The following is a 264,830-nucleotide window of genomic DNA, read 5'->3' on the forward strand; positions in this document are numbered from 1 at the left end:
CACCCGCCCAGGGACAGGTCAGGGCTTACCTGGGGGGATTCCAAAATTGTCTGCTAGCACTGGCAGCATGCCACAAAAAGCCACACATTCTCATTGATTCCAGTACTTCTGAGAGAGCAGAATTTCCCCCCAGAGAGCGACGGAGTGGAGCTGTGCCAGTAATTGATTTCTTGGCCAGTGACCAAACTAACAATAAACATTTTTTTTCCAGCTAATATGAAAAGTTGGAAAATGTATGGTTTAAATATTGAATGAAAATTCTTGCTTACCAGCTAAGGCATGAGTGTTTGTTTTTCTTCAAGTGAAATCAAAATCATCTTAACCCTTGAGACTGGGATTTTTAAAATAAGGTGTGGAAATAAACAATACAATTTTTAAAAATGTGAAGTGTTTCTGTCACAATCATGTAATATTGTCCAGATGAGTTTGAGTAAATTTGAGTTTGATTTTTTGAGAGAAAACACTGATTTAAAGGAAAAGCCATGAATCAATGTAATCAGTTGAGGAAAAAGCAAACACTGAATACAAATTAGATGGTGTTTAAATCAGTGAAGTAATTGTTATCCTTGTTCTTGCTATCTCAGTGCAGTAATCCCCAGAACAAAGCACAAAATATTTAGACAAATTCTTTAAGATAAATTTCAGCAGCTGAAGTTTCCAGAGGTGTTTAAAAGAAGCAGCTACTGAATGGATGCTGTGATTGCCTCCAAGGACCTGAGTTAGGCTACGGTATCAGTCCCACACATACAGTGGATGCTGCCAGAACTCACAGAATCATAGAATCACCAAGGTTGGAAAAGACTTCCAAGACCTTCAGTCCAACTGTCCACCTATCACTAACATTTCCCCACTAAACCACAGCCCTCAGTACAACATCTAAACATTTCTTGAATACCTCCAGGGACAGCGACTCAACCACTTCCCTGGGGAGCCCATACCAGTGCCTCACCACTCCTCAGGGAAGAAATTTTTCTTAATATCCAACGTGAACCTCCCCTGGCACAGCTTGAGGCCATTCCCTCTTGTCCTATCGCTAGTTACAAGGGGGCTCATCTCTAGCAAGCCTTGTTTTAACCCCTTTCCCTTTCACACCCCGTTTAAAGCCCTCTCAAGGAGCCCTGCCAACTTCTGGGCTAGGATCCACTTCCCACTTTGAGACAGGTGAGATCCATCTGCAGCCATCAGGCCAGGTACCAAGTAAACTTACCAAGAGATGCCTGGACATAGTACTTGCCCAGGTGGCCAAGAGGGCCAGCGGCATCCTGGCCTGCATTAGAAATGGTGCGGCCAGCAGGAGCAGGGAGGTGAGCATCCCCTGTACTCAGCTCTGGTGAGGCTGCACCTTGTGTACTGCATTCAATTTTGGGTCCCTCACTACAAAAAAGACAGTGAAGCCCTGGAATGTGTTCAGAGAAGGGCAACAAAGCTGGTGAGGGGTCTGGAGCACAAGTCTTATGAGGAGCAGCTGACGGAGCTGGAGTGGTTCAGTCTGGAGAAGAACTCAGGGGAGACCTCACTGCACTCTGCAACTTCCTGAAGGGAGGCTGTGGTGAGGAGGGTTTGGCCTCTTCTCCCAGGAAACAAACAGGACCCAAGGAAATGGCCACAAGTTGTACCAGAGGAGGTTTAGGTTGGACATAAAGAACTTTTTCTCTCACACAGTGGTCAGGCACTGCAATGGCTGCACAGCGAGGTGGTGCAGTCGCCGTCCCTGGCAGTGTTCAAGAGGCGTCTGGACGAGGAGCTGCGAGATGTGGTTTAGTGCTTGTGGTAGCAGTGGTGATGGGAGGATGGCTGGACTGGATGATCTTGCAGGTCATTTCCAACCTTGCAATTCTATGATTATACTATTCATAAATAATTTACAAATGTAAGTGAAAATGAACAGAATTCTAGCCTTGCGTAGTTTATTGTTTGACTCTCAGTTTAGCTGCTTAACAGAGCAGAGGAAGGTAAAATACCTGCAGTGGAAGCACTGAAAAGAGCAATACAGACCCTTTCAAGCCAGGCGAGATGAAATGTGGGACGCTAATTTGCTTTTTAAAATGTAGGACAAATGACCAAAATAGAAGATGCTGCAAAATTAGTAGAGCAGAAAAGTTCAAATGATGTAGTAATAATCCATTCTGTTAAAATCAAATGACTGGTAACACATGTACAATTCAGTACAGCTATTGTCATGACTTCATAGCAACACAGCAGGGAAAGAACGTGTCAAAGAAAAGAAATGCACACTTCACGGCAGAGTGTGCCATTACTTTTCTTCCTTTTTGCTTTTCAAATGTATTTTTGTCCTTATTTATTTATTGTACTACTGGCAGGAATTCAGTTCATACAATGCTTGAAATGAAATGAAAACTGGCTTCCTCAATGGGCCTCAGTAACCTACTTTGTACAGTAAAATCTGTTCTTCAGAAATATAGGCATGAAATTAAAAAAAAAAAAAAGAAAAAAAGAAAAAAAGAGAGAGAGAGAGCATGTTTATGATCTGGCTTTCAAAAGTACTGTACACTCCCAGTTCCTACTAACTAATATTTCTTGCTTTGCAGAGCACATACGAGAGTCACGACATTGCCACAAAGATGTGTTATTTACATGAGGCATTTGATAGGAAGAGAGAGTGAGCAGCTGCATTTTTGCAAGGAGGTGATTAGTCAGATTTGTTCGATTTTGAACTACAGAAAAAGCTGATCAGGAATCTGGGCACAAATGCATTTCTTCATTGTCCTCAGTCAAATGTGTAGTTCACCAGTTGATTACTATTTCATGTTGTCTTTGTACTGTTAAAGAAGTAACCTCAGTTTCATACCAGTAGAGAGGATCTGATAAAGCACCCCAATAGAACACATCTCAGTTGTCAAGAGACTGGGAATTCCTTTCTCACAGTTATGTGAAGTAAAAATCTGAGGATATTTAAGCCCTAGGAGGAAATCTGTCACAATAGGGCAATCTGGACTGACACATAGGAGTTTAAATGAGGAAATCCCCGCTATGAGAAAACTTGAGTGCAGAAAAATCCCCAGGCATTCATTTCAGAATATGCAGTGCTGTTTCAGGTATGTGCCATGTGCAAGCTGGTGCACAGCAGAAATGTCACCCACCATCAGGACCTCTCTTCACAGCACTGCCACAGGATTCCTGGGTTACGAGCACCAGCTTCTGGCCGAGGAGGTGCTGAGTACTGCAGATGAGCCAATGGAGCAGGAGGTGGGCTGCTTCCAGGGTGTGCTCGAGCTGAGCTCTTCTCTGTCCAGTTGTGTGTACAGACCCAGACCAGGAGCAGCTCTGGCAGAAGGAGGTGATCTCTGTGATCACTGCACCATACAGTGGGAAAGTGCTGTGAGCACCCCAGGCAGTAAATATGTATGGATTTATTTTTACCAACAATCCACACTTCTAATTAATTTGAACATTTAGCCGCTCTAATTAATAGGCAAACATTATTTGAAAAACAGTGTTTAAATACTTTAGATTTAATTAAATGAAATATTTAATAGTGCTGTAATTAATCCTCCAACTGTTAATAAATTAAATTATACTCCTCCTGCAGTTTGATTTATAACGTTGACTTAACTTCAGAAAACAAGCTACCCAGCACTTGATCCTTTGCAGCTGCATTATGAACTGAAATTTAAACCAATATCTCCACTGTATGGGCTAAGGGCTGTAGTAAACTGATCAGCATTATCAACTTTCAGCTTAAGCACACACTCTCATATGCTGCTAATAATATTTACCACTTAGTGTACAGAATGCTTTTCACATATTTGAAATATTTGCTTGGTTTATGGTTCTTTGCTTGTAAAACTGTCTTCACAACTAATAAAATGTACTGGAACAAGAAATCGCTTCTAAACAAAATGACCACCAGTTCTTGCAATAAAAATGTCAAAATGGAATGTGTCAGCATTTAAAAAGGCCAGTTTTCCCAGGTTTTCTTACAAATATTGAAATAACAGGATCACATACATTGAGACAAAAAACATCCGATGGTCTGTTTGAAAAAGCAAATGTATTTTCAAGGTAACTAATCTCAGTGCCATGCTTTCTCTAAGAGAGGGCACCTGCTCAGCTGATGTGTACAAACCAATGCATGCAGTGCCTTCTGAAGTGATTCATACAGAATTCTAATGAACATCTAAAACGGAAGGAGACCCTGATTCCCATGAATGGACCACGACCGGAGGTGAAATGACTCTCTCCTGAGCAAGGGGCCTTGTTAGAAATTCGAGGTTCCAGGGCCATTCCAATTATCATAGGTGAGTTTTAAATGTATTATTATAGCACCGATAATCTGAATAAAGGAATCGTCCAATTTAACAGAAAGAAATGAAAATAAACTTTGCACCAGCTGTCAAAGCCTAATTATCAAAGCATGAAAGAAAATCCAACAGTATTGCTACTAGCATGAGAAATTTTGTACTGAAATGCAGTCATTCCCATCACAAGCCATTAACCAAAAGCAATGCTCCCACCGGTGCAGCTGTGTCAGTAGGAGCCACACATACCTGGCTCACAATCCACTGGGAGCCCAGGGTAAAATGCTTTTCTAGAAGCAAGCTGGAAAGTGCATTTCTGCCTCAGGGTAGGAGTGGATCAGAGAATTTCAAATGTTCCTCTGCATTCTCACATCAGGAAACATGACTTGCTTTATCATGGCACAGAATTGCTTGATGCACTGTGACTGACGGCTGTAAACAGCACCTCCCACTCTTGGACAAAACAAGGTCCAGGCCATTTCCTAAGTACAGTTGGAAGATTTGGCAATGAAAAATCCAATTTTCATTTCATTCAAAATGTTAGTGAATGTCTTCAAGTTATCACTACTAACTTAAAACTGCATTAACTTCATCCTGAGACATACCAATAAAATTAAATAACATTTCCAACGGAGTATCTATTGTGTGGCAGTATTTAAACTCAGACAAACTGAAAAATCGGTTAAAACAGAGCAATGGAGTATTCCTCCCTCCCACATCTCTACTGCCCTTCGTGTTCTTTTATTTCCTTTCACTCTTCCTCCTCCTTCACCTGACACCACAATGGTGTGCCATTGCTCACCCTGCCGCCGTGCTGTCAGGAGATGGCTGTTCTCTGCCTGTGTTCTTCATGACTCACATGTTTATCTCTCCGTTACCAACATTATCACGGTTAATAATAACAAGTTTTGCTGTATGCTGATACGCCCCAGGGAAGAAATGTCTGAATTTCTGAATGAATAACTTTTATTCCCACTTAAATAAGTCATCTTGACAAGCTGACATACAAGATTATTTGTCATGCACTGCAGTGCTTTGCAATGAGCTTATACTTGAACACAGTGTACAATTCTCAGCACAAAGTATTAGTAACACAAAGAAAACCCATTCACACAGCCTCAGCTGGTGTAAGCCAACAGTGTTTCACTGAAATGCAGGCACCCATCCTGAAGAGCTGAGAATTAGCCTCTGATTTCAGCAGATAACCTGTCTACATCTCAGTCCCCAAAAGGCTTTATTCATTTACCAAACCAATACTCATACAACATACTGAGCTTCAAGAAATTGTAGAGAGTTCTCGGACACACCTGTTGGCTGGCTTTCTTGCCAGCTTGCCTCCTGTTTGCTATGGTGATTTTTTGTTATGTTTCATGATGTGCAGAAGGCAAATATTTACCTCAACGAGCAATAAATTGTGGATTTAATTGACTTGTACAAAGATGCATTAAAATTGTTGTAAAACAGCAAAATTGAACACTGTGAAGGTAAATTCCTCACGTATTATTTTATCCCTACACCATTAGCTCATTAAATTAGGAATGCATAAAGTAGTCAGTGCTCAGTAACTAAGTCAAATTAATACACAATTAAAATACAAAATGAGCCTTAAGCAATTTCTTGCAACCAACATACTGAGAGCATCCTGCAAGGATCTCTGAATTTCACCTGCTTTGGCAAATGCTGAAAGAAGCATTTTCCTTGCATATTAGAGGCATTCCCTCCATGTCTGCCATCCCTGCATGGCAACTGCCTGACCTGGAGATCAGCTGAAAATTTATGGCAGCTTTTCAGTCTGTTCCAGCTCTTTTTAATGAAATGACATTGAGGAAAAGAGAGCAAGCAGGGATTATGATAATACTGCGTTTTAAACAGAATGATTTAAGGCTCCCAGGAGAGAGCTATTTTGATAGCACGGTGAGGGGAAGCCGTGCTTGCTGACAAGCAGACTCACAGCACTGTGCCTGGCAAAGGGAGCAGTGCAGCACAGAGGCTCCACGCCAGGCTGCTGTGCTGCTGGATGTGACCCACACTGCAGGAATGCATGGAACAAGCAGCTGCAGAGCCAAGACCCAGCGAGGTCTGAGTATGCCATCAGGGGCAGATGCAGCACTTGGTGCAAGCCCACCCATCATAGACATCAGGAGCAAGCTGGGAGCAGGAGGCATCTGGCAATGAAGAGGGATCTTGATCAGCTGGACCGCTAGAATATCACACAGAGCCTGCAGACCAAATACCCCATCCCACATTTGTAAAACAGCGAGGACAGTTCTGGCTGCTGCAGAGGAGCACTGTGACTATTGGCATATTTGAACTTAAAACGTTACGACAGTCAAGAAAGTGCACAGCAATGTACAGGATATGTCTACCTCTCACTAGCATAGTAATGTCCATTAGATCTGGGTGATGAGACAAAGGAGCAAGTCCTTCTGTGAATAAAAACAGCTGAAAAGTTTAAGCCTCAGGATGGTATCTTTTCCTACCTTGAGTGCTCAGCTGTTTGTGTTTCCTTCCTTACAGTATATTTTCTTAGTGAGCAAGTGCTTTTCCCAGTGATTATAAGGTGGAGGAGGTGGAATTCTTTTTTCCAAGCATTTTTTGGTACTTCACTCTACATTGTTTACTATGCAACAATATCTCTTTGCTGCAATCTTAGCTTCATCTTGTCAATGGCTCTGCTCTCCAGAAGGCAAGATGGTTTTCAATGAGCAAACTCTCAGTGTAATGGATGAAAAACATTATAAATAACTAATAGTGCTGCAAACACAGAAAGACCATCCATCTTTCAGCAAACTGCACATGCTTTTTGGGTCTTGTGACTTCTTCTCCAGGTCTCCTGAAGGGAGTGTATAAATATAAAATATTTCAGCTGTCACCTTTTATTTCAGCAATCAATTTTATTCTTATGTGATATTCATGTTTTGCAAAAACAGCTCCTTAGAAAAAGTTCACTGTGCTATTTGTGAGCTAAGATATACTGCCGCAAATGGAGGAGTAAGCTAGGCCAGCAGTGGAGGTGTTTTACAAATTAATAAAGAGTGTGGTTTTCTGAGAAATAAGAAGAAAAGAGATCGGTTTAAACCCTGGTCTCAAACAGCGCTGCCTGTTAGGTGTGCAACAGAGCTCCAGGGTGATCACCCAGAAGGTGCATTTTTTCTCTTGTAAATCAACACCAGGAGTTTCTTGGCTGTTTTCCATCTATTCTGGCTGCTTTGGCAGACACTGAGCACACCAGCACCTCACAGCTGCCCATGTGTTCAGTGGGATGTGGAGCAGGACCTCCCAAACGTGGGCTCCCATTGCTCTTTCCCATCTCTTCCTCTGAGGGCAGATGCTCTGACAAAGATTTTTACATCTCCTTTAGAGCTGCAAACACACTTAGTCTGTAACAGCCACTATGGAACTGTGATCATGGCAATCTGAAGAAAGAAAATTAACTATTTGGGCGACTTAATTATAATCACAGACATTCAGACATTCAGGAGAAAAGGAAGGGGAAATTTTCAGTGGGGACAAATATTGTTTGCTGAGTCAGAAAGTAAAGATTTTGAAAACCTGAGATAGCATATCGCTGCAATAGATCTGAGTTCACACAGGAAATAAATTTGCACCTCTGAATTTTCTTAGCATCTGTACCCACCATAGCATTCTTCCAGCTATTCCACAGTGACATTTGCAGTTCGTTCCTGCTCCACTATCACTTACAGCTTATGGCATTGAGCTTTCTGTTCATCTCCACTACATTCAAGGGTAGAATTGGGGCAGGGAGGGAGAAGAGTGAAATGTGGGAGAACCGATACATTAAACCACATTTGTTGCCAAAGTTTGGACCCCTGTAAATTTAAATGTACTTACAGTACACCTCCTTGAATGGGATCATTTTCTACCAAACTGCTTCCTAAGCTGCAATCCTACCTAAACACATCTACATCAGATCCTCATACTACATCAGATCCTCATACTACATTCATCTGCTGCATTGGTCTTCACTCCGCTTATCCACTTATATCTTAATTTTCTCTTTTGTTTGCAAATAAGACTCTTACAGAAATCACCAAAACACTGAAGCAGCTGGCTGCTAAATTTCTTTGCTCCGAGCTATTAATTCTACACTGAGGGTACAAAAACAGCTTTTGTACTTCTCTCTCAAAAGCTTATTACTGAGTAAGAAGGGTCTGAAGCTCTGCATGCTCACCAAACATTTGAAAAATTTCCTCATAAATGAAGAAGAACCTGACATGCAGTCTCAGTAATATATATCTGCTTGACTCATGCATACACATCTGTTTGTAGCAAGCACTCTTTCTCCAGGGTTTTGGGCTTTGGGTGAGCACGATCAAGTGTTTGGCATCACTGACCCGACAGAGCCTACCTTCTGTCATTGCACACTGAGTGCCACGCTGAACTGCGTGAGCATGCACTCAAGACTGCAGAGGAGGAGAATTTCAGTAATGTTTCCACATAGGTCAGAAGAGGGTAAAAAGCTGCAGAGACAAATTAAGTGCTATGTTTCTAAAAGGAAATGAAATGATGGTAAATTAATTTATCCTCTGATATAATTTCTTCTTTCAGTGTAAGAAGTACAGGCACTTAAACGAGTATCACCAGAGGGGAAGACCGGGAACGCAGCCATCTCACAGCACATGCCATGCAGATCATTTTGCACCCATTACTGTCGACAGCTTAAAAGTTTGATCTGCTTTTTAGAAGGTAATGCCCCAAACCATTTTGATCTACAATTCCATGCTGGCATCCATTAGAGGAGGCAAATATTATCTGAGCCTTCCATGTAGTTTTCACAGGGAAAGTAAATGAACTTTTCTGCCAATATTGCTCACCTTGTAAATTCCCTTCACAGCAGAGTGAATAGTCACATGAAGCAGACACTGGATACTTACTCATTTCAGTGAGTTACAGCCTGGTCCTGAAAACCATTTCCTATTAATACCAGCGGGCTTTGGCTCAAGCGGTTATTTAGCTGTCTTTGGCAGCTGCCTGAGAACGCTGATGAGAGATCTGCTCTCTGCTATACGTTAAACACAAGAAGCTGCCACCTGGGTATGCAGCCCCAGTGTGAAATGAGGGATGAGAACTCAATATCTGGCATTATGTCATTTGGGTGGTGCGTAGGACTTACGACAGCATATTAGAAAGCAAACCCTAACCTCGAATGCCAGATAGCAGGAAAACAAAAGATAGGTTTAGTCTGGGACTTCGGCACTGAGGCAAAACTAATGCAATGATTTGGTTGGATGGAAACATCATGCTGAGTACGCCCACCATGAAGATTATACCTGCCAGATATAATCTCAGCACACTGAGTCCATCAGTACAATTGACAAGCAAGGAAAAAAAATAACAAAAGGTTCATCTGTATAATCAAACAGCTAATCCGAGTGTCAGCAGGTGTCAGCTCAAAAGATGTGTTCATGGTGTGACAGGGATGAAACTAGGCAAGTACATTATATATTGAAATAAAAAAAAAACAAAAAACCCCAGACAATTAACTTTTTATATTTACTTCCATGGCTCCTGTTAGTCAATTGCAGAGCACCAGCTAGAGTTTTGAGCAAGAAATCTGGCAGATCAAGAATGTTTTAAAGGTCTAGCTGCAGGGACTTGAAATCAGTAGATATAGAAATAGAAATCACTGTAAAAACCTATAAAATCACCTTTTTAAAATCTACTTGCAGAACTCTACTGCAAAGGCAGGGGTGAGGGAAAAGAAAATCACAGTGCCTTCAGGACATGAGGAAAACAAAACCACATCTTAAACTGAGATAAATCAAAGCAAGTCTACTGGTACCAATGGAGATACAACATGCAAAGTATGTGTTCCACTACTGACAATTAATTCCTTCAGGCCACTTCCAACATTGGGTATACTGAAATAAAGAGTCAGTCACTTGTAAACAAACAGAAAGCATAAGCTTGCAGGGGGATAGAAATAATTCAGCCCTTCAAATGGCCTGTACAAGAACAAGAGCCTTCTGAGTGAGCTGTTGCAGTGACTGAGTTGTGATAATGCGAATAAATGTGTAATGAGAAGCATAGGAGTGGCTGTAACTTTACATTGCATATTTCTTACTTTGTTGTTCTCCTCAGTCTGAATATTACAGAACAACTGAAAAGAGAGAGAAACAATGTGATTATTCCCCTTCACTACAAAGATTGCAGTTCTAGTGCCATAAATTATGGTTTCTGTAGGGACAGAACAAGTCTGCTTTTCTAAGAATAATTCTTGGGCTTTGTAAAAGCCACACTCTGCAATACATTTAATATAATATTTTTATAACACAGCACTGAGAGACTTTCAGCATTCAGCAATAAACGTTAAGTGTTGATTTGCCATTGCCAGAGCTGTTCTGTAATAACATTTAAAGTACCATATTCAATAAAGGCATTTCTTTACTACGCATTAACTTGCATTATCTTCAAAGAAACCTGGCTGGCATCTCTGTGAGTCAGAACCCAGCACCACCAACAACGTGCACACTGCTAGTTCTCACTTCACCTTGCAGGTGGTGTCTGAGCATTCACCAACTCCACCTCGCAAAGCAGGAGAGCACTCACTGCACAAAAAGAGAGTTCTTTCATTGCTATCACTTCATTCAGCTCTCACTACTTGGAATGCTGTCATTTTGAACTTGATTTCTACCTAAAGGTAATTTTTCCCGCAAGGCAATGGAGCAACTCAACAAATAAAATTAAAGCCAGTACTCCCCAAGGTCAGCCTGTCTTGTGGACTAATCTGATGCTCCCGGTGACTTTCTGGGATAAATTCAAGATCTTTGCTTACAATAATTAGAAGTAACACTGTATAACTGCCAATTTTATATCGCCAAATGCTACAAATTTTCCTCTAGACATAGTTTTAAATAACTTAACTGATGAAAATAAGACACACCTAAATCTCACATATTCTCAGTCTGCAGAAGCGCATCACCTCTTCTTCCTGACTGAAGAGCTGCTCACTTCTTTTTATTTCTGTCAGAGAACCATGTCCAGGCATGCATTTCTTGTCTGTGCATATAAACGCTGCCAGTGAGCTGGATACACACCAGCTGTGGCAATGGCCCTTTATTTTAAATTTGAGGGAGTCCATCTCCCTAAGCATCAGTTGGAGCAAACACAGATACCTCAGGACTGCCAGTGAATAAACATCCTATGCAAAATAGGATGTTTCAAAACATAGGTACACATTCCCTTTAAGATTGCAGCATTCAGAGTGAAGATTTTGAATGCTGCAATATCTGCACTAGAATAACCCAACTCCTTGAATTGGGATTTTGAGGCAGGCCTGATTTCTGCCTGTTGCAGGCTATCTTGGATAAGCCTGTTGGATATGTGTCCATTTTTCAGATCCACGCTTGTTAGTACCTGGCATGCTTTGTTCTGTTCTGTTCGGGGGGGACACATGAAGTGCCCTGACAGCTTCGGCCGTATCTAGAAGTGGTTATTGGCAGGCACTCATATATAGGGTTCCTCCAATTTCATCCAGCTTGTCAGCTGCTGAAAATGGATTGACAAATACCTACTAATAATCAAAATGAGTAGAAGAAAAAAAGGTGGACTGCAATTTCATGGGTTCACCAGAAAAAGTCATTCCTTCACAACCTGGCACTTGGTAAATTTCTACAGAACATACAGCACCTCAGGAAGCATGGAAACAGGATGGTCCTAGGGTTAATTATAGATGTAAGAAATTGACCTGACCTGACCAGGTCACAATGCTCTGACCTCGCTTTTCTTTTCCAGCTTCACAGGCCTGGCTCCGTCCTGGGGGAAGGTTACACACTCCATGCAAAGCAGCTCTGCCTCTTATGGAACAAAGGCATCCCAAAAAATCAGCTGAACAACCTCACTTCATGTTCTTTAGACTAGATGATTGTAAATGTCTGAACCAGAAATCAGAAATACTTTCTTCTTGACGACATGTCAAACTTCTACTTGATACTGCAACTGCTGTGTTTATTAGTTATTGATTAAAGGCTTCTGGCAATATTTCAACTTAATACAGACTTTAGCTCAAAGTATTTTTGTGTATCAACTGTGTACTGCTTTCTATACTATCAAATAGTCATCATCACCATCTCAAGTGCTTCATTTTTTTTGCTATAATTAAGAACATTATGATGTGCTCTCTGATAACTGATCACAGTGTGTAAAAAATCCACTAGGAAATGCATTGCCATGATCAGAGCTTCACACAGAAACTTCTGCATGTAGCCAACGTAGTGGCACACATCTTTTTGAGATGATCAATTAAGCATTCAGAATAGACAAAGATTGTGAGTTGTGGGTTTTGTTTTGTTTTGTTTTGTTTTGCTTTTTGTTTTTTGTCATTAATGGGTACAAATGCTGTGGTTTAATTTAGAGAAATTATATGCTTAGTATCTTCCCACAGCATGGCTTTGAATGACAGGACCCTTGATTTTGTAGAACAATATCTGAAAAAGAGTGGCACAAAAATGCTGTCTATAGCATGTCCATAGGGCCATTTCACTGCCTGTCAGCACAGACGTCCTGGGGCACTGAATAGATTACATTTACAATAATTATGTTAGAACTGCAGTGATGAGTTCTGACAGCTGTAACTTCTGCAGGGCTATGACTGGAATTCAAAATCATATATTATTTTACCATACTTACAGTTTGCTTCTAGGACTTCATTTTGGTTCAGATAAGACCTGGAAAATCTGAAATCAGCATAAATAATGATCACTTGTGCCAAACAAGGCCAGGGGAGACATTTAAAATGTCTCCTTGTCTGCTGATATACAGATTGATCTTCTGGTACCTCCTAAATCTGTGCAGCAGGACTATCACCAAACTTGTTCCCACTGGAGCTGTGAGAAAGACTCTTCCAAGTCCTGTGTGCTGAAGCTGGGATGTGCCATCACCATCCTGCAAGTCCAGAGCTCAGGCGAAGGCATGCAGACAGTAAGCGGAAAGATCACACATTTGTCCTGAGGCCTGAGACTGTACCTTGAATCAAAGTTGCTCTACATTGTGTGATCAAGAAAAATGCTTTCAACAAAACCAAATTTTATATTCTTCTGTAATCACATGCCTCAAGAGCAGAGTTTTGTAAAGCCCTGGCTGCTCATAACAAACTGATGAGAGTTGCCATGCCTCCAAATGCAGGCAAGGACCTGAACTCGCTCAAGGAGCTGCCCCAGCCCCAATCCTGCAGGATCCTGAGGGGTGTCAGGGGGATGCAGCCCCCCCATAACGCACCTCTCTGCATGGGCAGGCTAAGGAGTGGATCCAAAACCGTTTCTGCAGTTTCACAGGGAACAGAAAGGCTTTTTCGTTTAGCACGGTACCCAAACACATGACAGCCATCGTGCTGTCTTTCTGCACCTCCTATCTCCTGGCAAGGTACATCCAAGGGCAAAGCATAATCTGAAAGCTTCCCCACCAAGACCAAGTCATATTTCTCTAAATCTTAGCCCACAGATAAGTAAAACTGTCACTCTTAATACCTTTTGCCTGGCTCACAGTGGTAATGAGATAATGCTTGCTTTTATGTGTACGCATATCCCGTTTCTGCCAGCACTGGGATGCACAAGGGAACTAAATGGAGCTGGAGAAATTCCCTCAGGCTCCAGTCGGAAAGACTGTGGTTGCTGAGCTCTGGCACTGCTTCGCCCACAGCAAATACAGGAAGGAGGAAGAGGCAAAAGAGGCAAAAGAAATGGCACTTTCAGAAGCGGGTGACACTAAAATCTATTCTGCAGATGACCCAGTCTGATCCTAAAGATCGACCAAGTGAATTCAGTTCTTTCATCAGTGACTTCTTCTTGAATGTTATGCACTGACTTGATGCAGCTAATGGAAATGAATGAATTATAAGACTGTAATTCAGAGAATAAAAGATTCTTTACAACCATTTATTACTATTACTTTTAATCAAAATAAAATGAGGTGAAATGAGAGTGGTGGTCCTGTGCCACTGCATTACTACAATTTAACAAAACAAAACAGAATCTGCCAGTTATTTTTTCACTGATTTTGTTCAAAAGCCTCAAAGCACACTGAAAGTTTTTTAAACCGAAGTGAAATAAGCATGCTACAACTGAGAACACATTCACCAAAACATGAGTGAGCCAGAAAATCTAGATTACATTTGAAGTTTTTAACAGGGGAAGCAGCACCCCTGAGAGTCAGAGACTGACAGCTCTTTCTACACGTGAGCTAACTGCACCAAAATAAACAGATCTCCACTGACTCATTTCTTTTTTAAATCCATGCCAACCTGCACACCAGTAAAAAAGGTATTCTCTGGAAGACAGTCACACCAGTTACTGCACTATTTGGTCAAGTGAAAAAGAAAATGGCTTGATTTAGAAAGTGGTGGAGGGCTTTGATGCAGCAAATAGGAGGACTTCTCCCATTAGTATTTGATATTATTGTTGCAGCCAAGTGTTTTCTCCGATTTTGCCTAGGCCATGGCTTTAAAAACTTGGCATTGAAAATTCAGCAGAAAACCCATGATAAATCACGGCTGTCAGGCAAAAAGGGAAATATCACTCCTATATTCAGGAAAGAGAGAAGGAAGACCTGGAGAACTACAGCCCAGTGAGCCTCACCTCTGTGCCTAGGAAGATGACAAAGTGGATCCTCCTGGAAGAGATGCTAGGGCACATGCAAGATGTGGTGATCTGAGACAGCCAGCATAGCTTCACCAAGGGCAAATCATGCCTGATGCATCTGGTGGCCTTCTGTGATGGAGTGACAGCACTGGTGGACAAAGGAAGGACATCTGATGCTGTCTACCTGGACTTGAGCAAGTCCATGGTCCTGCATAACATCCTTATCTCTAAATAGGAGAGATGTGGATTTGAAGGCTGCTCTGTTAGGTGGATAAAGAATTGGTTGGATGGTTCGTAGTCAGAGGGTGGTTGCCAGTGTCCAGGTGAAGGCTGGACACAAGTGGGCCCCTGAATAGCATCCTCGAGTGCCCATCAGGATCTATCCACATCCCAGAAGCCTCCACATTTCAACCAGCTGCACATCAGTGGAGGACCTCGCTCATGGTACTCATACTGGGACGAGAACACCTGTGCACCAAGGCACTTCTGCAGTCATTTCCTAGCACTTGTCAGATCAATCCATTGGAACCTGATTGCTAAGAGGCCCTTTGCCACACAGACCCTTTGCTGACCAGACCAAGCCAACCTCTCTTCTGGCACCAGGTAGGACTCAGAGGCAGAGCAAAAGGCGAACTTCATCTTAGCTTCTCATTTGTAAAGTAGGGTAAGTTTTCCACAAAGAATTCAGTCAGCACAATTCTTCTATGGAAAATTCTTAACACATTCAGGATGATATTTGTGTTAATCAAGAATTTGTAGGTCAATGACTCCAGAAACCTTCAGGCTATAATTAAGTGCCTGAACTTCACATAGGAATCAATATGGAAATTGAAATCGCTGCAAAATAACACTCACTGTGCCCTGCTGCAGCGCCAAAAAAAGCAGGTCTTGAAAGCAATACCTATATCTCATTGCCAGGGACTACAAAATAAAATATTAGTCCATCTATACACTATTTTAAAGCTTGCAGAAGGCTACTGAATTGTGAGCCACAGAATTTGTTCCAACATGTAACATCTGCAACTTCAAATGTCACAATTTGGCAAAGATCTTCTCTATTTTCATGTGCTCTATCACAAAATAGGGATTTCTGTATTACTGAGAAAATTCACTTGAATGCTTGTTATTTCACTCTTTTTTCCCCCTTCATGTCCAAGGAAGCTGAGCTTGTATCTCACCTTCACTTGCACCAGTGGCAGTGACAACACAGGAAAACTTCTTTTTACCAAATTCAAGTTTATGCTGTTGAATCCACACACAAACCCAGCGTCAAGGACAGTTTTGGTCATACTACACCTGCCCATTAATCTAGCAGTTGAAATTTTCCTGATCTTTAGAACAATGTGCGTGTTCTGTGGGTTCATAATACTGAAATTTTCCTACAAGCCAATCATCTAATCTCTGCTGCCACAGTTCAAAGTGCCCACACTGAAGCCATGAAAATTGTTCTCAACTTTATTACGTGCTTTCATTATGGATGACGATTTAGCAAAGCATTCTAACTGTATACTTCAATATAAATATGATTGGTCCTACTGAATTTAACAGGCTATGAAATTAGAGGAGTATTAGGCTAAACGTGGATAAATACTCATACAGGGCACCTTGTTATTTCTGTTGTCATATTTGGATAAGAAAATTCAAAATAGAATCACGAAATACACTGAAATGGCCTTTTCCATGAACCATGAAATTCACTGAAATGGGAGGAAGGGGATTTGAGGGGGAAATGTTTCAGCAGCCTCTGGAAAACATGAAATTTCCACCTGCTGGCATAGAACCAAGTTTTTATTTTACACTCTTGTGTTTAAACAGGAGCCAGATGGCGAAATATTCCCTACCAGTAAGCTGAATGCAAGCCTGAACACACTGCAATTCAAGAAGAAAATTGTAGATATACAAAACTTAGAATAAATCCTTTCCCAAATAACTGAGGTGAATTACAACCATTAGAAAACTTGAACATTATATTCCTGGTTTGAGTTTACACAGTGGTTTCTCGAGTCACTTCCACGTGATGTGGTCCACACCAGCACTCCTGGGCAACCCATCGCTCCCCAGAACACTGCAGTCAGACACAGCCTTCACAGCAGGGCACGCAGGGAGCGGTGGTCGCCCGGCTGCGGCTGGCAGTGGGAAGCCAGGGCGGCGGCCGGGCGCTGACCCTGCGCGGTTAGGTTGCGCCCATCGCAGCCCCCTGGGTTGGGCTCACAGCTTTGCTGCCCGTGCAAGGAGCGCTCCGGTGAGCTCATCGGCTGCTTCCCTGCAGGCAGGTGCTGCCACCTGACACTTCCCCATCTGCCGTAAGACATTTAGCACGAGTTGTATGGTAGCCATTCGCCATAAAAATGGACATTTCCCCCCGTCACACAGTAAGTAAATTACATTCCATTTTCTCAGCAAAGCTTTTCAGTTCCGTTCCCATTCAGAAGTTCACATTGCCGGAGGAGTCCAATCTCATTATTATGAGGTCTGACTGAAGCAGCGTTAAAAATACATAGATAAAGCTGCAGCTTTCCCAGGAGGATGCTTTCAAGGAGGTACAATCAGATGTGATATGTTTTATGCAGGACAGAGCAAAAGCCCTTTGGTGCTCCGTGCCAAGGGTTTTTGCATTTTATCTTCTAGAAAGCTTCCATTACACACATTCCTGTTTCCCCACGGTATGAGAAGTAAGTAGCAAGTTTTCTAATGTAACTTTTTATTTCCAAAAGTTTTGAATGGAAACGTTTCTTGATGCAATCTAATATTTTTACAGTATCTTCCCAAATAGCTGATTTCAGGCTTTGGAAAGGCACAGCAGAAAGAACAGAGATGGCAGATGGCCTTACTGGAATTTTTGTTTTCTATTCAGACTGCAAGAAACACAGAGATTGGTGCCCCACTACTTGTGGGGGAGAGACAAGAGGAAATCCAGACATTCCCCTCCTTTGAAAAACCAAATGATTCTTTTGCCATCATGCCATTTTTTCCTCAACCTTTTTTCCCAGCCTTACCCTCCCTAATGCTATAATCACTGCATATTAAAATCAGGCATAAATAAAGAAATGTAAAAGATTGGTTGAGCCTCTGCAGCTCTAGGTACCCGGGGAATCATTTTTATTTTTCCCAATTATTATATGTAAATGCAAATACAGAGCAGCACAGTGCTTGCATTCACTCTTGGCTATTCAAATTTCTCTCCTGTTAGACAGACGTTCAGTACAATCACTCCTGGTCAAGAAGAGCAGGAAACCTGTTGCACACATTGAAAATAGCAGTCTTCTGAACAGATTCAGATAGGTTAGCCTTGCACAAAGCATTAATTGTAAGTTCTTGGAAACACGTCAGATACAAGCAGGATAACCAGTGCTGTTTGTGGTTGTAACACCAAGGTGCGCAGCAGATCTGCAGACCCCTCGTGGGCTGACTCGGTGTTTCAGACGCAGTTGAAGAGGAGACGCCAGGACGCAGTACAGGAAGGGACGTGCACCCGCTCCAACCAGACCAGATCTGCCTGAACACAAACGCGGAGTGCGTGCTCCCCCCACAGGACTCGGCCCTCACACCCGGAAAGATGCGCCGAAAGGAATTCCTGTTGGGCACTGCTCTACAGGTCGAAGCAGCTCTTCGGCAGCCAGCAGCTTCAGAACACACAAAGAGGAAAGAGTTTATTCCTGTACTGCAAGTATCATTTTTGATAGGGGAAGGAGTTTGAAAGATTCCTGAGGAAATCTTGTTTAAAGTAGTGAAGAAAGTTTAATGCACGCTCTGCTGCATGAAGCATTTCACTTTGAGCAGGTGGATGTAATTCTGTTCACAACAAGCAACACAGATCTGCCTTTGCCTTCAGTCTCTAAATGAAATCTAAGAAGCAGCAATGGGGAACAGGAAAATGATGCATTTTTTAAATTGCCGTGCTTAAAAAGGTGACATTTCCTCAGACTGTTGCTTGGATTTCTCCACTGCAAATCACTGCAGCTTAGATAAACGAAGTCACTGGGTTTTAAATGCCAGAATTCATTATCACTCCACACTCAAATAGCTCAGCTGGCTCCTGTATCAGTAATTGGCTCACCTGACTTTAGTAACAAGTTCCCTGCCTGTAGAAACAATCTATTCACACAATGCTAATGGGAGAAAGAAGAGAAACCAGAACAGTGTGGGTAAACAAATTATGAGCTTTTGCTGTTGTTGCCTATCGAGTGCTGAAAGACCATTTACCAAAAGATTCAGAGATGCATCAGAAACAAAGTTGAGCTAACAGAGCACAGGAATTGCCCCAAGTTTTAGTGAGTGCGAAGAGCTGGTCATTATCTTGGCAAAAAAAAAAAAAAAAAATTCTGAATATTCACGTGCAAATATTTTGGAATAATTACCTACTGCGGGATAATAAACCAATAGAAGTTTGCTTCGAGGAAAGAGGAAGCAGAGCCTGAGCAAATAATAAATACTAACGACATGAACACTACTCCAAGGAGTGGCTTTTCTAGTAAAATGCAGAACAGAAATGCTTTTGCATGTATTGCCTGGGTAGCTGACAGGTGGAAACATTTTCTTTGAATGAAGCTGACTTACAGGGCTTTCTCCATCGTTCAGGCTGCCGGATTGCTTTTTGCATAGCCTTCGGGTTAACAAACCTATAATGGATTCAGTCAGTGTCCTTTTTCTGTTCTCTTGAAGTCAGCAAAAATCTCACAGGTTTCTGCAATGGTGGCATTTTTAAGAGCATTTAACATTGGATTATCCCCGTGTCCTTGGAATTAATGGGAGTCCCAGTTCTAATTTGGGCACAAAGAAAAGGTAAACCAAAAATTAAGCTTCAGTTTTTTCAAAATGCTGCTGTAAGTGAACAAGAGCCAACATTTTTCAAATGAAACATTGAGTTGCTTTATATTTTCTTGTTTAGTACTGTATAATCAAGATGCTATAATTGCAATATAGTTGTTTAATCAACAGATATCAAGATGTTGTAATCACAATATAATCGAGAGAATCAAGCAAGGTAGACAATGATCACAAAGAGAATAAGCGGAAGAGCTTACCCTTCGGCTGAGCTCACCAGAAGACACCAAGAGAGGGGATCTCCAGAAGAGATCCTTCCCCTCTGGTAGCCAGCTCTTAAATAGGTCTAGGAGGGGTGGAGCCTGGCTCCACCCCTTCCGGCAGCACAGGTGAATTGCCTTCACCTGTGCTCCTCTGGCTGACTCATGGCTCGCCTCAGGTGATTAATCAGAGGTTCAGGCCGTGACTCAGCAGTTCCCATACACTCCACCCCTTCACGGCGTGAACCACTGATCAGGTTAACAAAAGGGTGAGCTTTCCCTAATACAGAGATCCGGTATATCGCGACGCTTATACAATTTTATCGCGACGTGTGTTGGTACAGTTCAAGACAAGTGATGATTAGTGAATGTCCATGTTCTTCTATGGGCCAGTGCTCGATGATGTGACTGGAGGCATGAGGTCCTGAGGTGCAGGTCCGTTCTATGTTCCATCAGTCCCATGCAGACCATCACCGGGTGTTGTACGTGATCTGACAGCAACACTGGAACACTTGATGGCGTTTTGTTCCTTCCGGTGGTCCTGAAGGCTCACAGACTCACGGGGAGTAATACAGATGTTTTACAGGTACCAGGAGGGGAAGGTCTGCTCTCCAGGGCAAGATACAGGCCGTATTTCTGTCTTGGGTCAACACTTCCGCTTGTACGGGGGCACGTCCTGGCCGCCTGTACCACACCTTTTGGCCGGATATCTGCGGCTGCATAACAATATCAGGCACCAAAGGAGGTGTCCTGATCTGCCACAGGGACATGATGGGGGTCCCTTTAGCAATAAAGATCGGAGTGTTGACCACAATATCAGTAGGCCATGTACCTATTACTGGAGGGACTACTGAGCCTCCCACCTCCAATAGTCTCCCCCAAGGTGCAAGTAGGCCACACCACTTGGGTCCTACTTGCACCTTCCAGGGCCATTTTATTTTATGGGTACCTGGCTCTAAATTTTCAGGGGCAGGGAGCAGAAGATTATTTTCATTACCAATCTGGGGTCTTACCTGATGATCAGTGCCCGTAATTTGGATCCTAAGCGGGGTGGCCCATGTCGTCTGCAACATTCTCAGGGCACTGGGTCTGCCGTCTCGAGGTCTTTCATTCAGGTCCCGCAGGGTTTCATACAGTCTTTTTGTCCACCCCTGCAGGGACTGGGAGTCTGTCTTCAGGGCAGCCTTAAGAATACCATTATAACGTTCGATGAGGCCTGCCCCCGTTGGATTATATGGCAGGTGGAATCGCCATTCGATGTTATTTTCTTCTGCCCAGCGCTGTATCGTTGCACCAGTAAAATGAGTCCCTTGGTCGCTCTCGATGACTTGCGGTGTCCCGTAGGCAGACATCAGTTTAGTGAGTGCCTTGATGGTATATGCCTGGTTTGCTTTTGGTACTGGATAGGCCTGCAGTAGCCCACTTGCAGTATCGACACAGGTCAGGGCGTATCTTGCCCCTTCGGAACGAGGAAGGGGCCCGATGTAATCGACCTGCCATCGCTGGAGAGGATTGTGTCCCCTAGCAAGATGGGCTGTTGTTTCGGGCAACGATCTCGGTCTCATCTTGGAGCAAGCGTCGCAATCCTGGCATGCCTGGATGATATCAGATAGTTGTATGGGCAGTCCCCATGCTTTAGCAGCTGCCCACATTGTCTTTTGTCCAGCATGCCGTAGCTTCTGATGTAACCAGCGGGCGATGTTCTCAGATGGTGAATTCTCAATCCATCGAACTCGGGCCAGTGTGTCGGCTTCATCGTTTCCCGGTGACTGTAGGGGCTGATGACCAGAAACATGGTAGACACGTACAGTCCTGTGTTTGACCGTATTCCATATATCTAACCACATGTCTTTGCCCCAGATCGGTCGGGCATGGATAGTCCATTCCTGGGTGGCCCACTGTGCAATCCAAAGAGTGAGCCCCCGGTACACAGCCCAACTATCTGTGCAGATGTTCAGGATACCATCACCGGGTTCCTTGGTTATAACCATCCACACGGCTCGCAGTTCTGCCCATTGGCTGCTCTGACCATCCCCCTCATCGAACCAGATTGTCTCGGTGGAAGGATGATATGCTATTGCTCTCCACTTGCTCGGGTTGCCCTTGCTGGACCCATCTGTGTACCAGGCATCTTCAGGGATAGGATATTTTCCCTCCTGAACGGGACTCTTCTCTGGTGGAGTGACCAGTATTTCTTTTGGTGCATCACTGTGATACGTCACTGGGCCTAGGATCTTCTGGAGTTCTTCTTTCAAGGGTGATGAAGACAGACTGCTCCTTTGGCTGAGATAGGCGACCCATCGTGCCACTGTTTGTGCTTGGGCCACCCCTGTCTTAGGAAGGTGGGTCAGATCTTTCACCCACCCCTGAATTGGCAGAGTGGTCTTGACTATAACTGCAGCTGTTTGAGTTATTGGCTCTACTGCCTGTAATGCCGAATAGGCAGCCAATAACTGTTTTTCAATCATACTGTATCTTTCTTCTGCTCCGTGCCAAACCTGAGACCAGAAACCAATGGGGGTCCGAACAGAGCTCTGGCGTTGCCACAGGCCCCAGCCGAAGCCGTCTTGGGTAACATGAACGTCCAACTCGGCTGGGAGGGTAGGATCGAATATACCCAATGCCTGAGCTTGTTTAACTGCCAATTTCGCTTGTTGGAAAGCATCCTGTTCGGTTTTCCCCCAGTCCCATAGCTGCCCCTTTTTTGTGAGTCTGTATAGTGGCCGTAGCAGCTGCGCCAGGTGAGGTATAAAGGAACGCCAATAACCCAATATACCTAGAAACTCTTGCAGCTGCTTTGATGTTGTAGGGACTGGGAAGGCCTGAACCTTATCTATGACAGCGCTGGGTAGCACCTTGGTCTTTCCTGACCAAACCACCCCCAGGAATTTTACGGACAGGCCTGGACCTTGCACCTTTTGGGGATTTATAGCCCATCCCCTCTGTTGTAAATAGGCAGTTAATGAATCTGCTGCCTGTCCTACTGCCTCCAGTGAGTCGGATGTCAACAGGAGATCATCAATATAATGATATAGGTTAACACCATCAGGTTTTCTCCAATCAGCCAGGTCACGCGCCACTAGATTGTGACAATACGTTGGTGAATGCACGTACCCCTGTGGCAGGACCTGAAAGGTCCACTGCCTGCCTCCCCACGTAAATGCAAACTGATCTTGCGATTCCTCAGCAATTGGAATACTGAAGAACGCATTTGCTAGATCTAGGACACAATGATAGGTTTTTATCTCCCTACTCAATGTGTCCATTAGGGAGGCAATATTGGGTACAGCCGCATGAATAGGCGGCGTGACCTTATTTAATTCTCTGTAATCTACTGTCATCCTCCATGTGCCATCCGACTTTCGCACTGGCCATATGGGGGAGTTATACGGGCTGTGTGCAGGTCTTATAATACCCACTTTTTCTAATTCCTGCACCGTTCTCGATATTTCATCTTGCCCACCCGGGAGTCTATACTGTCTAACGTTAGTAATCCGGCGCGGTTTCGGCAGGCAAACAGGCTCATGTTTCGCATGGCCTCTTAATATTGCCTGCACCGCCCGGATACTGATACATCTTTGTCGAAGCCTGAACTCTCCCACAGTTGTTTGGAGAGCCAGACCCCATAGAATATCTATGCCCAGGATGTATTCTTGGACTGGGGCGATAGACACCTTGTACTCCCGGGGTGGGAGACGCCCAACCCCCAATTTTAACCATGTTTGGGTGACAGGAATAGTCTGTCCCCCAAAACCACCAATCATCACTCTGTCACCATCAAATTTTCCCGGATCTCCATAGATAATTGATGTTTCTGCTCCTGTGTCTACCAATGCCATTACTCTCTGAATATTTTTTCGGGACCAATAAATCGTTAATTCTACATAGGGCCTCCGGTCCCGTCTGGAGGCCCTACGGGGACTAACATCCCTTGTCACTCCATGAATTGGGCTAGGGCCAATTCTTTTGCTTCTGATGGCTCAGGCATTGTGGCCCGAGACACCTGAGGTGGCTTCTTTTTTCTGTTTGGAATAATAAAATCTTCTAGGTTCCATGTTGTTGTTGGAACCCTCTCTATAGCTCTTACCCTTGATTTCTTAGGGTAGCTCTGGAATTTTTGATTGTCCTTTAGTTGTCTCCAGAGCTGGAGAAGGACATGGTTGGGCTGGCGGTCGATCTTAGCAAATTGGACCCCAGCCCGAATTAAATCATTAAACATTTGTTTTCGGGATACCCTTATGGGTCCCGATGGAGGAGCTCGAGTAGCTGGCATTTTGGTTTTATTTACCGGCAGGACCTCTGCTTCCTCCAGAAACCGAATATTGCGCCTAGTCCGCAGGCGTTCTGTTTCTCCCAGGTCGGCAACTAACTGGGCAGCCTGCTGGACTACGGCTTCTGATGCTACAAGGGGATTCAATATGGAGACTAAGGTGCCATACAGATGGGAGGGAGCTTGCTGTAAAATTAAATCTCTCATCCCTGCTGAAAATTTAACCATATCAGGGCCATCAAATGTATCTTCATAGATGGCCTCTCTTACACCCAGTTCGCGGATATAGTTTTGAAGGTCCTCCATGGAGGACCACATGCCTGTATGTAAAGGTATGTCTGATTTATTCGGCCATACCATACGGCAGGCTGCCATTAACCATTCTAGTATGGAATGGTTTTCATCACGATATTGATTACCTACATATAACCTCTGTCTGAGAGCAGGATGGATGGTCATGGTGGCCAACTTGGCTATTTCTGGGCCATTCACCAAGACACTTTCTGCCCCAGAATCCCATAGTCTCAATAACCAAGCTGGCACACTTTCTCTAGGCTTCTGCCGAAATCGTTGTACTAAGTCCATTAATTCTGTTGCCGTGTATGGCCGTGCCGTTACATGTAAATGAGTCTGGGCAGGGGGCCATTGATCAGGCGGCACCCCTGCTGGTCTGTCCTGTACTTTTTTTGTTTTCTGGGTTACAACAGGACGGATTTCCAGGGGATCAGTCAGAATAGGACATTCAAGGTCTGATTTGGATTTCTTGTTCTCCTGATCAACGAAGTCTGTTGATTCAGGAGTCTGGTCATCATTTATTGAAATACTACGAATTTGGCCTACGGGAAAATGTAGAATTGGCTTCTTCCCTGTTAAAACGCCAAGTTCGTGCTCTAGCTTTTCAACACGGTCTTTCAAAAGCTGATTTTCCGTTTCTAAAGTATTATTTCTTAAGTCCGCATGATTTAAGGCAGTTAATAATGGCCATGCCACCATGGAGGCAGCCAGTTGTCTTTCTTTAGTAGTGAGGACATCCTTGCCGAGTCCTTGAAAATAGTCTGCCATGCGATATGGGGAGATATTGCCCATAACGCGTAAGGGACCCCATTTTTCAATGATAGTAGCTAACTCATAATAGGGCGATCCCTCAAATCCTGGGATCTGCCCTGGAATCATTTTCTCTAGAGGAATATTGTTCTCCCCCTTGACCCATTTATAGAAATTCCATAAAAAAGACATGATGTTAATTTCAGTATATTTGGCCTGCCTGGCTCGCCAAATGTATAATCAAGATGCTATAATTGCAATATAGTTGTTTAATCAACAGATATCAAGATGTTGTAATCACAATATAATCGAGAGAATCAAGCAAGGTAGACAATGATCACAAAGAGAATAAGCGGAAGAGCTTACCCTTCGGCTGAGCTCACCAGAAGACACCAAGAGAGGGGATCTCCAGAAGAGATCCTTCCCCTCTGGTAGCCAGCTCTTAAATAGGTCTAGGAGGGGTGGAGCCTGGCTCCACCCCTTCCGGCAGCACAGGTGAATTGCCTTCACCTGTGCTCCTCTGGCTGACTCATGGCTCGCCTCAGGTGATTAATCAGAGGTTCAGGCCGTGACTCAGCAGTTCCCATACAAGTACATATTTCACCAAGTCATTGGCACTGACCAGAACCATCTCACTGTGAAGATGAACATATTCCTTGCATATGGTAATGCAAAAATTTTCTTCCCCATCTGGAAACTGATCCAGATTTTCTGTGCAGGCACACCCTTATTACAACCAAGAATTACAGCTTCACAGCCATTATCACGCAATGATGAGGACCGGTACATACGAAGGTGCTGGCACTAAAAGAAATTAGTTATGTCCTATCTAAGGGGCAAGGAGCTCAGGGCAGGGGGTTGGAAACAGATGATCTTTAAAGTCCCTTCCAATCCAAGACATTCTATGGTTCTAAGGCCCCAAAGTCAGCTCAAAGTCAGTTATGTTCACTCCCATTGCTTTTAATGAGTAGAAGTCATTTGCGCAGTTGTAATAGAAAAATGGGACAGATTACTATAGAGCTCCCTTGAGCAGGAACTGCTTTTTCTGAGTGTGTGCTTACAAGGTGCTCAGGATGACAACAGGGCCTGCAACTGTGGCTGTTAGTCAAATAATAATGCATTCTCAAATAGTCTCAACTATATGTTCTCACTGCTAACAATGCCATTTCATGTTTAAAGGAACAACAGGAAACGTACAACAGTATGCTGAAATTGTCCCCAGTCCCCATTCTGACTGCTTAAAGCAATTAGTCTGGAAGCATCTTCACTGTACCTTCTGCAACATGGAATGCTGCAAGTCAGCACTTTGCAAACGCTTCAGTTTTAAGATTAAGTACTCAGTGAAAATCTGGTGCATGGAAGAGACTGTATCAGAAAGTAATTTCCTATAGTTTAGGGAGCTTGCTGAAACATCACTTTGTCCTCAAAGGTTCTACACAAAAATTTGGGATGGAGTCCAAGGCTGGTGGCTTAATCAATAAGGAAAATGCTAGTCCTGCAGCTTGCCACTCCACCACCTAAAAGGGCCTCAGACTTTTTCTTATGAAATAAATAAAATGAGCAAAAAGGCCCAGTAAAGTACTCGAGCTCTTAAAAGGAAGAAACAAATCAAAAACCAACCAAATAAATAAACAAAAACAACAACCGAAAACCAACCATTTTTGCATGTTTTCACTTCCTACATAGCAACACTGATAATCACATTTTGTGATGTAGCTCAAGGAGAGATGCAAACAGCCTCCAACTTAAATAAGTGTCAAACTCTTAATAAGAAAGAAAATGTTCCTTTAAGGAATCTCAGTCAGAACTAGTTTTCTCAGAGCTGGTTATCCATTTACTGTTCAACACCTGTAACTTTCCTACTACAGAGTAGAACAGTTCTTATCACCATTTGCTCACAGCAATAGGAAACAGCACAAAGCAAAAGGAATGCAGACACCCAGTCCCTAGCTTTGAATTCCAGCAAGAGAGGAATGAAAGGGTTCTTGCGGGCTGCCTTCTGGTAGGTGCCAAAGTCATTGCAACTGTACACTCTTTGGGTGGCTTTACTGAACTTTTCCTTCATCCAAAGACTGAATTCCTCAGCATCCAGCAGGGAGCTGGGAAGCCAGACAAGGATGTTTGCATCTCTCCACAGTCTATTGTGCAGACAGAGCAATGGACTTCCTTGCTCACCATAATTTGTGAGAAGAAAACAGCTTTAGATATGGATGATACATGATATGGTTGTTATCCATTTAGAAATAATTGCTGCTGTATTGATCTGGCATCTACGGGCGGCACCATTAAAAACAGATTTGGAGATTTTTTATTAAACTCAATATTAGCAGCTACTGTTGGAAAGATGTCTGGCAACCTAATGAAAGCCCTAAGATATCTTCAGTTCAAGCACACGATTCTTTACTATTTCAAGACACATACAGTGATTCCTGGAAAAGAACAAAACTACTAAGTAGTATTAAATATAGGAATGGCCATGTAGATATTACACTGTCTGGAAGCATCTGCTAGTAAGTGAGGTCTTATCTTTTTAGATGTCCATCTAGTGCCCAGAGGTTAAATACACTGCATCTCAGGACTTTTGTTCCTTTCAGTACTTTCCTTTAATAAAAGCACTACAGATACACTGATGATGCATAATTGCTTCATTTTATCCATGATCACAATTCTAATGCAAAAGGTATTTGAATTCACGTTAAATGCAGATAGCAAGTTGTTTGATTCTTAATTTGCAGCTGTGTATTGCATATCCTCTCAGCTCAGCAGAAACTCAGCCAGGCCTTACTTATAGTAAGTTGGGTTCAATTTTTCTAGCCAGGCCACAATGCTGAATCCTGTCAAGGTATGCCAAGGAACTACAAACAGCTGAAAAAATGGGGCAATATTTTAACCGTTATTCAGGTATCACCTTTCCCACACACACAAGATAATTAATTCAAGTAAAATGGGAAATCACTTTAAAGTGAGCGCTAGTTACTATCCTACCAAAGCACTGCCTTTTTCTGCACAACCTTCTGAAGGTACTGTGCCTGAAATTTAGTAATAATCAGTTCCACAGGGAAATAGAAGACTTGCAAACTGTAGCCAGATCTCCTGGTAGGCAAGTTTAGAAAATTCCCCCGGAAATAAATAAATAAATAAACAAAGTGGAGGGGGAAAACTAAATGCCCCACTATTCCACTGAAACAACAACAAATAAAGATAAAAAATAAAAGAAATACCAAAAGACCACCAGCAGGAGCCACACTATCTAGCAAAGTTGAAGTTGTAGCAAATACCTAAGGAAAGAACTCTACTATTGAATTCATGGAACTGGTAGAAACCACTTTCTGTTTAAACAGTGTTAGTTCTCACTCTTCATTTATGTCAGGAAAAATGATAAAAGTCAAAGCCATCCTAGCAGTAACTGCTCATGCCCCATCTCTGCTTGAGTTTATCCACATTTTCTTGGGAGCCATTGTTGATACCAGCACGAAGCATTCTTATGAACCAACCTTGTATCTCCTAAAGTGACAAAAATCTACCCTCAAAATTAACCCACATTATCCTCACAAGAACTGGGGAGTATTCCTTGATTCCGGGCTGCCTTATCGTCTACCCGCTGCTTGCGGAGATAATACTCAAAGGCTTCTCCTCTTTGAATCTTCAAAAAGAGACTACATCAAACAAAAGGACAGAGCACTAACATCTGTTCACATTGGTGTCTGAGACTACAGTAGAGAAATGAGTAAGAATGACATCAAATGTGGAAAGAGGAACTTTTCTCACTTCCTCCAGAAAGCCACACGAGACTCTCTTAGGCACAGACATCCATACTTCCAAGTAAAACATTGAGCATGACAACAAAAACAAGATGGGAACATCAGAATAGCAGTTTAATACATTCCTTCATGTGCCATCCATCATGGCCAAGGAGCTTCTAAGTTTCCCAGCAAAGTGCTCTTTGCTTCCTCCATCACATCACTGGCAGTTTGGTGGTCTGCTATCCAGCAGTGTAAGATCCAGCTAGAGCAAAGATGTAAGAATCAAGCTGTAAGATAATTTTTTATCCCCATTTTCCAGACTGCTCATTTTATATCACTACTGTTGAGCCAATATCTTTGCACAACAGGTGAGTGTATTTCCTACCTTTCCCTGTGACATCCATTTTCAGTGCCAAAGACCCTAGACCCTACCATCATAAACCTTTTTCTGTTTGCTTCTTTTATTCTCTTCCTGCCTTTGACATGAATTTTATACAAGCATGTTTTTCAGAAAGGCAGTTAGGAGGGACAAGTAGTTCTCCTATTATTTTTCAGCTTCCCCCGCCACTAGCAACTAGTAAAATTCAAGCTTGTGCTTTGATGAAAAAGCTGAATATTACATAGCATTTATGAATTAACATGTTATTGAATTTTCAGAAGTAACTGAATCCAGCATTACAATCAATGGCACTGATTGTCTTTGGGATGGGAAATCGCAAAAGGACAATTAGTATTACTTCTGCATGTAGAACTCCTTGCTATTAATTAAGATAAAGATTAACTGTCAGCCATGTTTAGTAGAAGCAAATTCAAGATTTACCTGGCAACAGTCCAATGTGCATAATCTCAGCACTGTGACAGAATACTGCACAGTCTTCTTTGGATAAACACTGTTTAAGAATACCTACCACTTTCAAGGCAACACTCAACAAAAATCTAATCTTTAGCTAGCATTGGGAAAACAAAGCCTTCCAGTTTTGGTTGCTTGATTACTTATACAGTAATCAAAATCTCTTCTAGCCTTACATCCTGAAAGGAACACCAGTTTGTTGGAAACAGACAACCTAATATCCACATCTTTCTTTCCCAGCTGAAGTCACAATACCATTAAAGCTGATGCTACAAAAATAAATAAATAAATGAATAAGTAAAATAGAATAAAAAAGATCTGCAGGTGAAAGAATATTAGTAGGATAAATTAAGCAATACAAAAATACTTTCCATCTAATTGTTGTATTTCCTTGTTAGTCAGGTGCTTCGTAGCCATATACCCACTGAATATGCTTCCTTTTGATAAACAACTTTTCTGGATCAGATGTTGGCACTGTGTTTACGTTAATTGTATCAGCGGAAGAATACTGACAGAAATTCTTACTTCATAACCATTCAGTTCTGACCGAGAGCTTTCACTCCAGCAATTTATCCAGCTGTCAGCTTTTAATTTGCCATTTCTCGCAATCTAAGAAGTCAAGAACCAAACCTCTTCATCTCCTTCATAATAATGTACCCATTGCTCAGTATAAAGTCAGTTAAATGTATTCCTGTTGACTGCATAGCCTACGATTAGGTGCTTGGAAGATAGGGAGTGCTGGATGCAAAAATACAATCTGGCTTAGACATCTAAAGAAGTTCAGAGATCCAGTTTAAAAATGCAACATGCAAGGAAAGAAAACTCATTCCTGTTACACTCAGCTTTTTTTGCTAATGTATTCCTAAAATGAAAGCACTTAATGTAGTGGTATTATACCCTGTGTTGCTCAGAAGGCAAAACTCACAACGTGCTATTTTTTGCCAGGATCACCCTATCAAGGCCGTTAGAAGTCAGCAAACGTAGGGACAACTTAAATTAGGTGAGATCCTACTGTCCAAATTGCCCTGTTAAAGCTAGTCCATGCCATGGACAATGACATCACACAAGTGAACAAAACCATCCTCTTACGCATTTAGCATTCACAGGAACTGAATTAAATCATTAAAAGATTGAATCATCTTGCTTAAGGTCAAGCATTGATCTGGAGTACAGCCTTTCCAGTCCAGTCCTCTCTCTGACCACCACAGCAATCTGCCTCTTGCACCAGGTCAATAAACGCACGCATTGAACATGGTATTGATTTCTAAAGCTCACAGAAAAAAACCTGCATGTTAGACTTCTGCTTCAAGACCCAGCAAGCTGTTCCTATCCCACAGTGGCCATCTAACTTTCATAATGGCACACTCTAGGCTTTATGTAATGATAATACCTACACTGTAGAGCCTTCTTCCAATAATAAAAAGGACATGATGATCAAATCAATAGGTGCAAGCCTTATTATTCTCTCAGATATTTAGGATTTTCAATTTGTGAAACAACAGAGTTATGAGTAATCCCCCTCTACTGTTCTCTCAGCACACAGAGTTTATTGCTCTGCCTCATGCTTCTTATTCATGCTATGGTTGGAGGAAGCATTCGCTGCTCTAAGAGACTCTGCCTTATCTACCTCGGACATGAGAAGGAACAGACTACTAGAAATGAGAGAGAGAAGGGAGGGAAACAACTATAGAAATTTTTACAATTTTTCCAGTTTATTGCAAGTGTTAATTAGCCAAATTCAGATACTTCCTGCTTATGCTGACAGCAACACCAAATCATCAGCTAGAGGTTGAAAAGAAAGCCTCTGGAAGGGCAGAGCCATTATCTTATTGTCTTGTCTACCCTTCCCCTACTGCAAAGGACTCCCCTCACTTAGCACCGTGCAACGTAAGGAGCACAAATATCAGTGTCCCCAGATTACACAGACGTGCAACTTGAAAATGATTATCCTTGTTCTTTCTCAACAGTGACACAATGCTTTCCAGCCAAATGCTACATCTTTTGCTCAGCCTGTGACAGCATCAGAAAACAAGTGGTGGTGTCAGTACTAATGACAACAGTCTTCGCTACAGATGCATACAGTGGTTCAAGGCCTGTTAAGCCATGGAGGAAGCTATTAAGATTTGTAGGGCTTATTGTGATTCTGTTACCCAGGGCTTCAAAGGGTAAAAGGAAAATTGGGATTTCAGGACCTCTCAACACCCAGCAGAGCACAAAGTCAAGCTGTCAAATTTTCAAGTCAATTAACACAGTAGGAAGGTACAGAGGACTTCTGAAAAAGTATTCTTCATTTAAATGCCCCAGTGAAAACTGGACTCTCTGAAAGCCAGTCTGAATTTTACTACCCCTCTTATGAGTTATATTTCGTACTTAGAAAAATGTATTTTTGTCATTAGGGAAATGTTCTTTAAAGACTGAATACCATGTCAAGTAATACCTGCTTAAAGCAACTGGTTAACCCAAATTTTCCAGATTCCCACCGTCTGAAAGACTATTCAGGGAGTGACTCCAAGTACTCTCATGACAACCAGGCTCTGGCAACATACCAGGACAGAATAGGAAAGGGAAAGGAAATTATGCATCAGCTCATTCACAACTTGGCCGGTGCAGCCCCTTCATGCTGTTTACCTCATGCAGACACGTTTTCTTTCTTCTAGAGACAAAACATTTGCCATCGGTGACTGTGACTCGATGGAAAGCAATGACAGCAGGGTAGCAAAGTCCAAGGATGCAGCAAGTGAGGAGGTGCTCAAATGCAGCAGCTGTGAACACAGAAACAAAGGAAAGAATTTGCTACCCCAGGAAGGCAGGCATCTCCAGCAAGAATCTACTTTTTGACATCTTGCCTTCATTCAAATTGAAAGAGCAATAATTTAACCATTTCAACCAGGAGCCTTTAATATATTATTGACCTATTTACAAGTAAGAGAACTTAGATGCTCAAAACTGAGTCCAAGTCTTTTCATAACATTAAGTGTAAGTACTGCTACTTCTGTTCATAAACAATTTTCATTTCCCTTGTGTAGAAGCTAAGCAGTAGACTGTAAAATTTCAATTATTCACAATTTTAAGGAAATGTATTCCATACATTCCATGTTTTCCAAAGTATTCAGCCCAAATCCTCCTGATCTTAAAACTGTCCTAAAAATGTAATAGACTAATGATGCATGCTGGACAGGAATCCTCATGTGTGCTGTTTCTTTAGGTGTTGTGAATTGACAGAACAGGGGCGCATCTCCAGAGTGACAGATGTCATTTTTGGGATGGAATTTTCATTACTGCTACTGTGAGATGCATGCCTGAGAATCCAAAAGCAGGACTGTTTTCTCAACTTATTATGAGACAGAAGAAGGAAAATCACAGAGCGTTCCCACTGGGGAACCGTTTGAAGTTACAAGCTATAGTATGATTACTTGCTTCTAACAGATAAAGTAAACATATGCCCACACATGCACAGAATCCTGTCCTCAGCATTCTTTCCTTCCTTGAAAAGGAAATACAACTTCAACCTTCAGAAATGGGGTAAGTCATAATCAAATCAGGCATTACATCCTCCCACATCTCCACCTTTTCAGGCAGTATTGCTGAACAAGATTAATGACTCACTATATTCTTCCTAATGGCTTTCTATTCCACAACTGACATTTTGTTAAACCACAGCAACTGACATATCCTTAGGGGCATTCTAACGATCAGTTAAACTTGCAAACTGTGGCTTCTGAGCCTCATTCTCGGAAGACTAGCAGAGGAAGAGCATCAAGAAAACAAGGAAAGCAAACAGAAATCTCGGTTTATCTTGAGGAAAAGAGAGACCTGGTAGTGCACCTTCTGTGAACCATACAAGATTAACATTCAAAATCAACAACTGGATTACTTCTAGTTAACACCTCCAGTTTGTAGAGCCTGCTCGCTTGTCTGCGCTCTAAAAGAGAATCAAGCAACTTGTTCTTTAACCCTTGTCCTTTAAGTCTTGGAAAACACCAGCCCAAAGTGTACAGCACACAGAAAAATATGCTTCCACAGCCTACCAATGCACTATTGGATTCTTATTTTACAAGGTACATCATGGCTTGCTCCTGTTCTTCCCTTCATGTAGACAGGGGGAAAAAAAAAAGGCATGAAGAAATGGAAAGTCTTCTCCTAGCTTAAACTGCCTTTCCAGGACAGAGCCAAGAGTGAAAGATCTTATTCTGTAACTTACACGCTGTTCCCATTTCTCACCCCACCCCCTAGGAGTCATTACCTCTTCACAGTCCACAGTCAGAACACTGGCTGAATTGCACCTTCAGGTGTTCATGCATAACATTCACATACTCTATCTGCCATTTAAAGTTCAATGACCCATGGCTAGAACATTATTTCCATAGCAGAACAAAGTCCTTGGTGAGAGGAAGAAAGCAGCAGTATCCCTAGCTGACATCACCACAAGGAAAAAGAAAACATTACAACAGTGATGTTGGAGCCAAACACATCAGCAAAGAAGCTTCTTACTGGAGTACATTTAAACAGATTTTAGAATCCTTCTCCTTCTGCACGCTTCAGTTCATATCCTAAGGGCCACTAAGATACTAACTGCAGCTTCATGGTGCTTAGTCAGCATTATTAAACAGCTAATCCTGTGTAGGCTGTGTTCCCAAAAAACCTGGAAAAGAAATCAAGCTGGGATAGCCCCAAGAGCAACAACACCCCACCAGCAGAGCCATTACAAAACAGTTATACCATTTGGTTGCAAGGTTTTATTACGTAAAGTTCTTGCTGTACTGGGAAAAGAATGAAGCACCAGTCACACTACAGTATGAAAAGTGAGGAAGCTGCCATATTACATTTCCTAGATCTGCAAATAGCATTTTTGTGTTAGTAACAGGCAGCATTTCTGCATAGCCTTCTCTTTTCTGTGCCTATAACACTGTTGGAACAGCACATCAAGGGAGCAGCTTGGATGAGTTTCAGTTACGTATCTTCAGCCACGTTACAGATGTACTGAAATGCATTCTGAAAGAGAACACCTTCAGTACTTTACAACAGAGGAAGATGTGACAGGCTCTTATTTCTCACAGCTGTAACCTGCTTGCAGTCTTCTTGCATACCTACAACTACTTTGGAAGACCTTTCAGTTTCCCAGTACACTACAGGGAGCAGACTCCAGAGTGTCAGACTAGTTTCTCCTTCTCCATGTTGTTTGTTCACAGAAGAGCTGTTTCAATGCAGAACAGCCCATTTACAACAAAAGGCAGCCCTAACCTTGGCCCCAACTCCACTTCCACGCTCACCTTCCCAACCTCATTTCACTATTGCTGTGGCTACATCTATAGTAGCTCATCTCCGAGCTGCATATGAGGAGCTACAGAATGCATGGGAGTTGGTGCCCCCCGTTCACAAATACAGATGGTGTGCCAATGTCTGCCCATGCATACCTTGAACTTGTGTATGTAAAGGCAAGGCTCGCCTGGGAAGCACCCTGTGGTCAACCACACATAAAATCAGTGTGCACACAGCTCATACTGACATTTAAGAGCAGCACTGACCCAAGCTTTTCCCACCTCTTGATTTTACTTTAAGGCCTGCACTTGATGTGGCAGGGACTTCACAGCCGTCCTGTAAGGATGTAGAAAGCACTCAAGAGAAATGCGGGTGCTTCAAAAAGTAGCCCAGCTCCAAGGCAGGAGGCCATTTCTGAACTAAGCACCATAAATTATTAATTATGATGTGAATAATTATTCTTAATCTCTCTCATAGCACTTGGATTGACAATCATTGCTATTTACACTGAAGGACTCCAAGAAGGGCCAAATCATATCAGGAAATACATAAATAAATGAAAAGCCCCTACTGAGGATCTCATCTACAATAATATCCATATGCCAAGCTAATTTTGTTCTCAGAATTTTGTCCCACCTCTGGAGCTGCCTTCATTACAACTCCCTGCCCTCCAGACACCTGTTGCTCCCAACCAGCTGCACACAAACATGGGTGTTTGCTGCCTGCCTTATCCCATTTTCACATAAGAGTGTTTCTCTGCTGTTTGCAGCAGACTGCCTTCCCTAGTGCTGCAGCGTATCAAGCCCCAGCTGGCTGCTGCCTTCTTAATCCTTCCCACAGCAGATTTTCAGCACCCTCCAGTGGCACAGGTGCAAGCAGCTCTCCAAACAGACAAATTGTTACATGGAGGCCATGTTCCAAGTGGAAGATCTGCAGCCAAGGCTACTATTCTCCTAGTATGCACTTAGTCTCTCACATGACAACAGTACTTTTCCAGATATAATTGTTTCCTTTCATTTCCTTTTTATTTCTGGCTCTTTTCCATACAAATCCTTGTAAAACCTCCTGCAGAGGAGGAGTTTAATTGCATACTCTTTGTTATTCTGCCTCTCAGGAAGTAAGAGCATCTCCTCGAGCTCTGCTGACTTTCTCCACTCAGTAGCAAGGACAACAGGAGATTTCAGGACACTGGAAAAGCCCACAAAGGCTCTGTTCCAAACAGCTTTAAATGATCAAGTAGCAGAAAACACTTTTTCCTGATTTAACAGCCACTGTTTTCTCATTCATTGTATTTGAAAGACACAGATCCTCTTACACTCCTATCAGCTGCCCAGGTGCTTTGGTTTTGACTGTCAATTCATCTGAAGGCATTTCTCTTCATAGTCAAGAGCAACAGCAGCAAAGCGCAGATCATACTAAGATGAGGGTTAAGTTCTGCTGTGACTGCTAATTGCAAAGGAGTACACAGTATCCTTATCTGCAAGGAATGCACAGTACCAGGCAGAGGAAGCAGCACAGCATGGGGGGAGATGCCCGGTCTGCACAGCGCAGTCCTGCCAGAGAAGCCAAGACACTCAGCAGGCAGAGGAGTCTGTTTTGCTGGGAGGTTCAGAAGCTAAAGTAACCACGTAAGACTCTGATAGCTACTCAGGAAAACGGAGTTTTTACACTGTGTTCAGAGCCAAGATTTCAGCACTGGATGTGTGTATCTGAACTGAAATCTTTGGGCTATTTATCATCATCTTTAATCTTTAATTCCTGAACAGCCTGGTTCAATGCATTTTAGTTACAGCATCTTTATTCTAAGAATAACACTACTTGATAGAGTAATGGCACACATATTCTCTGTTTATAAATATTCTAAGTTTGTGCTTCCTACCTAAATGTCTGAGTACTGTGGAATATTCACTTTGAAACTTGTCTGAATGATATAAAAGCAGAATTTTCATGGAAGTAGCTCTTAGCATGATGAGGCTATACAATTTTCATTTAATTGATTGTAAATGTTTAATTACATTAGGGATAGCCCCAAGAACTCCTTAGGCCTATGAAGGCAGCCAAAGTCAATTTAGCACCTGGCTCATAATCAACTATGAAATGGAACCAGACATCTGTGCATAACAAAGTAGAAAAAACTTGCAATGTTCAATGTCCAATTCACTTTGTTGATTACTGACTGAGGCTTTGGCCATAGATTAAAATGAAGCACCTCCTTTTTAACGAGATCTACACCTCTTATGATTTCCAGCTTTGTTATTTTCATTCAAATCTTTATGCTGACAATAATAATGTATTGCCAGAGGTCTTCAAATTTATCCAAAGAAATAATTAGACTGCTGTAGAGAAAATATTGGCTGCAGCTGACTTTGTTGGCTAAGAAAACCCAACAATTGCTGTTTATTTCCTTACAGCACCAAAAAGGAACAGTAAAGACCGCTAGGAATATGCACATATCTGATAGGGAGGAAAAGTTCATTTTTTTCTGATATGCTTTGTGTCCAGTGGAAATCCCAAATTCTGACTCCACTAGCATTTTGCTACTGGCACAGTGCTCAGCTCAGTGCTTAGCTACCTTCTTTGCATTGCTGACAGAGCCTGGAGAACCTTCCAAGCCAAGCAGGGGCACTTAGCATGCTGGGAGAACTGCAGTGGAAAGGAAAGCCCAAGGAATAGCAAGAGGTGCTGACTGTGGACTAACTGCATGGGCTTGAGCACCATGGCTGCAGTTTCATTTCATTTTCCAACAGCATTTCCTACTTTTCCAGTTTGGGAAATCTGTGCAAATATATTCTTATGATAAAGCTCAGTGTTTGTCTCCATGACCGCAGCTTTGTTTCAAGTGTTTTGTATTTGCTTCCAAAACCACAGTTATTTAGCTCTGATAGCAGAGGCTAATGCCTTATGACTGGAGATACAGAAGCATTCTGAGGCAGCAGCATAAGGCAGGTGAGTACTACCACCAGGAGTTCCATGCAAAAAGATTGTCAAGCAGTGTTTTTGCAGGGCTACTTCTGCTTGCTGCTGTACACAAACACAACATAACCACACCCCCAGAATGGAGATAGCAAGCTAAGGTTTCTCAGAAAATAGCAGTAGTAGGAAAAAACAGTTTATCCTGGACAGTCATTAACACAAATCACTCAAATCATTCTCCTGCCTTATCTCACTGTTTCAGCCTCAAGGCCAGATAGAAATTTCCTTTAAAATCAGTCACTAGTATCATAAAAGCAATCATTTTGTCCATTAATCAATTCACCGTTGTTAGAATACAGAACAGAATGGCTCATTAAGCAGGTGTGACACTAAAGAGGAAAAAACATTTTGCAGTATTAGCCTGTTGCTAGGTTACATTGTGGTGGTCAAAGACTGCTGGTTTCCCCATCCACCCACTTCATCCCAGCAAGCACATTAAACACACTTCAGGCTGCTACAGGAACACCTCTAAACCTATCAAAGCCAAATCACAGGCTATAACCGTTCTGTGTTTACTGGAGCAACTGAGGCCTACTGGAGTTAGTTCTCTTCAACTTTGTTAGCTGTGTACGTATGGACGCAATTTCATGTGGAAAATGTCATTTGTTAAAGATTCTGCGTGTTCAGCTTTAGCTGATCAAACATCTTGCCTGTGCTGAAATAGAACTGACGTTATCTAGTATTAAGCTCTGACACATCTGTATGACAGCCCTGCACATAGGTACACAACTTAAGGCTCAGCCTTGCAAATGGTCTTTTGGTGAGCATATAAATGCTGAATACAAAGGATACCCAGTCTAGTGCTTCTTTGCTTTTGAGGATCAAAGATTCAAAGCCACTAACCCTTGTTCATCCATTTGCTATTTTAGGAATACTATACTGCCCTGCTTTTTGAGGAAGGCTATTCATGAGGAAGGAAGAAGCAGATAATCTTGCACAATACAGGCAGGGTGTCTGAGAATGTCAGCCCTCAGAAGTAGCTGAGTTGGTGTCTGTTCATTATCAGGAGATCCAGAATTTGAGCTCCAGAATTCAGTATGCAAGCACTGTGCCCATACAGGAGTTTTAGAAAATCTTGCAACTGTTCCCTTTGGATCTTTTCAATACATGAAAAACCAACAACACAAAATGTAGCCGCTTCAAATAAGTATTTTTTCTAAATCTGGTTTATTATTTTTTCCAAACCTTTGTTCATTCCTGGCATCTCCTGGAGTGTTTGTTAATTTAGAAATAGCACTTAAATGTTTCCTTCCTACACCATTTCAGCAAACATAAAGATTTCAAGATTTTGTTCAGGGTATTTGATATCCACAGAAGTACCACTTCACAGCTGCTGCATTTGAGCACCTCCTCACTCGCTGCAGCCCTGTTGGCTGACTATGTCTAAAAACAGAACCATAAGGTTTTAATGTTAAAAAATTGCAAATACTCAGCAGAAAGAACAACAGTGCATCTCTTCACAAGGCTGAGCTGGATAATGAGCTGAAGTGCAGCACATGAGCACTTGTGACACACTGACTTCTACTCTGCCCTGGTGAGGCCTCATCTGGAGTACTGCGTCCAGTTCTGGGCTCCCCAGTACAAAAAAGACAAGGATCTCTTGGAAAGAGTCCAGCGGAGGGCCACAAAGATGGTGAAGGGCCTGGAGCATCTCTCCTATGAGGAAAGGCTGAGTGAACTGGGTCTGTTCAGCCTTGGGAAGAGAAGACTGAGAGGGGACCTGATCCAGGTCTATAAATATCTAAGGTGTGGGGGGCAGAATGGCGAGGCCAGGCTGTTCTCAGTGGTGAGTGGAGACAGGACAAGGGGAAACGGCTGGAAACTGCAGCATAGGAAGTTCCGCACAAACATGCGCAAGAACTTCTTTACAGTGAGGGTGACGGAGCACTGGAACAGGCTGCCCAGGGAGGTGGTGGAGTCTCCTTCTCTGGAGATGTTCAAGACCTGCCTGGATGCCTACCTGTGCGACCTGGTGTAGGGAACCTGCTTTGGCAGGGGGGTTGGACTCGATGATCTCTGGAGGTCCCTTCCAACCCCTACAATTCTGTGATTCTGTGACAGGAAAGGAGATTGCTCATTGTCCGTCAAGGCATTTTAAGGCCAGGCTTTCACTTTCTCATTTGCCTGAGATACTAAACATTGAATTAGCATTCAGTGCAGTTATTTTTAGCGAATAATCATAACAAGCTGATCTTTGCTGGAAAAGTACAGGAGATGTTGCATTGTCACTAGGAATTAGGCATTAACCACTGTGGATTCAAATTCGGCTAAAAAAGAAGTACTGAGTTTCCTCTATCCCTATGTATACATTTCTAGTCATGAGTAAAGATGATAAGTTAAAAACAATGGGTAGTGCTTTCCAGATTACATCTCTTTCCCCACAGTTTCCTAATTTCAGTTAAATAGATTTTCTTGTCTAGTCCAGTAAATAATGTTGGGATGCATGGCTGCAGTAGCCATGAACTTTGTCAGGCTTCAGCCTCCTTCCTCCTCTCTAGTTTTTTTTCTTTCAGTGTAGGTGTGTATTTCTTCATAACTTCCTTGTGCCCCCCTTGTGGGGTCCCTTCCCCCCTTGTGGGGAAGCTGATGCTGTATCCATCCCTTACTGTTCAGCAGTGAGCAACAGAAATTCTCCCTTCCTTCATCAACCACAATATTTGTCCATTTTTACTGCTACTCGCTAGAAGAGATGCATATTTATGTGCTATCCACTTAATAAGGTGACACCACCACAGCAGCAGAGAGATTAACCCCCTACCACAGAGCCACTTCTTTTTAAAGTGTTCTTGCTATCCGTAGCTCATTGAGAAGATTATTTTAAAAGCTCTAATTAAGATATTGTCATATGATCTGTGCCACATTTCAGCTGTTGGTTTACTTTCCCCCATAGTCAGCAGTCTCAGATGTTTCCAGCTGACTGAGCTGCAGGATACAGAATCTGCTTCCAGTTCAAACATTTATCCAGTTTTACACTCCTGAACACACTTTACACGCTGTCTTTCTAACGGGTAGAAATTTTCATAAAGAGAACTGACACAGAGAACAGGAATTGGTATCTCTCTCTGACAGTGAGCAGTACCACCAAGGAATACAGATGTTTATTAATGAAATGCAAGTTCTTATCCTTCTCTGAGGCACAGCTGTAGGGATAGTGGCACATTCAAGCAAATGAAATATGTTCTTATTTCTGTATAAGCAGACTTAAATTCAGAACAACTTAAACTAAATTTCAGGATCTTAACTTTGATTCAGGCAGTGTCTGTGCAAATGACTAGTAGTGGGACGGCTACATTTCATGTAAATGGTAAAATAAATAAAAACCAAAGAAACAAACAAAAAAAAACACCTGAGAAAAATTGTGCCCACCTGAACCAGGAGTCAATTTCATCACACACTGAACATCAAGCGCATCCCAACAATTTAGCAGGACGTGCTGGTTGATGATTTGAGCAAGCAGCTTTCAAGATATTTGTCATTCTGATCACATTCTAGGTATGAAAGTCAAGTATTAACAGAACTGCATTGGTATACAGCAACAAACAGTATCATCCTTTCAGCATGCTGGAAGGAGGAGCCCAAAGCCCTTCCGATCCACTTGGATATAACAAACAGACCCATACTCATCCATCCGTTCTGCTGATTCCCAGGCTATTCAAGCACTTCACCAAAAAAAGAAAAAAAAAAAAAAAAGACATTTGGCAACCACAATTTAGCAACATAAGGGTCATAAGGTACCTGTACAAACAGTACCCTGCCACAATGTTTACTCTCACACTTCCCATGTGTGTTCTTGCAGGCTTCGCTTTGCCACTTGGACTTTGGATCAGACATTTTTGCACTTATCAGTCCACAATGATTTTCTTCTACAAATGTCAAAGTAGCTTTTGAAACCATTTACTATCTCAAATTGTTAAATCACAGGTGGCACAACAGACATGGGAAGCAAGTTGTGCAAATGGTGAATATGAGAAGCATTTCTGCTGCACAGACCTCATGGAACAAACTGAGTGGGACAGAAGATGCACAGTGCAGACACCAACACAGCTTCTCCCATGTAGTGTGCTGTACCTATATGTCTGCCTTTGCACCAGTCTGAGCAATTTCTAGCCATACCTTGTTCTACTCTATTAGATTTTCCTTATAAACCTGTTCAACCTTTAATACTTATGGTCCAGGATATATTTTTCCCCCTACAGTATGACTTACATGCCCAGCAACTTTTATTATTAATATTTTCCTGAATTACTGGAAGGATTTGATCTTGAAGTATGCTTCAAATAAACACAAACAATGCATCCTTGAATAGAAACATGCAGCACTAAGTCAATGCAAACTATTTTTCAACATATGATACTTGCTTCACAATCATTCTGAAAATTGGGAATTGAACATAAACTATTGCAAGAAGGAGTTGTCTTTGAGAAGATTTGGTTGATGAAAATTATATGAACTGATTATTTCAAGAAGCCTCGTTTATCTAGCAGAACTTCATTTTTTTCCTCAGAATGCTTGAAGGTTGGCTTTTGTCAGATAAAATTATTCTGTCCAGGAAGGTCAACATACACAAGACTGTACAGTTTCCCAAAAGGAGCTGTCAAAGGTTGCCACAATATTTTGCCTGTACAGCTGGCAGAATAATCTCGTGGTATGATTCTTTCAATTTAGTGCTCATGCTTGCTTTACTAGATATCTCACAATTTTTTCAGCTTGTCTTTAAGCTAATGGGATTCTACTCCCATCCGCACCAAAGGTTTTCGTGCCCCCCCACTCTGGTTTTCCCACCAGGCAGGGAGCAGAGGCAGGGCCCACCAACCAGGCAGGTGCAGCAAGGGCAGCCAAAATCTCTCCTCTCTCTAGAGCACACAGCAACAGTTATCACTATCACCAGCAAGAGCACCACCTCCATTTCTCTCAGGTAGAACACCAATTAACAGCTTGCCAATAACATCCTCCCTATGTTTATAATCATCCCTATGTTTAACATCACATCTTTCGCAAACTGAGAACAAGTGAAGCTGAAGGACTCCTCTCCCTGCAGCTTTCTCTGCAAAGGAAGTTTCTTAAAAATATCAGCTCAAAGTCAATGCACTGATTTATCCTACCAGCAGAGATAGACTCGTCAAGTTCAAGAACTTGTGCTACAGACCACTCATTCCCTCGGATTTAACATCTGATTAAGCTGATTAATCCTATCAGCCTTGTGCGCACTCAGGACTATTATGGCTCATATTTCCCCTCACTTCCAACAACTGTTCCCATTCCAGCCCCTACTTTCTTAACATTGCAAGTGGAAGCACTACAAGGGACCTCTTTGGTCATCTGATCTGCATTCTGCTTCCAGTAGCAGATGACAGCAAGTTGGGAAGCTGTGAACCAGCAGCAGCCCCATCCAAAAGTCACAGAGTCACAGAATGGCCAGGGTTGGGAGGAACCTCAAGGATCACAAATCTCCAGTCTCCCTGCCACATGCAAGGCCACCAACCTCCACATTTAATACTAGACCATCCTGACACCCTTGTCTACCATGGGCAGCCCTGGAGCAAGCAGCCTGTCAACGCATGGAATCACAGAATCACCAAGATTGGAAAAGTACTCCAACATCGTTACTGAAGTCCAGTTGTCCACCTACCACCAGTGTTTCCCCTTAAACCATGTCCTTACTATAACATCTAAGTGTTTCTTAACACCTCCAGGAACAGTGACCCCACACTTCCCTGGGCAGGACCCAGCTGAGCTTGAATAATGCTCTGTTGCCAAGGCAGGGCTTGGGAAACTCAGATCAGGGCCAGCATGCCTGGGGGGGTCTTTTCACAGAAGGCTCCTACTCAGCTCCTGGACTCCCAGGTAGGAAGGGCTCTGCCTCCTTCAGGCATAACTGATGTTCTTGAACAGAGCTGCTGACTTCACTTTTACTCAGTGTTTCAGTTAGGCTGATGCCAGAACTACTAGAATCAAGGGAAATCTTTCCACTGATTTCTCCGATACTTCGAAATAAGCTTTCACTGAGATATTTGTGTCATTTGGGTTTTATTCTGCTTACAGATTGAACCTATTATCAACAAAAGTGCTAGTGGCAAAGTCAGAAAGACAATGTGACATTTCTCTGTTGCTCTTCTACCAGTTTAAACAAGATTCCCTGAAGAAGTTGACCTTTTCTCAGTAAAATTATAAATGTCAAAATTACGGGAATCCATCTTTCAATTATTTTTACCTGGAAAGTGAAAAATGCTGTAGGCTTTATACTTAAAGCCTTACCAAACCTTGATATATTTCAAATGCAATCTCCCCTTTCAAGATGGATTCTTCATTTCTGAAATGCTGTGAATCTTATGCAACTTTTCCACACTACGGTGACAATACTGAAGATTAAGCCTAGTTTGAGGAGCAGATGATGTCAGCACGTTGGGGAGCAGCAGGAGTAGGGCTGCCCTGGCAGGGAGGACAAGCCAGGAGCTGGGGGTACCCCTTCTATGTGCCTGGTAGGTGACACCAGGACACACACTTACAGTACCTGACCAAGGCAGGATGGTGAGAGTTATGGGTTCCACTGATGGTCCAGGCACCACCAGACCATGCAGGCAACAAAATGGAGCTCAGTGTAGACATCCAACTGCTGTACAAATAAATACCATATAATTACTTTACGTTATGTATTTCACTTAGCTCAATGCTATTACGTTGGGTATACTTGAAGAAGAATAGTGACAATATCAGAATGATATAGCAAAAAAGCTGTTATACAGTATGAAGTGACAGTATTGAAAAACAAGATAGTGTGTAATTAGACAAAGTGTATCCATGTGGATATTTACTGTATTTGTTATGATGTAGGACAGTAAGTCAATGTAGGCAAAAATAAACTCAAAACACAATAAAATCAATTTTTATGCCAGAAGAACCTTTAAAACAAACTGGAAAAGCTGATTTATTTTTGCAAATAAACCTCATATAAAATGCCTATTCAATTGTGATGTGTTCTAGTCTTTTGAGCAACTTTTTCACATCTTTTCAGTTTGCTTTTCAAGAGGTAGAACAAAAAGGGAAGGAAGGAAAACAGAAACAAAAATAAAGTTTTTCTGTTTCACTCAGCATAAAACATATATCGTAGCAAAAGCAAACAGGAACAAGAGAAGGAAAAAGAAAAGAAAAAAAAAAAAAGAAAAAAGAAAAGCAGCGCTATTTTTATTCCAAAGCCATTTTATAAAATAATAGTTTAAGAACTCACTGTATTCATAACCTCAGTTTCTGTACAAATGCTGTAATGATTAAAAAGAAATATAGGGTGGAAGGGCTGGATTTATCACTCGAATTTTCACACTGCCGTAAAGAATGTCCTCTATTAATGACAACAGCTGTTGGTTTAATAACCCTAGAAAAGATCATTAAATTCCTTCACATTTCCCAGAAACAGATGGAAGAAATGCAAAAGTGTTAAAACATATGGGAGAACATATTGAAATCCAGCAGCTTCCTAGAATGGTGAGGAATTCTAATGCCACCATCTCCCAATTTACTCTGGTCTTCTAGGTGCTCAAGGTGTGTGCATTGTGATAATCAAGTAAATATTGAGAAGTGGATAGAGGAGGCTGCGCTGTAGGCAGCATTTGCTTTAACAGTTCATCATAACTTCTATATTTGCATGCCCAGAATTCCTTTTCCCTCTATTTCCTTGTTAAGAACTCCTGGTTTTGCTTATAACTTCTAAATGCAAAAAATCTTCACATGGTGAGGAATCCTTTCATCAAAGAAGTGCTAACATGCTTGTGAATGTAGCTCACTTTTTACACTTCCTGGAACAAGAAAAAGATTAATTTCAGGAGATGCATATTTCCCAACAAATTGAAATAGAAGTCGCAGCAGGTCCCAAATGCAATTTTATTCTGCAATCGAAATTACCACAGCATGCAAATATCGGCATAAAATTTATACACAAACCTCAAATACTGCACAAAAACACTTATGGACATTTGAATGAAATACTGTTGATATTATTAATAACATAGGAGAACAACAGTGCCTGCAGGTGCTGAGACGGGTGTGCTGGGAACTTCGGGCAGTAATTAGGTTTCTGCACCCACTGTGCCCGTGGACAGGAAGTATCTGGGGCTGAACATGCTGGAGGAGATGTGGGGGTCCAGTCTTGCTGGAAGAAGTGTGTTCTAGAGAACAGTGTGAAAAGAGAAGTAAGAGTACAAAGATACCAAAATCTAAGGACTCGTGCAGAGCAGAGATTTCAAGATGGCATATGCTTTTTGTGTGTGTGTGTGTGTGTGTGTGTGTGTGAAATAAAACTGAAAGATAAGGAAAAGCTGACCTCTAGATGATTAAAATTTAGAAGGCCTATGATTCAGCATCCAAAACCAAGGCTAACAACACTACCCACATGCTTTTCTAAGTCTCTTTCCTCCTCTTTATTCTCAGTACCGGCTAATCTCTGTGTGCATTCTACATACAGACTCAAGAATAAAAACCTCAGTCCAAGTGAAAAAAGAACAGAATCTGAGTAATAGCATCACAGTGACCAGTGCCATTTCTTTCATTTCTCACCAATGAAGAGAGAAATTCTTCTCTCTTGGTCTGCTCTGCTTAAGAAGCAGGACATGCTCAGGCATCTGGCACAGGCTGCTAGAGCAGCTGGGGCCAACCCATCCCTGAAGCTGCTCAAGGCCAGCAGGATGGGGCCCTGGGCAGCCCTGAGCACAGCAGGGGCTGGAACTGGATTCCTTCCAAGCCAAGCCATTCTATTCTGTGATTCTGTGAAACATGGAGGAAAGAAAGATTTCAGTGGGCTTATGTCTGTCCTAAACTGGAAATAGATAAATATCCAGAGGGATAGCCAACCCAGAAAGCATGGAATGGAATGATTGAAACAGTGTAGGAACATAACAGAACTCTGCCCACATCACCATAACAGCAGACATTGAGATGTTTCTCATACCTGGAGAAAGCATCATGCAAGGTAGGTCTTAGACTTCAAACAATTTGCAGAAAACAGAGAGCCTGTGTGTAGCTCCATTCAAATAGCATTCTGTTGTTGCTTTTGTGCTGATTTTCCAGCTGATTTGAAGACTCCACTTTGCAAATCAGCAATAAGCCAGTTGGCACAATGAAGTGCAAACTGAAAAACTGTCACAGCCTCAGGGGCTTTACCTTCAGGCATAGCCTGGACAGCGCATGTTGGCCAGATATCACAGAGCAGATAGAGATTTCTTTCCCCACTGTGCCCATTCAGGCCCTGCTGGGTGGTAAGGCAAACAGAGATTTTCCTGAGGCTTCAGTCTTCCTGCTGATGACATCAATAACTGAAAATTACAAGGTGATTTTGTCAGGTTATTTCAAGAAATGATCAGTGAAACAATTTTTAATTCAATCAGGTGTAACTGAGATGTGTTTGAGTCAGATTAAAAATAGTTTTTACCCCCAGTGGTTTGTGTCTGGGGCAATAACTCTAAAGGCTTAAAAGGAAGGTAAGTACCAAATCCAATTTCTTCTCAGAGGCACAGCTGTGCACTGGAGTGCAACTCACGCTTGTAAAACAGTCATTCTCTCTGTTAAAGATAAGCTTGAATTCAGGGAAATCTGTGGGAACATAAGAACATTTAGTAGTTCTATTTTCCTTGCTGCATGACATGGCAAAATCTTATATCTCACAATGTGCTATTCTATACTACTTTCCACCCTTGAGCTCTGAACACTCTCAGTATCTCTGTTTTGCAGCTGGGGAAGTTGAGGAATGAGCAGGAAAATGCTTTGCCCAAAGCAACCCAGGAGACAGTGACAGTGAACACATTAGAAATCCAAATCAAGACCACGTTACAGTCTTTGCACTGATGGAAAGAGAAATTTTTTTCTTCTTCTTCTGAACAAATGTATGAGAGCTACAAAAGAATAGAAGTACCCAACATTAAGCTGCCTTAGACTGTCCTCCTTCTTCCTATTGTACACCTGAAATAAAACTCTTCTTGCTAGCCAGGAACAAGCTCTTCCTTCCTTTCTTCAGCCACTTTCACTGACTTTCATCTCAATGGCAGCCGAATTGCAGCCCGAAATATCAGTATGGCAACACAAGACAAACAGAATCAGTAGCATACACCTCCAGGTGATGTTATTCTGATAGCTCAGGGATTTACTCAGAGTCAGCCTTTTAAGACCTCTTTGCTGAGGAAAGAAGTCTCTGCATTTCTGTTTCTTCCCAGAGACATGTCACTGGTTTCGTCAAAACAATGGCACTACACCTGGACCAGGATGGGCTGCAGAATCTGGGGGCCAGAGCATCAGTAGGCAGAAATGTGTAAGTTCAATGGGTAAAGCACAGAAGCCAAGAGATGCTGGAAGATGCTGAAGCAAGCAGAGGGGGTCTTTCTATGTTTTCTCAGTTTTTGACAAGATTGGAGAAATCTGATTCTTTTTCATTTTTCTTTCAGCAGAGTAATACACTGTTTCTGCTTCTTAGCCCTTCTTGGTATCATGGCTGCTATTCTTGCTCTGTGCCCATCTTTTCTAATTACTGCAAAAAGCAAGGAAAATGGCTACTTTTTAACCACTTCCTATTAATTAAGGAAATATTTTTAAGCAGCAGATGAGCTCTATTTCCTTTCAGTCATTTAATGAAAGGCCAAACTTACTTTTTACTTTCTAGCATCTTCTGTTTTCTTGGGCTGCCGTCCTAGACACCTGAATACTGCTCAGGATTTACTCTGCCTGTGCCAGCTGGGACCAAAGGCTCTCAGCTCAGATGTGCAATACAAACCTCTGAGGCAGCTCCCAATCAGCGAGGGAAGGCTGAACAACAAAAGACAACATGCAAGAGGACTGACCATGTCCTTCCTGTGGAAAACATGTCACATATCCATTCCTGAGCAGGTTGCCCTTCTCCTCTGACAGCCAAAATAGTATGGTGACAGTGGGCAATGTCAGCCTTCAGAGAAACACGTACGTAACAGGGATCTTTTCTTTCTAAGGGCTAAGAAAGTATCAAAACACGAAGCATATCAATTTGGGGAAGAAAACACTGTTAATAAGATAGAGGAAGAGAATTCATAAAGGCATTTTCCTCCCTCTGTGCTCCTCAGTAGGTCTTATATCAACACACCTCAGCCCTCCTGAATGATTCATTTAACCTTCATACTTTAATCATAACAATATTTGTCCTTTTCTCACAGCACCTGATCATTACTGTATTCATTACACAAGAGCCGTACAGCTTTAGAAAGGAAGCACTCAAATGCAAGTCAACCACAAGACATGTATTTTCTCCCCAGGTGCTAGCCAAGTGTTTGGAAATAACCTTCATAATACACAGTAACCACAAGACTGTAATAGCCTTTGTTCAGCTATTAAGGAAGGTTATAAAGTTATGCAGGGGTTAGTTCTGGGCAGATTCCACCCCTCCCAGCTTTAAAGGATGTTTTCAATGTCTTTCTGCTGACTCTTCCCTCCTCTGAGGACCTCTGTTTCCCCAGCAGGTGCTCAGGACAGGTGGGTGCTCAACAGCTGCACCTCGCAGGGGTCTGCCCTTGCACAGGGAGCTCCTCAGACACAACCCTGGCAAGGTGTGCCAGGAATTCCAAAGAGGAGGACCAAACCCTACTGTCCTTTAGGGCATGCCAATTGGGCACTCCTTGTAGTCAAGAAACTGAAAGGTTTTTTTCAACTGTGATGATGATCACCTGCGCTCTCCTGACACATTGCCAGACCCATGCTGATTTGAAAGTTTTTGTTTCAAGGTTGATTTTAAAAGAGGACCTCTTAAAAGTTGTTTCCATTTTTCAGCTGTTTTCAATCAGTACCATCTCTTTATCTAAGTCTTTTAAATGCCTGTTCCAGTAAGATGACAGATGTAATACATTCATTACGTCATTAATCGCTGATAAATGATGGAATCACCAACGTTGGAAAAGACCTCCAAGACCATCCTGTCCAACTGTCCACCTACCACCAGTATTTTCTCACTAAATTATGTCCCTTAGAACATCTAAACATTCCTTGAACACCTCCAGGGATGATAACTCTGCCACCTCCTTGGGCAGCCCATTCCAGCACCTGACCACTCTTTCAGAAGAGAAGTTTTTCCTCATATCCAACCTGAACCTCTCCTGGCATGACTTGAGGCCATTTGCTCTGCCCTACCTCTAGCTATGCAGGAAAAAGGGCCAACCTCCACCTTACCACAACCTCCTTTCAGATTGTTGTAGAAAGCCCTGACCCTCCTTTTCTCCAGACTAGACAATCTTAGTTTCCCTCAGCTGCCCCTCATAAGACTAGTGCCTAAGAAGCAAATATTAATCTTCGGGAATTTTGTTTTTCTGTTCTGATGGTGGATCAGAAACATGCCTAGGTACTACTGTTCCAAATAACATATGCTTTACTTAAGTGAGAAAATAATCCATTATTCGAAAAGACAGTTCGATAAAATGTTTTCATTACAATTATGTAGAGATTTAAGCAATTAAATATTTCCTGCCAGTTCAAGAGGTATCTTTCCTCTTGATACCTCCTACAGTTAAATGGATAAATAATTGAGTTTACTTGGCTATAACTGATGAGAGTAATGCTATTTCCTTGTAAGACCATCTCCCACTCAGTTACCCCAATCTTTACATCTCCTCTGCTCCCATCCCAGTTTACTGAAAACAATCCTTCTCTGATCACAGGCAGGCTTTACCTTGGCTGACCATCTGCTCCCCCAGATAAGCATGAACATCCAAGCCAGGGCCCCAAAAGGCAGAGGGTCCTTTGTACAGGCACTTGTCTTTGTAGCACAGTTTCCCCCAAATTCAGTGGCCTCAGCAGGACCCCTACTTCAGAGGATGCATGCATCAGATGCACTCAGAAGCCTTACAAATTTTATGTCTTTTGCACTGGGTTTTGCTAAGTTGTGTGTCTCCCCACTAAGGCTGGCACTGAATGCAGTTTGTACATATATAGGCTGACAGGCAGTTTATGAGCCTTCTACAACAGACCACACCTTCTTTGTGTATACAAATAACTGTAAGTTCACAGTTTCAAAAGACATTTTTTTCTTTAGCAAAACCCAGTTACAATATTAAGCCATAAATCTAGGTTTTGTATGTTTATTTATTATGATTTTCATAAACAAATGGCTCCTCTCTTCCCTGAATTGATAGCACAAAGATGATCAAATTTCTCAAAGTCATCTTAAGCTATGTATAAAATAATTGTGTTTTTGAAAATGTAAATTAGCTATGCAACTATCATGAATAGTATTTCCTGCATTACTCACTTGAGCAGAAATCTCAATGAAATTTCAGTTAATAACTGATTGTTTTGGGGAAAAAAAGTCATCATTTCAATTCACAAGGATATATGGAAGCTTTTAAAACACAGGACACTGTCAGTAACCCTGAGACTATTAATCTTTGTTGCAATGAAATCAGTAAACTACAAAGGAACAACTCAAGCTGCATTGTGAGCCTCCAACTTGCACTGCCTTGTCTTCCCTGCCTTCTGCATTTTCATGAGCTCTTCACCTCCATTTTCTGTTGTAACAATGACTTCAAATTTGAAAACCAGTTTATCATCAAGGTGAATTGCTTATGCATCCTCACAGAGCATGTTTTCAATACAATGACAACAGGTACTGCAGAGACAGTTTTAGAATGGAAAGATTCCCTTAACTGTGAGAAACAGAACATGTTTGCATATTGCAATTAGGAAGCACAACGTTTTACTATTGGCATCTAACAGCATAACAGATTATTTCTCTGGATACATATCAGATCAGCACATATTAATGTAGTTATTAATACAGACTAAGCACTGTTCATTCTCACAGCTATCAGTTTCACATTCCTGATATATTTTTGTGTAAACCACTCTGAAGCTACAATCACCAAATGTTAATCAGGCAGCCTCTTCCAGCTCCATATCCTCTTTCCCAGAAAGCCTGTCAGAACCACTCTGCTCAAGCTGTTGGGTATTTCACAGTTGAATGGAAATAAAACTAGTCTGCAAACACTTTCATGACAGTAGGCAAATTCCCACCTCATTTGAAATCCAAAAAGGTAAGTTACCTATTATTACTACTGAAAGGCAGATGGAGACTAGAAAATGTAAAGCTTTTGTATCCTGCATAGGAAACCCTGTTTTGATCAAATCATGTAAAGAAAATGTGCAGAAGCGCATGGAGAAATGCTCCTCAGCACCCACTTTTAGCAAACTGGAGCCAAGGTATTTCAACTGCTCTCATCCTTCTAGATGAAAAAGAGAGCACATCTCTGAAATGAACAGGCACAACATCATAAAGATCTCTTTGTAAATCATGGCTAGCTTCTTGAAAGCATGCAGCTCTTGCACTGATAGGACAGGGACGGTAACATGGCATGTACTCCCACTGGCAAGCCACCCTCCCCATGCACACAGCAGGTTTGTGGGGTGGCTCGCAGAATGCTTCATCAGAACTCCCATGAGGGCAGGCAGTGTCACAGAAAACTACAGTCATCACAGCCTCATTATGGTACACAATCAATTTGCAGATATTCATTAGCATGTGTGACTCGCTTTTTTTTTTTCTTATACAGCTGCAGCACCCTTGAAATGCTACTTGTAAGACTTCCTGTCTTCTGCTGACAGTGACAGCTCAATCTCTGCATCACAGCATCTGTGAATCTTGCAGCAGATTTTCTGTACCAGGATAATCATTTCTCTCTGGGTAGCATCACACTGCTGGGTGGAAAGGGCTGGCTCCTTGGAGCACCACAGCAATGCAGCTCTGAGCCTTGAGATATTGACATCTGTAAGATGCCCCAGAGATGCTGCTTTGTCCAGCAGAGCTTCCCCGCTGCCCTGATCAGCAGCTTCCCTGCTGTGACTATGCTGCAATGATACCTTCAGCCTTCTGCATCCCTGCTGTGCTGATTGATTGCCAAGTTTGTCTTCATGTATAGCGATAAAGCAATAAAGCTTTATAATTATACCCTGCTATGTTGCAAGTTGCACATTTCAAGAGAAACTAAAAAGCAGAGTGAAATCTACTGTTTGTATCATACTAGTGCTCATGGTGGCAAGAAATTTGCTTGGGCTGGTTTTAAATGCATATTGACAGAATCTTTTTCATAAAGATGGTTCATATCAACTACTAATTTCCTATTTTGTGTTAACTTATTGCTTTGTAATAAAATCTCATGGCTACAGAGATGGTTCTGTTGTCAGTTAAACACATCTGTCCCACCGGAGGCAAGTCTTACACTGTCTAAAATAAGTGTACTAATCCTTAAAACAAAGTTGCCTTGCATATTCTCAGAACTTTTGAAGTATCCTGTACAAACTGTCCAAGAGAATCTGATTTGCCACTAGTCTAAATCAGAAGAGATTTTTTTTTTGCAACTGCAGAGCCAATCTGAATTATGCCAGCAGCTCTGCTCCCAGGGTCTCTCATTAGCTCCAGAGCTGTTATGCAGCCCCTTGGTTTGCTTAGACATAAAAAAAAACCAACATCTGTGCCTACTCCCTTGGAGAGGTGGGCGATTTCTGCTGAGTTGTGTTGTTTGGGATTTATCACACACTGGTTCTCTCTCACAAGAGCTAAATGGAGTCAGCTTCACTTGGTGTGATACAGACAGCTGGAGATGCCCTAAGTCCTCCAACTTGAGGATGCACCAGCATGCCATTAGACTGTAGGGTTATTCTCATGTGTGAAAATGCAGCTTGAATCTAGCAAAGCATCTTCTTATTGCCATGCCTCTTGACAACAAATTCACCCTAAGAGACCCTAAAGCACTGCCTGTACATTGGGCCATCCAGGAAGCCAGACACAAACAAAAATCCTGAAAATGACAAGATCACAAGACCATTGTTTGAAGGCTCTCATTCAAAACTGTCATCCTCCAGAGCAATTAAAAGCTACTTTCATTTTGAATGGAAACATCTGCAGGAGAACTGACATGTTTTAAAACACGCATATTGACCTCACATTTTTAGCTGGATATGCCTCGATTTTTCCTAGAGCTAACAGAGAGATTAGCTGCAATGCAGTGATTGGGCCTGCAGAGCCGTGCAGCTGATGCTGAGCTACCAGGGCCAGCCTTACCATGCATGCCAGGACTTCTGTGAGACCTCATCCTCAGAACCAAAAAACATCTCTGCCTTCTACACTCTTTCATTCAATTATCCAGAAATAATATCTTACATATGGGATTATTTTTGCAAACTTCAGAGGGAAACTGGGCCAGCGCAGAGGTCCTAAGTGCCCAGCCCTCACAGCAGTTCTGCAAAGATGGTGTGAATCCCCAAGCCTCTGTGAGTCACACTTTCACTTCTAACAGAGCCAGGTGCCAAATCTCTAATCTCTGCTTCCTGCTAGGTCAGCTGGAAAAACAAAGAAAAATAGAAGCAGCCCTTTCCCCAGCAGAATCAGCCACTATGGAACATAAAGGCGCTTTAAGATTGTAATGGGTTATGCTTCAATCTTTATTACAAAGTTTATCAATTATTGAAAAATGTTTATTTGAATTATTCATCAACCTTCTTTTATTTAAATAGGCAGTTAGTAGTAGGGAACAAACCATTTCCATTCCTAGCTCTATAATTTAAATAGATAGGCTGTTTTATGAGTACAAGATTTCTTTCTGGAGCAGAAATAGAAGTCTCACTTCACAGCTAAAATCCATTTGATGGAATAATTTTATCATCTAAGTTTGTTGCCACTCCCTCAGGAACAGAGGAATAAAACCAGAAAGTGCCTTTAAGGTACCTGGGGAGCATGGCATGTATCCTGAAGGCTGCACCCTGCACAGGGGGAATGCAGAAAAACCAACAAGCACCAAGCGTGACACTCATCCCACCCATACTCTGGGAGGGCAGCAATTGCTGCCTGTCTGGGTTAGCTGTGGACACACCATTAGCAGGCAGAGGCTTCATGATGGGGAGGAAGAGTTCACCTGAGCCAGAGTCAGCTAAAAACCACAGTCCTGCTCTCACTTAAAAACAGGCATAGTGCTATTGAACTGAATTAGCACACACAGTTGTCTTTTTCAGCTTGAAAAGCTAACACTCCCATCACTACATCTTTGATCTTGCAAATGCCTGATCTCTGTGGTAAGCACTGGACTCTCCCACTCACACATGTAGGATGACTCATACTGAAATGTAAAATCTTTCATGCGATAGTGACAAAAGGCATTCTGTTTCTCCAGTCAATATTTAAACCTCAGCAAATGAGTTTCAGAAACTTGCTGATAGAGTTCTGCTTTGAAAGATGGGTGCATGTATCCCCCTCCACTTGCTCAAAGCACTGCATCAGCCCTCGGGTTTCTCAGGGACCTCAGCTGCAGCGCGTGGCATTCTCCCCCATGATTGCATTGCACCATATGCAAGTGTGCCAAGTCTCACCTGACCTGCAGAGCAATCAAGCCATTTTAGTTCCTTCAATACCATTTTTGTACAGCAATAAAGCAAACCTGTTAAAGCTGAATCATTAATCGTTTGAGCTAAATCAATAAATAATTGTATGCGCCATACTGTTGTGCTTATAAGCAGAACCTTCCAGACTTAGACATACTGGAAATAAATAATAACCACACAAACAAAAAAAAGACATCTCCTATCTCCCGTCCTGAGCTACACAAGCAGTATTGAATCCCACCAGGTGCTTTTCTGCACATCTCCCACAAGTGCCACCAGGCCATGCTGCCCCAGCTTGCTCCTGCTGCAGCAGCATGCACAGGCAAGGCGCTGCGGACCGCTACCTTCGCCATATGTGTCCTTGGCTGCTTTCTTTGAGCAGAGAGGTTACCTGCAGCTGAATGCAACGCTCCGCACAACTTCTTCGAACAGGCACGACAGGGGGACATACCACCCCCACAACAGTCAATGATCAGAACACTTTTATTCAGTCCTAACACACCACATGTTGACTAGTGGGAAAATGTGGAATAATGGGTTGGAAGTGCACTTATTGCTGCAGTCTCAGAGGTCTTCTGAAAAAGATCAGGGGTAGTCTCCAAAACCATAAAAAGCTGAGAATGTCTGAGCACTCGGAACTATTTACAAAGAAGTAATAGGCATGTTCAAAGGCATATCATTTCAATAATTATGTAGATTTATTTCAACTGGAGAAAAAGCAAATGCTACAAATCCATCAGGGTGGGCCCTTGTGAGGCTGAGGCCCAGCAGCGGAGCGCTGCCATCTCTGACAGCCGCGCTGACACCATCCGCCTGCACCGCAGCACAGTGCCGAGGGTTCACCTTTCAGACAGGATCTATCCCCAGTGGGATTAAAAATCACACGGTGTGAAGAAGGAATAGGTTTGCAGTCTGTAATTTTCACCCACTGTCGAGGACTGAAAAAGAATGTTTTTGAGATTTCCTTTAAACTACAATGATTTGAAACTGCATCAGGAAAAGGAATTACAGAAGTCTCACATAACAACGGGCTCCAAGAAGAAACACCGAGTGTTGCAAGAATTACAAGACGTGGCAGCACTGCTGCTGTAATGCCTTCCTTTCCTAGAATTGAGCCATAGCACATCCTTCACTGTGGTGCTTACTGAGACAGGGAGGCACAACCAGGCGCCAGATTCCCAGCTGCTATAAATCACTTATGACTTTAAACTGCTTCAGTTTCTTTAGAAGCCAAGTCTTCTTTACCAGATGAGCTTTGCTCTATTTCCAGGGTATGCTTCCAGGAGTATAAATATTGCACAAGATTAAAAACAGATAGAAATAATGTTCCTTTAACAAAAGCTATGTAAGATAATACAATTTTTATAGTGCATGAAAATAACAATAAAGATCCAATCTTTTTAGAAATCAATGAATCTCTGTTTTGAAAGCTTCCGTGCAAACTATTTCCTTCAATGAACACGATATATTGAATTGAAAATCTTAACATTATTACAAATGCATCAATTGATCAGTAATATTCCTCCAAACGGCTAATCCGAAGATGAGATTTTAAAGCACAGCTCATAAATATGGGAACAGAGAACAAAATAGCTTTCTTTTTTTCTTTTTCTTTTTTTCTTTTTTTTAATAATTAAACACTTAGCAGCTAAATTGCATTGTAATTGATTGGAAATTTGCTTTTTTAATGAGACTTAGTCACTAGGAAATGCTTTGGTTTTTTTTTCTTCAATGTAACCAATGTGCATTGGGTCAGTTAAACAGCAAATTGCCTTACTGGCCTCCTATTTTGATTGACTAGATTCAACTTTCTGTAAGAGGCACCACCCAACAGATGAGCTTCGACATCGCCCCTCTTCACAGTTCTCAGAGCAGACATTAGCCAGGTGCCCCCATTATCTGGGGGCATCAGACATCCAGAGAGAGCTGGCAGCCACAGGTCTGCCTACAGAGGAAGAGCAGGCACTAGAGCTCACCCACACAGAACACAAAATTTGCACCCTGCAAGCTCTACTCTCTTCCCCAGAACACCATCATGGATGGGCGCAGGAGGCAGCGCTCCATCTGCAGGCTGTGCAGAAGAGACCTGAGCCCCACACGTGGCCACACACCTTCTGCCTCCCCCTATCTAGCAGCTGGTGAAGTGAGAATGACAGCCCTCTCCCAGCTGAATTCAATAGCAGAAAGACCCAAGACATCAGGAGTGTAGTTTCCATACTATGTCTATATAGTCTTGGCTAAACTGCCTTCAAAATGGTGGTGTTGAGAGCCCCAAATGGAACTTGTAGGTAGCACTATGTCAGTGGTGAGTGCAGGCAAATGGAGCGATTGGCTCCGCAGCTCAAGCTGCTCATTGCTCTGAACAGCACTGGGCAGGTTCCTGCACTCATTTCCTCTTTTCACTGTTGATCTCAACTTCTTCAAAGCTTAACAGGTGTTACTCAAACCCAGAAATCTACGTTATAATTTATTAGTGTTGCAGCTCATAGATTTCCCATTATGTAAGCCTTTGCATGCAATAGGGCAGTTGTTATTCAAAAAGCCCTTACAATCAAATAGACAAGACAAGCAAAGCGTGGGAGAGAGTACTGAATTCTCTTTTAAATATGTAGTATTTTAGATCTAAAATACTATTATGATTAGTACAAGGTAAAAAAAAAAAAAAAGAATACTAAGTATTTCAACACTAGAAAGGCTATTAAAACAATTGTTTCCAAGGATAAACAGTGCAAAAGAATTATTGTCCATCTATGTGAAAAGCACTGGGTAAGTGTGTATCAAAAAGTAAGTAATTGTTTGATAACCTGTTAGTTAGAAGAATTTTCTAAATGCTTCAGCTACAAAAGATTGTGATGAATCCTGATTATTGTGAACAATTCGTTACATATAACAACAAAATCAGTTACTGTTAAGTCAAATTTGTATTGTGTAGTTTCTAAGATCTTTATTGATGCAACTTGAATTGCAATATAAACATCAGTGATTGCAGTCATTTGTTGCTACCATAGCAACAGATAAAAATTAAAAGGGCAGACTACAAAGCTGAAGTGGCGTCATAGCTGTAATTTCTAATTGCATGACATTGAAATTGTCTGTGTGTACAGAGTAGGATGGCAGCTGTACTTGCAAGTATCTACAAAACAGGTTGTCCTGCAGTGACTGAGTCGCTTAGGTCAGGTTCTGAAATTGAGGACCAACATGATCTCTTGTGTTTCTAGCAGTTTCTCCCTTTCTTCCTCTTTTCCTGTCTCTCTCTCTCTGGTTTTAACATCTGGAGAGCTGGGGCAAACTTAAAAATTGTACCTCAAAACAACCTTATGGAGATTCAAGCCATTTTACCATACTCTGAGCTTCAAATTCAGAATTCAGACGTGACAACTGTTTGGGTTTGGATTGTAGAAAATGTCAGAAAACAGAAATGGAGCTGGTTTGGGCTCAGAAACAAAAGAGAAAAAAAAAAAAAAAAGTCGTGGCTTCTTAATGAAACAGAAAACCAAGAATGGCACTAGAATTTGCTTTTTTTTTTTTTTCTGGCTTATTTTCTGTAAGCCAGTGCATCGCTCACTGATATATCATCAGTGATACCACACAACAGGCTAAGAAGAAAACACAAATTGAAACCTATCACCTAAGTACAATTGTTCAAAATTGTATTTTTGGCCAAGCTAAACTGTGTCAAGTAACTTCTAGCTTAGGAGCAGATCTATACTTAATTATTACATGTAACTAAATTCTTTTGAGTCCCTTGCTACTAAAAGAAAATACAAAGACACAATTTGAAGCTACTGCGTCCTCTGAGTGAACTGAAGCTCTACCCCAGACAAGCTCACAGCTCAGGAAAGAATCAGTCCTGGATTTCTTTTGCATCACGAACAACTGGCAAATACCCTCAAATGAAATTCTCTGCCACACTCATCATCAAAAGGTGTGAAAAGCTAGTTCCTGTCAAATGTTTTACATTAGGTAGTTTCTAAGAAAGTGTACCTAAATCAGTAGTAAACAAAAAGTGCCATATTTCGGTCAAAATTTTAGGTGCACATATAATTGGGCTTAAGTCCTGACTGTTCTCTCATTAAACTGCTGGGGAAAACTGACGCTCTTGAGTAACAAACACTGATGTATAATTCATTTATTTGCATTGGCTTGCAGATTACAAGGAACTCTATTGATTTAAGGTGTTTCGTCTCTGGGCATTACAGGAAAGAAACAAGTGTGAGCTCTCAAAGTTTGGATCTGTGGGTAATTTTCCTCAGCATAGCTATAAGTCTTTGTGAAATCCAGTAACCTGTTACAGCATCCTTCTGTTATAGCTTGTTTTATTATGATGTTATTTGTTTTATTTGATGCTATTTGATAAGTATCAAAAGTAATACATCCCATGTGACAGTAAGATGAAAAGGAAAGGAAAAGTAACAGGGGAAATACCTGTTGTGACTGTAGTAATAGCAAGTAGAAGCTGGTTCTACAAGCTGTCTGAAATGAACTCATATTTCAGCTCAAATAAGCAGTAATGAGCCTTGAAGACACCTTAGGAAGATTTTTGCTCACTGATAGGTCAATTTAGTTATACCTTTGATGTAAAGGTATACTTTTCACCACATATATGCCAGGCTTGGGCAATAGACTAGTTTCCATTACATTAGTGGTCCAGTGGATCATTTGGTTTTGCAGAGGGGCAAGACACTTGCACATTTTACATGCCAGAATTTGAGCCCATAATTACTAGTCTCACACCGATCTGGCTTCCTAAAACAGCCAAATAACTTAAGTTCACATGAAGAATAATGTATCCTGAAATGAAACAGCAGTGCCTCTAATTTCAGGCATTCTATTTTCATTAGTGCTTTGTTTTAGTGACAATGGAAGGAAAATAATACTGCCTGAAGTTATTCAGGCCATGAGTACAGTAGACACACTTAATATGCATAATTACAACATTAATAATGAAAATTTTCATGGTAATTAACAAAGACAATTATCTTCTTTTGTTCTGATTAGCTAAAGATACGTTAAAGGAAGGCTTGCATAATTAATTATCAAATGTAAGGTTCCTTACACCTTCCTTGGAGGTTATTTCAGGGAGCTTGCTCACAGAGGTAATCTCCGTAATCAGCATTGTCTGCCATTTCTGAACTTATAAGTTAATTATTACGGTGTCATAAAGAGAAAAATATTTGGGACACAAAGTGGAAGATAAAGCCCAAAAATTAGTATTAGTAATGAAAAAGCAAATTTACAGAACAGTGCTATCATTAAGCATTTGGAAGCATCCTGCTGGTATTGACTTGGAGGAAGGGGGAACAGGCTGCAAAACTAACTTGCACAAAGTCCAAAGTCTCAACAGTTCATGGTCAAGTGGAACGGTAAAGCTGACATGTCTCTCCTAAAAAACACATAGCCCATTTATGTAATTGGCCCTTTAACTAGCAACCTGCTAGCAGCAGAGTGGCCTCTAGAAAAGTCTTATCTCCCATCTGAATGACCAGTATGCCCAACACAGATTATGATCTTTTTTCAGTATAAATATTTACACACACGCACACAAATGACTGAATAATAACTGCACAACTTTCAAAAGAGTCGAAATTTGTCTTCCAGTGTCATGGTACCACAAATACCAAAGCTCAGTTCTGCACAATTTACAATCTCTTTGAGGTCTGATGGCCAGGGTATTAGGGTGGCCATTCAGCCCCATGGAGTCTCTCCTTTACCAAGAGGATGAAGATATCAGCATCGGCAAGTGCTTGGGAACAACAGTTTCAGAGGTGCTTCCTGCTAATAGAGCAGCCAACTCACCAAATGACCTGTGAGGCATCCACTGGATGCCCCTGAAAACTTCTTCCACCCTGTGCCTCTCTCATACCCATGGACTGCAACTTCTCAACAGTCACTTTGAACATCTTTGCAATATCTCCATGGGTCTGCAAAGCCTTCACAATCATCAGTCACTACTTTGTGGTATAAAAATGAAATGTCATCTTTTCACAAAGGCGGAAAAAATATTACCGAATTTTTATTTTAAAATCAAGCTGCTGGCCTGACTGACTGACATGTTTATCCACCTGTTCCCTACCGAAGCCTTGTAAGGGGACTGCATTAAGTAGTTTATGTTAAATACAGGAAGGAACCTGCCAGCAAATCTTCAAGAATGAAATGGCATAGCACGCAAGGATGGGTACCTATGTATAAGATTGCTATCCTTTTAACATATTCTGCTGTCTTTCATGCAACAAAATTGCTCTTGATAGCTGATAATGAGAACTGACTGAAGAAGCTGCACTGCTCCTCTACATAACCAGGCAAAGACAGCACCTCTGTCTGCAAACTTTGGGAGATGTGCCTTTCTGAAATCGAAGAAATTTCATAGCTCTGAAGTCACTGGCAATCACCAAATTTATTGAACACTCAAGCTCCCCTACTATTTACATGTAATTCTACAACATTTTTTCCACCACCCACCAGATTGGGCAGCCCCCCCCCCCCCCCCCCCCCAGCCTGGACTTGAAACCTCCAGGGCTGTTCACGGATTCTTTGGGTAGTTTGTTCCAGGGCCTCGCTACCCTCACAGAGAAGAATTTCTTCCTAATGTCTAACCTAAATCTACCCTCTTTCAGAGTGTGCTATCACTACACTCCCTGATAAAGACTTGGTCTCCTTCTTTCCTGTAGACCCCCCTTGGTACTGGAAGGCTGTTCTAATCCTTTTTGTGGCCATCCTCTGGACCTGCACTAATACATAATCCATGGCCCTCTTGTGTTGGGATCTCAAACTCAGATGCAGTATTGCTAGTGAAAAGCTGTCAAGCATGAGTAACTATGAAAGTTAAATAATAGGGTATGGTTTGTAAAAATACGCTGTTTGTTTTTTCTCTAAACATACTCTGTAGTAGTCTGGGGGCCTTGTGTTGGCTTTTAATGGATCACTTTTACTTGTGGACTGTTGAAAATCCACATCTCACAGGAGAGAGTAATAAGTAGAGATCCCACTTAAGCCCTTGCAACAGAACCACTGTGAAACAGCAGTGGGCAAACCCAAAAAGAGATAATCAGATTTATCCCCATCAGCTCTCTGCTGTATATATTGTCAAGTTATTTTCTTCATTTAGTGCCATCTGCTTCCTATGACACTTCTTTCAAATCACAACAGTATCTGGGAGTAAGATATACCATCTGGCTTTGCTCTTTTTCGTACACACAAAACTCCTGTCTTCAAACAAGATCAGCCTTCGTGTAAAATCAAGATATATACAATGTAGTGGAGGGAAGGCCACCAGCATACAACACGTAGGTAATGGACAGATACAAACTGGGCTTTACCCTGGTATCTCATAGATTGGTATTAAAGCTTTCAGTGTGATGAAAGATTGTTCTCTAAAAATGCATTTTGAGAGGCCAGTTCATACAGAAAAGAACTTCCTCCTTACAATTCCTAGGCATAAAAACGTTCCTTAAGCTCCAAGCTGAATCCCTAAAACCAGTGTATTTGAAACACCCAGCAGTATTTCAGGAACACGATGCCATATTCTTCTGTCCCGGTGAGGCTAAGCTCCATTTTCTTTCTCAGAATTGTACTGTTAGTCTGGCAATCGTTTCCTGATTGCAAATACAATTTATTAGTTTTTAAAGACACTGAAAATAAGAAAAAGCCGAACACCTAATTGCTAAGCTAAGTGAACGTGCCCGTTGTCAGGGTCTCACCGGTTTGTGTTCAAGCTCTTCCTGCCAGGCCAAACCGAGCTCCAACGGACTGCGCCTGTTGGACAGCAAAGAGCTCATCGGTGCTCTGCTGCCACCTTGTGACCGCAGCCATTCCCATCTGGCACACTGGATTGCAAATCCAGGGAATTTTGAAACCGAGAGAAAAAGGGAAGCTGCTTCCCATCCTTACCTTTGAGTCACGCTGTCCACATCCACAAGACATACTTTCATTTGGCTCGTCCGTTCTGGTTGTTCACAAGTGGCTCTCTTTTTGCTGAGACAAAGTGCTAGCAGCTGGCACTCAGATTTGCACACAAGGACTTTCTCCCCACAGCACGTCATGGCAAGACTTTGGGCGTGATAAGAGTACCAAAAGCTATACAGCCTAAGAGTAAATGAGAAAGTGCTCGCTGAGGCTGAGCGCAGGAGGCGCGCTGCGCGGCAGTGCCTGGCCGCTCTCTCCCCAGGGCCAGCGTCTCGTGCCGCCACGAGGCGGTGGGCGCGTGCCAATACCGGCGCGAGCCGCATGGCGGCACTGCAGCACGCCCTGCTCCGATCCTGCTGGGGCTTGGCGGGAGCTGCCGCCCGAAGAGTAAACCGGGCTTTCTTCCACGCCACCCTTCCAAAATAATGGTAGTAACAATGTTGCTCTAACGCCGGTTTTGTGGTACTTTTGGTTACTGTCTGCGCAAGGTGTGACCTGTGGCTGCCCTGCGCAGGACAGCCCACAGCACCGCGCTCTGCAACTGGTGACACTCAGACGTGTGAGCTGCTTGCTCTGCTTGCTGTCCCCTCAGGTTGTTGTTGTTGTTGTTGTTCTTCTTCTTCTTCCTTTCTTTTCTTTCCTTTTCATTCGTTCCTTTTCTTTCTTTTCTTAATTCCTTATTTCTTCCCCTCCCTCAGAAGACACATTTTTAAATAAACGGCTCTCCCTGCTGATGCAGAAAAAGTTCCTAAGGCAAGCTTTCTCGGGAATATTTGAAATGACAACAGCCACTGAGCCCTCATCACTACTAGAGTTTTTGGTGAAACCTGTTATAAGCCTCTTTTGATAAGGAATTAAAATCAGAGTCACCCTTTGCTCTTGATCTGTAGTAGCAAGTCACTTTTATTCTTTGTTGATAAAGTTACTGGACCTTTGGTGCCTTTTGCTAAAGCTGAGGTGAAGTTTCAGTCTGAAAATGTTTCTCTATTTCCAGATTTAATCATGAGTACCCTAGAGGGAGTCTTCTGCAAAATGAAGCAGAGTTAAAAGGTTTTTTAGAGTTTCAGTTTTGTTGCCCTTTTGTCTATACGTCATTTCTCAGTAGAGCAACATAAAGAAACACAGTGCAAGTCAAATAATCCATGTAACAATCATGGATTACTTTCAATTCAAGATTTGGGTCCTGTAATTCAAAACCAGACAAACTCGCTATTTCTCACTTTGGTACTTTCTTTCATTCAGCAGAAGAGGAAAGTTTTAGACAAAGAAGTAAAAGCTCGTTTATTGAACCAAGCAGAAAAGGACAGGCTGAGAAAAACTACATTTACTCATTTAATTAATTGGACTGAAAGTAAATGATACTGCTTAGAAACTGAAACTCAGACAGGAATGTTAGCAAAGAGAAGTGATATGATTCACACCCTATTTGGGATACAGTGAAGAAAGAGGCTCACTACCTATAAATCAGTTCAAGCTCAGCTGGAAGTATTATCCAAGATAACTATATCAATTCTTTCTATATATCTATCTCAATATAGTTCTACTGAAGATGCAATTTTTATTGTGGAGAAAAAAAATCACTTTTTCTTCCTGTTTTCTGAAACAATTCTCTAAGATTTCACACAGTACTGGATAGACAGACTGGCCTTGGACAGAATGTGTGTTCTGTGAAATCTTTGTGCTGATCTCTGCTTACAGTAGGGAAGGTACTGCCCTGTTCAGAGTAGCATAATTCGAGAAGCACAATGTGTATGTGCAGGTGTGAGGCAAGAGATTGTAAACATACTGGCTCTGAAGCAGTGCTTGCTTAATGAATTTCTTGAAGAATATATTATTATTTAAGTGCAAACAGTCATGGATTTTTTTAGTAGGTTTCTGGAAAGTAGCTCTCACAGAAAGGTAATGGAGTCTCCCCCCTTGTAGATCTTTTTAAGCTGTCTGGACATGGTCCTGGGTAACCTCCTCTAGGAATCCCTACTGAGCAGGAGCATTGGACCTGATGATCTCTGGAGATCCTTACCAAACTTAACTCCAAGAATCTGTGAAACACTCTCTTTCTTGCTTTTGAAAAATAAGAAAAAGAAAAATTGTGGAGAAACCTATATTTTTTTTCCTTCCCTTGACTTGAACTAGGCTTCCTCTTAATACTAACATGAAAACCTAGCCTTTTTTATTACATTATTAATAAAACTACCTGTTGAGTCACTCCGAGAACCTCATGGGAACCCACTATGTGTTGGAATCCAAAGAGCTTAGTGATATTCTGAGTATTAGCTCCTACAGATGCACTTCCTCTGCAAAATTGTACTTATTAGCCCAGTGCAGAATAATTCAGAGTGGTGAATCTTATTCTAGGTTTCTGAAATTCTACAGTACCTTTTTTTTCACTGCATGGTTTTTGGTTCATCTTAACATTTTTCAAAATATAAAATGTAGGCATTTGAGCTTAAAAAAAAACCAAAACCAAAAACCCACAACAATAACAAAACAACAAATGTTGAAGAATTAAACATTATATTCCACTCACAATCATATTTAGTAGTGAGACAATTAGGCCCTTTCATTAGAATGGTAAATTACCTAGAGCTCCATCTCTGATACAGCTGAAATACAATCACAGTATTTGTTTAATAGAAACTATATCTGTCTTCAGAAAATAATAACTGTGATGAAGACTTTCCAGGATTTGAGCTTAAAATCAACAGCTTGAATCATGGCTACCATTTCTTTAACAGTCAGGCAGATTATAGACACTGGATCTTGTCGCACATGGAATTTGCGGTTTACAGAATGGGAGTACCTATGCTCAAGTAGCTATGGAATCCCAAATAGGTAATGAGACCCCAGGTAGTCTGGGGATAAGTAGCACCTCTGTGGGCACAGCTCTTTGTTTAAGCATGTAGTAAGTTGAGTTCAGTGCATCACTTCTCACCTTGTGTTTCTGAAGGGCTGGAAGTGGCAGAGGAGTGTTGCAGTGGGCGCAGGTCACCAGCATGTCATAAGACTGAGTGTCTTTAAGAACTTGAGGTGATGTGGAAAGTTTGCTTTTTGTGGGAGAATGAATACCAACCATCTTTTTGTTCTTTGGAGGTTTGAGCAAGGTTTTGGAGGTAAATGGATGTTCCCTTTTTTTTCCCTTTGGGAGAGATGTCTTTCTGTGCAGCTGAACTCACAGAGTGGGAAAAGGGAGCCAGAGAGGAAGAAGATGGTGGTGAGTCACTGACGGGTTTTGAAGTTGACTGGCCAGCAAGAACTTCAGTCAGATTAGGTGTTGCACTGCAATTATTCTGCAGAAAGAAGGCAATATGAGGTGAACACTTCCATTACACCCAACTGTGTGGTATGCTGTGGTTTTCAGTAGTGGTGAGTGATTGAGAGGAGTAGTGGAGAAAATGCCACAGTGATGCTGCAGCTGAATATGTGGTATCATTAAGTTATAATTTGAAGAGCCGAGATACACTGCATTTTCTTATCTAATACACAGCTTTAAAAGAAATAATCTGACTTAAATTAAGAAAAGATCATTATCTTGTTCAGTTACAAATACACTTACCAGACGCTGGGAGTGCTGGTCATCTGGGAATGACTTATTACACCTCAGACAAATATTGTCACTGGCACCTTCAGAATGATAAAGTTGAGAAACAAAATACAGACACGAATCATCTAGATGGGCTGCTTACATCCAGTTATGGTCACTGGTATTAGGGAAACCCATGAAGTTGATTCCACTTGTCAAGAAGGAATTAGAGTTCTGACTTAATTTTGCTTTTGGCTTTGCTCAAAATCAATCCAACATTCCTTCTCAAAAACTTAAGGATATTTGCCCCTCCTGCACCCTGTTTTATGGCTCAGGGTGGTTATATCCTGCTTCAGCTGAGCTAATTCTTGGCCAGGACTTTGTGTATCCCTGTTACTAAGGATTTTTCCCCCAATAGTGTATTTTACCAACCACTAACCGGTTCCTGTTATTTTCTGGACCACTGTCAGGATTTGTGAATATTTTGTTTTTACATATTCTATCCAGTAGCTTAGGCCTAATAAAGCTGCTCTCAACTTTAAGAAATCAGTGGCTTTAGATATGAAGTAAGAGGGAATTCTAAATCAGTTTTTCTCTGTGTAACAAGTGTAAAGAGGAAGCTCCACTTATTTTCCAATAGAAGTATTTTCTTTTCCAGATTATAATGGTTGCACAGCAGGACATACACAGTGAGCCAGCAATCAGTAGAATCACTCTGGCTTTACAATAACTGGCATAATAGAAAAAAATTATAGTGTCATTAAGGTTGGAGAAGACCACTAAGATCATCTAGTCCAACCGTCAGCGCAGCCCCACCGTGCCCACTGAGCCGCGTCCCTCAGTGCCACATCTCTGTGTTTCTTGTGAATCTGCATGGACAGTGACCTCCCCACCTCCCTGGGCAGCTGTGCCAGTGCCTCACCACTCTTTCTGAGAAAAACACTCGGCCCCTTCACTTTAACTGGTTAAACAACAGAATCCTTCAGCCTGCATAACTGAGAACTGTAGAGGTGGCAGGAAAATTTTCATTGACATTTAACAGAAATGAATCAGTCCATAACAATGAGAAATTTTACTCACCAGTGGGCTCAATAGATTTTGCATTAGCATATGCTTCCTTGGTTTGAAAGTTCACATCATTGTAATAAGACAGACCAGTATTGCTGAATACTTTGGCAACAAAAATTACATCTGACCTGCAAGTGAAATATACTGCAGATCACTGGGAGCATAAGAGGATAGTTGTGCTTTCATATGTTGTAAACACAACTTATATTTAAGCTGCTGATATTTTCTTATATACAAATATAAATATATAAATAAATGTATATTATAAACAATTACATATATAAATAAAGTATATATATTTATACTTACATATTTATATTTTATATATTATATATACTATATATATATACATATATTTTAAATATACTGAAAATATAGTTAAGTTGCTGAAATTATCTCTTTGTCATTTTTATCCCAATCATCAAGAAGCCATTGGTGAATTATTTTTTCTCTTCAAGCCTGAGCTATGTTTATGTAATTCTGAGGAAAACATATGTCTTATGATTCTGCAGAAAGTTGTCACTCTGTGCAAGGACCCAGTTCTGAAAAGCCTCAGGTGAAATGCAAAGTCTGTGTTTGACTTCTTTTACAGAAGTTTAACTTGAAAGTGTAGGGCTGATATTCAGTTAGTCTAAAACTTACAAAGCATATTAGTTTTCTAGAGATTTGCCACGAGAGCTACTCGTGTAGCTACACAAATAAAATCAGTAGAATTGATAAAACAATGAAACTAGTGAAATGGAATTTAAAAATCATGCCAGGGTATTCACACTTCAATGTAGTACCTCTAGATAGAGGATTCCTAATGTTATATAAAAAATGTTGTGGCCTCACATTATGTAAAGTTGATAAATTCACTCTGCTTGTTCAGTTTTGTTTAAAAACGAGTACTGATATAATTTTGTACAAGGTTTATATCACATCAGATATTGTCTGTCTTCCTCAGTTCAGATCTTTTAAATTCATGCTACAGCAGGCACTGTTTGGTGTTCCATAGTTGAAATAATGCTAGAGTAATAGCCAACAGAAGACATCAGCTTTGTACTGCGTGCTCTGGCTAGTTCACAAGCAACAGACAAATGTGTCCATACCTGATCCGTAATTTGCTTCACTGGGAGAGCTGGAATACTACTGTGTAAGCTGAATTCTCTTAACCTGCCTGTGCAATAGTATCAAAAGATGCTATAACCAGGCCTGAAGAGTCATGTCAGACCCTTACAGATTTTCTGCTCAAACAACTGTAGAAATTCAAATGTAGTTAATAGAGGGCACTGTAATATGACTGTATTTCAAGGTTGGCAGAGCTTTATACTGATTGCAAGAAGAAAACGGAGTATTTCTTACCTGCTTGTGTGCTTCTGTTTGATGGTCTTTCATATTCTTTCTGGCAGCTGGTTCATCACATTCTGAACAGAGAGTGAGAAACTGCAAGCAGTGAGCCTCATGGAGGGAGAAATTGGCAGCAGACACATCTCGTTGCTCCCATTGCAGAATGGGAAAGAGAGAAGAGTAATGAACCAATGTGGTGGGTTGATCCTGGCCAGCAGCCAAGCACCCACATAGCTGCTTGCTCACCTCCCTGTACACACTGGAGTGAACCATGGACTTTTTGGCAGGATGGCAGGACATACTGGTGCCTCACACAAGACAGTCAGTGATGGTCACAGGAATATAGCAGCTAGACCTTCCTGGCCTATAAAATCAGGAAGGTTGCCTGAAAGGACATGCACACTTCCAGCTCTGCTGTTTAGAGAAGGTATATGAGGCACAGTAGCTGATGTAATCTGAGTTTTCTGCTTTGGTCCTTGTTCCAAGCTCTGACATAACATCTGGACACAGTCTACCCAGCACATTTGGTGGTTTCTCATTGCAGATGGAAAGGCCAAGATGAGGCAACATAAATTAGCAACAGCCTTTCCCAAGCCCCAAGCCAAAGCATAACAACACCCTCACCCGGGGCAGCCAGAGCAAAATAAGTCCAAGGAAGAGGAAAAAAAGTGAACTCTTGTAGTTTTCTTAGGGAAGATAAGTAGACCTAATGAAATCAGCCCTAGACATCAGCTGAAGTTTGTCATGGTCGAGATGGATGAACAATTAAATGGATTTGCTATCTGAATGAATTTTTAAGAAGTTACAAGGACATCTATCAGAAGTTTTACACAAACTTCACTCAGAACATCCCCTACAATCTTTCAGTATAAAATGGTTAGGCTCTCTTTGTGAAAGATTGTGCACTGGTTTTCCTTTGTGACCCAATAAAATTGAGGTTATCCTATTCTTCTACCTCACTAAGTTTTAAATCTCCTTAAATCTCTTTTTAAATGCAGTGTTTCACGGTCTTCATTCTCATAGTATGCCCAGTGGCCAAGATACTAGTTGAGATACATCAGTTGACGCTGTTTTCATGGCTGATTTTAGCCTTGTGTTTTAACCCCAATAAAGATGTCGTTTCACTTAATTACAAATGTAGCAACATAAGGGAGCATCAGTCATGAGGGAAAACTGAGACAACTGCAGTGTTCGGCATGGTCTGCCCCCCTCTATTACAGGAGACACAGATAACATAAGGAAAATCCTGGAAGCCTCTGCATGTCCCCGTGCTTTGAAGGGGTGAAGAGGGAGAAAGATCTCTTACCAATTTTTGCAGAATATGGTCCCTTCAGTCATTATTTTTCTTGTTATTCTGCTGGATATCTTTTCTTCTAAGAGCAAAGGAAAAAAAAAAAAACTGACAGCATCTGTTGCAATAACTCCAGTAACTCCACCCAGAGTAAAAATAAATAAATAAATAAATAAATAAATAAAAAGGCTTTAAAGAATGAACTGCAGTAGTGTCAGACAAGCATGAGTTTTCCACATGAGTTCCACATACAGATTACTTTAGTGGTCCTTAGAGGAACCGTGAGGGACCTCTTTCCTTCATTTCCAAATACATTTGATTGCAGTATGGGGTGTATACAGCAGGCAGGGTTGCTCTCTGAAGCTGACTGATGCAATTGGGGATGAAGCTGTTCTCCTGCCCTGCTGCAGGGGGGTGGAATGACACCAGCTGGCCTCTACTCCACAGTGCCCACACTCCTCTGCCCTCTCCTGCCCACTGCAGGTGTCCACCAGGGACACAGAATTCCCTGAGGAGGAAGGTGGGAAGCTGCCCACCCACGCCTTGTGTCTTAGAGGTCCAAGTGGCAGTGGGATCCTCTCTTCATCGGAACTGCACAGAGAGGCCTCTGGGTCCAGGCGACCTCCATAACTCCTTCCTGCCCAGTGCAAACAGGGCCACAGGGCGGCATTTTCTCTCTGTGCCTAGAGTGGTAATAACCACAGCCAGCTCTGAGGCCCCATCGCCCCATATCACTCTGTAGCTGTGCTGGCAGCAGCACAGGTGTAGCATCAGCACCTGCTTGCAGGTATTGTGGCAGCCCACCTGTGAACTCACCCCAGTAATATTTTGCTGATAACTATGACATCACAGCTTACAAGGTTGTAGTCTGGATGGTTGCCAGCAGAGAGGGATAGGCAGCAGCACAATACAAACCCTAGGGACTGCAGGCAGGGGGCAGCCCCTGGTCGGCAGGGCTGCCCTGCAGATGGTGGGCTCCACCTGCAGTGGTCTGTGTCCCTGGGTTCCATGCTTTGTCACAGCCTGGCTGATGTCACCACGGCCACTGTTTTCTCAGCATGTTTTGGTCAAAGAGCTACAGGGCCTTTGCTGCATGGTTGGTTTGCAGCAGGCAAGGAGGGCTGGGGTATGCTGTGGCCCCCCTCCACCTCTGGAGCGGCAGTTTCACTAGCATCCAGCCTTACAAACCCATTTCAAACCCCTGGGGCATGTCCAGCCAAGTCAGAGCAGTTCTTGTCACAAACAAAAACTGCCAGCTGATGGAGAGAAAACATTTGCCCACCAACAGCACAGGTAGAAGCCCAGCATTGACAGCTGACAGCCCCACCTCACTAAGCCTTTGCAGCAGGGCTGCTCACACAGGTGCAGCAAGTCCTGCCCATCAGTTGATCTCAGCTGGGGGCTCATGCAAGTGCACAGTTTTACACAGAGATCTTTTAAAGGAATGTAATTTAGAGAGAAACAGAATTTTCTATCTTCATTTCAATATCAGTACTCATCTCCAGGACTTCATGATGAAGGCCTAGCATTTCTTGTACCTGTTATTGCAATTGATACTTCACAGAAGCATGATATAAGGAGCTCTTCCCTGATGCTATAGATCCTACAAGGTATGGAACTGTAGGTACAGGAGATGCAGAAAATAGAAGTTATGTTCTCTATCTATAAAACAGGGCAATAATATTAACACTTCTATTTCGCAGAGTTATTGGGAAGAATCATTCACTAGTGTTTGTATAATGTACTATAATGGTGCATACAATAGATGACCCAGATGTTAGTAAGAAATTGGTCTGGTTCAGTTCCCATACCAAAAAACACTCTCTGCCCCCCATTTATTTCTGGGAAAAAAAAGGGACAAAAAAAGTTGGGGGGGGAGGGCTGGGGGGGGGGGGGCGGAGGAGGGAGGGGAAAGGGAGGAAGAAAAGAAAAGAAAGAAAAGAAAAGGAAAGAAAAGAAAAAGATGATCAATTAAGGCGTGTGAGCCATTGTCTAGATCTGGGAATAATGAACATTTGTATGAATTTTGTGATACAAATTATGTAATGAAGCAGAGAAGAGTCTTTTGAACAAATATGTTAATGAGATGGCAGCTAAGGGAGAGGTTATAGGATTGCCAATTCCAAATCAAAGATTTTATTTCATTTTCTTTTCTTTTCTTTACCCTTTTTCTTTTCTGTAGTCATTAGTCTACACTACTTTTTATGTGGTGCACATTTTAATATGCTTTAGGGCTTCTTGCAAACTATATGAGAAATACCAATTCTAGGTCAAGAATGCCTGATCAGCAACACACACTGACTGAGAAAGCCCCACTGACTCAATATTCATAATGAGGGCTTTTATGTAGAGAGTTGTTGGGCACAGGGTTTGTACTGAAAGGACTGTTCGTTCAGAGTCTGAAAAGCTTTTCTTGGAAAAATATCAGATGCTCCACTGGGAACTTAGTTGAAAGATATTCCTAAAGCAGCAGAGTGGACTGTCAGTGGCTGTGAAAGTACTGACTGGAGGAAAAGCAGAAAGTAAGGAAGCAGTGATGTTTGCTGAATGCTGGAAATAACTCTTTCGATTTAAATTCTGTGTAAACTTACAGTACATAACATTATTGTACAAGACCTCTTCTAGGCATCATTTTAATGCAAGCTTCAAATAGAGGTAAGTTCTACTCCAGCTGTTTTTTAAAATGAGATTTTCAAAAGCCTCTGTAGAAGACTGATGTTTTTCTGCTGCCCTAGAACGCCTTAAAGTGAGCTGTTTTGCTTTTTCTTTCTCAGTGCCAAGTATTAGAGGTCTTATAGTCCTCATTTAATATAATTTTGTTAAACTTTTGTACCTCTGTGTGTTGCATGGAGCCTGCAACACTGAAATAACTTAAAAATGAAACTGTGAAGTGTTTTTTGTCTTGAGAGGAATAGCAGCTATCTAGATCAAATAGATTGCGTTTTAAACAAGCAAACTGTACTTGTATACTTGGACAGCATCTGAATTAAAGGCAGAAAATACATTTATCTGTAATTCAATGTATCACCTGCTTTCTGTAAAGCCTCCTTCCCACAAACTATTCATATCCAGCAATACTGAGACTAATTGCTATGAATGGTAATAAGAAAAATCAGAAAAGTAGCTTCTATACTAAAATTTTTATTTTTCATTTTTCCTACCTGGATGGTTGATCCTGGAATTCCTACTTCCCAAGGGAATTTGACATATAGTCCCTTTCTACTAACCCAAACAATGCAGGCCAGTGTTTGTTAATGAGCCTCCAGCAGTGTCCCACTTCTAAGTGAAACTCTGTACAGTGACTCACATTGTATGTAAATGCCATCTGTTCTGGTATCTATAATACAGAAAGGAAGATCACAAGGCTCTGCATGTTGTTGACAGTGTTGCTAAGCTCATCTATGAATCTGCTGTCTCTAAAGGAGCTGACTCTGCCTCTGTTACTGTTCCCACTCAAGCTATAACTGGCCCAGTCTCTTGAGCTGGCTCTGGAGCTCACTGAACATTTCACTGAACATATTCAGCTCACTAACTCAGCAGAAAACTCTGCTTTTTTTGTTGGGTTCATTTTGTGCTACATCAATCGAGAGAAGACTCCAATGAGTCCCAGTACAACTGGCTAAGAAACTGCAGGTTATGCCATCAGGTGAGCTTGGCCAGTTGCTGGAAATGATCGGCCATAAATTTGGATTTTCTGAACTCAGTTTATCCCTCCCTTTCTCCTTCCAAATGAACCCCCTTCTGCTAAACAGTCAATATATAAACAGCAGAAGATAATAAATCATATTTACATTGATCTGTCAGACAAAGTGAACTCTATCACTAAACCTCTAGAGTTAACTCCTTCCATTTTCTCATTCAAGTGCTTTTCTTTGTTGACTAGGGAGTATTTTTCACTGGAGACTGGACACAGGAATGCAGGTTTTGGCTGATTCCTCACTTTCTGCCAGGCTCTGTGCTGGTGTGAAGTTTCCTCTCTGTTGGTAAGTAACCCAGGGGGATTGCTGCTAAAAGTTTGAATATTTGGAATTTGTACAGATCCGGTTTGCTACTGTTTTCCTTAATGAACACTCATTGTTTTTACAAACAGAACAGTAACACTGGAGTGTCTAGCTTTGAACTTCAAACACTCAAGATCCTCCACTCAACAGAAGACAAATAGCGTAATCTATAGTCGGAGCTCCCCCATTACTTGCTGTAGAATCTGAAATTCTTTATGTCTGAGAGTAACTGCTTGATATGACTGTACAGAGTCCACACAATCAAATTGTCATCTTTGCTGCCTTCTATCTCAGGTGGCTTTTGTCATCACAGAAGAATTCTTTGTCTGGTGCCCAATCCCTCCCTTCTCCACTCCAATCATTTCTTTCTGCCATGTCAGCAGTGCTTGCCATCCCCTCAGTAGTGCTGTCACTTCTGATTTTGTATAGGCTAAACTAACCCTAACCCTAATCACTGGAACGATACAGCTTAAAAATAACTTTTTTGGTTAACCTTTCTGGGATATTTTTAACCCAGATCACGGACACAAAATCTCTCATAAAATGATAGGCAATGAAACACAACCATGCATGCCTGCACAGGCCTTTGTTTTAGGGAGATCCACACTGCAGGATTAACTCTGCATTTCCCCAGGGGAGCTCTGCTCTGTCCTTCCCCGCCACTGTGTAAATGAGAGATGGTCCTCCCTTGCCATCAACTTGTGCATCCAGCACCTGAAGAAGTCTAGGCAAGGATTTGGTCCTGCAGGTAACGTGCAATAGGAGAATCAGTGGTCACTGGTGGCTTTTTACACGCACTATGAACAGAGAGATTTTCCTGAACATTCTCCCAGTTGGGGCGATAATTTGGAACACGGCTATCGAGCTGCTTTCCTTGTTTGCTGAGAGGAATGGAGCGAGGGGAAAACCCCCCTTTATGGACGGGACCCCATAGAGACCGAGCTGGTGGATTCGACCTCGCTCCGGGTCCCGCCGAGATCTCCCAGCTGTCGGACAGGAACTGCAGACACCTTCTTCGCGTCCCCCAGGGCTGCCTGTGGGAGGGGGGAACCGCAGGACCGCTTGACCCCACTCGGTGGGGCGGGTGCGGGGCAGGGCAGCTGGGCTGGCGCCCGACGGCATCTCTCCGCCCGCTGTCTCGCTCGTGGGCCGCGTCCGCACCGCTCTGCGCAAGCCCGGCCCTGTCCGGGCGCGGGCGGACCTGGTGTCCCGTCAGGGCGCGGGCGGGTCGCGTCGCCCCCCGCCATGTCCCTCCCGCTGCGGCCCCGCCGCCCACTACTTAAAGCGGCGGGAAGCGGGTGCCGTGCCGCTCGCGCCCTGTCCGCGTCTCTCCACAGAAGATGGCCTCGACGTGCCCACGGCCCCTGCTGAGGTACCGGTCCTTCGCCATCCTCTTGCTCGCACCGCTGCTGCTGCTGCCGCTGCCGATCACTGTGCCCACGCGGGTAAGTGCCTGCGGGTTCCGAGCGGGGACCCGCTGCCCCAAAGGAACCCACCCACACTCGGCCCCCAGGGCCGAGCCGCTCAGCTGCCCCTGACCCAGCGCGGCAGGCAGGCGCGGTTCGGGTTCGTGTGGGGATCCCCCCAGAGCGGGCGGTCGCTGTGTAAAGCGCTGCCCGTTCGGTCCCTGGCGCTGTATCTCCTATGCCACCTGAGTGGCCGCTGAAGTAGCACCTTCCTGGCACCGTCTCAGAGGAGTTTATTCACAGCTCAATTAGCCTCTCAGTCCTGGGTCTCAGGGATGTGTTCTACTGCTTTTGCTCCTAATGATCTTCAAGTGGTGCTGGTGCTAGGCAGTGGAGCTCACATAAGAAGCCCAAAACAGGAGCTCCATGCCCATTTGTTCATCCAAAGGAATATGCCAGAGCCTGGGCTCCCACAGACCCAACCCATCTTGCAAACTGGGTACAATTCTTTTTGACCCAGAGATAAATATATATACATAGTTGGCTTGGACGTGTAGAATTGCACTCGAGGTTATCTAGGAATAACTGTCAGTGAGGAGTTAGGGGACTGAAAGGGGGGACTTCTGGGCTCTCTAGGCCTGCTGCTGAGACACTGAGATGCTTTTAAGAATGCTCCTGAGTGCCATTCTTCATCCAGTGAAGCACTAGGAAGCCGTGCACTATGTGTTATGCAGTGATTATAAGATGGGTTTGAATGTAATGTACTCCACATCCCTCTTCCTCTGGTGATGGGGGGTCTCATAGCTCCTTTGGTTTCAGTGCAGGTACACCAGCATGGAGCTGGAATGAGCTACCAAGAGTTTTATCTTTAAAACCTTGTAGCATTCTTGGGAAAATGTGAAACCTCTGTTCACAGTATTTTCACCTACTAAGGCTTTAGCTATTCTAGGGCTAAATGCAGTCTTTCTTCTGGGTGTAATGATCCATATATTTTAAACTACAGGAGGAGCATTATGCAGGTGTATTTTAAACCTGTTTACAAACAAAAAAGAAAAAAGAAAAACCTTTTGGCTTACCTGTCTAATAACAGCCTTGCTCTTCACTTGAATGCTGGTGCCTTGAGGAAAGGTATTTCTGGCTGTTTGGCACTATTGTGATCAATGCTAGGACAATTTCCTGGAAAAAAATAAATAAAAAGAAAAAAGAAAACAAAGAGAATATCTCTTCAGTTTCCCAATAATTGTAGGAATATTGTGTCATCAATCTTATCTGGAAAATTACAATATTACACAGTGGGAGAGTACCATTTCCATCAGTAGCTGCTTTTCAGCTCTCAGTGAGAAAACTAGTCATAGTGATTGCTCTGGGCTGTCCAGACACACCAAGGAAATATTTTGTCACTATTCCCATAAATCACAGATGTATATAGATGTGGATACACCTACTTATTTAATCTCAGAACTTTGGCTGTTCATCTAGCTGTAGACGTTTGAGTTAATTTATAAACATGGTTGTATTTTTGAACTTCATGTAAATTATTTACTCTCCACTGTACAAAACCAGCTTTTTCTGTATTGTGTTATTTGAAGTAATATTCTCCTAGAGTAGTTTGTGTGTCTTTCATCTTATAAAATAAATTAACTACAGTATCTTCTTGCACTTAGTTACTATTGTACAGCTTAAATTCGATCATAAGCTCACCTCACATTTATCAAGGAAAGAAATTAAAATAGGATCTGTCTGATATCTTCTAGTCTCTAATAAAACATTTCTTTCCAAACTTGTCCTGTAATTAATCTCCTCTAAACCTGAAAAAAAAATTACTTACAAGGACTGTTTTCTAATTCTTCAACTCCTCCCTGTTTATAAATACAACCTTACAGCAATTTTTAAATATCACTGTAACACCATTTATTTTTGCAATAAAGTCCCATTTGTGCATTAGAATCAGATCCTATAAACACGTACCCTAAATATGAACAAACTGTGAGCAAAATGCCTTAACTAAAGCTTTAAAACATTGTTTACTGTAGGCTAATGAATGCTTGCTTCTCCTAACAATTTTGAAAGTACAAACCAAGGAAGCCTAGGTTAGAGAAATGTGTGACCAATGGTATAAAGAGTCATGTTACAACAGGGGATGAGGGAATCCTCTTACTAGATAACTTAGAGAATTAGATCCCTTATTAGATAAACACAGTATGATTTGGGAAAGCAAGTTAATATCTCATATATCCTTAACTACTCAAAAAAAAAAAAAGTTAAGAATTCTAAATGGTAAGAGTTATAGTTCTAAATTGTTCAGTGAGTTTCTGGGTTCAAGTGTATTACTAAGACACACTTCAAATACATCTGAATGTCAATCAGTCTTCTCACCTATACTAGGAAATACTCATCTATAAGCATCCATTTAAAAATAGATTACTAAAAATAGAAATGCCCAAATCTTAAACACTGTTAGAAATTCTTGGCACCTGGGTGTGAAATTTGCTTACCTCAACTGCCAAGAGGTAATTGCACACTGCAAACTGTACTTACCTAGCTGTGGAAGATTTGTTTTTTTTTTCTTGCCCTACATTTTACCTAAAGGCATTAGAAAACACACGATGGTCAAAAAGACTTTTTATGCAACTGAATTCTGAGCAAGACTTAAAATGTGCAAGTTTAATTCTTTGCGTCCTTGCTACCTATTTCTATGTAACTTGTTAAGCTACAGACAATTGAATCTTTGTTTCCCCTTAGAAAAGATAGCAGTGTGTTTCTTATCTGTAAGAATAGTTTTCTATACTTACATGTCTTCCATTATATTGCAGGAAGCCAAATGCGCATATATCATCATCATCATGGCTGTGTACTGGTGCACTGAAGTTATCCCACTGGCTGTTACTTCCCTAATGCCAGTTGTATTTTTCCCTCTGCTTGGAGTTCAGAGCTCTAAATCAGTAAGCAACAGTTCTTACTCCATCCATATCTGATAAAAGGATATCCATTGATCTGATCCCTCACTGATAGGAAAGCACTCAATTTCTGGGGCTGTTTTTGAACATGTTGAGCAGGGTTCTGGTATGGGAAGATGCTGAACCGAATATGTACTTTCCCAAAATATTAAGGATGTGGGGCTTGTGGTGGTAGAGGGAAACGTCCTCTGGGCATGGATCCTGATGGAAAACATCCCAGTAGTGCCAGGAGTTTGTATGTTCAGAACTCACCCAGTTGGAGAGCATTGCTAACATCTTCTGGGAGATTTCAGAATGCATGAGGCAAACTTCCCCTGGCAGGGTAGACAGTACAGTGCCAGCAAGTACACTGTGTCCCCTCTGAAGCTCACGCTGCTAAAGGATAATTGGCTGTTTGTGCTAGTGGAAGAGTAGTGCTTTAGCCCGAGCGAGAGACACTACATTTAGGTACTGTAGCCCAGGTTTACTATTGGCCAGCAATAGTTAGGATGGGTGAGGTTGTTAGAAGTTCTGGGAAATCTATTTTGGAATTTGGCATTTCTGGTACCTTTAGTGCTGTTCAGCACTAAAAAAGAGAATCAAGAGTTCAGGAATCTGGAGGCAGTTCTAAGGCCACTGCTCTTTCTGACAATGTTGGGGTGAGGCCTGGTGCACTAAATGGCTTTGAGAGGAAGGCAGGAAATACTAGTGAAACTAGCAAGTGACAAGATTTGATCCTCTGATCTATCTTCTTTGTCTTACAGGTGTGCTTGCAGTATCTAAATGACACAAATATGCTCTTTGTTGGAGGGCTGATAGTTGCAATTTCTGTTGAACGGTGGAATCTTCACAAAAGGATTGCGCTGAGAGTCCTGCTGATACTTGGGGTGAAGCCTGCACTGTAAGAATGTTACATTAGCTCTTCTTTACCTGTGTCAGTTTAGCAGAGACCTAGGTATGATGTTTAAGAGTCAGCACAGGAGAGAAGTTCCAAGAAGCTCTTTTGCTCCACTTGTACAGAGTTTCCAGAGGTGAAATCTTCTGCAGGATCAGTTAATTTGCCCTTTATGCAAAAACATAATAATGGTAGGGCGCCTGTGACTGCTGACTTGAATGGCATGAAAATACTTTCATTTTTATACCAGCTCCAATCTCTACAGTCTCTCACATTTCCTCTTGGGTCCATAGTTTGATTCTTGGATAAGATTATTGAGTGGAATTCAGTTTTCAAAACACAAGCATTTATTTCTGATTCAAATAGCTAGACTGTCTGTATAGTAAAAAAGGCTTGTCTATAGTAGGGCAGATGATTCATGCACAAGAAGTTCTTATCAACTGCGAAGCAGTAAGTATCTGAGTGGAATCCAAATACCTGTTTGTTCCTGTCTGAAGACAGGTGAGATAAATCTTTCTCTTCCTTTTTGTTTTAGGCTGAATCTCTGTACAACCACAAGGCTATGGTTTCATCTGTATTGTTGCTACCCAGCTGATCTATTATTGTGTGTGCTGGCATTCACAGTTCCTATGAAATCTTTTTATCATGACTTGAAGTCATCACTGAGGCAGCATCACCACCAACATCTGTGTGAATGGAGATATGGTCCTCACCTAAAAGCCATGTGCTCCTTCTGTCATGCTTAAGTGATGCCAGTTACACAGCCAGAAGTGTTGCAAAGGTGGTGGTGGTGAAGAGCATCCAGTATCCATTAGTTTGCATCTACAGATAAAGCCAAGTTTACAAGATGCAAAAGCAGTTTTCAGTCACAATGACAATAGGCAGGAAAGAAACACAGTTTTATAGTTCACTTCTACAGAGCTGCCATTTCATTTTATTTTAATCTGGATAAATTCTGTGTTTTTGCTACTGGGAACAAGGTGGTGCAGACTTAATCATGCATAGATCAAGCAACTAAATGCCTTTCTTGAATTCTTTCAATGAAGACGGCAGAGCTAGCAGGGAATCTGTCTCTGCTTTGTATTATCAGAGACTACACACATCCCTGTCTGGACTCTGCTCTCTAAATTAAAGTAACTACAAAGCCTAGCAGTGTCTATTTTTTCCTCCTTTCTCCTCTGCTTGTTTCTCTCTTTTCAGCCTCATGCTGGGGTTTATGATAGTCACTGCCTTCCTGTCCATGTGGATAAGTAACACAGCAACCACTGCTATGATGGTTCCCATTGTTCAGGCTGTCCTGGATCAAATGGACAACACAGAAAATGATGTGACCATGATGGAACAAGCAACTGGCCAAACAAATACAGTGATTGAGCTGGAGGAAAAGAATGCATCAGATCCCACTCCAGTGCAGGGTAAGGGCCTGCTAAAGGAATGAACTGATTCTACTGAATTTGTTACACTCAGAGCTCACATATTGAGTTTCTCCAATTTCACTGCTCTGTTGTGCAAGTACAGAGGGCTATATTATTAAATACTATTAAAAATCAAACTGTGATGCCTTTCTCTTTCAGAGAAGGGAGAAATGTTTTGGTGATTTTCATGGACGTGATTTCATGGAATTAGTAGTTTGATCAGCCATGATTCCCTGTGAGACTGTGTACAAGAATGAGTTCAGAGATTGGTAGTGAATACCATGTCCCACACTTCAAACCTTCTGCCTGGGACAGAAGGATTATATGTCTGTGGAAGATGCAGTGTATAAGGCAGTTCACGTGTGCCAGTCATTGCCCTGTTATGATATTGACTCAATTGCCATATTTGTTTGGACTTTGGAAGATAGCTGAGATACAACAGCAATCTCTGCTTTTTGGTTGTGTGATGTCTTGCCTCACTAGTGAAGGGAGAATGCACAATTGTGCAAAGCTCAGGCACAATTGCATGTGTTTATGTAACTCATGCAAGTCAAGAAAATACTAATAGGTCAGAGAGTACTCTTCAGGCTTTGTCATTGCTAGCTTCCAAACAGTTGTGTTAACATAATTTTTTAAGTTTGCCTAGCTGTTTTTAGTGTTTATTTTTGAGTCTCAAAAACTTCTGCACTTAGACTAGAGTTAATAATTTTGCTGGATTTCTGTGCACTTAGAAGGAACTACTTGGCTTTGCTACTTTATTTCCATCTTACATGCAATGAAAGCAACAAATTTGAGTGAAGAATACCCTTGGCTATTGTTAAATTATTTGTAATTGCTACACATTCGTTGTCTCACTCAGTCAGACTTAAGGATGAAATTGTTAATCTCAGAGCAGAATAGGCACAGCAGCAAAATTTCACATTGATCTAAACAGTTCGTGGCAGGCCAGAATTATGTTTGGGGTGGTTTTGGTTTTTGGGTTTTTGGTTTTTTTTGTTTGTTTGTTTGTTTTTTGTTTTTTGGGTTTTTTTTTGGTTGGTTGGTTTTTGGTTTCTTTTTTTTGTTTTGTTTGTTTGTTTGTTTTTCTGTCATATTTGCAGCTGCTTAAACTGCTTGAGTTCTTACTGTGGCATTGAAAGGATTCTCATGACTACAGTTTCTGGGTGATGGTAAGCCTCTCTGTGAAATAGGAAATTGCTGCTTAGAAACTGTGGCACCAAGATGGGCAACAGCATCCTTGGATCACGTAGAGCCAGATTATCAATCTTTCTTCTCAGCACCTCATGAACATAATTCTGAAATATTTGGGGAGTATTCTGTGGGCTTTTAAAATTAAAATAATTGGCATGCACAAACTGGAAGAACTGAGTCTGCAGGACCGGACACGAACTTTACACCTTCCTAATTGCACCTGAGGCAAGTTATGTTCTTTGTATTTAGTCATAAGCAATGGACAAGTTCCTGATGGCACCAGATCTTCTGAGGAAAAGAAAATGAAGAAACGTATATGTAAGGGAATGACACTGTGTGTGTGCTATGCTGCCAGCATTGGAGGAACTGCAACACTGACTGGAACAGGGCCAAACATGGTATTGAAAGGCCAGATGAATCAGTAAGTCACTCTTGCTATTTCTTTACTTTTACTGCCACACAGTTTTGTGACCGACACATTAAAAGTCATAGTAGCCATTTCAGTTATCAAACTATTCAGTAACCAGCTGATGAACTGAAAATGAGAAATGTGTGTAAAGTGATGGGCCATATTTTTCTTCTCTAGCACTTTTTAGATAGCTGTGTGATAGATCTGAGAAACTTAGAATTGTTGGTAATTGACAGCTGGCTGAAAATGAGATACTGGTTCTTCTGCCTCCTCTTTTTCAAGGAAAAGGCAGCACGTGAACAGAGCAACTGCAGTGTGGATCTTGAAAAGAACATATGATTAAGTCTTCTCATAAACACACTGAAAAGTGGTAAAAATAGTTTAGCTGATGTTGTATTATTATTTCTCCTCCCTGTGGCTAAGTAAACTGTATAGATATTGTTTTAAAAGAAAGGAGCTATCCACAAAATAATCTTTTCTAAGATGGGAACTGTTGAGTCACAGCCTTAGCCACTGATGGAGCACCTGGGGAAAGGACCCAGTCAGCTCTGGGAGCACAGGTGAAGGCAATTCACCTGGATGACAGGAAGGGGTGGGGCTTGGCTGCACCTCTCTTAGATCTCATTTGAGGGCTGGCCCCCACTGGGGAAGGGTGTCTTTTTGGAGTTTTCTCCTTGGTGAAGCTTTCTGTTGTGAACTCAGACTCTTCTGATATGGGTAAGTGATCTTCTTTCCTTCTTTTATAGACCTTTTCTATTGTGCTGGTCCTTCTGTCATCACACCTTTGTAGTAACGCTTTTCCCACTGTATTAATTTATCTAATTGCTGCAGGAATTTATTTAGATGCGACCTTCTCCGCAGTGAAAATTCTGTGGACTCCTCAATGGTTGCTCAATGTTCCATCTTTCTACTGGAGTGCTTAAACTGGAGCAGCCACATTATCCATTGGTTTTATTACCTACTTGAGAACTTGCTATTGCTATTTCTTCTTCAGGGGTAGATGTAGGGAAGAACAGAAAGTTGTTCATAAAACTCTGGCTTCAGTCTTTTGAGCTAAGTAGCAACTATGTCTTCTACTGAAATGAGCAGAAGCGCAGCTATTAACTTCAAAAGAACATTCTTGTTTTCCTATTAGTTAAGAAGGGGGAGGAGGAAAGAAAAAACACATCATGGAATAAATGACCAGATGGAGAGATCTTTCAGTAGTGCTTGTCTTACTGTGACCTAAAATGTCAGCATGAGCTCTCCTGTCTGCTTTAAAGTAGGATGTAGGGAAAATTATCACATTATCACAGTATCATTTAATTTCTATTCTGAAATCTAGAGCTGCCTTTCTATTCAATTAAGCAGTGAGTATTGCCTATGATTACTAGTAATGGTTGTCCCAAATGTATACGTCTAATTGTCACCACAGTGAAGTGAAGGCAGATTACTGACTGTTTTGATATAATACAGAAAACATTTTTCTTTTCAGATTATACCCCAACAATAATGATGTCGTGAATTTTGCTTCCTGGTTTGGGTTTGCCTTTCCAAACATGATTCTGATGTTGGTGTTAGCGTGGCTTTGGCTTCAGTGCTCTTTCATGGGATTCAAGTAAGCTTTTAACTACTTCATACCATTTAAACCATTCATCTAATGCAGATCAGGTCACTCGCAAGTTTCTGTATAAAATAAAAGCACTAGCGAGTTATTCATTCTGCAACTGGGAGCAGTTGCATTTCACAGCAGCTTTTGAAATCTGGAAACCTTTTATGTTTGGGGAGAGTCACACTAGGTAAAAGTGTAAGATGTTGTTAATGTTCAGACAGGATTGCCTTTTTCAATTTAAAATCTGAGAATTTCAGAGCATGAAGACCATGGCTATATGTTGCTGCCCTTGATTCGACACTGAGTTTTTCATACTTGCTTGCACCAAATTGGACAGACTTATGGACTCCATTTTTCTGTGAAAATTGGCACATGCATGTGGAATACTTTGACACTGCTATCATTTATCTGTTCCTGCCCTCTGCTTTAGTCTGTGCCTGTCCGGAGAAGGGACAGCTTCATTGTGGAAGGCATGGTAAATTCCTCTAGTATGTTAATGCTTACAGTGTTTTCTTCTCCCTTTTCTTAAAGCTTTAAAAAAAGCTGGGGATGTGGGACAGTGAGAACTGCTAAAGAAAAAGCTGCATACAACGTGCTGAAAGCAGAAATGAAGAAATTGGGCCCTATCTCTTATGCTGAATTCAATGTCCTCGTAATGTTTGCATTGCTGGTTGTCTTGTGGTTTTCCAGACACCCAGGCTTTGTAAAAGGCTGGGCTAGCAGGGTCTTTCCAGAAGGAGAAAAGTAAGTTTTGAATTTTTTTTCATCCTATACTCCCCTGGATGGGAATCAGATTCTCCTTCTCTTACATTCTGTTTTGACTGGGGGGGGAGGAAGTGGGGGGAGGTCATTCATTCCAACCATATTTGAATTTGTGTTTGTTGGGCTGGATTTTCTCTCATGCATGAGATCTACAAACTACTTGACAGTTTATATTGCAATGAAGGCTAAAGACTGAGACGTGGGGCAGGCTGAGCTTCCTAAAGAAAGATAAAATTCTGCAATGCTTATCTCTGTTATGCAGAAGTACATGTCAGTGTTTTCCTTGCATGTGTTACAATTAGCTGTGGTGTTCAAGTATTTGGTACTATCATCTCTAAAAAATGGCATGTATAGAAACCATTGGGAAATCAGTTCTTTGCTTTGAATAGCTTCTTCAGCTGATGTTATGTAATGTGGCATATTAAGAACGTAAAACTTGTGATAGGAAGATCTTTCAGGTAATTTTCTTTCAAATCATTGGAATATAGTCTTTGAGTCTTGGCTTCTTCCCAGGGAGGTAACCCTGCCTACAGAAGCATTTTCATATGTGATTTTGATTAATAGTATGCTGATTTCATTTATGATGTTTGTGCTGTGGCAGGTCTAAGATACCTGAGTCATGAACTAGCAATCTGTTTTGCTAATATATAGACCCCAAATAGAATGACAAGGAACACTGATTGCAATGCTGGAAGGCAACCATTTTCTGGAAGACAGGTGTCTTATTTTCTAAGCTATCTTCTCTTTTCTCCTTTAGATATATCACTGATTCTGCTCCTGCTGTGTTTATTGCCCTGCTACTGTTCATCCTTCCTGCTAATAAACCCAAATTCATAGGCTGGAGTTCAAGCATGTCTGACACTGAACAGACTGAAGAAGGTATTTAAAAGAGGCATTGTAATGTTGTGAAAGTTACCCTATTCCAGCTAACATGTAGAAACATACTCCTGATTTGTGTGCATTTCTTCAGGGTACTTCATTTCACGAACATCCTGCGCAGGGCTGAGGCAAGCACCCTGCTTGTATGTGTTATCTTTACTCTTACATGTGCAGGTTTCTCAGTAGCATACCTCTGCTGCTGGACCTTTCCGTTGTAACTTAAAGAACTGGAGACAAAATGGCTTCACTCTCCTGAAATATATTCTGCTTTTCATTTCTCACTTCAGATATTAAGAAGCCATTTTTATCAGCCCCACTGCTGGACTGGAATGTGGTTCAGAGGAAGATGCCCTGGAACATTGTTCTGCTGCTGGGAGGAGGTTTTGCTTTGGCTGATGCAAGCGCAGTATGTTCTGATATTTATTGTTCTCTAACTCAGAGGTGGACTTGCCTGGTTTATTTTCCTGTCCTGTATTACTGGGCATGCACCCAAAGGCAAACTCAGTAGAAATGTTTGCATTTGGAGGTAGATACAAATTCTCAAAAAATAAGAGGAAAGGTGAATATTTCTACCTCTTTTTCAGGAACTTGCATGCACCGATCAGGTTTGTCTAATTTATCTTCACTGGCTGCAGAGATAAGGAGAGCAGCCTTTCTTATTTCTATTGTCATCCTGATCCCATCCCTGACTAGAAAAAATAGAAGCATAAGAATAATAATAAAAAAAAAAATAGAAAAAAAAAATAGAAGCCAAATTCATTGTGCTAAGATGCATCAAAGTCATAGCCTTAGATATCAAGTGTGTCATGCTTTGGGGAAGTTCGTGTTCAGGTCTAAGTTTTGTGCCTAGACAATTCTTAAACAATGGGGTAAATTAAAGCTCTGGTCTGTTACATTCATTCACCATATTTACATTCTTAAAGTTCTGGAATATTGCAAGCTGTCTAGTCAAAGGCTCTGTAAGCACTTTGAATCAATTGCTGTGTTTTCATAACATAGAATACTCATACAGCCTTGTTATCTTCAGAAACATTAAAAATTCATTGTAGGAACCTTGTGACTGATTCATTAAGTATTTGCAGTAGTCTCAGCAATAGTTATTTCTATGTAGTTAAAAAAATATATATATAACCAAAACATGAACAAGTATTTTGGCTCTAGGAGAATTAGGGAAGCGTGGCTGAGTGTTTTGTCCAGTTGGCAAGGAATTCCTTTTAGTGTTTGTGACAGGTTATTGAACTTTCATGAGGGGCAGTTATGTAATTTGTGAGCCACTTAGCATTATTTGTTAGGAACACCACCCATAATGAGTTTTCTGCTCCTGAGCCAAGGAGTCTAAACCTCACTGAAAAAAATACTTTTTTCTTATCAGAACTCTGGACTCTCAGGTTGGCTGGGTCGTCAGATGACTCCATTAGGATCTATTCCACCCTGGTCCATTGCAACAGTACTTTCCCTTATTATAGCAGTCTTCACTGAATGCACCAGTAATGTTGCCACAGCCACTCTCTTCCTACCTGTCTTTTCATCCATGGTAAGATTGCTTCCATCTTGTTATGCTATCGACTGATGAGAAGTAAACAGACAGTTTCTAGTGACAAAACATCACATTTACTTTCTTGTGTTTTTTTTTTTTTTTTTTTTTTCCTCTGAAATCCAGTAATGAAATAGTCTATCTGACAGCATACCCTAATAGATATTGACTTTATCTGATGTTGGTAGAAAGAGTCAAATTTATATCTTTAAGACTACTGCTATATTTATAACATTGTAAGCAGGTGGGCAGTAGGAATACAGACTTCATCCAGTTTGTCCTATCCATACACCTGAAGCCTGAGATACTGGCTTCTTGGGGGAAGAAGCTAACTCGGGAAGCCATTTCAAGCCTGCCATAAGGAGTGCCCCTTGGCTGGGGAGGAACTGAAGAGAGAGTCACTTTTTTTAATATAGTTCACGCTACATCAATTATTTCTGGTCACTTTATATTTGAGCCATCAACTCAGAACTGGAAAATCTAAATCAAAAAAATACTCACCAGTTTCTTCTATTAATCCTTTTGGAGGGATCCTTTATCTTCATCATTTACACTAGAATATGAAAAGTGGTGGGCTTGATCATTAGGAATACATTTTGTGTATTAAGACAACAACTTTAAACCTTAGGGAGAAAAATCTGGTAAGTTTTGCTATAAAAGCAGTTGCAATTGCTGCCTTTTCTAACCAGAATGGAAATGCAAGCATGAAGGAAAAAAAAAATAAGATATTTTGTTGTTTAACTTAGAAAAAAGTGGCTGTACTTTCCAAGTCATTTCATCAAGATAGAATTGTCCAAATAAAGGTGCTGTGCTCCTAGTCACTGCAGTTCTGAGTCCCACAAAGTTTATGTAATGTCTAAAAGTGTTACTCCCCATGCTTTGTAATTATAGTTCCATCCTTGTATTAACCCAGCAAATGCTCTAAAAATGCAACCCAAGGTCAAAGAAAAGATTGCTGGGTAAATTTGACCAGAACTCCAAATTATACTGTAGAGCAACAAGAAAGAATCAAGCATTCTTTTAAGTACTGTGGGGGAGAGAGACCAAAGTTATCTTTAAGTGTGTGTAGATTCCATAATAAAATGCTTGAAAATTACTCTGATGATGTAACACCAGGGAATTAACTGAACCTGTGTGTCTTAGAGGTTTGGGAGATGTTCTCTTTTTCTTTGGAACACTTCTAGCATGATAATTGTCTTTGTTTTGTTGCAGGCTGTATCTGTCAAGATCCACCCTTTGTACGTTATGCTGCCAAGTACTCTGAGTGCTTCCTTTGCCTTCATGCTGCCTGTTGCGACACCTCCAAATGCAATAGTGTTTTCCTATGGCCACATCCGGGTTTTGGACATGGTAAGATGATGAACTGCCTGGTCTCTTGTCTGAAGTTCTCCATTGTACTTCCCCTGAAACATGACAAGAGTTTAATTTTCTTGTCCTAATATTTACAAAGTACCTGAGCACTCTTATGGGCTGTAACTAATAACTTATGCCCTTTTCTTTACTACTGTAAGGATTGGTGTCTCTGCAGCAATATTACCTTTCTCATAGGCTTTGGCAGACATACTCTCTAGTCCAACTGAAAAGTCAAAGCTGACAAGTGTCTCTTAAACACCAAAGCATTAAAATGCGGCTGGTGCTTTCCAGTGTCTTCTGGGGCTTTTGCAAAGATAAATAAAAGAGCTGAAAGTAGAAGGTAACAAGTCCAGTCATCCTGTACTTTGGTCTTCTGGTTGGCTGTGGATCACACAGTACCAGGTTCTGTGCTGAACATCCAAACATTATCAGTTTTCTAACTGAAATCTTGAAGGGCATGGAAGCTACTCTTTAACTAATACGAGCAGCTTCTTGAAAGTCTACTAAATCTCCTAGACCTGTTGAACAGAGCAAAGCATTCAGTAGCTTTGGACAGTGCGTTCGCTGGTATTTCTATCTAAGCAAGAACATAGGGCAGTGGGTACTGTGGCTATTTCTGTGCTTTGACTATTTCTTTCCTTGTTTTTTCTTTTTTTTTTTTTTTTTTTTTGTATGAATATGCCTTGCTATAACTTGCTGTGCTGTTATGTTGTCGTTGTTGGTTTGAACTTTCATCCTTGTAGGTTAGGTCTGGAATAGTAATGAACATCATTGGAGTCTTCTGTGTCACACTGGCAATCAACACATGGGGAAGACCTATATTTGAGCTGGACACATTCCCAACATGGGCAAACAGCACAACTAATCAGTGAGCAATGAAGAATTCATGTTATACAAGGAAAGTCCCCGTAATCCTACTTCCTGTTGCCGAAACATAGAGCTTTGTCACTGTTTCAGATCCAGTGTTAGATGCTACCTTCTGGGAGTCACACATCAGATCAAGTATGGACCAACTCATTATAGTCATGCTGGAGACAAATGTGCTGTTTAATTATGCAACCCTAAGGATGGTATGTTTGGATCATAAGTACGATCAAGTGATTCACTGCATTTTCAACCAAGGTCAAGAGTTAGAATTTATTTAACTTATGAAATAAAAAGAGGGTAAGCTGTCGTATCAAATAGTTTGGACTATTTTATCACTGGTACGTATCTGTAAATCATTGTCATTGGACCCAGTTAAGAGCTGACAATTCATTAACTGCTACATATCAACAAGTCAGCAGCTGTACAAAGAAATTCCCAATGTCACTTATTTAGGGTAAAGTCTGTTATGTTTTAATCTGGATTCAACCTTGTGGTGAGCTGTCTCCAAGTCAGCATGCAAATGTTTTTCATCACCTTGTTTTCATTCCCAGATCTCAGTGCGTTTCGACACCATTATCGAGAGTCAGGATAATGTGATGCCATGCTAGTTATGATTCTGTTGAAGTCTTGAGCAATTATGTTGGCTGTGTGCTCCTTGCACTGGTAGGGTCAAGAATCTTTCCTCCATTGGCTCCAGGTAGATGTGGTTTCACAGGTTTTGTTAGTGCCAGCTTGGAAATGACTGGTCGAGCATAGGACTTCACACCTACTGGAAAAGCTCCTGGATTCATCTTATTTAATAACTGTAGAATTTTGAAGTGGAAACAAGGCAAGAGAGAGGCTCTAATTGAAGGCCTTGCAAACAATAAGGGGTGCAAACGACAGGGCTTGTGCTGATTGTGTACTTTAGAATCCAGGTCCTGTGACAAAACTGTAGCACCTATTCATGTAACTTCTGAAGCAAAAGTCAGTCAAAAAATTAATGTTGGACTAGGTGTATCTTGTCATTGTGTATGAATGTTTATTTAGCCTTGAAGACGAAGTTGGGATGTAAGGCCTTGTGTTGTAGTGGACACATCTATGATCATGACCCAAGTTTTTGTTTCTGGATTTGCTGTACAACCCCAGGCAGTCAATTTACTACTTTTTATCTCTGTTTCCCATTCTGAAAAGATATTACAGAACTTATCTACCTCATAGGATGTTGTGAAGAAATAAGGGTCATCTTATTTCTACTTTAAGGGTAATTTTCCACCTTGAGGGGGGGAAAAAAGCTACATCTGGCCTCTGGCACTATAACGTGTGTAGAATATTTAACAGGTTTGTAGTTAACATGAATGTTCCCTACATAACTGTAAAAAATTTTCATGTTTTAACTTTAAAAGCGAGTCAAGTGCATATATCCGCAAGATCACTAGTTGCTTTTATGAGCAGAAAATTTCTTCAGTATTGATTTGAGTTTCATGCTTTTATCTTCTATGGTCTTTCAAGGTGCTGCACACCATAAACTCTCCACTGACTGTTGTTCCTGGTATCTCCAATAGCATTCTGTCTACCTAGCTGGCTGCATATGATGCAGCCTCATACCTCTTCCATGGAATGATGGGATGTGTGGATAAACACTTGCAAAGTTTCTCTAAGGAAAAGATCAGTTCTAGTGCCAAGAAATAGCTTTGTCTCAGGTATTAGTCACCACCTAAAGGTTATCACAGTATTCATTTAAGGATGTAAAGCCAGAACCAACTAAGCACCTCCTATGCTTTGGAAATCATCACTTAATGCTGACTTGCATCTGTAGATATCTAATTGCATTTGAGAAAGTGACTTTTGTTTTGACAGTCCTCGTAATATGAGGACACTTCATCAACTGCAAGATTCTTCATAGCCTTTGATCTTCACTGTTGCAGGTGAGGTACAGTGGTCTTTGTGTGGCTGGGTAACACTGAGCTTGCCTCTCTCAATTTATACAGATCCAAATTCCTCAAAAAATGGTTTCAGCTTGAGGGTATAGGACAGGTACTTCCCTCTCCTGTTTGCAGAAAGGAACATTCTGAAAGTATCTTGATGGGAAGAAAGTGCCCTCCTCTCAGCTAGGAAAGTGCTTTCTTCTGTTATGAAAGTACAAAACAGATGTCATTTTCTGGAATGGTTACACTGGGTGAGTTACAGATGTGCCAGATCGGGGAGGAAAATACGGTGGTGTAAAGAAGGGACTCTGACTCTTTAATAAACGCGGTGCGCTTGATGTGTCACCTTGTTGCCCTGTTGATCTCGAGTACATCCCTCTGAGACATCCTTATTTATGACATCTTTATAAATGAATATTCGATTTAAATGGTAAATTGCAGAATTAGAGTCAGACAAGTAAAATATTAAGACTATCTTCTGTCTGGCACAGATTTTCTCCTGTGTGACACAGCAGATCACCTGTTTCTGCATTACCTTCCACTGTAGCATAATATTGCTCCAGTAAGATCCACAGTAGTACACACCATAGAAAATCAGTGCAAAGCAGATTTCAGCACTGCTTCAACTATCTTCAGGCCTGTGTATCAATGCTTCCTTTCATAATCTAATTGATAACTTGAGTTTCTGCCTTTAAAAATGCTCAGGCAGAACCAAAGCTGGTGGCATACGCTACAAGCTGTCCTGTTCATTCCAGAATAAAAGATGATAGGAATCTAAGAAACACAGCAGTTTTTTTAAGAAATATACTTGCACAGTCTCCAGAATAATGAGCACGAACACATTTTTCTTCACTGTCAAGCATATGTGTCGTCCTGCTCCTGTGCCCTGAGTAAGCAAATGTGTTATTTACAATAGGTAATGGAAAGACAATGCTTTGTTACTGGAACTAGTTATGTTTATCTTCCAGCACTACAGAATAAGAATCATGAGACATGGCATTTGTTTTTCTTCAAATCAAAATGTTTTAGCTTTATGTACAAGTTGTCTTTAGATAGTGGCATAAAAGAATCCCTTTTCCTACCACTTCAAAACATTGACCACCAAAGCCAAAAGAAAGCATGGCAGGATTTTAGTGTGGACTTTGTTAGTACAGGTTAGTCAGCCATACTGAACCAGCAAATAATTGTTTTCACATGTGTGATGTGATAAAACTACAGCCCTGGACACTTGGAAGTCATTTGGAAAGTAAAAGGTTTGCAAAGCACATTGCTCTAAGATGATTAGGAATTGTTAAGCAATGTATTTGGTAGCTTTTTAAAAACAGATCTGACTATAGGAAAAAGATTTGGTTGCCCATCTAGTTTTTTTGTCTTTTTTCTGTGGCACTGTGTCAACAGTTGCTCATTAGTTACAGTGTAAATGTAGATGGTCTATTCTGGTCATAAGGAAGAGGTCGTTCTTCCTGTCGGGAAAAAAAACGTTATCCTTTCTGTGTTTACTTTATTTACCCACATCTAATTACTCAGTGGTCTTTTTCAGCATGCAGCTTTTCAAGAAGTTTTCATAAACTCATGCAGGTCAGAATGTGGGTCTCATAAAACATTATTAGACCATACTGTTGACAGAACTGGGTGTACTAGATACTATCACAGCCAACATGTGTGAATTATTCTTCGTGAACAATAATGTGGGTTGGGTCTTCACAAATATTTTGGCAAGCAAGTTGAATATCAAATTTTCCATTAGAAATAAAACTACTACCATTTTTTGATTAAGCAGTGATTTTTTTCAATTAAGCAGTGATTATTTCTGGAGCAAGTGTGTATTTTTCTTCAACAGCTTGTCTTGACCATATGGTTAAAAATAAAATTTTCTCTGAAGGTGGCGGAGGTTTTAGCTCCTCTTTTAACAAAGGCTGGGGGAAAAATACAACAGCTGAAACTTCCCTGAGAGTAGCCCCTTAACCTCAGCTGCCTTCCACTGTCTCGCTTCAGAGCTTACCCTTGACTCTTTTTATCATAACTGTCTATATATGTGAACTAGATCAATAAGAGCAAATCATAATATATCACCCTAATATACTGGAAATGTCCCAGTTAAAAACAGTCCTTTGAGAATTCGTACTGGGAGATTTACCCTTGTCTAATAGGTATTCAAATATTTATATATTGACTTTTTTCCCTGCAAGTGATTAGGGCCTAACTATTAGGAGTTATTTTCTTTTCCATTTTGGACTGATAGGAGCTGATGATGGTCAGCATTCTAGGAGTTAATTTGAAGCACGTGTCCTTCATGAAACACCTCTCTAGTCTTTGCTAATTTATATATATCACTGCAGCTGTTATCTCAATTGTGGAGTTCTTCCATGGCACTGCATTTTAACTGATCTACCTGCAGACTGGTACCTGCACAGTATAATATAGTTAGGGAGAAGGTCAGGATTCTCTGCCTCCTGAGAAGCTTTAAGGAATTAAAATTACAAGGATGTTTTTTTCTCCCTCTAGCTTTATCACCTCTAAAAGTGGGAATCAGAGGATCAGAAAAAAGGCCCTAAATGTTTTGGGAGGCATAAATCCTAGGAGGCAAAAGTCCTAGGATGGTTTGGGTTAGAAGCGGCCTTTAAGATCATCTAGCATGTTAACTGAACCGCTGAGCTTGGTGTCATCTGCAGACTGGCTGAGGCTGCACTCAATGCCACTGTCCGTGTCTTCTACAAAGATGTTAGCACTGGTCCCTGAGGAACACCGCTTGCCACCGGTCTCCACATGGACATTGAGCCACTTACCGCAATTCTCTGAGTGCAACCATCCAGCCAGTTCCTTCTCAAGCAAGTGATCTGTCCACCAAACCCAAAAGATAAATAAAAGTACATGAATTGACAGTGGTGACTCTAATCCCAGGTGAACAGATATTCATTGCGTACTCTTTCCCTTTAGTTTTTATAATTACTTTTCTGATTCAAGAGAAAGGGTCATCCCAGGATGCTAATCTTGCACTAGATTTTTATCTTTTCTCTTGAATTTCCAAAGCAAGTTGTAGAGTTAAGATGGTGAGAGACCCAAAGTCAGTTAAGAAAATGTGAAGTATTCTATTGATCTCAATGTGCTCAAGAGGAAGAAAAATAATCAAGGAACAAATCCTGGCACATCTGCTCCTTTTGTTCTTGCAGTGGTAGAACAGGAGGTCTGCAAGATCAAACAGTTCTGAAATTATTATTATAGGAAGAGATACAAACATTCCTTAGTGTTCTCTACAAACATGTACATTAATTTTTTATCACTATTATTTTTTTTAATGTAGAAAGTAGCCTAGGAAAGAACAGATTCAAAATACAATAGGTTGCTTTCATTAGGCTTGAAAAAAACCTCAAACAGCTGACAAACAGGTTATTAATTGTAACGTATGAGCAGGGGGCCAAGAGAGACTGATGAACTTATCCCAGAGAAAATGTGATTCTATAGCGATTATTAAAAATATTTTAATTAAGATTTTAACTCTGCAATATGGCAAGAAATAAAATCGAACACAACACAAGTAACACGTCAAGGTGTGTTTTACACTGCTGTGTAATTATTCATAAGCTCCAGGTTACTTCACATTATTTAAGTATACATGGACATAGTCCATTCTAGTGTAGGCCTGATGTTCAGAGATTATAGGACTTGTCTACATGAGTTATATTTAGATTTGCTCCCTAAGGAGTTCAGCATTTTTGTTTGAATAAGTGCTGTACAATCTTAACTGTAAGTATTGACAGGTTGGCTAGCAAGCAACTAAAGAAGGCTCTTATGTTGTTGCCAAATATTTAGGTAGGCATCCATGAAATTGTAACTATTTGTATACCACCTTTGCAATGACCAAGAATTAAAGTTATTTTCATCATGGGTGGATGAGCTTGTGGGTGAATTTGTATGGGATATTTCAAGTTTTACTTGCCAGCAGGAAAGAATCCCACGAATCATAACATTTTCATTACCAGAGACCTTGTGTTTCTAGCACTCTTTTCTTCAGCTATAAAAGTGCAATACTATTTCAAGTGCAGCTGTATATTCCTGTACAAGATCAGAAGAATCTAGTTCTCTTGATTCTCTCAAATCAGGCAGGTGAGATGATAATAGAAAAAAAAAGAAAATCCAAACAATTGATTTCTTGTTTTTTTCTATTTAGCCACAACGATTTCACTAGCATGACTCATTTTTATCTAAATATTAATACTTATGTCTATCAGCATTATAGACCTGATGGCAGAAATAAACAATAATAAATTAGTGGAATTAAAGAACCTGTTCTCTTGAATAAGAGGACTGATGGGCTAGCAGTACTGCACACTGGAAATGCTTCTGCTAATAACAATCCATCTAAATAGTGCATGTGGTTTAGCACTTGTCCTAAGCATCCTTAAGTCTAAAGCTCTTTGGGATCTGGATTTCCAGCAGAGGTTACAGCAGTTTGGCCCATTCAGCATTTCTGGGATGAACAAGTTGAATGTGCATGATCTACCAACTTTATTTTTCTAGACAATTATGCTAGTGCTCTTCCATTCCCCTCAAAATTTCAGGAAAGCTTTGAGGTTTTGACCCCCTTCACTAGGCAAGAATTCAGTCTATGAGCTGTCAGAGAAGCTCTGTGCAATAGTCTACTACTTGTTTCTGTTGTTCATGTCTGGAAATTGGGAGGAGGGGGATTAAAATGTATTTATCAGTTACAAAACCTACAAAACCAATTTATCTGCTGTTTTGGTATAGCCAAATCCGAACAACCTAAACTAGACATCCAAATTTCAGTTAGACATCCAAAATTTAGTTAGTCAGTACTTCTGCACGTGGGGGTGATGATGTGCTCATCTAGCTCTTGAATTTTAGGCTGTTATGGAGGAGAAGGTCACATTTTCAAACTTTGTCGTCAGTTGTGGAGCCAGGATGCTTCTCTATTTTTTTTTAAATAAGGTCCCATATTTCTTGGCTCACTACAGAATTATTTCCTTAAAGCACCTTAAAATTTGCTTCAAAATGACAAGCAATACCTTGTGAAGATGTTGATTGCATTGTTCTAAAGTTCAAATCATATTGCTCCTTACAAAAGGCTGACCTCAAAGTTATCCGTATTGTACATGTCCTAAGAAGACTGACATTTCTAACCAAGTTATTAAAGAAAAACAAAATGCTTTCTGAACATTTGCCTTTTAGTTTGGAATTCTTGGCTTCATATTGGCCTTCTGTATATGGAGGAGTACCATAGTTATATGAGTACACATTGCCAGGTCTGTAAACCACAGACATCCAAGTCTTTTTACACCTTTTTGCCAAACTTACTTCTTCGCTCAATGGAGTTTAATAGTCTTCAAATGAAGACTGTTCTACGGTGACTGTGATAGGTTCACTTCTGAAAGGTGTTACCTGCCTATTACTTGACCTAAAACAACAAACAAAAAAAACCCTGATGAATAGTTAAGCCTTTAACTAAATATGCTCTAACAATTGTTTCAGTCAGTGATAACTATGATCTTGCTTCTATTCAATTGTAATTATAACACTGGAGTAAAAAAATTGCAGAGTTTGTACTGGCTGGGTATATTTATAACATAATGCTAACATAATGCATGCTCTGTTCTCTGTTATTTAACTCTATTTGAAGCAGACTACTCTCCAGCCTGCAAAATTCTGTATTACATTCTACGAGTAAGATCTTTTAAGATGTCATTATCCATGTCAATATAATTTTGCATTCTACAAAAAAAGCAGATGTCTGAGGGTCTAAGCATCGGGCATGAAGTACTTACTGTTCAATGAGATCGTTGTTTTCAGTTGTAAAGTTTTCCTGAACCTTTTCTTTTTGATGCAAATGCACTGTACTGTGATATCATAAACTCTTAGCAGTGTCTCACTTCCCAGTTTTCATCTTCAGGAGCTCATAGCACATCATACAAGACTCTACTTTCTCCTGTGTATAAATATATAATTCCTAAATATATAATTCATAAGGACATATCACAAACTTGATTTTATTGTCGCCTACCTGATGCTGTCTATAATTACTACTGCAGCAAAGTGTCCTTTTTTTGAGTGTAATTTTTAACTTTGAATAGCTTTATTTGCTTCGGGTAGAAAACATTATCTAGCCTGTTTGTTAGCCAGTGTCTGTTTTATATCTAGATCTACTATTAGCATACTCTCAAAATGCTTTAGGAAAACAAGGGTTCAGTGCCAGTGCTCAAACACAGAACAATAGGGATAGCAGTTTAACTCCTACAAAAGGAGAAACCGAGACTGTGATGTTTTGATTTCATGATGATAAAAAAGAAAACTCTTGGCTAAGATATGAATTTTAATCTCTTCCCTGAAAGTCTGACTAAGCTAATATTTAAAAGCATAAATCAGCTTTTCCTAGAGAACATTCTTAGTTTTTGTAGTATAACTCTAACTTTCAATTTTGTTCCTAGTTTTGATGGCCAAGAATTGAGTTCTTTCACTTTACTCTGGCAAACCTACATAGTAATTTAATTCATGTGACCAAGCCTTTCTTAGGATTCTCTCCTCTGAAGTCAGTCTTGGGAGATAAATCACATTCCAGAATAGCACTGCAGATGCATGGGATCTGTTTGATCTCTGCTTTTAGACGAAAGTCTATGTTTACTGGGGAGTGACTGGCTAATTTTGCTATAGTAATGGTAGTACTCACAACCGCTAAAACCTTGTTAAAAAAAAAAAGAAAAGTCCTATTTTATTAAGGAAAGTAATGCAGAAGTCTTTTTTAGGCAGTCTTATAACCTAATTTCTAGTGGGGCTAAGGGGGAATAATTACACTACACAGAAAGAGATAGCATTACAGAAAAATGCTAAGACACTGAAAATAGCTTAACAACTGAAAAGCGCAAATCACAAATTTAAAAAAAGAATTAGTCAGGATTCACGTTGAGTCTGTGTAGTGCATACTGGTACACAAGGGTCTAATAATGCAGTGCAAACCATACCAGTTTTTTTTTAACCAAGATACGAAAATTGAGTGTGGGACCCCAACCATAAATGCAGCATTAGGAATAAACTTGCAATCCGAGTGCTGGACTCTTTTCTAGATGCAACAGTGCAGTCCTGTTCCACGTTCCGGTAGTGTTTGTTTAATTGGTTTCACTATGATACAACTTTTTAATGAATAAACTGTAGAGGTTGACTGAAATCAGCTTACCATAGGTTGCTATGGGGAAAAAAAAAAAAGTCTAACATGCAGAAAGAGTAAGAAAAGCAAAGAAACAACAAACCAACCAACAACCAAAAAACAACCAGCAAAACAGGTCTGTCTGTCAGGAGCGATTCCCTCCCTTCCATTTCCTTCTGATTTGGAAATGTTCAACAATGGCTCATCCAGCGCAAGGCTAAAATGAATGTTCCGGGCATACAGTCCTCTTTTACCTTTCACTGCTCAAGCACACACATGCCTAGAAAAAAAACCGAATGCTGATCCCAAAGGTACCTTCAAATGGATTTGGAACTGTATTGCCTGTCTGGTAACAGCTTCCTTTCAAAATAAAGGGGGAAAAAAAAAAGTTACTCCAAGTTTTTTTTTTTCCAAAAGGTAGTTTTCTATACAATGAACGTCATTAAATCAGTGATGTTAGAGCATGAATAGCTCAGATTGGAATATGAGGCCCTCCTGGGAGATCTTCAGCACTGGCTTGCTCACGGCACAATCATGAAAACATATGTCCAAAAATCGACGGGAAAAAAAGAGGTCTTGACGCCACGTCTCTGCCTCCCAGAAGAGCTACAGCAGTGCCAGGTAAGTTCCAGGCCCGTGTCCCGCAGCCGACGTGGCTGCCACCGCGAGCCGCCGCCTGCATCGGCGACATCCGCTTCCGCAGGCCCGGCCGCGCGGCGCAGCTCGTTGCCAGGAGACGCCGCCGCCTTCCCAGCTCGCCCCGCTGCACCGCCCGCCGGGCTTCCGTCTGCCGACAGCGGGCGTTCCCGGCGCCATTTTGAGCCCGGGCGGGGGGCGCAGCTCGGCTGGCCGCCATGGACACAGGTGAGCGGCGCTTTGCGGCGCGGCGGGGGTCGGGCAGGGCGAGCGATGCTGACCAGGGAGAGAGCGCCGGTTTGCCCCGTTGGAGTGCTTCGCGTCGTTCGCGGAGACGCCGCGGCTCTTCCCGGACGCCGTGGCAGCGGAGGCGTCGGAGGCACCCCACGTTGCGTCTGTGGTCGGGGAGCTAAATCTTTCATAGAGACCCGAACGGTGGGACGGAAGGGACCTTGCAGGCCGGCTTGTTCCAACTCTGCCGCGCTGGGGACCTCCCGCCAGAGCACCTACGCGGGGCCCCTTCCAGCCCGCCCTGATGCACCTCCGGGCGCGGGGCACCACGGTTCTGGGCAGCCAGGGCCTCGCCGCCCTGCCAGAAAAGAATTTCTGCCTGACATCTAACCTGCTTTTTTTTGTTTGTTTGTTTTTCGTTCCCCTTGTCCTGTTGTTTTTAGTCAGGGTGAAAAGTTAAGCCTCCATCTTCTTTTATAAGCTCCCTTTCTATATGGAAAGACCACAGTAAGGTCTCCCTAAGCCTTCTCTTCTCCAGGCTGAGCAAGCCCAGCTCCCTCAGCCTTTCTTCATAGGACGGTAGAATCGTGCTGACCCCTGGATATGTCACCCGTGTCCACTGTACGCCATTAGTGTGAGAACACTGCAGGATTCTCACTGAAGTGTGACATCTTTGTACAAAACAAACAAAAAAGGCAGCCTCACAGTAAGCATTTCTTAAATTATGTGCAAGGAAGCTTTCAGTGAGCTGTTTGCAGTACTCTTTACTTACCTTCTCAAATTTTCCTTCTACCAATAACTGGTCCCTTTCTCTTCCCTTTCCCTTTATTCTACATGAAGTCAGAGGGTATTTCTCTGTTGTTTGCATCATGTTTAGTTGTTTAAAACACCAACAGCACACGTATTAACATGGGCCCAACACAGATTCATGTAATAGAAAAGACTGTGCTAAGAGAACCCATATTACTGCTTTATCTCCTCTCTAAATGTTTCTGTTTGTATGGTGCAAATTGAGAAACTCACTTCCAAATCTATCACGTGGGTCCAGTTTTTACTTTTTTTTTCTCACCTAATCAGATGATACAGGAAATCGACTTCGGTTCCAGCTGGAGTTGGAGTTTGTTCAGTGCCTAGCAAATCCCAATTATCTCAACTGTGAGTACTTAATGTCAGAGTCCTGAGAAGTTAATATTATTTAACAGCTTAATGGTTACAGAATGATTACAAATAAACAGGGGGGGAGGAGGAGAAAGGCTAAACAAAGAAAAGGGAAGAGTCTTTAACAGGATAAAAGCAGTCCAAGAATGCTTTAATTTGTCCAAATTTCAAAGGTGAGGTGGAAGAGGGAGGAAACAATACCTTTAAAATGTGAAATAAATATTTATTGAAATAAAATGCATATGTCTAGTGGAGAATAAGTTCACATCTGTAGTAAAAAATAAATAATATTAATTTCAATCTAAGAAGTACTCTTTTATCTGAAACCAGAATTTAACTAATACTAATAATAGTTTCAGGTAGAGTACTTAATTTCTTTGGTTTTCTCTGACAGTTTTGATGTGTCAGAAGTTCCTGTTTTTGAAAACTTTTCACATTCTTGTAAAAGTTATATGGCAGAGGAGATGAGACCAACTCACTATACTTAGAATGTTAAGATACGTTTTTTACTGAGTTGTAAAAACTTGCAGTGATAAAACTATGACTCGCGTGCCTCTTTTGTATGGTTATGTGAATACATATTCATGAACTTTGGCAAATTTTTCATATTTCTATACCTGACAATTCCTTGTCTGTTATTTCAGTTCTTGCACAAAGAGGATACTTCAAAGACAAAGCTTTTGTAAACTATCTTAAATATTTACTGTATTGGAAAGAACCTGAATATGCAAAATACTTGAAGTAAGTATTAAACTCCCTTAGGTTTCTGCATTTTAATGATTTTTACCTTCTGTTATGCACTGTAAAGTACCATGTACATATTTGATTTCTCCCTGCAACCAAAACCTGCACTGTGTTTATATGCAGTATAAATTTTCCTGTTTCCTGTAGTCTGGAACAGACAGAATTAGAGAACGTTTCACTCTTGACTTATGCGTGTAATTTGCCTTTTGCAACCTTTATCTGCACTTTGTATCTGCTTAAAACAAGATTACTGAACATCATGGGACAAAACTACTTCAGCCCACTAAATACATTCTGAGAGTGACTTTTGCACTGTTAGTACCTACACAAAGAATCATTTTTCTGTTAATGTTAAAACTCTTTCACAGTTTTTGTTTACTTCAAATGAGCTCTGGAAACAGCTATTCTAGTTAATTTGTATTTGTTTTAATGAAATCTAATCTTTGGAAAAGTTATTCTAATCAGGTATGTTATGTACTTATGTTGTTTAGATTCCATGTTTTCTGGCTTTGTAGTTACTGAAGATATTAAGTTACACTGCATATGTACAGCCCTGTGTTTCAGGTACTTGCATAAAGCATTAAATGACTAAAATAACGAACTGGAGAGATACTGGAGACTCCAGCTTTAGTGTACCTTGTAAAACTCGTTTTTTTAAATCCAGGTATCCTCAGTGTTTGCATATGTTAGAGCTGCTCCAGTATGAACACTTTCGCAAAGAACTGGTAAATGCTCAGTGTGCTAAGTTTATTGATGAGCAGCAGATTCTTCACTGGCAGCACTATTCACGGAAGAGAATGCGCCTGCAGCAAGCACTAGCAGAGCAGCAGCAACAAAACAACACCTCTGTAAAATGAAAAGCACTTGGAAGAGCGATGATAATGTATACTTCGCATTAATCCAAGTATTTACAAGAAAGGAATGAAGTCTTTTGTCTTTCATAGGTTTTGCTGTGTGTATACACTTAATGTGTGATGTCAAGTGACTCTGTCTTTCACCAGCTTGTAACATTTTTACAATAGGAGACTGAAACATCTACTGCCATTTCTTTTGTAGCATGGGCAATCTTGTTAAGAGTATTACTTACGGTATTTGTTCCTTTTGAAAACCAAGCCTAATTTTTGAGGGCACTGACATTGTTGTATCAACAAAAAATGTAGTTCAGAAGTTTCTACAGTGCAGGCATGTTTTGTGGAGAACAATGATATGTCTCCGAGCGTCATGACTAAGATGTACTGCTCTTTATGAGCAAAGCTGAAGTGATTATGGTTGTTGCACAAAATTGAATTTGTAATTTTCTGCCTGGAAACGAAGCTGAGCTATTACTTGTCCATTCTGTTTACTTGCTTTTTTTGAGGGTGTGGGCAGGGGTGTCTTAAGAATTCTCTTCACAATGTATTTTAGAGACAAAAAATGAAGTGTGAAGAGATAAGGACTACCAGAGTGGAGCAAAGATGGTTAATGAGAAACTTTAGTGGAACAGAGCTATGGCCTGTTTTCTTAGGTTCTGTTACAAAGAAGTTGTAAACGCTTGCAAAATTGGAGAAACATTTATCATGCCTTCTTGTATAGCTGTTGGGTTGTTGTTTTTTTTCTGTAAGAATGTAGATCATGGTAGCTGTGAAGGATTTCATTTTCATATTTTAGATTGCGTTCATGCTGTATTCACATTGTATTTCATATTCTTGTAGGAGTAGGTGCGGCAGCACAGTGACGGAGACTGCTAGCCCTCACCTCATCATACTTGGTGCTGAACAGATCAGCCATTAAACATTATATTGAAAACTTATCTTGACAGCTTCAGCAGCTGCATAAAATTAGCTTCAGGAAGAAAAAGTATTTTCTTCTACCGCTCTTCTCCACTTCCCCCTCATCCACTATTAAAAGGTCTAACTTAGTAATTAAGTATTACTGTTAAGTAAAAGTAGGCTACCACCTTGGTTTGCATTTTGAGCTTAGCTTCTTTGTAAAGAGACTTGGCAGACTAAAATTTATTTCAACGAAGAAAAGAAAACTTTTTTGTTGCAAGACTTTAGTGAAAAGGTTTGAACCTAGAATTTAATGACATTCATCTTGATTAGACAAAAGTAATTTACCATGACAGTTTGGGGGGGGGAAAAAAAGTGAGGATTCCAGGAAAGAGCAATGCAATTAACAAGACAAACATCTTCATAAATGATTGACTACTGGAGGATTTAATCTTCAGTAAACAACATACGCACAAGATCTGCTTTAAAACATTCTTCTTCAACCAACTTCTGAGGCTGAAAGAAAAGATGTTTTTAGGAGTAATTAAAAAATCTGTTCTAGACTAGAGCTATTTGCACCTAATAGTATTAGCCATACTACAGCAACCATTATTGCTAGATGGCAAGTGGGAGTTGATGTGTGGAGCAGAAAAAGCAGTGTAAGGATAGATGGAAAATGCCTGTGTTTTCTGTTCTTTGAAGCATTCCTACAAAAGTAACTGTTGATTTAAATAGTGGGTTCAAGTTAAAACTTGGTGTGGTATGTAAATGTTTTCGTTACATAGGAGAGTACACAAGAGTGAGAGCTGTAGTCTGTCTGAATTAGGAGTATGCTACACACAATCCTACTATACTCCTATAATCCAGCATTTGGAGTTCTTAATACTTGAGAAGCTGTAAGTCAGAGAACTGACAACATGTTGCTAAGTACTTAGCCTACCCCTCAAACAAGATGTGTTAAGTGTATGTATTTTATTTGATAAGTTCATTACAGAGAACGTTGTACAGGAGGGAGGTAGTTCCCTGAGAGAAAACTAATCTGAACTAGAAAAAGTGCATGGATAAGAGTGGAAAGGTGTCCCACACTGTCCATTCTCCTGAAACAACAGAAGGCATCACAAAACATGTAGACCCACAGCATACAATAAATGACTTACTGTTCCGTATTTAAGTAGTGTAGGCACTCCTGTTAGTTTCAGATTCTTCCTGAATTCATTGTTAGGATCTTTCCAGCTGTTAGCAAAGAGTGTAGTTACACAGAACTTGTAAAAATACAGTTTGAAATTCGACTGTTAAAATTCTTTCAAAGGGATGATTCTGCCTCCCACCTCCCCATCTCCTTGTTAGAACATGCAAGTAGTCCACTTAAGGGAACTGTAGACCTCTACAGTCACAGAACTAATTCAGTTGTTAGTACCAACAGGTTAGTTAACTTCCAGGCCAGGAAGAGCTAAGAAATGTTTGTTTGCATTAAAACAGTTACTTACTAGGCTCTGTCTCCAACAAGACAGTAGATGAACACTGATTCATCAGGCATGTTATGAAGTTCGTTCCTCACAACTGGTTCAGCTAGAGAGTAATTTCTCAGTGTTAATACACCATGCTACAGAATCACGAGCATTTAGTCTGACCAGCAGTGCTGCTATCTAACACTGTCTGCTTCGGGCAGAGATCTATGCTGTTTCACGTGGTCATCCATAAGCACTACAGAATGCATACTGTCAATGTTAAAGGGACCGGCCTTCGCACGAAGCCCAACTGCTGCTCTAACAAGTCAGAACATGCGGTCTGCTGACTGGAGGAGACCGAGCAGAACAGCGGCAAGCTGCTGCCCTGCATAATCCGGCAGATACGATCCTGAAAGTTCAGTGTGACGCATTCTGAGGACCTGCCTTTGTATTCCATTCCCGAACACTGGTAAGTTCTTTCTGCCTTTTGTTAGGCAAAGCAGAAGTAGATTCATGCAAGATTTACATCGAATTCTTTGCTGAGACAGAAAAACCATCCTCTGTGCCAGCCTCTGCTGACCGGCGTTACGTCCCACGCGCGGGCAGCTCGGCACTGCAGCAGCTGCGGCAGCTCCCGGCCACAGCGGCCTGCAGCGGCGGCCGGATTAAGGACAAGGGTAACCGCAGCGGGAGACGGCAGTCCGCGCCCGTCCGCGCGCTAAGAGGTTCGGCCTCCGCGCCGCGACCGCCCGGAGTGCCCGCCGCGTCCCCCACGAGGCCGCCCGCCTCAGCTCGCCTCAGACCAACGAGAGCGCCTTGCGCCGGCGCCACGCGGGCCGAGAGGAGGCGGCCGGAGTTCCTGGCGGAGCCTCCGCACCTCCCCGGGCCTCACCAGTCACGCAGTCCGGGCACCAGCTCCGGCCCTCGGCATCCTTGTCGCCGCAGAAGAGCGCGAAGATCGGCCGGCCGTGGTAGCGCTGCGCCGTCTGCACGAATTCGCCGTACCCGCGGACCTGCTTCTCCTCCCAGCCCATGGCGCCTGCGGGAAGCGGCAATCGAGGGCGGGAAGGCGCGGCCCCGTCCCGGATACCGCACTGCGGCGCCGCGCTGCTTCCCGACAGCCTCGGCGGCGGCGGTCGCCCGCAGCGAGTTTGAACCGCTCCGCCCAGCGGACCGGGCCGGGCCGGGCTCCTGCAGGGCGCGCGGGCGGTCGTGGCTCCCTGCCGGTGCCTGAGGAGCGGCCTGCTGCGGATCGCTGCGGCGGGGTTCGGGTCGCCGGGCGCAACTCGCGGCTTTCCGCTGCCCTTCTGGCCTCGGGCGGGCGCGGGTCGGTGAGCTCGGGGGCGGCGGCGACGGGCGGGGCGGGCCGAGCCGAGCTGAGGAGCGGCGGCAAAGTCCCGATTCGGCTGCTAAAGAAGCAGTAGCTTCGGGTTTTAATTCCCAAGGTCAAATGCGAGAGGGATAATTTTCTGACTATCTCAACACGTAGCTTATATTTCAAACTCTTGTATTTGAAGAACGCCCGGTGATCGACATTCCTTTGGCGATAAGGCACGAGCTTGCTTCCCTGAGGGCTGCCCTACTCTGTTCTCACACTTCTGCAGTACGCCGTTCCCCTGTAGGTAGGTGACGGCTATGGAAGTCCTATAGTGTTCCGAGGGGCCGTAACGTGAGCCTCACGGCCTGTGGCGGCGCTCCTCGGTGTTTCTGGGAGTGTGTAAAAGAAGGATGTAAACAGTAAATGTTGCGTTAAGTAGCAGGAACCTACTTCCCATTTTGCATGCTGCCTGTATAAAGACACTTGATCTATTTCCTGTTCCTGTGTGCTTCCTCAGGTTGGTTCTCTATTTGTTTGTTATGCACTTAAGATTCCTTTTCAGAGATAGAAATAGCATGAGCATAGCAATAGTATGATTATAATAACTGTTAATAACTATAATAATGTATGTTAAAGTAACTATTTTCAGCATCAAGTCAACGTGATGGGACCAAGCAAGCCACCTTTGTCTGGTGCTCCATTTACACCCACTACCCAGCTGTACAGGAATGAAGCAAAGTCTTTACGAACACAGGTATTGTTTGAATATTTCAGCAGTGCTGAAGTGGTTTTCATTTGTGATCACTACAAAAAGATGAGTGAGACCCATTTCCTGATATAGGCCACTCATGAATGTGAGATTTTCATACTTGCTTTCACAACACTGTCACTCATAATCTTAACCCTTTTTGTTTTTTTTTTTTCCCTGCATGGAACTGAAACTGCACTTATAAATACTGTTTGTCTGTCTTAGCCTCTTACTTTACCACATAGTCACCGAACGTAGAAACTTCATTCTGTTACTGCATTTTAGTTTTCCATTTATCCTTCATCATGTATCTGTTACCTTTGTAACTCTGCTTCTCATATGATACAAATAATACCTTTTTATATTGTCATTACAACTTATTAATTTCATTGCTAGAATTCTTTGAAGTCTTTGCAATGGTATTGTCTGTTACATTGTCATTTTGGAGCAGATTTTTCACTGTGGGTGCCTACCCAAAGGTGTAAATATGTATGCAGTGTTATTTACAAGAATACCTACATGTGTAATTCAAGGTCATTTTGAATACTGATGTTTATCTGAGTGGAGGGAATTCTTGCATGTGCTGGAGAAGTACCATAGTGACAGAATGCTGAATCATGGCCTGAACCTCTGATTGACCACCTGAGGCAAGCAGTGAGTCAGCCCTGGGAGCACAGGTGAAGGCAATTCACCTGTGCTGCTGGAAGGGGTGGAGCCTGGCTGCACTTCTCCTAGACCCATTTAAGAGCTGACTGCCACTGGGAAAGGATCTCTTCTGGAGATCCCTCCTTTGGAGTTTTGCAGTGGGTCTAGGATGAAGGTAAGCACTCTCTCTTTTCTCTTTCTCTAAGCAGGTATAATAACCTGCTTAGCCAAACTCTCTTGTGTATTTCATAATTATGACATCTGTATATTCATTGATTATACAGTACTGTGATATGAAAGAGGCTTTGCTTTCCTTAGTGTTGTGCACTAGAGGTGCCTCAATTCACGTAAATGGTTGTGTGTAACATCAATTTCTGTTTACACTTTAAAACAGCTCCAGTTTAATAGGAATGTTCCAGCAGTTCCGGAAAACTTATCTCTCAGGTTCTCTAACCCCCATCCAATTATAATAGAAAAACTGAAGTCATCTAACGATCAGAGAAATCTAGGTGGAAGTGATGACCCCAGTATAAGAAGCTCTGGCATGTTTTCAGTGATATCTGAAGAGAGACTAAAATTGGCTATTCATCTAGCTAAAAGGGACATAAAACGAAGGCATCTTGAAGAGCAAGTGAAACAACAGGTGTTTGGAGATGCTGTCAATAAATCATTGTTAGTCCAGAAGTCACAAGAGCAGATAAACAAAGTGTCTGAAAGTCTGGAAAAGAAAATTGGGCTTGAGTCTCAAACTCAGCTGAAACATCACCAGAAACTTGTTGAGCCTTCCAAAATGAAGACTACCACCTCTGGTACAAAAGTATATCTCTACACACCAAATGAGAGAATGCTAATACCAGCTGTTTTAGGCTCTTCGCTCACCCATAATACAAGACCAGACCCCAAGACAACTGTTAAAATAAAGGAAAATAAAAATATTATTGAAATCCAACGGCTGCAAAAAGAATTAAGAAGTTGTGTCCAGAAAATTGAAGACCTAACTAAAAAAGGTGTAAGACTGAACAATAATTATTGTATGTAAATGCATGAGAGTTTGTTGATTTGTTCTTTTTTCTACTCGTTGTTTTTGTCTTTTGTTTTTTGTCTTGGATTAAAATCAGATTCATTCTAGATTTTTGAGAATAGGAAGAACAACTGGAATAGTTAGCTAGGACAGATAATAACAGGGTTTAATATCTTTGAGTATTTGTAGTGAGTTCCAGTTCAGCTTGAAATGGCAGTAAATTAGTGGCAGTCTATTTAATAACCTAATATTGGTGTAGATGTATTAGCTCAAGCTTCTGACTGCAAAATGCAATACAATGATTAACCACATTCTTAGCTGTGAAAAGAGTCAACTGACTTACCTAGTTTATAGGTGTGTGGTGTAATGATTAATGTCCTTTCTGATACTGTGTTGGTCTAAATATGAAAACACCACAGAGCTGCTTAAGCTTATTGTCTCCTCTAGCAAAACAGAGGAGAGAACAGGAAGAGAAAAAGCAAGAAAACTTATGAGTTGGGAAATAGGTAGCTTAGTAAGTGAAGGGAAAATTGAAAAACAAAGATGATGATGCAGTGGTGATCACATGCTGTCTCTCACAAGTAGTCCAGTGCCCAGCCAATCTCTGGGTAATGGCTATGTTTCTCCCTTCACCCAAAACTCTATAATTTTTTTTTTTAATTGCTGAGCATGCTGTTATACAGCATGGGATATCCCTTTTTTTTTTTTTTTTTTTTTGGTTTGGTTCAGCTGTCCCATCTGTGAGCCCTCACAACTTCTTGCATACCCCCTGCCTACTCACACAGGGGACATAGTTGAAACTCTGAAACTTGAAACTGTGCACCTGCTCCACAGCAAAAGACAAAACTTGGATGTGTTATCAGCCATGTTTTAAGTTATAAATCCAAAACAGCTCTGTACATGTTACTGTGAAAAAAGTAAGCTCATCCCAGCCAGACCCATAACATTGCATTGGTCCCTTTATTATAACTACCTGGAGGTTTAAATTTATTTCTAACTTGGAGCATTTTACTTGCAAGTTTGTCGTGAGATTAAGGAGTCATGAGTAATTTTGTGAACCGTATCTGAAAAGGTGTGTTGTGTAGAAGTATTTAGTCAAATATTAAGCAGATACATAATGTAGAGTTGAAGTAGCTAGCTTTCATTACTGCCTGAGGATGCTCTGCATAAAAGATTCTTATTGCTAAATTATATTTGTTCATTTGGCTTAAACAAGATTTTCACATGTTAAATTAAGACATAAAACTTAATGTTTCATGCTTCTCAGAGAGAGATGAAGAAAACTTAGATGCTGATGAACAGCAACAAGTTTGCACTCAAAGGCAGAAGCAAGCTGCGCGGTTGGCTCAGATGCTGTATGTACTCCAGCAACAGGTACAACTAGCATTTCAAGTTGGGATGTTTATTGTGATAAATTTGACAGAATTGAACTGAAACAATCCAGATTAATGGAAACATGTCTGAATTTCCATGACATTCTAGTTTGGATCTGAGTGGTGTGACTGATTTCACTTATGAGTGGTTTTAGAGATATGAGCATCACTGTTGAGGGGGGGAAAAATCTTTCACTCAGATGTTACAGTGAAAACATCGTTCATTTATAGACATGGAGCTAATTCTAACTCATTTTCCCTGCTCCCCCTCTTGATGAACAGGTGAAAAAAATTCAGGATGATTTAGAAAAACTGAGTCCTTATAAAATCAAACATACTAAAAAGGTAAGATGGAAATTATCGCACAGAAATATATTTCATCTGGTCTCTTGCTGCCTTTGTTCCTTCCATCTTCTTCTAAGTCCTAAGATTTGCCTACAGTACTGGTGTGGAAAAGACTGTTGGCCTGCTTTTAGGTGGTTTCTACTTCGTTCCACTTTTCTGAATAACACTCTGTTCTACTCTTGATTTATTGTTTTTAATTTCCCATTCACGTCACTCAGTCATAGCCATTCTTTCTGATTTTCACGTTAGTCCATGATCTTTCAGAAAGATAATGCTGTGATAATTGGTACTGTTTGGCCAGTATTGACTCAATATTCTCATGTGCTTTTCTATCCATCACTTGTATTTTCTTTTCAAGAAGAAAACAGATGCTGGGGGATGGAGAATGTCCTACAGTCATGTTTTTTGTACATTGGGATCAGCCCCATGACTTCATAGGTATAGAGCAGTAGAAATACCAGGAGTTACAGCACAGTTATAACACTATGCTGTTTTAGCTGAATCTAACATTGAATTTATGTGCAGTGTTGTGTAGTACCTTTAGAAGACTTCTTAAATGAATGTTTTGTTTTCCCTGAAAAGCAGCCTAATCTCCGTCTGAATTATTCTAAATCTTGAGTGTTTATACATGAAATGTTGGTAACAATTCTGTGGGTAGTGTCAATACTTACAGAAACTAGAGGTACTAAAGTATATATGTTTCATTTTTCCAGTCTCGAGCAGTGTCCAAATTGGCAGCAGCACATAGAGGAGCTATACGAGCCTTGCAGACATTCGCCAACCAGTTTACTGATCAAACAGGGCAATGGGTTCCTACCTGCTACAAGGAGCTGGGCAGCCTCATTCGACAGCTGTCACTCTGTTCTGCCAAACTTGAACTAGATTCTTCAACTTCTGATGTTATAATAGATATTTTGATGCAAGTTGAGGTAGGAATAATTGTTTTGTTTTGCAGAATATTTAACTTTTTTTTTTTTTTAATTAAAAGGCCATATTTTCCAATAGATGTGCTTCTAATGTTCATAAATAAGAGTAGTCTAAACAAGTTGCATCCTGTTCACAGGACGGACTGCTGCGGTCTGTGATGATGATGTTCTTGTCATTATTCACTATCCTGGTAGGATAAGGACTGGTAGTGATAGTGGTAACAGAACACAAGTTGTTGATTCATTTCCCATTTTCAAGGTTGAAAGAATTGCATTTGATATGTTGGTTAAGTATTAAATATTGTTCTGCTGTACATCCTTTAGTCATCAGTACTAAGTGAGTCTTTCTGCCTCACATACAATGGTGGGTGCAGAATTGTGTAGGTGGTAGCTACAATTTAAAGCTCTCTGCCTTTCAAATGAATTTTGCTAGTAATATCTGATGTTCTATGACATCTGTTGATACAGTACAAAAGTTCTGATTCATATTTCCTGCTGTAGTTTCTAGCTACATTATTTTTAAAGTAATAACCTACATAGCCTGAACTATTCTGCAATCAGTATTTAATTATTTCAAATAAAAACAGCTGATCCAATAGCTGCAAGATATTTTATTTACCTTAAAATATTATTCTAAATGTAAGAGCTGTGTTTTCATTATTCTGAACCATAATGCTTATGACCACTTTAACACTGGTTGCATCAGAATAGGAATGGAGGTAGAATTAACATTGTATTTCTCAATGGAAAATGTTTGTCTTATCTTAGTCATTTGTAGATTTTGTGTCAATTTATTTTTTAATGTGCTTTAAGTGGATAATTTTCTAGTCGGTTGTAAATTTAAAAACATGCAGACCTCTTCTTATATTATTAAGTTAGTCAAACAAAGATGCTTGGGATTTTAAATGAATCTGGACCCAATGAGCAGTTCTGTTCGGCCTCAAACAAAGCAAACAGAATCAGCACTGCTGATGGTGCTTGGAATAAAGCGGCACCCCACAAAAATGGGATTTTCCTGTTTGCAAAGCAAGGATTTGCCTCCTTCCCATACAAAAACCAGCCTGGGTTGATGCAAAAAAGCATGAGCTCAATGAGAAAGGCTGTACAGACAGAAGCCAAGGGCTGGTCCCACGCTCAGAACAGACTGCAGGAGCAGACACAGGAAGTGAGAGAACAGAGCAGTGTCTGTCTGGGCTCAGAGGGGACTCACTTGCACATTAGCAACCATCCCACCTGCAAACAGCCTCCATTTGCCTCAAGCAACACAATGCCTTTTCAGCCTTGCTTCTCTTCTTGCCCAGTAAAAGAGTGAAGCTGAAGAAAAGTACCCTTATTAAGATTACATAATTAATGCTTATAATTCAAGTAAATTGCATTATCTGCCTGAAGCTGTATCCAGAGAAAGGGCAGACTGTGCTTCTCTCCTCTGGAGGCATTACTGTCTTCATGCTTGGCTTATTTTTTTTGCTGGAAGTCCTTTACTGTGCAAAGATGCCTCCAATGTCTGACCTAACTGGACCCATATTAAAACCTGCATGATGAAAAACACCAAGTGCAAGCATCAGCAGGTACTGCTAAACACTGCATTCTTGTTTTATGCCCGGAAAGAGCCACACCAGAGTGTGCTGCATTAAATGTGTAATGTGCAGCAGCACCCTGGGCATGAGACCACTGGAGCCAAGGAGCTCCAAGAGCAGTCCCCAGAGAGGGTGCTGCCCACACACAGTCCCCAGCAAAATGTGATGGGCATTAAAACAGAGAAAGGCTACGTATTTAGGCTTGTACAGCAGCACACAAAGGGCCAGCACCTCTGCCCAAAAAAAGAAAAAAAAGAAAGAAAGAAAGAAAGAAAGAAAAAGAAGGACCGTGAGACATTTGGTTCTGAGTGGCAGGAGGAGGGAGCAGCCAAAGCACTGAGGTCCAAGTGCTGGTGTGTGAGGGGGGCACAGCCCACCCCAGCCCTGAGAGCTCCAGTTGTTGCCATAGTGTCCAAGGAAATCATGGAGTGACAGAGACGGGGTGGGCAGATGGGAGGGCAGAGTGGGTTCCCAAATCTTCACCACCATCTCAGGGTCCAAAAGGTCACCCAGGGCTCATGCACTTCACAGAGCCTGTCCCTCCAGGCACCCTGTGAGCTTCTCTTCATCCATTTGCTTCTGCTGCTGGTGGATCCGAGCGTAGGAAATGGCATCTCCCTTCTTGCCAAGAGCTGACAGGCCATAAAGCACCCCGGTCGCAAATGCAATGGCATTTCCAAAGAGCGTGGTGTGAATCTGTGATTCTGTGAAACAAAGATGCTTCTGCATGAGCAAGCTGTCAGGACAAACGAAAAAACAACCAACCAACCAAAAACAAAACAAAACAGAACAAAAAAACCAAAACCAAAAAAAACAAAGCCACATTAAATAGTTCCAGTTACTCAGAATATCTTGAATGTGTTTTTCTTTATTACGTCCTGTTTACTGAGAAAGTAATTAAAATTATCAATATCTGATGCAGGATCTGATTTCATTGTTGGAAAGGAAACAAACTCCCAAAAAAGTGAAGGAATGTCTTTCAGCATCACATGGCGAATCTTCAGTGAACACTGTGACTTTTCCAGCCAGAAAGCAGCTAATAACTCCAAAAGGAGAAAATAAGCCTCTCGTCTTAAAAAAACAACGTAGACAAGGACCCAGAAAATCTCCAGCTGCCAGAGGTCTCTTGATTGGTTTGTGTTTTATTACTAAATTGTTAGTTAACTTGCACTCTGCAGTTCAGTTTTTTAGTGTGTTACATATTGCTGGGCAGAAGTGTGCAACAGCCCATATCAGTCATCAGATTCATGTAGCTTTGTTATACTTTTAGTGTTGTTTTTTTTTTTTTTTTTTCCCCTAGCGGCTACTGTTAGGTGATTAACTTGCAGGTTTATATACCTCTTTATATTATCATCATCATCATGTTTTTATTTTTGTCTAGCTCCTTTGCAGTGAGCTATGCTTGGATTGCTTTTCTACAATGTATACCTAAATGACGCTTTACAAATTAGTTTTAATGGTGCACACAGAATATATCATATGTTTATGTTGAAAACACTATATGAACGTGTTCTCTTGAAATGCAGTCATTGTTAGCAAGTCTCCAGCAAAGTTGTTTTGTAGAAGAACCATTTGGAGTGAAAAGATGTACTAAAGCTTTGGCTCAGAATTTCCTTAGTTTGGGTAGTTTCTCTGCTTTTGAAAGATTGAGCGATGTGACTTTTGTTCTTGACAATCCATTCATTTCTTCTGCACCCCAATCACAGTCTCAGTACCTGGAGGCACATTAACTAACAGTTACACTGAAGTCTGTTTTCCACTGCTAGAGATTGAGATGCAACCTTTGGGAATTACTTCTCTTCTTCATCTACCTTATACATGAAAAATACTTTCTTTCCTAGTGTGTTTTGAAATAGTTGATGTCTACAATATTTTGCCACCTCATGAAATCTATTATTGCTTACTACGTGACTGTGTATGTGTCAGTGTTTTTGTGTATGTATATATGTTCATATGTAAATGGAGAATGTGTTTTCTTGTATATTTATTCTTCGATTAATCACTCTAGCAAAGACAGTTACTTTAATGCTTGTCAGGGAATATGAGGGTTGTTTTTTGACAGTTACTTTAATGCTTGTCAGGGAATATGAGGGTTGTTTTTTGTTTTGTTTTTAATTTTGATAATTTTGTATTATGGTAGAGCTTTAAATGTTGTGGTTGGGTATATCTACCACAACAGGAAAGTTGGATATAGACATTAAGATGATTCTTGCCCCTTTGAACTTACAGCTGAAGATTTCTTACTTATTTTTGATACAGATAAACATCAATACGTTGCAAAAATTTCAGCAGTTCAGAAGATGAATGATCACACTCATATGTTGCATGATAAATTCCAGGACGCAAATGATCTTCCTGCTCCACAAAGAAATACTGTTTTACAGGGAAGCCTAGAGGCACTAGTGAGATCTAGAGCTGTAAAAAAAGATCCTATCCTTCAAAGTGGCTCTTTAAAGAAGAAAGACATGTTATTATCTGCAGAATCGCAGGTATGCAAGTTGTAACAGAATTCATGCTTTCTTCATCTTGTCCTCTGGGATTTGTTATTAGTGTAAGGCACTTTCAGACTCTGTACTCCCTCAAATATATTTTTTTCTTCTGAGTTTAGAAGCATAGGCAAATAAGCAGTGTTATTTGTCTCCATTATTTCTGATGGTTATATTTTATCAGTTGTTTTCTGAAACTTGTGTTGTTGCTTATCAACAATCATTAATTCTGGAGTGGACCTCACAGTTTAATGGCCAAATAGAGCATTATCCTTAGAAGTGCTTGCAAAAATTGTAATAGCAAAATTTAAGCACGTTTTGTTATGGCACAGTTGTACTTGTCTTGAAACGAGTTCTAAATCCTCCACGTGTGTCAGCTGTGCAATAAAGTAAAGAGACATGACTTCCAAACAAATTCTAAAGCAGAATACAAAATACTTTAAAAATTAAGCAATGGAGATGCATGTTTTTAATGTAATTGTGTTAATTTTAAGGGCATGCCAAAATCTCTGAAACCAAGGCAGGTGCAGCCTCCAGGAAAGCATGCTCGATTTCAAGAAACAACTATAGCTTTTCAGTTAAAAGAGAACAAACGATTTGTTAAGGAGAGCAGCATACCCTGGGTGCCTTCAAACTCTGCGTTACCTCCTGCTTCACCTAAACGGTATGTTTGTAGTCTAGTGGATCCAGTGTTCACCTAACTTTTCTGTGGAAACAGTACTGTATCTGTAGTAGTAAATAGGATGGGTTGGGCCTGCCACTCATATTACAGAGGCAAAAGTGGCATAGCACAGCTCACAAGTGGATATTTGTATTTTTTTTTCTCACTCATAATAAAGTGGCCTCATTCACAGAGCATGGGGAAAAAAGCATTCCTCTGTGTTTTTCCTGGGTCATATATGAATATCATCTGGAAGTCGCAGGCCAAAACTGCAAAGCACTGACAGGCTACATAGCATGCAGAATGGGCATTCACTAGCCATGCTGGTGCTCTGATTAAATTTTTAAGTTTATTTAACTAATCTGTTATTATGCTATTTGTGTCTGTCAGTCCTGCCATAATGGTTTTTGAAACTCATCAGCTAATTTCAATTCAAATGGGCAGCGGAAAAATAACAATAGTATGTTCCTTCAAGTGTTGTGAAATTACTTATCTAAATGAAGAGTTTGTATTGGTGCCTTCTCTGGAGGAAGTAGTTCTGTCATATTAATCACATAATCATAGATTATTCTGTGCTGAAATGCACATGCACAAGGACCATCACATCCAATGACTGGCTCCACACAGGACCACTCAAACTCTGTCTGAGAGTGGTGTCCCAATGCTCCTTGAGCTCTGGCAGCTCAAGGCTGTGCCCACTGCTATAGGGTGCCTGTTTCATGCCCACAGAACCATTTCCTGACCCCCCACCTGACGTTCCCACATTGCAGCTCCATGCTGCTCTTTCAGACCCTGTCAGTGTTTCCAGAGCTCAGCACTGCCCCCCTGTTCCCTGTGAGGAGCTATAGGCCACCATGAGGCCTCCCCTCCTCTAGGCTGAATAAACCAGAGAGGCCTCAGCCTCTCATGTGCCTTGCCTATTCCATTTCATAGCCCTCCCTTGGTTACACTGTAATAGCTTTACATTGCGGGACTCAAAACTACACATAGTGCTCTAGGTTTTGTCTGTGGAAAGCTTGCTATTTCATAGAAGTTGTTTTGAACTATTAGAATTGCAGCAGTGAGGTAATATGTATTCCTTCCTTTTCCTAAGATTTCATTCTTTCTTATATTAACTTTGTTAATTAGTTCCTCTCCATTTCTTAAGTGCAATTTGTTGGTATGTCCCTCGTTCATTTTTCCATCTAAATATTTTATGTTTTCCAAATGTAGTTAACTTCTTATCTCAGCACTGCAGTGAGAATACAAATGTGATCTCTTGGTTCCAAAAGGAGAAAATATGTATTTTTTTCCTTGTCTGTAATATGGTCTAGGCTTGTTTATGAAAAAAATATATTCAGTATTCTGGAGACTCGGGTTCCCCACATTTAGTTTCCCGTGCTCTTTCTGGCAGTTGAACCAGAAGATTCAGCTGCTGGATCTGAAGTAGACTGTGTGTTGATGAGGAGCTTGTCTATCTAGGCAGTATTTGCAGATAGCCATGAAGTTGTCTTTTCACCAGTAGTGTAGGGATGATTGAAGATCGCTGGTTCTCAGATGAATTTCCTGGCTTATATGATATTGAAGCCAATATTAATTTTCTCTATAAATGTTCTCAAAATTTTCATAAACTAATATTCAGAATCCAGTTATTTTATTCTCCAGTTCTTACAATGAGTGTTGTGTAATTCTCCTTATGTAATTGTCTTATATTTGAAGACTAGCATGGCGTGAAGCAGAAGCTTCAAGAAGAACGAAAGTTCTGACTGATCTTAACAGAAGAGAAATGAAAAAAAGACAAAAGTTAAGGTAATTACTTGCTCAGAAGAGCTAATAAGTGGTACCAGAACTTGATATAATCTTCCTGCTATCCCCACCAGCAGTATGAAAAGCTTCTCAACTTTCCACTTCCCCAAAAAGTGGATTTATGTTTTTTTATTTTTTTATTTTTTATTTTTTTTAATTACTGTTGTTATGCCAAATTTTAAATTTTAACAAATTTTCATTTGTTCTTATTTTGTGCATATGTCCAGGTTGCAAGCTGCTTCTCCGCCTCAGTGTGCAGACAAAGTTGACAAAGCAGTATGTGAGCACCTAGAACTTCCATTGGATAGGGCACAGGTAGTACAGTCAGGCTCACAGCAGTATTTGAGGGGTACATTTATAAATGGTCAATATAATGTTTGTTTTCAACGTAGCACAAGTAAGGAGTTTTTTGGAGAAACGTATCAAATGATTTATATAGTCAGTACATTTTGGGACACTTGACAAGTGTATTTCCATTTCAGTATGTAGGCTTTAAGTTATCGTAACCAAAGCTGCATTCTTGTTTTTTTTTAATCATCTTTTCTTAGTAGTGAACAATCAGAACTGTTCTACACTAATCGTAACTGAACTTGATAAGATTATTTTAATAATATAATACCACATTTAATGTCTCAGTATATTTTCTCTGCTAGTAATTATGACTAATAATACAGAAGGTTCATTATTCTAAGTGGATTTATGGTTTATTAGCAGATCAATATTTCCTTGGAAGCAAACTGTCATTTGAAGGATCCTTCAATTACAAGACAGCTTTCGACTCACGCAGCTGAGAAGGTATATTCTATCTACTTGTCACAGAGAAAAGCTGAGTTTTTATCTCTGCCATGTGGCAAAATGCGTTTAGAAAAGTAGTGATGATTTTCTGAACTTAACATTTTCCAACACTGTATAGCTTATAATACCTTATAGCTCTCTACATCCTACCTGAAAGGAGGTTGTGGCGAGATGGAGGTCAGCCTCTTCTCCTGGGTAAGCACTGGGACAAGAGGGAATGACTGCAAGTTGTGCCAAAGCACACATAGAATCAACTTAGGTTGGATATCAGGAAAAATTTATTCTGCAAAAGAGTGGTCAGGCGCTGGAACAGGCTGCCCAGGGGGGTGATGGAGTTACTATCCCCAGATGTGTTCAAGAAGTTCAAGTAGATGTTGTACTAAGGGATATGGTTTATTGGGAAATACTGATGGTAGGTGGATAATCGGACTGGATGATCTTGGAGGGCTTTTCCAACCTTGCTGATTCTATGAATAGAGATATCATAGCATGGCATGGGGGGAATAGCAGGGCAAGGGAGAATAGCTTTAAACTAAAAGGGAGGAGTTTAGGTTAGATGTTAAAAAATGCTTTACTGAGAAGGCTGTGAGCCTGTCTGATAGAGAAAGGCCCAGAAAAGCTGTGGCTGCCCTAACCCTGGAGGTGTCCAAAGCCAGGCTGGAAGGGGGGCTCTACGCAGTCTGATTGGAGGGGGTGCACCTAGCAGAGTTGGAATGAGGTAATCTGTAAGGTTCCTATCAACCTAAGCAATTCTATGATTCTAGTTGGTAAAACTGGACACAACTGAAACCTATAGCTTTGGCCTAGGTTTACTCTGTACTCTTCTATATTTATTCATTAATTTTGGCAGCTGCTGTGGGACTTCTCCTGTATGTTCTGTTAAATGCATGTTTTGTAATATGAGGGCCTTTGCTTCTTGCTCTTGAATCCTGTGTGATTTCTGAACCTGTGTTTAGGAACATAGAAACTTAGTTATGTAGAGAGCTTCATCCATGTTCAATGTTTTTTATTGGTAGGAATATACCAAGCTGTTTTTATTGATTTGGTGAGTGGAAGAGAAACAAAATTATTTGGGCTTTCACTGAAAAGTTGTAATGACATTTGGCTTCTTACCGGCAGGTGCTGTAAGAAATATGTGATGTATAAGCATCATTTTTTTTTTTTTTTCCCTCGAAGTTTTTCTATTTCTTCTCTTTTCCCCTCTTTTTTTTTTTTTTTCTCCCCCCCCATTGACTGTGTTTATTTTGCTTTTTTTGGCAGGTTGCAGCAAGTGCAGATATTCTGAGTGAAAAGGTACTGGATGATCTTTTGGAAGATACTGCTCAGGAACTCTGGAATATGGAGCAGTGTAAGAGACTTCAGGCTGAGAATCTGTTTGTGGCTGATGGTCCTAGTCTGGAAACAATGTTGCAAAGAATGGAAGAAATTGAAGTAAGTTTTTAATCTATTCATTGGTCTGATAGGGCTAATTTCTGATTTACTGACAATAAGTATAATACCAGTAGGTATCTGCATTCTTTAAAACAAGATCAGACTGGATTGTGGTATGAAATAGGAAACTCCTTCCAAGTCTCCCCTACCAGCACAAAGCTGTGTAAGAACAAAAGGATATTTGACCTCATGGTTTTATTGCTAACGTTAGGATTGGCAGACCTAAGTTTGCTTGTTTTTTGTTTTTTGTTTTTTTCCCTCATGCATTACTTTTTTAAACTTTAATAAGCTTTTCCAGAGTGTTTGTTTCTAATCTTACTACAACCTTTCTGTTCAGTTACATTTATCCTGAATTAGAACTACTGAATTTAGCACTGTTTACTTGAGATCAATTCGTAAGCTGAAAGCATGAAGCTTAAAGTATGCAATATCCATTTAAGGTGCTTGGGCATATGTTTGAATTCCTTGTTGGTAAGGCAGGAAAGCCCATCAGCTGTTTTTCTAACTGCTGTTGATCTGAAATAGGAGTAGTTGCCATGGTACTGGCAACTAGTTGAATCTTCTAGTCTAGGATTTTGAAATGAGATGATTATCTGTAATTTCATCTCCTTTTACTCCTTTTCAGTACTACATTAACCCTGCAAAATAATCCTGCTTTGACAAGGATTATTATTAAGAAAGCAGGATCATGACCTGCTTTCTTATCAAGTGATAAGTGTTAAGCATGTGTTAATTGATTACTTTTATTTGTTTAAAAACAGAGATATCAGGAAACTGTATGCAGGAGATTCACCCAGATTGTGTACAGTGATTCAGAATTCAGGGCCCAAGCGGATAAAATTGGTAAGTAGTTTCTTCAGTATAACTTACTTTCTTGGCATCTCTGTCTTTTGAATTCAGAGAATTGAAATCAAAGAGATTGTATGTGATCATATATCACTGTTGTAGTGAGAAAGTGTGAATGCTTCTGCATAAGGTTTACCAAATCCCAAAGAAAGTACGCAAAGGCAAGTTAACATTCACCAGTTAGTTAGAGGCACTCACGTTACCAAAGCTGCCTGGCTGGTGAGATGTCTGTGCCTGCCATAGGTATAACAGGGAGACAATAAAGCAACATGAATCAGTCTAGTCCAAGTTAATCGCAGAAAACAAGGATACTCAGTTGTAGCTACAGAGTAATTTCTCGCAAACAAGTCTCTTGTAGGTGCCGAACCTAGAGGCAGTTTACTTGTGTTCCCAAGGAAATAAAAGTTGTTTTTTTTTGTTTTTTTTTTTACAGGCTAGTTGCCTGTTCAGTCCATGATTTGTGTTTTTTTTTGTGCAACTATTCAGACATTTTTGATTATAGGTGCTCCTTTGAGAGGAATGTTTCTGAAAAAATGCTTGTTTTTCTTGGAAAAGAGAAGGCTCTGGAGAGACATTGTGGCCTTCCAATATTTGAAGGGAGTGTGTAAACAGGAGGGGCAACAGCTGTTTATGAGGGTGGGCAGTGATAGAACAAGGGGAATGGTTTTAATCTGAGGGGAGATTTAAGTTAGATATTAGGAGGAAGTTTTTCACCCAGGCTGGTGAAGTGCTGGAACAGGTTGCCCAAGGAGGTTGTGGATGCCCATCCCTGGATGCATTCAACGCCAGGCTGGATGTGGCTCTGGGCAGCCTGGTCTGCTGGTTGGCGACCCTGCACTTCGCAGGGGGGTTGAAACTGATCATTGTGGTCCTTTTCAACCGAGGACATTCTATGATTCTATGAAATACAGTGCTAAAAGAAGGATCCATTCTGAGAACAGACCATTATTTTCAGTTTGCCTTTGTTGAGTATACATTTGCATGCGATGCACTGCTAGTGTAACTTAGTTGAAGAATAGGAGTCTTTAATACATACCACCAGTCAATACGTGTTAAGTTTTTGATGTTGTCCTTTTAAAGGCATTTGTCATTCCTTAACTTAGATATTTTCTTATAAATAGTAGGTAGTGATTTTAGTGCAGTGAAGATTTTACACTGTAGTCTGTAATTGGAGTACATACATTCAGCTCATCTGTGAGCTGTTTGAATCTGCTTCAGAAGAAAGATAGTTTATTTTCTAAGTTTGAAATCTCCTGAAGCTACTTTTTTTTTTTTTTTTTTTTTTTTCCCGTTGGGCTCTTCATGACTGGGAATTTGTAAGTCTAAATCTTGCAGTGTTTAGTGTATTCTTTCTTTATCCTTCTGTTTGATTAAATACAACAATGAAGCTACGTCAATTTACCAAGTTGAGGATCTGGTCATACTAACTTCAGTGAAAATGCGTATGAAATCTATCAATAAGATAGATAAAAACTTCCCCCAAGTCTTGTTTCATTTTTTCTATTCATTGGATTTACTGCCAGGCTGTAATATACTGCATTAACTTTTGAGTGATATTTTTCTGTCTGTTCTAGAGAAGTATTCACTGATTAAAAACAAACTGCACTTATACTAAAGGAAGAATGTCTGAAATGCTTAGTTTCAATACACTGAGCTCCTGGATATCCTTGCTCGAATTTTCATTTTTAGGGATTTGTCAGCTTTAGTACTTGTCTTTCTCTACCTGAAGGATATGCCTATGAAGGAAGCAAAAGTTTTTGAGGTCCTAACTGCATTAACTGTAGGCTTTTTATTTTCTTCCAAAGAAACAAATTTTAATGTTATCTTTTTTTCCTTCTAGATCAACAAATGGCATTAATAACTCAACTACCTACATCTCCTCATTCAATTCAGATAACCAAGTTAACTAGACAGATACAATCGGAAACTGACATTTCATTTGAAAAAATTTTCGATGACAAGTAAGTAGAATACTTTGATTGTAGACAAAGCTGTGGTGCATTTCTGCTGTGCACATTCATTGCAGTGTTTGTATTAGAGGGAATTATGCTTACTGTTTGAAGTCATTTTCTGATTTTTCAAAAAGAAAAAAAACAACTTAATAATCCTGATTTAATTTAATCTTTTGTATTTCCAGTGGCACTAACAAAAACAAAGAAGCTCAGGAGAAATTGCTGACTGGAAATAACATTCTGCAGCCCTTGACTCGGAATTCTGTGCAGAAAAAGTCCTACATTTCTTTCTCAATTACAAAGCATATGCTCCAGAGCATCCTGGATTACGGCAGCAAATACAAGCATCACCTAAACCTTATTTTCCATGAAGCAGTAGGCAGCTTCAATCCATGGCAGATTGCTGAAAGGTATGTGAACTACCTGTATTTTTGTAGTGAATCTATCAGGTGTTTTTTTTCTGTCCTTAATTCCTACCACAAGAGGGCATTATAAATCTTCCTATATAAAGTAAGTGTTAAAAAAAAATGTTTAGAAGAAACAGTCCCTTGCTATACTGGGAAAGTCCTGGATACAGTAGCTTTATTATAATTTAGAATACTTGCAAAATTCTGAAGATAAACTTTACAGAGGTTATTTTAACATAAAAACAATTGTTTATTAGTTTTCCTTTCTGTTATGTCCACTGTTGTCTGGAGGCCACTTACCTCATTTTTCCTTAAACCTTATCTCTCTCTGTAAGGCCTCATTCAGTGGCAACTAAAATCAGTAAGATGCTTCCTATTTATTTCAGTGGCCTCAGAATGAGCACCACAGTATGTTAATTATTACTCCTATAGCAGAATTTGTATGTAAGAGTTTGAAAAAGGAAGAAATGGAGATCAGGAAAGGGAGGAGACTGACATTGCTGAACTGGGTTCTGCTAGACAAATCAAAGAGCAAGAAAATGCACAGGCAGTGGAAACAGGGACAGGTGGTATTGTGAGAAGAGTATAAGGAAGCTGCTAAACTGTGTAGGAATGGCATCAGGAAAGCCAAGGCCCAGCTTGAAGTAAACTTAGCAAGGATGCCAAGAAGAACAGGAAAGGTTTCTACTTCTAATTGAGATACCTAAACCAGAAAAGGAAAGTCCGGGAGGCTGTACTCCTCTTAGTGAGTGACACAGGCAAGCTGGTAACAAAGGCAAGGAGAAGGCTGAGGTACTTAACTTTTTTGCCTTGGTCATCCCTGATGACTGCTCACCACACAGTCCTGAAATGTTTGGTTTTGTAGGAGGGGACTGGGGAAGCATGTCCTGTAAGTGTAACTGTAAGTTAAGATCAAGTTCATGACCACATGAGGAAGCTGAACATCCAGAAGTCTATGGGTCCCCATGTGTTGCATCCCAGTGTCCTAAGAGAATTAGTTTATGTAAGCCACTCAATGATATTTGAAAAGTTGTGGCAATCAGGTGAAGTCCCTGGTGACTGGGAGGAAAAAAAAAAAAAGGACAACATCATACCCATCTTTAAAAAGCGTAAAAAGGATGACCCTGGGAACTACTGACCTATTAGTCTGTCTTCTGTGCCAGGAAAGATCATGGAGCAGATCGTCATGAAAGCTGTGTGCAGTGGAAATGTACACTCACAGTCTGAAACAGTAACAGAGCATCTGGAGGGAGGGTGGGACCAAACCAGGGAAGCTTTGGTGCAAGCAGTGCACCTGAGTGACTGGGAGCAGTGGAGCCAGGATCCACCCTTTCCCAGACCTCATTTAAGTACTGGCAGTGGATATAAGAATATCTCTTGCTGGAGATCCCTGCTTGTTGCAGGGAAGCTGGATTAGATAACCTTTAAAGGTCCTTTCCAACTCTAAGGATTCTGTGATTCTAATTTGGGTTATTATACAACACTTACAAGAACGCAACTGTTCTGTGACAGTAGAATCTTTTCTTAGACTAGGCAGTAGAAAGAAAGAAAAAAAAAAAAAAAAAGCAGCAGTATTTGCTTTTTAGATCACAGCATTGATATCACTGGTATGAATTAGTGAAGCTCAAAATCTGACCTCAGCCTTTTCCTGTTCTTTTTTTCCCCTTTCCTTGTACCTTAGTCTTGCAGAGGAACTAACAGACGAAGCCCTGTTTGATGTAGCAGCAGAGCTGCGGGATGTTTGTGAGGATTATGCTGAAGCTGTATTCACATCAGAGTTTTTGCAGCCAGCATAGTAAGTGCTTTCAAATCTGCTCCATTACTAAATGAATCAAGCTCAGTCTAATAGTTTTATCAGACAATGTAATTTTTCCTATTTCGCTTGTTTGTTCTTTTGGTCTGTGAGATTTTGTTCTCTAAAATGAGTTAAATCCAACAAGAATTCATGTCAGATTTTTATAGAACGAAGATCATAATGTTTTTCCTTTCAGGCTTCCTGGATTTATCAGGACTATCGTTGTTGTTGTTGTTGTTTCATTTCTTTGGCCAGCGTTTCAGTGGAATGATGTGAGCTGTTACAGGTGAATTTTATATGTTTTGATAGGTATACACATTCATTTGTTTACTTCCAGTAACTTCATCCATTTTTGTGTGTAAGCTACTGATGAGAATAAAATACTGGGAAGGGGACACTGGTTTAAGCTATGTCATAGACTTAGCTGCACTGTGCCTCAGTTTTCTTTCAATTGGGAGATTCTCACTTAAATACCTCCCAAAGGAGTTATGGGTTTTAGTTTATTTCTGTCAAGAACATGCATTGAATTTTTCTGATAGCTGTGTTGGAAGAGCAATTCATTATTGATAGAAATCTAACACCCAGATGGAAAAGTGAAGAACAAAAACTGTTCGCTTTGCTCTTTGGAGCTTTATGTGTTGTAAGATAAAAACACTGTCTGACCACCATAAGGAATATATGGATTAGTTCTTTTTAGAATGTGTCAATCCAAAGGAAGGATTCCCATGGCACAGTACTAAGAAGAGGTAAACTCTCACACTGGCTATAGACAGAGCTTGCGCTCTTAAGAGTGAAGTACCTCTCCTGTTTGTTTTAGAATGTCACTAATACATTATGCACAGATGAATCCTTTCGAGAGAAGCATGTGATGGAAACTTCCTTTTCTTTTAAATTCAAATTAGCTTAAAATATTATTTAAACCTTAGCACCTTAGAACTTAGTGATCCAGCCCTACATTCTTTAGTCTTAGCAATTCCATTAAAATCAAGAGCTATGAAATAAATGAAAACTGTGATTTCTGCAATATAGTTAATAATCACTCTACTAGTTTGGGTTATGCCTGGAATGAGCAATAAGTAAGATTTATGGTACTATTTTGGGGAGCTCAGCCCTTGAGGTATCCCAAAAAAACAGTATGACAGTTTGTATCCTTTAAGTTTCTTTTCTATAATTGTGTTGCTCTCATCAGGGTAAGTTTGACCTTCTAAGACTATTTTTATTCCTTCTTATTTGAACATATTTTATTAAAATAATTGTTTTTATTGAAGACTTTTACTGTTTTGCTTGTCTTGAATTTTACACCAGAAGTAACAATGTAAATATTACTGATGTATGATTTTGTGTAATTTCTTAAATTATAAACACCATCTTTTTATTTATGTAGTCGTATACTAAGACTAATTTAAAATAAAAAATACTAAGACGTAGTGTCTGTATCTGCATGTATGCTCATGGAAGTACTGTCAAGATATTCTGTTTTTGAATATACAGTGTGTCTTTCATAGGACTAAGCATATTTTTAATTTACGGTAACTTCTTTCTGAAACCATTTGGGACAGTCAGTGCACAACCTGGCAGCTTTACAAGGCTCAGACTGCTCTATTTCTTCAGTGTAACGTGGTTTTCTGACAAAGTAATTGTTTTCTCTGCTGTGAGCGGTATCCTTTGGCTGATAATGCCAAAGTGAATTTTTATTCTGAATGAGACTTTGTGGTGTTTGCGTGTTTTCTTTAAGAGAAAATCTGTGGAGAATGAAGACTTTAGGTAGAAACCCTGATTTCACACTCTTCAGTCCCTCCTACAGAACTGAACTGATGGACTTTGTACTGTCTATTTACAAAGGCAAACTAGACAATTCAGGATGTTTCTACACTGGAAATTTTGTAATGGTGAAGTTTTGAGTTAAAGTGACTCTGTGTCACTGTTCTTAAGGGACAAATCAGAATCAAGCTTGTTGAATATTACACATGCTTAATTTTTGTTAAGATATGTTCGTGGAGACTATAGGGGGCTGAAGCACATAGAGGCAACCATAATATCGCTGCAAGTGTTAACTGTGCATCTACTGATCAGTGTGTACTGACCATGCACTTATGGTACTCTCATGCATCTGAATCCATAGCTTCTTTAAAGCTGAGTAGTGGGAGACTACAATAAGAAGTTTCAGATTTAGAATGTTGTATTGATAGGGAAGAACAGATTTTATTGGAACCTGTGCTGTTTCCTGTTGCTGAAGGTCTTTAGGAACAGGTTAGATGTCCAAAATACATTATCTTACTTGGTACTGAGAAGGATCCCCTTGCATGGATCTGTAAGATTTTCCCAGGCCTGTTTTTCATTTTTTACACGTAATTTTCTTCAGTGTCAGGGTTGTGAAAGGGATAAAACAAACAGGATGAAAAAATTTAGTGGTAGTATAGATGTATGGATGACTCCCTTAAATGCCAGTTCCTGCAGTCACATGTAGCTGAAGTAAAACTGAGGTTTACGGAGTGGTTCAGAGTGACATAGACAACAGGAGTGCATCAGAACAGTTTGGTGCAAGGGCAGCACCTCGCAGCAGCCTCACAGCACCACAGTGTTGGTGTGGTCACTTTTGTGGACACTCTTGGCTCCTGGCTTGTCCTCCCTCCTGCTGCTCCCTGATAGGTAACTAGGTATTAAAGGAGCAGTGAAGAAAGTGGATGGCTCTGAAAATCCTCTATGAGGACCATGAAGACAGATCTGCTCATCTGAATTCCGTGAGCAGTTCTTGCAGCTCCTGAAAGCACACAAACTGCTCTGTAAATATTTAACTGTAGAAATTAGATCAGCATGCTTCTGGGAGTGAGAGGGTTATGGCAACAGTGTTTGCTCTACCAGTGCTTTGGAAAACTAATTTTTTTCTATTAATGCTGTACCTAATTCTACTGCCATTATTGTCACTGTAAGAATGTAACTTGAACTCCTTCCCTCTGTTTGGTTTGTCTTATCTCTGAGTTACTCCTAGAGGCTAACTTACTGTTGTTTCTCTTTTGACTGCTTTTCTCCATTTTTTTTTTTTTTCTTATTTTTTGGGACATTTTTTGAGATCTGATTCACCAGCAACAGGAGAAGGGGTTCTGTTCATAATGTGCATGTTAGCCAGATGAACAGTTTGCTTCAGTATGTTTTCTCAAGACCTGTCCTTGAAGAATAAAGTAAGTTTCAAGTACATGTTTCATCAGCAGGCCCCACGTTATCTCTTGCAGTATGTTTGGAGTGTTAGGTTGGACTTAAGTTTTAGAATGCTAGTCTGGTCTTAGAGAATGAAGCAGGTTGAAGGACAGTGGTCCTAGCTGATAATTTGTCATCTGTTTCCTTGTGTTTCAGCTGTGTGTCAGTGTCTGCCTGTTCTCTCTCATATAATACTTTGCTACGTGTAGGTAAAAGGTGCACCTTGACTGACGCTTCTACCACAGTGAGGAAAGCTGCTGACCATTGGGGCTCCTGGGCACTACTGTGACTTTTTTTTTTTTAACGTGGAATGGAGACTGGGCTGGCAGAACCTCCCTTCTGAAATACAACACTGAGAAGAACTCACATAAATGCAGTGTTATTTCATTTCAAGTTGTAAGTATTACTTTACGTAGAAGGAAATGTAAGCTGGTATTCAAAGCTCAGTGATTACTTCCACCTGTTTCGTGGAGTTTGTTTCTCATGGTCACATTCTTTATTGTTTTATACCTAGGAAGGTGTCTCTTCTCACTGAATAAACTTGGTCACTGCTGCTGAGTGATATTTTTGATTTTTAATATTCGTCTTTTTAAAAACTCTCTTAAGCAGCTCCCTGATTTGTCAAGGTATTTTTGAACTTGCATAACCTTTAAAGCAATTATTATAAGCCTGGCTGTAAAAATTGCTGAATTCAGAGATAATTCATGAGCTGTATAGGTTTCCCTTAAAATAAATTCCAACTACTGCAAATGTGCAAATCTAGCTGTAGATTCCAGCTTAACAAACAAAACAAAAAAATTGCATAAAATTCCCACAGCATTAAGGTTGTTGTCAGTTCTTACCTTTTCTTCATTGTTCATTTGTGGAGACTTGCACTTTCAGCCTAGCTGTGCCAGAGGCATACATACACACGAAGGGGACACTGTGATGGACTGGAACATGCGTCTGTGGTGGACTGCTGCACCCAAGAGGGTGCTGCTGTTGTGGCTAATGGCTCAAGTGGGCAAGACGAGACAGTTTTCTAGTGTAGAAAAGGAGCTGGGTGGGTTCAATGGATCCATTCCAACTCAAGATAGCCTGTGACTGGTTGGGGAAGCTGGTGTTACTGGTCTCAGCCTGTAAGAGGTGACTAGGGTGAAAATTCCTTGGTGACCACTGCAGCTTATGGCTGTATTGAGCTGTGTTCTTGATGTTTCTACTTGGCTTATAGGAAACATTGCACAAACATGTCATTCATTTCTTTCTGCGTCTGGGAAAACTGTGTGTCTCGCTGATAAGAGCCCACCTGCATGGCAGGATGTGTACCAGCAGGAGGAGGGAGACTCATCGCTGTCCTGAGCCTGGGTTTCTGGAGCAGGCCGGCTCTCTAGAGGATACTGCAGGTAGACTACGTGTGGGTATTAAATGGTCCACCAGACTGTAAGATTAGTATCAGAACTGGGGGAGGAAGTAATAGGAATAATTAAGAAATGTGTTGAGTCTGACTAGCTCCTACTCATCTGCAGTGAACTGTTTAATATAGGGAGAAATGGTGGTTGGTTTTTTTTTTTTTCAGGACATAGTTAATACCCTTTTTTAAAATGTACTTTGTATGTGCTGGGAACTGTTACTGTTGACCCTGAACAAATATAAAGAAATGTGTGATACTGTCATGCTTTGATGCCTGCTTAGAGCTGAAGTCTTACTTGTTTATAGATTGCAGTATACCCAGAGTAGTAGAGAACTCAGTGGAGCTAACTACCCAAGTAACATCTTTGCTTCCTACAGATCTTTTGCAGCTTCACTTGAACTGTTTGTTACCACAGCCATAAAAGTATTCACAACAAGTTAAGGCCAGCCTAGCTGTGCCATCTCAGCTGTGAGAGTCACTTAATTAGCAAGAGCAGATCTAACTTCAGTCTCAGTGACACAGATGGCATGACAGGATGGTGTGAAGGTCTTTATTCTGCAGGGGAGGATAGCTACAGCCTTGGCTACCCTTGTTTCCACTGAACATTACTAGGCCCAGGCATTTGTCTGGTCTTATGTGCCTGATGTGAATTTCTCACAGCCATGCATTCTGGTATCAGTCAGTGCAGCCTTGGTAGTAAGGGTTGTATGATGCAAGATTTGTGGTACCTAGGATTAACTAGAGCTAGCAGCAACCTGGCAGACAACACACGTAAGTCTGATCACCAACGCATGTATCTTTCTGCTGGAGAATTTCCTGTGCCTCAGTACTACAAAATCTTCGCTGGAGCAAGTTCCCGTCAAAATCTTCTGTTTTGCTTCTATGGGTTATGATTTTGTTCCCTTTGTTTTTTGGCAGAATGCTTCTGCTCTCCTAGTTTGTTGGGATCTGATGTAACTTGTCTTTTTTTTTTTCTTTTTTTTTAAATTTTGGCTATAGGTGAAATATAAACAATGCAGAGAGAACTCTAAAATAATTTAATGTTATACTGCCAAAAATTGCAATCTCTTGGATCTTGGACAACTTCTCTGTTATCCTCACAGTCACAATCACTGCTGCCAGCGATTTTCTCAGTCATTCAAAAGTAAAACAGCATAGTACAACACATTTCTAGTGAGTGTCTGATGTTCAGCTCTACCACCTGCTGTTTTCTCTCATTCAATGTAGTGTCTTCTCCTTAGAGCTGCCTCTTGATTTCTCTGGTGACTTCAAGGTTATAGCAGCTGAAATCCATCCTGACCACTGCCCTCTTCTCATCAGCTGCTTTGCTTGAGTCTGCACTCTGAAACCCTATACCTGCTGTTGGAACTGCATTCAGCATCCCCACTTCTTGAAATAAGAAAAGATTATTTTGTAACTTTGTCCAAACTGTGTGGGCTCTAGTGGACAGAGCTCCCATTTCTCTTACTTCCTTAGCATTCTCTTGGTTTGACCCTGAAGGCTGTTTAAAACAGATTGAACACTGTCAGCAGGCACAACTGAATAGAATCCAGATTTTAATTTAGTCCAGGAGATATTAGCCAACCATCTGATTTTCGCCTTTTTCTGCATAGGTCCTTAAGCATGCATCCAAGGCTTTCAGCTTTCTTTGGGAAGAATGATGGGTGGGGTGACAGCACATCTGCAGTGATTCCAAGATGATAGAGTCATGACGATAGAGAAGAATGCTCTGTAGAAGTATATTCTTTGAGTACAGTGAAATGGTGTGATTTGTATTTAACAAAAAAAAAAAAAGTTGAACAGTGCCATCAGATTACTTAAACATTCTTCTTTCAACAGTCGGGTCAGAATTTGACTTTAGAATGTTTTCATAGAGGCATTAATTTGATTAAAGGCAAGGATTGCATGTTATTGAAGGTGTGCTTTATCTGAGAAGCTGACAAGGAAAAGCAGTGTTATTTGTGTAACAGGTACAGCAGCAGTACCTCCTACCCCAAGTACCAGCCCTTGCCTACTATCATATTACGCAAACATAGTAGCTTGGGATATGTCTTGTAGTGTGCCATCACTGCAAGGTTTAAATTTCCTCTTTGCTATCTAAGTTGAAAGGACTTATTTTTTGATTAAGAACCTCTGAGCGTGGTGAGCAGAGCTTTGGGAATGCAAACCTGGGTTTGGATATTGATTCTAGTCATGCTACTTTGCTTTCTGTGTCTTCAAAAGGGGGTACGGGACAAAGGTCGGGGAAATTTAACATTTTCCCTATTCATGTTCTCTATACAGTTCGAATTCTCAGGGCATTTTAGAAGAAAAATTATTCTTTCAGTAATATTAGCCAAACAGAATACAGTAGTTTTTGAAAACAATTTGTATAGTTTGAATCTCATGCAGATGTTAATGCTGAAATTTTTGCACTTGTGTCTTCTAAGGAAAAGACTTATTCCACTTAGTTCAGTATTTGCACTTACTGAGAAGATAATACAATGCAAAAATCGTATTGATAAAATGATTTTGGATGAATGTTGAAGACATTCTGTTTAAAAGGCTACATTGTTTTGTGTCTGCATAAACTGTTTCACATTTCTAAATAGAAGGCAGGTTCTATCCCTTTCTCTCCCAATGAAGATTTGAGGAGCATGAAAAAGAAATCACCTTCACTTTAATGTCAGTCTGGTTATTAAATTGTGTGCAGTTAATGAAGGACGGAGATGTTAACATAGATAATAGCCTCATGGGAATCTCCCTGGTTGTGTCTTACCTGCAAACTAAATTCTTCCAAGCCCTAGAAAAACTTCTCATGGAAAATTCTGTTCGGGTGATTATAAGAATCTGTTTTGGTGTGGCTTCTACATGGTAGCTGAGATTATAAGAATCTGTTTTGGTGTGGCTTCTACATGGTAGCTGAAACGGAAACTATTAGGTTGACACCTCTGGAAAGTTACTGTGGTCCATGTCTGTCCAGTCTGAATGCAAATATGGAAAGGATGAAGACATTTTAAAAAAGCTACAGTGCAGATGGATCAGTGTCTGGTCTGTAACAAATATATCCCTGGACATGTGTTACTGATAGATTCTTGCTAGCATGAACCTCCTGTATGGGTAGCTTTCTTGAAACAATGCTGAAGTAGTGCGTAACTCTTGTGCTGGCCTTCTGCATAGGTGACAACATCACCTTTGGAAATGAGAGATGAAATTCTGCCCCTGTGTATACTCACTTTGAGTTCAGAGAATTTGCACAGGCAGAAAGCAAAGCTTAGTGCACACTTGCTGTCAATAACATAGAGAAGACAAATGCTGTGTGTTTGTCCATTTTATGCTGTTATCATGATAGGTTTTATGATAAACGTACACTTGTCATAAATTTGATAGCTGTAGATAATAATGAATTTTCAAATGCTTGTTAAAAGTAAGCTGCAGTCTGTTTTTTGTTCCGCTTCCTACTCCAACTGGTACTGGGTTAACATGAAATTAAACTAGATGTTTTAATCCTGTTTATTACTGGCCTGCTCCTTGGTGGGTCACGTCTATTCAAGACAGAAACAGTTTGGAAAGTATTACAACTGTAGGGAGCAGCATAGAGTAAGTAGTGCAGTACTCCCTTCAAATATATCCCCGTCTTTCAGACGTTTTTCTGCTGAACTAGTATTTCTACCAGACCCATGAATATATTATCCATGGCATTTCTTTGGGATTGCTTAATTGGGCAGTTTAGTGACACTACACCATTTTTGCGGAAACTAGTTGTGCAGTCGCATCTTTCAACTGGGGGTTGAAGTGAAACAGCAGAGGCAATGAAGCTCCAGCCCAAACTCTCCACCATGGAGCTGTCACCTATAGATGGTGTAGCATAAATTACAGTTAGCTAACTGGCAGTTGACTTTGGGGTGAAAATTACTTGGAGTTGTGACTGTTCCACTTACGCTTCAGCCAAAGCCACTTAACGTTCCCTGGGCTTTTAAACACTGTTCTCAGTAGTATTTGCTTTGATTGCTTGAATGAGCTTTTTAGTAACATTAGTGCAAATTAAATATTTATGTTTGTGCCAGCCTACAGCTGGAAAGCCTCTTACATTGATTTAGGTCTCTTTTGCCTTGTGTTTGCTTGGCTCTTAAACTGTGTGCTTCCTTGGGCAAAACTTTGTTTATTGAGCTTTATGGGGTAGTGTACTGACTGACATGCTGTAACTAAATACAACCCCTCAGAGTTTTTCCGCCCGTCTCCTCCCGTTATTCCTGTGAGTCAGGCATCCACTTCTTGCACTGAGTTTCTCCCAGTTCTTAGGAGCTGGATGCTCTGTTTTCCCCTCATAAGCTTTAGTGAAAGAGAGGGATGTGGAGGGAGAGAAAACAAGTTGTGCCCTGAAAGTTCCCTAGTTCAGCTTGTGCAGCAGAGCGCTGACTTCAAGGCAGTGCCTTGCAGCACTTCAGCCGCGGCATCCGCGCAGGGCTGGGCGACAGGCAAAGAGGTTGCGATGCCAGGTCTCTGCCACGAGCCGCGCGGGCAGCGCTGCAGCAGTGACGAGCCGCGTGCACGGTGAGCCTCTGGCGCTGTGCACCGGGGCGGCTCGGCGCAGGGCGGCGCGGGAGGGCTGCCGCCACTTTTCCCTTCTCTGAGGTGCGCCGCGACGGAAGAGAGTCGTTCCTCGGACGCGGGGAGGGAGGGAAGGGCGGGCGCGCGCCTCGAGGCCTTCGGCTGTGAACATCAGAGCCGCCAGAAGCGTACGGCCTCCGCCTGCGTCCTGCGGCAGCCAGGCTTCGGAGGCGGGCCCTGCGGGCGAGCTGGCGCGGTCGATCCTCGCGCGCAGCTTTCTCCAGGCCGATTCCGAGCAGCTGCGGCCCGCACCACCTGGGCTCGGCCCTATGGCGCGTGGGAGCCGCTCGCTGTGCTTTTAACGGCGGGGGCTGCGCGGCGGGATGGGGCGGTGCGAAGCCTCCGCCGCGAGCAGATGGGGCGGTGGGGCGCGGGGTGCCGGCGCACCGGGAGGGCCCCGCGGGCGAGCAGCTGACGCGGCCGACCACGGCTTGGCCTGGAGCGGGTAGTCCCGAGATGGAGAAAGCTCTGCGCCTGGGTGAGTGAGCGTGTGGTGGATCGCGGGGGTGGTGCGGCGGAGCTGGGCAGCCTTGAGCGCGCCCGCGCTCGCTGCGCGGCTCCAAAAGGGACACGCGGAATCCTCGCGGGGCTGCAGGGCGTTCGTTCGAGCGGGGCCCGCGCTGCCTTCGCTGCCTGTGCCGACGATCGCGGGGTGCCGTGTGGGGCTGCGGGGTCGTCGCGGGGTTCGCCCGGGAGCTCCTGCCGTTGGGGGAACTTCGTGGCCGTGGCGCGGCGGAACCGATGCGCGCCGCTGCCAGACCTGGGAGAAACGGTGCGGTTCGCGGTAGCGCGGGCTCCTCTGCAAATAGTAAAGGTGTGCTTGTCGAGTAGTACCTGCTCAGGAGGAAGGCAGAAGCAGCACATCCTACACCTTGCAGGTTCACGCGTTTTTGGTTTTCCTTATGCACAGTGCAATTTGGAAAAAATCGGCTCGCTAAGGTTCAGGCTGGAAAGCTTGGTGGTAGTGGTGCCTCTGCACCAGGTGGCACGTAGTTGGTATGCAGTAAGAAACCTCTTGCTTGCAGTGGTAGATTTCTCGAGGTTGCATACGGAGCCCATTGCTTTGGAAGGTGGTGGCCAAACTGTGTCATGACTGAATGCCTGTTGGTCTGCATGTGAAGCTTACCAGGTGTTCATTGCCAGCACTGTTATCTGCTGGTGCATCTTTACATCAGTATGGTAGTATTACAGCTAAAACCGAGTGTTTCCTTCCAAACAGGATTCCCCTCCTCCCCTGGATAGACATGGATTGGTAGCAACCCTAAGAATTAGCACTCAAGAATATGAGAGCATCAGTGACTTCACAAAATGCAAAAAAAATTGAATATAGAACTAGATGGTTGGTTTTATTCTTTGATAAATTAAGGATTAATCATTCTTCCTGCAGAAAGGTTGTGATAAGGAGGGGTTTGGCCTCTTCCAGTCGGCAGACAGGACCTGAGGAAATGGCCGCAAGTTGTACCAGAAGAGGCTTGGATTAGACATAAGGAAAAACTTTTTCCTCATGGTCAGGCACTGGAATGGCTGCACAGGAAGGTGGTGGTGTCACTGTTCCTGGCAGTGTATGAGAGGCGTCTGGATGAGGAGCTACGAGATAGTGGCTAATGTGGATAATTTAGTGGCTTATGGTAGGATGGTGATGGAATGACGGTTGGATTAGGTGATTTTGTAGGTCTTTTCAACCTTGTGATTCTATGATTCTAATCAAAGTGGAAAAAGTCACGTTGGTTTTTGGGGCATTCATTTGCTAACATTTTAGCTTTGATAGGAAGATAAGGAGATGGTGTTTTCGCATTCAGTGGTACTTTGGTATTCTATTCTGCAGACATAGCATGCTTATTCATGCACAACTTTGCATGCGAATTTTCAAGTATAGCTATTCTCTTGTGCGTGATTAATTGATTCCACACACTTTCGTAGGTAAAATGTGTTTTTTGATGCCAGCTATTTATATTGTCACTGTTTTTAATCCTCAATAAATTAAATATATCTTGGTTAGGAGCGGAGCAAATTTTTACTGCTTTTATAAATTGAGCTTATACATGAGCTGGAATATGCACAAATACACAGATGTGATTGTTGTGCTTGTGCTATCCTTGCCTTTCTGCCACCATTACTTTGTCACAAATACAGAGAAAGACTGTTATTCTAGTGGCTGTTAAGTGTGTTGCTTATCACTTTTGAATGTCACGTGTATTTATGAAGTGCTTTCAGAAGTGGTCAGCTTGACATATCCACCAGATCTTAAGCAACTGGAATAAAGTCCTTGTAAAGAAATGCTCAGGCTCATGCAGGATTGTAAGTTTCAGAGCATATAGTGGCAGCTGCAGATCTACCTGACATGTCCCTGTGGGTGGTGTGGTATCTGTTCTTCGTCTTCTATTTCGTTTTTGTAACAGCAGTGACTCAAAAGTACCAGATCTTTCACAGAAAGCAAAGATGTCTGCGCTGTGAAAGTAGAGCCTTTCAGATGTGATGCAGGCAGTCCACCTACAGTTGTTGCAGGAAAAGGTTAGAGAATATTCATATGTTCCTTGTTTTGGAGAATGAGTGTGGAGGAGGTGGTGATGCTGCTGAGAGGGTGAAGTTAGTTTCTGCTGTGAAGCACTGGCATCCGAAGCATCAAGAAACAGCTCTGAAAGATGTACTGTATTTACAGGCAAGCTTAGTTTAGGATTTGGAGCCTGAACCACCACATTTAACCACCTCTCACTCTTCCTCTATTTCACTGGTAATTCCATAAGGTGCAAGACTGAAAATGTCACTGGTACCTTAAAATAGGGGCTCAAAGGCCTGCATAACTTAGTTTCTTGCTTCATTTTCTATTCTCAGTGAGCCAAACATATAAACCTATCCATGCCATCTGTTGCAGAACTGTCAGTTGAAGGATGTACAGAGTAGGTAGCAAGGGACTTTCAGTTGCTGAAATGCTGGTACTGGAAAGGCACAGAGTGAGGAGATGGTTGAGAAGAGCTGATAATATTGGATATTTCTGCCCATGGAGTTGTCTGGATTGTTCTTCCAGTTAGCTCTTTTACTTCATAGCAACGGAACTTGCTTTTTTTGTGTGAAACTTCTGTCTTTAACTCTGTCTGTGGCTGAGTCAACTGGGCTCTTTGTCTCATTTTTATTTTGGTACAGTTTCAATCACAGTGAGAATAAAGGGAGGTCCTTTTTCTTGTGTCCATCTGACTTACTGTCTTCGTGATGCTTTTCTTCTCTGCTTCTTGTCCCAAGCTGCATCTGTTACAACATCGATTACTTTATTCATCCCTTAATGCTTTTCTTCATCTCTCAGTTCTTCTTTCACTGTACTTGCACCTTTCCTACCTGCTAGAAATTGAATCTCAGCACTGTGCTTCTGTCAGCCCAGATCTACTCTGAGTTATTATGTTAACACCTGTTCTCTGGGCTTCAGCTTCTCTGTTAAATATACCGACTTTGCTTACTGTAGGCCCCTGCTTGTTTGATTCTTCTTTCAAGATTACCTTTGTTTAATATCTTTTTCTCATGCAAACATGCTTCTGACTTTTTGTCTTTTATCTCACTGCCTATTAAACCAGAAGCTTTCTCCTAATTCTTGTAGTTAGAGCGCCCATTTCTGTCCACTGTTTAATTCTTCCTGACTAATCCCCCCGTCTCTCCTCTTTCTGAAGTGCCAGCAGTACTTAGAAGTCGTCCATTCTCGAGACTGTAAGTGTATGCAGATTTCAGAAGGGCAGTAATTGGAGTTCTGCGAGTCCATGAATGCAGAGTATACTTTGATGATCTGGTGCCTTGCTGACAACAATAAGAGAAATTTGGTGCCTTTCCTCTTTCCTTTGCCAGCTACCAAGCTTCCCCAGCTCTTCTGAAGCCTAGTTCTGAGAACCAAAGAAGTGGAAAACTCTTTGTTATTTTAAATTTTTGGAACATTTCTGCTGGCTTTACAGGCTGAACCGCAGAGTTAAGTGAATGCTGTGCCTAGCTGGTGGAACGAAACAGGATCATATCCCTTGCAGCTGGTGGGAGGCCCTTGCCCCTTGCTGGTCTTCCTTTTCCCCTTCCTCCCCTTGCTCCACTCTTGGTTCCCAGCTGTCCCATGGATTCCTCATCTGGACTCACTGTCTTTCTTCCTCTGGTTCTGTGTGCTCTCTTCTGAGGCCTCTTGCTCCTCTCAGACTCCCGTACTGACCAGCCCCTGCTCCCCGCCATGTGTGCTACTTACTTCCTACATCAGTTTTCAATGTGGATTAATATGAGGGAATGTCAGCATTGCCCCCTTTTTTGTTGGAGTCTTTCAAGTCCAAGAAGTATGTCCAGCAGTTAAAATTCATTTATCTTCAGTTTTGTGTTTGCTATAGAAGAAATAAAATATAGCTAGAAAATAGCAATGGATAATTTTAGCCTCTGGTAAGACTCAGCTCTGTAGTTCCTAGGTAACATTGTGTGGGTAGCTCACTTAAATCACTTACAGGGTACGAAGGATGCATCTGAAACCAACAGAACAGAAAGAAGTATTATGCAACAACAAAAGTCTTTCTACCCATTATTTCTTTCCAAACAGAATATGACTTGTGCTTTTTGATTTTACTAGAAAAACCTTTCCTGAATGCAAAGAGAAAACAACTCTAAAATAAGTTTTGGTAAGCAGAAAGGTTTAATCTATGCAATGAAGTCAATTTTTGATTAATTCTTTTTGAGATTAGTTCAGTCTTCAGAAATTTACTAGTATACTGAGTTTTCAGTAGTTATGAGAATATAGCTCTATTGAATAGGTTGATATGATAGTAGTATCCATGAGTGCTACTTTAATGTTCAACACTCTGTGGCTTTTGTTTGTGTCTACAGTTGATCGGTAAATGTTTATTATCAAGCAAAAAAAGTAGCGGACTGCTGGGCATGCTTCAAAGCTTGATGCAGTCTATGACCGTGACAATGATGTGAACTGCACTGAATGAGTCTTGCAGGAAAGCTCACTCACAAAGTGCCTGCTGGTGAAGTTCTGCTGTAATAAGCAGTGATGACACAAGTCACGATTTTCATTTTCAGCTGCTGTTGGTTTGTAAAAGCTTATTCAAAGCTGGGGAAAAAGAGAGCCAATGAGAAAAGGTGACATGGCTTTGATTTGACATGAGAGCTAGGGTTACTTCCCAGTGCATTTGTAAAATGATTTCTCAAGTCAATAGATCCAGGAGCCCTGCGTTTTCATCAAATGTACTGCTTACTATAGGACATTATTTCCATAGGCAAGTATTCTTCACTTTTTGCAGAAGATATTACTGTGCCCTCTATACAAACATTCTACTTCTAGATGTATTTCATCGAAAGACCTGAGGCCTACAGTGCACGATGCTGGTTTATTCTAATTCAGAGCCAATACCTATTACTGGGCTGGAATAAGTTGGGTTTTTTTGTTAGATTTTGTTTATTTTCCCCCATCATTTGATACACATTTAATCTTTTATTTTTCCTTAACAAGCAATCTTGAAACAACACTTGGTACTGGTAGTAGGAGATGTGGAGTTGTTGAATGATATTTAGGTCTTCGGAAATTAATGAGTTTTGAACATCAGGGCTTTTGTAATAAGGTGGGGAAGTAGTCAAACTTAAGGTAGAAAAGAAAATGTTTAAATGAGTGGGGGGAATCAATGAGTGAAAATCTTTGAAAAAATTTCAGAACTTCCTGCAGATTGATTTCGATTATTTAATTTTTGATATCCAAGTGTTTATAATCTCATAGTCCTAATTCCAACAGTACATTAACAGTTGCTTAGTTTCATACGTACAAGTGTTTCTACAAATGCCAATGGGATGAAGTACGTGCATAAAATTAAGCATTCAGATTGGATCTGAAAAGATTATGGTCAGCACTGGTACATACACTTGGCCTAGCATTGCAAGTCCGTCAAAACTGTAATTTAACAACCCATTTTTATAATGAGATAGTTGTAACTGTGAGTGTAGCTGAAGATGAGAAGCTTCCTGTTTGTTTGTCCTGGCTCACCTTGTAGCTGGTTTGTAGTGGGCTCAATGGAATATCAGGACCCAGTTTAGAGTGTGAGGAGAGGACCTCAAGTTGTGCTATAAAAATCACAGAATCTTAACTCGTTATTTACCATGAGTTAATAATAAATCCTAATTCCTGTTGAAACTAAATTTATCTAAATTAATTTTACAATAGAGTTTTAGGTTATATGTATACATCAGGAAGAGTTTCTTAACAGAAAGGTTGGTTAGTTGTCAGAACAGACTACACAGGGAAGTGTGGAGTTGCCATCTTTGAAGGTATTTAGGAGATGTATGGATGTGGCACTAAGGGACATGTTTTAGTGGTGTAGTGTTAGATTTCTTTATTTTAAAGGTCTTTGCCCAAAGTTGGAGTCATACAGGAGCATAACTAGAGAATTCAACATTTCTGCTCGGTGCTTAGGATGGCTCTGCTCAGTGCAAACCCACACTCAGCTGTCTGCAAAACAGTTGAGTGTAGCGACCAGCAGTACTATACAAAAGAAAGCAGTTTAGATAGGAAACTTTGCTTCTGCTTCTCTTAGGAGGAAAGCCTCTGTGCATTTCTGTGGACTGTCTGTGTTGCGTGAAAGTATTCCGCTTGTGTCCTCACTGTCAGTCTGGTACATTTCCTCCAGCAGCCTCTGAAAATTTGTGCATGTGCTTCTAGCTCACTCGTGTGAGTGACCTGCAGGTTAGTGATGTGGGTTTCTATGATAGGGATTGCTTTTCTGGGTAGCTTTCCCTGCTACTCTCAGAAACATCAATACAGATCAACTGAAATTAAAAGTTAATTGCTGCCCTGCTCTCAAAAAAATGCTGAAATCTGTCTGCTGGGAACCAGTCAACAAGTCTAGTATTTAAAGAGAAATCCTTAAAAGCATCAAATGTCATCACCAGGGAGGTAGCCTGTATTTTGGAGTAAATCTGATCTTTTCCTTCTCTGAAATTTAATAATAAAATATGCAGTACTTGATGCTGTAAATGAAATCAATGACCCCAGGCAATGGCAGTGTCTAATACAATCAAGGAATGATAATAGAGTCCTGCAGAGGCTGCGAATGCTAAGCTGTTGGCACAGAATGAAGCAGACTTGATAAGACTATTGTACTAGGGCAGTGTGTTGCAGTCCAGCCAGCAAATTAATGTGAATATGAAGAACTGCTTGCAGCTAGCATATGCAGACTTGTGCTGCCAGCTGTGTCTATGTTTAAGTTGCTTCTAAATCTAGAAGCATTCCTAGTGAGATATAATAAAGCTGGTGCTGCCAAGGTCTTTTTTGGTAGCAAAATTTTTGCAATACATTTCATCCTTATCATAAAGCTGATTCTAGTGTACTATGGCCAACTGCAGAGGCTGCAAAGCAGGTTTTAATCTGATTCTGATAGGTCTGGGCAACCACCAGACAGTATTGGCTTTCTAGGGAAACAGATCAATAAGAGAAGGTGACAGAGTGGAGACACAGTCAAGTCTCCTTGTCTCACTGGTAAGTACTGTGGAGAGAGATGGCTACTCTTTGAAAGTGCTGTATTTGCTGTGTGCAATCACAGACATCCTGAATTTGTGTGCTCTTGACCCACAGTATAGAATCCTGCTGCAAGTACCTTGCCTTCTTGAGTTTATAACAGAGCCCGTGACGGCACATGAGCTTTTTTTCCCTTTCATCTGTACTATCTGTAAATTGCTCTTTTTCTCTAATTTATCTTTCAAGTTTCTGGCTCTGCAAGGATCTGCAGTGATTTGTTGTGTAACAGGGTCGCCTAAGTACTCTGCATCCATTCCTTTCTTCTTGTTTTCTTTCTCCTTGCTTGAGATATGCTGTGCATTTATGCAAGGCTGTGGTCAGCCCAGTGGAAAAAGATATTTTGTTTGTAAGTTGGTCAGTAAGAAGAATAGAAAAGTGACTCCACATGTGTGATGGGATTTTTTTTATTATCTTGTGAGATGGTGAGAGTATCATCAATGGAGGTGATGGCTAAGTTTCCCATGCAGTGGGCAGAATACATGATTCCAATCATTTTGAGCTGTGTTTAAGCGTTTAATACAAAATATAGGAATACAGCGTTGATCATAGTGCCTCTTTGTGCCTGTGACTTCCCAGACAGTACAGCTAGCTATGGGAGCAGACCAGGTTGTTCATGACTTTATCCAACTGGGCCTTGAAGACTCCAAAAAATGAAGATTGCACAATTCTGAGGAGCTGCTTCAATGAATGTTCTTCTGTGAAAAACGATTTTCCCTAAAGCTGGTATGAAATTTTCACTTCTACTTATGCCCAGAGTCTTCTGTCCTTGCCCAGTGCTGCTGTGAGGAGTCTGGCTCTGCCTCAGTTATTACAGTCGATTTGATTCCTGTTTCAACAGTGTTTTGGGGTGTGTTTATTGTCAGTGTAAGGCAATATATGTGCTGCTGTAGATGAAAGAAGGACTGATGTAATTGTGTAGGGCTGGTTTTCTAATTAAAAATTAGCCTGAGTTATATGTAGCCCCTGGAATCTACTGTTAATGTATTTGCTACTGTACCTGTTCTGTTGGGATTTTGCCCTCCTGTCTTGTAATGACAAGCTATGAATGTAAGCACAGGTCTCTGGCAAAACAAAGCTCTCAGATGAAAAAACTCTATGAATAAGTTTGAATGAATGAGTATTCATTAGTTTGTCTGTTCACCTGTGAGCCAAATAGGATGCCATTTCTCTCAGAAGTGAAGTATAATTTGAACAAGAACCACTGCCATGTCCTGGGGAAATGTTGCTTGAGGTCTCAGAAACAAGTGCTGTATAGTCTGAGTGTTGGAATTGGACAACCTGGTGAGTTGCATATGCTAGAATTTATCTTTTCAAGTCACTCCATTAACTGAAAGTGATGCAGGCTCATCTTTAATCAAAACCTTGTTTTAATAATTTTTGTTAAGTGAAAGTGAGAAGTGTAATTTTTATGCCATCTTGAGAATCCTTTTGAGATTAGGTGCTCTGACTAAAAGGATCCTCTTAAAACATCACCACCAATGCTTATTACTGTACTTTTACTGTACTGGCACAGAAGCAAGCATTTCCTTGGGTTAATGTCAGTCTCTCTGTATTTCCAGCTGGCCTACGCAGATTCATTGGTGATCAGTGGCACATGCAGAACATCCGCAAAGACTCTGTGGAAAGCTCTGATGATGAGTTTTTTGATGCTCGAGGTCAGTGCAAAGTTTTGTTGTAGTATCCCTATTCTTTTGCCAGATTTGCCGCAAGTGAGTAAGCTCATTTTGGAATGGACTAACAACATTGTTTTCACCAGATTGAGGTATGGTTTTTTAACAGGCCTGAGTATCAGAGATGGGTGAAGCACTGGTGTGGATGAATAAGCAGCCAGGAACTGGATCTGGCATCAGAGCAATGTGGAGCATATTCTGCTGCATCTTTCACTTCAGGCCTGTCTGGAGTAGGACTACTTTTAATTACTTGTTAAAATTGTGGTATATAAAAAACTTAAAAATGCTTATAATTATAGGACACAGCTCCATTTTCAGGCTGAAATGAATGTAGAACTACCAATATATGTGTAAGTTTTACTATGTTGACCAAAGTTTCCCTTACATCTGGAGAAAAATTCTTACTCGTGTTCTGAGAAGCTCATATAGTTTGACTGTTGTGGACTATAGTATAGCTCATTTCATTTCTTGAATGAATGTGAGAGTATACTCTGTATGGCTGTTTCATATGAAAAACAATCACAAGTTGATAGTTTAGTGCTGTAAGTATTTTCAATTTTTAGAAACTGAGGAAGGAGAATTTTGAGTTGGGTTGGGCTGTAGGTTCTGTGAAATTTCTGCAAGCTGTTAGGAAAAAACAAAGATGTCAGTTTTAGGGTTGTTTTGATCTTCAGTGCTTTCCTGGAGTGGGGAAAGGGGAAGGAATTCTAACTAGTAAGTTGATAGTAAACACTTGAGTGATTTATTCCCAACTTTGTTTTTAAGTGACCTGCTTGAGATAAGAGCAAATACTCAAACAACTCTCTCCTCTCTGGTTTTCCTGCACAAAATTTGTGTAGTGCATAGGTATACTTCAGGATATGTCAAGCAGGAAGCTTCTTTGGAGAGTCTTGCCTGTGCTAACTTAGGCTGCTTATTTCTCTCACAGTTACTAGTTTTAGTCCTTTGTGGTGTTTTCGTATTCATCACTGCCATTTATTTTTTTATTTTTCCTTTTTCCTCATACAGAAGAGGTGGTGGAAGGAAAAAGTGCTATTCTCATCGGCATGAGCCAGTGGAACTCAAATGACCTTGTTGAGCAGATAGAAACAATTGGGAAGCTGGAAGAAAATCAAGGTACTGTTTAGCTTGCCTTACATATCTATTTAAAGTTAAGCAATTAGGTGCTGGACATGTAAATACTCAACAGAAATAAAATTCATTATATCACATAGTTTAAAGATCTAAATAAACATGTAAGTAATGTTTTAGTGATGGGAAGTGAATTAGTTTATCTATTCCAGGAAGAAACTTCGCTGATAGGCTAAATAGCATCATAAATGTATTGACACAGTGGGACTGTTTTAGATTGAAAGCTCAAAAACTACAAGATGGTTTACAAGACTGCAGCCTGCATTTTCTGTATTTCCTGTGATCAATCTATATTAAGGATTTTTTGGTCATTATTATTAGTTTATTTTCTACATAGAGTAAGTCTTTACTTACTCTATTTTAATAGAGTAAGTAACTCTAATTACTTAAACACTCTGAAGTCTTCTTTCAATGTCAACAAATCATTATCTTAAAATTTCAAGGAGACACACTAAGAATATTTTCAGACAGCTTTAGCTTAACATTTAGGTAATAGTGGACCACTGCTATGAGTGAGAAGTGAATGCTGATACACCAATAGGAATCTAGGCCCTAAGACAGAAGCCTAAGCAACTCCTTTTAATTGTTTCTTTGTCTCCTAAATTATCTTGTCATTTAAAAATGAAAATTACCTCACTGAATTTACAGAGAATCATAGAACCGTAGAATGATTTGGGTTGGAGAATGGTGGACCTATCTTACTTGCCCATCTGTGATAAGAGAATTTGTGTAGAATAGTGCTTGTTATTAATCTAAATTTTTTAAGAATGTGGTGGATTTGTGCATCTGAAGATCCTTTTTTGGAGGCTTTTCTGTACTGATTTGTTACATGTAATCAATCCTGTAAATATGAGCCTGTGTATTTCAGTATAAGGATTGATTAAAAGTAATATTTATCTGATTCAGAAACTTTTTGATTATCTACCATTGGAATGTTTTATTGCTAGCACTTGAATGACAAGTAGATGCCAATCCAGACATTATGTTTACAATTGTTAAATAGGTAATTCGGGAAGACTTCTTTTTTACATTTATTCTTAACAATGATACCAAGTTTTCTCTAATGTTACTTGGTAACTTACTTCATTGTGTCTCTGACTCCAAATGGCAGTTTGGAAGAGTTGCTAGATGTGGTATAGTATACCATTTTATCTGCAAGACAAAAAAGAGTAGTAAGAAAAATCAATATGGTATTGTATCAAATATGGCTTAGTTTTCTAAATGGCTCACCATGAACCATCTTGCATGCCTGCTAAATATGTGAGACTTTGTAGCAGATGAAGCAGTTACATGCATTTCCTTCTTTTCCTTGCCATGTTAAGCTTTCAAATTCAGCCCCACTGATTTGTTATTTACTGATTTCCTTTACATCTGCTGTGTCTGTCTTCATGGAATTATCTGCCAAATACTTACCACAGTGTTTTTAATACAGATAATTAGACAGTGCTTTTGTTATAGCTTAATAAGGCTGAGTGGAATTACTGATTCAGCAGTTTCAGAGATATCTGTGATCAATAATCTTCAGATAGAGTAGGAAGTATTTCAGCCTTAGCTCAAGTGTTTATAGTCAAAAATTATGTGTCCAGGTAAAGCTGGGTTTTTTCTTTAAAATACTGTGTAGAAAAGAGAGGGAGGTCCTGTGTTGTCTTTGATGTGGTACTTCACTTTTTCAGTGGAAAAGTGTAAGAAGTATGATCTGCTTATCCAATGAATTCTTTTTTTTTTTTTTTTTTTTATATTTTATTTTTATTTACTGGGAGCAGCATTTAAATCTAATAAGTTTCTGTTACAGAAGGTAAGACAAACAGCATTTTCACACATCATAGTTATGCAGTTAAATTCACTACTGGTGTAAAGTATCTGTATATTGCTTTATAGAAAATTGTGTGCTCTGAGAACTAGGAGCAAAGTCAGACTGTTGTTTTCAGTGCTTTGCATTTAGTCTAGCCACCTGACCCCATATCTTTAAGTAAACATTGTTAACATTTGTGAGGTTAAAGTCATTGTTCCTAGAATTGTGGAAATTAGAACAGACGTCTGGAGGTGCTCCAGTCCAACTCCTTGCAAGTTCCATAGAGCAGGTTATGCAGGAAAGCATCTGAGTGGGTTTGGATATTTCCAGATAAGGAGACTTCATCACCAACCTTGGCAATTTGTTCCAGGACTCTGTCACACTCAAAGTAAAGCATTTTTTTCCTCAAGTTCAGATGGAACTTCCTATGTTCTAGCTTGTGACCATTCCTCCTTGTTCTGTTTGGGCGCCACTGGAAAGAGCCTGGCCCTATCCTCTTATTCTTGCCCTTTAGATTTCAGCAAGCATTGGTCCCCTCTCAGCCTTCTCTTCTCCAGGCTGAACAGCCACAGGACTTTTGTCGTAAGGGAGATGCTCCAAGTCTTAGATCATCTTTGTGACCTTCCACTCGCCAGTTCCCTGTCTGCCTTCAGCTGGGAGCACAGCACTCCAAATGTGGCCTTCACAGAACAGACGGGAGGAGAAACCACCCTTACCCTGCTGGCCATGCTCTGTGCAACGCACCTGAGGGTGCCATTGGCCTTCTTGGCCACAAGGGCTCACTGCTGGCTCATGGTCAGCCTGTTGGCCACCAAGACACCTCAGTCCTCTACAGCGCTCCTTTCCAGCAGCTCAGCCCCTAACCTGTACTGATGCATACGGTTATTCCTCCCCAGGTGTAAGGGGAGGACGTTTGCCCTTGTTGAACTTCATCAGGTTCCTCTCTGCCCCACTCTCAACTTGTCCAGTTCTCACTGAACGACAGCACAGCCTTGTACTGTTGACACAGTACAGTTAAAGTGAGGTGAATTCTCAGCAAATACAGCAGACTTTTTGTATACTTTGAATTCAGCATGTGTTATGTTTCATTACTGGAGTTTCTTTATAGTCAGAAATGAGATCATGAAACATTTTAATTAGCAAACCAGGCAAGTATTTGTTACAGAAAAGGTGTGCCATTCAATCCAAGTTAGTAGTTCATAGGTCAATTTATGCTTGTACTGGCATTTCAGCAGGTGAAATTGTAGGGGAAAATTCCATTGATGTGGTTGGTATTAACTATGAGGTCAAAGCTTACACATTTGAGACTAAACCTGAGCATGATTTAAATTACAAAAAATAAATAAAGTCACATGAATTGTGAATAGTGGGGTTGCTCTCTCTCCCCTGGTTGCCTATCTGTTGGTCTACTTGGCCTTTCTAGACTGGAAACTCTTTGACAGGGAGACTGTGTTTGTGAAATGCTTTACACAAGTTCACACCAGCAAGAACTTTGTAAGAAATCTTACAAAGGCTATTTTTGTTGCTGTGAGCATAGATGTTGCTCTCCCGAGTCACAAAAATCTTACTGGCCAACCCTGTTGCCTGCTTTGAGGCAGATGAAAGCTAATTCTCACTAAATGGAAGCTTACTTTTTGCTCTCGGTTTTTCTCACAAACAGTGTTTGTAAAAATTGCCAGCTCACAGGAGAAGTGTGAGTTGACAGGGATGTGGTAAGCTACCTGTTAAGAAAGAGAGGGCCAAGCACTGAATTTGCTGCAGGAATGGAAGAACTGCTAGCGACAGAGATCTGCTGTCATTCCTTTTACATTGTTTTCCTTCCTGATGGCCAGGTCTGGTTATTGGCAGGTATTTTCTAATACTCTATGCTTCCCTTCATGTTAGTTTAATCTCATTAACTGTAATTATACTTCCGTGCATCATACTAGGTAATGTGACTCTGTCCTTGCTGCCAGCATTTTAAATCTTAGCTTTCCTATCGTTACTTTTGCAATTGTGATAGAGGGCATGACAAAAGATTATGCAACCAGTTGTGCTTGTCAGAGTATTTAAATGATGTTTGTTTTAATGACAACCTTTTGCTTTTCTTCAGAAATGACCTGTCTGCTTCTCTTCTTTCTTTATGTGATCTGGCTTTGTTGACGGAAGTGGTCATATTCCTCTTAGCTTTGATGAGAGCACTGTTCTTGCTAAATCGTGGTAAACCCTTACATACCACTTTTTTAGTTTACTAGGCTGCTTCTTCTCTAAGAAAAAGAAAATGTAGCGATGCTGCAGCTGCAATTAATCATTAATTTTATTTTCTAATGTTTTACTATGTATTTTCTAATTTATTGGGGTTTTTTTACTTTTATTATGATAGTTGTTAATTTTTAATTTATATTAATACTCAGCAGTCTGACTAATTAAAACTAAAACTTATTGGACTAGTGTTTTCTGAAAGACAGAATTATGCTTAGGCCAGAATAAGCAAGAGCTATGTTAATTGTTTAACTTCTCAAGTTTTAAAGGTCAGCTCTGCCAAATTTCTAGCAAGGACTTGAGCATGCTGCCTTTCTTTCTTTTTTTTTTTTTTCCTTTTTCTTTCTTTTTTTTTTTTTTTTTTGTTTTCTGCAATATGGAAATCTTATGCAGGGGCAGGTGTGGAAGGGAGAGGGAAGGAGAAGAAGAAGTTGCCATTAGTGATAGTTTTTGTAGAATATAACATAAGCAAGCAAAGGAATTATTTCTGCAATACAGCTTTGATGGGGTAACTTGATTTAATAAGCCCTACTTACATTTTAAAAGCCTTTAGTCAATTCTGTCATATGCTACTGTTATGCACTGTAAATCCAGATAATTCAATTAAAATGTCATAGATTATGATGAATTCTCAGGTAGGCAACTTAGAAAATAATTTTTTTAGTTGATTAAAACCTGATTTTAGTTGATTAAAACGTAATTAGCCATAGAATTCCCGTGAAATTCTTTTTTCCCATGCTTCATGTGTTGCATGTACAGACTGATGGGATTGTCTTACTGGTAACCAGTAAAGTAGATGGACACAGTCAGCTTACACAACTGGGAATTTTAATACCTGATATATTAAAGCTCTGTCCTGGTATCACCACCCAAGACCAGGTTACTGAGATCTTTCCATCTTTTAATGCACTGATTATCTGCAAAAAAAAATGCTGATAGTAATATTGCTCTCTTTTTAGGACTTATTTGAATTGTTGACTTAGACTAAACATTAATTCTCCCACCCAGTGTAGTTGTGAGGTAGTGCTTTGGAGCTGGGAGGTGCTACTGTTGGACAAGTTATGTTACGTCTGTACTCCTGTCCTTTCTGCACCACCTAGAATTGAGCCATGCAATTCCTACTGGTTTTTTTTTTTGTTGTTGTTTGTTTTTTAATAACAAATGCTGTACTTCTCTCCTTAAAACTTACTATGAATTGTTCTCCAAAGACTGTAGTGTGCACTGTGGCTCCATACCACTACAGCTGTTCTGTGTAACTCTATGTCATAGTTTTATGATTTTTGTTATCAGTTTTCCACATTATAACATCATTTAATGCACTGGGAGTTAATGTTAAGAGCTAATGTTCCAGTTCTGTGGACTGCTGATATTTCTGGGTACCTGGTTCTCAGAGGAAGAGAAGAACTCCATCTCCCAGAAGACTTTCACTGTTCTGTTTCCATTTTCCATTTAGAGGGAAAAGATAAACTGTTCCCATGTCACGAGGCTGCCCCTTTCTTTTTGTTGGTCGTCTGTGTGCTGTGTTCTCCCCAGCCACCTGCCTTCAGCATTAGAGTAAGGCCTTCAGTTTTGGACACTCACTCTCTCATTTATTTTGTTTAGTAGCTTCAATCCCAATTAACTTGTATTTCTGCTATTATGATTAGTAAATTAACTTTCCTCCTCAGATCATTGCCACTGTTGTTTGGTTGTTTTTGTTTTTTTTTTTATATTCTTTCTCTCTTTGTTCCCTTCCCCTCCCCTTTTTCCCTTTTTGGGCCTGTGGGCCTGCTGTCCCCCTGTTGCGGAGGCAGATAGATCTAGAGGTAACTCCATGACACTCTGCATTTAAAAAGAAGCCTTGCAGAGTGATGATTTTATGGCCTCTCATATATCTTTTGGATCTTACCTTTTTCCATCTAATGTAAGACAAAAAACAACCATAATTTGTGTGTGAAACAGCACATTTCTGACTGATGAGGGGGGCAGTTGCCAGTCTGTGCAATTTGCCACAGTTTCTGCAAGACACTGAACAGAACTGTAGTAGTCTAATAATACTACTGTATTATCTTGGCTGTGAATTAACATTTTCCGCTTAGTTAAGGTGGAAAGGTTGTTTGTTAGTTTGTTTTCCTTAAATGGTCTAGACTTAAAAAGATGCTTGTAAATTTGCTTGTAAATTTGTGGGATGAATACTAAACAGGTTACTGGTACTTGTGAGGAGAAGGAGGAAATGAGACCAGAACCGAACTTCAGGAACTGATACCTGAAAGCTAAAAGAACATACTTCTCTGGATCTACCTTCTTATGAACAACATTTTGTGAATGTTTGTGAGAATAGATAACATCAAATTTTAGTTATGTACTTGAAAGAACTTTGTGTCAAGCATTTGGGGGGCATACTTAATGAGATGTCTAACTGTGGCATCTGAAAATTTAAAAATGTCACAGTTCAGAATTAAAATATAGTATCAGGTGGTTTTGAGATCTGTTAATTTCTTTGGAAATCTAGAATTTCTAGCTGTCTTTGCTTACATTATTTTGCCTATGGATTGTATATGTGTACTTGCTGTGTGAAATAATGGGCTGTGAAGAATTGGCTGTATTTTGCATCTCATTATTTAAAGTGTTTTTGGAATGTTAAGCAAATACACCATGTTACACAGCCAAGATTCGTATTCACTAGGGAGTAATTCTCCAGTGTGTCTTTTGCTAAGCTCTTTCCAAAGAAGCCATTGGATGTTTTAAAAATCAGCATAGTGGTCATGTGCAAACTGTTCACTGTAATATATTAGAAAAAGGAAGGAACTTGATGTTCATGTAAATCAGTCCTGTTTCATTCCCTTCTTTTTTCCCTCTTACAGGTGAAGAATCTGTGTTTTGTTCATCTGGCTTTCTACAGGAAAAGCAACGTGAGTCTAACATTATTTTCATTTTTCGTTGTATTCAGTGCTGCTTAACAGCTAGAGATAGTAATAAATTTTGATCAGCAAAAGTGTGTTACTGTGCTTTCGTCAAATGTTATTTTTTGGAGTATGAAAGGGCAAAGGCTGTGTTTGCGTAATTTCTTTATTGTTACTGAGGTTTATGAAAATGTACCCCAAAAGTGCCTGTAAGACTTAGTGCATTAAATATGCATTACGCTTTACAGACTGTATGCTTTTTTTAAAATTTTTAATTTTTTTTTTAATAAGAAGTGCAAAACAGCCTAGTAATGTAGTATGTTGCTAGGTGAAGCAGGAAGTGTTCTCTAGGAGGGCGTTTTGAGCAGCATGAAGCATTACTGTAAAATACTAAATGGAGTTCCCACAGGGAAAACACATGACCGGGTTTTTTGTTCATATTTTTTCTTTTCTGCATTAAGCTTGTTCTTGTGCTAATCCTGCAAATCCAGAAATTCACTGATAGATTACCTGCATAACCTTGTAATACAGCCATTTTCTAGAATCCACCTGCATAGCTAAAGAAAGGGCATAGAGAAGTGTGATAATATATGATATAGAAGAAGCACACACTAAGGCGCAAATTTGAACTGAGCTTTATATCCTAGCCGGCAGATCATTATTTAATTGTTTCATTAGTTTGTCCTAAAGTGGCTTATCTTTAGGAGTATAGTAATGTGCTCTAGCTTAAATTTCTCATATGCAGTCCATTCATTTTTCTTTTTGTCCCCTGTGGAGTTCTATGTGCAAGGTAGTTTTGTGATTCAGCAGTTTTGTTTCTCAATCTTTGTTGTTTCGTTTTGTTCCGTTTTGTTTAAATTGCTGCTGCTGTACCTTCAAGTCTGTTCCCTCACAGGCAGAGTGTTTTGCAGTGGGAGTGGAAGGTATTAAGGTTTGTGCTAAGTGAATTAATCTCAGATTACCTCCGAAAAAGATACTCATGTCTGTAGAGATGAGAGTAAGATAATCTGTAAAGATTATTTGAACTTCTAGAGAAATGTCTTTGTATACTAGCAGGGTAATTGATTGTGACCTTACAACCTGGCATGCTGGCTGGGTCAAGTAAGTGTTTAGAAAAAGACAATGACTTTTCATTCCTACTTGTAGCCTGCAGGAAACCAGTGGAGTGCTATTAGGACACATTCACTCAGGAGCATGAAGAATTCTTCAGTATTCCCCAGAAGAATCTTCTCAGTAATATGAGCTAGAGCTGTGTAGGATGGCTCAGCAGCTGTGTCTAGATCTGGGTTTTCAAGAGTTCTGTTCCCAGAAAGACACAATAGAAAGGCTGGATTTTTCCAAGTTCTCAATATGTTTGGGGCTTGGTTAGTTTTAAAAACTTAAACGTAAGGATAGCAGTGGGGACTAGCCATTACTACTGACTGCTCACTGTTGATTAGTTTATTTAGATGCCTGTATGAGAGCTGACTGTCCTGAGGAATCAGGTTTCAGATGGTTCTCCTGTTCCTGTATCTTCTTGTGCCAGATTTTGAGAAGCCATAGTGTCTTTCTAGTTGGTGAATTTGCAAGTTAAATAACTACTTTTCAAATGTTTTTTTTCTTATTTCATCCTGAACTTTCCTGACTATATTACTAGGTATTAGAATGTAATCTGTTACAACCACTGTTTTTTTACTATAGGATTTGAATACTGTTTTTTTTTCCCTACTGTAATTTACATAATGACACAATTAGCATAATTTGGTCTAATGACAGTATGAATCAAGACTACTGGAAAAATTTGTAAAATGTTGGTAACATCATCAGAGAGGTTTGGTCAGACAAGCCTTATTAGTATTTTACCTCATTAAAGCCCTTCCAATAAATAATAAAATATGCAATCTCTTGATCAGTTTGTTTTGCTGTCTAATGAAATTTCAGCGTTCTTCTGCAGTACGTCATGATGCATGTTCTTGGACAGAGCTTCAGCTGTTGAGTAGTCTGATTCATTATATTATCTTCATTATGGAGGAGGTCCCCATTACTTCAGTGTCTGGTATTTAACCAAAACAGTAAAGCTGAATCTAGTCCCCAAATCTGGTTATCTTCCAAACATACAATTAGCAAAACTGAAATGTGAAATGGAGGCACATATTGATCCCCTGACACACAGACACACACACAAACACACACACACACGCGTGCTTCTTTGAAAAGAAGCCCAGTATATCACAATTCCTGGTTTTTAAAATCCAGTTATCTATGACTTTTTTTTTTTTTTTTTCCCACGCATGTGAGGCCAGGAGCGAATTATCATTCAACCTGGCATCCAGTGCATTAAGAAAAAAGCAGACCACTCTCTTTGCTTTCTAAAGATGTATTTTTAGAATGGGATTTTCAAAGGAACAGGGTATAAGTAATTCCAGAAAGCATTTTGCCTAGTGTGGTGCGCTGTGGAGAAAGGTAGCAGTGAAGGTTTCTGAGCATTTGGTGAGTCCTGGATTTCTTGAGTACTCTGTTGAGGATAAATATTATAGTTCACTGTAAGATGTTTCCTCGTAGTCTAGAATAACCCTTCTTCAGGACCCAGAATTCATGTTTGTATGGTATTGGTTCTGTTGTGAGCTAAGTTGCTAGAAAACTGACGTTCTTCCTGTATGCAACTAAAAGAAAAGTGGGTCTGCTGGCCAAGCTTTTGGAAACGCCACTTTCAGTTAGAAGCATCTTTAAACTGCAGAGACCAGTTTTCAGAGAGTTCAATAGTGTGATTGCATTTGGTTGAAAGTTAAGGCTTTATGGGTTTGTGTTTTTGCTGTTTGTTGTGGGTGTTTCTTGTGTGGGTGTTGTTTAGTGATGGTGTTATGTTTTGTTTTACACAAATATTAAATGACTAATCCTTTAAATCTTTGCCTGCCAGAAAGGCAAGAATAATCAATTTGTTTTTAAATATGGAGAAACGTGGCCATATTGTTTGATGGATATAAGGAATGATATTTGTAAGACTGGCTATGGAATTAGCTCTCAATTCTAATGCAGAAGTTAAGAGTATTTGAAGTTTGTTTTGGACTAAGTTCAGTGCTTTTAGGATAGCCTGACCAGACCCTGCTTAACTAGTCTATTCTTCTAGAGTCTGGCAGACTGTCTATAAACGTGTCTCAAATGGAGTAACAAACATGGTATGAGTTCAGTACTCCAAAAGAAAATGTAAGCCGAGTTGTCTGTAGCATTATATGATGCATTTTGTTTTCTTCAGACATGCTGCAGGAAATAGAGAAAAAAGTCTGTTTCAATTCAGGAAGCTGTCAGCGTGCACTCATAGCCTCCTTCCCACTTGTAAGGGAGAAGGTGTTAACAGAGATGGGAAGATTCTCATCTCATTTGGGATTTCATCACTGTCTGTAGAAGGGTTAACCTCTCAAAGAACTAATCTTCCAGACTTCAGTTGAAGTAATTGCCCTTTAGTGAAATAGTGCAATATTTAATTACTGTGTAAATTCCACTGACATACAGGAACAACAGGTATAATCTTAAGACAACTTAGCACTTCTAGTTTGTAATTGTTTACTTTTAAGCAAAAAAAAACCCTATAGTTTTTACCATGTCATACTTCTTATAATGAACTTATTCTAGTTTCTGCTCCTTCTCATTACCTGACAGTATTTATGTTTAGACAAAGTAATACTGCAGAGTCCATCATTTCAGCCTGTTCCAGAAAGGCACAGATGACTAACAGTACCTGTGCTGATACAGTATACCTTTGCATAACAACTTGAATCTTGTTACAGAGAATCTTGTTACAGATGTTGCTGTTAGGAATAGAGGACTCTGTATTACACAGGACTGCAAAGAACTTTGTTGTTCTGTTTGTCCACAGAATGTGAATCTTTCTGTCTTGAAACCATAACTGTATCTTAACTCCACAGATGTCTGTGAAAGATGAGGCACCCAAATATTTATATACTCAGTTATGTCTCTCTTCCTTTCAGGTGAATTATATCATGCCTCATTAAGAAAACAAAGGTTACCTGCACAAGGCAGTATTGAAATACATGAGGACAGTGAGGTGAGTGTTTCCCAAAACAAACTGTGCTGATTTCCAGGGTGCAGACATGTGGAAATACTGTCATATTGCATTATGGAATTATAAGCTTCTTTGGTGGCTTAATGTTCTTTTTGTTCAAGTAAGTGCACATGCAATCACAAAAAAATCAAGCCAAGTTTTTAAAATATTGCATAATTAATTTGGGTGAAAATATGACCCTATGTCTCTTGAGAAATTGTTATGTATCCATAGTGTTCCAGTGCAAATGCATATTTTGAGAAGGTTCAGCAGCAGTCTGAAATTGATAGTAACAGAGTTACTTCTTTAGAAGATGCAAAGAATCGAAACTAGTTCTAGTCCTTCCAGTTGACTGTTTAAGGTCATCCGTTCCCATGTAAACAGAAAACAGAAATGCCTACTTTTTTGTTTTTGAGGAATCCCAGTCCTAAAGCTCCCTGGAAATTATGATAGTCTTTCACTTCAGATGCCCTTTGAGTTGGTCCTTGAGCCCCTTTCCTTAGACATGCCTGGGCTGTTCCTTAGAGGCAAATTATTTTCACTCCCTTTGATTCCTTCTGTAAAGGATACCTGTTAAATGCAGTTAGCTGAGGCACTTCTAGTAACAGCGACTTGAGCAGTACTGACTTACCTGAGTTTTTCTCTCTGTTTCGAAGCTTTTGGTTACACCAACCTTTCAGCAGCGCTACTTGTTTACAATCTTGTGTTGGCTTTAGAAAGAACTCTTAGCTTTTTAAAGGGAATTAAATTTCTCTTTGAATGACTGGATTGGGAGTAAATGGAGTCAGAATTTGTAACTTAGAGCAGGAAAAAGTGGAACCTTAAAAATACTCATTCTACTTACATGCATATCCAAAGCTTAAAAGGCAGAAAACACGCCTTCAGGAGATGACTATGAGACTTAAAATGAGTAAATGTTGTTGGAGACTAAAAAATGTAGGCTAAACAGAGATAATGGCTGTGTGGAACAGCTTATGATTCTCTCTTTCAACCATTTCTCTGTCACTATTCTGTATGCTGAACTACATCTTTTTTCCTTATCTGTGTCAGTGTTTCCACCCCAACATGTGCCTCTTCTTCCTCTCCTCCCACCTCGCATATCCTCCTAAACTACGGGCTGAACTGTGTGTTTGTGCAGTTACTTTGTTAGTTTCTCCCTTCTGACCCCTGCCCTTTTGATTTTGATAAACACTGATCAGATCCCCTCTCAGCCTTCCCGTTTCTAGGCTGAACAGCCGCAGGGCTCTCAGCCTTTCCTGTTAAGAAAGGTGCTTCAGGCCCCAACCATCTCTGCTGCCCTCTGCTGGATTCTCACTAGCAGTTCCATGTCTTTCTTGAGCTGGAGAGCCCAGAAATGGACACAGTTGTCATAATATTGGTCAGTTTCCTCACAAAAACATAATACCGTGCTGAGAGTTGCATTCCTGAGGGATATATATATGAATTGTGGCATGTTTGAATGCCTGTTTTTAGAAGGCGCTGTGATATGAATCAAACTGACTTTTGCCTTAAATGTCTTGCAGTTTAGATAAACTGGTAAAGGAATGAAAAAGAGAAGAGACATCATCTGAGCACAGCAGATAAAGATACAGACGTATTAGATTATGATCAGGTTGTAGTAGAATATAAAATAATATAAATTAATTTAAAAGACCTTGCTGGAAATAAATGGAGTTTATTTCACAGTATAACGTCTTGTTATATTTCAACTGCTTTCTCAGTAAATCACCTAATTTTCCTGATCTTTTAATGTATTTAGTAAGTTGTCCTTTGAGTGAATGTGTTGAGTCTACAGAAGGGGAAAATAGAAGTGCATCTGTGAAACTTGCAAAACGTTGTTCCAGTTTCAAGTAGATAACATCTTGTTTTTTCTGCAGACCACATCACTTCACCTTCCATGGTAGATTGTTGTCTGTGTATGCATGCATTCACGTGCTCATAAATTTATTTATGAGATTTATGGCTGTCAGCTCCAGTACAATTTTTACTCTTTCAGTAAATGTCTGGGTAAGTTAACCCCACTTTTTCATTTTAATATTTTGTCAATTTCAAGAGGCTGCTGTTGTCAAAACTCTATCACCTTCTTTTGCTTGATGCTTTTATTGGCAGAAATGAAAATAACCAGAAATGTTCTCATTTGTTTTTCTTTTCAGATCCCATGATTATTTGAGATAAACCTTTCCAAATTTGCAGCATCCCAGTTCACAATACCTAGAGACTTAGGCTGTCTGTGAATGTTTGACGTCTTCTCCAGTGTGGATATATTTCCAATAGCTTTTGACGTGTACAAAGTTGTTTATAATTTTTGTTAGTCCAACACCTAAATCTGAGCTGCAAGGGCTTTACGGCAGAGCTTAGTGTGCTCTACCTGATTCAGATATACTTGAATTAAATGCCATCCCCCACCCCCTCCCAAAGTCAGGTAACACAAATGATCGCAGTGGGAATGGGAAAAAAAGAAATCAGTGCTTGTGAACATTTACCCTAAATATACCAACGCTTTTTGTAAAAAGGCTCCCTACTTTCTTATTTCCTGTTTTTCTCATAGGAAGTAGTTCAACACCAGAAATGCAAAACTCGTGTGCTAATTCTGATCCTACATGGAGGGAATATCTTAGACAATGGGGGAGAGGATCAAAGCAGCAAGCTGGCAGACATCAACACCTTCTGTTCTGTCTTTGAGAAGGTGACACAAGACCATTTCCCTGCTGCTTTGGGCCACATCTTAATCAGACTTGTTCCCTGCCCAGCAATCTGTTCAGCAGCCTTCTCTCTTGTTTCCAAGTAAGCTGATTTTGCTTTATATTATTTGGCTTTGCAGTGTGGTTTTGAAAGGCTTTTGACATGTTCATTTCCAATAGGAGCTACCACTCTTTGAAGTCCTGTAGTTCTGTGGTATTCATTTGTTGCCATTAAGAATGCAGTATGTGAGTGCAGTATACTCTTGAATGAGTTACAGAGAATGCATCTGTAAGAAACAATACCTTTGGCTATTGAAGGCTTCAGTTCACAGTACATTTGAGATTTAGTTATATCTGAGAGCAGTATCTGCATGCTCCTAAAGTTCTGGCAGCTTGGGGCCACATCCGCGGCCCTGGGGAGCCTGTTCCATACCCAACACCCTCTAGTGCAGAACCCTTTTCCTAACCCCCGCCTGGCAGAACTCCATTCTGTTCCCTTTGGCCCTTTTGCTGTCACCAGAGGGCAATGCCTGCTTCTTTGCTCTCCTGTGAGAAGCTGCAGGCTGCTATGAGAGCCCCCCTTAGCCTCCTCTTCTCTGGGCTGAACAAACCAAAGAGGTTGTTCATCAGATCACATTTCTTGCAGCAAGTCAGCTCTGTAGTTGATAATTATTGCTGTGTAGTATGCTGTGATAATATTTCAATGCAAAAACAAGTCAGTAGGAAATTCTGAATGTAATTTCAGAGAAAGGGTAATTAGCAGCTTAGAGACCTACTTAGTTTGGTATTTACTGTGCCCAGAGCAAGAACATAACTCTTAACTGTGCATCAGTAGTATGTTTTGAAGTTCCTTTGCATGCTTGTATGAAAGGTACCCTCACAGTGAAAAACTGTTGTTATTACTAATTTTAACAATCATTATATATACGACAGTAAAAATTTCAGATATGCACTCGTAATGACGTTGCTGTGAGAATTGAAAAATGACATGTAGCAGCAGCTCCTGGAGAGGAGGTATGACTTTTTAGATATAATCTTAACATGGAAGTCAGGAAATAAGAGTAGTATTCCTTAGTCTGCAGTAGATTTCCTGCATGACCTTGAATGAGTAAATTGGTCCGTCAGTGCCTCACTTCTTGAAGTTGGAAGAGATACAAGGTTAAAATAATACAAAGAGATATTTTTTTTCAGTCATTAACCAAAAGCCTAGCACAAAGCCTGAGGAAGAAATAGGAATATTTATGCTGTCTTTGAATTGTACCTGTAGCCTAGAATATATGTGGAAAATTTAAGGAATATGGGTATAAGAGAGTACCATGGTTAAGATGTTTCTCTTTGTCAGGTTGTTAACATGGGACAGCAGCTGATCTTAGCCTGTATGTTCAGAGGATGTTACATTTATAAGATTCATGTAGAAAGGAGAGCTATAGCAGCAGCAGAGTAACCAGCTTAATTTTACATTTTTTCCCCATAGTAAAAAATTTTCCGTGCAGCATTACTGGCACACTTAGTTCCTGAGCAGGTTTTCCTCCGAGTGCTGTTATAACTGGCTTCTACATCCTCATAATGGTAACCAATAATATTTTATCAACTTGGGTAGCAGTAGTTCTGATTGTGCTGTGGTGCTGGTACTAGTCCAACCGGTATTTTAACTGAGCTCATGCAGAATATTCTGTAACATGACAATTAAAATATTAAAAATCTCTTCACTGTTTTTATTTATTTCTGTGGTCTTGGTGAGCTGAATTTAAAATACAAAATTGAATTTTCTAGTGGGCTGGTTGTCTGTGCCCTCTTTTCTTCTTTTCAGTCCTGAAATTCACCCCTTAAATGAGAGAACCTTTTCAGGTAACGTGTATTTCCTTGGTGACATTTTCCTTGATATAAATATTTTAAAGAGATGTGTACTCATCTTTTCTGCATGATAGAGAAAGGAGAAAGAAATGTGTTCTTGGGCCTGATTCAAGTCTTCTGTGACTGTAAACCAAGAGCAACTCTGGTGATGGGGAGGAGAGATTCGGACTTGCTTGATTTTTTTTTTTTTTTTTTTTTTTTTCCCCTAAGCGGAGAGAAACTTCTATTGTTTTGGGGTTTTTTTTTTTTCTTTTTTTTTTTTCCCTGAGACTTCCTTTAAATGATGGTCTGTTTTATGGCCTCTGTTGCAGTATAACACCTGAGCTTACATTTGAACTTTTTGTGGAGCAGAAAACCTCACAGAAGAGGATATGAGTTTTTTAAAATCACATTTGGGACCTTTAGATGTGAGAACAGTGATGCCTGCTATCTAGGTGACAGCAGTGGAATGGAGGGATTAGAGTATACATTAAAGTTCCGAAATACTGGTTGGACTCAAAGCTGTGACGGGCTTATAGTAGGAAGGGATGACTAAGGGCAAACCAGACTGCTGGAAGTTGCAACAGTGTTCACATCAAGAGGGAATACACTGAAACAGCCAGGAAAGAAGTATAAGTGTGTGTCCAAGTAGCTACCCTGTAAAGAAAGCGAACCAGCAGAAGAAGGAGAGTTGAAGCATCGAAAGGCTTTTGAAGGATCCCACTTTAAATGGGCTATTTATGGAGCCAGATCAGTAGCATCTCCTAGGTGTCTCATAAAGCATAGCCCACGGGGCTTGATTGACTGCAAGAAGAGCTGGTAGAGTAGAAGGAAGGAAGAGTGTGCTGGCACCCCAAATGAAAAGACTCCCTCCTGCTTTTTCTTTGTTTTTTTGATTCTCTCTTGTTGCATTATACAGTACTCAGCCCAATTGAAAATAGCTAAGCTGAATATTTGAATGTCCAGTGGAATCATTCCTGGTGCTGACATGTGATTGGTACTGCCTTGATATGTTCTTGCACAGAGCTGCTTTTGTGGTTTATCTGTTTGGAGCTGACAAAAGGAGAAGTGATTCCCTGCTCTCACATTGCTGTAGCTTCACACCAGCAGCTTTTACAGTCAGAACTCCAGGAAGCAGTTGTGGAATGTAAAGTTGTGGTAAACATCCCACTTAGCAAACTGTGGAGAAGGAAGTGTGTTTTAAATTACTGAAATATTTTATCAAGTGTGAGCCAGATTAAGCAGCAGTATAAAATTTCATGTTTGATTTGAGTGTATACTCAATTTTATGAATGTGTCAGCATAGCGCATGCCAACGTAGAGCAACCATCTGTTTGCCTTGGCACAAGTTATGTGACCTGCACCTTTGGTTCTCTGAATTGTTTTCTCCATTCATCTATCAGTCAAGATATGAATGGAATTTACTGAAAAATTTGCAGAGCACACATCCAAACTAGAATGCCATGCTGTCAAATTTAAGCTTACATTTTTAGCTGTTAAACCTCCTTTTTGAAACGTTTTTCTGAGAAAACAATTGCATATAATTTTGGAGGCAGTGCAACTTTGTTCCATCTTTTTGAAGGGATGGAACATTTGGAAAAATGTTTTTATATGCTTTTGAATAATGTTTCTATTTGCTGTTCTAGGAAATAACATTCTGTTGTAGTTTCTGAATCCCACTCTTTAATATAGTAAGTTAGTATATGGGAGGGAAAAAGGCTGAAAGGGAATAATCAGTTTATTCTCTTAAGTTATGTCCACTTGTATGGGTAAAAATAAGGTGGAAAAAATTCACCTTGTGTATTTAATTTCAGGAATGTGTTCTAGGGTTGTCTTAGTCTCATAAAGCTGTAACTCCTTGATTTTTAACTGTTGAGTGTTGTGATCAAATGGTCCTTTTTGTGCTTTCATAGTGAATTGCAAGAGCTCAGCCTATTTCTGTTAGTAACTATTCATTTGCTAATGCTATGTGCTGCTTTTTGCGTTTTTCTTGACGATAGCATGTTCTACTTTAGCCTAAATCCTTACAGCTATGATGAAAGCTGTCTCAGCAGCAGTGAAGACCACATTCCGCTGGCTGCTTTGCCCTTGCTGGCTGTTTCATCCCCTCAGTACCAGGACGCAGTTGCCATGGTGATCAGTAGAGCAAACCAAGTTTACAATGACTTTCTCAAATCTACAGATGGAGTTGGGTTTAACGGGCAGGTAGGACTATTATTTTCTTACATAAAAGAAAAATTCGTTTGGAGCAAGTATATTTCTTGTTAAGTTGTTTCTAGTATGCGTTCATGGTTTTAAGTTATGAGTGTGAGAGAACAATACTGTAAATTTGGTGCATGAACATTAGCTTGGGATTATTTATACAAAATGCTCTCTCAGTACTCAGCATGAGGAAGACCCTTCTGGAATCCTGTGCTGAATCTAACCTGGATTTATTCAGTCGGTAGAAAATACTATACCTTCTCCCACAAGCCTTTTGACACCTAAGCTCTTAGTAATTATTGCTATGAACTCTGATAGTATACAGGAGCCTTAGTTGTGTCTTAAGAGCGTATTATACTAATATAATAACTATAATAACTATACAATGGACAAGTCTGCGAGCCCAAAACAACTGCTGCTAATCTGTGTTTCTGAGTTTGTCACACACCTTCCATAGCTGAAGAGTTGGGTCATCAGCACATCCCTGACAGCAAAAAGAATCCAAAATTTATTGCTTCTTTTTTGCCTCCATCACAGTAGTAATAAAGCATTTGACAGCAGAGAAACTCAAAAGATAAATACTCAGTTGCTGACTCTTTTGCAGATTTCCCATGTAGCTCTGGTATACTCATTTGATTTTTCTGGTATGGTCCACTCCTCAGGGAAGTCACCTGTTGAATTCTTCCAGCTGACATGTCACAGTTATTATTATTATTCCTGCTTCTCCATCTCTAGACTAGAAAGAAATAGTACTTACCTACTTCAGAGTAAATATGTTACTGCTACTCTGTGTGAGTTATTGATGTTTTATTATAGGGCCCTTTAGATAGCTGGAAACATTCATTTCCCTAAAGTACCATGACTTCCTGTTTTCACAAGGGGGAAGAAAAAATTGCATTTGGTGTACAGTGTAGTGAAGAATTCTGTGGTCCATTTACAGCAATTCTATGATTATCAAAACAGTCACTGGGATGGATATTCGTGGCATGGGGCATATGTCTGTAAATAAGAGGAAGTGGAAAAAAGTGACTGCACACTTCAACTGCAGTAGGAAGCAAGGTATTAAAAAGAAAAAAAGAACAAGGGTTTAAAATGACTAGGGTATGTTTCTGCAGGTCTGTGACGGTTTTTGTTTCTTCTAAAATACTTGCTACATTTCACTAATTCACTATTTTTTTACTCCTTCAGGTGTGTCTCATTGGTGACTGCATTGGAGGCATTTTGGGGTTTGATGCCATTTGCTATAATACTAACAGAACTGATGAGAGTCAGAACAGTAGCAGGAGAGGAAGCATCAGCAGCATCCAGGTGAAGAGAAAAAAATCTACTCAGCTGAAGTTCATTCCCTATATATAGATTCATTCCCTAGAGGGAAACTAAGAAATTCAGGTCCATATTAAACCACAAAAAATTTAAGGATTTGATAAATAATAATGATGGCATGGGATTTTGCTCATATCTCAAAAAATTGCTGTCTGAAAATTAAGTCTGCAGCTTCAGTTTTATGATACATCATCAGTAGTGAAGGCTTTATTAGTAAATCTTTAAAGTAGGATTACTGGGTGTCATCTTAACTGTAGGTGTAGATGTATCCTCCCAGTAATCTCAGGGTTCTGTTTCTGCCAGTCTTTTTTTTTTCCAGACACTATAGGATCAATTATACTACTGCCTAGGGGTATTCTAACATTAAATGTGCTCATAAATAAGTTCTGCTAACTGGTGAGAGATGTGCCTACTTTCTGGTGAAGAATGTAAGTCACCCGAGGTTGAATGAACAGGGCAGTGAGAGTAACAAAGTCTCTAAATGAGTGCTACATTTGGAAATAGGAGAAATTCATTCTCACTGTGATCCAGAAGATATTTTTTTGGTAGTAGAAGCACTTTTTTTTTCTTTCTTTTTTTTTTTTTGGTAAACATTTCTGTCATATAAGCTGCATTGTGTGTTCTTCACTTAAGAAGGAATGCTTGAGTTCAACTAATTTTATGTACTTTAGACTTAAGTGGATATGGAAGAGTGATGTTGATACTGAATGAGGTGCCTGTAATGTATTATTTGATGGTTTTATGATGCTAGCTAAATTTTTTCATCTTTTGACTCTTTAGTTACATTTCTCACCAAAAACGGGGGAATGGGGATCAGAATGTAGGACAGGTTCTTTGACTGCATTGCTCTTGCTTATTGTTCCAGTTTTCCTACATTCTTTTTTTCCTACTTTTCTCCTTTTCCACAACATTGTAGAGCTTCCTTCCCAGTTTTTGTCTCCATCTTTCCCCTCTTCCATTTCATTTCTAATGTAAGTTCTAATTTGAAAAGAACTAAGCATTGCATTTTAGAAGAGGAAGATGGTTCTCTCTCGCTGCAACAGCTAAAACACATTATTTTGAAGCAGACAACTGTCATTAGAAGAGATAGAGAAAATTGATGATTTTTACCACATGGATATATAATACATAAAACTCACCTGTGGATGACTGATTCAGAGCCTAATTATTGATACCATTTCACTGCAGATGATTTTTTTTTTTTTTTTTTTTTTTTAATTGTGGCATTTGGGGGCACTGAGAGAGTTTCTATCAATAGAAAAAAAGATTTTAAATTGTTTGAAATGCAGTGAATAGTCTTTATACTGATCATTTCAGCCTTCTTCTAATGTACTACCTGGTGTATTTTTAAGTGGTTTAGTGTGTTTTTCAGAAGTGTTTCTCACTCCCTGCTAGGGCTAAAACAGGTGCTGAATTGGCCTAGTTTCTAACCCTTTCAACCACTGCTTTGATAAAATGAGGTCAAATGTATAAATGCATCCCGTTTGTATAAGCTCTGTTGAATTTCGATCCCTGTCTAAGTCTTCTTTTTGCTCTGTTCATTCTCTGAAGGATAATCCCCTTTTAACAGAGGACTCCAGTCTGGGTGGCAGAAAACACCTGAGCAAAAGCAATATTGACATCTCAGAAATCATGGAGGATGAAGAGCCAAGACAGCTGTTGCCTAGGAAACAGAGTGACTCATCCACCTACAACTGTGATACTATAACAAATCATCATGCTTTCCTGTCTAGGTAACTAGTGTGTGATAACTGAGTAAAAGAAATAGGATTGGCACTCAATTCAGCTTGTCAGCACTGGAGGGGCAGAATCATTTCTATTGGTTCTATTGTGATTCTAGAGGTTTGCTTAAAGTTCTTGCAAACATCCTCCAAAGACATAGATTTAGTGGGTTTGGTATGAATTTTCTCACAAGTTTTTTATTTATTTTTTATTCAGCTGTGAAAGTTTTGAATATGCAAAACTAAATGCAAGTTTCATTTCTTCAGAAGAACCCACAGAAGTCAAGATGGATGAATTTGTTACTTTTTTTTTTTCTAAACCTTGGATTCCCCTCACAGGCTTTCCTTTATTCTCTAAAGAGTAAGATGATTGTTTTTGCTGTTCAATTGGTCAGCAAGCTCCAGACTATCTTTAAAGCAAAACAACAACTAAAACTGAGTAAATGTCTTGCCTAGATGGAAGAAAGCTGGGAGCAAGATTTAACATAATTAACTTATTTGTGTCCTAACAAATATATAGCCATTTCTATGCATGTATGGCATAGAAACTAAATCAGTGTTTTAATCATTTACAAAATGAAAAGCTATGCGCAAGGCATCACTGTAACTTTTTAATACCATTGTCCTCATACAAGTTGAGGAGGCTCAAATTCATATTAAAAGTTTCAGAATAAGCTTAAACGTATCTATACAGCTAACAAGAAGAAGAGGTAATTTTTCAGTTTTTAGAGTTCTTGCATAACTTGCTGATAAGTATTTCAACAGTACAAAGCTTGTGCGTGTTAAAGGTAATACATTTAATATCCACACTGGAAATCATGATAAGTGGCTGCTATACTGTAATTATTTTTCTACAATTTAAGGCATGTTTCTTGAATCTATATGTGGATGCTAGAGCTTTTTAAGCTACCTGTTTGGGGAATGCATTTCTTCTCTGGGTTCATTATAGTTAAATGAGTGTATTTTCTTTACTCAGCATCTGCTCAAGTGTGTTGAAAGATGACGCAGACTTTCTTCCTGCGAATTCCAGTCTCTCAGATGTAAACCTGGGCCGGTTTGATTTTGAGGTGTCTGATTTCTTCCTCTTTGGATCACCGCTTGGTTTGGTGCTGGCCATGAGGAGTACTGTTCTGCCAGGTCTGAATGGTAAGCTCTTTCTAACATTAGAATGCAGGATGCTTAATGACTTTGTAAACAAAGAGGTTATTTTAAAAGCAGGTAAACAAAGGCGTCTACTGGAAGTCTGGGGAATGATTTCCTACTTGAAGGGTTCCTTCTTCTGAAAGATGGGAATGTCAGTGCAAGCTAGTACTAAGACATGAGATGATGGAGTTTAATTCCAGCGGTGTCACTGCTCACCTATTCATAGTAGTGTGTCATTTGCTGCTGATCATATATATTCCTCGCAGGGTAATGTGAAAGTTTTTACTTCACCAAGGAGTAATCCTTGAAAATGATACGAAAAGTAGCATCTGTGTTTGGTTTAGTATGTCATCTTTTTCATTTCTGGCCTCATGACTAAACTTTGTCCCTGGATGTGTTGGCTGTGAGCTGTTTTTAACAACACAGCAGGAAAGTTTGCTCAGAAGTTATATATTTTGTGTGCAGTCTGATTACATTCTCTTGAATACTGTACTGTGTGTGAAAACTTTTATATGTTCGAAAGTGCCACAGTCACTTTTATAAGTTATTATTGGCTATATATAAACATATCCTTTAAAAGTAACTTTGGAATCTGCTTTCCTGAAATTTTAAATTGTGTCGTAGGATCACTGGAAGACTGAGATTGCAGGAGTCCGTATTAACCATCTTTATGCATAGACTCCTTGAAAATCTTAAAGTGGCAATACCAAACTCTCTTTCTCTCTTTCATTCTCATTGAAGTTTGTCAGGTTCGCCCAGCCTGCAGCCAGGTGTACAGTTTCTTTCACTCCGCTGACCCATCTGCCTGCAGACTTGAACCATTGCTGGAGAAAAGATTTCATCTCCTGCCTCCATTCAGTGTTCCACGATACCAGAGATACCCACTGGGGGATGGAAGATCTCATCAGTTAGGTATAGTACCTATTTTCATAGCTCTGTTTATTTAATGTTCTCTTGACGTTTCTCTCCTTACACAGCTCAAGAGGATTTGAACAACAAATGTGCTAGCATGATAAAAGTAAGTAATCTGGGTCAGAATGGCACAAATATATTTAGCAAGTACTGAAAGAAGACAGAGGAAAATTCATTCATATATATATGTATGAATATATATATATATATGTGTGTATGAATATGTATATATGTGAATGAATATATGTTTCTTTATTTTATTTTGCTTTATTCTATTTCTGTTATCTGCAGGTGATGCTATCCAGAACTACAGTGCTCTGTTCCTTGAGAGCAGCTCTTTGAACATAACTCACTCTCAGGAGAGTTCTGAATCTATGAACACATCTCAGAAACAAGAGAGAAGGTTGAGCTTGGCCAGCACAAACAGTGAAAACTCAGGATCAGCAGAGAGCTTGTCATCAGCATGCCTCACCAACAGTGAGTGAAGCTTGTTGCAGTGTGCATAGCAAATGCCATTTTGTGAAAATGTGGGAGTTCCTAATCATTCTGATTATTAGGAAAATTAATTTTTTGGAAATTTGAGGAGAACGAGAACAGCTTAAGTTGTTGTGTTTTTTAAATAACACAATTTAGCTTGCTCTACTGTCCATAGTAATGTAGGTGAAGTAATAGAAATGAAGTTCTTTATATAGTCCCTTATATTAAGGTGACAGTCAAAGCTATTAAGAGTTTCAGACAAACTTGGGTTTAGAGCCATAGTCCAAGCATGAAGAAAGATACATAGATAAGAATCGTTTCTCTTAAGTGCTATAGATCATTATATTCTTCTTTTACAGACTGTAATGCTACGTTAGTACTATCACCACTATTTGGAAAGTATTTACGATTCTTGCTATATAATATGATCATAAAGTTAACTAGTCTTTTCCTGTACACTTTTTGTGGGCCAGGAAGCAAAGGGCATCATGCTGTGGTAACCTCTGCTTCCCAAAACTTGCAATGCAGTTTAGACAGCAGAACTTCAAGGGATTATGCAGTGAGTGAAAACAGAACTTCTGTGTTAGATTGATGCTTTCAACAGGCTCCAGATGTCAATATTAAAAAAACAGAAGGCATCATTCTGTTATCTAGTTTATACATTTATACAGCAGATTTGTTATGAAGACATCTTTTAGAAGTGTTATGCTTTTTTTTTTTTTTTTTTTTTTTTTGTAGTTACTGCTAAGTGGTGGGGAACAAAGCGAATTGATTATGCCTTGTATTGTCCAGATGTCCTGACAGCATTTCCAACTGTGGCCCTGCCACATCTTTTCCATGCCAGCTACTGGGAATCAACAGACGTCGTGGCATTCATTTTAAGACAGGTTGTTGATGTTTCTTTCTCTCTCCACAATGAAAGAGTTTCTCTAATTTAGAGGGAATAAGGAAAAATGAGGAGACTGAAGTGTATTAGAAAAGACTGTTCATTACCAGTCTTTCCTGTAATTGTACTAGTATGTTTATAGGCATTGTGTGCACTGTCTCCTTAGAATTCATTTCTAAGGTATGTGATGTCTCTCTTATTCCTGTTGTTCCAGTTTTTAGATCACAGCTGTCAGTGACTTGGAAATGATTCGTGCTGTGACCTCTAGAGAAAGTGGTGAGGTTGAGAAATCTCACCTGGGTTGAAAATAATTTAGTGATATTTGAGTGTGACCTGCAGTAAAAATATCTCTCCAAGAAGTCAAGATGACCCTCCTTGTAGAATCCAGTGATAAACATTTTAATTTGGATTAATCCAGAAATCAGTGTATCTTTTATCCAGTGAATGATGAAACAGCTGCTGCTTCAGAGGAAAATGGTCAAGAGAATAGTGCAGAAAACTACACAGTTATATTTCTTGATTAAATCAGTTGGGACAATGTCAGTGTGTTTGCTGCTCTCACATCTCCTTTTGGCTGGTCTCCGAGTGTGAAGTCCTGCTCTCTGCACTGGTGTCAGTGGCTTAAATTCTTAATATGACATCATGGCCTGTATCTTTCTGTTTTGCTTGTGCTGTTTGCTCTGCAATGTCACTCAGCTGGGACAGCAGTATAACTCCTTTCCTTGTCAAGTGCAGGGCTCCCCAGGCAGCACACAGTTTTTTAGAATGTTATTATCATTTCAGGTGATGAGATATGAAAATGTAAATTTCAAAGAAAATGATAGCCTGGATCCCGCAACACTAAGCCCATCCAATCCACGAGAAAAATGGCTACGCAAAAGGACACATGTCAAATTGAGAGTAAGTATGTCTCTGAATATCCAGGGTAGCTATGGACATTGAGTTGGGCAGCACTTTAAGTGGAGCCTAATCTCCCAAAGCATGGAATTGTACTTAACTGCAAACTACAGAGGTGATCTAGCAGTTAAGAAATAAAAGCAATTAATACTTGGTTTACCATTAGAAATTTTTTTTTCCCCAAATGCATGTGTTTAAATAACAGAAGGACCTGTTAAGCACAGGTTATTCTTCTGTTTTCTTACATGCTGGATGAATTCAAGACCCAAGAAAAAATATTTTCTTCTTTCTTTAGATGCCATGAGTTTAAATAATAAATGAAAAAAATTCACATATTGTGAAATTTCATTTGGAAGTCACAGAGCTTCTGACTATTCTTTTGCTGTAGAAAAATGAGCCCACTACGTTTCAGATACATTTTTAACAAGTACTGAGTAATACTGTAAGTGTTAGTATGCACTTCAGAGTGCAGCATGTTGAAGCATGATCATCAGCAAATGCTTGTGTCCTGTATATGCTAAAAAGTATACTCAGTTTGAAAGTATTGCCAAGTTGTAGATATTCTTCCAGCATTAGCATCAGTTAAAGCATTCTTGTGGGAGATTTGCTTTTATGCATTAATTTTATGAAAAATTCTGGTTACTAAAAATATGGGAAAGTGCCTCACAGGATGAATGCCTTGCATGTGATAATATTACTCTATGGCACCGCTTGTACTGAAGGATAATTGACATTCCCTTAAGCGTACTCTCCTATATAGTTGGAGTGTCTATAAAGGTACTCTCTTACCTTGTCATCTTGGATGTTCTCAGTGGTGTCTTTATTCAGTAACACCCCCATTAATGGGATCCTGGCTCTTGCTGAAAGTTCCTCAAACTCACTGGGACTGTGTTTCTTTATCACTGTGCTTACCAACATAACAGAGACAGTAACCTTACATAAAAACTAACACTTCCCATTTTTTGGTCTCGTTTCAGAATGTGACTGCTAATCATCGGGCAAATGATGTAATTGCTGCAGAAGATGGTCCTCAGGTACTTGTTGGGCGCTTTATGTATGGACCTCTGGACATGGTAGCTTTAACAGGTGAAAAGGTAAAGATCAAGTATTCTATTTCCTTATTTGTTGTCAACTGACATACAGATAGTTGTTGAATATAATGCACATGTAGTTCATAATACCAGAGAGAGCCTTACAGAGAGGGGGAGTACATAACTAGCATCCCACCATGCTGTAAGCACGTTTTTCGGTAGATTGCATTTTTTCTAGCTAAAATCCTTTTTATATGATGCTGGACATCTCCTCTGGTGAAAGAAGAATATGCTATGCAGTGATTTCTGAACCTGTCATCTGTTTGCATCATCTGCTGGAGATGATTAACTTGAGTAAGGATAAAAAATAGTTGAATAGCAGTTGGCAAGTCACTTAAAGGAAAGTGTATATACACCTTTCAAGGTAAGAGAACTGGATAAAGGAATTGGGATTCTAAAGATTGGGTAGCTGCTGTTTCTCATATACATGGAAGAGTAAAGAGTAGTTTTAGAATTTCAGTAATGTGACGTAGCTGGATCAGTCGGTGCTCTTAAAGCTGACTGCAGTAGCGAAGTTTAAAAATAACAAAGCCAAATAAATATTGAGTGAACTCATTTGGTCACATTCAGTGAGACTAAGAATTTTTAATGGAAATTAATGTAGCAGTGTTGCTAAGCTGCAAATAAAACAGAAGCACGGAGACTTCACTTTGCCTGTTCTGAAAGTTTAGAATTCCTGAGCTCTGTGTTTTCTTGATACCTTCAGTACTGAGTGTTTTAATTGATCAAGACAATAATGAACTCTTGTGCTGTGTGTTAGGAACCATTTTCTGGTTGTGAGGACCATCTGAGAAGTTTCTGAGTTTCAAAGTTCCTTGAAACTTGCAACCTTTGGTTACAAAACACGAATTAAGATAATAATATGATGAAGACTTGGCATGCCATGTTCCTAAGGTGGTAATAAAATTGCCCACTATCACACCAGATGACTTTGTGTTGGTTTTGCAGGTTGATATCTTCATAATGACTGAACCATCTTCTGGTAGGTGGGTCTATTTTGACACAGAGATATCCAACAACAGTGGCCGGATATCCTACAGCATACCCAAACAGAAGAGACTGAGAGTTGGTGTATATCCCATCAGAATGATTGTCAGGTAACAGTTCCAAGCTGATACTACAGCTTTTATGGGCTCTTGTGATCAGGAAGATATTGATATGTAGGATAGAAGGGGGCATGGAGGGGGATTTTGGTCAGTTCTAGATTATACTGCAGACTTCTGTGTGGCCTTAGGCAAATGATTTAATTTCTTTGCACCTCAAGTCTCCAGTGACAGTTCTGTTTATCTTTTTTTGGTCTATTTCCTGTATTATCAGCTTAGATTTGAAGCAGCGACCGTGTGCATACTGGCCAGCTTAAAGGTGTTCAGTCCAGTGGGTTTTATCCCTCCTGCAACATAAATCCTCAACATAACTCAATTTAGTGACATTTGGACCTGCAAAATTAGGGAGACTGAATGACTGTAATCAGTCTTGTTATGGCAAGAGTGTGTGACTTGGATTATTTCAGAGCTTCTTCACTGAGGAAAAGATTACTGATGGGTATGGCCGTGCGTTCTTCAATAAGAAGCTTTTCCTGTTGACATGAACAGTAGAGCATGTACTGCCTTATTCTCAGCCAGCTATTTATATGTTGATGGCAGGCTGATTATAAGAGTCATTTTAATTCTGTACTTCAGAATTATATACTATAATTCTTGTAAGACCATATTCATTCTAAAATTGAGGGAAGAAAACAGCACTTAAAAGTAACAGTTCATTGAGATCAGTTCTTCTGGCTTTCCAGCACTTAAAAAAACAAAGAAACAAAAAAACAAACAACACAAACAAACTCTGTGGTAAGTCAAGCATGAAGAGGGAAAAGGTGTGAAATAAAATTTGTTGGCGCAGGTGCAGGACTAGTGGGGTAAGCTGTGCTTTTAAAAATTCTTCTGTTTAATAAAATTCTAGTAGAGATAAGTTGATGTTTATAAGCAGGTGGATGCCAATAAATGATGCATATCAGTTTTTCCACTGTAATTTCTAATAATTTGCCAGTAGTTATAGACTGTTTGGGAAAAGAAGATACAGCTAATTTCTGTGCAAAATGCACGTATGTACTCAGAGCATTAGTGTATTATCTGTATGTGTATGTATGTATATATATACATATATATATATATACATACATATAGACAACATTAAAAGTTTAAGTTCTTCAATGTTGTTTGTTTGAAATAAATCATGTATTTGTATGAATGTGATGTCTTATTAAAGTCAGCTTCCAAATTTCTTGTTTGGAAAGTTATTTCCTAAAAGTGTAGGCTTTAATTTTCCCATACAGGACTGAAATGAAAAGTCCAGTTTAACACAGATTTTTGAAGCTGCAGATCCAGTCAGATCTAGTACAAGTTCTTAACTAGAACATGCAGAAAATATTCTCATTTTTAAAAAAGATATATTGCTTTCAATCTCCAGAGGGGACCAGAGCAGCGCCACAAGCTACCTGACTGTGCTTCCCCGAGGAATGGAATGTGTTGTGTTCAGCATTGATGGTTCATTTGCAGCAAGTGTTTCAATAATGGGAAGTGACCCCAAAGTCCGAGCTGGGGCTGTCGATGTTGTAAGGTGAGTATAGCTTGCATGCTTCGCTTTGTAAATTTCTAATTTTTCTGTTAGAGCACAATAGGACAGAGGAGGGTAGAATAGATTTTTTTTTTACTAACTATACAAAAATTCTTTAACGGGTAGAATGTTTTGCAGATATGTTTATGTATTTACCTTGACAACAATTGTTCTTGGTTTTCAGAGGAATCTTAGAGTACTGTGGTTTACTTTATAATTTGTACGTTAAGTTGCATAAAGATTGCTTTTGGAGAATATGATGTTAAAGTGAGCATAATGAATTTATAATGATTTCATTTGTTACTGTGATTAGCAAAGAGTGTATTTTATATTTTGTCAGCTTCAAATAAGGACAGAATTCTGCTCTTGAATGACAAAGTGCCATGAGTGCAAGAGCACTGGAGGAAAAGTTAAAAGACTTAATTCAGTCTTGCAATTCTTGCAGTGCTGCAGTGGGCAAAAAAAACAGCGCTCGTTTTGGAGCTTGCATGGGAAAGGAGGGATGCCAATTCTCAAGAGTTTTCCATTTCCTACAGCTGAAATCACAGGGAATCTCATTATGAATTTCAAAGGTAGTAGAACTTGAGATATAGCTCGAGTTCATAGAATCATGGAATTGCTTAGGTTGGAAAAGTCAAGATCATTAAGTCCAATCACAACCTAACCATACTACCCTAACTCTAACAACTCATCACTAAGTCATGTCTCTGAGCCCTACATCCAAACAGTTTTTAAACACATTCAGGGATGGTGGCTCAACCACCTTCCCTGGAGAGCCTATTCCAGTGCTTATCTACCCTTTCTGTAAAGAAATTTTTCCTGATATCCAACCTAGACCTCCCCTGTCGCAACTTGAGGCCATTTCCCCTCATCCTATCACCTGTCACTGGTGAGAAGAGACCAGCCCTGCTCTCACTGCAATCATCTTTCAGGTATCTGAAGAGAGCAATAAGGTCTCCCTCAGCCTCCTCTTCCCCAGACTAAACAGCCCCAGTTCCTCTCACTCCTCATAGGCCATATTCTCCAAGCCCTTCACCAGTCTTGTTGCCCTCCGTTTGACCTGCACCTCCATGTCCTTTCTGTATAGAGGTGCCCAAAACTGAACGCAGTACTTGAGGTGAGGCCTTACCAGTGCCGAGTACAGGGGCAGGATTACTGCCCTAGTCCTGCTCACCACACCATTCCCGATACAAGCCAGGATGCTGCTGGCATTCTTTGCATACTGCTGGCTCATTCAGCTGACTGTCCATCAGTACACCAAGGTCCCTTTTCATCCAGCAGCTTTCCAGCCACTCCTCCCAAGCCTGTAGAGTTGCCTGGGTTTGTTGTGAGTTTTTAAGTTTTTTATAAGTCTCATACTGTATGAGACTGGACTGTTGCTTGCTTTCCTCCATCTCTCCCAAGATGAAGATTTTATTACATCATTTCTCTGTAGGTGCAGATGCTTAGGCATGTTGATTCACACCTGTTGAAAGATCTTGTATGACTGGGTCTGTGCCAGGCAAAGAAATACTGATGTGACCTGTGGGCATTAATTTATTTTTCTTCACCTATATAATTTATTTGTTGCTTGTGACAGACATTGGCAGGACCTAGGATATCTGATTATCTATATTACTGGCCGTCCAGATATGCAAAAGCAGCGTGTGGTTTCATGGTTATCTCAACACAACTTCCCTCAAGGAATGATCTTCTTCTCTGATGGACTTGTTCATGACCCACTGCGACAAAAGACTATTTTTCTAAGGAATCTCATGCAAGAGGTACGTACTAGAAACACGTTGATATCCTTGAAACCTTTTTCTAGAAATTGTCATTGTTTGAAGTAAAAGCTCTCTTCCTTTGGAACAGTAAATCCTACTGTTGTTATATTTTTGCTATTCCTCGTGTCTTTTCTTACTTTTCAAAGAGCAAAGATGGCTAACAAAACATCCAAATGCACCTCTTGGCATATGGTATTGCAAATAAATAAATGACTTGTTCTTTTCTGTCTACCTATTCATAATTTTGCTGTCATTGAGATAGACAGATTTAGCTGTGTGTGCTTTACAGAAATGTTAAGTGAGTTTATCTGCTGCTTCAGTGCAGAATAAGTTCCATTCCTGTAATGCATGCTGTTCGGTAGTCAGAATATTCACTCTGGAAGTAATATTTGTTTCAGTGCCACATCAAAATCTGTGCTGCATATGGTTCGACAAAGGATATTTCCGTTTACAATGTCTTAGCTCTGTCGCCATCCCAGATCTACATAGTTGGACGATCGACAAAGAAATACCAGGCACAATGTCAAGTAAGTAACTCTTGCTACTTAACTAGGAAGTCTTCAGGGTAGCAGGGAAATGCGTCTGTGCTAATGTGTGCGTGCACACACATGCATGCACAGACTCACCAAATAAAGAGCAGAGAATATGTCAGAGGAAAAAAAGCAGTTTTGGTCTCGGAGGAGGCATTTTATGGCAGAGTGAACGATAAAGAAAATTGAATGGTCACAAGTTGTACCTGCAAGTGCATGCATAGCATATTCTTGAACAACAAAATTGAAGAATTCATTGAAAATAAGAGCAAGAGGAGTCTAATATTATTCTTTCATATATCTCTAACTAGGCTGCCAAAGATATAAACTTAACTCCTCATAGAGTCTATAGGTTGAGGCAGCAGTAATTTGTCACTCCCTTTCTTTCCTTCATATTTCAGTTCCTCAGTGAGGGTTATGCAGCCCATTTGGCCTCACTGGAGTTCAGTCTTCATTCACGACCTAAAAAGAACAACTCTCGGATGATCTTGAGAAAAGGCAGCTTTGGCCTCCACTCTCAACCTGAATTTTTGCGCAAGAGAAACCATCTCCGCAGGACTATGTCTGTACAGCAACCTGATCCACCTTCTTCCAACCCCAAACCAGAGCGTGCCCAGAGCCAGCCCGAGTCAGACAAAGATCATGATAGGCATTTGCCTTCCATTGCTTGGGTTAGGGGTGGAGTCCACAAATTTGAATCTGTTCCCTAGGAAGCCTGAGGCTGTAGATTTTGGGTGTCCTTCATTTAACTTGTAATCATGCCTCAAAAGGTAGTATTTAGGCAGCTTCAAACTAGGAGGTGTAGAGGGGAAACTGTACCTCAGAGTCTTCCCTGCTCTGAAAAATGCCTTCTTACACCAACCAGAGAACTTCCAGTTTGTTCTCTTGACGTATTGGGAAATTTTAAAACAATCTAAAACTATCCCAAGTGCTTAAGCATTAAAGCAACAGGAAAAAAAAAGTCTTCAGTAACTTTTTACAACAGATACAATGAAATGTGCAATAAGAGAAAAAGCTGCTACAGGCTTTTTACGCAAAAGGATTGTAGTATTAGCTAACTAGCTGCACCCAAAACAATATAAACAGTAGACCCCTTAGGTTACAGAGAAAGTTTACACTTAAAACATTAAATAGTTTCATCTGTTGCCAATTCACTTTTGATGAAGCGATATATTTGTAAGGGAAGCAGAGGTGATGGTACAAAAATGGGTCATCAGGATTTGTACAGCAAGATGATTTTTGGGTGCCTTGAGTCCAAGATTTCCTTTCAGCTTATACTCTTGGTCAACAGATGCTAATATAGACACTCATCCTGTATAAGGTGCTGGACATCAAATAAATAGAACTCTGCCTGTGAACCAAATCGTAAATGCTTAATGTTAGAAATAAACATCTCTGCCACAGTTGGAAGTAGTTAGTGTTGCTGTATGCAAAGTGATGTGCAAGTGTACAAAACTGTGACTTTTGTGAAACTTGATGACTGTGTAAAATGTGTGAACTGTGTGTAAGGAGGTGTCTTTGACCATTTCAGACTGAGATAGATTCTAAGACAGACGCCTTAAGGGAGCCTTTTCACTAAGGGGTCTGCAATCTGCAGAGTAGTCACTTTTTTCATTATTCTAACTAAAATCTTTAATCTGCAGGATGAAAGAGTAATAAATGCTAATGGAGTAAGTTATTTACCTTCTCATGCTTGACAGCAAGTGCTCTGCTAAGACAATCTATAGCAATCAAACTTGCAACAGTTGAGCTTCAAAGAATGGAGGTGCCAAATGTGTGTTCTCCTGGTTTCTCTTAGATCTTTTACTTATTAGAGGTAAAATGTGTGAAATTTTCCCTAAGTGATAATATTTCTATACTAAATGTTGTAGTTAGTTTAATGCAGTTGCAGTTTTCTAGTTCATTATGCATCTATTTCCACTATGCCAAATTCACCAATATAACTTTTGTGATAGAACTAATGTATGTTTCAAAACCTGTAGTGAAATTGCTAGAGCAAAAAAACAGTTTTCTTTTAAAGTTAAGATCAGACTGTTGACCCTGAGAAAGCTTGAAGTCAACAGGTGATTTCTTGAGCTGTTTCTAGATTTGGTTTCTTTGACTTCCCTCCCTCAGTTTTTTGGCACCAGGGGGAGGATGTCGTCATCCCCACCCTCCCTTTTAGGTTTTCCTAATATATAGCCAGAACAGAAACAAGCCTGTTGGTTAATGAGTTCAAAATTGGTATGTAAAACAAAGAAGGAATGCAGTGGAAAACTATGATGACAATGCAGAAGTAAGTCCGATAACTCCTTCTGTTCACACAAAAGTTTCAGTGTGCTTTTTGAAGGACAGCTTTGTGGCTTTTGTCTTAAAAGGCGACCAGCAAACTAGTATATAAATGGTGGTGATTGCTGTTGGGTTTTTTTTTTCAGCTTGTCACTTAGCAAATTTCTGAGTTACCTATTTCAAACATCCTGAAAGATCTCTGGCACATCAGTAGTTTTTCTTCTTGTAATGCTTCCTGTAAGGGAACAGGTAATTTTTTGCTGAAAATTTAGGAAGGATGTTAAGATTTTAGTAGCTCACGGTTAACTTATGTTACTGGAGCCTGGGGTTTTTAATCTCTGCTGACAAGGTAGCCAGCTGCAAAAGCTAAATGAACTACACTGAAGCAGTCTTCAGGCTTACAGTTTTCCCACTAGTTTCATAGTTGTTTAAGACGTAAATTTAAAGTAGTTTTCAATTTTCAAAAAAATTTTATCGTGGTCCACTGTGTTTTTATTCTGATTGTGTCCATTTCTTTTCTTAGCCTCTGCAGCTAGGAAGAGATTGCACAAGGTATACCAGAGAGCATACTCCATCTTCCTCCAGTCAGTTCGCTCCTTGCACAGGTACCAGAGATGATGTTAGAGCAGGGAAGGCTTCTTTATTGTACTGATGAGGTTTTCTTTCCTGCTGCTAATCTAGGAAAGAAAAAAAGCTGGTAGCAAAAATGCACATCTGATGTTTATATCTGTGCTCCTTTTCTGTTAAATATATCTTGCCTCAACAGGTAGCGAAGAAAAAAAAAAAAAAAAAAAAAAAAAAAAAAAAAAATGATGCCCAGAGTACATCCTCTGAAAAGACTAGCCATGGTAGCCCGGTGTCTGACCAATACGTAACTGATATTACAGAGCAGTTTTGGCAGCCTCCTAGGAAAACAAACATTCTGTTTTCTCGTGTTTTAATGACTGGCAGTTTTGACTCTTGCCAGAGCAAGCCCAATGGAACATAAGTATTTTGAGCATGCTCTTGGTTGTTGGTTTTAAATAGGTGAATGAATTGAAGAGTGGAGGAATGCAAAGAGCAGACTTGACATTTGCTTAGAGGACATAAAGTCAACACTGACTGCAGAATTTGAACTTACTTTCTTAAGCACTGGGTGCTGGGTAGCATGTCTCCTCATAGTAATCACTACACCTACTAGTATTAGCAAAATTAATTCTGCTTTAGCTGTCTACCTCTACAAGCCAGGAGATGCCAAAATCCATTTTCTGATTTAAGTTGCTAACAAAAAAAGACCTATTTCTTTTCAAAAGAGAGATCTGTATGTGATTCTGTGACTGTTGTTAAAAGACTTCATATGAACACAAGGTCAGATGACTCTCACAGGTTTTGGGTTTTTTTTTTAGCCACTGTGTTGGTTCTATATATGTATATACAGTATATTATGAGCTAAAAGTAGTAAAAGTGCTACTCTTCATGCTTGATTTAGAGTGGTAACAATTCAGTCTCTAAACATAGTACTGGAATTCAGCTGGAAATATTTTCCCTAACTTTGTTTCCTATGAGAACTCACATGGTCATTTCATCATGCCAGCACTACTAATGCTCAGGGATAGAATGGTTCATCGCCTGATAGCATGCCTCCATCTGAGCATTTCGACAAACAGTGATGCAGACATCAGTTTGGAGGTTAAGGCCTCATGCTTATTTGGAGCTTATCTTCACAAACATGAGATGCATTTCTTTTGAAAGCTCTAGCCAGCTGACACTAAAATGACACAGATTTTATGTTGGAGATAAGAGTATGAAAGAGGTGGTAGTGATTTAGGCATCTCACAGCTAAGTTGGCAGTTCAGTACTCTGTGGACATGATTAAGGACTTCAATTACTTGGGATTTTTTTGGCCTTTTTTTCCCCTGTTATGTTTGGGACAATCCCTGATGAATTGCTAGTTTTTTACAGCATATTTTCTTCAATCCCATTTTCTGCTGGAACATTTGTTTCTAGTCAGTGCTTTAGTTTCATACTTTGTCTACATAAAACCACGTGGCTGTTCACAGGCATTCATTTTCTATTGAGATTACAGTTTCACTTCTGTTATCATGGAGGCATAATCAGGCCTCCTGAGCAGGCCATTCACTGAGGTCGAGCATGATCTTATAGTCTTTCAGTTTTCTACTGTTCCTCACTGCTGCATTCTCTGTACAGTCAGCACTTTCTTTAACCTTACAGTCTGTGGAAGTTTTGAAGCCTCTCCACAGAAGAGAAACAGACAGAGAAGCTGTATATTACAGAGAAGCACTTACACTTGATCTGCCAAACAGAAGAAGCAGAAGTGAAACTGTGAAACACAAAGCTGTTATTTCAGTGAATGCTGAAGTGGTAGTACAAGTCAGTACAAAGTGGGCCACACCTGAAAGCGCGCACTTCTTTGAATTGTTGATGTATATCCAGTTTTAAATTACTGTATTAAACAAAAACTAAAAACAACTGTAATCAGTGGCCATTTTAGACTTATCAAGATTTGAGATATTGTGAAAACACACATTTACACTGTGGCATCTTTGTGTAACTACTGAAAGCAACCTTAAGTGATGTTTTGTTTCTGCTTTCACAGCACAATTGTAATTTTTTTTTTAAACAATGGCTGTGTTTATCAATTAAAAAAAATACTTGTATTCGCTAGTGCACTTGGAACAGGTTCTTGTTTGACAAATTACACCTATTTAGTTTTGTGGCATGATTTATATCTATTCTGCATAAAAATTTTGTCAAGTGTAAAATTGACATGGTATTGATCATTCCTCTCATTCCTTAGGGATTCGTGAGAATTGCTATTTTGATTTGTTTGGATGAAAATAGCCTTTCATTCTTACATATCACTTCTCTACTACGTAGGGAAATAATTTCTTAACAAAATTAAAACTTTTTACTCGGTATGTAGAAGTGCAGCTATCAGGAAACCACAGAGAAATAAACTTCATACTTTCATCTACAATTAAAATAAGAACAGTGACATTTATCTTGAAGCTCCACCATTTTGCAAAATAGCCTCTGTTTGCTTTTGTTAGTGAACACGTGTATTTTACACATTGCAATATCATGGCACTGTTAATATGTGTATTTAAGTTAATCCCCAATAGTTAAGGCTGTAGAATTATCATGTATTTCACAGTATAAATTCAGAAGGGAAAAATGAAATTCATCCTCCTTTTATATTGCTTCCTGTCCTAAATGTGTTAAAAACTTCATTTGAAAGCATTCTTAATTATACCAGAAAACCAAAGGTATTTTCAGCTTTTATAATTTGTAACTGCTGCAGTAATTGTTACTGAACAGATAGGATTTCCCACATTTTTCCTCCTTTTGCCTGTAAGCTACAGATAGTGAGTATGTTATAAAAGTACTAGACAATTCCAGTGTGGACCCTTTCTTAATAAGCTTGTTGGCTTAATAGCGGAAAGAGGAAGAGATTATATGGTGCAGTTTCATAATTTGTTCTGGTTTCAGCTTGAAATACAAAAACTTAAGTCAAGATATCTGCATTGAACTGTTCATTTCAGTCATGCAGGGGAGAAAGTGGCACTTCTCATTTACATCTGGAGTTGGGTACAAGATAGAATTCCCTAAGCGCAAACATTTCCAGCTTTCTTCCTCAGCTTCTGTGAGAGCAGTGATTCTTTATGATCTATGTTCATAGCTTCAGTAGAAATTGTGATTTTAACAAGGTAATTTGATTTCAATACTATTTAATCATTCAGTTGTAACTTTAAGTTTCTATTTATGATCCTAAATTCCTTTTTTTAAAAAAAAAAAAAAGAAAAATAGGTAATCACACACCTTTCTGGATGAAGAGAGCCCTTTTTCTTCAAAAAGAGGAAATGTCCTGGAGCAGATAGAATGCTGTGCCATGGACTCTGGAATCAAAGTAAGGTGTTGTATTCCCTCTCTCCCTCCTTTCAGATTAAGCCCAAGGTAAGGGGATAAAAATTTTTCTATTTTTATTTAACCCAATAAGCTACCTTTAAAATTGGATAGCATTGTTCAGAGGATAGAGGAGCATGAGAAAAATTTTGGCAGATCATTAATTAATAAGGTTGTATAGAACTCAAGCAGAGGAAGAGAGGGGGAAAGAGAAAAAGAAACAGGTTTACTGATGAGATATGAGTTAATAGAGATTACTATGTAACTTAAAAATTGGAGCCTCTAAGGGTTAGCAATTCTGGGACCTCTGGGGTAGAGGCCAAAATGGCAGTTCTCTCACAGAACCCCAAGCTGTCTCCCTAATATATTTTTCTATTTGCTGGGGAGGGGAAAGGGCAGTCCACTTAGAACTTAATTCCTATAAGTAAACTTGAAATTGTACATGTTCTTTCAGTCTATAGTTTTATTGAGTGTAAACTTTTAAATGTTGTTGGTCAGTGAGAAGGTTCTATCTGGTAACAAATGTTTATATTTCTTATGGCTGCCTTGTAAAGATTCAAAAATGTACAATAATGCATTTCTTAATATGAAATAAGGGGTAAGATTTCTACAACTCGTATAGATTTTGATGTGAGCTGGTTTTTAAAATCTTATATTAATCACTTAAATAAAACCTTCCTTGCCTTTAAGCAAGCAGTGTTCCAGACTCTTCTTATCAATGGTATTGGAAGTCTTAGATCATCGTTTGCATGTTGTAGTAACAAGTAGAAACAGTATACAAGCTGTTTAATATGGGTGACCATCTGGCGTAAAACTTCAATTTGTGAATAGAAATCCACCTGTGAACTCCAACCCTCCTCATTTTTCAAAAGTAATATGAGAAGATACTTCAATAATGAGACACCATCCTTTTTTATAAAATTTTATAGAAGCAGTCTCAGTACATACAAAGAGTAATTTAAACTACTGTTCCATATACAAAGGCAGTGGGTTTTTTGTTTAGTTGGTTGTTTAAAAAAAAAAAAAAGAAAAATAGCATTCTCACCAGTCATCTGAAGGCTGGGTTGTCTTTGTGCTTCCAGAGCTTGCTAATTATTTCATTATTTAATAAATTAGTTTAACAGGTAAAAAGGAAATCAGAAACAAGTTTAAAAATCAGTACTTTAATCAGAATCGAACATGAATGTTTCCTACATTTATACTTAATATCATTAACATTCTAGCTGTTCCAGTTTTACCAAATTACGTGTGCATCTTAAAAGTCACTGTACAGAAAAGTTCTCTGAATCTGTCTTTTGTTTGAAGGTTCAGCTTAGAGTAGAAAGTAAATTCCAAAACTTGCACAAAACTGCTACTGTAGAAATAGCTGTTGAATTCTAGAAGCTTAAGAAATCTTTGCTTAAGTTTGAAAGACATGTGTCAAATGCCTAGTATACTTCATTGAGCAGAATGCTTGCATTGTATCAGCAAATAACAGTAGTTATAATAAGAGCGTTGCTCCAAAATGAATGCCTCTCATTTTATGATGTTGGCCTGCAACATCAGAAACATATGTTGGTAGCATGTCAATACAGGTTGAATCTTAGTGATTTAAAACAATTATTCTGTTACATTTTCTTGTCATGCAACAGAGAGTGGCAGTCTGACAAAATAGGATCTGTATGAAGCAAAGGTGAGGAACTGAATTCCTCTGTGTGGGGAAAAAAAATGGCACCCACTGACATTCATCAGCACTTGCTGAATATTTATGGAAATAAATATAAGGCATTACTTTCAGAGCAACTTATGTATATTAACTGATAAGCAATTTCTGCATATAACTAAATGACAAATGGTGTTGTACAAAAGCAATGTTTAACTCTGCTGCCATTATGGTATTTAAAATAGGAGCAAAAAATTAAGTTGCTATGATTTAGGGTAGAACTACTTGGGCTCACTTACTTAACAGCAATCCTTGGGCTGTGAGTTGGAGTCCTAACATGGCTCCACTGTTGTGACTTTGAAATGAGTACAGAAACCTGCTGACTTGGAATGGCAGTTGTGGTCAAAACTCAAATAGCAATCATTGTTTCTTTAAGCATTATAGTTAACATTTTAAACTTTAAAACATTTTTTAACATGTAAAGTTAGCTTTTGATTTGTTAGTGTTAAAAAAATAAGATAAATTGTTAAGCTTTGAAAATAACAGATCAGTGCTTTCATAATACATAGGAGGATCTGAATATTACTCTTTCCTATGATCATCATTTGTAGATCTCTGCCCTTGCTTTGACCATTCCTACTTAGTGCTTTATGGAAGTTGTGAAAGCCCCATTGAAGATAGTCCATTGTCTCAGCAGAAGATAGGTAGTACACTGTGGTTCAGATTTATTTCTCTAGTTGACTTGAACAGCAAAAGCAAGGGAAGAGTAGTTTTAGGCTGCTCTGCCAAAAATATTATAAAATGTAATTGTTTTTTAAAGCACACAGTTCTATGCAGACTATAAGGTATAGTCTCATATCTCAAATGAAGTTTTCCTTTATATATATATTCATAAACTAACGGTATTTATAGCCATCTCTGTCCAGGCACCAGTTGCTGAACGGAGTTTCTTTCCTTGCCTTCTGACAGCCTGAGGAAGTTCCCAAGATTGATGCACAGGCTGCAAACTTCATGCCATTAGAATAGCAGTAGTTTGATATTGCATGGTGCCTGCAGAAGAACAAGACTGCTATTAGCAGCATAAAGTCATCAAGGTTATATAATTGGTTATTCACATGCATTGCTGGAAAAATCGGTTAATGGGACCTGTGTATTTCACTTAAAACTTGTAAAAAGAAACAAGAAAGCTTTTCTTAAACCTTCATTGAGCATAAACAGCAGTATACTGATTAAGTATGGCAACATTTTAACTACCAACAGGAGCATTTTTTGCAATATAAACTAATTATTTAAAACAGATACATTTGAATGCATGGAGATAGCAACCATTGACAGTTTGAGATCAAATCTTGATTCATCATGGTAAAGGTAAGCAGGAGCTACGATGCTAAAATTCTTGCAAATTATATACCAGAACAGAAAGCAAAATTTATTCTACAGGTATTCCAAATGCAGAACCTACAAACCAGCCAGTGACAGTGCACTGTATGCATCTATCTATGCAGGAGGACTGGAATGAATTGCTCAGTGAAAGCAGCACACATCACTGTTTAAAGCTTCAATCCAGCACAGGTAGGGGAGAGCTTTTTTTTTTTTTTTTTTAAAAAAAAAAAAACTGTTACAGAAATGATGTTCCTACAACTTGTTACAAGAATATTAACTGTTATACACAGTATAGTTTCCCCTTTAAACAAAAGGAATACTTCAAATGCTAATAGATGATGGTATTAATCATATAATGGCTTGGGCTGAAAGAGACCTCAAAGACAATGCAGTTCCAACTCCCACACCATGGCAGGGTTGCCAGCTACAAAATCAGGCACTAGATTAGGTTGCCCAGAGCTCCATCCAACCTGGCCTTTTATACCTTGTGGAACATCCACACCTTTTCTGGGCAACCTGTTCCAATGTCTCATCACCTTCTGTGTGAAAACTTCCCCCAAATATCTAAACCTCTCCTCTTTTAGTTTAAAATTGTTCCCCCCTTGTCCTGTCACTATCAGACCATGTTAGAAGTCTTTCTCCCTCCTGATTATAACCTCCTTTTAGTATTGGACATTGTGTTAATATCACAGTGCAGATCACAGAGAAGGTAGATGAGGCCTTTGTGACATTCTCATAGCAAACCTAGTAATGGTTCAATAAGTTGACACTAAAAGTGATGTTCAGAAACATAGAACAAAGAATTACTGCTCCGCATTCACTGAAGTACAATTATTGTGTTTAAAAATGCTAACGATGCATGCATCAACTACAGTTTTTGTCATTGTATTAACTGCCAAGACAATGCTAGAGATAAAAAGACTAAAATTAGACTGGGACAATAGTTTTTTCTGCTGTGCTTCATAATTTTAGTAATCAGTAAGAACTAAGGTCAAGTGACAAAGACAATAGTACCAGTCATTTTCTCATATGGGATGAGAAAAATTGTTTGCATAGAAGCCTAACTTATGGCTCATTGCAAAGTCACAAAATTTAACTAATCCACAATATAAAGCTTAAGCTTCATAACTGTGCAACAGTGTGCTATAGAAGCCACACTGAATATGAGGGAAGAACCATTTGGTTCCACACACTGAAGTTTTAAATAAGTTAGAATTAATGTATCTTTCGCTCTCCAAACAGCAGATTTTCTCATAGATACATGCAGGTCTAGTCAAGGTAATTGAACAACTACTTCACCTGTTTGACATTATCTTCAGTTACAAATGAGAGAGTTGAGATGAAGGATACTTAACAGTATTTACATCTCCCTTATACAATATCATTATCAGGGGCCCAGAAGAGATGCTTCAGTTGGTGAATCCCTGAAGAGACCAGTTCCAACTCACTATCAAACTCCTCTCTGGAGGCAGAATTGTCATTACTAAAGATTAAAATGAACAGATTGAACAGGTGACAATACCCAAGCCTATTCAGTGGATAAGGAATTGGTTGGATGGTCACAGTGAGTTGAGGTCATTGGCTCTAAATCCAGGTGGATGTCAGTGACAAGCGGCAACCCCAAGGATTCCATTTTAGTATCAGTGGTCTTCAACATTTTTATCAGTTATCTGAATTGTGGGATTGAGTGTACCTTCAGCAAATTGGCTAATAACATGAAATTGAGCGATGAAACTGATACATCAGAAGGAAGAGCCCAGAAGGGCCTGCATGATCTTAAGATGTGAGCCCACATAGGATTCAATAAAGCTACACGCAAGGTGCTGCACTTGAATTAGGGATGTGTATAGACTGAGAAAAGAACTCATTGAGAGCACTCCTGAAGAGAAGTAATCTGGTACTTTCATGGGTAAAAAGCTCAACATGAACCAACAGCATGCGCTAGCAGCCCAGAAGGTCAACTGTTTCCTAGGGTGCAGCAAAAGAGGGATGGCCAGGATGGCAAGGGAGGTGATTGTTCCCCTCTACACTGCCCTTGTAAGACCCCAGCTGGAGTACAGCATCCTGGCTTGGAGCCCTCAACACAAAAAGTATGTTGAGTTGTTGGAACAGGTCCAGAGGAGGCCACAAAGATACTCAGAGGGCTAAAACACCTCACCAATGAAGAAAAGCGAAGGATCTGGGCTTGTTCAGTCTGGAGATGTGAAGGCTCTGAGGACACCTCATTTCAGTACTGGAGTATTTCAGGGAAGCTTAAAGACAGGAGGGAGGCAGGCTTTTTACATGGGCAGACAGTGATAAAAGAAGGGGGAATGGTTTTAATCTAAGTGTTCCCTCTCTTAGTAGGAAATTTTTTACTCAAAAGGTGATGAGGCACTGGAACAGGTTGTCTGGAGTAGTTGTGGATACCCCACCCCCTACAGGGGCTCAAGGCCAGGTTATATGGGGCACTGGGCAGTCTGATTATGCGTGTGACAACCCTGCCCACAGCGCAGGGCAGGGGGTTGGAATTAAACGATCTTAAAAATCACCTGTGCCATTCTATGATTTCTTCTGTGATTTTGAATCAGATGCTGTTTGTTACGGTCTATTTCTGACTGTGGGACATGTAAATAATAATTTAAATCTTCTAGTAGTATGTTGTCTCAGTGGAATAGGTTAACAACTTTCATCTTGCCTTTAATCTTAAGAAATACTTTAGTCATAGCAACAATAACTAAAAAAAGAACAATAAGGTTTACAAAAGAATGCAGCTTACATTCTTCTGCTGGCAGGAGTAGGTGATGAACAGAGGCTCTTCAGTGCTGTTGATGCTCTCCTTGATCTCGAGTGGGACAGCATCTTCACCACACCAAGATGGGAAACCTGTCAATTTTGTATGTTCTGACAACCTTGTTGGCCAAAGCAAGCCTCTTCTGCTGGACCTTGGAGTGCATGTAGAACTAGCTGCTGAAGTAACACTGTTTATGCTAAGGCAAGGTGTTTGTACTGTTCTTCTTTTCTTGGAAAAACTGGTTGCGGAGCTGCTGCCGGTGTCTTCAGCTGGAAAGGTCACAGTCGAATGTATTGGCCTTTGGCAAGTCTTCCGTATTTTCTGAAATATGCATTAGACAGACATATTAAGCTAAATGAGTCCATCAGTCTATTGTTTGGAACCAGAAAGATGAGGAAGCCTCTCTGAACTGAATCCCTAGCTCTCTTTCTCGTATTAGGTTTAGTCTAGCATGAATGCTTTTTTTGTGTACCCATTTGGGTTGAATGATTTGCTCCCCGAATCCTTGAAACTTGCCAAGGATTTCTGTATGCTTTAGAAGAAAAGCATCTGCTGATTTTGTGCAAGAAAGAGCCAGGCTCCTTAATATATGCTGATTAACTTAAAGTCTGCCACCAATGGTTAGAATAATACAAACTTCAAACTTTGCTAACATACTACTGACTGAATTTTATGAGTCCAAATTGTGTTGACAATTTGGAAGAACATCCTAATAAACAGTGCGGTTACAAGAATGATTAAATATATATAATATATAAAGCTACACCTTTCTCAGAAACAATTATTTGCAAGCAGTGGCAGTCTACCCACATTCTTCCTTGTGTGGGCTGCTCTGTCCTACATTATGAAATGCAGTAAGGGAAAAGGTTTTGCTTGAACTACTTCCCATATTCCTACTTTTCACTTTCTTGTTGTCATAGCCATAATTTATCCAGATAATAAAAAGGCAAGAGTAACCTAGCAGGGATAATAAAAATCAACTAGTTCATATACTTATAAGCTATCCTGAGCTGAGAGGGACCCATAAGGATAGTCAGGTCAAACCCCTGTCTACAAACAGGGCCACCCAAAACTGAAATCCTATGTCTGAGAGCACTGTGCAAATGCTTCTTGAGCTCCAGCAGTAAGGGGCTGAGACCACTCCCTGGGGATCCTCTTCCATTCCCATCACCCTCTGGTGCAGAATCTTTCCCCAGTCCCCACTTGACCATCCCCAATGCAGCTCCATGACGTTCCCTCAGGTCCTGTCATCAGAAATCATCAGAGAGCGGAACTCAGCAGAGACCCTCTGCTCTTTGGTGAGGGAGCTGTAGGCTGCCATGAGGCCTCCCCTCCTCTATGCTGAACAAACTTAAGTGACCTCATATGTCTTCCTTTCTAGACCCTTCACCATCCTTACAGCCTTCCTTTGGACACCCTCCAATAGCTTTTATGTTCTAGAGCCAACCACTACGTTGTGCAGTACAGAGGATAAATCTAAGGAGGACATGAAAGCCCAACAATCTCACTACTGAAATTGAAGCAAAAAGACATTACCTACATGTTGCTGCAAAGACAAGTACCTGTGACACTGTTCCAAAAGCATTTCTTGCTGTTTTTGTAATACTTTGGAGCACTTGGCTTTTCTTTCTTGCTTCCATGTTTTCCCAAAGTGGTGTCTCATGGAAATTCAGCTCTACTTGCTTTAACGGTATTCGCTTTCTTAGAGACATGCCGATAGTATTAAGAGAACTGAAAGAAGTTTTTCTCCTGTATTTGTCTGGTACAGGGCTCTCATTCTCAAAGTCAGCTAAAAGCAGGTGTCTCTGCCAGTCCATTGTTGCCCTGACATTTTGAAGCATAGATGCCATCTTGTTCCTGTTCTTCATCAACCTTATTTTTAAAATAATGAGAATAAGAAAAATTAGAGCAAAGTGCACCAGTGTGGAAAAGGAGAAATGAAACTGTTCTATAATATGTTTAGCTACATTTACCTAAAACAACAAAAGTAGAGCCAAGCAAGCATTTACTTCTGAGCTTGAAGGGAAGAAAACATGAATTTTTACAGCTATTTATGTATATCTGTGAGCAAGTCTTATTTGTTTGGTTTTCAGGACATCAGTCCTGGTAAACTGTGAAACTCAATCTTGTAAAGTAGAATAGACTTTAACTGCAAGTTAAACCACGGTCTAACATAAAATTTGTGGCTTCATTAAATCACCTTTCTACTCCCAGGCAAGTTTGCTCCTGCCTGAAAGCTTACACTTTAGTCACTGTTATAACTGCACATAGACAAGTCCAAAAGTGAACATGCCTGCTAGTGACAAAAGAAAAGCGAGAAGGGCTAAAATGCTCATTGCTTATAACAATCTATAAAAATGTTAAGTATGTATTCTGAATTCTTAATTTTCACTAGTTCATTTGCAAAATATACTGCTATTACTTCTGAAAAGCAACTGAACTGCAAATGTATTTTAGCAGCCTGAATTAAGAGTGAATTTTACCAATAATTAATTATGAATTAGACATACAGTGGATAAAAAACAAACAAACAACAACAACAACAAAAAACCCAGGAGATTTCTGCCATCGTTACATATTACAAAACCCTCCATATATCCCTTATTAAATTTCATTTCTTAAATAGACCCCACCTCTCAGAAGTGTTCTAATTTATCTCAAAATGCAAGAAATCTTTTAATGAAATCTTCTAAGTCAAAAAACGTTCAGGGTATTAATGCCTTCAGTGCATTTTTGCACGTAGCAGCAAGGAAAGGCTTGTAATTGAGAAGTTAACCAACTACCCGAGACGTATCAATACGGCGAGAGCACCGAGACATCACAGAAATGTAGGGGTTGGAAGGGACCTCCAGAGATCGAGTCCAACGCCCTGATCCCGCTTCTTTGTGATAAGATGACGTCTACTGTTGGTTAATCGATGCTGTCAAGCACTGTTTATCCCCGCTGGTCGCTCTCTGCCATGATCGCACCCGCAGAGCCACTCCCGCCCCGCGAGCTTCCGTACCGCACGGCTGAAACCGCAACAAGAAGGGTAGTAAAGGCGATAGATACTAAGACTGGAGGAGACAAAGTCTCCTCTTACGGCAGGAAGCACGGGCCGCAACCGGACAGCTCTGCCCATCGCTTGCGTTGGGTTTGTACTTACGCAGGCAGGAGACCGAGAGGGGACAGACTGCTGCCGGCCGACAACCGTCTCGGCCGCCGCGTTCAAATCCAGCCCCGCCTGCTCTCTGATTGGCGGCGGTGCTTCCCGCTCTCCCCATTGGCTGCCGCCTCTCGCTCGCGCAGCGGCCGTTAGGCTGTGAGGTGACCGCGCCCGGTGGGGTCGGGGCGGTGGTGCTGCGCGGCGGTGTCGCCTACCGCGACGAGCGCGGGTAGATGCGGGAACGGAGAATGATGTGAAAAGGGCATAAGCGATGATACGTCCCAGCAAGCAACGGGAACATCTCTGCAACGAAGCTGCAGGTGCTGTGCAGTGGTCGGTGGCCACATAACAATTCTTGTTTCTGATAACCCGTTAGGTGCCAGAGGCCTAGGAAAGCTTTTTAATTACTGCTTTCCGCTGATACATTGATGATTCCAGACTTCAGATGACACCACCCACTGTCTTCTGCAGCTGGAGGAGATAGAGATGTAGATAGATGGCACAATGCTGGACCAGAAACCATCTGGACTGTCCTTCAACAAATCAGGCAGATAAAAAAACCGAAGTGCTGAGAAAGTGGTCTGCATTCCTTACAATCCTACCCTAAAGGAAAACAAGACAGCTTGGATATTAAGAGAAATGTCTTCTCAGAAAGAGTGGCCAGGTGTTGAAACAGCCTTCCTGGGAAGTGGTGGAGTCATCATCTTTCGAGGCATTCCAGAACTGTGGAGATGTGGCACCAAAAGATGGGGTTAGTGGGAAGGGGGGGGTTGTGCTTTATGATATTTGAGGTCTTTTTTCATCTTAACAAAGATATGATTGTGTGTAGAGCGTTTATAAAGAGTGTTAGTAAAAACACTTTTACCTGAAAAATTGCTCTTAGTGAGTACTTTACCTGAAGCCTGAAGAAGTGCTCTTGGCAGCTTCTGTTCCCTCTTTCCACCCCAGAATGTTTTTCTCCCTTCAAGCTCAGCAGCTGACTGCTACACACAAACACAGTTTACCCTTATCCTAGAGCTGTCTGCCAATTGACAGTGCTTTGTGAGTCCCACCATTGATTTGTAATCATACTTTCCATGACTTCTAAAGCACTACATTTTTTTTGTTGTTGTTGGGTTTTTTTGCTTTTGTTGTTGTTGTTTTGTAAGTTCTACACAATGGCATTTATACCCTTTTGCATTCATGTGCTACCATAGGAGCAAATGCATCTCAGTAAATAATTCCTTATTAATAGAAATGTATTTCTATATATTACAGTCATATATGCTTTTTTTTTTCCCCTGCCAATTCACTTTAAGGATTCCAGATAGGAAGAGGCACAACAAATCTTAACTATGTGCCACTGTACATCCCCTTACCCCCAACCTGCATTTGTGTAGGAAAGGTTTCAAGGTAATTAAAAAAATGCTAAAAACAAAACTCTTTGTGGGGTGAGGGGTGTTGTGAGTCCTAAATAACAATGGAAGCGAGGTAGTAATTACAGCCCCATGACTTATTTAAGGATCATTGCTGACAGCTAGAATTTTTGTACCGAGAGGGAAAGAAACTAGGAATAGACATGGTGCTAACAGAATGGAGGGTGCATAACTAATGCAGAAATAACGTATGACAGAACAGTCCCAATTCAAAAGGGAAGCAGCAAGGCAAAGTTGATTTGGGCAGCCAGCCTTACCTTATAGGCCTGTTAATGAAATGCAGCTATTACAGGAACAAAGGTAAAAAGTTGCATACCTTTGGAGGGCCTCAGGTAGGCAGGGATCTCCAGCAAGATACCCTCACCTCCACTGCCAACCCTTAAATGAAGTCTGAGAAGGGGTGGAATGCTGGCTCCAGCCCTTCTAGTCACTCAGGTACATTGCATGCAGCTGAGCTTCCCTGGGCTGGCCTTGCCTTCACACCAGCTGCTCCATCGCTGCTTCAGTGTTCTACAAACTTGACTTAGCATTTCCACTACAACAAGGAAATTTCTTGTACAAAGGAGCAAAGAGACTGTTTAAAGACTAGCATCACTTAATTTTTAGTTGTTTTGTCTTTTGGTCATGCTAGCAATTAAGCCTTGATTTTGGAGTAGATCATATAGATCAGTATCCCCAGCTGTTATGGTTTTGTTGTTTTTTTTGTTTGTTTGTTTTGGTTTTTTTGTTTGTTTTTTGGTTTTTGGTTTTTTGTTTTTTCTTAATTCTCAAGAGCTAAGCAGTGGTTTGCCAACTGGACATGGTAATATGCGCACTGTAGAGATAGGAAGTACCTGCATTTTGCATTTTTGCCTCACTGCAGAAGTACTAACAAAATACAAGTTTTCCCCGTGTATGGCTGTTGGTAGAGACAACTGATACCCTGATCTGTATAAAAGATCTTATGAAAGCAAGCATCTAGCAGATACATGGAAGGTAATTTGCATTTCACAGCTGAAGTTTGCAAATCATAAGTGAAGAAATAGGAATGCATTGTTTCCCTATTTGGATGTTTACTGGTCAGTTGCTTGATCCAATTTATCCAGGTGGTGAAAAGTGCTAATAACAAACATATAGCTTCCACCTATGTCTGTAGATTATGGCTTGTATTTTTCTGTTCCTGAGATGACCAAGCAAATCTTTCTTTTCCAATGTCTTCTCCTCAGCCCAGCTAACTTGGTTCAAGTCAGTTTTGTTTGCCTAGCATAAATTCAGTTGTGACATCACAAAGAATACCTCTTTGTTTCATAGCAATGACTGAACTTGGGAGAGGAAGGGGCAGGAGGAGGTACAGAAAGTAAATCATGAACACAGGTGGGAAACTATCAAATGTGGAAAGGTGCTCAGGCAGCTGAATACTAAGAGCCTAGCCTTGAGAGTTGAACTGGTAATTTCTTGCAATGTGGTTACTTTCTTCTGTATTTTACTGTTACACCCGATCTCCTGTTCACTCTCCTTCCCATCCACTGGAGGAAAATGGCTGAACATCTTGCAAAGCGATAGAACAGCTTATAGTGCTCATTACTCTCAACAGGGATTGTACCTCCATCTACAGGAGGGTACTACCTCAGGTTTTCTTGGCAAGTACTCTGAAGATCTAAGAATGGTCATTTGCATTGCTTTTGCACAGATCACTGTTCATCTCTGTATAGCCCAGAACGCTAGGTATCAGGCCTGTATAATCAATGAATATACAGATGTTATAATTATGAAATATATCGGAGACTTTGACTAAGCAGGTTATTACACCAAAAGAGAACAGATAGAGTGCTTACCTGTGTCCTGGGCTGTAAAATTCCAAAGGAGGGATTTCCAGAAAGAGATCCTTCCCCACTGGTAGTCAGCTCTTAAATAGGTCTAGGGGAAGTGCAGCCAGGCTCCACCCCCTTCCAGCAGCACAGGTGAATTGCCTTCACCTGTGCTCCCAGGGCTGACTCATTGCTTGCCTCAGGTGATCAATCAGAGGTTCAGACCGTGATTCAGTAGTTCCCATACAAGGCCCCAGGCCATTATCAATTGCAACAACTGCTCTATTATCATACCGTTTCCTTGTTTAGCCAGACTAAAAGCCAAAATGTTCAATGATGTCCTGTGCTCTTATCTTACTGTGGTTGTTTTTTATTCATTGTTGGTTTTTCTCTTTTGATTTAGGTTAGACCATAGTTTAGACATAAGAACTTGGATCCTGACAACTTGAGTACAGAGGCAAAAAAAGGACTATCGCTATTGGATGTAAAAAAGGCAACTTTCAGCTATTTACTTTAAAGGCATATCCTGTGGGGATTACAAGCCATTTAGCTAGCAAACTGATTCATCTAGGTTTTGTTCTGCACTCAGAAGAGTTGTCAAGAAGTGTTTCCACAATGGAGGATGACCTTAAGCAGAGCTCCTGGGCTAATTTACCTGATGTCTGTCTGAGGCATGTCTTCTATTGGTTAGATGACAAGGACAGATCTCAAGCTGCATTGGTCTGTAAAAAATGGAATCAAGCCATGTACTCAGGATCCCTCTGGAGAACCAGAACCATCACATTCAATGGCCAACCATCAAGGGCACATGCATTTGAATATGAAACTGCACTATGGTACGTCAAGAAATTTGGCAAGTATTTGGAACACCTCGAAATCAAGCTATTGCATCCTCACAGTACTGTCTTTACCCGAAAATTTCAAGTGTCTATGAGAAGCCTTTTCTCACAGTTGGGTAAATGTAACTGTCGCCTGGTATCCTTGAGCATCAAGCACCTGGAATTAGATCGCTTGGTCTGGAAAAACATAGTCAGGGCTCAGTTTATCAAGAACTTAGGTACCTTTCTGAAAAGAATGAGCAAACAGCTTAATTATCTCAACTTAAAAGGAGCAAGAGTAACCTTGGAAGAAGGCTGTGAGCTTCTGAATTCTCTGAGCTACCTGACTAATAAAAGCTTTATATCTGAAATAAACATTGAGGATTTCTTCAGTCTCCATCTTCCTGTCTACAGCAGCACCTTGTTCCACCATACTGTGTCCAAGTTCCACAGCCTGGTTATCCTGACTTTCAATTATAACTGTGTTTCTGATGAACTGCTGGACAATCTCTGTAAGAACAGTGCTCATTCCCTGTGCACCTTGAATATCAAATGTCATATCCATGACCCCCATGGGCAAGTGGTCCAGGGAATGTCATGGGCCAACTTGGCCAAAAGAGCCTCAAAATTGAATGTGAACTTCTACTTTGAAAGAGTCATGAAACATGACCATCTAGCCAGGATCCTGCTAGTGGAGATACCAGTTAGGAGCATCAGTTTACGGAGCTGCTATTTCAGAAACCCAGACTGGATGATGAGACCTACTCTCACCAACATCCTCCCAGCCTACTGGCATGCGCTGCAGGTAAGGCAAGCAGTCATGACAACTCGCTGCACAAAGCTAAGCAAAGTAATTGTATAGGCATTCTACATAACCCTAGGAGTTAGCCATTCCAGTGTACCAGCTATACAGTCCCTTTCAAGTGATTGTTCTTGTTACAATGTCCATTATGCTGTTCTTCACAAATGTCACTTATGTCAGGTTGCCAAGCATGTTTTAGCATGATGAAAGTGTTTAGCACAAGATGCTAAAACACTCAAAAAATACTGGTGGTTGTAAAGCCAGCTGTGAGCAAAAGGAACCTTCAGGCAGGAAAACGTTATTTTTGTAGGAAAGCTTTTCAGTCAAAGCATTTGGTGTCACCAAGGATGTATCATGAAAGGTATTCAACACCTGACCCATATAAATGAGCATCAAGTCTGTGTGTGCCTGAGAGAAGCACGTGGCCTTATAACTGATGGTTACTGACAGATTTCTCTAAGGCCTAATGCATTGCAGAGTTTGCAATAGACACCACAGATCGGTAAAGCTTTCTAGAAATTGTTTTTAGATGTACTTTTAATCTTGAATTACTTCTGGTATGCAGAATAGTACCATGGCATGAGTTGTGGGTATAGCACCCACTGGAAGTTGTCTGTCTCTTAGGATGGTATATAACGTACATGGGAAGCTCATCGTTACGGGAGAATGGAAATTACCACTGCATATATTTTTGTCGTAACAAAAAAAATGGTTCTCTGCTAATGTCAAGGTACACAGCTGATCTACTGTCAATCACTTCTGTTGGTAAAATTGGGAAACACTTTGAAGTTTAGCTAGTGCAAGCCTTGTTTCATAGAACTGACTGCGTTCTTTCTTTTTGAAGAAATTAACCCTTGAAGTAAACAATGACAATGAGCTGCTGGATGATGAGCTGCTACAGCTTATCTTATCATGCAGGAGATTGTTTTTTCTGAAAGTCTGGGCATTTCTTAGTGTTACTTTTGTGGAGAGGTTGCTACAGAATCGTGCAGAAAGGAAATGCTTTTTGACTACAATAAAGGTAAGACTCGATGCTTCAAAACTCCCATTATCTACCTTCCTCTCTTCCATATCCAGAGAAATGCTGAGGTCCCTATAATCCCGCAGTAAGGTTAGAGAAGGAAATGTTAGCATAACTACCTTCCCTATATAATGTTTTAGCATTTTAAGAATCCTGAGAACCACTTAGAAATGGGTCTTTCCAACCTACTAATCCATAAGTAGGAATATTACAGAACACTATGTAAATTTAATAACCAGCACCAACCATTCGACAAATATTTGCTAGTCCATGGGATCCCTCTGTCACCTCCTATATTAAGCTAGGGATTGTCTGTTCCACTCAGTCCTGGTACTCATATCTATGCTTAAATTGAAGCATGACAGTTGAATCTCATTAAAAAAAAGATATAAACACATCTCACCAAAAAGGGATGTTGTATTGTATGTGGCCACTCCACAAATGCAGCTGGTGTAAACCATACTGTCATACTATTTTGCTTGCTGAATTGTAAATGTATTAGATCCAGAGCCATGCATATTCCAAGAATGTGTCAATCTTGAGGGTAAAAGGAACTTTCCTCTTCCCAAAAATTCTTTGGCAGAAGATGAGTCGTAATTTTCACTCAGTTCAGAGTGAAAACTGTAAGTAAATTTTAGGATTTTATTCTAAGAATTTGGCTTCTCCATATTCTTCAGTAGCAACAAAGGCTTACTTTTGCCACAAGCTTTAATGGGCTGAGACTGCTGCACATATCTGAGAGACATGACCACCATTCATGCTCACAGGTCAGGATTTACACATCCCGACAGGAGACCAGTGAAGAGAAGCAGCTGTTGCACAATATTTACAAGAAGTTTAAAAATCTGATTGACTCAGAGCTTAACTATTTTGTCATCACCTATCCACTGGAGTAAAGCCACAAGGAGTTACATCTGCAAATGATGAACAAATCCTTTGGAGGGCATTAATAGGAGAACTGAATCTTGTCAGCATCCCTCTGAAAGGGAGATACCATCGTATGCAAAGGACAATTTTACTATGCCCTGGATTAAAGTGTTGGACTTGGCAACCAGCCTCTTATGTCTCCAGTATCACTTATTCTTGCCGTTTTTTTGTTTTCCCTCACCAGAACCAGAAGCAACAGTGAGCTTTTTCCTCAGCCTTCGTTGGCACCTCTAGAAAAAATAAGACCCTCTTCTTCATTCAGCACTTCCCCTTGTAGAGTTTCAAATAGCTTACCAGTGAGGCCCATCTGTTTGTTCCCATTTTACAAATAGGAAAACTGAGACATGGAGTAAGGAAACGATTAGCCCAAAATCAGCCTTGGCTTCATCTTGATTCAGATGCAGTCAGGCACTCCATTCCACCGCATCATCATTCCCTAGTTCCTGTTGAGTTTAATAACACACTCTCTGCCCAGTTCTTAACAGCAGATGTTAAGAAGAAAAAAAACATACCGCAGCTAATCCTGGCAGTCAACACTCCCACTTGACCAGCTTACCAGTGTCTTGTGAGAGAACTGCTCTAGCTTCCACAACTTCTACACCTCTCAATGGCAAAAAATATCATTGCTTGTACCTGAGATAACATGGAAAGCACATTCCCACATTCCCTCTTATTCTGGAACTTTACTGCCCAGTGGGAGATTTCATCAGACATTCAAGAGCACAGTCCTAGCTGTAAGTACTGTCTGTTTTAATTGCCTCACACATCTAGAATGAGGACAGCATTAATTCAAATCAGTAAATTTGGAGTTTGTCAATAAAAATCTCAGCATGAACTGTCCAGTAATATGGCTTTAAAAGTTGTTAATGCAAACAGACTCTCTCATTGGCTTGCAGAGCACTTCATCAATGTATAATGTATCTGCCTTGATCTGGATCTCCTCCTCCAGGGAAAGCTGCCGACGTCTCAGACCTTTCAGCTCTGTTTCAGCCAGTGCCAGTGTGTCCTTTAACCTAACAGGGAAAATACAGCCAGAAGTTAGTTGAGAATACATAGATATTTTGTCATATACAAAAGTAATTCGAAGTGAAAAAACAAGGACGGGGATTCACAATCAGACAGTATCCATGCAGTATGCTTTAAAGTGTGCTACCCTTAAGGAAAAAGCATGTCTCAAAATTTCATGGAGAACAGCTGGGACCCAATGTTACTTGGACTATTTATTTAACCAAATAATCTGTACCACAGATTTCCCCACTCTTTCGTCATTCCCACTTGCCTTTGAATGTTGTTTGTAATCTCTTGAACTTCACCGGTCAACCTATATTGCACTGTGTCATAACATAATTCCACTCCAGGGCGATGATTTCTTGCCTCCAAGCGGGTTTGAGCCACTTTAACAGGTCCTTCTTTATCAGCAATTGCTTTCTTTAAGGCTACAATGTTCATCTCCTGTGAGGCAGCCTCCTTCATCACCTTAACAAATCCAACAGAAGAAAGCACAGCACACTTTCTCCTACAATCAGCAAAATCCTCAACATCTTGTTTAATAGCTATAGTAACAGTAATTACAGTAACACTCATTATGTTAAGGTGTTATTTTATCAACAGATTTTCACAAAGGTTGTCCAGGATTATGACTGGAGAGGCGCCAACATCACTTTAAGTTCAGTGGTTAACTTTTAGAACTCAAGCACAGTTTTCATACATCGAACTTCAATCACACTGGCCCTGATTTTATAAGCCATTAAGCTCTTACAGCACAATCGCAAAAAACCCTTAGCAGCCCCACATATCTAAAAATCACAAGGGAAATCCTGGCTTCAGTGAAATCTACTAGAATACTTCAATCAATTGACTGATTTGAGGAATACACCTTTATAGCAGTGCACATTTGGATAAGTAAATGAAATCTAAGATGACTGTTAAAGGAAACTGAGGCAAGCTTGTGTTGCAGCTGTTGCCAGTATTGCAAAGGTAAAATTCTTAACCACAGTAGCTCAAGTTACCTCAATACACTGGACTGAGCCAACTGGTTGATAACCAAAGCTTGCTGTTTACATCTTTTCACTGATGATCTCCTACAACTTACCACTGCAAGGAGTGTCTCCAGCTTGTGCTTGGCATCTCTGACTTCCTCCACTCTATTTCTAAATGCGATATTCACCGTCTCATATTGCTTGCACATGTCATTCACTGCCTGGGAGAGGATGCTGTCAATCAGCACCCTTAGCGCCACTGAATTGTTTCTCTGCTTGTCAGCCTTTTCAACATTTATGTTTGAGAAATATAACCAGTCTTCAGGGCTAACAAAACTGAAAGAGATTCAAAATAAAAGGTCATCAGCTGGCAGCATCCACTATTTCATAAATCTATAATTACTCCACAAACCAAGCATGAGTGTAAAAGGAAAAAAAAAAATCATTTTGCTACAATCTCAAAACAACTTTGTTATTATTTTCCTTTCCTGATAAGAGACTGAGTTGTAGCAGGAAAAGGGAGAAAAGATATGGACAGATAGGAAGGAAAGACATGGACAAATAGGCAGACACATATAATAACCAGTATTTCTTGGAACATCTTTCATCAATGAAGGTGTAACAAGTAATACAATTCAGCTAGTATTATTAACACCAACTTACTATGCACACGTTAATTGTGCACACAGGACACCCCTACATGCTTACATAGTCACTTCCAGCAATAGTTGGGAAGCCCATCCTCAGAAGGGGAGAGTAGTATCTGTGCACTAGTGGCTGGTAGGCAGGTCTCTGGGAAGTCCCTCAGAGATTTCTTTGTTTCATTTCAATAATCATTATTCGTACATAGCAGCAAACGCTGTTCTGGGTATGGTCTGAGTTAAACAACCTGTTGATGGACACTAACATGGGCTAGTGGTAAGAGCTGGCAGTCCCTTGTATTCCAAGCAAGTCAGCTCGCTACTTAGCCTGTTTCTTCTTGCTAGTCTGTTCTTTTGTGGTAGGTATTTCTTCATCAAAACTACTAATTCACACAAAATCTGCACACTGGACAGATGAATTAACCTCACATACATCATCTGCCTCAGTCCGGCATTTGACCTGCTTGGACACCCTGGGAGAGGAGAGGAAGTTAGAGGAATCTATTCTGGGTTTAACCCATGTGAGAAATTTACGATAGCCATCTGTGAGACTCAAAAACTTCCGGTGAACAGCAATTCACTGGAAATATGATTATTGTGGCTCATTTCAACAATGTATTACACAGATACTAAAGTGATGGACAGAAGTATAAAAAAAATTACACAAGTACAACAGAACAATGATGAATTGTCTTACACACAGCTACTTTAATTTTGCTGCTGCTGCAGTAGTTCATCCTATAATTGATATAATTAACGTATATCCATCAAGTTAAATAACCACTTACTTTCCTTCTATTTCCACTGTTTTATCAGTGTATCTGACATCAGGAGTGTTGTTTGTCAAGCTAGCACAGTAATTGTCAATCATCAAAGCTGTGAACTTGTCTTTCACATCCATTTCCAGGTTGTATTTTGTGGAACGGTTTAGTCTAGAGGAAGAAATGATTGCACTCTAAGCCAAAGTCTAAGCACTTACAGATCTCCCTAATATGCATGTGAGAAATGGTACACCAGGCAATGCAAATGCTGCTCAAAATTCCTCATTCACAAACTGTTATTTGCAATGTCCCAAGACCTAGAGCATGGTTCAAATTCCGTATAAATCAGTGGTATAATTTCAATTGGAATTAAAGCCACAGGATTGGCTGAGAAGGTTGTAGATCATGTGGCAGTACTTTCAGTTCTAACAGAACTTCTTACAATTAATTATCAAATGTTATGGATTAGAACAGGACTTCTATAACTGTGTAGCACTGAAGGTAATCTTGGCCCCGCATTCAGCCTGACATAACTTCTCAAGATTATGACAGCCCTGCTTTTCAGCTAACCCATGTTTGTTATGCTCTTTGTCTCTGCACCTGATTTGCTCATTCGTTTGTTCTAATGTACGTTCAAGCAAAGCAATAACCCCCTGCAGAACTCCAGCTTCCTTGACCAGTTCCTGTTCCACTTCATCATGCACCAAGTCAGTCCCAGCTCGTCTCTGCCTAAATAAAAAGAGAAAAGCATCAGTCACATTATTAAAACGCCTATAGCTAACAGACAGTGGTGAAGCCCAGCATTCTATATCCAAAGCTTCTCCTTGCCTTTATGGGCTTGGCCCTCTAATGTTATAACACAAACCAGACAGTGATTCTGCTGCACAAGCAGGCCCTTAGTTTGCCACTGTTGTATTTGTTAAAGGTCCGTTACATAGATTTTCTTCTCTGCGTGAATGTTTTTCCTCTTAATCTCACCTGTTCAGGAGACACTTCTGGGAAATTACAAGTGGCTCTTTGCAGCTCTCCAAGGCTTTCTCCAGCCTGATCTTGAAAGTAAACAGTACCTCTGTCTCATTAACAAGTTGTTCAAGTTTGTTATCTAATTCTTGCTTCCAGAACTTTATTTCTTCCAGTCTCTGTTCTGCAGAATGAAAATTTCAAACAACTCTTAATAAAAGCCAGAGCATTGTTGATCATATCTTAGATATGGCTAGAAATAGAATGACTTCATTATTGTGTGAATTTCATGCTGGACCTGATGTATGGAGACATAATTTCAAACAAAATAAAGAATCCACTTGAAAATATTTTTGGATGATATCTTGACTTCTCCACAAGATCAGATAACATGCCCTTGACATATATTCTTACTCACAATCATGTAATTTTCTAAGTCCCTCTTAAACACCTAGCTCAAATGACACTTGAAAAGTATACATGGGATTACCTATTTTCTTGTTGACACTGCTTTGGGTTTTCTGAGTTGTCTTTTCTATTTCATCCACCAGTCTTCGACTCTCAGCTACTAAGCGCTCTGAACTGGATTTCTGAGACTCTGTACTGGCACACTGCATCTTGTTTGCAACGTGCCATTCTGAAGAATGCAACTTGGGTGGAGCTTGTAGCATTCTGGCCATTGGTTTTTGAAAGATTCTGCATGTAACACAGGTGAATTTTTGGAATGTGGAGCCTGAAAACAGGAAAAGGATTATATTTGGCTGCAGAAGCAAAAATATATAAGGATGGGTCCAGGAAGGTAAAAAAAATTCTTGTCCCTTTAACCTTCAAAAAAGCATGAAGAAACGAGAATTTGGAAATGGAAGTCAGAAGAAGAGAAAAACAATCATAGCAAATTGGAGAAGAAAAAAAAAAAAAAAAAAGTTAACAAATGTAAGAGTTAAAGAGTGTCCTGCAAGTTGCGGTAGACTGTAAAGAAAAACACCAGCAGCAGCAGCAGTCACTGGAAAAATATGAGACAACAAGACCTGGAAAACTGAAGGAGAAAGTACACCAGATAAAAGTAAATTGAGAAGTCTAGGGAGGGCTAAACAAGAACAAAGAACAAAGGGACACTTCTAAGGCAGTTAAAAGCAGTGTCCCCAAAACACAGTCATAGCATTTTGGTTCAATATCAGTTTTTCTTTTAGAGCACTGTGTTTCTCCAGTGTTTCTGAAATAACTTCTCTTCACAGAGTTCCTCTGCAACACACAGTTTGTCCCTGCTCTAGCACACGCATCCTTAAAACATCTCTTTCTCCCCTTAACTGATACTGCTTCACACTGCTTACTCCCAAGGTCAGACCCCAGCTAAAAGCCCCATCTTCTGTTTCCCTTCACTGTGGGATTTGCTCCCAACTGTTGTGCAGTCTCTATCTCCAGAGCAGCACCACAGTGCATTTTTAAATGTGAGACAAATATTCCAGGAGGGGGCTCTGAACGACACGGGAGGTCAACAAAGTGGTTGCTATGCAACATGGCTTCTAGCAAACCAACCAGCTTTTGCTATATCAGGTGGAAGTACAGGAGTACTTCCTTTCACTCACTGACAGATAAGGTCTGTCTAGAAATAAAAACTTATTGTATGTTAATTGAAATGGTTTCCACAGTAATTTTTAACGGATATATTGCAGAAATGCATTTTAAAAATCTGAAATCAAATGAAAGGTGTGCTGTGCACCTATCTGAAGTTTCAGTTTTACAATATTTTTTAAGCAGTATTCTTTATCTACTCCATTTTCATGGGAACTGTGTTCTTGACCTACCTGGGACAAAAGACTAGGAGCCTGAGAGAAGAAATGGAGGAGACAGAAAAACACTACATTAGATGCTAAAGTTAAAGTCTAAATTAACACTCCATGTACAACTTGTCCCTTAATACAAATTCTAAAACAGAAGAAAATTTTATTTTTACCTCAGGTGGTTTTCAGGGCTTAAGTCATAGTAGATTTCCTGAGCGTGCAGTTCATCAAACGATCGGTAAAATCAACTCTGCGATAATTTATAAAGAAATTAGAGTGGTTTGTTAATTCCGGAATAGCCCCATCACTCCTCAAAGGAGAACACAAAGCTCGCCCCTACCCGCCGCACCTGCCCGCTCCGCACAAAGCAACCCTTCCCGCTGGTAGCGCAACGCCTCCACTCACCCAAACATCCGCCAGCCAATCGCAGGCGCCACTTGACTTGCCGTGGCCAATCGGTTTGTCTCCACAGCCTGGCCCGCCCCCCAACGCGCTTCTTACCAACGGTCGCGGTTTCAGGCTTGTATGCGTGCGCTGCTGCGGCCGCAGTTCGGGTTTTGGTAGCTTCTGGCGGTCCGCGCGGCTCTGTGGCGCACCGGCCGCGCTCGTTCCCCGGTACTTGCCAATCTCTCGCAGCGGGAAGGGCGTGGAACGGGCGCGGAACGGGCGCGAGGTCACGGGATTTCCCGGAAACCGGGCACCCCGGCTCCGCGGCACCAGAGAAACGGCGGAACTGACGCCCAGGTGGTGGTTGTGATGTCATGTACGACCATAATAATCTTGACACTGACATTATGCTAACAAAAACATACACATTTCCAGCTCTAAATTCACAAAGGCATATTTTAATGTTTGTTACAATTTGTATTAAATGCTCCAGCACCACCTGCTCTCTTTACCATCATCCTCTCAGAAAGGTGGTGCGGCACAGCAGCTGCTGTCTGGGTATTTCCTGATGTACAGAGCTTTCCACTGTGAACTGTGTAGATGACACTGCTGGGTATACTGAAAACTATATCCAAATTCCCACGCATGTAAATACAAACCAACAACAACAACAGGAAAAAAAAAGCAGTTGCAAATAAATTTAACAGCACAATCACTAGAAACAGACGTAAGTCAAAACCAATTCCAATGCAGTTGAAAGATCAAACTCTGTGTTTACTGTGCTAACATTTTACAAATCTGATGAGAAGAAGTTTGACTGAAGTCTGTACATTGCCTTGCAGGTCACTGTGTAAAGTTAACCATCCAAGATCACAGTGTCTTGATGTATATAATACATCTAATCCAAAATGTGATGTCAGGTAAACTGAGCTGTCTAGTAGTTATGATTAAAAAGCCCAGATTTATGGGATGAATTTTATAACATTATATGAACATATTATCAGTAACAATAAATGCTTCCTGCATGGTTCTTATTCATTGACCCACGCATGTTAAAGATTACTGTAGGGTGGGGGTTTTTTGCTTTTTCACATTTTACTGGCATTAGGATAAAGCATGAGACTGTAGCTGATTATTAGCTGAAACTAACTTACAGGAATGAGAGGAAAGATGAATGAATGTGGTATTTGGCTACAGAGTTGCATGATGAGTTTGTGTGTTCTACTTCAAACATGCATTTTGCCTCTTACCACAAACACTGTTTAGTATTGTAAATCTGTATTATTATGTGAAAAGTATTATTGTTTAATATTATCTTGATTACTATAGCCTATTCCCTTGCCAAAGGCAAAGTACTACACTTGCTTCACAATATCACAGTATCACCCCGTCACCACTGTTTGCTTTAGAAATGGGAATAAGACTGTGATGACAGCAGTAGTTCTCTGTCATGGTGAATCATGTATGATTTGTATGACTTTTGTATGATTTTTTATAACAAATTTATTATATATTACTGTCTCTATGTAACGTGTTCGTGGACATAAGAAGGCATTTTCTTTGATGGAACTACAGAATGCAGCCTGATTATTGTCCTTTTTAAGCTTTTTTTGAATCATGAACAAATTTGAAATGACATAATCTTCTATAGGTTTACATAGAATATAATGAGGCCTGACAGTTCCTGTTCATAAGGTTCAAACCAGGCCATTGGATTGTTCTGTGATAACTTCTTTAACAGTGTATATTGAGACAAAATCAGCAGTTGGAATGGCAGCTTAAGTATACTTTTAAAAACCAGCTAAGCCTTTAGCTTGAGTGTTCGATTTCCCTCCATAAAAGCATTATTAATGTTTCATCATTGGCAAACGCTGCGGTAACACTAACAAACCAGAGGTGAGGAATAGTTCTAAAAGTGAATGTTGTTTTGTTGTTTTTTTTTTTGTTGTTGTTGTTTTGTTTTTTATTTTCCCTAAAAAGCTTAAGTTCATGGAATATTCTTTCCTAGGGCCCTGTCCCAATCTCTTCCCTACTTCCATCCATGTTTGATCAGGTGATGATCCCAGCAGTGTATTTGGTACTGCTACTACAGTCAGCACTCATGACAGTGCTCCATTGGAGAGCATCAAAACCAGAATGCAGATAAAGTGGAACTGGAATTTTACCAGTATTTCCTCCCTCAGTCCAGAATGTGTAGGCTAATCAGAACTTTCTTGCTGCTTTGCTCAATAAAACAAGAATCTTCTATGTTCATAGAATATTTCCTCCACTTCTATCATTATTTGTCTTATGAGTACTGATTTAATGGCATTCACCATTTATGTCTACAAGTCCTTGTTATAAGCCAGGATTTTTAGAGGCAGAGATGCTGTAGACTCTCAACAAATCGGAAACCTCTGCCAGTGACAGGTTTGGGATAGACCCCTTGGACTTGCTTGGGCTACCATTTTAATCTTACTGTAATAATATCTATTTGTAGCAGATGCAGTGCCTTCAGGATGGGTCAATAGATTTGGTTACTTGAAAGTCACCTATGGAGATACTTTTTCAAAAGTGAAAATCAAATAGACAGCAGCAGTGAACTATGGCCTAAGAAAACGCTTGCACTGCTTAGATTTCAGTGCGCATCTGTAACAGCTATCCTTTTCTCCTTGTTGTTAATTTCATATATGGCTAGTACAATAAGATAGAGAGTCACTTGCATTGCTTTTTAAGAACAGAATTACTCACAGCTTTTGTAGGTTAATCCTCCAGCATGTAGTTTATTTCAGTGCTATGTTCTAAGGCAAAACTGCTCAGAAATGGCTTGTAAACAACAACACTGACTAAAGAGAACAAAATGTGTTTAAAGGCTGAAAGTGTGAGGGTTTTGAAAGTTTTAACAAGGAAAAATATAATCACCTAAACAGTAGGTAATGGCTCTGCTAGGAGTATTTTGAAAATCTGACATAAAAAAATAAATTGATCCAGCCTTTAGAAGTAGGATAAAGATGCCAATAAACTGAGATAGTACTGAATATTGGATACAGTGCAGAAACTGTAAAAAAAAAAAATCCAAGACACTCCATCTGTGTAAAATACAATATGCTGACTTAATATATTGTTCCTTTGTCATTCATGTTAAATACACTTACCATCATATTCATACACACTGTATTACTTTTAACTAGAAACACAAAAAAAATATCAGGGACATACTTTACATACATTATTAAATTTAATCATACAATCTCATCCAGGCTATATATTATAGATCAGGCATTCTCTAATGCATTTTAGTGCACTGTACTTTTCTATAACTATGCGATAATACCATATCTATCATGTCCTTATATACAAACCATCAGGAGTTAAAACCTGTCTTCTACTCCCCAGCTGGCAAGATACCTTTATGATTGTCTCTTTAAAATGGGAGAAATTTTGGAAACTGCACAAATAGCTTTTGGGTAAATGTGAACAAGCTAAACTGTAGCAAAAACCTTAATTCCCCTTAATGAATTGGCAAAACAACTTATGCCTAGAATTTCCTTTTTTATAATTATTTGCTACTAGACCAAAATTGGCCAAGCACTTAACCATGTCCTCAGCACTCAAATCACACAGGACAATCATTCATGACCTGAGACTGTGTACAAATTAAATGTATAAAGCTGCTGCTGCCAGTAATATAGCTGCAGTAGAACTTGGCTCTGCTAGTCAATGAAAAATATTCTGCTATAAGAATGGAAATATGCACATCACATACCTACTGCAGACTCATTTCTCATTGTGCCTAATTTGATCATTTCTCCAAAACACAACTACAGTTTGTTCATCTTTACAGAATGTTTGTTGGAACAATTTATTCATCAGAACTATGATCATTCAAGAAAGTTAGGAACCAAAGACAATGGCAGACACATTACAAACACCTTGCCTGTCCTCTGTCCACTTGCACTAAACCTGTATGAGCAGTGCCTGGGATTACTACTAGTTTAATCACATATCTTTCAGAAACATACTAAGATGCACATTTGCTTTCAAGCTGTTTCCAGCGTGTTGTAGAAACAGGCTAGGCACATTGCGAACAGCTTTTGGTGATCCAGCTCTTCAGCAGTTAGCTTATACTCTACCTTTACATGGTTTTTTCTTTTCAGACTTTGTCTGATAAAGCGGTTGCTTCATTCATGGTTTCTTAAGTAAACTTCACTGGAAAGGAAGGATAGAATAAAATCCTTCTATAAAGAAACAGTAATTCTAAAGAACATTTGATATGTTTTATTACAAACGGTCATCAACACAGAGCCAAAGTCATCTTTGTAACTATCTACAAAGAGCATAAATAAATGCAGGTTAAAAACCCATTCTCTAGCATGAGTTGAGGGCTTGTGGCTGGCTGTTTTTACTTTATATAGACTATTCTTAGAATAGAAATACATTAAAAGGCCCTAGAAAAAAAAAAAATATGCTTATTTAGTGTTTTTGTTTACAGTGTTCAATGGGAAAACAAAGCTATGTTGATTTAGCAAACAGAAAATCAGAAAAGATAAAACATGAACTTTATGTCTAGCAATTCTGGCGCAAACCCACTCTAGTTAATGGAGACACTGTTGATTTAACGGTAATTTAATTGAAACCAGATACTAGCCCAAGGCATTTTAGAGTTCCCACGTATTTCACACTTTTTTTTGGAACACTGCCTGGCCACATTAGAGAGAGAACATGGGGACTGAACAAGCTGTAAAGGCTTCATTCCTGTCCACGCTGGACCTCTGCTCTCCAGAGCTTAGAATAGTGCCTATTTCACATGTGCATGTGTGCATGCACACGTTTGCTGAAGTGGGATGGAGATGGTGGATTTTCAGGATTTTTCTTGTCTATTACTTCTGTGGTATACTGAGCAAAGAAGTGGAAGTGAAGTAGCTGCCTCCTAGAGTTTTACCTGTATTTTTAGGAGGGAACATCTTCATAGCAGAATTACTTGTCAGCGTATAAAACTGTTTCTAGCCCAGTAATGTAGCAACAGGACAAGGAGTTACCCTACCAAAAGAGGGTAGAGATTTGGATTAGATATTAGGCAGAAATTATTTACCATGAAGACAGCAAGGTACTGGAACTGGTTTCCCAGATAAGTTTTGGATGCCCCATTCCCAGAATTATCCAAGGCCAGGGTGGCTGGAGCTTTGAGCGACATGATCTAGCGAGTGGCAACCCTGCCCACAGCAGTGGGATTAGAACTAGATGATCTTTAAGGTCCCTTCCAACCCAAGCCATTCTGTAATTCTAACAGAGACAGGAGCTGAGATTTAGCTTCCTGTAACCTTTGAAAGAATATTAAAAATTAAACCTACTATTAGCACCAAAAGTACATAGGCACTGCTCAGCAACACTTCAGTCAGCAAATACAATTGAATGCTTTTCACTGTCCACATGCTTGCAAGAACTAACAGTGTTCTATTTGCAAAATGTCAGTCTTCCCATTAGCATAATATACTTGATCATTCTGGCTGGATGGGTGGTGATGGCTTTACTCAAAGCGTCGTAGATGATTATACAGAGATTGGACATAAGTGAAGACACACATGGGGTCTGGCCTGTGGCCCATCATCATCATGTCATCCACTTCTATCAGACGATCACAGTGAGCCATTTTCCTGTAGTAATAATAAAACAGATTCAGCAAATCAAGAGTTAAAGCCAAAGCCTGTAACTACTTCCAAGATTCTTTGCTGCTCTGAGTTGAGCATCACTGAGGGATATAAGAAATCCTGAGATTTATCAGGAACAGTGAAATGGTCAGGCTGAGGTAATATTGGAGTCTGTTATTTTAGCGATCACGGAAAATACTTGTTCTTCCCCTCTTTTCCTCTACACTGACCCAATCTTGTATGGCCTTTTTCACTGTCCTATGTTTCTGTGGCACGTAATATAATCTCATTCCTGTGCCCAAGACTTAGTAAACAGGGCAAAATGAGTTTGCAAACTACGAGTTTTTCTACTTATTAAACAGAAAACTTCTAAAGAATAGGAAAACATGAGATCAGATGTGCTCATTAAAAGCCAAAGCGGCCATGGGTTCTTCTTGTTTGCTTTCCCCTGTCCTTACATGAGCAACTCGGATTGTTGTCCAAGATGACCATCATGTTGGAGAGCATAAGCCTGAGATCTGGAGCATTGTGAAGAAAAAGAAAGATCTGCTCAAGCCCAGGATTAAAAATCACAAGGACAGTAAGCATTTGAGCTGTTGAGCTCACATTATGGCTAACAGCAATAACTGAGAGCCTTTTCTGGCAATAAGAGAACAGTTTAGACGCCATCACAGCTAAGGAGAAGTAATTTCTGTAGATATTTCTTACCCAATGTCTCTCTTTGTGTGCACGCTCAAGTTCTTGACTTTTCCTTATACTTATTGCTAGATTGAAATTGAGGTAAAAGCACACTTCAATTTTGAGAGTTGTATATATTTTAAGTTCAGAGAGTAACCACCTGAAAATGCTGTAGTGTCATTTTAACTCACCTGATGTGTAAGAAAATTTGTGTATGCTTATGTGTGTAAAAAACTGTGATTAACAAATTACATAAATAATTTGCCAGGTGCTAGAATAGGGACAAGGGAAGAGCAACTGATGTCATCTACCTCAACTTCTGCAAGGCAGTTGATGCAACAGAAGGAAAGAATGCCATCCAGAAGGACCTGGACAAGCTTGAGACGTGGGCCCACATGAACTAAATGAGGTTGAACAATTCCGAATGCAAAGTGCTGCACTTTCTCTGGGACAATCCCAGACATGAGTACAGACTGGGAGAACAGCTCATTAAGAGCAGCCATGAAGAGAAGGACTTGGAGGTTCTGATGGATGAAAAGCTCAACATGAGCCTGCAGTGTGCATTTGCAGCTCAGAAGGTCAACTATATCCTGAATGCCTCAAAAAAAAGTAGCAGCCAGCAGTGTAAAGGAGGCAATTGTCCCCTTCTACTCTGCCCTTGTGAGGCACCATCTGAGGTACCATGTTCAAGCTTAAGGCTCCCACCACAAGAAATACATGGAGCTGTTGGAGAGGATCCAGAGGAGGCCACCAAGATTATCAGAGAGCTAAAGCACCTCACCTATGAAGAAAAGTTGATGGAGTTGAGGTTGTTTAGCCTGGAGAAGGCTCCAAGGAGACCACATTGCAACCTTCTGGTACTTAAAGGGGGCTTATAAAAAAAAAGCCCAAATATTTTACATGGGCAAATAGTAATAGAAGGAGTTAGAATGGTCTTAAACTAAAATAAGAGAGATTTAAGTAAGATATTAAGAGGAAATTTTTTTAGTTAGAGGTTGGTGAGGCACAGGAACAGGTTGTCCAGAGAAATTGTGGATGCTCCATTCCCTGGAGGCATTCAAGATCAGGTTGGTGGGGCTGTAAGCAGACTGATCTAATGTCTGGCATTCCTTCTTAGAGCAGGGGGAGGTAGAACTAGATGATCTTTAAGGTTCCTTGCAACTGAAGCCATTTTGTGATTCTATGAACCCTCACACAAAACTCAATTCCAAAAGTTAATTTGCTTGCTCTTTCCCCTTTAAGGGTCACAGATTTTCCTGGAGACATTGCATATATTAACATGCCTGAGATTCAAATCGTGTTTTGTGCAAGTGGGATTGGCAAAGAAGCTACAAGTTGAATGTCCAGTCCCAGTGGGCTGCCGGTAAGAGTTGGATGCATTGTGCTCTATGAATTCAAGTTTCCTTTCTTATGATTGACATGGACAAATCCATTGAGACTTCTTAATTACTTGAAAAACAAAATGAAAAAAAAAAAACCAAAAACAAACAAAAAACCTACAAACAACACTTTCTCCCCCAATAATTAAAAAAAAAAAAAAAAAACATAGAAGTAGTATACAGTGGTTGGCTTTTTACTCCTCTAAGGTTAACTCATTAGCCTGTTTTCTCAAGTTTGGCTAAGGCTGACAAAGTAACTACAACTAAATTTTTCCAATTTAAATGACATGTTTGTGGTATAGCAACTGCAATGTTAATTGCACAATTACACGGAAATGCTGAAGATCTGCAATTGTTTGCATAAACAGAGAACCACACAATAGAATTCTTTACATTTCTAGAAATACAAGTTCTACATAAACTATAGCACTGGCTGCCTCTCCCTTATTCTTTATAAATTAGTTTCCCATGCTTACAATTTATCTTTTTTGAACACTGGAAAGAAGTCACTTTATAATGCAATTCAGACCTCTTGACTTTGAATATGTTACAGAACAATAAAGAGATAGGACACAGGGTTTTCACTAGTACTGCGCTTTCTGTTTCTCTCCATTACAACACCCTTATTTCCATTACATGCATACCATATGATGGTGTACATGGTCCCGACAACACTGATAAAGCCAAAGCTTTGTTCCTGTTACTTTCAGAAAGGGAAAGAAGAAATGCCATCTTAACTGGTACATACCAGTCTGTTGCAAAAGAAGCATCTGTGGGAACCTGAGGGATCTATCTTTGTAGTTGAGTACACAGTCAGATCAGTTCTGCCCATAATTAAAAGTTAGTCTCCACTTCATCTGATCAGGAGAGAGCACTGCAGTGCCCCGATCAATAAACCATCAAATACATAACATTGTGATGCTAGTTATCACCAGAATAATTATTTCCCCAAGTAATACATAAAAGAGATGCAGAATAAATCTTTCTGCAGACTGAGGAATAATTTGCATTTATTTGTATTACAGGTATGTAGTACTCAAATACATTCACTAGGCTGAACTGAGTTTGTCTGAGCATCAGTTTCCACAGATGCAAACCCCTGTAATTCTGCATGAGTAGAATTTGTTAATGATAGCTTATGTGAAAGATTAACTGTCATTGATACTAAAATCTATACAAAAATAAAGATGCATGATAAATGAAGTGGCAGGCTGATAACTGAACAACTTTCCTCCCTGTTAATAACCTTTTGCAGACCTAGGCAAACATCAATGTAAGTAGAAGCCAAACATGGCTTCTACTCAGCATTCCTTGGCCGCAGAGAAGCTAACAGAGAAACCAAACTGCTCAATTAAGAAATGCAAGGACACAGAAGTCATACTGCACACCCACTGGCAATGTAAAAATCACAACAGAGACAGTAAATATCTAAAATGTACATTAATCTACAGGTTGCAACTTTCTTTTTCTGGAAACTACTCAGACAGCTAAACATAGATCATTCAAGATAAAAGTATGCAAGTCTCGCTTACCAACACACAGCCATCCAGTAGATTGTTAACAATTACTTCTGTCATGCAATCTGTTCTGTTTATATTGTGTTTCTAATGGGCTGGGCTATATACATTCTGGGTTTTGTCTTGTGTAAGTCCCAGAGAATGCAAATATGTACGGTTTAGGAACTTTCCAGGTAGTCATTTACATGACCTGAGAAATAATATTCTGTCAGTAACAACCTCTATAAAATATATTTGCCAGGGCTATTTTCTTTTAAAAGCAGCATCCCATTGTAATGAAGTTCTTATCAATACACACTACCAAATATTGGAAGGCAAGCATTTACAGCAAATGTTAATAAGGCACCTTGAAGTGTGACAAGTGCAAGCTGTGAATTTCTACATCTATGTAGAGCACAACTGAAATCCAGTGACTGCACATACACTAATACAACATACTGAAAAAGCCAGTAATGCATACAAATGTAAGATCAAAACTACAGTACAGTCTTACAGCATCAGGGAACAATGAGAAGCAACAGAATTAAGGACTCCAGAGATCCTTTGAAGCTAATGGCTTTGTGCAGTAGCAGTCTTGTTAGCAATATCATCTGTGGTAAAATGCAGCGAGTGAAACCTACTGCTAACAGAAGCTGCAGCAGTCACATGTTCTAGCAGTTGCTTCTAGGATCACAAAAGTGAGAAAGCAGAATTGAAGTACCACTCAAAGATAGTTCTGAACATGGGACTCCAGTCAGCTACTCTGTGTCTGGCAAAATCACATTTGATTTTCAGTTGCTGTTCTATGCATTCTTCGTGCAGAGCTTTATTTTTTAGCACAACAACACACTTAAGTTAATGATATAGGATCTACAGAAAGAATGATTAAACTCTTCACTGCTGTCCAGCTTCATGAGATTGGAACGGCAAGCACTTCAGAGAGATTTAAGGTAATACTCACTCAGCCATGGTGAAAGCCAGCTCAAAGTTCTGCTTGCGGTTAGCTGGATCAAGCTTATTATAATCAAAAGTTTCAGGAAAGAAAGAATGTACAAGAGCACAGAATGCCATCCCATCATTCCAGCTTGAGGAGAAGTTCTGGAGATCAATGTGCTGTCACAATGAAAAAAAAACACACATTAATGCAGTTCTGGAGAACATGGAAGAGCAGTTGCTTTCACTCACTGTAGTTTTCTGTCCTGTTCTCCCACTGACTAGAGTAACATAGCACAGGCTTTGTGGTTTTCCTTCCCCTCTGCGCATGTCCAATACATTAATTGTATTCTGAGAAGAAAGGGCCTCTTGCCTGACATGCCCAGATACAAAGCAAACATACACTCAAGGTCCCTGATCCCAAAAGCTAGTAAAATACTGTGAAGAATCTCGTGAAACTCAGTGAGCTCTGGAGCAGGCCCAATGTACCAGCTCAGTGTCGACGTACAATGAGGACATTGCTTATGCCTATGAAGTATTTATAATTGAAAAATGGTTCACCTTGTGATAAATAATACTGGATAAAGACCTGCTTACTTGCTGCTCAGTAAGGCCTAATTCATTGCTTCTTTATTATACAGAGTAGTAGAAATACTGGAAGAGTTAGGTCTACTGCAGACTCTGCTTCTTAGAACTAATGTTTATTGTTACTTTCAACTGCCAGAATGAAACAAAGTATGTTTTGGTTCTCTGCTAGTGTTGCTTTCACATCATATAAAACTTGAAATCCAACTTTCCTCTTTAACAACTAACAGTCACGTTCATTAGCTCTGCTGGAAAATACTGTGATTTAGCACATTTTACAAAATGCTGAAGAACATGCATTACTGGGAAAAAAAAAAAAAAACACAAACAAAACTGGAAAATTTTTCTCTTCCCCCTTGAAACTGCTTTGGGAATTATGGCTTAAGGCCAGGTAAAATTACTGAAGATCTCAGCAACTGAATTCTCTTATCTACTGTGATGTTGCCTTACAGAAATTAATTCACTAACATGTTGTGATTCTCTCTTAAATATTTAATAAAAATTCACTTATCTAAAATCAGAAGAGAATAATTTGGTCTTTTGTGTAGCCAAAATGAGACAGGTTCTATGTACTGGAAAAATACTGTTCAGACTTTATGTGATGAGAATGCAAAAATCACAGTCTGCATCTAAGAAAAATACATGCATATAGTGAAGTCCACATATGTAACCATGGAAATGTCAGCTTTCAGAGCAAACACTGCTGCAATGCTTTGAGAGACATAGAAAAATCTCATTCATGCAATGACGGTCCTGAAGTGTTGCCCATGCAACGTGATGTCAGAACACCGTGAATCCAGGGGAAGTTAACTCACTGTTTAGCATGTTTTACATTCAATTTTTGAGTAGGTTCTTCTGAAAAAGAGAGCTGGAAGTGCTAACGTCTTCACCTTGTATCCTATGGTTTTTGAGCGACACCAGTCTAACAAAATTTGCTTAATGCTGCTAGCGCTGGCAACCCCAAAACTCTGTGATCTCTTCAGTTTAGGTCTGGATTGTCCTTTTCCTCTGGAAAATTAACAGAGACCAGATTAAATTACATTCTAGAATAACTTAAACCTACTTGTCAGCAACATATATGCAACCTTGCCCAGATTCACTCCCTGATCAGATGATATTTGAGAAACACATGGCTAAAATTTCAACATGCCGGTTCCACAAATAAAAAAAATTTTCGTTTCACTGAAGCCAGGATTTTGAGTCTTCTTCTGTTTAAATCATGCCCTTATCGTGATGTATAAAGAGCAGTCCTTGTTCTTCTTCCTTAACAAATGACAACAAAAGATCCTCAGTTTCTTATTTTAAGAAGAGAAGGCAGCTTTCACAACACTCCTAATAAAAGGCATCAGCTTCTTCAGCTAAACAACTTCAAAGATAGAAATTGGTACCTGTAAATTTCCAGGGCTCAATTTGCAATGTCAGCAAATCTGTACGTTACTTTACAGCCCCCTGAGCTCAAAATTCTACACTGTAAGAGTCTTCCCACCAAGTTGTCCTCTGCTAGCAACAATTAACAAATTAGTTTCCCATAAACAAATCCATTCTGGAGATGTAAGAGAGTGACATACTTTCCACTGTCTTGCTCAAATTTCTCAAAAAGTGCTTTCCTGGCCTGTGTTCCTGTAGTTCGTGGAAGCGTCTGAGACCGCACCAGTTCTCGCCTTCTTTCAACTTGACGATGTACAGTAGGAGGAGAGGAGTGAGGCTTGGGTGTCACACCACAGTAATTATCAGTTGCACTAGAAAAGAATTACAGGAAAACTATGTGGTTAAAGAAAAAATAAAAGTAGCACTCTGCAGTGCCAGCAGTCAGCATAAATGCCCAGGGTTGCCTGTCAAAACAGCAACTTCAAGAGGATGTGAATGGGTCAAAAGTAATTTAAGTGAAGGTTAAAGTTCTATTAATAGACAATAGCACTCAAGTACAGAAAGTTCTAAGGTACTTTTAGGCATGAGACATAGTTAGCCAAGCCACAAAGGCTTTACAGCCCAGAGTAGAAGAACAGCAACACCTTTAAGAAAACACATAAATTAAAGCAAAAGTTGTGGAGACACAGAAGGCACTGAATCCCTTTAACTTCCAACTGTTCGTTTCCCAGAAGATTTAATTCACATTTTAAAAATAAACTTGAACAGCAATTCAGGAAGTAATTTTGAAAATTTTAGTTATAGTACACAGAATCCTTAGCACATTGGTGTTGCTTCACTGATTGCAACTTGAAAATATGATTAATATAAAGGATTATATTTTCATTTGTGTTTATTTGAGCAGTAAACCACTTCATCAGAATTAAGGAAGCCAGCCAGGCTTAGCTTTGAAAGTGCTCCCCATGATGCACAAACTGAAGCAAAGAGTGTGACACTGAATTTACTGTTAAGTTCTGATATATCTGGAGGTCATTCTCCTGACAGCAAGATCTGCAAAGTGCTTGGTATATCAAATGTTGGAACAAACTTGGAAGAAACGTTATGTCAAAATCTGTATGATTTTCAAGGCATGAACAAGCTCAACTTAAGAGATTTAAATTGGCTGTTCTCTCTCTTTTCTTGATGCATATTTTGCATGCCAGGATTGCCTGGTTATGGCTGTAGTAATTGCCATACCATATAACACTATACTAAGGAACTGTGACTGTATTAATTAAAAAAAAAAAAAAAAAAAACAAACCTTTTTTTTTTTTTTTTCCAAAAAGACAGCTAGAAGTCTTCTGTATCCTGCAATGCGTTTATCTACAAACCAAACTCTAGTCTAGCCAAACTATGGATGTTCAGTGGCAGTCATTTGCTGGTTTTCAAAATATAAGTTCAAAGCAGAAACTGACACATCTGACTATTTTTAAAAGTATTTTCAAAATGCCTGAGATCTCTCTTCCCCTAACAAAAATCCACCGCAGAGTAGTATAGTGCTAGTAGCACATTTAAAAAAAATGTGAAATCCACAATTAAGTCTGCTTTAAACTGCTCTGCAAAAGGTTGATTGTTGGTTTTGGTTTTTGTTTTCTTTCCCTCTTTCCTTCTCATCTCTGCTCCACAAAGCTCTCATGGAGGCTTACAAACTTTAATGTGTTTAAATTACAGCATCCGGGACTCACCTGTTCTATAAATCAGCAAGATACTTCATCAAGAATATACAGAACACAATGGCCTAACAAAACATCAAGATAAATGCTTACCTTTCACCAGTTTTGTTTCCACTACTTGCTTCATAGCTTGCAGTAGAGACAGGCTTAGTGACAGACGTGGCATTCACTGTACAAAAAAAAAAAAAAAAAAAAAAGTAGTATTAACGTTGAAACATTTTTCTCTCCTTCCCTCATGATTTTTCAAATCATTTCCTGGTAAGACAGTCATGCACGGCTTTTCACCCACTGCGGTAAGAAGTAGCAGGCCTCTGTCTAGGTCCTATTATAAATTAAAAAACCGGGGAAAGATTTTGCCCAGGGATTCATTCCCACAGCAACACTGTTGAACTACAGCAAAGATTGTGTTAACAGGCCAGAAAAGACTATGAGAAAATGCCTTTGGTGAAATTGCGTTGGGAACACTGGGTCCTTCTAGGCCCTTGTGCAGACCTTAGAGGAGGGCATACAGCTATGGATATCTCACTGAAAGGAGAGAAGTGTGCTATAACTTAGCTCACCAAAGTCATTTTGGCATATCTAAGCAGTATTGGGATGTCTACCACAATTGACAGCATAATTTAAATTACCCAGTCTTAACTTACACTAGGAACTTCTCTAATTTTAAAGTAGAACGTACTCCAAAGGTAGCTCAAAATCAACCTTGCATCTTCCTCTTCTCGCTTTTGAGGTTACATCTTTTGTGCTTTCCATCTTAGAGCCCAATACTAGAGTCTAGGCACCACAAGTGTGGAGAATGGAGTGACTTGTCCAGATTTAACACTAACTAAAGCAAAAACGTTTTGTACAAGGCTTCTTCATTTATGGAAGGCTTCTCACATAGACAAAGATGAAAGACTGACATCTTGGAAGCAATTCAACCTAATTGCTGTCCAAATCACTCTATGAAGGCACTGAACTGCTGGCCTATTAAAGGACTTAGATCAACTAGACACCTCATTTATAACACTCCATTAAATGCCAGCATACAGAAGCAAATCTGGAACCACAAACAACTGCCAAACAGCTGTACAAATCTCACAGGTTTTAAGCTGGGGAGGAGTGCGATTTGAGATCACTGTGAAATGCCAGTACATTGTGTAATGGTAACAGCTTGGTGATATAAATCAGAAGCAGTTTTAGATAAAGCTCAAGTCATCTATTCCTACTGGAATAAAAAGTCCTAAAGGCATTTTGTCCTTTTACGCATTTACACATGCAGACTACTTATTCTTCTTCTGCTCAGATAGATTTGCTTTAAAATCCAGAGTGGGCCCACTACTTTCCAGCTGTCATTAGCTTGCATTCAGTCACATTTTTCCGATTATCTGAGACATTCACCAATGAAACTGCATTCTGACCTTCTTCTCTGGCACCTGTTGTTTTCCACTGTAGAGAATGCCTAACACTACACATGCGTACCACTATGCAAATATACATAGGTGCCCACTTGCTTTGAACTGATGGAGAGCCCAATAAACTAAAACAAGGATCCATGATACCCAGAAAATTGAATCTGCACGCAATCTTGTTAGCGATTTTAATACTGTCACATACCTATTAAATGGAACTAGATGTTCAGATCTGAATCTCCCAGATATGGAACACGGAATCCCTCTCAAAATGCTTTGCATAAGGATACACTGGTGAGAATACTCACCTCCATTGGCAGATGAAGTCACTGTTCTCACTGAAATTGGGAGGGAGGGAGGGGAAGCAACAGAGGAATGCTTTCCTACATTCTTAGCTTGAATATGATAAAAATTTGAAAGATGAAACTGCAAATACTCTGTTTCTCATTGGCAATTCCATCTGATCTATCTCTACTGTTTCTGATCAATAAAGCATCACCAACACTAAACACACACAAAATACAGCCCAAAAACAAATTATCTGACTATAAATCAAATGACATGAGCTTTTTTATTTTAAAAAATTTAACTTACAGATAAAATTCTGCAGTAACTTTGTCTACTTGTCAGTCTGCTGTCAGTCATTCCTCCCTCCAAACAATTTTTAAACCTGTTAGCAAATACTCCCTTAACTTCTCAAGATACTTCTTCAGTAACTGTACTAGAATATTAGGTTGCACTGTGAACTCAATTATATTAGGCAACAAAAATTCTCAGAATATGTGACATTATAAACTCAACCTCCAACTAGGACCCACAATATTACAAATCAGAGCATCCCATTATGAAAGGGAAGCCATAGAAGCAAGGTTACATAATTACTTCCAGGTTACAGGACAATCTCCACGTCCCTAGTTTCTTGAAGTAATGAAATGAAACAGAGCTTCAGAAAACATACTGCTTTTTTTTTTTTTTTTTTTTTTTTTAATCCCCGTATTGTACCTGACTGGTTAGAAGTTTTCAACGCCATCTCATTTTTGCTCTGGTTTTGTCCAAGCAGGCCAGTGGATGCACTAGTTGTTCCTGCTGAATGAACAGTTTCTCCTGAAAACTTCTCTGATGTTCTGGTTACTGCAGTAACAGGAAGGTGGGGCATCTGTAAGGTCATTGCAGGAGCATGGGCCTCAGGGGAAGAGTCTGACATATAAGAAGAGGTCAGCTCATGGGAGGCTTTTGCCTGACCTGGTGAATAAGAGAAAAGCAGAAAGGAAATAAATCTACTTAATACTTGTAATAAAATTACAAACAAATTTCCATGCAACAACTTTGTTTTACAAGTCAATCAAAGTATTCTACCCAGTTCTCCCTCTGAGACATTATACCATTTACAGCACTCTGCAGAAATTGAAGTACAATCCTGGTACCTGTCCTGCATGACATTCAGCAAAAACAGCCTTTTCAGATTATTAATTCATTAGCACCTACATTTGGTAAGCTCCTCCTCTTCCTCTGTGCAACCCAGCCACGTGATGCAGATTAGAAATCAGCATCCTTGTTCTTTTCTAGTTTCACAAAATGCTGGGCACCTAAGTTTTCTCTAAAATATAGATCAGAAGCAAATGCCCCCAGTGAAGGATGATTTAAATAGATTGGTAATTTGCAAGATGTTTTGAGATGTAAGGCTATAATGGAACCCAGAATAGCTGATCTTATTATCAGGGGGGCACTGAGATTATAGTCTCCAGTTTATGAAACAACACAGTGCATGCTTAACATTGAAGTTGAACATTAAAAGTTAGACTCCTAATTAGGAAATAAACAGCCGCAGCACAAAATCCATCCAAAAACCATTTCAGATTTTAATGGTTCCAACATCCAAAAGCTGCTCTATGACTGCCAGAATCAGGTATTTTTTAAAGTAATCCTTCAGTTCTTGCCCTGTTCCTACCTGATGAAGACTGATGCCCATTTTCAATGATGGAAGAACTACAAACTCTTCTAAACTCAGGTTTGTGGTGGTCATCCAGGTCTACACTCTGTCAGAACAGAAAATGGACACAACTAAATTTTAAACAGCATCAAAAGTTAAATTATCCAGAAACCCCAGCCAAGAACAGGCCTTCCTTTACTAGTGATCATGATACAGGAGGGGAGGAATTATTTAATTCCAAAGGCCAGAACTTGAAAATGGAACACTGGAATGTACAACTCACATCAATCCTCACATACTTGTCCCAGCAGGCCCCATACAACTAGCAGGGATCGTCCACTTTTGTTAGATAAAGCTATCAGTATCCACTGTGACTGTGATAAACTGAAGACCCTGTCTAATAGTTGAGAGACGAGAGAAATGTGAGATGTGTAACTCCAGATCAAATCTTCCTGTTCTACTTCTTTTATTTTATCAAAAAGTCTGAAAGACTGGTGTTAAAGTAAGGGTGTCCACCATACTAGGAGCACATGGAAATCTGAGATGCTTCAGAGGACATAAATTTCCATCTATATATGAGAAAAGATGGGTGAATGTATCTGGTATTTACTTAACCATTTATTTGGAAACAAAACCTTGATTTACTCAGTATTTTTCAGACAATAGGTTTAGTTTACTTCTCCTGACTGTTTCTGAGTCAGTGATCTTGCTGGAGTTACATACGCACTTCTGTGCTCTGCTAGATAAAGGTCTGGAGGCTACATAACAAGGCAAGTTTGGTCTGTTTACTGTTAAAATGTGTAAAAGATGCTGCTTTGTAAAAAACAAGCCAAAACCAAACACAACCACAAGTTTTAACACAACGTGCCTTATAGCTCTATTAGGACAATTGAACTTTCTTTAATGCCCCAGTATGGTTTCATATACACCTAAAATAGCAGTGGTCCAAAAATCTAAAACTCTCTTACAAGCAAAAGCACTATTAGCTCCACTGTTTTTTGTGGGATATCTTTCATTTAGAGACCTCTTGAAAGAGGAATTTTCATAAAAGCAAGCTCCTCAGTTGCCTCTATGTGCTTTGCATACAGAGATTACTGATACATCAGAAATGGGAAAAAGTGAGATGTGTAAGGGAGGACAATCAAGGCTGCTAGACATTAATGAGAACTGCACCACACTTATTCCTCAGTTCTACTAGAGCACAGAGAAACTGTCAGATTACAGGAGTATTCTGTAACCGACCACTCAGCTTGAAGCAGCAGCCTTGAACAGCATTAGAAAGCTTTTGCACATGGAGCAACCTCTGAAGAAAAACCGTAGAGGCATTTTTCACAAAACCTTATTTTGATGCAAACCTGGATTAAAAAATTGACAAGAGAGAAAACAACTCTACATTTATAGCTTCAGCAGTTGTTCACACTATATCACAATAAAACAACAACAAAACAGGCAAACAAATCACCTAAATGAAGATTCAGGTAACTTTGGAATTATTCCTACAAGACACTTACAGGAATTGCAAGAAAATAAGAAGAAATAAACAGAACGATCAAACTTCCTGGTCAAATAGACGAGCAGAGATGGCTTCATGGTATACAATGCAAGTTGACTTCTGGAGCATTTAATCTGTCTGCTTGTATACTGCAGGTCTTTGTGTCTCATGCAGTTACTCCAGCACTGTTGAGTGCCATCAGGCCCCCAGATACCAATGAATAATGTTTGTTTAGATCTTCGTAAGTGATCATAGCCAGCTAGGCAATCACTCTGTTGCTTTCCCCATAGCAGGCTGGTTCTCTGCAGATGTCCTTTCAGCAGTCTGTCAACACTAAAGAGAGACTTTTCTGACAGTGTCAAAATAGAACATCCTTGTTATAATTTTAGTCCTCCTTGTTCACAAAGACATCGTGCTGAACCACAAACAGTGCAGAAAGATTCTTGATGATTGTGCTCCTGCAAACATGTGAGATTTTCTCATCAAAAAAGGTCAGAACTCATCCTTTCTAATAATCACTGGCAGGTAGAAGGAGGCTTGCAAGAGGAGGTTGTGGAGTCTCCTTCTCTTGAGATGTTCAAGACCCGCCTGGATGCCGACCTGTGTGACCTGGTGTAGGGAACCTGCTTTGGCAGGGGGGGTTGGACTCGATGATCTCTGGAGGTCCCTTCCAACCCCTACAATTCTGTGAAATCCTTCAACAAAGGATGCATACTCAGTCACACAGCTACAGCTCTGCAATTCTGCTTTAAAATTCATCCTTCAAACATAACTTCACTCAGAGGGTGGTGACACACCAGAACAGGTTGCCCAGGGAGATTGTGGATGCCCCTGGAGGTATTCAAGGCCAGGCTGGATGTGGCTCTGGGCAGCTTGGTCTAGTGGCTGGCAACCCTGCCCATGCCATGGGGCGGGGGGGGTTGAAACTAGATGATCTTTGAGGTCCTTTTCAACCCAAGCCATTCTATGACTCTATGATTACCTATCTGTAACTGATAGCTTTACAAAAGCAAATCTCAGTATTGGGCCTGGTTAGAGAACCAAATTGAAGTCTGGCATCAAAATACCAGAAAGATCGACTGTTGTTAACAACTGTGATTAACAACTAACACATAAATGCACACTTCTCTTTTTTTATTTGGCTTTAGCAGCACAGTCATCTGGTAGACTGGAATACCGAGCACCATACTTGTAAGCAGTTTCATACAGCGCTGTGTTCTCCATCTGCTTACCTGTCATATTCCTTTTATGTCACAACCAGAAGATGCATCAAACAGAGCTTTGCTAGTTTATGTGATTATTCTGTCATTCTCTTATTGCAGATAAATCTTCAGGCATTTCCTCATGACATATGTGGGGCTATAAGCTAGATCTCACCTGTTTTCATCACACTTACATTAAAAAAAAAAAACCACACATGGAAAAGCCATAATGTGGTTGATGAAAAATTCTAGGGAGAAAAGTATAAAATTCTGGAAGGAACATCGTGAGGGCAGAAAGCAGCCTGTTTTCTTCTCTTCAGGGAGAAGCAGAGAAGAGCTTTCTATTGAAACCAATACGGCCTCTGCCCACTGTAACAGCCAAGCTGAGGCAGAAACCTAGACTAGCCACACCTTTCCCAAGCAGACCTCCCAAGGAGCATTAGAGGTGCCCTTATCTTTGACCGTGGAGAACTGTAGACTCTGGAAGTCCCTCTAGGGGCTGAGGGCATTGACTGAAGGAAAGAGAAAAAGAAGGGAAAGAATTCACAGAATGAATTGCCTGGGTTGGAAGGGACCTCAAGGATCATGACTCTCCAATCCCCCTGCCACACGCAGGGCCACCAACCTCCACATTTAATGCTAAACCAGGCTGCCCAGGGCCCCATCCAATCTGGCCTTGAACACTTCCAGGGATGGACAGGGCATCCACAGCCTCTTTGGGCAGCCTGTTTCAGCACCTCACCATTCTCAATGTAAAGAGCTTTCCCTTGACATCCAACTTAAATCTTTCCTCCCTCAACTTATAACCATTTCCCCTTGTCCTGCTGTTATCAACTCTTTCAAAGAGTTGATTCCCCTCCTGTTTGTAGGCTCTCTTTAGGTACTGAAAAGCTGCAATTAGGTCACCCCACAGCCTTCTCCAGGCTGAACAAGCCCAGCTCCCTCAGCCTGTCTTTGTAGAGGAGGTGCTCCAGTCCCCTGATCATCTTCATAGCTCTCCTCTGGACCCTCTCCAACAGCTCTATCTTTCTTGTACTGGGGGTTCCAGACCTCAACAGAGTACTCCAGATGGGGCCTCACAAGAGCAGAGTAGAGGGGAACAATCATCTCCCTGTCCCTGCTGGCCACCCCTCTTCTAATGGAGCCCAGGATACCATTTGCTTTCTGAGCTGCAAGAGCACACTGCTGGGCTGAGTCAAGGACAATCTACAAACAATGTGTTTTTGAAGAGAAAACACATAGTTTTCCTAGTTTTTATGCTCTCAATTAAATGATATTTTCCTCAGCTTTGAGGGAAGTTGCCAACTAAAGACTCTTAACAGGCACTTCAATCCCTGGAAATCAGCAGACTGTTTACATGACAGACTCATCATAGTTAAGGAATGCGTCTGGGTTACCACCTTTAATCTCAAACTTCTCCAGACTTTGGAGCTGACAGAAATAAGTCCTATAATCTACATATACAGCTTCTCCAGAGGTCACACCAAGAAAAATAGGCAAGGCAGGGTGAGCAGACTTTTCTATTCAAGGAAGAACTGACTAATACTTACTGATTCATCATGACAAGTGCAATTTACTAGCCTGATTCAAGGTAAGAGTAAATTTCTGGACAGAGGAAGCTTAAGTTCAGGGTAGCAATACTAGATTGGAAGAAAGTGGAAATGTACTATCTCTTTTTATCCATCTGAAAGCCAAGCTGATCTAGATCCAGCCTGATAAGAATTTGGGCTGACATGTTTGTAGACCTTTTAATCACAGATGTTTATATGACACTAACTCAACAACTTAGTATCTTCAAATGAGCAGGACCTAAGCAAGTGATAATTCTCCTACTGCCTTTATCAGTCAAAATTCTCTGGAGCTGATGGAAACTGAATTTCATAGGTACATCCTCCAAACTTGAGATTTGATCAGAACTTTTCAGCGCTCTACCACAATTTTCACATTTCAAAAAGTGAAAAACTAAGCATCAGGAAGGAAGGAAGGAATAGGGGGACACTCTAATTCACTAAAATCTGTCCTCTACCCTTAGAATTCCACAGCCTTTGTATTCAACAGATACACCCTTCCCAACACCACAAACACTGACTGTAATGGGCAAACTATCTATTTTAGCTGCTAAAGGTACCTCTATGCTGTTCTCCCTGTTTTTCACAGAAGATATGCAAAGCTAGCTGCCAAGAATGACATTATAGGTAACTAGCAGCGAAAGCTTTGACCAAAAATTGTCAGAAACAAAGTACAGAACTAATGACCTGTCAGGAGATGTAATTGAAAAAATGAAACATGATCTTCGCTGTGTTGCAAATTATTGTGCAGTTAGAACAGAGCTCAGAATATTGTGCTTCTACAAACAATGGAAACACAAGAATTCAGTCAAGTTCGTACTGTATTTCCTTGCAGACAGAAAAAGGACAGAACAGAGCAGAACAGTTCAGTAGGAAGGGTCCTACAAAGATCACCGAGTCCAAAAACAAGTCTCATATTGAATAGCTAAAAAGCTATTCTCAAATCTTTTGCCAAAATAAAAACATAAAACCATAGAAGCAGAGAACTTTTTGGAAAGAAACATCTTCAAATAGGAAAAAAGAAAGCAAGGTCCTTTTCTTTCACCTTGACAAAAAAATCACTGGAACAAGTTGGTACTACTTCTAAAGTAATGCTGATTTTATCCTGGATTTTTTTTTTTTTTTTTAATATATATACTACAATTTGCTCAACACCATCCAAACCACACAGAACATATTAACGTAGTGTCCCAGTCTCACGCAAGATTGCCTCTACTATGCTAGTATTATTTGATACATAAATGTATCTCTCTTAAAAATGCAACCATGTTATAATTAGAAATCACATCCAGTTTGCAGAATGATTAACTCAAAATCCTGTTCAATCCATGTAGTTCCAGCTCCAGAATTTATGCTATCCAATAGCCTTGCACCAGCTTCCTGGCTCCAATGATTATAGAAAGAAAAAAAAAAAAGAAAATAAAAAAGAAAAAAGGAAAAGAAAAATCTATGTGCCAAAAGTGCTGCATAAATGCTTTAAGAAAAATTAACTCAGAAGGCAAAAACCAAATTTTTACATATAATAATTTTAAACCAATTCCTACAGTTCTGACATTAGTTTTGTATACTGGCTACTGTCCGTGCTGGATTTGGATGTTCCCTCTCAGCTCAGCAGCTATAATCTAAAGACCTTGGAACATTCCACAGAGCTACTTTTAAACATACTTGGTTATTGTTTATTTGTTTTTAAAGAGATAGGAGATCTCATCTTTATTCAGTTTCAATAGTTCAGACTTTTCAGAAAAATCTACTTAGCTGAAGTTTAAGTCAAAACAAATTTACAGATCTAGCTGTAGCAACTGAACAAGTAGGTTTACTAAAGCACTGCAAATACAAAAAGCAATTCTCCTTTCATTACTAAGATTTCTAATCCATCCATACCCAAGATGGAAAAGGAAAGGTGAGCAATTTTCCGTGTGTAATCTCTTGGAAGAACAGGGCAAATAAAACTGCCAGTGTAACAACCTTGGATACAAATGACCACCTGATACTAGAACTAACAAATTACTTTCTGAACCATCCTGCTCTGCAGAACTGAAATGTTCGCAGAGAGAGAAAAACAAAGAACAAACAAAAAACCTCAGAAAGGGGAGGGGAAAAGACAAAAGACAAGACAAGGAGCAAAAGTACGAAGAACACACTCCCTTCCCCACTCTACGCCCCCAAAACAGCCTTCTCCAGTACCTACAGAGCCCTGTCTTGAGCACAATGTAAATCTCGGACAGATAAACACAAATCCTTTGTAACACTGTCACTGCTATGTTGCATGCAGGAAATGGGGGCTAATAAACTGTTATCTTGTTAGTCTACCCCACTTGATAGACAGAAAGGCAACTGGGTCCATCTAAATGAGCACATAGACTGTCGTATATCAGATTTCAAGGACAGTGTAGCAGAGACTAGCCAAAGATTATATTTAAAAGGATATTTGTGCCCTTACTATTTAATTATGCTCAGAACACCTTGGCCACATTTTCTTCTCAATGAAATCACCTTTAAAAGTAATCTAGCAATGTTAGAAAACAACAGTTCACACAATAAGGATGCTCAGAATCTTCAATACCTAATCTTCACCCTGAGAAAGAAACTCTCATCTGGAGTATTTTGATAGAAGCGTTGAAGGGAACAGAACTCGACTCCTTATTGGGATAAGAGCTACATCAACTACACACTAGAAAGAAACCCAACCAATAAATCTTTTTCAGGAGCAAAAGAGTACTCTTATTCACTGCTATTTCCAGAAATATATTATTTGCTTCTCCTATCTCAGAGTTATATAAGCATTTACTGTGGATGGAAGTCTCATCAGTTTTTATCACAACCACTAATTTACCTGAAAATAAACACAGTTGCATTTATGGTTGTATTTCAATGAATATAAAGATGTTACAATTATGAAATAAACAGGAGAGTTTGGCAAAGCAGATTATAATAACAAAAAGAGAATAGATAGAAAGCTTACCCGCATGCTGGACTCACTGCAAAACTCCAAAGAAGGGATCTCCAGAAGAGATCCTTTCCCCCTGGTAGTCAGCTCTTAAATGGGTTTAGGAGAGGTGCAGCCAGGCTCCACCCCTTCCAGCAGCACAGGTGAATTGCCTTCACCTGTTCTCCCAGGGCTGACTCATTGCTCACCTCAGGTGATCAATCAGAGGTTCAGGCCGTGATTCAGCAGTTCCCATACAACGGTACTCTGTTTCAAGTGCTTCTGTTGCACAAATAGAAATTTCAGACAATTCAGGGAATATTTTCATTACCACAGAGAAACTGGGTGACCAACACAGTGATCAAGGCTTGTTCCTTAGTCATTTGAGCACAGCCACATTACATATTTTTTTGATCAACGCTGTATCTCTGCATGCATTTGGTGTGTGTAGCTCTAGCTGCATCTCCCATGGTTCTTAGTACTGAGATTCCTTTACAGTCAGTTATGCTAATCCTGGAAGCCATCCATCCTTGCGGGGAAAATTGTTGGGAGGACACTGGGGAGCTAACAGTACTTTTGTGATCTTCCCTGAACCCTCAAAGCTAAGTAAGAAGGTTCCAGCCAAAACAAAAGCACATTCTGTGTTTCAGCCTAGACTGTTATCTAAAGCTGGATAATGCTAAAGGTTTGCATTGAGGCTAATCACGGAGCATGGAGTACCCACCACAAATAGGCAGTGGCAATGGAGAAGATGAGCTGTATGAGGCACCACTTCCTCTTATCCCTTCCCTGTCACTGAGCTTAGTTCTGTTTCTTGCAATGTAGTAAGTGTGGCTGGCTCCATGGAGGAAAAAAAAACAAAACAAAACAAACAAACAAACGATCTAGAAGTTGTGTAAGCTGTTCATATTAATCTTTTGGGAGAAAAGGCAGCAATTGCTACAATAGCATTGGAACAGTACTGCATGTGGCTGCTTTGCCTTTTCATTTGGCCAGCTGTTGCCAAATACTTTTGGGTTGGTGGGAAGTAAAAGGGCTGGAATGTTGTACTGACTCTGCTCAATTGCACCCAAACAACTTCAAATTAGCTTAGTTTCCAAGCTTTTACTTTTCATCCCCAAGGCCTGGATAGCCAATCCCACAACTGTCCATGCTCCAAGTCTTTAAGAATCTTGCAAGAGATAGATTAATATTAAATGAAATAGGCTGCCAGTTTTGAAAGGTAGCTCTCTAATACCACATAGTTACATAACAATCATCATGTACTGTCTGGAGGCAATCTCTTGGCATCAAGGATTGTACAGGAACTCTCAGCTCCTTCCACAGAACCAGATGCACTAGAAAAGTATTACACAAAGCTCAGTGCCATATGAGCTTCCCACTAACTGAGCTTTCCATGGACCACATTATAAGGCTTCATCTCACAGAAGCAGTTCTACCACTGGGAAGAACATCTCTGTGCTAGTTTAGGACATGGAGACCATGTCAGCTTGCATGGGGCACACCTCTCTAAAATTGAGCCAAAGTAGTACAGCACAGCACTTGTGCCTCAAAACTGTCACACTTCAGCACACTAAGTCACTATGTTAGGTAAGCACATTATTACCTGCTACATATATGCTGAGTTTTTCTCCTTTGTGAGCTTGGCAACTGACAAACAGCACTGCTGGCACACAGGTCCCCCCTGAATCTTGAAAGGATATACAGACATTCACCTACACATAAATACTGATAGCTGAGACTGCCACAACGTCTCTTCTTACTTCTAACCACACTCAACTGAGAGATTGCTACCACTCTAAGCAAGATCTCAGTTTGGCCAAGTAGCACTATAATCAGAAACATCTCCAGCTGGCATAACAGTCAAGACCATTTCTCTAGACACCTTCCAAAAGCTCATAAATATTCAATGCACAAGATTGTAAACATTCCCCCGTGTTACCTACAGCTCAGTGTAGACGCATCCACTCACATCAAGTGCTCACGCATCCTCATGACCCTCCTACATTGCCCCCCCAGCCACAGCCGGCACTTACTTGGCTCCGACCAGACACTGCTAGCTTCGCAAGGGTGGAGAACCTGTCTGCAGAAAAAGCCGGCACTGGAGAGCTGGGTCCCACAGCTGGAGGGCTCCTCTCTGCCTCGTCCTGCCACTCTTGCGGCAGCCCCGCCGACCGGCTAAGGGCCTCCACCTGCCGAGCAAGACGCTCCAGCTGCACCCTCAGGCGTTGGTTCTCCTGCTGCAGCTCTGAGACGGTGCGAGCCAGGGGGCTAGCGAGGCGCAGCACCTCATCCACCTGCCGACTCACGCCTTGCTTGAACACCTGAATGTCCACATGGATCTCCCGAACAGCGCCTCGCAACGTGTCTTCATAGCGCCCCAACGCCTCGCATACCGTCTTTGCTTCGTGGCTGTTCAGGTTGTCGATCTCGCTGGCCATGGTGTTCACGGCCCGCAGTTTCTGTGGTGCGGCCAAATAGGCTCGGGGGGAAACTCGGGAGCCGACGGCTCAGTAGTCCGAACAGATCTTCTCTCCCTGCTGCCACCGCCTTCTCGTCCCCTCGGAGCGCGCACAAAACCTCCCTCTACCCGCTCTTAAGCCCAACCCCCGCATCGGCCTGCCCCCACGGCTGCCGGAGCCCGGTTCGCTCCCGCAGTGTGGACACAAAGCTCCGCAGAGCCTGCAGAGCGCCCGGCGGCGTCACTGCAGCAGTGTCGCGCCGTAGCGGGGCACCGGGGCAACCAAACCAGGAGCTGAGTGACTGCCCAGGGCCGCCCAACTCAGTGCGTGCTCCTTCAGAGGAGATGTAATTTCACGAGAGAACAAACGAAAGAGGGAGGGAGAAGGGGCGGGGGCATTGGGGGTTCACAGCTGTCGGGGCCCTTGAAGGAAAGGCCGGGCGTGGCAGGCTGCAGGCTGTGTTACGGAACCGGACCTGGAGGAGGTCGATGATTCAGAGCTTGTGTGTGAAGGGAGCGAAGAGGAGATGGTGGTCTGGCAGGAACGAGGAGAGCAAGCGAAGAGGTCATCATCTCGTGTTTCCTCGGTTGCTTGCATGACGATGCCGAAGTAAACAGAACATATTCCTTCCTGAAGGACACAAGACAAAGGGTGATAATTGGCTCTGAGACAACTTCTGAAGAAATGCACATATGTGCACCTTTCCCTATGAGTAGAGAATCAGCTCCCACAACCTGCTGACCATGTTCCTTTATTCATTAGAGCATGAAACAGAAATGTGACATCCTGCATGCTCCTTAATCAGAGAAAGTTTGAAGTGGAGGAACTACCTTGCTGACTTTGTCAGCATACTTTTTACTCTGCTACTTTCAGAACTGCTTTATGCTTTCTAGTGAAGTGTAACAATATAGTATGTTTATGTCTTTTCAGTTCCCACATAACAGCATGCTTTGCAGTACACAAGACATACACATGCCAGTGCTGTACTCATGTACTCAAATCTAGACATACAAATCAAAGCCATGCATGCTCTGAAGATCAGAGGCCTTGCACTTAACTGCACAAAATATGATTGTTAGCAAGTGCACATGTGAATAGATTGCAAGTGCTCTTTATGCAATCTCTCAGAGTGCCATGTTGCAGTCATAATTCCAGAGCCCTTAAAACCAGTTGTGCCCCAGAGCATACGTTAAGTCATTCCCAGAGAGATTTCTGTAGTTGAGATTTGTTTCCACTTGAATCTCATTTCTAAGTTTTAGTTCATTGAGTCTCTTTTCATTCACTTGCACTTAGTGCAGGGACTGGCCACTGGGTTCATCTTCCCTCTGCCCCTGACCTTCCAGCAGTCATTGTACAAGTCACTTAATTTTTCCACCTGCTGAGGTTTTAAGACCCTTTATGCTCTTCTGCCAGAAGATATAACAGGATATCTTCTAACAGGTGGTGGGTGTGATTTCTGTTTGTTGTCAGGCTTTTTTTAAAAAAGGCTAAAGGCTCATATAAAGAAAGAAGGGGGTTCCTACTCCACAGTAGCTAGGACATGTTATGGGGTTCTGTTACCAGATCTCTCTGGAGAGTACTGTTGGTGACTTTTACATTTGATACTACAATTGAGCATTGTAAACCACAAGATGTTGTTCACATTTCCACACTGGAACAATATCTTTTAGGGAAACAATATCTTGTAGGGAAATCTGAGGTCATGTTTATCATTTCCCACTATCCAGTGTCTGAAAATAAAAGCGTGTTTTCTCCCAGCAGTCAGAGGAGCTATCCCTCCAAAGCTTATGGGGCTGTACTTGAATGAGTGTAAGGAAAGCAGGGGAGCACAGCCCAATAGTTGTGGGGTTGTTCTGCCCAGGTGAGGAGGATGAACTCCCTCTCACCATAATCACAGAATCATGGAACTGTAGGGGTTGGAAGGGACCTCTTAGAGATCATAGAGGTCAACCCTCTTGCCAAAGCAGGCTCCCTATAGCAGGTGCACAGGTAGGCATCCAGATAGGCCTTGAATATCTTCAGAGAATGAGAATCCACAGCCTCCCTGGGCAGCCTGATGGTGCTTCATCACCATCACTGTGAAGAAGTTCTGATACTTGCCAGGTGCAAGATTCTACACTTGCTTTTGTTAAACCTTATCTGGTTTCTTATTGCCCCTAATCTGGTAACTTAACTTCAGATGACATTTCTGTTCTTTACCAAGTGTTACCATCCTTGCTCTCCCAAAGATATGGAGAAAGGAACTCACCATTTTTTCCATGGATGTGAATGACTGAGTTGAAGATGAGCTGGAGAATCCTCACAAGCAACACAAATGCTTTCTAGAAGAAATTTGAAGTTGTTCACATTTCAAACCTTGAAAAAAAAAAAAAAATACATTCTACTAACACAGGCTAACCTAAGAACAAAGTAATCCACTGGTATTTATGTACCAAGGATTTATAGAGGTGCCTTAGATGTAGAAAGACTTTGGTTAACCTAAATAACAGAAACAGATCCTAGAACCAGCAAGTTGAAGATTGTTTTCCAATGAGGTTTCATAGCTGAATAGCTGTGAAAATTACAATATTTCAGCAACTAAACAAAGGACTGTAAACATTATTAATATTATACATGATTTATGATCTCAGCAGCTTATCTGAATCGTTAGTTTTGCTCTGAGAAGCTTATTTGAAAATAGTAGAAGATAACAATCACCTTGTGCAGGCTGAGAGCCAAGAGTCTTCAGGTGCTTAGCATAACTGCCAGGCAACTTTTCTGTTCTTGGCACCAGAGATTATCACAACACCACAATAATGATGGTAGAGAAATAACAGAGTGTGAGCACTAAGCACACGTCTGCAGATAAATGGGCAGGTGTAACTTACAGACATCAAAAAGAGCAGCCATTCCCTGTTCCTACAAGGTCTTTCAGCACTTTTTTTTTTTTGCCATGTTCACTCACTACAAAAAGGACTAGCAGAGCTAACAGTCTCTACAACACACTGAGGTGCCAAGCCCTGTCAAGGATAATGTTTGAGACAGCAGTTGCTGCCATGGTTGCAAACTTTGTTTTCTCAATAGTGATCTCAGATAACATTGAGGCCCAGTCATCTTCTTCTCAGCAAATTGCTATCCGATCATGTGTCTGACAGCATTCCATGGGCAGTTCTAATTCTTTCCAGATCAAACTTCTAGCTTTTCATGGCAGTAGGCAACATGATACCCTGGCCCAGCACCAGCTTATACAGGACTGCCAGGCAAGGGAAAGGCCTCAGCAATGGGACATTTTTTGAATGCACCTGTCCCAGAGTGCTCTGTTACAGAAGAGGTGGAAAAAGTCTTCTGTCACTTCACCAAAACCAGTTCCTTAATCACATCTCCTACTTAGCACCTGCTTCATCATGCACTGCATCTTAAAACATGGCTTATTATTAGCTATTATTTTCCACAGCACTCAGCCTACCCAGTCTGGGGCACAGAGGTGAGATATCACTGAAAAATCCAAGACTGGGTACAAGTGAGCAAAAAGTAGAAATAACCAAAAGCCTCGTGGTCCCCATCATACTGTGGAAGTTACCCAGGCTGAGAATCTCACAAGCAAATCCCTGGGAGGAAGGATGAAAAATTACTAGCATAGTCATTGATTGACCTTTGAATTTCACATGTGAAAGGAGCAGAGCCACGCAACACTACAGGAAGCAACAGGTCTGCAGTCAGCACCTTGATATCTTTTAAAGACAGAACACACTTGCACACTCCCATGGCCATAAAGTTGCCAAAAAGTCATGCAAAACTCCCAGATGGCTAGCATTTTTGTTCCCCCAGTCAGCTAATTGTTGTCTGCTTGTCTTTGCTCTAAGAAATACCTCTGCCAAACCTTCAAAGAATTTCAGGAATGTTAAGAGACCAGCAGCATGCTGCTCTTCCTCATGCTTTGGGTGTAATGTGCTGCCAGGTACCCCACTATCTCGCCTTGCATTCCCCAAGCACTTCATAAACTACTCCAACTTTGACTGTGGAATTATCCAGGGCTCTTCAGCCATTTCTCGGGCAAGGGACTTTTAGCAGCTTTCCTGAGTGATAATGCTGGCTCATGAGCTCCTCACGTATCCTTACCAAACTATTCAACATATGCCTGTGTACAACATAAAAATTCCCACCGTTTGATCATGGCCCATCAATATGTATGTTTGTCTATTCTTCTGACTGGAGTTCCCCCCCCCCACACACACACACCCCCTCAGAATTATTTGCTTTTCCAGCTCCATATCCCTCCCAGCTTCCTACAACATGTCCTGTTGTTTTGCATTGTTTTGGAGGGAAATCCTAAGTGTTAAAATATGCTAACAGCCTATTTAACCCTTGCCTGCTGTGCATTTTTGACCTATATGACATAGGTGACATATTTAAACTTTCATTGAACCTGTGACTGTAAGAGCAATTGGCAATAGAGTCAAACATTTACTAAGGGCTGTCACTTTACATTAACCGTATGACTCCTGAAGGATTGGAAAAGACTTCACTGAAGACAGAACCCAGGCCTTGCATATCCACATTAAACATAATGGCAGGAAGGACCTGAGGCTTTTAATAGAGGTAAATACGTATGTGCTGTACCAGTAATTTGAAAATTATGACAGTAAACATTCCAGTTTCAGTTTTAATACCAGAAAATAAATCTGTAGTTATTTAACTAGTTCCTGCAGTATTATGAGATTTATAGCTATGCTGCTAAGATCTGAATGCAGGCTTCAGACTTGATTTTGAAAATTGTATATTGACTGCACAGAACTTTGCTCTGAGAAATGGAAGCTTCTGGCAACCACTTCCCTCTTCCTCACACAACTATGTTAACAATAGTTACCAGGCTTTTGCCGAATATTTGAACATTTCACCAGAGGAAGCAGTTATGCTTTTGCTTTAGTAGGCTAGTGTAACCCATAGGTCAACAACTTAATTTAAACTTGTTACCTTCAGCAAAAGTAATGAGCCTTGCTCAAGGTTGAAAATAGCTGAGTAACAAAGAATTGTGTTACTTATCTAGACTAATTGTGTTATTCTTCTACGCTTATAAGATATTCGCAGAAAGAGGTGGATAAAACCATTCCCTTCTCACTTTTGTTTGGCTTCATCAAAAACCTTTAATCACAGCTGATACTAAGCATTTTTTAAACATTTCCTAAGTGCCAGTATGAGGAACTGAAAGCCACTAGTCTACGAACAATGGACACACTGGACCCAGCTAAGGAACGAACATTAGGATAATTAACACTGATATCTGGAGAGCAGCATTGTGCTTCCCAAAACCTTGCTTCAGTTTGTTTTATATAGAATCAGTTTAGCCCCAATTACTTAAGATAACATATATACCTTCCCACAATTTGATTAGCAACTCCTTTAAGAATAGCAAGATCTTTATCCTCATTTTAGAGACAGCAGAGTAAGCTATGTATCTGCTGGACTGATCTGTCTACAGCACCAGAAACTAAGTTGCTGGGTGAGAATTTCAGCTTTTCATTGCCCTCCTTTAGTCTTCTAGCATCAAAACTGTTGCCTTTGTGCCTCTTCAGCTTTCCCCCCTACTGCTCTGAAAGACAACAGCTAGGAGAGCGTCCCCCCGATGATACAATCCTTAGCAAAGAAATATTTAAAATTTCTCCAATGCAGTTTAGCTAATATGGCTTCATCATCCTTCATTCTGAAAAATGCAGGGAACTTCCATATGCTTCTGGTTTTGAAATTTCCTATCAAATCTTTCGCAGGACTCTTTCTTCCCCACTGTATTTAGAAAGATGGGGTTTTCTTATATGATCTGCAGGACTGTGAAACTGGCAGTTCCTTTACCTTTATCTTGTACTGAAGAAGAAGCTTGAGGTCTTAGCTCTGAACTAGCATGGACAAGTAATACCCAGAATAGTTGAGATGCAGAACAGAATCACAGGTGTTCAGCAACTGTTATCCTGGAGCCAGTGGAATAAGTAATGCCTTTCTTACTTCTCACTATTGCATTCCTAATCAGGACCTTACAGTGCAGACCAGCACTGGGCTACCCCCACCAACAGTACCTCTCAGTGAAGCAGGCTGTGTGTTGGTCAGCAGTATGTCTACATAGAAACATACAGGCAGACGTAAACTTGCTCATCTGTTAAAAGCACACTGTAAGCTACATTGACACAATTCACCATAACCAATTGCTGAAGGAGAAAGAACGGACATTATCTCAGTACTGCTCGGCAAGGTCTGAAGCTCACCTTTCCTTAGAGTATACACTTGATAAACTGAGTACTTATTTGACGTCTCTCATGCTGTCATTACAGGCATGCTAAGATTTGGAGAACTAGCAATCAGATAAGAGTCTGGCTTGCACCCCTAAGAAACACGTAACTTTGTTCTGAATGTTTTCAGCAGTCAACAGAAATAGCACTTGCAAAAGGTCAGCAACTCATTTTTCTGGACCCAGTAACAATTACAAGGCCAGCAAGGTTGTTCTGTGATGATACGCACAGTAAATTATGACTTGCAGGAGCCGCATGACAGCATTAGTAAATTAAATGCAGTAATATGAGTTGCAGCTTAGATGTTGTGCTCTTTATGGTGAAGGGATATTATTTTCCACCAAATAAAAACATACAGAGTATATAGCCGAGGAAAATGATGATGCAGCATGATGATTCTGTGTATTTATGAAGCACCAGGCTTTGTAACAAGATGCCCAGTGTCACTTAGAACCACTATATCACCCACCACGTGTGTTTTCAGCAATGGTAAGTGAACATTGAGATCAGAAGGCCAGTGACTAGGAGGGTTTGTTTTGAATGCATGTGCCTAAGCAAAGAGATTTCAGTAAATATAATAACCACAGAAGTCTCCTATTCAAAACTTCTGAGCTGCACAACACCTCACTAAAATACTGAGATGGATGGCTAAATCCTCAGGATAAAGACAATGCAGAAAAAAGAATAGATAGTTTTGATTCCTGTTCTCTTCTGATTCTGCTGTGGGTTTCCCATGCAATGGAACACAAACACCTGACAGCAGAGCATTTGAGAATAACACAGCAAAATGAATATGACCTTTAGATAACAAAGTGACCAGAGGAAACCGAGGCCTGCAATTTTGGCTACAGTAATTCAGCTACATGCAAGAATGACAATCAAACCAGGTAGTTAAAAAACAGAAAGCAGTCTGTTTCTCAGGAAAGAAAGCTCAATTAACAGTTTGGTTTTTGTGAGTGACATTTTAACTCCAGGATATCAAGCACTTCACAGTATTGCCTAAAAAAGGAAGGCAATGCCTATTACACAATGATTAGCTAAATGAGAAGGAAACTGAACTTTAGGAAATAGATATTTTAAACATCAGATCAGAAAGCAGACAGTCAGGCTGTGATATTCACTTATGGAAAATATTTCTCTTGAGAAAACCCACCTTTCAGGTTTCTTTAAGGAATATGTAAGAGAAGAAAGATCCTGTGGACTATGGTGTCACATCCTTCTTAGGCGTTATGGATGCAGAACTGCTCCTGGACAGCTTAGGCTCTGCCTCTGAGCTGGATATCACTGAAAGGCAAAGATAAGGGAAGCTACATGACAGAAATAAAATCTAGGAAATTAAAAAAAAAAAGAAGAATTACTTACTAAGACACTGGGAGTGACCCTGTATTTCAGAGAGCAGAAGCAAAACTCACATCTTGGGAAGATGAAAATTACTGCCCAGGTGAAGTGATCTTCCTTGGCTTCCTTTTCTCCCCTGTTCCTTATCACGTACAGAGACAACTACAGCCTAAGAGCTAGAAATCTATAAATTCTGTCATGATGAAGAGTGGAAATGATTACTTTCTGAAGGTACCTACTGATCCAATTGGGAGTGTAATCAGAACAACAACAACAAAAAAAGCCAACCTAAAAAAAAAACATCAAACTAAGCTCCATAGCAAGCAGTGATTACTCTGGTATCATGCTCCTCCCTGTGAACAGCCCCGATCAATCTGCTGTACATTTCATTTGAGAAGATTATGCCAACAGAGGCACCACTGTGTGAACAAAACAGAAATGAGGAGCTTGTGCCAATACTTTCAGAATACGGCCACTACCTCTATTTATGCCCACATGCCACTTGGGAGCGCATCTCTTTAACAGTATGAAATTCCCATTACTATCTTTGTACACATTATCCCTTAGAAGTGGCCTTGAATTATTGTAACTGTAGACTCTAATAGTCTGTTAAATATTTGCTGCTCTTCATCTCAGGTACAGCTGTATCTCAATGAGAGGCAGGAATACTTCTCCCCTATTAAAACTTCAAGAACTGTGGGAGAAAATACACATTCTTCAAATATTATCATTCCACATTATTTACTGTATTCTTCTTCAGTAATTGCCAGGCAACAGACATTCTGAAGGCACTTAGAAATAGCCTCTGCACTGCTTAAGTGTGTTAGGACTGACTGAAAATTACAGTGTTGCTATAAGTTTCATTCACTAGATTTTAAGATCAGACGAAACAGTGAGATTGCCTCATTTGCATTCCCAAACACTCTCCATAGCCCATGAGCAGCCAGAAGAGTGCTGGTAAATAATTAATAATGGGTATACAGTTTTAAGTCTAAATTTAAGAGGAACATTGGATGCCTGTCTGAAAGAGAATATGTTCATACATGATCCAGAATACCTAGGAACATCAGTTCCAAACTAACTTCCTGCAGAACATTTGCTAATGAATTAAACCAAGACAGTAAGAGAATTCAATCAAGCATCAAAACTCAAACATACTTACTGTAATGAGAGCATGGGGACAGTCCTCATCCTCAGGAACATTCCAGCTGTATGAAGTGAGAGCTGTGTACACTCAACAAACACAATTAGCAGAGTAGCATAGCTAGGCTAGTATTTCTCAGGTTGTATAACTAGAAAGATCACTGTGGTGGAAAGAGATAATCAAAAATAAATGAAATACTCACCTATATTCTAGGTTTACAGTAAAAACTCCAAAGAGAGCTATCTCCAAACAGAGATGCTTCTCTAGTGGCAGTTAGCCCTTAAATGGGGTCTGGGAGAGGTGCAGCCAGGTGGTGAATTGCCTTCACCTGTGCTCCTGTGGCTGACTCACTGCTTGCCTCAGGTGATCAAACAGTGGTTCAGGCTGTGATTCAATAGTTCCCATACAAGTTGAGAGATGGAAAGTGTAGTGGGCAGGGATCAAGATCAAAAGAGAATTTTACATTTAATAATCTGTGAAATGGGAATAAAAGATGGCATCAGGTTTCATGCTGACAGGGTTGTGAGAACTGCAGTTGGCTGACTCTTAAGAAGTCTGTCCTTCAGCAGAACAACTGGAAGATCCTTTATTAGTAGAGACCTGTGAAAGAACAACAGGAAAAAAATATGAGAGCTCTGTCTGGTCCCCATGCCTACGTTTTTTTTTTACCAAAACTATACAACAAAACAGTGTTAGTAACCTGCTCAAGGAGAAGAGTTGCCTAAAGTTAGTCAATTCTATCCATTTGTGGCAGTCAAGACTTGATCAAAACAGGATCCCAGCTGGGTTGCACATCCCTGTATGCCTAAGAGGGACAGCCTGTACCTGAAGTACACCACAGAGGCAGACTAAGCTTGAAAGGGAGAGGAGCTTTATTACCTTGGAAATACAAGGGGCCCAGATTAACCAAGGCTTCAGAAAAGCAGCAGCAAAAAAGGCCTGGAAATAAAAACTGCTGTAATCCCCAGTGACTTCAGTACTTTGACTTAACTGCTCCCATACTGCTTTCAGTCCTGAGTCAACTTTCTCCACAATTGCACATGCCAAAGAGGGGGTAACAAAACCCACAGCTGAGGAGAAGGTAGGTTATCCAGCTCTTGTCAGGTAATGTTTTTTTGTGACTTTGTCAGGCTTCTTTTCACATAGAAAGCCAGGGAGACATAGCAGTTTATCAAGAACACCGTCAGAAGCCTGGGAAACTCAACTCAGCTTTCACCTGGTACCTGCAATTAAATTTGTGTAGCCTACAGACAGTCCTTTTTCACATGTGTTTCAATGGTTGGGAAGAACAGTTATGAAGACAACAACTACAGTTTTGATACTGAGTAAAATAACTCACGTAGGAAAAATGCAGAGTAGAGCAGAGTGTTGGTTGGACAGCTTTCTAATTCTGTGCTGTAACACAGCTGGACGGTTAGAAACTAATCCTGATAGCTGTACGCAACATAACCATTGCTGGCAGCTCGTCCTGCTAAGCACAGTACTAAAGATTCAATAAGAGTTAAAATTAAGTTGTTGAACTACCACAATCAAATCAGAAGAGGGTGAGCAAAACAAATAAACAATTAAAGCTCAAACTCCTCACATGTCTCTGCTGGGTAGACCTACAAACAGGACCCTATACATGGCTGAAATAACAAGAGAACAAATTCATTCTCAGAACTTAATCAACACAGCTGCAGCACTGACATGCATGAAGATGGAACCAAGGGAAGAACAGAAGCACAGACAACCATGATGATAAAAACATAAACTCACCAGCTGTCATCATCTGTCTTCTTACAATCCAAGTAACTGTCACTGAATCTCTTCTCTGCAGATCACCTTATTAGTCATGCTGTGTTTCAAAGGGTAGGCTCAGCCTTTGATCGCATTACAATTTTTCTAAGAAGGGCAACAACTGGCTCCAAATAAGGTTTATACATAGTCACAAGCCCTACATCTTCTGAGAGGAGGCTGTCCAAGTGTCCTTCTCACAAAGAATTTCCTTCTCACAGAGAACCTCTGTATATAATTTACTTCTCTTTGTTGTTATACGAACAATAAATGCTCCTCAAGCAGAGCCGCAGAGAGTAAAAACAGTGTTTGAGAAAACTTCACCTATCGTTTTATCATCTGATTGTGTGTTTTGGAAATAGGATGATATGAATCACAGAATCACAGAATTGTAGGGGTTGGAAGGGACCTCCAGAGATCATCGAGTCCAACCCCCCTGCCAAAGCAGGTTCCCTACACCAGGTCACACAGGTTGGCATCCAGGCAGGTCTTGAACATCTCAAGAGAAGGAGACTCCACAACCCCCCTGGGCAGCCCGTTCCAGTGCTCCATCACCCTCACTGTAAAGAAGTTCTTGTGCACATTTGTGCGGAACTTCCTATGCTGCAGTTTCTGGCCATTTCCCCTTGTCCTGTCTCCACTCACCACTGAAAAGAGTCCAGCCTTGCCATTCTGCCCCCCACACCTTAGATATTTATAGACCTGGATCAGGTCCCCTCTCAGTCTTCTTTTCTCGAGGCTGAACAGACCCAGTTCACTCAGCCTTTCTTCATAGGAGAGACGCTCCAGGCCCCTCACCATCTTTGTGGCCCTCCGCTGGACTCTTTCCAAGAGATCCCTGTCTTTTTTGTACTGTGGAGCCCAGAACTGGACGCAGTACTCCAGATGAGATCTTATCAGGGCACAGTAGAGGGGGAGGATCACCTCCCTCGACCTGCTGGCCACACTCTTTTTAATGCACCCCGGGATGCCATTGGCCCTCTTGGCCACGAGGGCACACTGCTGGCTCATGGCCAACCTGTCGTCCACCAGGACACCCAGGTCCCTCTCCACAGAGCTCCTCTCCAGCAGGTCATCCCCCAACCTGTACTAGTGCATGCAATTATTCCTCCCCAGATGCAAGACTCTACACTTGCTTTTGTTAAACCTCATCCGGTTTTTTTCTGCCCAGCTCTCCAGCCTATCCAGGTCTTGCTGAATGGCAGCACGGCCTTCAGGCGTGTCAGCCAATCCTCCCAACTTCGTATCATCAGCAAACTTGCTGAGGCTGGCTACTATCCCCTCATCAAGGTCATTGATGAAGATGTTGAACAAGACCGGACCCAGCACCGACCCCTGAGGAACACCACTGGTTACAGGTCTCCAACCAGACTGTGCACCGCCAACAACGACCCTCTGCGCTCTGCCAGTCAGCCAGTTTTCAACCCACCTCACTGTCCACTCATCTATCCCACACTTGCTCAGTTTTGTTATAAGAATGTCATAGTAGACAGTATCAAATGAAGCATGTCATATGTCTTTATGTTAGTAATTTATCATCATGTGGTGTTATCACTGCAGTTTTTCATGAACTGAAGAGAGACAGCATGTCTTCTAGTGTACCTGAGTCTCTTTCTCTTCTCTTTTGTCCAGGGATTCGGAGAGTTGAGGACATGGAACGGATGGTGTGATTATTCAACATAAGGTTGGTCACATTTATAGGAGAGTAATGAAAAGAATCTTTCTCCAGTGTTGCAACTGATACGTTTGCAAGTGAAATACATGCTTTGCACTCTGATACCACTTTATTTGGCCTGTGTATCCATGTTTGTTCCCGCCTCAGTAGCACATGCTCTGCCTGTAACAAAGAAAACAAACAAACAAAAAACCGCGATCACAACACCCAACTCATATAAATAGCACTCTCTGTCATTAAATGTAGTCCAGTTCCTTGTCTAATTTCTGTTCTGAGAATCAGGAGTAGAGAATCCACTCTGAAGGCTTAAAATTTTGCATCCCTCTTCTCTCCAGCAGGAGCATCTGCCACATGACCTTTGTGTATGTGTTTCTGTGCATCTGATTGTTTAGTTACGCATTTGTTCCCTAGCTCTGTTTCTGAAGGCCCACGCTCTTCATGAAGGTAATTTCAAGTCTCACACGATGACAACTGGTGGAATAAATAGTTAACGCTTCACTGTATCTCTCCTACTGTGTATATCTTGTAAGATGAGCATGTTTCCATTACACTTTATTTAGCTGAAGCTGAGCAGCAGAAGGAAGCTTAAAATTGTAATTACTTCTCTTTAATTTGAAAAGTAAACACTTATTTTCTGGTTTTGGTCTCATTGGTGTGGCTATAAACAGAGGAAAGCATATCAAATTCATTTGGATTACCTACGAGCATATAAGGATGAAGTAGTGAAGGCTTCCTGAATTTTTTTTTTAATTTTTTTTTTTTTTTTTTTTTTTAACATTTTGTGTAGCAATATCTGTGGAAAAGTCTTCTATTTGACCTGTTTTGGGATTCTTTCCTGTAGATTCCGTCAATAACCAGGATGTATCAAGCCAGAAAGTGTTATAGAGATCACCTGCAGTATTTCAGAGACCAATGTAAGAGGCTGTTAAGTGAGTTCAATATCTGACTGTTTACTCCTCCCTCAATGAGTTTAAGTGGCTGTTGTTATTGTTGTTCTTCAATCCTAAATAAATGACATAAAAATTGAAGCTTTTCTCTGACCAAACGATGCACAAGAAAATTACAAAACCCTCAGTAAGTATTGCTGAAAGAATAGAACTAGTATGCCTTGAATTTCTGCTTGCAAGAGGTATTCTAGTGTGATGTATGACATCAAGACAGCTATGAAGATCAATTGGCATGACATTGGTAAAGTGGTGCAAAGTAGATATTTGCTGAAGCTGAAGAAAAACTTGATTCCTGATAGTACCTCTGCTGCTGAGAAATAGACCCACAGATTTTGATGTAAATTCAACAATGTGGACTACCCTAGGCTGATACTTTGCTCTTTAATTTCAACTTCTGTCATGATTTATTCCATACAAGAAGTTCCAAAGGAGGCTCCAATTCTTGGGCTGATGCTGGCAGCAAAAAGTGCCGTCATTCTCAGAGCATGTGGACGCAGTGAGGCCTCTACATGTATAAGTAAAAATAAGGGGGTTGGGGCTTTAAGCTCAGTTTAGAAAGAAAGGCATTTTCAAGCATCTTCAGGATGCTACCAGCTCTGATTAGTAATCACTGCTCAGAGCGATTAGTCCTTCTAGAGTTCTGAATGAACTCAGGAATCCGGGGACAAAATGGAGAACTCACTGCTCTAACAAATGACGCTCCCTTCATCAGCCCCAGACATACCTCACCTCTGACTTTTCCACATACAAGAAAGCAGCTTCTCAGTTGCAACTTTTTCCAACATTGTTTGTTTTGGACTATGGAAATGTGGAATCTGTCTGTCTCTGTTCCTTCCAGGATGTCATTTCTTATAGCGAAAAGCTTTCTAAGGAGAACAAGAATCAGTTCTCTGACACGATCATGCTGAACAAGAGAAGAGGAAAATAAAAGCAGGAAGTCTGTTGGTATCTTTTCTACTTCTTTCAGGTATGCAGCTTCTTGTGCTACTCCTAGAGCACTCCTCTCTTGTCATAGAGGCTTCTGTGCATCAGTGCAGTCTTTGTGATGCACTGTAGTGTTTAGGCATCATAGTTCTTTGTGGCGCTAGCCTTTGTGGACAAATGCACTGTAAAACAAACAAAGGCAATGATAGAACCTTTATTTGAGACACAGGCGCACACACAGAACCAGATATCAAGGAAAGAGGACCAACTCACTAGCAACAGCCTGGAAAAATGAATGAGTGAGGAACATAGCCCTCAGCCGTGGTGCCCGTGGTCAGAACGTCTTGAGGCAGATGCTGGTGAAAGTTGCAAATGAAAGAACTGATGACAAATCACTCAATAGCAAAATGTTGCTTGGCTGTTTTACATTGCTCTGTTTGTCATTCCAAACCATCCTTGGCTTCACTGCATGCATCTGTCCAATTGATAACAACTTTGTTCATCATCCCAGACACTGTGAAGGAAAAAAAAAAAAAGCATGACATCAATTTGATGATTATTTATTTATTTACAGATATTCAAAAGTACTTAGGAAAGGTTTGCTGGGTTGGAGAAGTTTTCCTTGCTTTTCTTAGTTTTCTTGTTTTGTTTTTTTCCTATACTTCCCACTGTAACTTAGTGCTTTTACTTAGCAAGAGAACAGATAGCGACAGGAGGTGAGGCGACTAGACGCCGAGCCCAATAAGATCTTTACGCAGTCTCTGCTGCCACCGCGTGGCCAACTTGAAGAACTGTGTCCGTGACAATTTGGAGTAGCAGAAACCAAGACGTATGCGTTCACCGAGACTGACGCACGCTTACTGCTATGCCATAAAAAGCGCATGCGCAGCGCGGAATCCAGGCAAGCGCATGCGCATTGTTGATCTGGGACGGGCGCATGCGTAGTGCAGTGCCGGAATATGCGCATGTGTAGTATAGCGCTGGAATTGTGCGTGCGTAATGTTGTGCAGGAACTGACGCAAGCGTACTATTCTGCCGGATGAAGCGCATGGGTATTGCTCTGCTGGATGTGGTGCGCGCGTAGTGATGAACCAGAAGCAGTACGTGCATAAAGCTGCATCGGAACTAGCGCATGCATACCTACGCGCCACATCTGGCGCAAGCGTAGTTATGTCACAGAGCTGGCACATGCGTGGTGATGCACTGGATGTGGCGCATGCGTAGTGATGTGCCATAGCTTACGCGTGCGTAGTGCACTGCCAGAACTGGCACATGCGTATTGCTGTGCCTGATCCGGCGCATGCTTACCGAGGTGCCCCAGTCGGCGCATGCGTAGTACAGTGCCCCTAATGGCACATGCGTAGTGCACTGCCCCAATTCGCGCATGCGTACTTGCGTATCTCAATTGGTGCGTGCGTAGTTACGTGCCTGAAATGGAGCATGCGTAGTGGTGAGCCTAAACTGGCGCTCTTTATGATCAAGCGCATGCGTAGTACAGTGACAAAATTGGCGCATGAGTAGTGATGATCCCGAACTGGCGCATGCGTAGTGGGGTCCTTCCACTGCCGCATGCGTAGTGTAGGTCCAAACCTGGCGCATGCGTAGTAACGATACAGATCGCCGCATGCGTAGTGCTTTGCCGAAACTGGCGCATGCGTAGTGCAGTGACAACTTGGCGCATGCGTGGTGTGGTGCAGGAACTGGCGCATGCGTACTCATGTTACAGATCAGACGCATGCGTATTGCACTGCCAGAACTGGTGCATGCGTAGTGTACTGGCAACATGGAGAATCACAGAATCACAGAATTGTAGGGGTTGGAAGGGACCTCCAGAGATCATCGAGTCCAACCCCCCTGCCAAAGCAGGTTCCCTACACCAGGTCACACAGGTTGGCATCCAGGCAGGTCTTGAACATCTCCAGAGAAGGAGACTCCACAACCCCCCTGGGCAGCCCGTTCCAGTGCTCCATCACCCTCACTGTAAAGAAGTTCTTGTGCACATTTGTGCGGAACTTCCTATGCTGCAGTTTCTGGCCATTTCCCCTTGTCCTGTCTCCACTCACCACTGAAAAGAGTCCAGCCTTGCCATTCTGCCCCCCACACCTTAGATATTTATAGACCTGGATCAGGTCCCCTCTCAGTCTTCTTTTCTCGAGGCTGAACAGACCCAGTTCACTCAGCCTTTCTTCATAGGAGAGACGCTCCAGGCCCCTCACCATCTTTGTGGCCCTCCGCTGGACTCTTTCCAAGAGATCCCTGTCTTTTTTGTACTGTGGAGCCCAGAACTGGACGCAGTACTCCAGATGAGGTCTTATCAGGGCACAGTAGAGGGGGAGGATCACCTCCCTCGACCTGCTGGCCACACTCTTTTTAATGCACCCCGGGATGCCATTGGCCCTCTTGGCCACGAGGGCACACTGCTGGCTCATGGCCAACCTGTCGTCCACCAGGACACCCAGGTCCCTCTCCACAGAGCTCCTCTCCAGCAGGTCATCCCCCAACCTGTACTAGTGCATGCAATTATTCCTCCCCAGATGCAAGACTCTACACTTGCTTTTGTTAAACCTCATCCGGTTTTTTTCTGCCCAGCTCTCCAGCCTATCCAGGTCTTGCTGAATGGCAGCACGGCCTTCAGGCGTGTCAGCCAATCCTCCCAACTTCGTATCATCAGCAAACTTGCTGAGGCTGGCTACTATCCCCTCATCAAGGTCATTGATGAAGATGTTGAACAAGACCGGACCCAGCACCGACCCCTGAGGAACACCACTGGTTACAGGTCTCCAACCAGACTGTGCACCGCCAACAACGACCCTCTGCGCTCTGCCAGTCAGCCAGTTTTCAACCCACCTCACTGTCCACTCATCTATCCCACACTTCCTCAGCTTAGTTATAAGGATGTCTTAGGGGACAGTATCAAAAGCCTTGCTGAAATCAAGGTAGACTACATCCACTGCTCTCCCCCCATCCGCCCAGCCAGAGACAACATCATAGAAGGCTACCAGGTTGGTCAAGCACGACCTCCCCCTGGTGAACCCATGCTGACTACTCCTGATAACCTCCTTTTCTTGCAGTTGTCTGGAGATGACATCCAGCACCAGCTGTTCCATCACCTTTCCAGGGACAGAGGTGAGGCTGACTGCCCTATAATTGCCTGGATCTTCCTTCTTGCCCTTTTTGAAGACCGTAGTGACATTGGCTATCCTCCAGTCCTCAGGCACCTCCCCAGTCCTCCAAGACCTCTCAAAGATGACAGAAAGCGGTTCAGCAATCACCTCTGCCAGCTCCCTCAGCTCCTGTGGATGCATCCCATCGGGTCCCATGGATTTGTGAACATTGGTGTTGCCTAGGCACTCCCGGACCACCTCTTCCCTGACTGAAGGGAAGTCTTCCATTCCCCAGATCCTCTCACTAACCTCCAGGGTCTCGGATTCCCGAGGGGGAGCTTTTTCACTGAAGACAGAAGCAAAGAAGGCATTCAGTATCTCCGCCTTCTCAGCATCCCCCATTACCAGAACACCCCTGACACTTAGCAGGGGAGCCACATTCTGCCTAGTCTTCCTTTTACTGTTAACATACTTTAAAAAAGTCTTTTTTTATTATCCTTTATCCCCTTCGCCAGCTTTAATTCCAGGTGGGCTTTAGCCTTCCTCGTCGCATCCCTGCAGGCCCTGACAACATTCCTGTATTCTTCCCAAGTGGTCAGACCCTTTTTCCACATTTCATACGCCTTCTTCTTTCCTTTGAGTTTGCGCACAAGCTCCTTGCTCATCCACACAGGTCTCCTGCCACCCTTTCCTGATTTCTTCCTCACAGGGATGCACTGATCCTGAGCTTGGAAGAAGAAGGAAGAGAAGGACGTTGTGGAGACATTGGGGGGACACTGGGAGATGTGGGGACACTGGAAGATGTTGGGGCACTGGGGGGAAGTGGAGGGTGTGGGGCCATCAGGACATGGGAACATGGAAAGGAACATTGTGTGAACATTGGGGCATAGTGGGGACACTAAGGACATTGTGGGATGTGGAGACATAGGGGCATGGGGTCACTGGGAACATTGTGTGGACACAGAGGCAAGTGCCCCCACTGTGGTGGCCTTGGCCCTGCAGAACACCATCCCCAGGGATGCCAGATGGTGATGGTGGCCCTGTGTGTGACATCACCATGGTTGTGCAGCATCAGCACCGTGGTCCCACTAGCCGTGTGGCTGCCCAGGAGCAGCGTGGCACCGGGCGTCACCGTGGCTGCCAGCTCAGGATGGCACTGCTCATCTGCTCTACTGTGCTTCTTGAATGGCACCTGCAGTGATACCGGCATATCCTCACACCACCTGACACCTCCCTGTGTCACATCACCATCACACCCCAGAGTGCACTGAGGAGATGGGAGAGGGCTTGATGATGTCTCTGGGGCTGCCCACTGCACACTCCATAGCTCTGGGACACATCCAAATGCCTCTAGAGCACATCATGGAGCCATGAAAGAGTTCTGGTGCACATAGGGGGCACAGGAGCAAACCAACATGTTTGCTAAGTAGCTGTTAAGTCGGCAGTGTTTGGGACAGCAGCTCCTAGTGGGGCTGTATAACTGTTCAGGCACCGATAATCATTTGTTAATCACCACCTCCCATCTGGTTTCCAAACTGGACAGACAGGCGGGTTATACAGGAAGTGTATTCTGGAAATGCTTTGTCTTTTCTCCAAATCTGTGATAACTTGAGAAATCCCACGTCATGCTGCAGCAGAAATGGGGTACTGCAGTACGTCAGTGATCTCTGATTCCGGGAGCACAGGGGCTGCATGAAGTATGCACACTGCAGCCTCCCTACATCTTTGGGGTTTGGGATTGATACTTGAATCAAAAGGCCACGTGCTGCCATACAGGCAGGTGCCAGGTTCATCCACTGAGGACACCAAATCCTGAAATATTTTCACGATGGTCTTTAATTGCAAAGTCAGCAGGTAACACACATTTCTCACTGGGGAGCCATAAGCTGACCCCGGCAGTTTGGCAAACAGCACTTGCTCCATTCACACCACTAATCTCAGTTCTCTACATCTTGCTGCAATCTGTGCTCCCCTATCTGTTAGAAATGTCACCAATTGTCTTTGAGGACAGATTGGGATCAAAATACATGGGGTATCATAGCTCATTCACTGATATACTTCTCTTTCCTGGACAGGCAGACCCCATTGCCTGATAGTCCTTGGGTTTTTTTTTTTTTTTTTTTTTTTTTTTTTTTTTTTTTTTGCTGTGAGGTCACAGTCTGAAGCAGTGATGGAGCACCTGGTGAGGGGTGTAGCCCCCCTGTGAGCACAGGTGGAAGCAATTCACCTGTGATGGGGCTGAGCTTGACTCCACCCCTCCCTGACAGTATTTAAGGGCTGGCAGCCCCAGAGGCAGTATCTCTTCCTGGAGGCTGCCTCTTTAGGATTGTGGGGGTGAGTGATCCCTTCTTTGTTTCAAGGCTGCGGTCTCTTCTTTTTTTGGAGTACCCTCACTACTTTTAAGGGCTGGCAGCTGTATGGGCAGTATCTGTATCTGGAGACTGCCTTCTTTGCTGGGTGGGTGGGTGCTTGTCTTTGGAACAGGGTAAGTCCTTCTTTATTACAGGGCTGTTATCTCTCTTTTTAAGGGTTGGCAGCTGGGTGGTAGGGTGGTAACTCTACCTGGGAATTGCTTCCTCTAGGGTGTGGGATGAATGTTTCCATTTGGAATGGGGCAGTTGATCCTGTTTTTGTTGTAGGGCTGTGAGCTCTCCTTTTTAGGGGGAATCCTGACCACATTTAAGGGCTGGAAACTGTAGGGGATGCATCTCTACTTGGAGACTGCCTCCTTTGGAGTGTGAGGTGAGTATTGGTCCTCAGAATGGGGTTAAAAAAGATTCCTTTTTTATTTTATGACTTTAATCTCACTCTTCTTTTAGGTCCCCTGACCACATTTAAGGGCTGGCAGCTATAAGGGCAGCATCTGTACCTGGTGACTCCTTCCTTTGGAGTGTGAGGTGAGCCCTTGGAAGGGAGTGAGCGATTCCTTCTTTGTTGCAGGGCTGTGAGTGCCCCTTTTTTGGGGGGATTCTGAGCTGGTTTAGAGCAGCTGCATTTGCTGTGCATGTCTCTACAATGCCCATCCATTCTTATCTAATGGAGATGGAAGGGTTCTCTCCCTTTTTCTGAGCTGCTGATGGAGGGACTGAGGTACATTCCCTTCTTTCAGTGCTCCCTTATTTCTGGAATGCTTCAACCAGCCCCAGGATAATTTTGGTTGGCTGACTGAGCATTACAGCTCTAGGAATCCTGAGAGCTTTTCCTCAAAGGGGTTGTGCATTCTGCAGATCATGTTTGTAAATCTTTTTAAGCCCATTGACATTGGTTGAGCCTCTGTTCCCTCTTTCATGATTCTCACCTCATAATCTCCAACCTGGGGCTCTAAACGTGGTTTGTCTGCTGCCACATCATCCCAGCCCATTTCACGGCTGTAGTTAACAGTGCCATGTATTAATTCCACCCATGCAGAGTTGTATAAGGGTGTTCTGTGCATCATTATCACATATTAAATCATGTTCTGTGTCTCTTCTGATCTCATTTTGCAGCTTGATGGGGTTCAAGGATTGTCAGGGCTCCTCTAATCAGTGGCGTGAGATCTGTGGAGTAATGGAACGTCATGAGCCCCATGTTGGTGCATTGCTTGTATGTAGGCAGGTTTGTGATTACTGTGGGAAGCTCACTTAGGGATTGAGGGGCTCCCCTCAATCTGTGGAGTTTGTTATCCCATCCCAGTGAGCTCCATGGCCGAGGATAGAGTGAGGTGCATCAGCCAGGACCTGAAGAACACTCCTGAACACCAGTGGCTGTTTGCTTCATCCTCACTGAGCACAATATGGTCTGCACCACTTGAGCATAGTGATCACAGGTTCCTAATTTGTCTGTTTCTCTCCCATATCTCCCTTACAGACTTGTCAGTGGTAATGGATCCCAGGGCATCATTCTCAGAGTGCATCGTGACTGACCACCTTGGGGTCCTACAGTCCCTCCCGTTTGAACAGCAGATCTGGCTTCGTCTTTATAGAAAGCCAAGGATTGTCCTCTTCTGGACCACTGTAGTCAGGGTCATCCTGGATATCTCCATCCCAATTGTCTGTAGATGCCATTAGTTTCCTAATCTGTATGACACCCAAACCCCTACCCCTCTTTCTCTCATCTGCTGACTCTCATTCAGCAGCTCTGCAGCCCTGGCTCCCAACAGCATGACAAAGTGAGGCCCCTAGTCTGCTGAATACCGGGAGTAGCCTAGAGAGGCTCTGTGATGGATGTGGATTATCCCAGCTGGAGTACTTGGTACCACTTGTGAAAACCAGTCTAACTACCCCACGATGAACAGGAATGTCCACAGCTGAATCAGGTTGCTTAGAGCCTGACCCAGCCTTGCCTTGAAATGGACAGTGCGTCCACCATGTGTCTGGGCAACCTGTTCCACTGCGTCACCACCCTCACTGTAAAATATATTTTCTTTATATCTAACCTAAATTTTCCCTTGTTCTTCCCTTTAGGTATTGAAAGGCTGTTACCAGGTCACCTCAGAGCCTTCACTTCTCCAGGCAGAGCAGCCCCAGTTCTCTCTTCTTATAAGAAAGGAGTTCTATCCCTCGGTTCATATTTGTGGCTGTTCTCTGGGTGTGCTCCAACAGCTCCATGTCTGTCCTGCACTGCGGACATCCACATCCAGAGACAGCACTCCAGGTGAGGCCTTACCAGCATAGAGCAGGGGGCAGGATCATTTTTCTTCACCTGCTGGCTACGGATCTTTGGATGGAACCCAGCATACAGTTGGCTTTCTGGGTTGGGAGGGTACATTGCTGGCTTGCATCCAGCTGCCACCCACCAGTGCCCCCACATCTTATGGGGCAGGACTACGTTCAGTCTTTTCATTCCCCCAGCATGTTTTGGTAGTGGGGTTCCCTCGTCCCAGCTGCAGACTCTGCACTTGGGTTTGTTGAATCTCATGAGGTTCAGCTGTGCCCACTACTCAGCCAGCTGAGGTCCCTCTCGATGGTGTCCTATCCTTCTGGTGTGTCACTGCACCCTACAGCTTGGTGACATTAGGGTGCATTCAACCCCACTGTTAGTGTCACTGATGAGGGAGCAATTCCAGATTTTTATACAAACTGGGCAAAGAACCCCTTGAGAGCAGCCCTGCAGAGAAGGACTCAGGGATCAGGATGGATGAGAAGTTGGGTGTGAGCCAGTGATGTGCGCTTGCAGCCCAGAAGGCCAACTATATCATGGGCTGCATTAAAAGAGGAGTGGCCAGCAGGGAGAGGGAGGTGAGTGTGCTTCTCTGCTTAGCTCTCGTGAGGCCTCACCTGCAGTACTGTATCCAGGCCTGGGGCCCTCAGCACAGGAAGGATGTGGAGCTTTTGGAGCAGGTCCCGAGGAGGGCCACTAAGATGATCAGAGGGCTAGAACACCTCTCCAGTGAAGAAAGGTTGAGTGAACTGGGCTTGTTTCTCTTGCAGAAGAGACGGCTCCTGGAAGATCTCATTGCAGCCTTCTGGTACTTAAAGGAAGCTTATAAATAAGAGGAGGAATGGCTGTTTACAAGGGTGAATAGTGATGGGACAAGGGGGAATGGTCTTACATTGAGACAGGGGAGGTTTAGGTTAGATATTAGGAGGAAGTTTTTGACGCAGAAGGTGGTGATGCACTGGAACTTCAGAAGTGCTTCAGAGTCACTTCCAGGAGGATCTGCTCTGTGATCATTCCCAGCACTGAGGTAAGACTGATCTGCCTATAGTTCTCAGGGTCCTATCCATAATAACAGGTGTACTGTTGCCTTTTTCCTGCTCACTGGGGACTTCACCTGACTGCTGTGACTTCTCAAATACCATTGAGAAGGGCTTGGTGACTGCATCAGTGAATTCCCTCATGACTCCGGGATGTATCTCATTGGGACCCATAGACTCCTGGATGTTCGGGTTCCTCAGGTGGTCCAGAACCTGATTGTGACTCCCAGTGCGGGGCAGGGAGGTGGTTGGTGGGGGTGGCATTGCTTCCTCAATCCCCACCTACAAAGCCAAAGGTGAAGGCTGTGTATAATGAGAGTTATCGGAGAAGATGGAAGCAAAAACGTTGTTGGGTACCTGAACCTTCTCCTTTTGCACTGTTCTCAGCTACAGTGCTACTGGTAAGCAGCAGTGTGCACAGAGTGCAGCCACATTGCTCTGAGAAAGGAGCCCTACAGTGCACGTTTGTGAAAGAGGCACTACCCTACATATGCGGGGCAGTGCCTTCATTGCTGTATTGTGTCCAACAGGTGGCAGCAGAGAGCTGGCAGCTCTCAGGTGCTGTAATGACTGCATGGAGAGATGTGTGGCACCTCATGAGAACAGCTAGAAATGGGAAACTGAATTTCCTGGAATGCCCCGGAATCCCACTTTGCTGACTGGTAACTGTCTGGCCCAGCAGGTAAGGGCGGTGTACATCCACTAATGTTTACCCATTACATAGCGTGGCACAACATAGGACTCCCAGAGCTCTTTATTGCATCTTAGGGTACCCCGAAGGCTGCCTGTCCATTTCTTCCCACATTCTCCTTGTCTCTGGCCTTTCTCAGCAGTGTACTCCTTTGCTTTGGCTTTCCCTGCCATATTCTCTTTGCCTCTTAACTTGGGTCTTCCCTGCGGCATTGTCCTTGCCCTTTGCCTTCACTTTCCCTTGGATTTTGGCGTTGCCCTTTGGCCTCTTGTGAAGCAAACAAAAACAGAACCTTCATTTGAGACAGGCACCACAGAAGAAGATCTCAAGCAAAGAGGAACCAACTCAACCCTCCCAGGAACTGCCTGGGTGGGAAAAAAAAGGGTGAGCTAAGGAGCACAGCCCTCTTCAGTTTGAACTCTGCACCAGGAGAAGGAAGCAAGGGGGTGGAAAACCCATATACAGGCTCAGACTACACATGTACTCATGGAAGCACCACGAAGTTGGGGTAAGAGGAACAGGTTGATGCAGGCTCCCTCTGTTCCAGGTATTAGCGCTCAGATACTGTTTCAGGGTTCCACTGGAATTCCACTGCACCTCTCTTTTGGCGTTCTCTGCTGCATTCTCCTTGCCCCCTTTTTTTTCCTGGAATGCCACAGAAGAAAGCCCACTTTGCTGACCGGTAATTGTCTGCACAACAGGTAAGGGCAACTTATATCTACCAATGTTTACCCCTTACTTAGTAAGACATATGGTAGGGTTCCCAGGGCTCTTTGTTGATCGATAGGGTACCATGTGAAGGCTTCCTGTCCTATTCTTCCTGCATTCTTCTTGCCTTTTAGCCTTTCACTGTGGTGTTCTCCTTCCCTTGGCTTTCCCTGCTGTTTTCTCTTGCCTTCCTGTTCTGGCCATCCATGCTGCGATCTCTGCGGCCTTGTCCATTGGCCGTCCGTGCCACAATCTCTGTGGCCGTGACCTCACTGTGGCTTTTCATTGGGTGTTCTCCTTGCTTTTGCCCTTCCCTTAGCTATTTGCTTTGCTTTCCCTTTGCTGTGGCTTTCTGTGGGTGTTTTGCTTGCCTTTGGCTCTCTGGGGTTAGCTGGGAGGCGACGTTAACCGTAATGCTGACCTGAACCTCTAGCTTAATGGGAGCTGTAATGATAATTATACTAACCTGCGATATATCTGTAAACCTAACCCTTATCCTGATATTAAAGATGTTTCTAACCCTAAATACAGCAATAAATGTAACACTCCTTGTTTTCTGCACTGCAATTAGGATTAGGGTTACTTGGACAGAAAGCAATTGTTAATCTCACTGTAACCTCAAACCAATAAATAGCATCAATTATATACCTAATGCTCTTTTGCATCATCATTAGTGCAATGAGCACATTGTTCTGCCCTGCATGTGTGGGGCAGCGCCTTCATTACTCTGTGTCCAACAGGTGGCAGCAGAGAGTTGCGGTGCTCCCGAGCTCCACAATGATTGCGCGGAGATGCGTGGCTCTTCATGGGAACAGCAAGAAACCAGAATCTGCATTTCCTGGAATGCCCTGGAACCCCACTTTGCTGACTGGTAATTGTCTGCCCAGCAGGTAAGGGCAATGAGCTCCCACCAGTGTTTACCCACTCCATAGCATGGCACAGCACGGTGCTCCCAGAGCTCTTAATTGCACTTCATGGTGCCCGGAAGGCTGCCTGTCCTTTTCTTTCAGTGTTCTCCTTGTCTCTGGCCTTTCCCTGTAGTGTTTTCCTTCCCTTTGCCATTGGTGTTCCCTACTGCATTCTCTTGCCCTCCTGTTTTTGTGTTCCATGCCACGTTCATTTGGCCATTGCCCTTGGCTTTCTTTGCCATATTCACTTCAGCTTTCAGTTTTGGCGTTCCGTGCCGTGTTCTCTCACCCTCCTGTTTTGGCATTTCCTTTCATGTTCTCTTACCTGTTGCCATTGTCTGGGCATTCTCTTGCCCTCCTGTTTTTGCCCCATTCTCTTGGCCGTTGCCCTTGGCTTTCTTTATCACATTCACTTTGGCATTCAGTTTTGGCGTTCCCTGCTGTGTTCTCTTGCTGTCCTGTTTTGGCGTTTCTTGCAGTGTTCTCTTGGCCATCATCCTTGGCATTTCCTTCCACGTTCTCTTGGCCTTTGCCCTTGTCTGGGCATTCCCTTACCCTCCTGTTTTTGTGTTCCATACCACATTCTCTTGGCCATTGCTTTTGGCTTTCTGTTGCCACATTCTCTTCAGCATTTGATTTTTGGCATTCCTGGCAGCATTCTCTTGCCCTCCTGTTTTGGCATTTCCTGCCACGTTCTCTTGACCCTTGCCTGGGCATTCCTTACGGCATTCTCTTTGATCTCTTGTCATGGTGTTCCAGCCACATTCTGCATTGGCCTCCTTTGCTGTGTGCTCTTTGGCCTCCTATTTTGGCATTTCCTGCCATGTTTTCTTAGCCCTTCCTCGGGCATTCCATGCCGTGTTCCCTTGGCCTCTTGGTGTTTTGTGCTGTGTTCTCTTGGCTTTTGCCCTTGGCTTTTCCTGCTGTTGTCTCTTTGTATATTTTTAGCCTTTCCTGTTGTATTCTCCTTGCCGTCACCTAGGCTTTCTGTTGGGTGCTCTCTTTGCTTTTGCCCTTGCCTTAGCTTGGCTGTTTGCTTCGCATTTACCTTGGCTTTCCCTGGGAGTTCTGCTTCCCTTTGCCTGCCCTGGGTGTCCTGCTTGCCTTTGCCTCCAGCACTCTGGGATTAGCTGGGAGGCAGCATTAAAGTTAACCTTGACCTGAACCCATAGCTGAATGGGAGTTCTAACGATAATTATGTTAACCTGCAGTGTATCTGTAAACCAAATGCTTAACCCAGTATTAAAAATGTCTCTTAACCTGAATGCTGCCATGAAAATAATAAAATAATGCCCCATGTTTTGTCAAAGTAACCTTAATTGTAATTGTAGTGCAGAATACTGATGTTAAACTAACTGTAACTTCAAACCTATCAATAGCATTAGTTATATCCCTAACGTTAATTATATTATATAATTATGTAATTATAGTTATCATTATAATTAATTATAACCCTTGTGTCATCATTACAGCAGTGTGCTCAGGGTGTGGCCCCACACATGTGGGGCAGTGCCTTCATTACTGTGCTGTGTCCAACAGGTGGCAGCAGAGCTGCAGTGCTCCTGAGTGCTTTAAGGACAGCATGGAGATGTGTGGCTCTTCATGGGAACAGCAAGAAACCAGAATCTGCATTTCCTGGAATGCCCCGGAACCCCACTTTGCTGACTGGTAATTGTCTGCCCAGCAGGTAAGGGCAATGAGCTCCCACCAGTGTTTACCCACTCCATAGCATGGCACAGCACGGTGCTCCCAGAGCTCTTAATTGCACTTCATGGTGCCCGGAAGGCTGCCTGTCCTTTTCTTTCAGTGTTCTCCTTGTCTCTGGCCTTTCCCTGCAGTGTTTTCCTTCCCTTTGTCATTGGTGTTCCCTACTGCATTCTCTTGCCCTCCTGTTTTTGTGTTCCATGCCACGTTCATTTGGCCATTGCCCTTGGCTTTCTTTGCCATATTCACTTCGGCATTCAGTTTTGGCGTTCTTTGCTGCGTTCTCTCGCCCTCCTGTTTTGGCATTTCTTGCCGTGTTCTCTTGGCCATCATCCTTGGCATTTCCTTCCACGTTCTCTTGGCCCGTGCCCTTGTCTGGGCATTCCCTTGCCCTCCTGTTATTGTGTCCTGTGCCACATTCTCTTGGCCATTGCCCTTGGCTTTCTGTAGCCACATTCTCTTCAGCATTTGATTTTGGCGTTCCCGGCAGCGTTCTGTCGCCCTCCTGTTTTGGCATTTCCTGCCACGTTGTCTTGGCCCGTGCCTGGGCATTCCCTGTGGCATTCTCTTTGACCTCCTGTCTTGGCGTTCCAGCTGCATTCTGCATTGGCCTTCTTTGCCGCGTTCTCTTTGTCCTCCTGTTTTGGCACTTCCTGCCATGTTTTGTTAGCCCTTGCCTGGGCATTCCATGTCGTGTTCCCTTGGCCTTTTGTTTTGGCATTTTGTGCTGCGTTCTCTTGGCCTTTGCCCTTGGCCTTTCCTTCTGTGTTCTCTTTGGCTGTATATTTTGGCCTTTCCTGTTGCGTTCTCCTTGCCCTCACCTTGACTTTCTGTTGGGTGCTCTCTTTGCTTTTGCCCTTGCCTTAGCTTGGCTGTTTGCTTCGCATTTACCTTTGCCTGCCCTGGGAGTTCTGCTTCCCTTTGCCTGCCCTGGGAGTTCTGCTTGCCTTTGGCACTTTAGGATCAGCTGGGAGGCAGCGTTAATGTTAACCTCGACCTGAACCCATAGCTGAATGGGAGTTCTAACAATAATTATGTTAACCTGCAGCGTACCTGTGAACCAAACCCTTAACCCAGTATTAAAAATGTCTCTTACTCTAAGTGCTGCCATAAAAATAATGTTCTGTGTTTTCTGTCAAAGTAAACTTAATTGTAATTGTAGTGCAGAGACTAACTGTAACTTCAAACCTATCAATAGCGTTAATCATACCCTTAAGGTTAATTATAATTATAACTAATTATAACCCTTGCATCATCATTACAGCAATGTGCTCAAGGTGCAGCCCTGCATATGTGGGGCAGTGCCTTCATTACTGCATTGTGTCCCACAGGTGGCCGCAGAGCTGCAGCGCTCCTGAGAGCTTTAAGGACAGCATGGAGATCAGCATGGGTCTTCACGGCAGTGGCAAGGAACCAGAATCTGCATTTCCTGGAATGCCCCGGAACCTCACTTTGCTGGCTGGTAATTGTCTGCCCAGCAGGTAAGGGCAATGAGCTCCCACCAGTGTTTACCCACTCCATAGCATGGCACAGCACGGTGCTCCCAGAGCTCTTAATTGCACTTCACGGTGCCCTGAATGCTACCTATCCTTTTCTTTCAGTGTTCTCCTTGCCCTTTGCTTTCCCTGCTGTGTTCTCTTGCCCTCCTGTTTCGGCGTTCCCTGTGGCATTCTCTTGGCCATTGCCCTTGGCCTTCTTTGATGCATTCTCTTCAGCCTTTGGTTTTGGCCATCTGTGCCATGTTCTCTTGCCCTTTCTCCTTGGCCTTCTTTGACATGTTCCCTTTGCCTTTGCCTCCCGTTCTGGCATTCCCTACATTTTCTTTGGCCTTCAGTTCTGGCATTCGTGGCTGCGTTCTCTTTGGTCATTGCCCTTGGCCTTCTTTGCCACATTGTCTTTGGCCTCGTTTTTTGCGTTCCCTCAGCATTCTCTTTGGCCCCTTGTTCTGGCGTTCCCTGCAGTGTTCTCTTTGGCTTTGATTTTGGCGTTTCCTTCCATGTTCTCTTCGGCCATTGCTCCCGGCCTTCTTTGCCGCTTTCCCTTTGGCCTCTTGTTTTGGCATCCCTTACAGCGTTCTCTTTGGCCTTTGGTTTTGTCTTTCTGTGCCGTGTTCTCTTTGGCCATTGCCCTTGGCCTTCTGCATTGGCCTTCCCTGATTCGTTTTCTTTTGTCTCTGTTTTGGCATTCTCTGGGGCCTGGCCTCTGATGAGGAGTTCTCTTCAGTGCTCTCCCTGCCTTTGCCATCCCTTTGCTTTTGACATTGCCTTCCCTTGGGTGTCGTCTATGCCTTTGCCCTCTGTTTCAGCATTCCCTCAGCTGTTCTCCTTGCCTTTTGCTCTTAGCTTTGCCTTGGCCTTCCCTAACAGTCACTGTGAGCCTAATCCTAATAAACCTAGCCTTAATATCTTCTCCCCAACCCTATGCTCTGAACTGAGCCCTGAACCCCAAATGTAGTGTTAGTTGCAGCCATGACCGTATAGATAACTGTGCAAACTAACCCTGAACCTTCAGTAGTGCTTTCAACTGGTCACTAAACCCATCTGTAACCTTCTGTGTAATACTAACAAAAACCCCACAGCTTCCCTGTTAAATACTCCTAACCTTACTCTCATGCCACTTCCTGGAATGGTGTTTGGCTTCCATGTTTTGTGGGGTGGGCTGACAGTGAGCGCCGTTTGGCTCTTGGCGTTCCTCCTTCTAAAGCATGTCTCTCTGTATTACAGGTGAAGATGACTTTGACACTTCCAGTTGATGACTTTCCCCCCTGGGACACCATCATCTTTCCAGGCCTCCCACACTCACCACCAGCTCAGTTCGGTTGAGCTGTTACCCGAATCCCCATTTCATTCCCTTTCCATGATCCTCCTGTCACTCTGCCACAAGCCCCTACCACCTCCCAAGGTCATCGCAGGCAACGTGTGGGATGCGGCACTCAGTCTCATTATAGTTCATCCCATCGGCCTCAGCCCAGCGATCCAACCCTAACCCACACCCTTCCTTAGGGCCCTTCTACTCCCAGGCCAATCAACGCTTCCTTCTGATGCCATCTGCGTTCCTTCCTGGCTGCTGTAAGACTCGTGCCCCTTTGTGGCCATTTTGAGAGTTGCGCTGATTTCAGCGTGTGCATTCAACTTATTTCAACCAAATTGACTTCAGTTTTACGTTCAATTAATGTAAACCAAATTGGCTTTAAGTTTGCATTGCTTACGGGGTTGGGTTAGCTTTGCTTTGTTTGTTCCTAGGCAGGGCTAACCCAACCCCGTAACCAACACCTGAGGGCCGTTGGAGGCGGTTTGTGTTCCTTCCCGGCCAGTCTGAGACTTGTGCCCCGTTGTGGCCATTTGAAGATTTGCGCTGATTTTGGCATCCGCATTCAATTTATTTCAACCAAATTGGCTTTAGCCTTGCAGTCATTTTGCATCAACCAAATTGGCTTTGGCTTTGCATTCAACTTATTTCAACCAAATGGGCTTTTCATTCAACTTATTTCAACCAAAATTGGCTTCAGTTTTACATTCAATTAATGTAAACCAAATTGGCTTTAAGTTTGCATTGCTTACGGGGTTGGGTTAGCTTTGCTTTGTTTGTTCCTAGGCAGGGCTAACCCAACCCCGTAACCAACACCTGAGGGCCGTTGGAGGCGGTTTGTGTTCCTTCCCGGCCAGTCTGAGACTTGTGCCCCGTTGTGGCCATTTGAAGATTTGCGCTGATTTTGGCATCCGCATTCAATTTATTTCAACCAAATTGGCTTTAGCCTTGCAGTCATTTCGCATCAACCAAATTGGCTTTGGCTTTGCATTCAATGTAATTCAACCAAATTGGCTTCAGTTTTACATTCAATTAATGTAAACCAAATTGGCTTTAAGTTTGCATTGCTTACGGGGTTGGGTTAGCTTTGCTTTGTTTGTTCCTAGGCAGGGCTAACCCAACCCTGTAACCAACACCTGAGGGCCGTTGGAGGCGGTTTGTGTTCCTTCCCGGCCAGTCTGAGACTCGTGCCCCTTTGTGGCCATTCTGAGAATTGCAATGTCTTTGGAGGGGCTGAGATCTGCACTGCTTTTGAGATGGGTTACAGTATACAACATTTTCACAAATGTGATGTCACTAATGGGGTATGGAAGCTTTGTACCCTTTCTCTGGTTGGTCTGACATCTATGTGAACTATGTGTTACAACTGTGCTGAATATGTGTGTGCTGCACCTGTAAATTGCGTCGTGCCATATATGCAATGTGTGTGGTGTTGTGCCTGTAAACTGTATTGCGCCATGTACAGAATGTATGGATGCTGTGCATATAAACTAAGTCATGGAATCAGAGACCCATATTCATTACATGTTCTGCTTCTACATGTGTAGTTGCTGGTATATTGTATATGAGTCATGTCTTGAGGAAACAGTGCTGCAATAAATAAGTAGATAAACAATGCGAGTATGTTGTGTGTCTTCCTTTGTCACGGAAAGGACTTAAAGGTAGGTGAGAAAGGTAGGTGCGGAGGGTGGAAGACTTGGGGTTAGACTTACAGAATAGGACGGTGAGGGTAAGATGGGTCAGGGTCAGGGGGTCAGGGTCTAGGGGTCAGGGTCAAGGGTCAGGGGTAGGGTAAGGGTCAGGGTTAGGTTAGGGGTAGGGTTAGGGGTGGGTTAGGGTTAGGGTTAGGGTTGGGGTAGGGGTTAGGGTTAGGGGTAGGGTTAGGGTTAGGGTTAGGGTTAGGGTTAGGGTTAGGGTTAGGGTTAGGGTTAGGGTTAGGGTTAGGGTTAGGGTTAGGGTTAGGGTTAGGGTTAGGGTTAGGGTTAGGGTTAGGGTTAGGGTTAGGGTTAGGGTTAGGGTTAGGGTTAGGGTTAGGGTTAGGGTTAGGGTTAGGGTTAGGGTTAGGGTTAGGGTTAGGGTTAGGGTTAGGGTTAGGGTTAGGGTTAGGGTTAGGGTTAGGGTTAGGGTTAGGGTTAGGGTTAGGGTTAGGGTTAGGGTTAGGGTTAGGGTTAGGGTTAGGGTTAGGGTTAGGGTTAGGGTTAGGGTTAGGGTTAGGGTTAGGGTTAGGGTTAGGGTTAGGGTTAGGGTTAGGGTTAGGGTTAGGGTTAGGGTTAGGGTTAGGGTTAGGGTTAGGGTTAGGGTTAGGGTTAGGGTTAGGGTTAGGGTTAGGGTTAGGGTTAGGGTTAGGGTTAGGGTTAGGGTTAGGGTTAGGGTTAGGGTTAGGGTTAGGGTTAGGGTTAGGGTTAGGGTTAGGGTTAGGGTTAGGGTTAGGGTTAGGGTTAGGGTTAGGGTTAGGGTTAGGGTTAGGGTTAGGGTTAGGGTTAGGGTTAGGGTTAGGGTTAGGGTTAGGGTTAGGGTTAGGGTTAGGGTTAGGGTTAGGGTTAGGGTTAGGGTTAGGGTTAGGGTTAGGGTTAGGGTTAGGGTTAGGGTTAGGGTTAGGGTTAGGGTTAGGGTTAGGGTTAGGGTTAGGGTTAGGGTTAGGGTTAGGGTTAGGGTTAGGGTTAGGGTTAGGGTTAGGGTTAGGGTTAGGGTTAGGGTTAGGGTTAGGGTTAGGGTTAGGGTTAGGGTTAGGGTTAGGGTTAGGGTTAGGGTTAGGGTTAGGGTTAGGGTTAGGGTTAGGGTTAGGGTTAGGGTTAGGGTTAGGGTTAGGGTTAGGGTTAGGGTTAGGGTTAGGGTTAGGGTTAGGGTTAGGGTTAGGGTTAGGGTTAGGGTTAGGGTTAGGGTTAGGGTTAGGGTTAGGGTTAGGGTTAGGGTTAGGGTTAGGGTTAGGGTTAGGGTTAGGGTTAGGGTTAGGGTTAGGGTTAGGGTTAGGGTTAGGGTTAGGGTTAGGGTTAGGGTTAGGGTTAGGGTTAGGGTTAGGGTTAGGGTTAGGGTTAGGGTTAGGGTTAGGGTTAGGGTTAGGGTTAGGGTTAGGGTTAGGGTTAGGGTTAGGGTTAGGGTTAGGGTTAGGGTTAGGGTTAGGGTTAGGGTTAGGGTTAGGGTTAGGGTTAGGGTTAGGGTTAGGGTTAGGGTTAGGGTTAGGGTTAGGGTTAGGGTTAGGGTTAGGGTTAGGGTTAGGGTTAGGGTTAGGGTTAGGGTTAGGGTTAGGGTTAGGGTTAGGGTTAGGGTTAGGGTTAGGGTTAGGGTTAGGGTTAGGGTTAGGGTTAGGGTTAGGGTTAGGGTTAGGGTTAGGGTTAGGGTTAGGGTTAGGGTTAGGGTTAGGGTTAGGGTTAGGGTTAGGGTTAGGGTTAGGGTTAGGGTTAGGGTTAGGGTTAGGGTTAGGGTTAGGGTTAGGGTTAGGGTTAGGGTTAGGGTTAGGGTTAGGGTTAGGGTTAGGGTTAGGGTTAGGGTTAGGGTTAGGGTTAGGGTTAGGGTTAGGGTTAGGGTTAGGGTTAGGGTTAGGGTTAGGGTTAGGGTTAGGGTTAGGGTTAGGGTTAGGGTTAGGGTTAGGGTTAGGGTTAGGGTTAGGGTTAGGGTTAGGGTTAGGGTTAGGGTTAGGGTTAGGGTTAGGGTTAGGGTTAGGGTTAGGGTTAGGGTTAGGGTTAGGGTTAGGGTTAGGGTTAGGGTTAGGGTTAGGGTTAGGGTTAGGGTTAGGGTTAGGGTTAGGGTTAGGGTTAGGGTTAGGGTTAGGGTTAGGGTTAGGGTTAGGGTTAGGGTTAGGGTTAGGGTTAGGGTTAGGGTTAGGGTTAGGGTTAGGGTTAGGGTTAGGGTTAGGGTTAGGGTTAGGGTTAGGGTTAGGGTTAGGGTTAGGGTTAGGGTTAGGGTTAGGGTTAGGGTTAGGGTTAGGGTTAGGGTTAGGGTTAGGGTTAGGGTTAGGGTTAGGGTTAGGGTTAGGGTTAGGGTTAGGGTTAGGGTTAGGGTTAGGGTTAGGGTTAGGGTTAGGGTTAGGGTTAGGGTTAGGGTTAGGGTTAGGGTTAGGGTTAGGGTTAGGGTTAGGGTTAGGGTTAGGGTTAGGGTTAGGGTTAGGGTTAGGGTTAGGGTTAGGGTTAGGGTTGGGTTAGGGTTAGGGTTAGGGTTAGGGTTAGGGTTAGGGTTAGGGTTAGGGTTAGGGTTAGGGTTAGGGTTAGGGTTAGGGTTAGGGTTAGGGTTAGGGTTAGGGTTAGGGTTAGGGTTAGGGTTAGGGTTAGGGTTAGGGTTAGGGTTAGGGTTAGGGTTAGGGTTAGGGTTAGGGTTAGGGTTAGGGTTAGGGTTAGGGTTAGGGTTAGGGTTAGGGTTAGGGTTAGGGTTAGGGTTAGGGTTAGGGTTAGGGTTAGGGTTAGGGTTAGGGTTAGGGTTAGGGTTAGGGTTAGGGTTAGGGTTAGGGTTAGGGTTAGGGTTAGGGTTAGGGTTAGGGTTAGGGTTAGGGTTAGGGTTAGGGTTAGGGTTAGGGTTAGGGTTAGGGTTAGGGTTAGGGTTAGGGTTAGGGTTAGGGTTAGGGTTAGGGTTAGGGTTAGGGTTAGGGTTAGGGTTAGGGTTAGGGTTAGGGTTAGGGTTAGGGTTAGGGTTAGGGTTAGGGTTAGGGTTAGGGTTAGGGTTAGGGTTA

The 264,830-nt window shown here is 41.1% G+C and overlaps 10 protein-coding genes across 10 annotated transcripts; 5 read left to right on the forward strand and 5 right to left on the reverse strand.

The window, feature by feature from the left end:
- Positions 1–63,460: 63,460 nt before the first annotated feature.
- XAF1 (XIAP associated factor 1) lies at positions 63,461–69,497 on the reverse strand (the record flags this gene model as incomplete). Its single annotated transcript, XM_079545327.1, is given in 4 exon segments — positions 63,461–63,694; positions 66,213–66,422; positions 66,424–66,567; positions 69,213–69,497. Coding segments are annotated over 4 exon segments (873 nt in total).
- A 4,888-nt stretch (positions 69,498–74,385) lies between these two features.
- On the forward strand, positions 74,386–89,732 carry SLC13A5 (solute carrier family 13 member 5; the record flags this gene model as incomplete). The annotated part of the gene is made up of 13 exons (XM_079545074.1): positions 74,386–74,471; positions 75,827–75,934; positions 78,709–78,837; positions 79,596–79,732; positions 80,927–81,141; positions 82,582–82,753; positions 84,216–84,338; positions 84,864–85,076; positions 85,852–85,973; positions 86,261–86,379; positions 87,346–87,507; positions 88,720–88,857; positions 89,604–89,732. Exons 2-13 carry the CDS (start codon positions 75,830–75,832, stop codon positions 89,730–89,732), a joined length of 1,764 nt encoding a protein of 587 aa, XP_079401200.1. The 5' UTR covers positions 74,386–74,471; positions 75,827–75,829.
- A 7,669-nt stretch (positions 89,733–97,401) lies between these two features.
- On the forward strand, positions 97,402–102,413 carry MED31 (mediator complex subunit 31; the record flags this gene model as incomplete). Its single annotated transcript, XM_079545328.1, has 5 exons — positions 97,402–97,406; positions 99,290–99,408; positions 100,732–100,809; positions 101,457–101,553; positions 102,221–102,413. 5 exons carry the CDS (start codon positions 97,402–97,404, stop codon positions 102,411–102,413), a joined length of 492 nt encoding a protein of 163 aa, XP_079401454.1.
- Positions 102,414–103,751: 1,338 nt separating this feature from the next.
- TXNDC17 (thioredoxin domain containing 17) lies at positions 103,752–105,786 on the reverse strand (the record flags this gene model as incomplete). The annotated part of the gene is made up of 4 exons (XM_079545107.1): positions 103,752–103,820; positions 104,462–104,537; positions 104,792–104,873; positions 105,645–105,786. The coding sequence occupies 4 exons, from the start codon at positions 105,784–105,786 to the stop codon at positions 103,752–103,754; spliced, it is 369 nt and encodes a 122-aa protein (XP_079401233.1).
- Positions 105,787–106,734: 948 nt separating this feature from the next.
- KIAA0753 lies at positions 106,735–124,864 on the forward strand (the record flags this gene model as incomplete). Its single annotated transcript, XM_079545261.1, is given in 18 exon segments — positions 106,735–106,824; positions 107,858–108,470; positions 109,752–109,858; positions 110,140–110,202; positions 110,916–111,131; positions 113,628–113,838; positions 114,965–115,194; positions 115,686–115,855; positions 117,551–117,640; positions 117,865–117,952; positions 118,349–118,432; positions 119,038–119,131; positions 119,134–119,150; positions 119,693–119,863; positions 120,625–120,706; positions 122,550–122,670; positions 122,847–123,071; positions 124,750–124,864. Coding segments are annotated over 18 exon segments (2,787 nt in total).
- A 9,055-nt stretch (positions 124,865–133,919) lies between these two features.
- Positions 133,920–176,079, forward strand: PITPNM3 (PITPNM family member 3; the record flags this gene model as incomplete). The annotated part of the gene is made up of 21 exons (XM_079545330.1): positions 133,920–133,981; positions 134,200–134,516; positions 143,111–143,206; positions 144,230–144,337; positions 151,229–151,276; positions 155,233–155,309; positions 157,855–158,090; positions 161,821–162,025; positions 163,211–163,330; positions 164,897–165,078; positions 166,043–166,212; positions 166,951–167,121; positions 167,413–167,598; positions 168,337–168,485; positions 169,268–169,384; positions 170,359–170,475; positions 171,421–171,569; positions 172,930–173,079; positions 174,656–174,839; positions 175,238–175,366; positions 175,771–176,079. 21 exons carry the CDS (start codon positions 133,920–133,922, stop codon positions 176,077–176,079), a joined length of 3,282 nt encoding a protein of 1,093 aa, XP_079401456.1.
- Positions 176,080–187,319: 11,240 nt separating this feature from the next.
- Positions 187,320–189,188, reverse strand: PIMREG (PICALM interacting mitotic regulator; the record flags this gene model as incomplete). The annotated part of the gene is given in 3 exon segments (XM_079545331.1): positions 187,320–187,392; positions 187,394–187,659; positions 188,901–189,188. Coding segments are annotated over 3 exon segments (627 nt in total).
- A 5,112-nt stretch (positions 189,189–194,300) lies between these two features.
- On the forward strand, positions 194,301–197,222 carry FBXO39 (F-box protein 39; the record flags this gene model as incomplete). The annotated part of the gene is made up of 3 exons (XM_079545332.1): positions 194,301–195,308; positions 196,150–196,326; positions 197,094–197,222. The coding sequence occupies 3 exons, from the start codon at positions 194,301–194,303 to the stop codon at positions 197,220–197,222; spliced, it is 1,314 nt and encodes a 437-aa protein (XP_079401458.1).
- Positions 197,223–198,106: 884 nt separating this feature from the next.
- TEKT1 (tektin 1) lies at positions 198,107–202,274 on the reverse strand (the record flags this gene model as incomplete). The annotated part of the gene is made up of 7 exons (XM_079545135.1): positions 198,107–198,266; positions 198,533–198,729; positions 199,346–199,568; positions 200,662–200,805; positions 201,235–201,363; positions 201,613–201,778; positions 202,085–202,274. The coding sequence occupies 7 exons, from the start codon at positions 202,272–202,274 to the stop codon at positions 198,107–198,109; spliced, it is 1,209 nt and encodes a 402-aa protein (XP_079401261.1).
- A 6,994-nt stretch (positions 202,275–209,268) lies between these two features.
- On the reverse strand, positions 209,269–230,490 carry SMTNL2 (smoothelin like 2; the record flags this gene model as incomplete). The annotated part of the gene is made up of 9 exons (XM_079545021.1): positions 209,269–209,395; positions 213,904–214,055; positions 215,351–215,468; positions 216,029–216,199; positions 217,634–217,709; positions 219,240–219,269; positions 219,934–220,173; positions 220,880–220,967; positions 230,086–230,490. 9 exons carry the CDS (start codon positions 230,488–230,490, stop codon positions 209,269–209,271), a joined length of 1,407 nt encoding a protein of 468 aa, XP_079401147.1.
- Between the last annotated feature and the right edge of the window lie 34,340 nt (positions 230,491–264,830).

The sequence above is a fragment of the Tetrao urogallus genome (genome assembly GCF_951394365.1).
Source record: "Tetrao urogallus genome assembly, chromosome: 20".
NCBI lineage: Eukaryota > Metazoa > Chordata > Aves > Galliformes > Phasianidae > Tetrao > Tetrao urogallus.